This window comes from Pan troglodytes, chromosome 4, assembly GCF_028858775.2.
Source record: "Pan troglodytes isolate AG18354 chromosome 4, NHGRI_mPanTro3-v2.0_pri, whole genome shotgun sequence".
Lineage (NCBI taxonomy): Eukaryota > Metazoa > Chordata > Mammalia > Primates > Hominidae > Pan > Pan troglodytes.
The window spans coordinates 139569902-139826559 of NC_072402.2; the positions used below are offsets into that span (position 1 = coordinate 139569902).

Below are 256658 nucleotides of genomic sequence, written 5' to 3' on the forward strand. Positions count from 1 at the left end.
GTGGGGGTGGGGGGGGGTCAGAGAAAGAGAAAGACAGAAAGAGACAGAAATCATTACAAATCAACGGGATTGTGCTCGCAGCGCCAGGGATGGGGTGGGGTGGGGCGGGGCGGGGGCCCTTCCCGGGAGGAGCGAGGCAGTGGGAAGTGGCACGAACCAAGAGAAACACGACCCCAATGCGGGCACCCGACGCGCCCAAAACCCCCCACCCCGACCCCCACCCCCCTACACACGAGAGAGACACGGCCCCCCTCCCCACTAGATAACCCGAGGAGACACAGTCTCCCCTCCCCATGGGCAGACACACCCGCCCGAAACCCCATGGGCGAGACACAGTCCCCCCTCCCAGAGAAGTCCCCAGTGGAGACGCCCCTTAAGAGACTTTCTCATGGCCAACACAAGCCCTCCCAACACCCGGAGACAGCCCCGACCCACGGAAGAAATGGCTCCAGAGGCCCTACCCTCGGGAGAGAGAGGTATCCCAGGGCTCCTAGGAGAAAAGACAACTCAGAGATGCCCAGCCTCATCCTAAAGTGCTGCAGGGCAGAGAAACCCCCATAGGAGAGATGGGGGTAGGGCCAGAAACATCCCTTCCCAGACGTGTTTCAGAGATAGCCCCCTTCCCTGGGAAGAGAGATGGCCCGAAACTGACTTGCCTTAAGTACTCCCAGGAACCCTGGGAGGAAAACAGGCTCCCCAGAGAGCCTGGGTAATCGGGGGAGACATGCTCCCGTGGTCCTCAGCGGGAACACATGTCCCCCGGAGACTCCCAAGGGGAGAGATAGGGCCTAGAGAGCCCCCAGAGGTGAGGGATGCCCAGAGAACTTCCCCCCACCCCGGAATGTGAAACATGCTTCAAGGACCCTAGGAGAGAAATATGTCCCCATATACCCTCCCCCTACGGAGAGACATGCCCTGAAGTAGGGGGATGGGGACCGACTAGGTCCCCTCTAGGAAGACACAGACTGGGTCAGGCTGGGTTTGAGGGGGGCTCTCCTCTGGCCAAATGTCGCCTATTGGTACATAAAACTGTACGCGACACAGGCATTGGGGAGGGGCTTCACAGACCTAGGACCCACAGGGATAGTCCCCAGTGCTGTCGCCAACCCCTGCCCACCTTTGGTTTCATCTCTCCAGTGCCCAGTTGGTGACAGACTCAGTGCCCTGGCCCCAACCAGGGGGCTGGGGGCTCTGTCTTTGCCTGTGGGAAGGGCTTCTCAGCTCTCCCAGCCATCTGGGCCACCCTCTTTCTTCTGGCTTCTCCATTGTGCAAAATGCTCCTCTGCTCTTCTGCTCAGTGCTCAGGGGTCTCTAAGACCAGGGCAAGGTACCCAGGCCACTAGGGGCTTCCAGTGGGAGTCCACTGACCCCAGGAATACCGCCTGTCTGGACCACCTTCTCCACCAAGCAAATGGGGCTCATACAATCTTCTTGCCCGAATCCTGACCTCCAGGACCCAGGACAATCCTTGAGGCCACTGTTCCACCAGCTGGGCACCCAATACTACCAACTCCAAGACTATTGCACCTGCCCCATTTGTGCAGGGGAAAGGGGCTGTCTCTTTAACAAGCCCCCAGCCCATTTCCTGGGCCTCCCCAAGGGAAAGGAGCCTTTGGCCAACCCCTAGACCTGGCTGCTGCCACCCCATCCCATTCTACCCCTTCCCCTCTGTAGAAGGGCTTCGTATGCCAGGGCTACCAGCCTAACAATGCTCTCCTTCCTAGCACTGTCACCCCAAGCCAAGTTGGGGGTAAGGGGCAGATAAATAGGGTGATTCTTCAGGCCCCTGGCTTTTCCGGGGTGGGGGTGGGGTCTCTGGGGTACAAGAGTCAAGACCCCAGCAGCACAGCTCCCAAAGGCACCAGACAACCCCGCAGCCTGTACCCACCCCTCGCAATCTTGGACCACCTCCCCAAGCTTAGACTAAGTCAAGCAAGGGCCATACCCTGAGTCTCCAGCCTCCCAGCCTGGGCCCCTAGGGAGCTGGAGAGGTATGCGCCAAGGCAGTGGGGGTTTCTGGAAGGAAGAGGGGCTGAGGCTTTGAGATGGCCACAGTGGGAGACGGGGGCTCTGCAGGACGCCCCTTACACCCTGGCCCCCTGAGGTGAAGAAGAGAACTTCACCTCATCATGGCTGACTGGGCTTCTCTGCCCCCCAACCTCCCTACCCCCTCCCCCATGGGACCCCTGACCCTGACAAAGGGAAGCCCAACTGGAAGAAGGGGGCCTGGAGCCCAGGGTGCCCTGAGGCAGCCCTCCCACCCCCTGAGATCAAGGCAATGGTGGTTTTACAGGCTGACGGGTCAGTCATGGCAGGGGCTGGGGGTTGAGAGGGCAGGGAGGGGGCAGGATGCAGGCCCCCTATATCGGGAGCAGCACCCAGCCACCCCCTGAGCAAACCTTCCTGCTCCCAACTCACCCAACCAGGCCAGAGGCACAGTCATCCCACCCCTGTCCAGCTGCCCCCCACAGCCTCAGGGCCCCTCTGTGATGCTCATCTGGATGTGGGAGGCCAGCCTGAGCGGGGATCCCCCCAGGGCACAGCGCAACAGTTCCAAAAAAATAGAGATTTGTATTTTTAAGAAAAATTAAATAAAAGCCCAGCTCTGCTGATAGGCAAATGTTACCCCCGTCCCCACCCCCACCCACCTGTTGTTTCCCTGGCCTGCACCCCCATCCCACCATGGCCCCAGGGGTATTTACAACATGGAACAATAGAGGCCTGGGTTGGGGGGCACTGCGGCAGGGAGGAGGGGGCACAGGGCAGGTCCCCCCCCCGAGGGGTCCCCCAAGACAACACGACATCAACAAGAAAAGTTGCAAATCAGGCAGAAATGGGGACGTCATTCCAAGGTCCTTATATACAGACACTGCATGACCAGCAGGGAATGGGGGCCCAGATGGGACTAGGCGTGGGCATGTGGCAGGCAGGTGGGCCAGTCCAGGAGCAGCACGGGAAGACAAGGCCTCCGCTCCACTCCCACCCCCGTCCCTACCCCACCTTTGGTAACAAAAGCCCTTCAGGGAGCCACTGGTGGTCAAGAGTTTCCTCTGGGAGCTCCCAGGGAAAGGGGCTCCCCAGTTCAGCCCTGCTTCAGGGCTAAAATTGGGCATGCTATCCCCGCCCTGGTCGGCCATGAGGGAAACAATGAGTTAGAAGTACGCTGCCCACCCTTGACTCCACCATCTGCCCAAATCGAGGGGGTGCTCCCTGGAAGTCAAGGGAAGGAGCCCAGTCATTGCAGAGGAGCCCTCTTGGGCATCAGCTGGGGGAAGCCCCATAAAGGGGAAGGGGCCCCTGGGGGCTGGGAGATGGAAATGAGGGGAGAGGACCTGGACCCTGCATGGGAGAAGGGCCAGCGTGGTCATGAGGTCAGTGATACCCCCACTTGGGGCCCTGGCCAGGAAGTCCACGCTGAAGGGGTCGAGAGTGAGGCCCTGGAATGGGCCATTTGGGAGCTGGCCGGCGGCTGGGGGAGGGGGGCCGGCCGGCCAGTAGGGGGCTCACAGGTAGATCTCGCGCTTGGCCGTCTGGGCAGATGCCGGTGTGGCTGCGGGTGGGAAGTCCGAGGTCTGGGTCAGGGGGATTTCCTCCAAGGTGGCCGAGTCCTTGCAGGAATCATGGCTACTGTGGGAGAAGGCACTGTAGGAGGGCAGGAGGCGCACGGGGGCCGTTTTGGTGTTCCGGTCTTCCGGGGGGCTGGGGCTGCCGGCGCCCGCAGGCTCCTGCCCTCCTCGGTCCTGGTAAGGCACGAAGGTGGAGAGTTTGAGGGCGCTGCTCTTGGTCCGGCGGCTGGGAGATGACTGGCCAGGCATCCAGCATGTGTCAGAGTGGCCAAACTCACTGCACTCCCGGGTACATGTGCCTGTCATGGCGACATCAGGCAAAGGGCGAAGGTCTGTAGGAGGGAGCGGGGAAGGACAATTGTCAGACATACAGCCTCTGCAAAGCTCTGCTTCACGGCCTCCCACTGGCATCTACACCCCACCTCAGGACAGGAGTATGCGCCCCTTCCTGACCGCTGAACTCACAGGCACAAACACCCTCGAAGAGACACATGCCCTCCCACCATCGACCTACTGGCCTACTGTACACACGCACACGCACACACACATAATCTATCTTTTTTCTTTTTCTTTTTCTTTGTTTTGAGATGGAGTCTTGCTCTTGTCACCCAGGCTGGAGTGCAATGGCGCAATCTCGGCTTACTGCAACCTCCACCTCCCGGGTTCAAGCAATTCTTTTGCCTCAGCCTCCCGAGTAGCTGGGATTACAGGCGCCCACCACCATATCTGGTTAATTTTTGGATTTTTAGTAGAGATGGGGTTTCACCAGGTTGACCAGGCTGGTCTTGAACTCCTGACCTCAGGTGATCCACCCACCTTGACCTCCCAAAGTGTTGGGATTACAAGCATGAGCCACCGCACCCGGCCTTATCCTTTTTTTTTCAAGACAGGGTCTCACTCCTGTCACCCAGGCTGGAGTGCACTGGTGTGATCTTGGCTCACTGCAGCCTCAATTTCCCAGGCTCAGGCAATCCTCCCACCTCAGACTCCCAAGGATCTGGGACTATAGGCATGCACTACCATGCCTGGCTAATTTTTTATATTTTTTTGTAGAGATGGGGTTTAAGCCATGTTGCCCAGGCTGGTCTTGAACTCCTGAGTTCAAGCAATCCGCCTGCCTCAGCCTCCCAGAGTGTTGGAATTACAGGCATGAGCCACCAAGCCCTAAATAGACACATTCCTTCCAGCGTCACCTACCCCACAGTGCTCTTCTTACACACCCACCAAATCTGCCCTCAGACAGGTGCACAAACACACACTCATCTACACACTGCCTCATCTATCTCCAGACAGACTTAAATGTGCAAATCTATCCTCAGGTGGGGTTGAGGAAACCTCCATCCTCATTGAATTGATTGACACAATCAACTCTCTCTCTCTCTCCCTCTCACACACACAGATAGGCATGGATACACAAATCTACTACAGTGGGCACCTCTATCCTCAGATGAAATTGGGCACATTGCTTCCTTCAGAACCCCCTCAAGCTTCACATGCTCCCGGTGGTCCTGAACCCACCCTCCTCCTGCAAGACCTTGCTTTAAAGCGAGGGGGAAGGGACGAGCTTCTATGTGGGGTATTCACATAGAGGCACACACTCACATCCACAAGCACGCTCATGCAGCCCCTCCCCACCTCACTCTGGCCCCTAAACCAGCCACCACCCCTGGCCTTGCCCCGGCTCCCTGCCCAGAACACCCACGGGAACAGGAGTTGGCTGCCTGACATCAGCAGTAGCCGGTGTAGTTGCTGGGCAGCGGGGGTCTCCATGGGAACGGCTGGGCCATGAGTACTTCCTGTCACAGCTGTCCCTGTCCTGCCCTTGCTCAGGGACAGCACCAGGCAGTGACCCCCCAACCCCCAAGGGACATGGCTAAGCAACACTGCCTGGGACAGGGGCTCCCCTGGCACCACCCACTCTGGCTTGGCCTCCTGCCAGTGCCAGGTGAGGAGGGGACAGCTCTGTTGTTAACCCTCAAAGTGCCAAGGCTCTACAGCTCAGAGCAGAGTTGGGGGACGCAACATGGCTCAGAGCAGAGCATGGGCACTGGGTGGGTGAGGCTGGGTGCTGGGCAGAGTCCCACAGACCCCAGACCCCAGAGCAGTTCCCACATACCTGGCACTCTGCCTCAGGGCCTGCTCCGGCCAGCCGGCTCTGCGCGGGCACAAAAAGGACGAGACGGGCATGAGATCGCGCATGGAGGGGCGGGGTGGGGGTGGAGGACAGTCTTGAGACCTAGGGCCTGGGAGGTTAGACAAGGGCCCTGTGCCTGAGGCAGGGGAGTGAAACCTCCCATCTTTTGTGGAGCGAGGAGGCTTTGAGTTGAGGGATTGGGTGAGACCCGAGGACAACTCCAACTTAGAGAGTCTTTCCATCTCAGGGGTTAGCTCGTTCACTCTCCCCCTCCACAGGCTGCCATGGACGCCTTCACACATGCACACGCACTGCACACACACTTACTGACCGCACACCTCACCATCCATTCCCACGCCAACCTCTGCTCTGGCTCACACCTCCTTTTTGCCATCACCCTCCAAATCCCTCCCAGACAGGCCTTTCTCTTCACCAGACCTCCTGCCGCGCTCTTCCTCAAAGAGGTGCCAAACCTTCTCCCACTCCTCACCCCAGCATATCGTCACTCCATTCTCTGAGCCCCCTGTAGCATCCAGGGCCCAATCTCTATTCTCAAGGCCTTCCCAACCTTAGAGGACCACCACCCACCTTCTCAAGGTTTCCTCACCATTACGTGAGCTTTCTGGCCACCACACTCAGGGTCCCTGTTCCCAGGTGGCCGTGTAAACATGGTGCCGAATGCAACAGCTTTGGAGTCAGAGAAACCTGGGTTTGAATCCCTCCCAGGTCTGTCACGTTCTAGATGTATGACTTTGGGCAAGTGACTTGACCTCTCTAAGCCTCAGTTTCCTCCACTGTAAAGTGGGTGCCATAAAGTTCTCAAATCACAGAGTGGTTCTGGGGATTAAATGCGTGTATACCTGAAAGCCCTCAGCACAGTGATGATGACTGAGCACATAATAACTCAATACATAGATGATTTGTTTAAGGCCTTGTCACCATTCCCAGGCTTCCACTCATTCCTGGGGTGCCCTGACCATGGTGCTGCGCCTCACCATTCTCGGGGTGCTCCATCTCTCCTATGCTGCCATCAGGGGTGGTGCGCTCATAGTGATCCTCAGGCAGGGCCAGGGGACCGAGTCGAGGCCCTGAGGATGACTTGCTGGACGGCGTCTCAGACTCCTCCAGGCCACTGTCATAGTAACTGTGCTGGGATGGGTCCTGCAGCTCCTGGGCCTGGCTGGTGGCCGAGAAGGTGACGCGGCGGTGAGGTAACTGCAGGGAGACAGATTGTCACTACTGACCAGCCAGCTTACCCACAGGGCCCACCACCATACCAGGCCCTAGTACAAGCCAAGCACCATCCTACTCAGGCTTCAACAGCAACCAAGAAGAGACCCAGGCCCCAGCACAGCACATTCCTCCCGAAAGCACAGGCCCCAGTGAAAGACAGCTCCTGAGTTCTAGGACCGCTCCTAGTACAGCCAAGTCCACATACTGGAAGTCCCAATACAGCGCAGGCCCCAGTGTTATTATAGCCCCTATGCTACCCCAATAACCCTCATCCAGTGCAACCGCTTGTTATAGCACAACCCTCCTAGTTCTAACCCAGCTTCCCAATATTGGCACAGCCTCCCTTTAATCCCAGAATGACCTGTAATACAGTGTAGAGCCCAATACCAGAGTAACATAATACCACCCGACTCCCCTAATTCCAGCTCAGCCTCTAAACACCAGCATAGCCTGCAGTTTCTAGAACAGCTTCCTAAAAGAAGCAAACTCCTAACTCCCAAACAGCTCACCAATACCACAACAGTTAGTTCCCTCATTTCCAAACAGCACCCTCCAAACTCCAGCTCCTCACCTGTCTCACTGCTCTTGCCACTGCCTCCTTCCAAATGAGGGAACAACCTTTCTTTTCTTATCCTGTGTTCCTCATCCCTGGTTTGTGATGTTGCAGCAGTCTGAAGACTCCCTGCTGTCGCCCCTCCCACTCAGCCCCCCATCCCCACTTCACTCCCCTCCAGAGAGGCCTGGGAGTGGAAAAAAAGGGAGGAGCCTGATAACAAACCAGGGCACCTGGGGGAAGGGGACAAAGCAGAACAATGGAAACTCCCCAGTCCTCCCGATCAGGAAATAGAATATTCACTGGAGAGGGTAGGGCTCTGCCAGGAGCCTGGACATGGGGAGAGGGCATGGCACCCATTAGGGATTAGGAAAGCTGGTCTCAAAGGGAGACTCCTTCCAGGAAATAGGAAGGAGCTTCTGGGAGGGCTGCTGGCATGAGGAGCCAGACTTGGAGGCTTGGACTGGGGACTGGGGGTCGGGGGAGTGGAACCGTGACAGGCTGCTCCCAGCCAGCAGCCCTGTATGCCTGCCACAGGTTAACGATCAGCCCTGGAACCTGGCAACCTCAACTTGGCACTTGGCACAACCAGCCAGCCACCCAAATACCCACTTGGGACTGCCACAGATTTTCCTGCCAACCAGAAATTAGGAGTTGTGGAGGGCGCAGACTCAGGGCCCCTGGAGGCCAGGGGTGAAAACAGCTAAGCCCAGGGCCCTGCGGATGAGTCTCTAAGCTCCTTCCCATCCTCCAAGACTTTGGCAGTGCTTTGTCTTACTCTATAACTCTGGATAGGAGGTTATGAAGATGGCCAGGGGAGGTGGCCCTGGCTTTGTAGACTTACCCTCCTAATAGCCCCATTCAAGGCAGCTAGGGTGGAAGAGGCTGTCAGGACAGGAGTTTTGGAACTGCTGTGAAGGTAGCCCAGAACTGCCTCCCCACTATCCCCATTCCTGAAGATGGCTCCCACCTCATCTTCAGGAATAAGCGACCGTTCTTCGAATCCTTGTATTGATCTAAAACACTGAAGGGTCTGGGTGATGACTGATAAGGTCCCCAAAACTAACATGGATGTTTGGGGCCGGGAGGCTATAAAGGAGTGTAGTCCACCTGGTGTAGAGGTGATTAGGGTCCAGGTGTAGAGGGGTCTGGGAGGCACAGGGCAACATGGTTGTTGGTGCTTCTCTTTCCAGTTTTCTTTCAAGATACTGGCCAGCAGTCCCACCTCCCTGCAGAACCCATATCTGGTAATTGAAGGCTTTGGTCCTGCCTACTAAGCAAGTCGCTTGGTCTCTTTTCCCATGATTCTTTTCCATAAAATGGAGGGTTGGGTTATACCCAACACTTAATGTTCCCTCTAATTTTATGACTATCAAATTATAAAAGCCCAGATCAAAAAATCTCTCTCAAACTCTTTGAGTCCTGAAGCTCTAGACACTTGCTGATTATTTCCAGCTGGCTCTGCCTACTGGCCCTTAAGATTCAACATGTCTGAAACCAAATGCTTCTTCAATTAGCTTCTGTATGGGCAATGATCTCATCACTATCCTATCACCCAGACTCAGAAGGCTGATGTCTACCTGAGAATCCTGGTAGCTCTCCCCTCATTCCCTATCCCTACCTCATATCCAATTATCCCTTGAATCCTGTGGGTCCTTTCTCCCTAACCTTTGCCAAATCCACCCATCCATCACCCCCATTGCCACCATCATAGTCCAACTTTTAGAGGTTCAGTCCTGTACCTTCATCTCTATGCCCTTTTAAGCCCACCATATATTCCAGTGCACTTTCTAAAACTCAGTTCATCTAAAACACTCATGAGCTTTCAGGGACTAGTTCCTTCTGAAGAACTTTTGGTAAGGCACCTATGTCCTCTACAACCTACAGTTCTTCCAGTCTCATCTTTCAGCTTTCTCTTATGCCCCTCTTCTTGCCAGAATATTCCTTTTTCTGCCCTTTCCCTGCCTCCAACTTGCTTCACTTCTGCCGCAGGAGTTTGCTCACACAGTGACCCTGTGAGGAGGCAGGGGACCCTCCTGCCCTAATCCTGCTCATCATTGACAAGCTGACTTTCTCCTTCCAGAAGCCCATTTCCATGTCTTGTACAAGTTTTCCCATACTGTGCTCGTCAAAGGAAGGGAGGGGCAATATGGTGAAATAAATTCAGAAAACTCAAGAGGTAAACAAAATTGGGGCCGGGCACGGCAGCTCACACCTGTCATCCCAGCACTTTGGGAGGCTGAGGTGGGCAGATCGCTTGAGCCCAGGAGTTGAGACCAGCCTGGGCAACATGGCAAAACCCTGTCTCTACAGAAATTACAAAAATTAGCCAGGTGTGGTGGTGCACGACTGTAGTCCCAGCTACACAGGAGGATCGCCTGAGCCCAGGTGGCAGAGGTTGCAATGAGCCAAGATTGCGCCCCTGCACTCCAGCCTGGGTGACAGAGCAAGACCCTGTCTCAAAAAAAAAAAAAGGTTAAACAAAGTCTAACAGGTTCCCCCTTTTTTGGAGGACTCTGCAGAGCCTTTAATAGGCTAATGTGATCATGAATTTCTTACTACCAAAACTAACTTCACCACAGAACGCCTTTTTTATAGCATAATAGGTAATAGGAGACCCGCCTGCTTTGTGTTTGAATTGGCTGCATCACTATTTAGTTTTCACTTCTGCAAAATTAATATTAAAATGACCCATATCATAAAGAGTTATGAGCACTGATTGAACTAATTCGCGCAAAGTGCTTAGCATGGTACCTCACACCTAGTAAGGACTCAAAAAATGGAAGTGAGTGCCGGGCACGGTGGCTCATGCCTGTAATCCCAGCACTTTGGGAGGCCACGGCAGGCAGATCGCCTGAGGTCAGGAGCTCAAGACCAGCCTGACCAACATGGAGAAACCCTGTCTCTACTAAAAATACAAAATTAGCTGGGTGTGGTGGCACATGCCTGTAATCCCAGCTACTCAGGAGGCTGAGGCAGGAGAATTGCTTGAACCTGGGAGGCAGAGGTTGCAGTGAGCTGAGATTGTGCCATTGCACTCCAGCCTGGGCAACAAGAGCAAAACTCCATCTCAAAAAAAAAAAAAAAAAAAAAAAAGGAAGTGAGCAGTAGCAGTAGAAGTAGTTTCATGGAATAAGTTGGGAAAAGCTTTAGTAGGGCACTTCTCATTCGACTCTTAAGACACTCAATTGCCTCATCGTTCACTTGTCTGTCTTGTACAAGTATGGCCATTTTTTCATCAGGGTCTAGTACCATGCTGAGTACTCAGTGGAAACTTGGCCTATGTGTGTTGATGATGACAACAGGTGGTGTGGTTTGGTTGTATCTGAATGTTGGGAGAAGACATTCAGTGTGGCTCCATGGATGGGTTAGGTTGGATTAGAGCTGAGTAAGAGACAATCCCTCAGATCATGGGAAAGAAAAAGAGATGAAGACGCTAAAGGAATAGGAGAAAGACGGAAGGAATGCCAGAAAGGACAGAAAAGGAAGAGAAAGAATGGGAGGTCAGGAATTGCTGGAGGTCACGATATGGTTAGATCTCACTTCCCCAGGCCCCACTCCTCCAAGGACCCCAGGAGTTTTTACTTTGGGGGCCCCCCAGGGCATTGGGGGAATTTGTGGATGGAATCAGAGGAGAGAGCTGGAGCCTTGGTCCTCTTGGGAGTGTCTCAAGCCTCTTTAGTCACCATGGAGATAGGTTGCCTCTGGCCTCAGAGACTCCCCCAGGGCCTGAGGCCCCTCAGCCACGATTTAGCCTTCCTCCAACTCAGGCACAACCAGAGACAGAGCAGACCCAGGAGAGCAAGAAGTGAGAGATGGAGAGAGAGAGAGTGCAAGCAAGCAACCCAGGGTGGCCAGAGCAAGGAGTGGAAAGTGGGGAGGGAGGTAGCATCACAGGCGGAAGGCAGAACTAGGAAGCCTCTGCTCATGAGCAGGGAACCCCCTAAGAGTGGGGGTGCAGGGCAGGTCAATGCAAAGAACTTAGGAATTCGCCATGTCTCCCCCAGGGCCCCGCTCCCTGCAGCCCAGGCTGGTGATCATGGTGGGGAGACACAGGGGAGGGCCAGCGAATTGCTGGGTGTTGCGTGTTGTTGGGATGAAGAGGCTGGGGAAGGGACTTGAGGGAAGGACTTGCCCTGGGGGAAGGTGGCTGGTGTAATCAAGAGGTTCTCTGCCTTCACCTAAGGCAGGAAGGAAGGCTGAATGCTACTCCCTACCAGGTGCTCCAGTCTGAGGTCTGTCAGAGGCAACTGTTTGAGCAGATTGGAAAAATCAAGCCTCAGATGGGGCAGGACTTGGGTATAGCTCCACCTGCCCTTTCTGGGTCATTCTTAGGAAGAAAGCCCTATAGACATGGGGCAAGGGGACACATTGCCAGACACCTCCATTTGAAGGCTGGTCAGAAGGCCACTTTCCCAGACGTGGATAGGGACATGGGGGTGGATGGCAAGATGGTAGGCTAAGATACTGTGTGGTACAATGGGCAGGTCTAGGATGTGGCAAGAGGCAAAGAGAAGGGAAGGGGCAATTGAGGTAGGACCTGAGGACAAAGGGCTGCTTCCAGTCTCTCTCGCTGCTTCTCTCAGTTCCAGAAAATAAGAAACCAAAACTCCAAAAATAGAGAACTTTATTGTCAGGGTCAAGGGCATGTGGGACCCAGCCCCAGAAGCCTAGTAGTGAGGAAGAGGTTAATGCACAATACACACAGAAGGCACAATGGGGAGGTCCCCTCCCCTGGCAGACTCCCCACTCAGTTATCCACAGGACCCCAGGTCTCCCTGTTTCCCTCCTAGAGAAGCACCTAGGTCTGGTCTGACATAGAGACCTAGGTTTGGAGTAGACTTCTTACCCATTTCCCTCCCCACTTACGCTCACCTGCCTACCACCCCCAACCCATAAGGCCCAGTAGCTGGTCCAGGGTCCAGGGACTTGGCAAATCACAGGTCTCTCCCCAGTGGGGAGAGGGCAGGGAGGAGACCACAGAGCACACCCTCCCTTAATCTTCACTCAGCCTAATCCCTGTGCCTGGATGAGGCAGCGGTGTTATTACTAAGGCCCCACCTCCCACTGCTGGCTCAGGCTGGCCCCCCACACGGGCAGGCACAGTAAACCTGCTCCATCACTCCCACACCTCGGTCCAGATGGCTCCGTGGTAGGGGTGGGGTAGGGGCTGGGGTGTGCTGAGCTGAAAGGGCTGGCCTACCTGCTTGCTGGGGTATTTGGGGGGGTTGGTGCGGTAGCTGTAGTCGGAGTACTGCTCAGAGCCCGTGGACGTGGTGTCCCCGGTGCCCACGAATGTGTTTGCAGGTGGCAGGTCCTGTACCACCTGGTGCTTCTTGGAGGCTGAGGGTGACTGGGGCTGCAGCTGGATGGAAGGCAGTGGGGAGTTAGAGCGATAGTGGCGGCCCAGGTCAGGGCTGCCTGGTGGGTAGTTGAGGGGCAGATGGATGCGGGGACTGTCCCCAGGGGCATCGCTCATCAGGTTGAACTTGAGGGACTTCTGCAGCCCGGCCTCATCCTCGTCCTCCACTGGCTTCACGGGCTTTGGGGACTTGCTCTTCTTGCCTTTGCTTTTGTTTCCCTTGGAGGCCTTGCCACTGGGCTTGGGGGCATACAGGTCCTTGGTCTCCTTCTTACCAGCCTGGTAGCCACTTTTGGCCTCCCGCTGTCGGCAGTAGCGCACAAGAACCGCCAGGGCGATGAGCAAGGCCACGGCCACCACACCAGCCACCACACCAAAGAGAATGTTGCCACGCTGCTTGGAGCGCTCATATTCTGGATCCCCAGCAATGTCAATATCCAGCGGCGTGTCCAGGCTGTGGCCCAGGAGGGTCTCCAGCAGCGTGCGGTTGGCCAGAGTCTCATTGACATAAAGATGGACCAAGGCTGTGCCATAGCGTGGGGGCTTGCCGCGGTCACTGACCTTCACCACCAGGCGGTGTAGCCCATGGTGGCGCCGCTCAATCTCCTTCTCCAGGGTGATGGCACCTGAATGTGACCCAATCTGGAAGAGTCCATAAGGGTTGCCACCTGCAATGCTGTAGATCAGCTCAGCATTGACACCAGAGTCAAAGTCCTCGGCTGCCACCTGGCTGACCGTCTCACCAAGACGTGTCTGGGGGGTCAGCAGCCTGTGAGAGGTGTTAGAAGGGGCAGTGATATAGGGTGCGTTGTCATTCTCGTCCAGCACATTGATGGTGACACCAACGTAAGCTGAGCGAGGTGGGACGCCACCATCCACTGCCTTCAGCTGGAAGGTGTAGGTGCTTTGTTGCTCTCGATCAAAGCTCAGGCTGGATAGGATGGTGCCTGTGCCATTCTGGATAACAAAGTCACCGTTGTCCTGCTCCACTGAGAGCTGCACCTGGGCATTCTCCCCCTTGTCTCCATCAATGACAGTCACCATGCCCACTGGACTCAGTGCTGGCATGTTCTCCATCACTGAGAAGTTGTAGCCACTCAGCATAAATTTGGGGTCATTGTCATTGCAGTCCAGCACATTGACAAGGACAGTGGCTGTGCCCTGGAGGCTAGGACTGCCCCGGTCAGCTGCCACCACCTTCAACTCATAGCTCTCCCGCTGTTCCCGATCCAGGGATGTCTTCACCTGGATCTCTCCAGTCTCGGGTGAGATGGTGAAGAGGCCCTTAGCAGCCGGCTCAGGCTCCAGAGAGTAAACCAGCTCAGCATTAGAGCCAGAGTCAGCATCACTGGCAGTGATCTCAGCAATCACTTCACCAGGCTTGTTGTTTTCCGGGAAGGCGACCTCAGTGACACTCTGAGTGAAGACAGGTGCGTTGTCATTGACGTCCACCACCTGCACCTTGAGGGAGTTGGTGCTGGAGAGTGGGGGGTTGCCAGAGTCCACAGCCACAATCTCAATGGTGTAGTCTTTGACCTTCTCGTAGTCTAGCGGGGTGGTAGTCTGCAGGAAATACTTCTTCTTGCTGTCACTGCCTGTCTCACTGGCCTGGCGCAGCTGGAAGGGCACATCACCTGCCACCACACAGGTGACAGCTGCATTCTCTCCCTCATCTCGGTCAGACACCTGCACCAGGGCCACAGCTGTCTCCTCTGCCACATCCTCTGAGATGTTAGCCATCCCATCTTGATGAGTCACTAGCCCTATGCCCCGGATCTCAATGGTGGGGGCATTGTCATTCATGTCCTTCACGGTCACAACCACCTGGGCACGGGCACTCTTGGGGTTGGTGCCTCGGTCCTTAGCAAGCACTGAGAAGCGCAGGGTACTTAGGTCCTCACGGTCCACTGGGCCCTGAACAGTGATAAGTCCAGTGTTCCTGTCCAGTCGAAGAAGACGCCTCACAACTTCGGGCGCCTGGTGGAATGTGTATTCGATTTCTGCATTGGCACCTTGGTCTGAGTCATTGGCCTTCACCTATGGGGCAGGAGAGAAAAACAAGGAGAACAGAGATGGTTTAGATCAGGGATAGCAAATAAAGGGGCACACATGCTGCCAATGTCCTTTCCAACAAGCATGGCAGACACAGCCAATCCAACATCGCTCCCTTTCCGGAAGCCATGTGTGTACTGCCTTTTCCCAATTCGGACACTCTGGCAGGCATTACTAACCTATTTTCCTGAAGAGCCCAGATGCAGCCTGCAAATCCTCAACAGTGCTACAGGCAACTATTGGAGACGGGACAGGACAGAATTAAACCTCACTTGTCATTGCTGTATGGGTCCACAAAAATACCAGGAGAGGATGAGGATCCAATAGAACTAGGGAAGCCATTTCACCAATGAACCCTGCCTGAACCCTCCTGAAGAGATGGAGAGGTGCGAGTAGTAGAAGCGGTGTGTGTGCCCGTGTGAATGTGCACTACATGCACGCATGCACATATGTATGTGTATGATTGTGTCAAAATGTGTGATTAAATGTGATATTTTTGTGTGAGAAGGTATATGTGTTTGTATGTGTATGATTGTGTCAGAATGTGTGATTATGTGTGATTTTTGTGTGAGAAGGTATATGTGTTTGTGCATATGTGTGTTTGCACACATGAGTAAAGACTCACATGCCCATCTGAAGGCCCCAGGTTGGGGGATTTCTTTTGAAAGAAGTCAGGTAGGGTTGTGGGTCAGAGAAGCCCTCCAGGCCGGGCCCCAGCCACCGCTCTGTCAAACCGGGGAAACCTGTTTCAGCAGCAACTTCTCCTCCCGACTGGCACTGGCTGGCGAGGCACCAATGCGAGGAATCTGGCCTGAGCCTGCAGCCAGGAGGGAGGGGTTGATGCAGGCCACAGAGCCTGCTGGCAGTGGGCTGGGCTCCCAGCATCAAACAATGAACTGTCTGTCCCTCTGCAGTCAGCGGGCACACCCTCCCACGCCAACTCCAACGCCCACTCGACTCAACTCTATACAAACATGGTTGGTAATGGGGAAGAGGACCCAGGTGGGAATGGCCATGGGGTACTACTATGCAGGGAGAAACATGAGGGCTGGAGTTAGGTCACAGCCAGACAGAATGTGACTGCTGGGGGGAGTGAGGGGAGAATAAGCATAACTTGGCAGAGTCTCTGGGGTAACAAAACAGAAGAGTCCTGGGTTCAAATCCCAGTTATACCACTTCCCAAGTAACTATGTGACCTTGAGCCAATTATTTAACCTCCCTAAGCCTCAGTCTATGAATGTGTGAAATGGGGATAATAATGTAACCTATTTCACAGAACTGTGGTGAGCATCAAATGGGATAATACAGGTAAAAATGCCTGACATTGCCCGGCACAGGGAAAGTGCTCCCTAAATAGCATGTATTTCTTTTTGTCTGTCCAACCATCTACCCTCCTACCCGCCTGCCTCTGAAAAATCAGTGCTAATGCAGTAGTGGGCACTGCACCTAGTGAGCCCTCAAGCCACTGCCAGTCCTCTCCTCCTTGGGAATGGGAACTCCAGCTATCCCCGCCTGGGCTTTTCCTACAGTGAAGACTCCTGGGCAATGGTTCCCCAGGTACCCTGGTCTCTGCTCACATCTCTGAGTGCCAAACCCTAACAGTTTCTCCTCCCCTCACCCCAGTCTACCTGTCACCAACTTTATGATGAGGATCCCCAGTCTCCCTTGGCTCTAGACTGGTCTTCCAGCTTCTTATCTGTCTCTTATCTTACCTCTCTTTGTCTCTGTGACTCTTGGCTTCTGTCTCCTTTCTATCCTTGCTCAGTTCTGATTCTTCCCCTTTCCCACAGCCTGTTTTCTTCCATCCTCTCTTTTCAGCCCTGCTGACCTCTCTGCTTACTCTCTGCCCTACTCTCCCGCTTCACCTCACTGGGAGGTGGTAAAGCTCTTACACACCTAGGCTCTGAAGCCAGACTCTTGGCTGCGGCAAAGGTGGACTCTGAACTCATTAGCTGTAGGATATCAGGTGAGTTTTCTAATCTGTTTGGGCTCGGTTTCTCATCTGCAAGATGGGGATAATGCTTACCTTGTACTGTAAGGATTAAATGATATAATACACATCATGTGTTTAGAACGGTGCCTGGCACCTAGGCTATTATTATTTGCTATCCCCGACTGTCTGTCTCCCTTTTCTTTCTCAGTCTCTTTTCCAGGTCCCAGTCCACCAGGCTCTAAAAAAAAAAAAAAGGCTGAAACTCCCACCCATCTCCCACTTTGGCTTGAGGACCCAGGACTAAGGGTTTTCCAGGATGGGTAACGGTGTCCAGGGCAGGCCGAGCCTCCTCAGCTCCCTCACATCAAAGAGAGAGGCATCTTCAGCCCATGGGGAAGGGGAAAGGAGCTGGGGCTGGCAGGAGGCCAGAGCTGAGATGACAGTGGGAGATACACCCACCTGTCTGCAGAGACGCTTTCTTTGCTCCCTCCCAGGCCCCAGCCCCACCAAGCTGCCTAGCGCCTGGGGCAGTTCCCATGGAGAGGGGTGCTGAGAACTTCAACAGAGGAAATTGACCCCCCACTGAACCCCACTGTACCAAGCACCCCACATCTATGGGCACCCCATGCCTAGGGGAGGAGGCAGGTATACAGACACCCTAGTATGTTTTTTCAGAACTCTGAGGGTCCCACCTGGCTAAAATGATCTCATCTGACTTTGTCAGGAAGAGGCAAAATGAGGCTATATCCTCCAGCTTCAGGAAAACCTCATCTGGCTAAAGGGAAACTGTCCCTGGTTGGGAAGATACTCTCATCTCAGGAGAGATTCTACCTGGATAAACGGTGATTCCTTTGTTCCAACTCAGCTCACCTGGCTAGCAGAGAAGGATCTACTTGACTAGGGCGGGAGTTTTACTTCTCAGAGGTTTCCCCAGCTTGAGTCTGCCTTAGGGGTCACAGGAAACTGTTCATATGCTATTTCACTGTCACCTAAGTAGCCTGATAGAGGAAAGTAATATCACCTGCTGGGGTGGGGTGGGAAAGACTCCCCTGGCTGAGTTTGGGGAGAAGGGGTCTCACTACAGTATTCTGGCAGTTTTTCCCCTAAGTGAAGGGAACTCTCACCTGGTTGGGTGGGCTCCCATTTCTAGTGGTGGGTCACCCTGACAGTTATACGGAGGGGGCCTCTCACCTGGATGACCGAGTGGCCTATGGGGCTATTCTCAGATAGTTCGGCCTCATAGGAGGGCCGCTCAAACTTGGGGGCGTTGTCATTGGTGTCAAGCACGGTGACACGCAGCAGGGCACTGCTGGCGCGTGGGGGGCTGCCGCCATCCTGCACCTTGATGGTGAGGTCGTAGGAGTCCCAGCGCTCACGGTCCAGGTTGCCCATCACAATGAGCTGTGGTTGCTTCTCCTCCTGGTCCTCTGCCACCTGCAGCCCAAATAGCTCCTGGGCCTCAGGCCCAGCCTGCAGCTCATAGGATGCCACACCGTTGGGACCAGCATCACGGTCTGAAGCCAGCGGGATGGGGAAGAGTGAGCCGATGTTGGTGTTCTCAGGGATGGCCAGAGTGATGACTGGTGAGGCGAAGTTGGGTGTGTTGTCATTGATGTCTTGTACTTCTATCTGGCCCTCTAGCAGCCGGGGGCTGCCATTCTGCACGAGGTCTGTGATAGATACCTCAAACTCCAGGATGCAGGGATCACCAGGGAGCTGGTTCTGGCATTCACGGAGCCCCTCACGGTCGATGGAGGTCTCGGTGGTGAAAATGTCACCTGTCTTGCCATCCACGCGAAGGTACGGGGCACCCACCTCTAGCTTGTACAGGTGCCCCACATCTGGAAAACCATAGTCGGCTGCGAGGCTCCCAATGAGGGTGTTGGGTGGCTGTTCCTCCGGCACCTTGTACACTACCCGAGTGGCGTGGCCTGGGGATGGAGCCAGCAGGAGCAGCAGTGCTAGCAGCATGGAGGGCAGCAGTAGCCGTTGCCCCCCAGGGCCTGGGCTGTGCCTCAGGGGCCCCATCCTGGCAGGCCCCAGAATCAGGAGGGCTGCAAGGGGAAGAGGCAAAACAGAGGCCATGAGCTGGGAAGAAAAGCCTGGCCCTGAGCTGCCCAGAGCTGGCCCCATACTCACCCTCTCCCACTGACACACAATTCTCCACAAGAGCAGTCAGTCCCAGCACAGAACCCCGATTCCAGAAACTCAGATCCCTGAATCTCATCCACAGCTGGGTGTAGCAGCAGTGTCTGCCCCAGCTGGAGGAGCCAGTAAGAGGCCTGGCATGCCTAGAGCAGCTCCCGCCCATGGGACACCCTCACCCACCTGACGCTCCCTGGGCCCAAGCCTGGCTGCCCGCCCTCTTTCCTTCTTTTCCTCCCTGCTCTCTGCTCTGTGCTTCACCCAACACCTCCTTCTCACGAGCATCCTGCCTTAGTCACCGATGGTAATTACCTTGATACTGAGATAGGGAGAGAGAGCCAGTGGAAGGATGAGACTTTGAGCATCCCCAACTGGAGCACCCCTCCCCACATGCATAGGAAAGAGACACAAGTACATCCTTACACGCCCCAGACCCTGGGACCTTGACTTGTCACACTGGGCTCCATTAAGGTTGGCTGGAGGGAGAGGGGATGATGTCTCATTTCTCTTTATTCTGAGATGCCAAGTCAGTGCATATGCATGAGGTATGACATCTCAAATCCTCTTTTTCTGACAATCACCCACGGTGCCCAGTATTCTCCACCCCCATAAAAGGCCAGCTTGAATTGGGCAAGGCTTGTGAAAATGGTTAGGGTTGAGGAGTAGGTGTTAGCCTTCCCCGACTTTCCCCCAACACATATGCCCCAGAACGTGCACACAGGCCACAGAGTGTGCACGCATGCCCCAGAGCATGCACACAGGAACATGCACAGTTGCTAGGGCTCCTCTCCTCTCCCTCCTGCTGCCATGGGCAGGTGCGTACAAGGGAACACAGGTCAAGATTGGGGTCAGAAGTGTGGTCAGGGCTGACTAGCCCTGGAATTGGCATTGGGAGCTGCCCTGGCCTGTCCTTAGCAACAGGGAGCCCAGCAGGTCTAACTGGGACAGAGCTGCCGATGATAATGACACCAGCAGCCTTTCCCTGGCCACTCCCCCACCCCACACCCTCTGGTCTCTGGATGAACATCTGGCTCTTATTTGACATCCATCTCCATACATCCAGCCCCTACTTCACACTTGCCTCTCCCAACCTCTGCCCTAGTCAACCACAAGCTGCACCCCATCACAACAATAACCCCCTTCTTCTGCCCATCTCCCCTGGCTTTGAGGTCGTGCATTTGCAGAGCCCAGCTAGACCCAGCTACTGTCTCTGTCTTGAATGCCCCCTCCTCTCCAACAAAATTATGGCCAGTCCCTCCTTTATTCAAATCCAAAATCTTTGGATCAGCAGTTTCTTTGGAGGCTTCTGGTTCAGTCTCCTTTCCCCACTTCCTCACTTTTACCTGGAATACCTTCCCCACACCTGGAACACCCACCCCACATCAATCCCACTGAGGGCAGGCTCTGGCCCTCCAGGAAACCTTCACAGTCCTCTCCTGCCCACGGTGACCTCTCCTTCCTCCAACTCACAGCCACTTATTGTCTGCTCCAATCCCAAGGCAATGAATCATGGGGCTGACTGGGACACCGCCCGCCTGTGTTGTTCAGCTTCAGTATTGTGCACCTATTCCTGAGTTCTCTGCCTTTCCAGGCAAACACAAAGCACTACGAAGGAAGGGACAATACTCTGTACACTCACTCATCCCCTGCCCCCTAACAATGCACCTTTGCACATCTGGGTACACTGTAGGGACTAGGGACTCAGTCATGCATTCAACAAATGTTTATCGGGCATTTACAATATGCCAGGCTCTGTCCTGGGCACTGGGATGCAGAAGTAAACAAGACTGGTCCAATCTGCCATGACAGTGCTTCTAACTCAATGACTATTTGTCCATTTTGTTTGGTTGCTTCTGTATACCATTTGGCGAATGTAAGGCAGCAGGGTGGAGAAGAGCGAGGGTTGTGGCATCAGACAGTCTGAGGCAAACCCAGCTGCTCACTTCCTGGCTGCATGACATGAAGCAAAGATTTAGTGCCTCAGTTTCCTTATCTGTAAAATGGGGATAATACTACCTATTTCCTGGGGTGTTTGAGATACTGTGGGCTAAATGTGGGTACTCAACAAAGGACTCCTTCAAAGCATTTAGCACAATTGTAGTTGTGTACCTGTTTGGAAAATGTGTTGTCTGTCTTTGCTCCAAGATGGTGAGCAGAAAGCAGGAGAGTTTCTACTTTGTTTGCTCCTACCTCCTCAGGGCTTAGCCCTGGACCTGGCACACAGTGGGCACTCGGCAGCTCTTGAATGACTGTTGTTATTTTGCTCTCTGGGCTTAGCCTTTCCTGGTACTTGCTGTGTGACCACTGCTCTTTTACTTGCTCACTTACCCGATTCCCCTACGCCACTAAGAACTTCCTGGGGTAAAATGTAAGTCTTCTCTGTTTAGGGCACATAGTAGACTCTCAGCAAATGTTCACTGAATGCAGAGTCCTTAGATAAATCAAACACATCCCCTCCTCTGTATGGCCTTCCCCAAGCACAGGCCCCTCCCTAAAGTGTGTGCGGCGTTATCAGATTGGTGTGAATGTTAATCTCTTTAAAGGAAGCAGGAATTTATCTGTACTCCATTTGGATCCACCCCCCCAACCCCCCCTCCACCTGCATGGACCTGGCACAAGGCTCATCTGACTACTTCAACCCCAACCCAAACACATCGCCAAAGGACCATCACCAGAGAACCTCATTTTCTTATGGGACTGTATCCTGCTGCCATCCTCCTCTGCATATACAATGTGGTATCACTGTGCACCCCAATTCTCTACAAAAGTCTTGGCAGGTGAGGCGTTATGTGGGAAGCCCACGGGAATTACCCTAAACCTGACCAAGAGAATAAATAAGGCAGTCACTGTTTGCCTCTGTTCTCTCCAGATCGAGGATATTTAAGACAGTTAATCTTCTGTGGTCACATCCTCCTTCAAGAATTTTATAAAACCATGGTGCAGATTTTTCCAGGAAAAATGACTGTTCACAAATTTTAGCCGCTAATTCAGGGGGCCATGATCTGGCAGTCAGGGCGAATGATGTGTGGCCACTCCAAGAGCTACGAATTAAGCCCCTGCCTCAGGCTTCCTCCATCTCACAGTCACAACCTGAGGCCCTATAACCTTTCAAACCTCCTAGGCAGAACAGGCACACATGCTTGTGAGACTACCTCCGCTCCCCACACGCTCTTTCTCACCCTGAGGAGTTGCCTTGCCTTCAATCAGCAAAAGAACCAATTAAGGACTGTGGTATCTAACCTCTGAATTGGAAAGAGAAGGAGAACCACAGGATAATATCCAGCTCAAGGAAGGTATGGGATGGCGGGGCTGGGGAAAGGTCCCAGAAAGTAGGAGGAATGTGGGGAAAACAGGGTTGGGGGAGAGTTGCTCACAGTGGGGAAAGGAGTTGAAGAGGGCTTAGGCCTTTCAAGCATCTGGAGAGTTTCTTCAAAATGAGGATTATCTGGCCCCACCCTTAGGAATCTTTATTCAGGAGGTGGGACCTAGAGAAACCCCCAAGCAATTGTGATGCAATGGTCGGACCATCTGGGTACAACTTTGAGATAATTCCAGGGAGTTGAGAAAAAGCCTGAGGTCCTGCAAACTCTTTTTTTTGAGACAGAGTCTCACTCCGTTGCCAGGCTGGAGTGCAGTGGTGCGATCTGGCCTCACTGCAACCTCTGCCTTTCGGGTTCAAGCAATTCCCCTGCCTCAGCCTCCCAAGTAGCTGGGACTACAGGCACGTGCCACCACGCCAGGCTAAATTTTTTTTTTTTTTTTGTATTTTAGTAGAGACGGGGTTTCACCGTGTTGGCCAGGATGGTCTCGATCTCCTGACCTCATGATCTGCCCGCCTCGGCCTCCCAAAGTGCTAGGATTACAGGCGTGATCCACCGCGCCCGGCCCGGTCCTGCAAACTTTTTTTTTTCTTGAGACGGAGTCTTGCTCTGTTGCCCAGGCTGGAGTGCAGGGGCTTGATCCCGGCTCACTGCAAGCTCCGCCTGCCGGGTTCACGCCATTCTCCTGCCTCAGCCTCCCGAGTAGCTGGGACTACAGGCGCCCGCCACCATGCCCAGCTAATTTTTTTTTTTTTTTTTTTTTTGTATTTTTAGTAGAGACGGGGTTTCACCGTGTTAGCCAGGATGGTCTTGATCTCCTGACCTCATGATCCTCCTGCGTCAGCCTCCCAAAGTGCTGGGATTACAGGCGTGAGCCACCGCGCCCAGCCCCTGCAAACTTTTATCATCACCTTTGCCATCATAATCACTCATCATCATCATCATCTCAGCAAACACTAAGATTTTATCAGTACTAAGCATTTTACACACATGATCTCTTTCCTCCCAACCCTCTCAAATGGGTAGTATTTATTATTACACTCCTTCCCATACTACAGATGATCAAATGGGGGCTGAGAAAGAATAAACTGTCTTAAGTCACAGAAGTAGTATGTGGAAGAACCAGGACTTGAGAAACAAGAATGCCTCTTCACATCCCAGAGTCTGGGGGAAAGAAACAGAAATATCTGAGGCTAGAATCTGATTCCTGTTATGTCACACCCGCCTCCCCACCATTCCTGGACTGCCAACCTTGCCCAGTAAGGAGGGAATAAGAAACAGTGGGCCTAAGGGTCAAGGAATGAACTAGCCCAGGCTTCCTAGGCTGCTGCTGTTCACCCAGGGGCCCGTAGAAATGCAGGGAGAGAGCCAGGGTGGCCTGGAAGGGCAGGAGCAGCAATAAGGAGGCCTTCCCTCACCCCTGTTCCCACCATCTCTGAACTTTGTCCCCAGCAGTTGGGCACTGGGAGTCATTAGTCCCACATGGCAGCCTTTGATACATGCAGCGCCTTATCTGCCCTTCCCCGGGCCCTGGCTGCCTTCCTGGGCAACGGTGCCCTACCTCCCCCCAGTGACATGGGCACCCAGGACCCTGAGAAGCCAGAGCCTGAGGGGGAACAGGCGCAGGGACCCATGTCCCTCAGATAGAGGAGCAGAAGTGCCGTCAGGGGTGTAGGAGTAAGGGATAAGGAGGGGACGGAGTCCCAGAAAAGCTGAAGGAAATACCGTCTGTGTCAACATCTGGGAAGGGATGACAACAGAGGTGAGAGTTCACCCGGAAACTTCACTTCCAGCCCACGCCGGGGACCAAGGTCCATTTTGCTGAGTGCTGTGGCCAGAGAAAAAACACACAGAGGCAGCCACCACTGTCCCAGTAGCCAGGTCAGCTCTGACTCCCCACCCTCACCCCAGCACTGTTACACAACGGTCACTGCCGCGGGCACAAAACACCAAGGGACAAACGGACTGTCGCGGGGAGAGGGGAAGCAAATGGGGTTGCGTGGGGTGGAGCTGAACAGAAGCCTCCCACAGAGAGCAAGTGTGCAGACCTCAGCTCCTCTCCCCTCTCTCCCACAACCCTCTATTAGCCTCTGCAGGGCTTCTGGGCACCTGCATGTCAGATCGTTGGGGTTAGAACCCTCGCTCCACCACTTCCTAGCTGTGTGACATTAACCAAGTGAATTTACTTTTCTGAACCTGTTTCCATACTGTGAAATGGAAATAATGAAACCTGCCTCTTGAAATTATTTGGGAGAATTAAATGAGATCTCATGCCTATAAGGTCTATTACATTAAGGTCTATTTACATTACATGTAAAGGACAAATCATTTTTTTTCCTAAGTCTTCCAATTGCTGAATAGACCATTTTATTTCCAGCATCGGGCACACAGTGGGTGCCCCTTGGTTCGATGGATAAACAAGCCAATCCCTCGCTGGTTGGTAAGTCCTATGAAAGCAATGATGGTATGTCTCTTACTACTGCATCCTCACCACCCACCATGGGCCCTGGCAGATAAAAGGTGCTCAATACATTGTTGAACAGAATCTCTGCACCAACTATCCTTGCTCACGGCAGGGGCAGCCCTCACCTTCTTCTTTCCCTACACCCCTCCCCGAACCCTGATTCCCACTTAGCTCCTCCCCCACCCTCGCGGCCCCCTCCTGGCCCTTCAACCCCCTTCTCAGCAATTAGCTTACTATCGCTTGCCCAGCTCCCCTGCAGAAGTAGCCGCAGCAGCAGCCCCTCTGCTAAGAAGATGGCAGACCAGCAAGACACCCACTTCCAGCTGAAGTCCCTTTTGGAATTGGGAATTGGAGGTGGGTAGGAGAAGGGGTAAAAACTAAATGCGGCCAGAACTGAATCCAGACTTGCCTCCCTATCACACTGCCTCTGGCCACCTCTGGGGGCCAGTCTGCCTCTCCCCTCGATTCCACCCCATGCCCTAGTCTAGTTGTAATTACAGGTTCCAATTCCCCCAGACCCTAACGTCAATAAAGTAACACCCACCTACTCCCGCGCCCCCCACCCCCTACAAACACAGCTAGACCTCCGGCTTGTCAGAAAAACTTTCTGGGCGGCCCCTTCCCTGGCAGCTCCCGAGGGTTGACCCAGAGCAGGTGCTAGAAGCCTCCCGGCGTCTTCCTGCACGAAGCGACCCAAGCAGCCCCAGTCCGCACCGCCTTGGTCAGCGGGCGCTCCCAGCACACACCCAGCGCGCGGAGCGACTCCTCCCAGAGGACGCCGAGTGTGTGTGTGTGTTGCGGGGATTAGGGGGTGGCAGGGGGGACGGCGGCAGTTTCTTGGGCTCTGGCGGCCCCACCCCCACCCCGGCAGCGCCCAGCCTCCAGGAACCCAAGGCAAGGCTAGGGCGCGGCGTGGTGAGAACGCGCCTCGGCTAGTTGGGGGAGCCCTTGCGCCCCCCGCACCCAGGCCACCGCGGGGAATCCCTCCTCCCCGGCATCTCCGGCCTCGGCCTAGGGTCCCCCGCAGGCCGGAGCCGTCGCGAGCAGCGCAGCGGGCGCCGGGAGGGGGCGGGGAGGGAGCCGGCGCCGGAATCACAAAGCCGCGAACCCGGCTAGGCGGGGACATTCTCATAAAACCGACCCTCTCGTGGCGAGCAGAGGGAGTTTTTTGCCCTACGCTCAGTCCTCCAAGGCCTCAGTGCCGCCCCCAGTCTTTCCTGGCAGAAGAAATAGTAGCCGACCACTGTTGGGGAAACTGAGGCCAGAATTCTGACTTACAGAGGGTAGCTGGGGGGGAAGGGGTGCGAGACCACCTCGCCTACAAATTCTGCTCCTATGCCTGCCGCGATCTCTGTTCTGGCTCCAGGGCCTGCCCGCGCACACACTGGCCTACAGCGGGGACCAGGCGGAGGGGGCGCCCAGGTGTGAGACGAACCCAGGTGTGCGGGACCCAGGTGTGCTGGAGACCCAGGTGGCTCAGAAAACTCAGCTAAATGGCTGGAAGAGGGTCGCAATCACCGTCCCAGGCTAGCACCCTCTACAAAGGAACCTGGGGCCCCAGAGCTCCGGGGAGGCGGGATGGCTTGCCAGCCAGGTCCAGCTTGTTCCCGGAACACCGGCCGGTTCGGCCCGGGAGTGGCGGTTGGGGAGGCGCCGACTGGGAAGCCGGCAGGCCGGCCCAGCCTTCCCGCTGTGCCGATATTTACAATAATAATGTCGCGATTAACGTGGCGGGGCGCTTGGGGCTCGCCGAGCGACCCCGGCGGCTTCTCCTGCCTGAATCTGGACTCCGAGAGAGAGGAACGGAGTGTGTGTGTTTGTGTGTATGCGCTGCAGGGTGTAATGTAATGTGACACTGTTGGTTTAAGGTGTGTGTGACACCCAGTGTTAAGATGGGTGAAGCAGTGGATTCTGTGTTTGTGACCGTGAGGCGCTGCTGTAGGTGCCAATTCCTGTGTTAGAGTGTGTGCCATCAAGCGTGTGCTGAGATACTGGGTTGTGTGTTTGTGTGGGTGCAGTAGAGGGGTGCAAGGAGACCTGTGCTGTGTACCTATGTTCTGGCCAAGAAATGGGTGAGATGATATATGCTAGGGTGTGTTCCTTAAAGGAATGTGGGGGGTGGCTAGGTTTTGAGGGTTCATGTAGTGAACTGTGGCTGTGACACTCGTACATGAGGGCACGAGATTGTGTTTGTGTGTCCACGTCGCGGGGTGTCACACCCGGTTGTGTTATTGCTCTGTAAAGCCACGGGTTGTGTGTCGGTGCTGCTGATCGTGCAGGCACTGAAGCGGATTCTGAGCTGGCGACGGTGCCCCAGTGGGCGCTGGTGTGCGGGAGGTATGTCTGTGTGCACATATGCACGGATGTATGTATGTGTGTATATATGTCCACGGTCTGGCCCTCTGGGTGCCCGCGGGAAGCTGGAAGCGGCTGAGTGAGCCGAGCTAGTTGCCCAACAAGTGTGTATGTATGTGTTGTGGACAAGGGTCCTTGCTTGCTCCGTCCTCCGGGAGACCCCCACCAAACTGGGGGCCGCGCGCTTCCCCAAACCCATCCTCCACGCCGCGCGCTCCTGGAGTCTCCTTATCCCCGTCTCTCCGAGCGCGCCCAGGTTCGGGACGCGGGGACTAGGGTTCTGCTCAGCACCCCCTCCCCTCCCTCGGCTTCTCGCCGCGGACCTGGGAGGACGGAATCCCTCAGCCGCATCCCCTAGTCTGGGCTCCCAGCAGCCCCCACCTCAGCCCCCTCGCGCCGAGCTCGGGTTGGGCCCCCGCGGCCTCGCTCCGCCGAGCGCCCCTCCCTCAGCTCCCGCCGGCCATGACCGCTTCGGGCCCCAAGCCGCTGCTGCCTCCACCGCCGCCGGATCCTTACCCGCCTCCGGGCAGCGCCGGCCGCCCGCCCCTCTGTCCATGAGCCGCCGCCGGCCCCGGCCCGGGCTGCGGCTCCGCACGGCTGGGGCTGGCGCTGCAGTTCGGGCTCCGGCTCCGGCTGGCTCTGGGCGCAGCAGCCCGGCGGCTTTGCGTCCGCGCCGCGCTCCCGCTCCCCGAGTGTGTGAGGCGGCGGCGGCGGCGGCGGCGGCGGCGGCGGCGGCGGCGGAGCCAGCAGAGAGCGGAGCGCACAGCCCGGCCCGCCCCCTCCCTCCCCCCTCCCTCCCGGCCCGCCCGCCTCCCCGCCCCCCCTCCCCCCCTCCGGCCGGGAGGTGGAGCTCGGGACCGCTCCGGTCCGGCTGGGAGGGGACCCCGAGCACCGCTCCCCAAAGCCTGGACCCCTCCCTCTGCCATCTCTTCACTGCCCGAGGCCCAGTACACAGGCCGTCCCCTCCTCTGCGCCTCACCTTACACTTATCCCACCCAAGCCTCCATCTAGGACCGCTCCTGGATTCCCCTCCTTACCCTACTCAAACACCTGTCCCCAGCTCTGTCTGCCCCCTGGGAAGTCGAGGCAAGGGAAGTGTCTCCCACAGCGCCTTCTTCCCTGGGCACCTGCTCCTCCATATCCACCCTCTTCCCGCCCAGATCCCCGATCACCCTGTGTGGCCCTCCCTTCCCGCTGCGCTCGGGGAAAGTCCACCCCTCCCCCTCCGGCCGAAGCCGCAGAGCGGTCAGCCTCGGTGGCCGCAGTAAGCCGTGGGGGTGGGGCTATGGAGGGGACCGTGGGAGGAGGAGGCTAATGGGACCCGGGGGCTCTAGAGTGAGGATGGGGAAGATACACAAGCGTGAAGACGAAGTGCTGCTCCTGAGCTTAGGCTATTCGAGGGTCCCCTGATCACCTGCCCTCTGCACGGCGTAGTGCTGCGGCCACACGTATTTGCCAGTGACTTACATTATACAGTCACCGGGTCCCTGCCCCGCGAGGCCGCGCAGTGTCACGGCCTGTGTCACACGCCCTCGCAGTGCCACACGCTCCCTATCACACTCACACTCACCAAATCACACACGGTGTCACACGCAGTGTCTCACACACTCCAATACTCGGTTTCTCCCATTCAGCTCTGGCTCTCTGGCGCCATCTAGAGGTCTCTGAGTAGCTTGGGAACTCCCTCTCCTGCGCTTGCGGTTTGGTAACCCAGGCTACCAAGTGTCCCAGTTCAACAGGACCTCCTGCCTTCTTCGCCTGCAGGCCCAGGCAGAGTGTTCTAGGTCAAAAGAATGAGGAAGGTTATCCCTAGCCAGGCCTAGTGCTGGGTGAGGAAAGGCTCTTGTTATGGGATGACCAGTTGTTGGGCCTCTTTTTGCCATAGCCTCTGACTCCCCATCTCTGTCCTTCCCCATTTTCCTATTCCTATCACTCTTCTGTGCCTTTCCTCTTTCTTCTACTTCCTTCTCTTCTCAGCTCTGGCCTCTCTCGGTGGGATGCTCTTCAGGGTAAAAGTGGAATCTCTGGTTAGCTAAGAGAGCAAGCAAAGTCTGTCCAAGATCTCTCCCAGAGCAGCCCTGCTTAACTGGACTCCTTTTCTGACCTGGGCCCTGCTCTATCCCTCAGCCCCAGGAGCCCAGGGGCGGGGCTCTAGATGGGAGATGGGGTTATCTGGTGAAAGAGGGGGGTGGGTCTGTTCTGTAAGTAGCTTCTTTCTGTCTCTAGAAAGCTCATACTCTCCACATCATTGAGCACAGCTCCGAGGAGGGAATCAGTGGCCCAGAGAGAAGAAATCTTCCACAGAAGAGCTGCCCCGGTCTCCCTGCCCCCAGCGTGTGCCCGCTGCCCAATGCAGCAAACCCTCCCTGGTCTGCTTGCTGGGAGCCATTCAAAGGCTCCTCTGTTCTCCTCCCTTGCTCAGGGCTGAGCAGGATCAGCAGCCGCAGAGCTGGGCAGGAAATGCTAATCTCCCAGATGTTCGCCTCCATCCTCCCTGCTCCACCACCATCAAACTCAAATTCTGCACCAAGTGGTAGGAGCAGAACTGGGCCAGAGCAGCAGCACCAGGGTGTGCCTACTCTTCTCCCTGCTCCCCAGCCCCTCCTACCCCAGCTGCCAGGCTGGGCTCTGTGCCCCTGAGTCAGGGGCAATGTAGATATGAGAATTGGGGCCTTTTTTCCCCAGGAAAGAGGGCAGGTGAGCAAGCAGGGACTGGGAGGATGGTTGGGGAGCAAGGGAGGTGGCATTTGAAGAGGAGAGAAGTCAGACTTTTGGCCCTGTACCAAAGTGGGAGGAGGACCTGCTTGGCAAGTGAAGCATTGGGGGAGGCTCCTGAAACTGATGGTGCCTGAGTTCCAGCTGAGACTGTGGCCAGGGATTGGAACCAGGGTGATGCTGGGTATGGGAACGGTTGGGGTGCTTGCTGTGATATCCGTGTACCTGGGATGGGCTGTGGCTAAGTGAACTAGGATGCTGTAGGGCCTGGAACTGTAACACCAAGGCTGCTGCCTCTGATTGTACTTAGGACACTGTTGCAGTGCTCTGATGCTGGTGTGCCTAGGCTATAGCCAATAAGATTACCTGAGAAACTATCGCCAAGCTGTGTGTATATGGGTGTGTGTGTGCATGTTGAGGGAGGGCTGTAACTGATAAGCTGTTGGGCCTGAAGCTATAGATATGAGGCTGGCACACCTGAGACTGGCTGTAGCTGAGAAGCTGTTCCCTGTTAATATGATGTAGATGGGACTGTAACTGGATCCATTGACTAGGTCCTAGGAGATGAGAGGCTGTTGAGAGGAGCCTGTACCTGGAAGACAGGCTGTTACCTGGGATAGGAGCAGAGCTACTGTTGTGTATGGGACTGTAGCTGAGCCGCTATTGGTCCTGGAGCTGTAGCTGTGATGACAGCATACTGGGGATTGGCTATAGCTAAGATGCTGTTGCTCAGGATTGTGGCTGGGCTGTTACTGTGTGCTGGACTCTAGCTGGGATGCCTGCAGCTATAACTTTAAAGCTTGGGTGTAGCTAGGAGGCCATTTCCTGGTAATTTTGCTGGACCATTGTTGTGTGGGGGCTGTGGCTGAGACTCTATTGTTTAGGAGATGACAAGCTGTTCTGGGAGGCAGGATACTACCTGAGATGGAAGCTGATGTACTGTTGGAGCTGATCTACTGTTGTGCCTAGGGTGGTCCCCAAGTGGCTGTTGCTGGGTCAGTGACGAGCTGGGTGGGGAAGCCAAGTGAGTCCTGCCTTGAGGTCTGGGAGATGCCAGGAGCCCTAGGCTGGGTGGGGGCTGCTGCTCTGGGGAGGCCTCAGCAGCTGCTCTGCTGTGGAGCTGGAAAGCCTGTTTTCATTACTGTTTTAACTCTTTTTTTAACCTTGTTTTTCTCTCGGCTGCACTTTCGCTCACTCATTAATTTTGGTATTTTTCTCACGGTGCCTCAGCCCCTGTCACGGCTGCCATGGCAACAGGAGGCAGTGTGCTCAGTGCCAAAATATCTGATCAAAAAATAACCAAAATAAGCAAACACCAAGACGACTGTTCTGGGAACTATGGTTGAGGGAGAGCCGATGGCTCAGATCCAGGAAACCCTAGGCTCCAGGGTACCTGTTTCACTACCCCTCTCCCCCAGGGAAGCTTTGCTGAACATTCTGATAACCTAGAGGGCCCCTTTCCAAGGAATCCCCCACAGCACAATCTCCTAGGACTCTGAGATTTCCAATAGTTCCTGTCCAAGGGGCAGCTTTGCCTGAGGTGGGAGCATCGGGAGAGGGTGAGGGCTGGGGATCACTTCCCAGGAGCTGGCAGATGAAGCTTCTAAGAAGCTCCCTCCCTGCCCTAGCCACAAGCATCCGCACTCACTCATTCACCCACCCCTCTTCTGGCCCTTCTTGCCTTAGGCTTATCTCCCTTTCTCTGCACCCAACCCCCACTAGGCCACTTTTGTTTTCTCACAGCCCAACATTCTGATGGGATGAACAGAGGGGAGGAAGCTGACAGTCTCCAGCCCCCTACCAACTCCTCAGTGGAGGTGCCAGAGAGGGGTACCATAAAAGTAGCTGACATTCCGAGGCCTCTGCCCACCTCTAGCTCACCTTCCTAGGGGAGATTCCTGAACATCCCTGACCACTCACACTGCACTCCAATTTTCCCTCCCACTTCTTGGGAGCCTTCTAGTTCCCTGGAGACCTCCTCTCAAGTGGGCATGTCCCCAGGAGGGGTAAAAGGATAGAGCCTCACATAAGTTAGAAATGGGCAGAGCTCTTGGTACTACCTGTCTCTTTTCCTTCTTCATCCACCACTTTCCCCTCTGAGGAGGCTTGTCTAGATGTCTGGAGCACTGGGAATTGGGGGAATGAGGAGGAGCCCCTCAACTCTGTCTCAGTCACATCACTTAATCACACCTCTCCTTCTGCCCCACCCCTCTGGCAGTGAAGGCTCACTCCCAACAGATCTCCACCCGCTTCCGGGAATGGCCAGAACTCGCCTCCTGCATCTCTCTTTCCATTTCTATCTTCCCCTCCCCCCAAGAGCTGTAGTGGCCTTGGCCTCCTGGCAGTGCCTTCCCAGCCTGTTTCCATAGAAACTGGGTAGGCTGTGCAGTGCAAGAAGTGGAGGGGAGACAGGAGCAGGAAGGAGGGACCAAGCCTTAGGGACAGCCCCCGATGAAGGGACCGAGAGAAACGGGGAGCTGCCCCATGCAAACTGAGGGTGGGACCCCGATTTGGGGAACCGGGCGGGATGGAGGGTGGAGTGGGGGGAAGAGGTAGCAAAAGCTTGGTAGCTGGCTTTGCTGCCTCCTGAGGAAGGGGCACAGAATCTCCCCTTCCCTGCCACAGGTAGTGGGGGTTCCTCCCTCCCCACCCCCTTAAAATCCTTCTTTACCAGGAACTGCCTGATCCAGATGAATCTCTTCTCCGGGGCCCACTAGTCTCTAAGAAAGGGACCATGGAATTCCTTTCTTCCCCGAAGAGCTCCCCACTCTCCCTGACCAGAGTCTCCTTGATCTGGAGGCTGGGCAGCCCCCGGGGACCCGGTGGCCGCCGCTGACCCCGTGGCATGCGGCTCTCAAAGGCCCCATTCATCTCTGGGGGCTGAAGGCGCCATTGTCCCCAGCGGGGGGGTGGTGTGGGGAGTGAAGGGGTCTGGACTCAGAAGGAAGGAATGCGTCTGGAGAAGTTGCCCCCGGGGCTCCAGTCTCAAGGTCCCCACCAGATCTCCATCGGGACCCTTTCACGACCCCGAGCCCTTTCCCCAGGAGCTCCCAGCAACCTTCGCGCTTCTCCGGAGGGTGGGGTCTGCCGCGGCGCGGGGGCAGCCTCGCCCCACCTCACTGCTGGACTCCGGAGAGCCATTTCTGGGACCGGGAGCTGTCCAGCGCCTCGGGTCCTGACGGACCGCTGATTCGCCTAGGTGCCATCGGACAAGCGGGTGCTCAGAGCCAGCTCTGGTGGCTCGGGAGCTTTCCCCCAACCAGGCTAAGACCACTAAACCACGCCTGGCCCAGATGAGCTTGGATGCAGCTCCGAACGTGGGGATCCATCGGTGCTGAGAACTGACCCAGGGAGCACCTTGACCCCTGCCCTATCTGGGCACAATTGAAGGGCCAAGTGCCACCAGACCACTTTCCTGGAACCCTGTCTCAGACTTGGGCAGGAAGAAGAGCCATGAGAGGTCAGGCCTTGCCTCTCCCCGCGTTCCCCATCTTTCTCTGTGCCTCTGTTTCTGTTTTCCTCTGGCTCTCCTCCCTCCTCCTCTCTTTCCTTCCCTGCTGGGTTGGGGGCTGCTGAATTATCATTTCTCAGCTCTGCTAATGTGCTCCCCGCTGCGGGAAGGGATCATAATTCTGGGAGATGATTAAGTTTCAAATTGTTTTTCTTTGTGTTGTTGAAGATGAGGCTTTAATATGGTCCTTCCTCAGCCCGGGAGCCTGCCCCCATTTCTCCTCTCCTAGTACTCTCCTCACTAATAGGCTAGGTTTGGTACCATGTCTTTTGTGGTCCTTGCCAAACTTTTATGTGTATGGGGTGGTAAGCGAGAGGGGTATAGACCTACCCTTTACTCAAAGGGGAATTTTTTTGTTTTTGTTTTTGTTTTGTTTTTTTTGAGACTGAGCCTCACTCTGTCGCCCAGATTAGAGTGCAGTGGCACCATCTCAGCTCACTGCAACCTCTGCCTCCCGGGTTCAAGTGATTCTCCTGCCTTAGCCTCCCGAGTAGCTGGGATTAGAGCTGCGCGCCTCCACGCCTGGCTAATTTTTTATATTTCACTAGAGACAGGTTTCACCATGTTGGCCAGGCTGGTCTCGAACTCCTGATCTCAAATAGTCTGCTCGCTTCAGCATCCCAAAGTGCTGGGATTACAGGCATGAGCCACTGTGCCTGGCTAGGGATACATTTAATATAGTGGTGAGAAACACTGGTTTGGAAGTCGGACAAGTCAACATTTAAATCCTGACTCTGCCACTTACTACTCAGGTGACCTTGGATGAGTTACTTGAACTATCTGAGCCTCCGTTTCTTCATCTATTAAATGGGGATACTGTGAATTACCTCATGGAGTGTTGGTGAGGATTTAAAGTGATATATCATGTAAAGTGGTTAGCCGGGTGTACAGCTTATGGTAAAACTCAGTGAATGTTAGTAGTTATTACTACACACATACCTTACCCTGTTTGATCCTGCTTCCCATAGCCTCCCTGACTTTGTTCTTCTGTTCAATGTTTATCTAATGCCTACTATTTTCCAGGTACTGTACAATAGAGAGTAAGTTATCCAGGAGTGAGGAAGTTGGCTTTCTTACCTATTTGTTCCTCAAACACCCCTTCCTTTACCTCCTTCCTTCCTTCCTTTCAACTGAAGTTTACTCTCATTTTACCCTCCCACCGGCTTCCAGTTCTTCCTGCATTGTTCCTACTCCATTTTTCCTTCTTTCACTGATGTCTTATCACTTCACTTTGATTCTTATCCTCCTAATACACATACATTTTTTCACCTTCTACATTATTCTTCATCCCATTTGGGGCCATCATAGTGAAAAAAAGGGCTGAATTTTCAAACTAGGAAAGAGAATTCTGTCATGCTGTGTGTATGTGTATGTGTGTGTGTGTGTCTGAGGAACACACGCATTAATTCACATTCAACAGTAACTCTATAGCTGACTTCTGAACTCCTACGTTTGAACTGTGTGCTTGTTTGCCTCTCTATCCCCTCTATTTAAGCTCTTAAAATACAAGTCTATTTCTTTGCCTGCCTACCTGTCTGCTCTGTCCTTGCCTCTCTCTCTTTTGGAATTTGTTGTTTTAAACATCTTTATTGAGATACAACTGATATACAAAGAACTACATGTATTTAATATGTATGATTTGATGAATTTGGATGTCTTTGTTATATTCTAAATGGGAATGCTTACTGGTTGTTAGTATAAGAAGCTGATTTATGATAATGTGTTTTTGTGTTTGCTTAACTGCCCTCCTACCTATCACAATACTGGTGATGGGTTCAGGATACACTACACCAAAATGTGGCAACTTGACATTTGAGAAAACAGCAGAAGCAGGAGGGTCATTCCCACCTGTCCCTCTCCCTTCTTCCCGGAAGTGGGCCAAAAACCTCTGACCGTCTTCCTCCTTTTCTCCTGAGGTAGAACATAAAACCCTAATTCCAGAGGTATCCTCCCCATACCCAGAGGAAAGGAGCATCCTTGTCCTCAAGTTACACAGAGTTACTAAGTAGAATTTGAACAAAGAGACCTTGCTAAGTTTTCTCCAGTTTACTACCACTAGACTATACCTCCTTTGTCCAATCATACTTCTGCTTGCCTGTCCACTCTTAATAAGAATCCCAGTCTGGCCAGGCCTGGTGGCTCACTCCTGTAATCCCAGCACTTTGGGAAGCCGAGGTGGGTGGATCACAAGGTCAGGAGTTCAAGACCAGCCTGACCCACATGGTGAAACCCCATCTCTACTAAAAATACAAAAATTAGCAGGGCGTGGTGTTGCACACCTGAAATCCCAGCTACTCAGGAGGCTGAGGCAGGAGAATCGCTTGAAGCTGGGAGGCAGAGGTTGCAGTGAGCCAAGATCATGCCACTGCACTCCAGCCTGGGCAACAGAGCGAGACTCTGTCTCAGAAAAAAAAAAAAAAGAAAGAAAAAGAAAAGAAATCCCAGTCCATCCATTAGGGGCTTTCCTCATTTTTTTCCTTTTTTTTTTTTGAGACAGAATCTCGCTCTGTCGCCCGGGCTGGAGTACAGTGGCACGATCTTGGCTCACCGCAACCTCCACCTCCTGGATTCAAGCGATTCTCCTGCCTCAACATCCCAAGTAGCTGGGATTACAGGCGCGCGTCACCACACCTAGCTAATTTTTTGTATTTTTTTTGGTAGAGGCAGGGTTTCACCATGTTGGCCAGGCTGGTCTTGAACTCCTGACCTCAGGTGATCCACCTGCCTTGGCCTCCCAAAGTGCTGGGATTACAGGTGTGTGAGCCACCACACCTGGCCCAGCTTTCCTCATTTTAATCTTCATTGTTTGGTTACTCCTGGGAAAGTTCCATCCCAGTAGCACCAGTTTGGTGTCACAGATTAGTGGGTATGTGACTGGAAGTGTCCTATATTTCTACATTTCATGGGAAATTGGAGAAACCATTTTCACAAACAGCATCCTTTCCCACCTGTGGCTCTGAAGGCCTTTGTTTTCTTTAGGCTATCTTTGGGGGTGGTTCTGGATCTTGGGAGGACTGAATCTTTTTGTACCCTCTTTTGAGGATATCTCTTTCATCCATGGTTAAGTCATAAAATATTTATTGGTTTTGGGCCAGGCACGGTGGCTCATGCCTGTAATCTCAGCACTTTGCGGGGCCAAGACAGGTGAATTGCTTGCGGTCAGGAGATGGAGACCATCCTGGCCAACATGGTGAAACCTCATCTCCACTAAAAATACAAAAATTAGCCAGGCATGGAAGCGCGCATCTGTAGTACCAGCTACTTGGGAGGCTGCAGCACGAGAATCGCTTGAACCCAGGAGGCAGAGGTTGCCGTGAGCCGAGATGGTGCCACTGCACTCCAGCCTGGGCAACAGAGCAAGACTGTGTCTCAGAAAAAAAAAAAAAAAGAAAGAAAGATTTATTGGTTTTGGTTCTGAGTCAATTGATTGCTGTCTTTGATTAAAATAAGAAAAAGGATATTTCAAAGTTTTTAATTTGTTTATTTTTTAATTTTAATTTTTTTTTTTTTTGAGATGGAGCCTCGCTGTCACCCAGGCTGGAGTAGCTGGGACTACAGGTGCCTGCCACCATGCCCGGCTAATTTTTTGTATTTTTAGTAGAGACGGGGTTTCACCATGTTAGCCAGGATGGTCTCCATCTCCTGACCTCGTGATCCGCCCGCCTCAGCCTCCCAAAGTGCTGGGATTACAGGCGTGATTTAATTTGTTTTTTAAAGAGCTTGGCCGGGTGCAGTGGCTCACACCTGTAATCCCAACACTTTGAGAGGCTGAGGCGGGTGGATCACGAGGTAAGGAGATCGAGACCATCCTGGCTAACACGCTAAAACCCCATCTCTACTAAAAATACAAAAAATTAGCTGGGCGAGGTGGCGGGTGCCTCTAGTCCCAGCTACTTGGGAGGCTGAGGCAGGAGAATGGCATGAACCCGGGAGGTGGAGCTTGCAGTGAGCCCAGATCGCGCCACTGCACTTCAGCCTGGGCGATAGAGTGAGATTCCGTCTCAAAATAAAAATAAATAAATAAATAAATAAATAGCTCTATGGTGGAAAGTTGGTTTAATTGAAAGTTGGTAGGCTGGGTGTGGTGGCTCACACCTGTAATCCCAGTACTTTGGGAGGCTAATGCGGGTGCATAACGAGGTCAGGAGATCGAGGCCATCCTGGCTAACACTGTGAAACCCCGTGTCTACTAAAAATACAAAAAAAAAAAAATTAACCGGGCATGGTGGTGGTAGGCCCCTGTAGTCCCAGCTACTCGGGAGGCTGAGGCGGGAGAATGATGTGAACCCGGGAGGCGGAGCTTGCAGTGAGCCGAGATCGCACCACTGCACTCCAGCCTGGGCGACAGAGCAAGACTCCGTCTCACAAAAAAAAAAAGAAAGAAAGTTGATATTCGGAATATATATATATATATTTTTTTAATTTTTATTTATTTATTTATTTTTATTGATCATTCTTGGGTGTTTCTCGCAGAGGGGGATTTGGCAGGGTCATAGGACAATAGTGGAGGGAAGTTCAGCAGATAAACTAGTGAACAAAGGTCTCTGGTTTTCCTAGGCAGAGGACCCTGCGGCCTTCCGCAGTGTTTGTGTCCCTGGGTACTTGAGATTAGGGAGTGGTGATGACTCTTAACCAGCATGCTGCCTTCAAGCATCTGTTTAACAAAGCACATCTTGCACCGCCCTTAATCCATTTAACCCTGAGTGGACACAGCACATGTTTCAGAGAGCACAGGGTTGGGGGTAAGGTCACAGATCAACAGGATAAGAATTTTTCTTAGTACAGAACAAAATGAAAAGTCTCCCATGTCTACCTCTTTCTACACAGACACGGCAACCATCCGATTTCTCAATCTTTTCCCCACCTTTCCCCACTTTCTATTCCACAAAACCGCCATTGTCATCATGGCCCGTTCTCAATGAGCTGTTGGGTACACCTCCTAGACGGGGTGGTGGCCGGGCAGAGGGGCTCCTCACTTCCCAGTAGGGGCGGCCGGGCAGAGGCGCCCCTCACCTCCCGGACGGGGCGGCTGGCCGGGTGGGGGGCTGAACCCCCCACCTCCCTCCCGGACGGGGCAGCTGGCCAGGCGGGGGGCTGATCCCCCCACCTCCCTCCCGGACGGGGCGGCTGGCCGGGCGGGGGGCTGACCCTATATATATATATATTTTGAGACAAGTTCTCGATCTGTCACCCAGGTTGCAGTGCAGTGGCGTGATCTTGGCTCACTGCAACCTCCACTTCCCAAGTTCAAGCGATTCTCATACCTCAGCCTCCCGAGTAGCTAGGACTACAGGGGTGCACCACCACGCCTGGCTAATTTTTGTATTTTTAATAGAGACGGGGTTTCACCATGTTGGCCAGGCTGGTCTTGAACTCCTGACCTCAAGTGATTTGCCCGCTTTGGCCTCCCAAAATGCTGGGATTACAGGTGTGAGCCACCATGCCTGGCCCAGAATATATATATATATATATTTGTTGTTGTTTGAGACGGAGTCTTGCTCTGTCACCCAGGCTGGAGTGCAGTGGCACAATCTTGGCTCACTGCAAGTTCCACCTCCCGGGTTCATGCCAGTGTCCTGCCTCAGCCTCCCGAGTAGCTGGGACTACAAGTGCCCGCCACCACGCACAACTAATTTTTTTTTTGTATTTTTAGTAGAGATGGGGTTTCACGGTGTTAGCCAGGATAGTCTCGATCTCCTGACCTCGTGATCTGCCCACCTCGGCCTCCCAAAGTGTAGGCATTACAGGCGTGAGCCACTGTGCCTGGCCCAGAATATATGTATTTTAAGGCATTTCTGTTCTGTCTATTGAACCCTGCTTTTCTCATGGGAACTTCTCGGTTGACTGACCCTTTGCCCCCTTCCCAAACTCCTTCTGACTATATTTTCTGTCAACTCTCTCCATCTCCTTCTTTCTTGAGCTTCATTGCCTCTTTGGGAAGCTGAAGATCCCCCCAGACTAGCTCCTCTAAGACCTCTTCTTTCCATTTACTTCTGCTTTTCCTTCCTCCTTTTGCTTTGGTCTTCTTTCAGTTCCCTTGAATTCTTGATATGCCACCTTTCTCCCTTCCCTCTCCAGAACCTCAATTACTTGAACTTTAGGTCTGCGGCTCTCAAGATACTCAGAGACTCCTGAAAGTAACCACTTGAGGCTAAAAGAGAGAAAGAAAAATACTATTTGGAAACAAAAAATGGATGTTTGTCTACTTAGATGGGCTTTGGAGGCCGATAGCCACTAGATGTCTCCTCAGTCACTCACCTAAAATTAGTCCACAGCCTCTATAAGATTAACCTCTGATAATAGACAAATACGCCTCCAAAACTTGCATTCTTTTTCTGTGCCATTGAGTTGTAAATTTTCTACCCTGTCTTCTTTAGAACCTAATAGTTACCTTTGGGAAATACAAACTTCAGGGAGGGAATTGTCATCAGAAAAAAAAAAAAAAAAAAAGAAGCTATTTGAAACCAGGTAAGTAAAAAATCTTAAAAGTCTTTCCCACAAATATTGGTAAAAAACTTTAGACAACTGAGAAGGTAATCTTAACTTGTTATACCTGCCAAAAACACAATTTAGATCTAGCCGTTTATTTTATAAATTAGTGTGTTTTGAATTATTGTACCTGGCACATGGCTAACATGTTAAAAGCTGTAAGATCGGCTGGGCACAGTGGCTCACGCCTGTAATCTCAGCACTTTGGGAGGCCAAGGTGGGCGGATCACGAGGTCAAGAGATCGAGACCATCCTGGCCAACATGGTGAAACCCTGTCTCTACTAAAAATACAAAAATTAGCTGGGTGTGGTGGCATGCGCCTGTAGTCCCAGCTACTCGGGAGGCTGAAGCAGGAGAATCGCTTGAACCAGGGAGGTAGAGATTGCAGTGAGCCGAGATTGTGCCACTGCACTCCAGCCTTGTGACAGAGCGACACTTCGTCTCAAAAAAAAAAAAAAAACCTGTAAGATCTTTGCCATCTGTCCATATGTTTACATATGTATATGTATTTGTATGTTATGCATAGCTGGTATTTTTCCTACCTCTGGATAGTATTATCACATTTATTTATAAAATTCCTTAAAGGAATTCTATTCAAATTGGTCTGGAAATAAATGAGTGCTTGTATAAAGTATTCCTAAAACTCTCAGAAATGTAGAGTCCAAGCCAGGTGTAGTGGCATGATCCTGCAGTCTCAACTACTTCAGAAGCCGAGGCAGGAGAATCTCTTGGAGAATTCCTTGAGTCCAATAGTTCAAGACCAGCCTGGGCAACATAGTGGCCTCATCTCTCTCTCTGTCTCTGAAAAAAAAGAAAGAAACAGAAACTAACCCCAAGCTTTTTTGAGTTTAGATGACTTGGGTAAATTTTCTTCCTTCCTTCCTTCCTTCCTCTCTCTCTTTCTCTTTCTTTCTTTTTTCCTTTCTTTTTTTTTTTTTTTTTTGACAGAGTTTCACTCTTGCTGCCTGGGCTGGAGTGCAATGGCACTATCTCAGCTCACTGCAACCTCTGCCTCCCGGGTTGAAGCGACTCTCCTGCCTCAGCCTCCCAAGTAGCTGGAATTACAGGTGCCTGCCACCAAGCCCAGCTAATTTTTTGTGTTTTTAGTAGAGACATGGTTTCACTATGTTGGCCAGGCTGGTCTTGAACTCCTGACCTCGCGATCTGCCCGCTTCAGCCTCCCAAAGTGCTGGGATTACAGGCGTGAGCCACCACGCCTCGCCAACTTGGGTAAATTTTCAAGAAATAAGATTAGTTTTAAAATTGTTCGTAAAAGAAAATCAGAAACGTCTTCAGAATTGTTAGCATTAAATATAATGCAGACATACATTTTTTTCCACTTGGGTTTACTAGTCAAACAAGCTTATATTATCTCCACTTATATATTTAACTTTTAGTTTCTTTGCTTCTGTGGTATTTTTGATACTTGCCTAATTTGTCAACAAGAAAAATAACTTAAAATGGTGGCTAGCTTTGTTTAATGTCTCATGAAATTTTCATGAGCAATTTAATTCAAGCATAATTGTTAAGAACAAGTGAATTAAATGAGATATAAGTGGGATAAAAGCTTATAAATAATCTTTTCCAACAACAATTATGTTTTATAAAACATTTCCAGTTAAAAATAATTCCAAAATTTTTTTGGCAACTTCAAGCTTAAAGTTATACTAAATTAAAATGAGTAACAAACATTTATCAAATGGGTCATTTCTATGTAAGATATAATGCTGAAACATTAATTGCTGAACATGAGTTTATCTACTTTTGCTTCTTATTTCAGAAGAACGAAATATATTTGGGTCTCAGTAAAAATGTTCTGTGCCACATTGAAAAATTGTATTGTGGAGATGCATATATTTCTAGAAATTATGAAATGGTGTTAAGCTACAGAATGTTGGTATGTGACAGTTCACAATTGCTTACTTCTTAGTTTTCACTAGAAATTAAGGATACTAAAATTTAAAATTCAAATTAATATATGGAATTAAAACTATTAGAAATTATAAGTGTAACAACTCTGTATGCAAATAATGCAAGGAAAATAGGATACATTGTTGGTAAGGAAAATTATAAGGCATGAGGATGTGTTTTTCTGTTAGGGGAAAAACGAGTAATTAATTCTGCCATAAAGTAGAATGACTGATCTTCCCAGAATGAGAAAGAGAAAAATATAGGGAAAGAAATGTTGATGGATATATATATATTTTTTGTTTGTTTGTTTTTGAGATGGAGTCTCACTCCGTCATCCAGGCTGTAGTGCAGTGGCATGATCTCAGCTCACTGCAACCTCTGCCTCCCGGGTACAAGCGATTCTTCTGCCTCAGCCTCCCAAGTAGCTGGGACTACAGGTGTGTGCCACCACACCCGGCTCATTTTGTATTTTTTTAGTAGAGATGGGGTTTCACCATGTTGGCCAGGTTGGTCTCAAACGCCTGACCTTGTGATCTACCCGCCTCAGCCTCCCAAAGTGCTGGGATTACAGGCATGAGCCACCACGGCCGGCTTGATGGATATTTTTAAACGGTTGTAATGGGTTTGAGGAAGGAAATCTTAGGAAAGGAGTCTTATCTGGTGTGATCAAAGCTATCTGAGACGGGATAGATTTATTCAGAAGACATTTTTAAAATTAGCCTTAGCATTAATAGTACACTGATGCAAAACTAGAATTTGGCCTCCTCTGTCAAAGACAAAGTTTTGGCCGGGTGCAGTGGCTCACGCCTGTAATCCCAGCACTTTGGGAGGCCGAGGCGGGCGGATTACCTGAGGTCAGGAGTTCGCGATCAGCCTGGGCAACACAGTGAAACCCCATCTCTACTAAAAACACAAAAATTAGCCGGGCGTGGTGACACATGCCTGTAATCCCAGCTACTCGGGAGGCTGAGGCAGGAGAATCGCTTGAACCTGGGAAGTGGAGGATGCGGTGAACTGAGATCACGCCGTTGCACTCCAGCCTGGGCAGCAAGAATAAATCTCCGTCTCACCAAAAAAAAAAAAAAAAAAAAGAAAATAAAGACAAAGTTTTTTTGATGGGGGGTATATTGGTTTGCTTTTGATAAGAGATTATGAAAAGTTTTTTCTTTACCTTTTAAGTAATTGGCATAGAAAACAAAGGTTTTGTGAGCTATCAAAATAATTTTTGGTGCTTCACATGGTCTCCACTAGGTCTTTGATTACTTAAGAAAATGGAGTTCTCTCTATTAAAAGAACTGAAGGTTTGTTTTTAAAACTATGTAACCTTCTGTACTTGCCTTTAAAATATTTTGTTGCCACTTTGATTAAATAGATAACAAATAACCTGATTTAATCAAGAGTTTTACACCTTTTGATATTGTTGACAAACTTCCCCAAATCAAATTCTAAATTAAATCTTTTTGACCTCAATCTAAATTTGGGAGCTTTTAGAGGGCCTCTGGAATATCTCAAAATAATTTATTTTCTCTCCTTATAAAAAGAGAGATATTAAACTAATTTGGCTTATTTGTGTTTTTTTGTTTGTTTGTTTTTGTTTTGTTTTGTTTTGTTTTTTGAGATGGAGTCTCACTCTGTCGCCCAGGCTGGAGTGCAGTGGCGCGATCTGGGCTCACTGCAAGCTCCACTTCCCGGGTTCACGCCATTCTCCTGCCTCAGCCTCCCGAGTAGCTGGGACTACAGGCGCCCGCCACCTCGCCCAGCTAATTTTTTGTATTTTTAGTAGAGATGGGGTTTCACCTTGTTTGCCAGGATGGTCTCGATCTCCTGACCTCATGATCCGCCCACCTCGGCCTCCCAAAGTGTTGGGATTACAGGCGTGAGCCATAATTTGGCTTATTTGACATGTTAAATTTACACGGGAAACATTGTCAACTAAGAAATGATGTTTAACGTTCTTTGAATTATATCTGTATGGGTATATTATTAATGTGTGTTCCAAAAACTGTATAAAATTCTTAAAAATCTGATATGTTCTCATATAATGTTTTCGGTCATAATTTTAGTTATGTTAAAATGTTTTATCCCACAGGAATAATCAAATTTCTTCATCAGGCCAGGTGCGGTGGCTCATGCCTGTAATCCCAGCACTTTGGGAGGCCGTGGCGGGTGGATCAGGAGGTCAGGAGATCGAGACCATTCTGGCTAACACGGTGAAACCCTGTCTCTACTAAAAATACAAAAAATTAGCCACTTGCGGTGGTGGGCGCCTGTAGTCCCAGCTACTCGGGAGGCTGAGGCAGGAGAATGGTGTGAACCCGGAAGGCAGAGCTTGCAGTGAGCGGAGATCGCACCACTGCACTCCAGCCTGGGCGACAGAGCAAGCCTCTGTCTCAAAAAAAAAAAAATTTCTTCATCAATTTTGTTATTATTATAATGAACTCTCATATTTTTAACCATGGCCAGTTTTGTTGTTGTTGTTGTTATTCACAGACAGTTGTTTTACTTTTATTCTTGTCTGAAAGTATTTGCAATCAACTATTGTCCAAAATTGCTTCTTCTTCAAGGACATTCATGAAAAAGATTTTGACAAGTACCCTGGAATAGAATGCAGGTTCAGGTTTCTGATAACTTAAAAATCATACCACTGCACTGGGTAAGAATTTTCAAAACTCTAATGAAGAAACTGATAAATTCATGAAACTGCTAAGCAAGATCAAACAGAACAAGATTTGATTACATGGGACTGAATAAACTAATGAGGATGATTTTGGGGGATGACTTTTTGGCTGAAACATTGCTGGTTCTTTAATGTTTTCTTTTCCATATTTAAGAAAACTTTTTTTTTTTTTTCACTTTTAAGCTATCTATAGCTTACAGCCACTTGGTAAAGTATACTTTTATAAGTATACTTTATTCAATTTCAATAAGAATTGAATTCAATAATTCAGTTTCAATAAGAATTGAAGTCATCACTTTTTCTCCTTACCTGATTCCTCCAGAATTCAGAAACTATTAGTGAGTATCCTTATTTTTATGGCAATATAGTTATCTGCATACGTTCAAAAAGAATCTGTTCCCCTTGTAGCAGAACACATTGGAATTATTGGCTATATTACCAAGGCTTTGACTGGAATGCCTATTTTCAGATATAACCAGAATACTTTAAAGAACTAAGGCTGACTTTATTGATCTAGTAAAGCCTCTTAGGAAAAACTGGCTTGGTAGTCTGCATACATGGTTCCCTTACATGGTTCCCCTATGTGGTTGCCTTACAGGTAAGTAAGTAATGCCACTTTTCGACAGGCCCAGGAAACTCAGGGTATTTGGGGACTTCAAGAAGAGAGGAATTTGGCCAGGCGCACACACCTGTAATCCTAGCACTTTGGGAGGCCGAGGGGGCAGATCACCTGAGGTCAGGAGTTCGAGACCAGCCTGGCAAACATGGTGAAACCCCGTCTCTACTAAAAATACAAAAATTAGCCAGGCATGGTGGTGGGCACCTGTAATCCCAGCTACTGGGGAGGCTGAGGCAGGAGAATTGCTTGAACCCGGGAGGCAGAGGTTGCAGTGAGCCGTTGCACTTCAGCCTGGGCAACAAGAGCGACACTCCCTCTCAAAAAAAAAAAAAAAAGGAGAGGAATTCACCCAAATCTATAGGTATTATAGGCAAAGTATAATGAGAAATCCTTGGTTTGGCTTCCTAGACTTGAGTCAGGTTTTAAAAGTCCAATTTGAGATTCCTTATGAAAAATTCCAGCAAAGCAATCTTAAATGAGCCTTTAGGGCAATCACTGTTTTGCTGCACTTATGCAAATAATCAGGTTAAGTTTAATGAGATTGGGCCTATTTTGCAAACAAATTCATCTTATTTTGATCATCTTTGGTAGAAACAGAGGTGACTGTAGGTTTAAAAATTACATTTCAGAAGAAAACTAAAGTTTATCTATTATTGAATTCTAGTCCTGTTCATGTTTTTGAGGTTTTGTTTTGTTTTGTTGTTGTTGTTGTTTTAATGAAGAAGTATTTTATTATTTTGCTGCAAAGCTGTTGCTTCACTGTATAAAAATAGCACCACCAAAAAATGCAGTGTATTGTAAAATTAAGATAGCGGTGTTCCTCATCTGACACTGTACAAGCAACAAAAACCTCTTCACTTCCAGCTATTTCCAATGGAAAGATCATTAAGTATTTCATCCCAAATCCAGGTATGGATACATGCAAGTTACAATATTATTAAGGCTTAAGAATAACAATGTTATCTTTGAATTATGTAATGTTTATAACTAGTTTTTACCATGGATAATTTCATGAATTCTGAACACTAGAGCCTAGTCTAAAAATCACAGGATATTGTGAAAAAGACACATATTCTATTTATCTATAATCATTAGAAAGTTAAAGGGCATTTTCTTTCATTAGCAGTGTTAACAGTAGTTTTTTCTTCCCCATCGGTAATGCTAAAAGTTGCTATTGTAAGTCTATCCACCACTAATTTAAGACAACTCTGCTGGGTTGCGTTATTTCATACTAGTTTATTTAGGAGTTCCATTTTCACTCCTCAATAGATTTTATGTATTTCTCATAAGCTTCTTCACTCATAAGTTCATCTAGTTCTGAAGGGTTACTCAGTGTCATCTTGATCTGCCAACCATCTTCATAACAAGATTTGTTTACAAGTCCTGGATTTTCTGCAAGAGCTTCATTAATTTCAGTTACTTCTCCTGATAAAGGAGAACAGAGTTCACCAGCAGCTTTCACACTTTCCAAAGCACCAAACTCATCTTGTTTGTTCAATTTTGTCCCAACTTCAGGCAGACTATAGTAAACAACATCTCCCAACGCTTCCTGTGCCAAATTGCTGATTCCCACTGTTCCAATGCCATTTTCTGTTGTTACGCATTCATGTTTCTCTGTGAATTTACGCACCCAGAGCAGAGCGGGTCCAGTGCGCAGCGTACGGACGGTGCCCACACCCAGCTGCCAAGGCCTTGGCGGGCAGGGCGCGGCGGGTAACGGGACCGCGTGCAGGGTGCAGAGCAGGGCCCGCACGCTCCGCACCACTCACAGCGCCATGTTCGCTGTTGTTGTTGTTTTTTGAGACGGAGTCTTGCTCTGTCGCCCAGGCTGGAGTGCAGTGGCACGATCTCAGCTCACTGCAAGCTCCACCTCCTGGGTTCACGCCATTCTTCTGCCTCAGCCTCCCGAGTAGCTGGGACTACAGGTGCCCGCCACCATGCCTGGCTAATTTTTTGTATTTTTTAGTAGAGACGGGGTTTCACCGTGTTAGCCAGGATGGTCTTGATCTCCTGACCTCGTGATCCAGCCGCCTCGGCCTCCCAAAGTGCTGGGATTACAGGCGTGAGCTACCTCACCCGGCCCTGAGGTTTTGTTATTTACCTATAATCTGGACTGGATCTTAAATTCTTCTAGTTTCCTCCAATATCTGGTTATCACTCTCCAAACAATTTCCAATTTTTCTCCCACCTTATGACTGAGAATCACTAAAAATTAAAACTGCCCTTTTTCCAAAGCCCTGCAAGCTAAAGCTGGACAACTTCATATAGACTTTAGAGAAATCACAACAGCCATATATGAACAATTTTTGTACGTGTTGCTCTATGTGCTACTCAGAAAGTTCCCCAGAACACCTCATGCAAACTGCAAACCAGGAAAATCTATCAGCTTGTCACTACTTGTCCTCATTCTACAATCTCAAGATGCTTTGAGCTCGAATCTAGAAATTTTTTTGACTGGCTGTCTACCGGACTCAAAAACTGAGTTTATGGATTGCTCTAATTGTTAATGTTTGTTTTTCTATTGTTTGTCTGGAAATGCCTCTTATTAAATGCCTGATTGATTACACTACATAGAGGCCTAACTTTGGTAGAAGCCTGACTGCAATACCCCCTAACAACTGGAATAAGATACAACTGTTAACTATTTAACTGGACTGAGTTATTCCTGGAACTGAGAGATGGTTCAATGGGTTATGCAATAATCTTCCAACTCAGTTTTTGGGCTGTGAAGCCTCTTGGGAAAGTTTCAGACAGGAGAATGATGGGGTTCAGGATACCGTACTCCAAAATATGGCAACTTGGCATTTGAAAAAACAGCAGAGGCAGGAGAACCACTCTCACCTTTCCCTCTCCCTTCTTCCCTGAAGCAGGCCATAAAACCTGGGAAGGTTGGCCGGGCACAGTGGCTCATGCCTGTAATCCCAGCGCTTTGGGAGGCTGAGGCTGGTGGATCACCTGAGGTCAGGAGTTCAAGACCAGCTTGGCCAACATGGTGAAACCCCATCTCTACTAAAAATACAAAAAAAAAAAGTAGCCGGGCATGGTGGTGGGCACCCGTAATCCCAGCTACTTGGGAGGCTGAGGCAGGAGAATCACTTGAACCCAGGAGGCAGAGGTTTCAGTGAGCCGAGATCGCGCCACTGCACTCCAGCCTGGGCAACAGAGTGCAATTCCATCTCAAAAAAAAGAAAAGAAAAAAACCTGGGAAGGTTACTCTCTGACCTTCTCCCTCCTTTCTTTCCTGAAGTAGGTCATGAAATCCTCATTCCAGAGATACCCTCCCTATACTGAAGAAAAGGGACTTCCTTGTTCTTGAAGGCAGAAGAATCTGAACAGGACTTGCTAAGTCCCCCACCACCAGTTTATTACCATTAGATCACACCCCTTTTGTCCTATCATACTTCTGCATGAGTGACCACTTCTACTCTTCCTCAAACCTAAGCCTAAATAAATACACAAGTTTTCCTGTTTTGGGGGGGTCTTCATTTCCTTATGAAGGCTCCTGTGTCATGTAAACCTTATATTAAATACATTTGCATACTTTTCTCTTCTTAATCTGTTTTTTATTGTTGGAATCTTGGCCATGAACCTAGAAGTGGATGAGAAAAGAAATCTTTTCTCTCCAACACAACACTGACTTTTTTTTTCTTTGTTTCTCCAAGGAGTCAGTCATTTCACAACTATTTGAGGGCCTAGTTCAGTGCAGGAAAACAGAAACTACTCTAGGTATTTTGAACTGAGGAGAACTTAGTGTAGAGAATTAGTGCTTACACAATCGTTGAAAGGAGTTGTGGAATGGACTTCCCAAAACTGCAACAGGAGAGCGAATATGTTTGCCATGATTAGTAAGATCAAAAGGCCACCACTGTAACTGTTGAGTTAAAGAACACATTGTCAGAGATCTGCCATCCAGGAACTAGAAAGCAGAGATCAGGAAGCTGAATGGCTGTTGCAGGAGAACCCCATGTCTCCAGGATCCTGCTTGCCAACAGAAAGCCCAAAATAGCAGAAAGAAGTCATCTTCCTCCTTTCTGTCTTACAGTCATACAAGTGTGCCTAATTGTAAGGGAGTCATGGAAATGTATTCTAGCTTCCCGGTCCCTGTAACACATTAGAAGAAAATAAGAATAGAGGATGCATGCCAAATGACCATATTCAATACAAACCTGCCCTTTAGGAGTCCACAGATTAGAGAGATAACACCACAATAAATGCAGGTTGAAAGGATGAGCCAGGAAGTATCTGTTTCAGACCGAGTTTAAGTGGCACGAGTCAGGGACCATTTTTTTTTTTCTTTTTGAGGTGGAGTTTTGCTCTCGTTGCTCAGGCTGGAGTGCAATGGCGTGATTTCGGCTCACTGCAACCTCTGCCTCCCAGGTTCAAGTGATTCTCCTGCCTCTGCCTCCCGAGTAGCTGGGATTACAGGCATGCGCCACCACACCAGCCAATTTTGTATTTTTAGTAGAGACGGGGTTTCTCCATGTTGGTCAGCCTGGTCTCGAACTTCCAACCTCAGGTGATCTGCCAGCCTCGGCCTCCCAAAGTGCTGGGATTACAGGCATGAGCCACTGTATCCACCCCATAGTAGTCTTAAAATGATTCCAGACCTAATTTGAAGCCATGGAGGTCAGACTCAGAATCATTAAAGGGACAAAGCTGAAGTCAGTGCCACAGGGAAGAGAGGGGAACAGAAGACACCATGATCTGATGTCAAAAGCTTGGAGCTCTCACTTCCTGCAAGTGGCTGTACACAAGGCCGCGAGTGCAGCCCCAAGTAAATAGGGCCCACCTTCAGTGGCAGCTTCTCTCTCACACTGGCTGGTTATGGTTTATGTGGCCCTTTGTGGCTTACTTGTCACCTGCCTCAAGACCATCATCATTCAGAAATGAGCCCGCAGGATCACCACTGGGAGAAGAGAAATACAGAGGGAAAAGATTCAAAGTGGTCCCATCTTCCAAGCAGGAGGGCCAGGGACTCAGGAGTATTTTGCTGTAGAAGGCCAAGGATCAGGTGCCTTCCAGCTGCCTGTATTTGCTTCCTTCTGCAATTCCAGATGTTTTGGCACCTCTCTTCTGTGACTCCAGGAATCAGGAGCCAGATCCTGGTGGTTCTAAGACAAGGGAATAGTGGCAGCTTCTAAGATTGCAAATAAATCCCAAGTCCATTAAAGGGCACCACTTTATATCTGTTGAGTGAGTATGAGGTGGTCTGGTATCTCCCCGGGGCTTAAATAGAAGGCAGCCTATCCTGCTGGTTCAAAGCTTGGCCTCAGAGTCCTGTCCTGGCTCAGTTGCTTCCCAGTTGTGTGATGTTGGGCAAATTACTTATTCTCAAAATGGAAATAGTGGTACATTTTTCTCTCAAGATGGTTGTGAGGATTAATTAATTATGTGTAACTATATATAAAGTGCTTAGCCCAGTGCCTGGCATATAGTAAGCTTTCTATAAATGGTAGCTGATAGTATTTTTGTTATTATTATCAATACCATATGTTCTCGGCAACAAACATCTCCCATCTTAATTACCAGAAAACATCTGGAATAGAAGGTTCCTCACACAAAGCTTGGTCTAGAACTATGAGCTCTTAGTCACATTCTGGAAAAGTGCAGAGCCAGACCAGGCCAGGATGCCCCTCAGGCCTGTTTCCTCCAGCTGAGAAGTTTCTGTCTGCTTCAATCCTAGTGCTGTCCCTGTGTAGTTCTACTGGGCATCTTTTTTTTTTTTTTTTTTGAGATGGAATCTCATTGTATTGCCCAGGCTGGAGTGCAGTGGCATGATGTTGGCTCACTGGAACCTCCACCTCCTGGGTTCAAGCGATTCTTGTGCCTCAGCCTCCCAAGTAGCTGGGACAACAGGTGCATGCCACCATGCCTGGCTAATTTTTGTATTTTTAGTAGAGGCGGTTTTGCCATGTTGACCAGGCTGGTCTCGAACTCCTGATCTCAAATGATCCACCTGCCTCAGCCTTCCAAAGTCCTGGGATTACAGGCTTGAGCCACTGCACCCGGCCTCTGCTGGGCATCTTAACATGCCCCAGGAGAGTTATGTGGTGTCACCCTGGCAGGTGAGAAAGGAAGATACTGGTGATAGTCAGAGGCCCAGGATCAGAAGGATTTGGAATCATCTGTTCTGACATTTTCTGTCTATTTTCCTTCTTCTCTAATGTCCTTTCCCCAAAGCATTCAACTTCATTTTTTTTAATTAATTAATTTTTTTTTTTTTTTGAGATGGAGTTTCGCTCTTGTTGCCCAGGCTGGAGTGCAATGGTGTGATCTCGGCTCACCGCAACCTAGGCCTCCCAGGTTCAAGCGATTCTCCTGCCTCAGCCTCCCTAGTAGCTGGGATTACAGGCATGTGCCACCATGCCCGGCTAATTTTGTATTTTTAGTAGAGACAGGGTTTCTCCATGTTTGTCAGGCTGGTCTTGAACTCCTGACCTCAGGTGATCCACCCGCCTCAGCCTCCCAAAGTACTGGGATTACAGGCGTGAGCCACTACGCCCAGCCATTTAAGTTTTATTGAACATCAATTCTGTGCCAGGCATTGTGCTAGCACTGGGGGTATAGTGAAGAACAGAGAGAAAGGCAACTCCTAACCAACTGGAGTTCTCTTTCTAATGGGGCCACAAACCATATAAATGTGATCACATAAATAATCATTTAATTACAGGTTTAATCAGTGCAAGGAAGGAAAATGACAGAGAGTAATGAGCATGGATAATGGGGGAACTTACCATCCCTCAACAGTAAGGGGTCGGGGCTGAGCAGGGGAGGTTGGGTCAGACCTGAAGAATGAGTAAGAGTCAGCTAGTCAAGGAGAAAGAAGTTTCTGGGTAGAGGTGGGCTTCTGCCAAAATGTTGGATGAAAACTTTATGGTGTGTTGCCTTGACTGGAGGTCTTAATTCTTAGCTGAGTACTCCCAAAATGATAAATATTTAATGGTGGAATCTTTGAGAGGCTTGTGACCAGCAGATAGGATCAGGAGGCTTTCTCATTAGCCTTCAAACCAAGCCATATGGCTAGGAGGCCTGGCTCTGGGTATGTAGTGTGTGTGTGTGAGCATGAGCGTGTAGGAGTGTGACTGCATGTTTGTGACTGTGAATGTCAGTGCGGGTGTATATGGATAGATGCAGAGCTATAACAGATAATTTTGGCATCTGGGTCAAGCAACAGAAATATATCTTGAAAGTCAGGCATATATCAGTTCAGGAGGGAGTCGGAGGGGAGCAGAGAAGAAAGACTGCTCTCCCACATGCACACAGGAGCCTCCTACAAGTGGGTTCCCTGTTCATGACCTTAGACATTCCAGGTCAGCCATCTCTGCCAAGAGTCAGGGGCAAGCTAGCCAGCACTTCTAGAGAAGGACTGGTGCTGAAGATTGGGGGAGGAGAAGCCTTTAAAATGTGCACAATCTTTGAGAAAATAATTCTTTAAAATGTTGGCACCCTCCACATTTTTGTTCCTGGGCCCCTGGTGAGTGTGCCTTTAAGACTCTGAATGTATATGTGCATATATGTGTGTATGTGTGTGTTGACTGTGCTTATGTGTATATGAATAGGTGTTGGGGACTACCATGTAAATTGTGATAACTAAGAGCCCCTGTGAGTTTGGAGCCAGCAGATGTGTTCCTGCACTCCTCCCCTCCCACTTTATGTGCTCTGACACTCCCACTATGCTTATCTCTGTAGCTCTCAGCAGAAGCAGAGGCTGGGATTATCTGCCTGCCAGGGCTGAGTCCCTTCATATTAACAACAGACTGAAGATGTACTGACTGCAACGAGACAAATAGAAATAATATGGTCACATTCACCTCCATTTCATAAAGCAACTGGAACCTGGGCTCACTGCGATGAATGAGCTTCAATAATTCATCCCAGCTGCTGGTGTGGTATTGACATAAAGCTAATTTAACACTGGGGGAGCCAGGGGAAGTAGGGAGCAGTTAGCCTTCGCTTACAGCACGGTCACTCTGCTAGCACTCTGGTGCTATGCTGGAAAGCAGAACCCCAGAGTAGAAGCAAACCCCAAACAAAACCCAAACAGAACCCCAAAGCAGATCCCCAGACCTGGGGAGGTCAGTTGCCCCCTTCCCTCCTTGTAGCCAGTTGACTTTCTGAAGTTGTTAGGATGGTATTTTCTTCTTGATGATACTCTTGATCTTTTGCGTCAGGAATAGAGACTTCCCACCCCTGTCTTCAGATCTGAACTTCTCAACAAAGAGATATTTCTCAGGTCAGTCAGACTCAGGTCAGTCTCTCCAGGGAATCAAAACAAGGTTGAGGGTTTTTGTTTGTTTTGAGACAAGGTCTCCCTGTGTCACCCAGGCTGGAGTGCAGTGGCATGATCTCGTCTGACTGCAGCCTCCACCTCCCTGGCTCAAGCGATCCTGCCACCTCAGCCTCCAAAGTAGCTGAGACTACAGCCCTGTGCCATTACACCCTGCTAATTGTTTCTGTTTTCTTTTGTTTTTCTAAAGAAGGAGTTTCGCCACATTGCCCAGGCTGTCTCAGACTCCTGAGCTCAACCAATCGCCTGCCTTGGCCTCCCAAAGTGCTGGGATTACAGGCATAAGCCACCATGCACAGCAATGTTGAGGTTTTTGCTAGAGAAAAAGGGAACCTGTGGTTCATATCTTAAATGATATCCAGCAACCCATTTGATTTTTTTCTTTCTCAAAAATAAGTCACTCATTCAACATCCAAAACATGTTTGAGTTCCTATCTTTCTTCATTTATTCAACAAATACTTAGGCCAGGCACGGTGGCTCATGCCTGTAATCCCAGCACTTTGGGAGGCAGAGGTGGGCGGATAACTTGAGGTCAGGAGTTCAAGACCAGCCTGGCCAACATGGCGAAACCCCATCTCTACCAAAAAATACAAAAATTAGCTAGGCATGGTGGTGGGTGCCTGTAATCTCAGCTGCTCGGGAGGCTGAAGCAAGGAGAATCGCTTGAACCCAGGAGGCAGAAGTTGCAGTAAGCCGAGATGGTGCCACTGCACTCCAGCCTGGGTGACAGAGCGAGACTCCATCTCACAAACAAAAAACAAAAAACAAAAAAAACCCCACATATTTAGTAAGCACTTCCTGGTACTAGGTGAACCAGACGGATTGGATCCTTGCCTTCATGAAGTTGACAGTACAGCAGGAAAGATAGGCATTAAATAAATAAATGCATGAATGAGTATATAATTGCAAATTGTTGCTAAGACTGTTTATTTATATTTATTCATTAATTTAGCCTTCAATGCAATGAGAGAGAATAACATTAAGGAATAGCTTTGGAATGGGAAGACCTCTCTGAACCCTGAAGGATGAGAAGTCTGGAAAAGACAGTGGGAAGAGTAGACCAGAAGGAGGAAAAGCCACATATTTAAGGTTTTGCTTCTTGCTGCAAGCAGGTGAATAAAATTTACTGGGGCCTAGTGGGAGAAAAGGAATCAGGAAAGAAAGACCTGAGTTCAAATTTGCTTTTGCCACATTACAGTTGTGTAGCCTTGGGCAAGTTACTTCTTTCAATTCTGTTACCTCTTCTATAAGATAGAAATGATCATATTTTCCACTTTATAGGATTGTTGTGGAAAATTAAGTAAAATAATGTTCTAAAGTGCTTACCGGTGCTTGGCATATGGTAAGTGTCAATAAATTACTATTACCGCTATTATGATTATCCTTAAATGTTCCAAGTTCTTTATTACCCCCAGGCTTTGGCACAGTTTGTTTCCTTTGCCTGGATCACACACTGTTCCTTTTACTCACTCATGCACATCTTTCAAGTAACAGCTGAAATGTATTTCCCTGGAAGGACTTTCCTGACCCCTAGATTAGTAGCTCTCAAACTGTAGTGCAAGTAAGAATCACGGCCAGGCGCAGTGGCTCATGCCGGTAATCCCATCACTTTGGGAGGCCAAGGTGGGTGGATCCCTAGAGCCCGGGAGTTCGAGACCAGCCTGGGCAACATGGCAAAACTCTGTCTCTACAGAAAAATACAAAAAACTAGCTGGGTGTGGTAGCATGTGCATGTAGTCCCAACTACTCAGGAGGCTGAGGCAGGAGGATCACTTGAGCCTGGCAGGTGGGGGTTGCAGTGAGCTGAGATCACACCCTGCACTCCAGCCTGGGTGACAGAATAAGAGCCTGTCTCAAATAAATAAATAAATAATGAGTATAAGTGATGTGCACGTGTGTGTGCACACACACGTGCTTAGTACAAAGCAGATTCCAAGTTTTGTCAAAGTGCCATTGTAATGTAAGATGATAACATTAGGGGAAATGGAAACCAAATGAAAGATGTGCAGGAACTCTCTGTACTATCTTTGTAACTTTTCTGTAAATCTAAAATCATTCCAAAATAAAAAGTTCATTTAAAAAGGCAGATTCCTATGTGAAAATCAAAACCACAATGCAATATCACCACACACTATCCCCCCCTAAAAAAAGAGAAAGAAAGAAGCTGGGCACTGTGGCTCACACCTGTAATCCTAGCACTTTGGGAGGCCAAGGCAGGTGGATCACTTGAGGTCAGGAGTTCAAGACCAGCCTGGCCAACATGGTGAAACCCCGTCTCTACCAAAATACAAAAATTAGCCAGGCATGATGGCGGGTGCCTGTAATCCCAGCTACTCGGGAGGCTGAGACGGGAGAATCACTTGAACCCGGGAGACCATGGTTGTAGTGAGCCGAGATTGCACCACTGTACTCCAGCCTGGGTGGCTGAGTGAGACTCCATCTCAAAAAAAAAAAGTGAGGATGTGGAAAACGGAAGCTTTTGTGGGAGGATAAAATGGTACAGCTGCTATGGAAAATAGTACGGTGGTTCCTCAAAAAGCTAAAAATTGAATTACCATATGATCCAGTAATTTTACCTCTGGATATAAATTCAAAATAATTGAAAGCAGGGCCTTGAGGAGATATTTGTATGCCCATGTTTATAACAGCATTATTCAACAATAGCCAAAGTGGAAGCAACTCAAATGTTCACTGATAGCTGAATACGTAAAGAAAATGTGGTATATCCATACAATGGAATATTATTCAACCCTAAAAAGAAAGGAAATTCAAACACATGCTACAACATGGATGAAACTTGAGGACATTAGTGAAATAAGCCAGTCGCAAAAAGACAACTACTATATGATTCCACTTATATGAAGTACCTAGAGTAGTCCAACTCATAGAGACAGAAAGTAGAATGGTGGTTATCAGGTTCCAGGGGTAGGAGGAAAAGGGGGGTTGTTTAATGGGTATAGTTTCAGTTTTGCAAGATGAAAAAGTTCTGGGTATTGACTGCATAAAAATGTGAATGCACTTAACTGTAAATTTAGAAATGGTTAAAGTGGTAAAATTTATGTTGTGTGTATTTTACTCACAATCAAAACTTATTTTTTTTTTAAAAAAAAGCAGATTCCTTGGCTTTACCTTCAGAGCTTTCGACTCAATGCAGAAATGGAAAAGCCGATCCTTAAATTCAAATGGAATTGCAGCGGACCCCAAATAGCCAAAGCAATCTTGAAAAAGAAGAACAAAGCTGGAAGACTTACACTTCCTGATTTCAAAACGTATTACAAAGCTACAGTAATCAAAATAGTGTGATAGTAGCATAAAGGATAGAGAGATATATATCAACGAAATAGAATTGAGAGTCCAAAAATATACTAATACAGCTATGGGGTCAATTGATTTTTGACAAGGGTGCCAAGAGCATTCAATGGGCAAAAAATAGTGTCTTCAACAAATAGTGCTGGGACAACTGGATATCCACATACAAAAAAGGAAGAAGAAGGAGAAGGAGAAGGAGAAGAAGAAGAAGAGGAAGGAAGAGGAGGAGGAGGAAGAGAAAGAAGGAGGAAGAAGAAGGAAGAAGAAGGAGAAAGAAAGAAGAACAAAGAAGAAAGTTGGACCCCTTACCTCATACCATATACAAATATTAACTCACTAAGGAGCTTCTGGATAGCTGAACACATGAAGATACTTGGAGGGAAGGTGGCATGCCTAGAGATGTATGAAAGCTCTATGCCCCTTCCCACATGGCTTGACCTATCCATCTCTCCATCTGGCTGTTCATCTTTAAAATACCCCTTATGATAAATGGGTAAATGCTACATGTTCACTTGGCATCCTAGGTCAGGCATTTGGTCTCCACCAGAGCCCAGGAACAAGCCCAGGAGCTGTATATTTTATTTTTTCAAAGTGTGAATGAGTTATTTGTGTAAAAAGACATAGCTGCAATACAAAACTCTAGGAGTCTACATCATGATTCCTCTATCAGGGATTCCCAGATGGTTCACCAGCATTCCTATCTGCAATAGACGTTTGGAGCACTGTTGAATCTGCTGGGTCATAAGGCCCAAGCAGGAAAGCAGCTTATATCATACCTGCAATAGCTTCAGAAACTTTTCTTGCTCTGGTCGTGAATTAGCTTTCTATTGCTATGTAACAAATTACCACAAACTTAGTGGCCTAAAACAAAAACAAAAAACAAACAAAAATTTTGAACTCATTATGTATCAAATACCTAAATGTAAGAGCAAAAAGTGTAAAACCTTTAGGAGAAAACATAAGGGTAAATATTCATGACTTTGGATTTGGCAATGGTTTCTTTTTTTTTTTTTTTTTTTGAGAGCGGTCTTGCTTTCATCCCCCAGGCTTGAGTGCAATGGCTCAATCTCGGCTCACTGCAACATCCGCCTCCCGGGTTCAAACGATTCTCCTGCCTCTGCCTCCCAAGTAGCTGGGAGCAAAGTGCCGGCCATCACGCCCGGCTAATTTTTATATTTTTTAGTAGGGACAGGGTTCCACCATGTTGGTCAGGCTGGTCTCGAACTCCTGACCTTAGGTGATCTGCCCGCCTCAGCCTCCCAAAGTGCTGGGATTACAGGCATGAGCCACCACGCTCGGCCTGGCAATGGTTTCTTAAACATGATATCAAAACCACATGCAACAAAAAGTAAGTATGGATACACTGGACTTCAGCAAAATTAAAAACTTTCATGCATCCGAGAACATCTTCAAGAAAGTGAAAAGACACTTTTCGTTTCATTTGTCAATTTGCAAATCACATATCCAATAAACTTCTAGTATCCAGAATATATAAAGGACTCTTATAATTTGATAACAAAAAGACAATCCTTTTTTTTTTGAGACAAGGTCTCACTCTGTCACCCAGGCTAGAGTACAGTGGAAAGATCACAGCTCATTTCAGCCTCAACCTTCCTGGGGCTCAAGCGATCCTCCCACCTGAGCCTCCTGAGTAGCTGGGACTACAGGTGCCACCATGCCAGGCTAATTTTTTGTATTTTTTCATAGAGATGGGGTTTTGCCATGTTGCCCCAGCTGGTCTCAAACTCTTGGGCTCAAGTGATCCATACTCTTTGGCCTCCAAAGTGCTGGGATTGCAGGTGTGAGCACCCTGCCTGGCCTAGATAACTATTTTTTAAATGAGCAAAGGACTTGAATAGACATTTCTCTAAAGAAGACATATAAATGGCCAAAAAGTACATGAAAAGATGCTCAACATCATTAGTCATTACGGAAATGCAAATCAAAACTACAATGAGATACCACTTTATACCCACTGTGATGGCTATAATTAAGGAAAAGAACAAGTATTGGCAAGAATGTGGGGACACTGAAACCCTTGGGCCTTCCTGATGGGAACATAAAATGGTACAGCCACTGTGGAAAACAGTTGGTGGTTCCTTAAAATGTTAAACATAGAATTGCCGTATGACCCAGCAATTTCATTCGTAGGGGTATACCCAAGAGACTTGAAAGTAGATACTCAAATACTTGTATATATTCACAGTAGCAATATTCACAATAGCCAAAAGATGGAAACAACCCAAATATCCATCAATGGATGAATGGATAAAGAAAATGTGGTATACCCACACAATAGAATATTATTTAGCAATAAAAATAAATGAAGTACTGATGTATGCTACAACATGGATGAACCTTGAAAACATTGTTAAGTGAAGGAAGCTAGACGCAAAAGATCATGTAGTGTATGATTTCATTTCTATGAAATATCTAGAAAAGGTCAATTCATACAGATAGAAAGAAGGTTAGTGGTTACCAGGGGATGGGGCGAAGGGAGAATGGGAGTGACTGCTTAATGAGTCAGGAGTTTCTTTGGGAGATGATCAAATGTTTTGGAACTAGATAGAGATGATGATTGTACAACATTGTGAATGTACTAAATGCCACTGAAGTGTATACTTTCAATGGCTAATTTTTTGTTATGTAGATTTTACCTAAATTTTTTTAAAAAGCAAGTTCCTTAGGCTCCACATTCAGAGCTTTGGATTCAGCATATCTGGCATGATGCCCAGGACCTGAATTTTCAACAAGTACCTCGGATACCCCTGATGCAAGTGGTCCAGGGACCATATTTTGAGAAACATTGCTAAACAATGTTAAGCTTCGAACTGATTCTCTTCCATTCTCTTTTACTTTTTGTAATATACATCATAATTGTATGGCTTATCCTGCACCTCTTTTCCCATAGACTGTAAACTCCATGAGGGCAGGGCGCATATCTTCCTTCTTCATCATCATGATGCTAGCATTTGGAAAAAGCGCCTTGAGGCTGGGCATGGTGGCTCATGCCTGTAATCTCAGCACTTTGGGAGGCTGAGGCCTGGGCAACATGTCAAAAACCCATCTCTACAAAAAAATAAAAAATTAGCTGGGTGTGGTGGCGCATGTGCCTGTAGTCCCTGCTACCTGGGAGGCTGATGCAGGAGGATAGATTGAGTCTGGGAGGTTGAGGCTGCAGTGAGCTGGGATTGTGCCACTGCACTCCAGCCTGGATGAGAGCGAGACTCTGTCTCAAAAAATAAAATAAAATAAAGAAAAGAAAAAGCACCTTGACGTTACACGTGCCCAGTAGATACAGGGTGAATTTTTTTTTTTTTTTTTTTTTGAGACAGAATCTCGCTCTGTCACCCAGGCTGGAGTGCAGTGGTGTGATCTCGGCTCACTACAACCTCGCCTCCAGGTTTAAGTGATTCTCCTAACTCAGCCTCCAGAGCAGCTGGGATTACAGGCGCGCTTCACCACGCCTGGCTAATTTCTTATATTTTTTGGTAGAGGTGGGATTTCGCCATGTTGGCCAGGCTGGTCTTGAACTCCTGACCTTAGGTGATGCACCAGCCTCGGCCTCCCAAAGTGCTGGGATTACAGGCATGAGCCACCACGCCCAGCCGGATATAGAGTGAACTGAATGACTGAACTGGATTAACTAGAAGGGATCAGAGTAGAAGGGAAAAATCTTAAGGAGCCTCTAGCCCAAGAATCCACAGTGTAAGTAGTGGGACCAGCGTTTAACCCCCCTTATCCCCATGGCTTCCATTGCACAACAAAATGTATCAGCCCACAGTGTGGAAACCAGGAAACTATGGTAGGGAAAGGAGGCCTGACTGGGCTCCCCTTGGGGAGGCACCTCTAGGAGCTCATGGCCAAGACTGAGCAAGCTTGAGACCCTGGGGCATGGCATCCAGAGGTGCACAGCTCTGTTGGCATGGCCTGGCTGGAAGACTCTGGCCAGGTTTTCCTGGTCTCCCTGGCTGATCCCAGTGCCTTTTGGCTTGGTGACTGCTCTCACTCTTGGCTGCTTCCACGGTACCTTAGGGCACACAGTCAGCAGAATAGCTTCCCTCAGCATCCCTGAGCTGGGTCTGGGCCATCCCACGGTCGCCTGTTCTGACTTCTGAGGCCTCATCAACACTGCAGGAAGCATGATGCGCCCAAGAGGATGTAGGTGGGACATCCAGGGGATGGAGCCTCCTGCCTGGGCCTCTCATATGGAGCCAGCACAAATATAATTGTATCCTCACTGCTCTTACCTCTTCTCATCCAGGGGCAGGCTTCCTCTAGTCAAGCAATTTTCCTTTTCTCCTCTGTGTCTTCTCTAAAGGGAAGGGTGAAATTCTTCAAGTCTTCACTAAGTTTGTGACCATCAATTAACCCTAAATCAATCAATAATCACCACCCCTATACACACACACTTATATACACAAATATAGGAAGTCAGCCAGGCACAGTGGCTCACGCCTAAAATCCCAGCACTTTGGAAGGCCGAGGCGAGTGGATCACCTGAGGTCAGGAGTTCGAGACCAGCCTGGCCAACATGGTGAAATCCGTCTCCACTAAAAGTGAAAAAAAAAATTAGTTGGGTGTGGTGGCACATGCCTGTAATCCCAGCTGCTCAGGAAGCTAAGGGAGGATAATCGTTTGAACCCGGGAGGCAGAGGTTGCAGTGAGCTGAGATCACACCACTGCACTCCAGCCTGGGCGAAAGAGCAAGACTCCTTCGCAAAAAAACCATATATATGTGTGTGTGTATGTATATATATGTGTGTGTATATATATGTATATATATATTTGAAGTGAATGTCTTTCATAGAAAAAAGTAGGACCTTTTTAAAATCTTATCATTGGCTAATTATGTGGCCTTCTTCAAGGCCTCAAATCCTTCCCTCAACATGAACAGTTACTGCCAGCCAGGGGCAGAGGCATGTGCCTATAGTCCCAGCTACTGCAAAGGCTGAGGAGGGAGAATCTCTTGCGCCCTGGAGTTCGAGTCTGCAGTAAGCTATCATCATGCCACTGCACTCCAGCCTGGGCAACTAACTGAGACCCCCATCTGTAAAATAATTAAATAATTTTAAAAATAAAAAATAATAAATGAAAAAAGTTGTTTCCATTGAGTACCTACAATGCACCAGGCAGTTAAACTTAGAGCCTCACAAATGCATCACCTCATTCAGTTCCCACACAACCCTATAAGGTAAGTAACATTTTCTTTTTTCTTTTCTTTTTTTTTTTTTGAGACAGAGTTTCACTTTTGTCACCCAGCAGGGAGTGCAATGGTGGATCTTGGCTCACTGCAACCTCCGCCTCCCGGGTTCAAGCTATTCTCCTGCCGCAGCCTCCCAGGTAGCTGGGATTATAGACGTGCGCCACCACGCACGGCAAATTTTTGTGGTTTTAGTTGAGACGGGGTTTCGCCATATTGGCCAGGCTGGTCTCGAACTCCTGACCTCAGATGATCCACCCTCCTTGGCCACCCAAACTGCTGGGATTACAGGTGTGAGCCACCACGCTTAGCCAGGTAAGTAACATCTTAAAAAGGTAATTGTGAAATATAACATATATACAGAAGATGTCTAAAACATGTATACGAATCTATAATATATTAATATATATCTATTACATATGTATCTGTAACAACATTCCCTTTCTTTCTTTATAGTTGTATTACCCATATATGCATTTCTAAATAATATAATTTAGTCTTGCCTATTTTTGAAATATAAGTGAATGGGATCATACTGTACATATTCTTTCGAGTTTTTTTTTTAAAACTTACTCTTATCTTCGTGAAAGGCTAGAAAATGTAGACCCTGACTGGACAGCCACATCCCAGCTGAATTCTAATACCATGGAAGAAGGAGAGAATGGATGTTGGTGGATAATTAGCCATTTTGCTACAATGTATTACTCACCCACTTCCCATTATTTCTGGAGTTATTTCTTTCCTGCTTACTTTGATTAATAATTTCCCCTTCTTTTCTATCTCACGGCAACCTCAATGATAAAATCATGGAACCAATGAGTAGGCTTTAGTTCAAGAAGGCAATAATTTCTTTCTAGGTGGTTTTGGGCAACATGAGCAGAAATGCCCTTCTACACCATCAAATTTTTTTTCCTCTCTCTCGCTTTTTTTTTTTTTTTTTTTTTTTTTTGAGATGGTGTCTCACTCTGTCACCCAGGCTGCAATGCAGTGGCACAATGTTGGTGCACTGGAACCTCCATCTCCCAGGTTCAAGCAATTCTCCTGCCTCAGCCTCCCAAGTAGCTGGGATTACAGGTGTGCACCACCACACTGGGCTAATTTTTTTTTATTTTTAGTAGAGGCGGGGTTTTACCATGTTGGCCAGGCTGGCCTCAAACTCCTGAGCTCAAGTGATCCGCCCACCTCAACCTCCCAAAGCGCTGGGATTATGGGTGTGAGCCACCACGCCCAGCCTCAAATTTTCTTGAATAAACATATTTTGAGGGCTTACCTCCCATAAGATACTAAGCACATGCAAAGGCATCCTGACTGCTTACCATGCATGGAAATTCCAATAAAAGGGCATGAAGGGTTAAGGGTATGTGCACCCACAGGGTAAGCTTAGAACCAACTTATGGAGTCTTAGATGTCCAGCCATATCCTGTCCTGCAAGGACAGTCCCATGTAGTACATGCAGAGAAGGGTGGACTGGATGTGAGATACATAGGGGGTTGTGGGCATAGGAGAGGTGGTGGGATAGGGTGAGGATCAGAAAGACCTAGGAGGTGTTTCCTAGCTCTGCTCTAGTTGGGCAAATCTCTTAATTACTCTCAGCCTCAGTTTCCTCATCGGTAAAATGTACCTATATCTGAGAAAGAGATAGTTATTATCCTCATTTTACAGATGACGAATCCCAGGCTCAGAGAAGTTAGCTTGCTCAAGAATTCATTAGAGAAAGCAGAGTCAGGATTCAAGCCCAGGCAGTCTGACTCCAGAGCTGGAGTTCTTTATTGCTAAGAATCACTAGTGGGATGGGAGTGTGCAGAATGAGTGGGGGGAGAAGGATATACGTTTAACACACTTAATACATCCGCTGTTAAATGTTTCCTGATTTCCAAGTTGTTAAAAGGAGAGTAAGTGTGTTTTAGCATGAAGGAAACACGGTGCTGTGGGTGGGCAGGAAGGATGAGGAACAGAGAATGATCCCCGACTCTCTTATGCTGTTTCTTTCCTGGGTTTACAGCCTTGGGCAGGCCCCAAGTAGAACAGCCACGTAAACGCATGCCTAGAGCGCTTGCCTCCAAGATGAGGGCATGAGCGCAGGATGCCACTAAATTTCCCTCCCCCGGCAGCCAAGGTTTTTGGGATTTGGGGGTGGGGTGCAACGGTTGCCACAGTTATTGTTCCTCCAGAGCCTCGGAGCAAGATATCCCCCCAAAGCCATATTAAATAAATAAAAGGAAATTCAGCAGATGGGAACATGAATCAATGAAAACTCCCATATGAGTGCAAAGATTTATGTCAAAAAACAAAACATCAACATCTGGGAGCTGCCGCGTCTCCTCTTGGCTGCTCGTTTGGAATGGATTCTCAGTGTCGCTTTCCGCCTCTTTCTAGCCCTGGGAGAGGACAGCAAGAAATAAAGAATGATGCCCATTAAAAATAGTCATTTTTAATCAGAAATGAACGCTGCTTTCCCCCTCAAGGCTGGAGGTAACGTGATGCAGGCAGTGGAGCTGCGGGCTCGGCCCCGGGATCGTGGGGAGAGAGAGCCCCCTGCCGAGCGCGGAGGGGCGCCCTCCCTCCCAGGCCCCGGGCCACCGTCTGGGGTCGGTTCCCTCCAGATTTCACAGCCGCGGCAGCAGCAGGAGCGCGCACACGCCGGCGCCCACTGCACTGCGGCGGTGCTCCGCAGCTCAGCCGCGGGGCCGTCACGTGGGTGCGGCCCGACCCCGGGCGATTCTGGGGCAGTCTCCGCAGGCAGTTGAGCCTGCCGCCGGGGCGCTCCTCTGGTCAGGGCAAACCTGCACCTGCCTTCCCCAATCCGGGGGAAGGGAGGCGGCGAAAGAGGAACCTAGGCCTTGAGGAACGTGTACTGCGGATCCAAGTCCGCACTTAGCTCTTAAGCTGGGCCACGCGGGGCCTAAAGGGGCAGGCGTTGGATCCTGATACCTGGGTTCAAATCAACTCTGCCACCGTTAACTATGTGACCTTGAAGAAATTTACCTCCCTGAGCCAGCATTTCATCATCTGTAAAATGGGAATAATAGTACCAGTCTCCCAGGGAGGCTGTGAAAAGTAAATGAGAAACCATGCGAAATACTTAACACAGTGCACATATACATACAATTTAATAAATGTTAGCTATTATAATCAGGGATAAAAATTCAAATTCTCATCATAGCCTACACGGCTCTTACAACCCGTGCTCCTAGCTTTGCAGCCTTGGAGAGGTCACTGACCCCTTCCATCACTGGGTTCCAGCCACATTAACCTTGACTTCCACTGAGCAACCTAGTTCCTATCTGCCTCAGGACCTTTGCATCTGCTGTTCCCTCTGCCTAGATGGCTCTTTTCCACCTTCTGCTTCAACCCAGCCTGCCCTTTCTTTGGGCCTCAATTTACTTGTAACATTGTCCAGGATACTCTTCCCGATTCATTTCTGCCCAAAATATAGTTCCTCTGCTCTATGCTCTCATAGCAGCCCAGCTTCTCCTTCCTAGCAACCTTCCTAATTGAAACGTATCATCAGTTTTGTTATGTTTCCCGTCCATCACCCCCTGAACAATTCACTCCATGAGGCCAGGAGCCCAGCCTATCTCATTCGCTGCTGTATCCTCAGTCCCCGGGACGTGACTGGCCTAGGCTCTCTATTTGTGGTAAATGACCCAGAGGGGATGGTGGGACTCAGGCCAGAGGGAATCCTGGGTCTTCTACATTGTTTCACCAGTTCCTTCCAACAGTAAACATTCATTTATTAAGTTCTTCTATATGCTACGTCCTGTGTTGGGCACCAGAGACACAGACTCATGCAATTCAATCTCTGACTTAATGGAGCTTGTAGTTCAAAGGCAGAGATGGATATGTGAACAGAGGACAACACAGATGGGGTGAAGACAGCAATGGGGGTGGTCGTTCCTACAAGGACAGGGCCCTTGGCTCCAAGTGGCATAGATGGACTAAGCTAAGTGCTTTACCTGCATTATCTAACTAAAACTCACAACTATTAGAGTGGCCTATTATCATCCCCATTATACAGATGAGACATAAAGAATTTAAACAACTTGCCTAGTGCCAAAAAAAGAGTAAAAGCAGAAGCGAGATTCGAACAGGCGTACAAACATTCTGATTCAGAGCCAGAGCTCTGATCTACTTGGTCACACTGCCTGGAGAAAACAGCTGTGAGATTACCTACCTCCAACCGTCATGACTCCAGTTCTGTGCTGGATAGAGTTTGGCCCTGCCCCTCCTGGGTTCCTGCCAATAGGACTGCCACCACCCAAGAGCAGAGAGGAGGTAGGGAGAGCAGGGCTGAGGGGCGGGGAATGCATCCACCCTGTTCCACACATGGCACTTAATGAGGAATGTTCACAAGGGCGGCAAAGGGGACCTGCAGCAGCTCAGCTAAAAACAGGAGCATCTCTGACTTCCATGCTGCCAAATCCCCAGTGCTTGAGGGAGGCCCCAGCCTAAACCCAGCTCAATGCCCTGAGGGTGTTGCTGTCACCTTTCTCACCCGCTTCCAAACTTCACTGATCCTGCTACACCTCCCTTCACCACCTGGGGCTTTTTTTTAAAGGTTGAATTCACATCCTCCATTTGCTCTCATAATAGCAGCTCTGCCTGCCCTCCTAGAACCCAAGAGTCAGCCAGCACAGGGTTTGGAGGCTTCTGGGGGAGCTGTTCTTCAGGGCCTTCTCTGCTGAGGCCTGGCTGAGGTTAGGTACGGGGTTTCTTTGAGGATTCGATGGGACCACCTGCCTTTTCAAGTCTTCCCACCCTCCAGCTATCAGAAAGCTGCATCCTCCACTAGCATCTGGGGAATTCTGACAGGTGGATCTGAGGTCACAGCATGACATCTAATGGATAAATCTAGCAGGTGGTGGAGGACTGAACTGGAACTCAGGAAAGAGGACAAAGGTAAGGCTAATGATAGTCACCATTTTGAGTTCTTTCTGTGTGCCAGGCACTGTGCTAACTAAGAACTTTACATGTGCTCCATTTCATAGATGAGGAAGTGAAGCTCAAAAAATTCAAATAACTTCCCAAAGTGCACACAACTGAGAAAGTGGTGGAGGATTCAAACCCTGATTATCAGGACTCCAGAACCCAAGCTCTTAACCACTGTATTTTCATTTAAGAGTCAACAGGACAGAGGGAGTTTAAGAGCAATAGGGAAAGAATGGACATCTGGACAATGCTGGTACTAGGGGTCAGAAGGAGGAAGAAGCACTGCTAGACAGATGTAGAGACCAGGGAAGCTGAAGAGGAGACAGATTTAAGGGTCTGATGCAAAAGAAGGTGATTTTGACAGGACCCAGTGACCAATTGGGTATGGGAGTGTCTGACACCTTTGGGGTATCTGGGCAAATCATGAGAAAGCCAGACAGAAAGCCAGAGAGAAAGGGCTCACTTTGTTGCCTCCTGAGTCCATAATTCTGGTCTTTCCTGGGTCCCAGCTGTCTCTTCCCTTGGGGTTCATTAAATGTCCTGTCCACTCTTCCATACCCTGATAAAACTTTTTCAAAAGCTAGCTTCAATGAGTTTCTAATATTTGAAGTAAGAGTCAAAACTAGTGTGGGGTCATGGGAAAACCTGAACCAGAGGAAAAAAAGAAAACAGAAAACTAGTATGGGGGAGGGCAGAGAAGGAAGCGTTGAGCCAACAATGAGTTCAAGATTCCTTTCCTGGGTGGCTTGGGGAAACTACACAATAGCAGAAAAATGGAAGCGGATGATGAGGTTTTGTGTGTAAGATTTAAGGAGTGGATGGTCAACTGAGTCAAGTGCTCTGGGTCAAGGTGTCTGATTGAGCAAAGGTCCACTGGTGGTTAATGAGGTGGTCTTTGATGACCCTAGTGACCCCTGTGTCAGAAGAAAAGGGATGGAAGCTGGGAGACAAGGCTGAAAAGTGAAGGAGTCATGCAGAAATGGAAGGTAGCATGTGTGTTACCTAATTAAGAAATCTGGCAGTAGGGAGAAAGAAACAGAATGGTAGCTGAAAAGGGCAGGAGGATCAAGTAAAGGATTTTTCCCCCAAGATTGGAAAGGCCTGTGTATATTTCACAGGCGGAAAGGAAAAAGGTAGGAGAAAGATGTACGCTTTGGCATGAGGGTCAGGATAATTATAAAGACAAGGTTCTAAAAGGGACAGGAAGGGAATGGGACTGAAAACAGAGTTTAGCCTTAGAACAAAGGGAAGAGACAGACCTTTCCAACTGAGACTGTGATCTTGTCATTTCCGCCAAATCATAAACACGCCTTACATTTATTTGTTTAGTGTGCAGCTAACCTCTAGGTGTACTCACAGCTGCTCTTAAGTTAGATTCTTCTTCATCATCATCAAATACAGCCACCATTTATAGACCATGTGCCCAGCAGTTTAACTGTGTCATCTCATAAGAAGAATACAATTATCATTCCCATCATACAGATGAAGAAACTAAGGGAAAAGATATTATAATGAACTTGACCAAGATAACCCAGCTGCTAAGGGAGACAGCTGTGTTGGATGCTAGACAATTCAATTCTAGAACCCCTGCTCTCCTGTGCTGCTTTCTGACACTTTACAGAGTTGAAAATAATTGCCTCCAGAGAGTAGGATTAGAGAGTAGAGAGCGTGTGGCAGAGGTCTGCTGTCTTTTGATATAAGCCTTTAGTATTATTTGACTTTTTACTAGAGTAGGAGCTTTTCGACGACCATTATTTATCTGAGGGGTCAAATCCACTGAGCTTGGCTTGCTCTATGCTCCCTGCCAGTGGGCTCTTCCTTAATATACGTCACACTTAAGTATAAATCGACCCCTGGCCGGGTGTGGTGGCTCACACGTGTAATCCCAGCACTTTGGGAGGCCGAGGCAGGCGGATCATCTAAGGTCGGGAGTTCGAGACCAGCCTGACCAACATGGTGAAACCCCGTCTCTACTAAAAATACAAAAATTAGCTGGGTGTGGCGGCGCATGCCTGTAATCCCAGCTACCTGGGAGGCTGAGGCAAGAGAATCCCTAGAACCCGGGAGGTGGAGGTTGCGGTGAGCCGAGATCGTGCCATTGCACTCCAGCCTGGGCAACAAGAGCGAAACTCCAACTCAAAAAATAAAATAAAATAAAATAAAATAAAATAAAATAAAATAAAATAAAATAAATTGACCCCTGACCAACCCCATGTCCAGATCCCTACCAGGTAGGTTTTCTATGATATGTTCTTTAAAAAGCAATTAAAACAAAAATATTTGTATAAAGGCATTTGCAGTTTTATAAGAAAAATCCCAGCCAGGTGTGGTGGCTCACACCCATAATCTCAGCACTTTGGTCAGACCTCCTCTCCTGAGGTCAGGAGTTCGAGAACAGCCTGGCCAACATGGCAAAACTCCGTCTCTACTAAAAACACAAAAATTAGCTGGGTGTGTGATCCCAACTACTCAGGAGGCTGAGGCAGGAGAATTGCTTGAACCCAGGAAGCGGAGGTTGCCATGAGCCAAGATTGCACCACTGCACTCAAGCCTGGGCGACAGAGCAAGACTCCATCTCAAAAAATAAAAAATAAATAAAAACAAAATCCCCACTAATAAAAAGCAAAAGCAAGAAGAGCTAGTACTAGTATCAGTGCTGAGGTGATGACTCAGCTTTCTCAGTGCTGAAGGTGAGGTCACTGGCCTAGAAGGCACAGGGTGAAAATGAGGGCTTGACCCCCACTAATACAGCAGCCAATAGCCTTTCTTGGATCCCTCTGGCCTGGTCACTCCCCTGCCAAAACCCTTCCTAGATGTCTCGTGCCTTCAGGACAGAGTCCAAATGTTTTACGGGCTTACAAGGTGTTATGACCTTGTGCTATTTACCTCTCCAGACTAAAGGCCTATCACCACCCCATCGCCATGACTCCATGCCTCCCTCCCGGCTCCAGCTACAGTGATCTTAAATTGTGCTTTCTTTGCCTTTCTGGAACTTTGTATCAGTCAGCTGTGTCCCCTGCCTGAACTGGGTTTCTTTTCCTCTTCTTCACCTGGTTAGTTTCCAGGCCTCATCATTCAGGTTAATTTAGCATCACTGCTTCCAGGAAGTCTTCTTCCTGACTTCCATGCCTAGGTTATGGGCCTTCCCTGGGTGTTCCCATAGCACTCTGTACTTTCTTCACCACAGCACTTGCTTGTCTCCAAAGTCTACTTCCCAGTATTTGTGACCTTACGTTTTCCCCTCCCACACTGATTCTGGGCTGACCCTGTGAGTTGCTTTAACCAACAGAGTGCAGAAGTGATGCTATGCCAGTTCCTGCCAGCTTCCACTTGTGTACTTTTGGAAGCTCTGAGCCACTGTGTAAGAAGTTCAGCAACACAGCTGGAGAGGTCATGTGGCGCAGAGGGGACCTGAGACTACATGGACAAAGAGGCCCAGCCTTTCCAATGCCCTACTTGAGTCTTCATATGACTGCCATCTGACTACAACCTCATAAGAGACCCCAAGTGAGACCAGCAGAATTGCCCAGCTGAGCCCAGTCAATTTGCAGAACTGTGAGAGATAATGATTGTTTTAAGCCACTCAATTTTGGGGTGTTTGTTATGCTGCAATAAGTAACTAAAACACCACTCTGTATTTTAATTGCTTACTGACTTTGTTTGCACTCCTAGGCTATTTTCTGTGAGGGCAAGGACCACATCCATGTTTTGTTTTGTTTTGTTTTAATTTTTCCTCAAGACAGAGTCTTGCTCTGTCGCCCAGGCTGGAGTGCAATGGTGCGATCTTAGCTTACTGCAACCTCTGCCTCCTGGGTTCAAGTGATTCTCCTGCCTCAGCCTCCCAAATGGCTGGGATTACAGATGCGCACCACCACGCCTGACTAATTTTTTGTATTTTTTTTAGTAGAGATGGGGTTTCACCATGTTGGGCAGGCTGGTCTTGAACTCCTGGCCTCGTGAACCACCCCCCTCGGCCTCCCAAAGAGCTGGGATTACAGGCGTGAGGCACTGCGCCCGGCCCACATCCATGTTTTAAAATTGTTATATACTTAGCATATCCTTTAGCACTAAATAAGCTATCATATATTTGATTAATGCAAATTAAGAATGCCTACAAAAATGAAGGCAACAAGTATCTAGAATACTCACTGTAGTGACAGTACACAAAGTACACAATGGCATGTGTAGTCATCATGAAAGGTGATTAACTGGACAGTAGGCAATAGGTTCCCAGTGTCAGTTTACCTTTGTGGAGGGATTGAGTCAACTTGAGGGACTGTGTAGAGGGACTGAGCCACAATCCAAAACCACAGAGTTTGGGGTCTGGCAGTTGAGGCAGCTGCCATTCAACCAACAGCACTCCCATGAGCTGCACTCAACAGGTGATCTGCTGTGCGCTCCAGCCACCCTCGCCATCTACCCTCACACAAGTGGTCTGATGTTTCTGTTTATGGGGACAAGAGATGCCATAATGCCATTCTATACATGGGGGCAGATGTCCTAGTCTCTCCTTCAAAACTTTTCAACTAGCTTCAAACAGGGAGGGCCCTCAATGAATGTTTGTATGTGCAATGAATACATTTCCACTCAAATTAGTAAATCCCCTGGCTGGGGTCTGGTACCCTTGGCTGTAATAATCATTAGTACAAGATGTTCTGTCAACAGGGATTGTTTGGACATATTCTTTGGGCTGACAATTTACGTCAAGCCCTATGTGGGACACGGAATAGGAAAATGCTATTCCTGTCCTGAAAGGAGAGAACTGGGAAGGCTAGAGTTACACAAATGAGATAAATACCAAGACAGCATATAATTACTGCTAAACTGTGTAGTAAGAAATTAAGTGCTATAGGAATTGGGAAAAGTAGGGAACAGGGAGGGCTCAAACAGTTGAGGAGTCTACACTGAAGAGCTGGGATTGGGCTGAACCTTGAGAAATGACACAAACTATGGATAGTCTGAAAGGAAGGAGGGTACAAAAGACGCAGGAGGAAGAACACAGCCAAACCAGCGTACTTGTTTGTTACTTTATTTTGGGGACAGCAACACAAGGAATGTGAAAGGTTGCCGTCCCAAATCCCGAAGCAAGGCTATTTCTGAATAGTTGCCCAACATTCAAACTTCTGGGCCTTTATTTATTGTTTCCTCCGCTTGCAATGCCTTTCTTCCTTCTCCACCTGGCAAGCTCTTATTCACATTTAAAGGCCCCGCTCAAATGCAACTACTTTTCTGAAGCCTTCCAAGGGATCCCACAATCCATTGCTCATGCTTCTATGGGAACCTAACCTATTACACTTGCCTGCTTACCTCCCCTACTAATATAATTAATAGCAACTTATACTTACTGGGCTTTTACTATGTGCCAGGAACTATGCTAAACATTTTTATTTATTTATTTTTTATTTTTTGAAGGGTATTCCCAAAACACCAAGTTAAACATTTTTAACATATTATTTTATTTAAACCTCACAACAATTGCATGAGGTATTTTCCCTATTTTACGGATGAAGCTCTTGAGACTTAGTGTGGTTAAGGAACCTGCACAAGATAACGTACCTACGAAGTAAGCAAGCTGTGATTCCAACCCAGATTTGTGGGACTCCAAAGCCCACTACTAATCCACTGGACCGTGTTCCTGGAGGCCACAAATGCTCTTTCCTCATCTGTCTTCTCAGATCCTAGAACGGGCTGATATATGGCTCAAAAGTTCTTTAACGGCCAGGCACGGTGGCTCAAGCCTGTAATCCCAGCACTTTGGGAGGCCAAGGCAGGAGGATCACCTGAGGTCCAGGAGTTCGAGACCAACCTGGCCAACATGGTGAAACCCCGTCTCCACTAAAAATACAAAAATTAGCAGGATGTGGTAGCAGGCGCCTGTAATCTCAGCTACTTGGGAGGCTGAGGCAAGAGAATCGCTTGAACCTGGGAGGCAGAGGTTGCAGTGAGCCGAGATCACACCATTGCACTCCAGCCTGGGCGACAGAGAATCCGTCTCAAAAGAAAAAAAAAAGTTGTTTAACATATTAATACAACTTTCAAGCCACATGCCTCGGTCTAAAAGTAGGTGCCTCCAGTACACTTTTACCCCAGGTAGCAACTTCCACTCACCTTAAAGTCACATACCTGGAGGAAGTGGATAGGGAGGAAATCTAAACATCTTACACTTGAATGTGAGCTCCGTTATTTCACGGATTCAAATGTGGTGAAAGGAACTATTTTTTTTTCCTTTTTTTTTTTGAGATGGAGTCTCACTCTGTCGCCCAGGCGCGATCTCGGCTCACTGCAACCTCCGTCTCCCGTGTTCAAGCAATTCTCCTGCCTCAGCCTCCAGAGTAGCTAGGATTACAGGCACCCACCACCACGCGCAACTGATTTTTGTATTTTTAGTAGAGACAGGGTTTCACCATGTTGGCCAGGCTGGTCTCAAACTCCTGACCTCAGGTGATCCGCCCGCCTCGGCCTCCCAAAGTGCTGGGATTACAGGCGTGAGCCACCGGGACCAGACGGAACTATTCCTTTCCACAAAAGAACAAACACATACATAACTTTTGCCACGTCTGAAGACGAGGGTTCTAATAGGGCGCGGGTGGTGTCTCAGGTATTTTGAAAGGAGCTACCCAAGAATCTCAGCTTGTCAGGCCAGTCATTCCATTTGACCCTATCTGGCGCGTATTGGGGCCCGGACAAGGTAAGGGGTTGGCATGAAGCTGCACAGTGAGATAAAGCTGGACCGGAGCTAGAACCCAGAATCAAAGCCTTGCCCTGTGCGGTTTCTCATCGCCTACGCAGTCGGGCCCTGGCCTGGCATCTCCAGGCAGGTGGCCTTGGACGGAAGCCCGGCCTACTGGCTTCATTTGTGGGACCCCGGGGGTCCTCTCCTCCGCCCATGGAGCCTGGTTACTCCCACTTCCTTAAGCCTAGGGCCTGGGGAAGCCTTTCCTGGTTCGCGGCCTCACGGTCTGCAAGGTCCTCTTACTTCCCTGAAGCCGCTCCAGCCCCACTTCTCGAAGGTCCCGCTTCCGGGTGGCTCGCTTCGCCACCTGCGGTCCCCTGCCTCGGCTTGGGAACGCCAAGGACATCCCCCACGGAAGCCTGGGCCCACATCCCCATGCCCTTGCCGCACGTCACCGCCCCGCTGGCCCCGAATACGCCTCCGCCCTGCACTTCCTCTCTGCAGCGCCGTCTTTCCGGCCGGGCTCCCTTCTAATTGGCCAGCTCAGAGCTTCCTCGGGTACTCGGCCACTCGGGGCATCGCGGCGGCCTTTCTAGCCGCTGTCCCAAGGTTTGGTCTCGCGCTTTCGGCTGCGAGCTCTCTGTGGTGCTGGCAGCGACATGTGGCGCCTCCCGGGACTCCTGGGCCGAGGTAAGGGACGTCCAAGCAACCAGCGTCACTCTGGGCCGCAAAGACCGAACTGGAGTGGGGGCGGGCCCGAGGAAACAGCCGAAGCGATCGTGGGCAGGGTTAGAGCCAAGGAAGGCGGGGCTTGAAAGAGGGCGGGGAAGTCAGGGGCTGTTGGAATTTGAGATGTGGATGGGCCTAGCTAGAAGCGGGTGGAGTCCAAGAAGTTGGTAGGACTGTTGGGAGGGGGAGGAGTCCAATGGCAGGAGATGGTGGACTGAATGAATGAAAGAGGATTAGGGGCCAATGGAGTAGGCATAGCCAGTGAAGAGAGGAGAGGTTTAGAGTCAAAGAGCCCCAAACATTAGTGAGAGTATATGTATGAACGTTTGGTCATCTTAGAACAGTGGTTGGCATCCACAGGAGACCAGCAGAATCACATGGGCGCTTTTAAAAAACGTGGATGCTCTACCCTGAGAAATCTTAGTTTATTGGTTCTGGGGTACTACCCTAGAATCTGTAGTAGATAAAAGATCCCCATGTGTATCCATGTTTAAGAACCTCTGCTGAGGCAGATGACAGTGATTCCTGGGTTCTTGTTGAGGTGCCTGAGTTTTGGTTGTTCTGTACAGCTCTTCCCCGTACACTGGGACCTAGCCTCTGGAGGGTGACTCCTAAGTCCACCAGCCCAGATGGGCCTCAGACTACCTCCTCCACTTTGCTGGTTCCTGTGCCTAACCTCGACAGGTAAGATACTGCCATTTTACCACTCATTTCCTCCCCTAGTCACCCTTTTTTTAAAATTTTGTTTTTTGTTTTTTGAGATGGAGTCTCATTCTGTCACCCAGTCTGGAGTGCAGTGGGGCAATCTCGGCTCACTGCAACCTCCGCCTCCCAGGTTCAAGCAGTTCTCTGCCTCAGCCTCCCAAGTAGCTGGGATTACAGGCACCCGTCACCACACCCTGCTAATTTTTATTTTATTTTATTTTTTTTGAGACAGAGTCTCGCTCTGTCGCCCAGGCTGGAGTGCAGTGGCGCGATCTTGGCTCACTGAAACCTCCGCCTCCTGGGTTCAAGCGATTCTGCTGCCTCAGCCTCCCAAGTAGCTGGGATTTCAGGCATGTACCATCACGCCTGGCTATTTTTTTTTGTATTTTTAGTAGAGACGGGGTTTCACCATGTTAGCCAGGATGGTCTTGATCTCCTGATCTCATGATCTGCCCGCCTCAGCCTCCCAAAGTGCTGGGATTACAGTGTGAGCCACTGTGCCCAGCCAGTTTTTATATTTTTAGTAGAGATGGGGTTTCACCATCTTGACCAGGCTGGTCTTGAACTCCTGACCTCGTGATCCACCCACCTCAGCCTCCCAGATTGTTGGGATTACAGGTGTGAGCCACTGCACCCAGTCCCTGGTCTCCCTTTGCCCCTACTTGATAGCCTCTTATTTCATCATCTAGGTCAGGTCCCCATGGCCCAGGCACGAGCGGGGGTCCAAGGTCCCATGGATGGAAGGATGCCTTCCAATGGATGTCTTCCCGTGTCTCCCCGAACACCCTATGGGATGCCATATCTTGGGTAAGGCTTCCCCAGCCTGGTCCTTGACCTTCAGTGTAGATGAGAATGATCCTTCATGGGTATACAGCCGAACCTGGAACAAGGGCTAGGGAATCACTGTGTCCATTTAACAAGTAACCCATGGTATTGGAGCATATTCAAGGAGATATTGCCACTTTCCACACCCCTGCCATGTATGTTTTCCTCATTTCATTCAGTAAACATTTATGTAACACCTTCTCTGGGCCAGGCATTTTTGCTAGTCACTACGGACATAGCAGAGAACAAGATAGATATATTCTTGCCTTCATGGATCTTACAATAAATAATAATAATACATTGCATCTTTTTTTATTATTCATTTTTTTTATTTTTAAATTATTATTTTTTTCTGAGACAGAGTCTTTCTCTGTCGCCCAGGCTGAAGTGCAGTGGCATGATCTTGGCTCACTGCAACCTCCGTCTCCCGGATTCAAGCAATTCTCCTGCTTCAGCCTCCCAAGTAGCTGGGATTACAGGCACGTGCCACCATGCCTGGCTAATTTTTGTGTTTTTAGTAGAGACGGGGTTTCACCATTTTGGCCAGGATGGTCTCGAACTCCTGACCTAGTGACCCACCCACCCCGGCCTCCCAAAGTGCTGGGATTACAGCTGTGAGCCACCGCGCCCAGCCTTATAGCATTATTTATTAATGTAAAGTATTATACATGCATTATCTTGCGTAATCCTTACAAAAATCTTACAAGGGAAATATCACCTTCATTTTACAGATGAGGAATCTCAGGCTCTGAAATATTAGGTAACATGGGTAGGGTCTCATACCTGTTAAGTGAAGGAGCCAGATTTAACTCTGGAGTTCATGTTCTACTGCTCGGTTGCTGCATCAAATACAGAGCCTAGCCCGTAATGGTTGCTCAAAAATATTTGTTGAACCTGATCTATAAGGTCAGATTCTTACTAGTGAACACTAGGTCTCATAGGGCAGAGTCTTCGCTTTTCAGGCAATGTTCCAGGTAGAAGTTCTGCTTATAAGATCTTCTGAATGAAGTTGACACACACATCACTCTCATGTTTGTCACAGCTCATCCCTGCTGCTTTTGTGCTGGGTACTTTGGACAAATGACTTGACCTCTGTGACCCTTGGCTTTCTCATCTGTAAATTGGTGTCATCAGCAGAGCTGAGCCTGGGATGTCCCCATGACAGGGTTACCCCTCTATGGGGAGCTGTGGACTAAGGCCATATCATACCCTGAAGAGAGGAGCATTTTCCCATGTTGCCAAAGAAGATCTGGGCCCTAGGGCTGTCCCATAGTGAGAAGTAGGAAGTGGGCCTGGATTCCAGAAGTCCCAGTGCCATCCCTGTGCTCTGTCACTACTGCTCATATGAAAGGGTCTGCACGCAAGCTGTCCTCAGTACCATGGATACTTGTCTCTGTTCTTCACAATGCTGGTGCCTTTTCTTCTGGCCTTAGCCCACACGTCACCCCCACAGACAGGCTTTCCCTGACTCCTTGTCTTGTCAGGACCCCTTTTATGCTCTGTGTAACTCTCTGATTAGTTTCCTTCTTGGCATTTAACATCATTAGTAATTACTCTATTTCTCTCTGTAGTTGTGTTTTGTCTTTCTAAACACAAGATATAAACTTCATGAGGGCAGAAATTATGTCTGTCTTACTTGCTATTGTATGCAGTGCCTGGAGCAACAAGTAAGTATCTGGGTCAACCTGTGTGTTTTTTTTAGGCTGGAGCGCAGTGATGCGATCCTGGCTCACTGCAACCTCTGCCTCCCAGGTTCAAGCAATTTTCATGCCTCAACCTCCGAGTAGTTGGGATTACAGGTGTGCCCCACCACGCCTGGCTAATTCTTGTATTTTTAGTGGAACAGAGTTTCTCCATGTTGGCCGGTCTTCAACTCCTGGCCTCAAGTGATCCACCTGCCTCAGCCTCCCAAGTGCTGGGATTACAGGCATGAGCCACTGCACCCGACCCTGGGTCAACCTTCTTAAGCATAACATAAGGAGAGACAGGAGACAGGGAAAACCAAGGAGTCTCTGGGATAAGAGCTAGCTCAGGTCTTCTGCAGACCTGTCAGAGAAGAAACACCTTTACAAAGCTTACACCTGGAGATGTGTGTGTGCTGGGGTGACTTCACTGGGGGAATGGGAGTTGGTGGAAGGAGGGGTTGTGCAAGACTGGAAAGAGAGCCTAATGGGGAACTCTGACCTGTTGCTATATTTGCAACTAGGTGCCAACCTACCCCATTATCTTTTTGCCTGCTTAGTCTTCGCTTATTTAGTCACTTGATCAAGCATTTATTCAGGTTGTACTTATTAGGTCCCTACTATATATTAGCACTGTGCTATACTTGGGCACCAGAGATACATTGGTGAGTAAAACACACATGGTCCCTGCCCATGTCGTGCTTATAGACTAACAGGAGAGACAGACCTTAGATAAATAAATGTAGAGATGATTGTTTAAATGCCAGTGTGGTCAGGGCTCCAGAGAAGTTAGGGTGTTGTGAAAGTTTGTAGTCGGGGAGCTGCCCCACCTGGATTTCCTGAGGAAGTGATGTTTGAGAATAAGGCCGGGTCTGATGGAGTTGATTGGTGAAGGACTGTGTCCTTAACGTGCTGTCTTTCCCAGGGTACTCTGGCTGTGCTGGCCCTGCAGCTGGCAAGGCAGATCCACTTCCAGGCATCCCTGCCAGCAGGACCTCAGCGGGTAGAACACTGCTCCTGGCACAGTCCCCTGGACCGTTTCCTCTCATCTCCCTTGTGGCACCCATGCTCCTGTGAGTTCTCAGTCCTAGGGACAGGAGGGCTGGGCTGGGCGTTTCTCTGGGCCAGGAAGCGTCTCTGGACACACCTCAGGAAAAGAGCCATCAGCAGCTCCTTGCCTTTCCTATCTGAAGTCAGAGGAAGAGGAATGTGGGGAAGTTCTATCCACCCAGGGCATGGGCCACACCTGCCCCTCAGTGTCTTTCCATTTCCTCCCATCACCTCCAACCAAGGGAGGCCCACAGGGTCCAGACTACTTTAGATTCTGGGTGTGGCTTCCTGGCCCACATTCAACCAGTTAAATTATTCTCTGGTCAGTCACTCAGTCATTCATAAATAAATGAATCTTTATTGAGCACCTATTATGTGCCATGGTGCAGAAGCAACATAGCCTAGTGGTTGAGGCTCTGGAGTCAGGTTATAGAGGTTCAAGTCCCAAAATTGCTGCATACTAGTCTTATGTCCCTGAACAAGTCACTTTTAACTTCCTTCTGCCTCGGTTTCTTTATCTATAAATTGGGGTAATAATAAAACCCACCCCATAGGTTTCTTGGGAGGACTAAATGAGTTAATACATGTCAAGGACTTAGGGCAGTGCCTGACACATAGTAAGTGTGTAGTAATTATTAGTTTAAGCATTAGTTCTTGTCCTTATTATGATGATAATCATTAGCAATATTGCTATCAAAGAAAGTGCTAGGTACTGGGGCTACAACAGTGAGTAAGGTAGATGCCTCCCTGCCACTGAAGAATTTAGGCAGAGGAGTGATTGATGCTTAGGGTGGGAGATCAGCACAAATACAGGCCCCTCTAGACTCCTCTGGAGGGAAGCCAAGGAAACAGAGGAGGAGGAGTGTGAAGGAAGTGTCACAGGAGTTTTAAAATTCTTCCTATGGCCTCTAAAACCTCAGGGAGGACTCAGTCAAGCCCGAGCAGCCTGCACTGATCCTCTTCTGACCTGATCACTCTTTTTTTTTCTTTTGAGACACAGTCTTGCTCTGTCACCCAGGCTGGAGTGCAGTGGTGTGATCTTGGCTCACTGCAACCTCCGCCTCCTGGGTTCAAGCAATTTTCCTGCCTCAGCCTCCTGAGTAGCTGGGATTATAGGCATGTGCCACTACACCCCACTAATTTTTTGTATTTTTAGTACAGTTGGGGTTTCACCATGTTGGCCAGGCTGGTCTTGAACTCCTGACCTCAGGTGATCCACCCGCCTCGGCCTCCCAAGGTGCTGTGATTATAGGTGTGAGCCATCGCGCCTGGCCCAGACCTGACTACTCTTGCTGGCTCTTTCCAGCACTGCGACAACACATCCTCCCCAGCCCCGATGGCCCAGCTCCCAGGCACACTGGCCTCAGGGAACCCAGGCTTGGCCAGGAAGAAGCCTCAGCTCAGCCCCGGAACTTCTCACACAACTCTTTGAGAGGAGCTCGTCCTCAGGACCCCTCTGAGGAAGGTATGTCCCTGCCTCATGGAATCAGCAGAAGGCAGGGGGCGGTGGTGGCGAGCTGGGCAAGATGGACGTTGTTTGCTGCGAAGGGAATTGGCACTCCTGTGAGGTCCCATGCCTTGTGAGGTGATTCAGGGTTATTTCGGTTCCTGGCAAGGGTGCTGGCTGGAAAGCCTGGATAGACTGGGAGAGTTGGAGAAAAGAAGTACAACTTTCTCCTTTGCCCTGGCCGGGTGTCGGCCTTTGCCTTGCAGGTCCCGGTGATTTTGGCTTCCTGCATGCCAGTAGTAGCATCGAGTCCGAGGCAAAACCAGCCCAGCCTCAGCCCACTGGTGAAAAGGTATTATCCAGATTTGGCCACCTGGATCCCCATAACATTCTCTTGGGCAGGTGGCAATCCCGGTAAACCATCCCTTGGTGAGTCTTTTATATTTCTTTCCCAGGAACAAGATAAATCAAAAACTCTTTCCCTTGAGGAGGCTGTGACTTCCATTCAGCAGCTCTTCCAGCTCAGTGTTTCCATCGCTTTCAACTTCCTGGGTAACCAAATGGACCCTGCCCCAAGGCAGGAGGGTGGGAAAATGGAAAGGGTATGGGGTAGGTCAGATATAGTCAAGATAGGGAGTGGCTTAAACGAGAGATTTTATTTTCTCCCAGGTAGGTAGACCAAATCTGGCATGGCAGGGACCCATTCTTATGCAGATGTGTCCTGCCATTTTTAAAACTGGCTCCCATCTTGAGGCGCAGTTTGGCAATTCCAGCTCCTGCCCTCCTGTCCGTATTCTAGCCAGCTGGTCGGGGCAAGGTAGGGAAGCTAAAGGATCACTCCTTCCCTTTAATCTAGACGTTGCACAAATCCTTGTCCAGAATATAGGCACATGGCCACACCTCGCCACAGAGGAGACTAGTTACTGTGTATGAAGGAAAAAATAAATCTTGGAGGGCACGCAGCATTCTCTGCCACACTTAGGAAAGAACAGGCTCCTGGGGTTTGGAGCAGATCCTCGATGTGTGAACAGGAACCTCTTAACCCTCATGTGGGGACTCCAAATACCCTTCCACCATTTGTCCTGTTCTTTGCAGTAACTTGGCTCATTTTAGGCCTTCTAATGCGGAGACTCAGACTCCCCACAGCATCTATTGGGGTCTAGTGGGCAGATAGGCAAGAGGCTGGTTTTCATTCACAACAAATTTATTGAGCATTTACCTTTTGCCAGCTCCTGTTTTAGGTACTGGGGATACAGTGATTTACAAGACAAAGTCCTTATTCTCAGGGAGCAGAAAAACAATAATTGAGAAAAAGAGAATTTCAGATGTTGATAGATGTTATGAAGAAAATAAAGGAATGTGTTAGTGACTTGAGCAAGGAGCAGTTTTTGATTTAGAAGTCCTCACTGAGCAGAAGACCTTTGATCTAAGACCTGTCACAAAGACAGCCACTTTTGTTTCAATCTGGAGAAAGAGCTTTCCAAGTGGCGGGAACAGTAAGCGCAAAAGTCCTGAGGCAGGATTGGATTTTGATTGCTAAAGGAACAAAAGAAAAGTGAGTGTGGCTGGAGCTTAGAGATCTTGGGAAGGGCGGAAGGAGATAAAGCCAGAAAAGCAGGCAGGGGTCAGATCAGGTGAGGTCTTCTGAGCCACAGTAAAGAGTGTGGATTTTCTAAGTGAGACAGGAAGTCTTTGGAGGGCTTTAAGCAGGAGCAGGAAAGGGGGCAGCCACATGATCTGATGTACTTTTCCAAAGATCTCTCTGGCTGCCATGTAGACAGACATGGATTGTAGGATTGCCAGAGGGGAAAAAGGAGACGAGGCAGGCGCTGTTGGTGACGGCTGAACAAAACATGTCAGTGGCGTGGTCTAGATGAGAGAAAGAAGAGAGCAAGAAGAGTAGATGGATCTGGGTATATTAATGAGCCAGGTGGGAAACAGGAGGATGGTGGGATCCTTTGCACTCTTGAGTCTTCTCCCCAAGGGCAGAGGGCTCTGTCAACCCTGGACAGTGAGTTTTCAGGCAGCAAGGAGGCAACTTTATTTAATTCACTGCTGGCTGAATGGAACCTGGTTTCTCCCTCATGAGCTTTATGTGATTTTGATGGGCAAAGTATCTCTTCTCAGAATTTACTTGCCCATCCCTTCATTCATATATTCATTTATTCAGCAAGCGCTTGGCACGGTGGCAGAACGCGAAAGGAGCATAAGCCATAATCATGTTTTGCATTTGTATGGCGCCTTCACCCTAGGCAAAATTATTTCTTCTACATTCTTTTTCTGCTTCTGCCTCCAGGATTTTACAGTCTAATTGAGGAGACAGGACTTGTACTTTTGAAACAGTTTAGTTTGTAGAAAAAGGCTTGGTATATTAAGTAAGTGCCAAAAAAAGTGTTTAAAGCCTGAGTGTGGTCCGAAGGTTTAGAGCAGACACAGGATGGGAGCTTTGATGGTGGAGGCGGAAAGAAAGATCCCAGGCAGGAGAGACAATTGAAGCAAAGGCTTTGAGTTGAGAATTGGGCGTGCCCTCATCCTTTCCTGTTTCCTTTTTGTTTGGGCAATGAAAAGAGCATGGGCTTTGGGGTTGGATGTGCCTGCATTCAGGTCTTGACACTGCTGTATTACCGCTCCCAATTTCTTCATGAAACAAGATTAACAGTATCACTTGTATCAGTTAGGGTTTGTTGGTTATGAGCAACCTAAACCCACTCTGGCTAACTTAAACATAAAAGGAATCTATTGGGATCTATTGACCTGCCAAGCCTCAGAAAGGACAGGAATCAGGGAAGCTCCAGAGACCTAAGAGGCAGCAGCTGATAGTATCTTCAGAGTGCTGCTGTCAGAATAAACCTACAAGGGCTGTTTTCTCTCCTTGTCCCAACCAGATCAAGGTTCAGATTCCTGAGAAAGAACCTCCGTGGTTAGGAAGAACACAAGCACATTGATTGACAGCACTAGGGGAGGGGTTGTTCCCAATGGGAAATCTAGATGCTATTACCAAGAGAAGGAGGAATGGTTTATAGTAGGGCAGAACCCACTGCTGTCCATGGCAAACCAGTGAAATATTTAGAAGATAGAAATATATGCAAAGGCCAGGCACAGTGGCTCACGCCTGTAATCCCGACACTTTGGGAGGCCGAGGCAGGTGGATCACCTGAGATCAAGAGTTTGAGACAAGCCTGGCCAACATGGTGAAACCCCAATTCTACTAAAAATACAAAAGTTAGCCAGGCATGGGGTCAGGCATCTGTAAACCCAGCTACTTGGGAGGCTGAGGCAGGAGAATCGTTTGAACTCAGGAGGTGGAGGTTGTAGTGAGCTGAGATTGCGCCACTGCATTCCAGCCTGGGCAACAGAGCAAGACTCCATCTCAAAAAAAAAAAAAAAAAAAAAAAAAAATATATATATATATATATATATGTAAAGTGTCTGGCACAAAAAAAGAAAGGGAGAAGGATCAGATGAGGAGTCTGTAGGTACCTGGCTGAGGGTGTGGGGAAGTTCACTGAGGAAGCTGTGTTTGTGCCCTGTGCCTTCTTACAGGAACAGAGAACATGAAGAGTGGCGACCACACGGCAGCCTTTTCTTATTTCCAGAAAGCTGCAGCCCGCGGCTACAGCAAAGCGCAGTACAATGCGGGCTTGTGTCATGAGCATGGCAGAGGCACCCCCAGGGACATTAGCAAGGTATTCCCCTGCCCCCAAGCCCGCCTCCTGTGCTGGGCTGCTGAGATTGATGTCTAGAAATGAGCAGTGGGCAGGGATGGGGGAAAGTTTGGCTTCTTATCTCCACTTGGTTCTAGCCCAGCTGCGAAGGAAAAATAAGAAAGAAGCTCCTAACTTCCAGGAATTTAGACTCAAAATTCAGGGAGGGCAGGGATTTTGCCTTTCTTCTTTGCAACTATATCCTCAGCCTAGAATAGCATCTTGATGAATGGATTAATTAATTTTTAAAAAGTGGGATAAGAACACAAAGAGGTTATATATAAGAATGTATTTCGTAGAGTTGTATGTGAAGGCAAAAAAACCCAAAAAAACCTGAAAGTTTCTTCAATGGAAAACTGGTTAATTACATCTATTTGGGCCTTAAAATGATGTGCTAGATCTGTATGTCAGGGAAAGACATTCATGGTGTACTATTAAAGTTAAAAAAATAGGTTATAAAGTAGTATAGTGTGATCTAAGTCTCTCTCTCTGCCCCCCCCCCACACATATGTGTGTGCAAATGCGTAGATCTCTAAAAGGTATGTGTGTGAGTATGTCTAACACATATATGTGAGAAGATATTTGCAAGGCTGTATGCTAAAATTTTAAGCAAGAATGATCTTTAGGAGGCTGAATTTCTTGGGATTTTATGTTTCTATTTTTGGTTTATACTTTTAAATTTTGGCTTATCTGAATTTTCTGACTAGTCTATAATTATTATGTATTATTTAATTAAAATAATTTTTAAAAATTTCACTGAGTGCAAAAGATGCTTACAGAGTTGCCAGCCGACTGGGTGTTTCTCCCTTTGCCCCAGGCGGTCCTTTATTATCAGTTGGCTGCCAGTCAGGGCCACAGCCTGGCTCAGTACCGCTATGCCAGGTGCCTACTACGAGACCCAGCCTCTTCGTGGAACCCTGAGCGGCAGAGGGCAGTGTCCTTGCTGAAGCAGGCTGCAGACTCAGGCTTGAGAGAGGTGAGTGCCATTGGCAGGGTCTGTTCAAGGTCTCTGAGGCCTGTGGAGCCTGAAAGTGACCAAGATGCCTTCTTTTCCTTCCTCCTTGACCACAGGCCCAAGCTTTCCTCGGGGTGCTTTTCACCAAGGAGCCCTACCTGGATAAGCAGAGAGCTGTGAAATATCTTTGGCTTGCAGCCAACAATGGGGTATGCGATCTCAGTGGACAAGCATGTTGGGGATGAAGCCTGATAAGAGAAGGGATTTTGGAACTGGTACTGAGTTCTTCTGTTCTTAGGAGATTGTTGGATAGGAGCCTTGGCCTGGCTTCAAGCCTTAGCGCTCACTGACTTACTGTGTGACCGTTGGGCAGTTGCAGTAGCACGCCAGAGCTGGCTTGCACCAGGCTGTGAGAGCTGTTGGCAGCTTAAAATCTGCTATGGTGGGAATATTTGCACCACAGAAATTGCTAAATGCCATAAAACAGGGCTTTTTCCCTCCTCGAGAGCCAGTTGTTCAACATTTACCAGCACACTACTGGGCCTGGTCACTTCTTGATTCAAACCTGTTTCCTCGTCTTTAAAATCAGAATAATAATGCTTGCCTTACCTGTCCAGTACTTCACAGGGTGGTTGTGAGGATCAAAATCTAACTGAGATAACTAACAGGTGTGACAGTGCTGTGAAACCTGTACACGTGAGAAACGCATCATTACAAGTGATGGTAACCCAGGGAAATTAGAAGACGCATCAAGTGGAGACAGTAAACAGGGAACACTGCTCAGTTTGGGGTGGGTGGGGATGTCTGGTTGTCTGTGAACTGGGGTCATTGGCATTCAGACAATTCAGATGTGTTCCATGAAGCATTAGTTCTCTGGGATGCTTGTAAGTCATAAGAGGAAAAAAATGGTTAGATGGGTTTGGGAAATACTGAGTTAAACAGTTAATGCAGGAAGTCTCAAAGCTTTATGTCACTGTAGATCACTGAAAAGGCCATCTGTAATTTGCTGTCTTCCTCAAGTGTATTTGACCAGTATGTCTTTTGAGTTGCATCTTGAAGGACCAGGAGTCTTGGATTAAATCAAGCAATATATGTGTGAACTGTAATCTCCCTACATAGGGGACTGCTGCTTCCTTTGTTTTCTGGCCAACACACTGATAGCTTCGTTGAACTCCTGGGCATCAGAATGCTTTTCCTTGTCTACTCTGTGTTGCCCAGAGTATCTGTAGTAGCTGTCAAAAGGGGACCAATGTCACCAACAGGTATCCACTGCTGTACCTGCCTTGCCTTGAAAGAGCCCCACAGAGCCTTCCAAAGTTGGGCAGGTCTGCACATCCATGTGCAGGGCAAGACTGTGGGCATGCTGGCCTGCTTTAATCAGACCAGCGTGCTAGCAGGAGAAATGTACAAAAGGATATCTGTCACCTGCTATATGACACTGTATTGGGACTCAGACCCAACACACTTCCACCCCACAGGGAATTGTGTCTTTCTGGGTTTGTACTGAGCAGTGTTGCAGGGGTGGTGTTTTGGCCTTACGTGTGTCCACTGCTGTGTTGTAACCTGGTCTGTAGGCATGAGTCTGTCATATTTGTTGGAGAGACTTTTGGCCTGTGTGTTATAGAAGCAGGGGGAGAATGTGTAGACAACTCTTCCCAGAAGTTTGACTGTGGAGGGTAGAAGAGAAATTGGACCATGGTTGAGAGTCAATAGTGTTTTGTTTTGTTTTTTTAATTGGGAGAGTGAATATGATTCATATAGTGAATGTAAGCACTTTTCATATAGTGTATTTAATCCTTGCAACAACCTAATAAGGTAGGTGCTATTAGCATCCCACTTTATAGGTAAGAAAACTGAGGCACCATGAGGTAGAGTCACGTGCCTGAGTTAACACAGCTGTTAAGTGGTAGAGCCGTGATGGGAGTGCAGACAGTCTGGCTATGCAGCTGGACACCCACCCTCTACCTGATCCTGTTCCTCCCAGGAGCATAGTTCTCAGAGAGAGGAGAGAGAATCGAGGATCCAGAGCTGGGGCAAAGAGCATAGCGTTTTTTTTTTTTTTTGAGACGGAGTCTCACACTGTCGCCCTGGCTGGAGTGCAGTGGCGCGATCTCAGCGCACTGCAACCTCCGCCTCCCGGGTTCACACGATTCTCCTGCCTCAGCCTTCTGAGTAGTTAGGATTACAGGTGCACACCACCACACCTGCCTAATTTTTTTTGTATTTTTAGAGACGGGGTTTCACTATGTTGGGCAGACTGGTCTCCAACTCATGACCTCGTGATCTGCCCACCTTGCCCTCCCAAAGTGCTAGGATTACAGGTGTGAGCCACCACGCCCAGGCCAAGCATAGCTTTTTAAAGGAGAAGAGTTTCCTTTTCTGTCAGCCCTCCCAGGCAGAGATTCAGGAAGGCACAGGGCCTTTGGGAAGACAACCCTCCACCCTCGCCTCCTTGCTGTTTCAGGGCAACGTAGGAGCCCGACTCCCAGGTTTGCTATAACTGGCCTGAGTGTTTCCTGTAGCCTTCTTTGTGCATGCTTTCAGCCAGCCTATGCAAGAGAAGCCTCCACACTGCCCTGGCTGGAATCTCCCTGGGTGGAGGGATCCCCCTCTCCTTTGTGTTGGGTGAGCTCTGAGCCTCTGGCATTTCGTAGTTGAGATCCCTTGCTATGGGGCGGGCCAGGACTGGGCCTTGACCGTGTGTGGATGAAGTCCCAGCATGCCTGACTTCACCTTCCTCCTCCCTTAGCATTTCAGTTCCTCATTCCTGCATGTGTGTATCTGTTTGTCCATTTTCTCCTTAGGACTCACAGAGCAGGTACCACCTTGGAATTTGCTATGAGAAAGGCCTTGGTGTGCAGAGGAATCTGGGAGAGGCCTTGAGATGTTACCAGCAGTCAGCCGCTCTGGGAAATGAGGCCGCCCAGGAGAGGCTGCGAGCCCTCTTTTCCATGGAGGCTGCAGGTACAGACCCAAGTCCAAGCCAACAGGTTCATTCCCTGAGCTCAGTACTCTGTGACAGATAAGTAGGTAGCAGTAGTCTCTGGTCTCCTAGTCATTTCCAACCCCAGTGGTGGCTAAGAATGCAGCTTTTGGGATGGGCACGGTGGCTCACGCCTGTAATCCCAGCACTTTGGGAGGCCGAGACTGGCGGATCACCAGGTCAGGAGATCGAGACCCTCCTGGCTAACACGGTGAAACCCCGTCTCTATTAAAAATATTAAAAAAAATTAGTTGGGCGTGGTGTGGACCCTGTGGTCCCAGCTACTCGGGAGGCTGAGGCAGGAGAATGGCATGAACCCGGGAGGCAGAGCTTGCAGTGAGCCGAGATCGCGCCACTGCACTCCAGCCTGGGTGACAGAGCAAGACTCTGTCTCAAAAAAAAAAAAAAAAAAAAAAAAAGAATGCAGCTTTTGGAGTCAAGACAAACCTGAGTTTTTTTTGTTTTTTTTTGAGATGATGTTTCACTCTCGTTGCCCAGGCTGGAGTGCAATAGCGCAATCTTGGCTCACTGCAACCTCTGCCTCCCGGGTTCAAGCGATTCTCCTGCCTCAGCCTCTCAAGTAGCTGGGATTACAGGCACCCACCACGATCCCCGGCTAATTTTTTGTATTTTTAGTAGAGTCTGGGTTTCACCATGTTGGCCAGGCTGGTTTCGAACTCCTGACCTCAGGCGATCCACCCGCCTCGGCCTCCCAAAGTGCTGGGATTACAAGTGTGAGCCACCGCGCCCAGTCAAACCTGAGTTTTAACCCCCACTATCACTGAACTTGGACTCCATGGCTTAGTGCCTCAGTTTCTTCACCTCTGAAAATGAAGGTAATGGTAGCACCTAACTCATTAAGTTGTCATAAGGATGAAATGAGATGACACTAAGGGACTTAGCACAGCCTGACAGCACGGTAGGTATTGAACAAATGGTAGCTGCTCTGATGATTTTGTAGGACAGACAATATCCCAAGGTTGCCTGAATTACCCTTCTAGGGCTCTAAGAGCCCTGCTCACTCATGAGTCACTGGGGTTGGGAGTTAACAATGCCTGGGGAACCAAGCCCTTGAAGAAGTGCTGGCTCCAAAGTAGGAGTCCAAGAATATACAGCATGAGTAAGAGTTGCTCTCACCTCTTCTTGTAGCTCTGGGGCCCAGCGACCTGACAGTTACAGGACTGAAGTCTTTCTCCAGCCCCTCCCTCTGCAGCTTGAACACCCTGCTAGCAGGAACCTCACGCCTACCACACGCCTCGAGCACAGGCAACCTTGGCCTCCTCTGCAGAAGTGGGCATCTCGGAGCCAGCCTGGAAGCCTCCAGCAGGGCTATTCCCCCACACCCCTACCCACTGGAAAGGAGTGTTGTAAGACTAGGTTTTGGCTAAGGTGAGATAAAACATAGTCCCTGGTGCCTCTTAGGGGCCAGAGGGGGCAGGAGGTTGGATAACAAAAATAGAGCATCAGCAACCCTTTCCAGGTAGAAATTCCAGCAGGAGTTCAGGTTCCCAAGCAATTTCACGTACATGGCTGGTAAGTGACTGATCTTTCCCCCCGCTTGGTAGCCTCACAGATGAGTCTTGGATGCATTGACATTCATTTCTGGTCTGTGCACCAAAGGATGCATTCAGTGACCTATGAAAAACCCTACTGAAGGGTCCAGAGACCCTGGTGCTCACCTTAGCCTTTGTCTTTGAGCAAATAACTTACCTTCTTCCTTCCTATGCCTCGGTTTTTCTCACACTTAAATCTGTACTACTGTTTGCCAATGTCTGATGTGTGTATCCCTGGTTCACAAGAAGATTTTAGATGGTATTCAAATTAATATTTTCTATTTCAGTAGTTATATATTTAATGTATAATATAAAAATATGATTAGCATATTGACCTGTAGTTTGATAGATGTTCTGTCTAGGATAAAGCTAACTGTAAAAAAAAAATAGTGAATCAGTTTAAAGAAAAACATAACATAAAAGTGGGCACAGATCCAGAGAGGTAGCAAAAATGACAGGGGTGGTTCCATGAATGGCTGACACTTAGGAAACTGTGAATTAGGCCATCCTCGAGACTAGCCCACCATTCACCTCTGTTCATCCCCCATGGGCTCATAATCGTTTTCATTTCACCTTTGATTTGGAAGGAAGAAGTTTCTTGCCCAAATGCCTGGATGTGTCTGCTTGACTTTCAGAACTTCTCACCTCAGCCCTAAAGAGGGAGCCTGTGGGTTCTCAGAGAGATATCACAATTTGAGTCCCAAAGAAGAGGCCAGATACCCACCCACCTTCCCCCAAATCCTAAGCACCTGCGCCAGTACAGTCAAGAAGAGGAAAGTGTGTGAAGACCCAGGTCTGGCTCTGCCACTTGCCTGGCCATGTCACCTTGAAGCTGTGACCTGACTCCCTATATTGTTTCCTCAGTTGTAGACCAAAGGCAATGGTGTCTGCCCTCCTACCTTGGAAGACAAATGCAAGGGCATTTCACCACAGAGAGGACCTTTGTGCTCACTTTGGCCCAGGAGGCAGTGATGCTCATGGTTGCATGACTTTATGAGTGGCTGGGCCAGGATGAGGACCTGGGCCTCCTTGACTCCTGGCCCACAGTTCTTGTCCATCAGTTCATACTGCAATTTTATGTGAAAGCATTATGACTGTCCTACCCATGGGAGAGTAAATGTAGATTGAATGCTAGGAGTCTTAAAGCTGCAGAGTGTAGATTTTGAGGTCCCCGTTTGGGAAACATGTGCCAGAAATGTCTAGGTGTTTAATAAAACAGATATTGGATTATCTCATCACTCTTGCCCTTGAGTATTTTGGGAAGAGCCAGGGAGACAGGCAGGGGGAGCTGAAAGCTGAGGCTCCGTCCTCATCTCTAAACTCTCCATTAACCAATTTAAAGGATCTTAAAAGCTTCTCCAGGAGAGAGACTTAGGAAAAAAAAAGATTTCTGAGTCAATGCTAATGAGTCCAATTACTGAATTTGTGAATAGCTATTCCCTGGCTTCTGGATGTTAGCCCAAGTTGAATAGCATAGATGTGGTTGAGAGTGGGGGCTGGGGGGGATAGAGAGCCCACCCCCACAATCCCATGACTGAGTGGAGACCAACCAGCCTGGCCAATTCAAAGGCAAGAAGATTTGAGGGGGGAAAGTTGTCCACGTTTCCCTCTCTGCTTCCCACCCCATCTCTCTCAACTTCTTATGGTCCTGCCATACTTTCCTAGCACCTCTCTTTCACCCGGGGAGCCCAAGCGTCCTCTAGCTCCAGCTCCTCGCCTGCTCCCTGCCTCCTTTTCAGGGCTGCCCTGCACACTGGCTCACCACTGTTGGACCCTGCACATGGCCACCTTCCACAGATGGCACTCCTTGGGAGCAGGGTCCTTGTCTTTGTATTACAGTGTCCCCAGCACTGAGTGCAAGGCCCCATGCAGGGTAGGAAACCTGAGGTTTCAAGCTCAGGGTTTTAAGCTGTGCAGTGCACTAAGCTCTCTGCCAAAAAACAAACAAAAAAAGGTTTCTGTGGTTAAATAAGTTTGGGAAATGCTGCACCAGACGTCCCCTTTTTATAGATTCACAATACACATCAGCATATTTGAGGTTCCAAGAAGTCCTCCAGTAAAGAACTTGGTTAACCCAATGTTTTCTCTCACTGAGTTGAGCCCAGAGCCCGTTTCCCTACAGATTGCTTTTGAGCCTTCCTGGGGCACCCTCTGCGTGAAATGTCACTGTGTGCCCTCCCTGTGGAGCCCCACTCCCCAGCCTCCTCCCCTCTGTGGTCATTTTGGATTTTCTGACTACTTCTAGCCATAGCTGGGGCCGAGGGCTGGTTCACAGTCTGGCCACTGGGCGTCCTGTGGTGAAGGCCAGATGCAGCCCTCCTTGAGTGGCTCTCCCTCCCACTCAGTCACTACTGAGCTAAATACTGATTCAATTTGGGGTGCCAAAGGTTGGGGGTAGGATATTTTTAAGCTCTCCAATTTAAAAAGGAAGGGCCTCTCCTGTGGAAAGGGAAGGATGGCAGAGTCGTGAGAAAGGTGTTGTCAAGGGACCAAAAATCCTTGGCTGTTCAGTCACTGCGGTCTTGATCCAGCCCCAGGGGGATGGGCTTCATTGGCAGAGTTGGGGACTGCTGTGCTTTTGCCATTAAAATTCTGTTATTAATGACTCATCATCAGTGCCCCAGAGGAAGTGTGAGGGGACGAGAGGGAGGTGGCTCCCATCAGCAGGGCCAGCCTGGGTCAGGATGCTGGGTTAAAGCCCGGCGCCCTCACCAGTGAGACCTTTGTGGGAAGCTCTACTGCCTCAGTTTCCCTATCCGGAGATGCTGTTTTCAGGGAGTCCTGACACTACGATGGGAACAAGGCTATTTGGTTCACTATATCATTAGTGCTAATATAGTGTGGGGCACTCAGATGTTCAGTAAATATACATTCAACAAATAAGTGAGTGATTATACTCAACTCCCCCCACCCAATGCCCAGCACCAAGCCTACCCAGCACGTAGTAGGTACTTTAAGTAATTTGAATGAATAATTTTAAATAACTTGAATGAATAATTCTGTATTGCCCCCCACTCGCCGCCTATACACACACACACACACACGCATACACACACACACACACGCACACACACACACACACACGGTTTCCTGTGCTACTTCTGGCACTTAGTAATTGTTCAATAAACACAAAATGTTTGTTGCATGAGTGTTTCTGATCATGTCCTACTCCTCCCACATTGTACCCAAAATTTAGTAGGAGCTGGAAAATGCTTATCTATTTTCTAGGTACACAGTATGTGCCAGGCCAAGCCTCTCCTTCCTCCTGTCCTCTCTTTTTTGGGATTTGGTTCTCTCCAGAGTTTCAAAGGTAGTGGTTGCCACATCACTCTTATTTCAGCCAGAGAAGAGGCAGCATCAATGAGCTGCCAAACTGAAGTTGGGTGACAGACAAGGCAGCTGCCTGTCAATCTCTGAGCTGCCCCCAGGCTCTGAGTGAGCACTGCATTGCACTCCTGGTGCTGGAGAACGGCTGACTATTGATTTTAAAAATGTCCCTCTATGCTTTCCAAATTAGGACGACATGTAACAGTGCTTGCTGGCTCGCCTGCTCCCTCAGTCTCCCAGGGGACAGAGCCCATCTTGGTGGAAACTGTTTTGAGCGTGTCCAAAGTCTCAGCTTTGACATCTTGGCTGATGTCAAGAAGTTTCTGTAACCTTCCTGTTCAACACACCCAGTTCTGTTACCATAGACACGGTCTCACTCTGAGCCTGTTATTGGGAAAGGTGCTGGTATCAGCTCATCAGGAGGGGACACATGGTGCAGGAGAGAACACTGTCCCTCACGTACATACACCCCCATTCTGATCAAAGTTCAGAACAGGAGCAGCTCTACGCAGGAGTTCTCCAGGTTCTGCAGGGAAGGCAGGGCTGAGGGCTGACCTAGAGGATTGTAGTGCTTTCTAATCTTAATTGGGCCCGAAATCTCTTTGAGAATCTGATCTAAGCACCTACTTCTTTCCATAGAAAAAATGCATATCCTCCCAATTTTGCATGCAGTTCAGCAGGTTCATAGATCCTGAAGTCTAACCAAAGACGTCAGATTAAGAATCCTTGATGTATTAAAAAGACCACCATACTAAATCCCAGATCCAAATCCTGATTTGAGCAAGCACTCAGTTAAATGTCTTAATTTGGAAAGCTCTCCCCCACAAACCTGCCAGGTGGCCTTGGGCAAGTCATTTGCCGTTTCTTTCTATATTCTTGGCTATAAAATGAAGAGTTGAAATAGATAAAGTTCAGACTCTTTATGACAACTGCCCATGTCTGTGGATGTTTAGATAGTATCTTAAAGCAATGCTGTGTAACCTTTTAAAGGTCAAGGTTTCCTTTGAGAATCTGATGAGAATTTTGTATCTTCTGCCTAAAAAAATGCCTAGACACAAAGTTTTACCTAGTATTCAGGGGGCCCAAGGAGTACAGATTTAGGGCTTTTGAACTAGAATGATGCAATGGTCCCATGTGTCTAGTGATCTAGTTGCCAGCTCTAGCTCCAACTTCCTCAGGTCACCTCCCCCTGCCCACTCTCTTCTCTCTACCCTCCCAACATCTGCTCTGCACTGAAAATCTGCTGGTGACTGGGAGGTCACCATGGTCTACTCCAGTACTGTGGTTCTCAGACTTTGCTTTTACATCACAGAGTCTTTTTTTCTAATGAAGGCCTACCTGGAGCTCCAATATGGATAAAAGGGGCCTCTGAAGCATTTATTGACACATTTATTCATTCATACATCCATTCAACAGCTATTCATCAAGTGTTGCTTTGTGGCAGGCACCTGGCTGGTCAGGCTGGAGACCCTGCCTGCCTGCTTGATATCCCCCAGCTTCTCTCACTGGCCCGCAGAACCCAACAGTTCTGTGATCCAGCCTGAAAATCACAGATTCTGTAAGGAGATCACTCTGGCCTAGAGTGAGGTGAGGAGAAACTGTGCCCCTGAAACTCATAACTTTGGGGAACCTCATTTTCTTCATCTGTAAAATGGAATAATGATACCACACTGTATTCCAAGTATGTATGATGCACATTATCCCTAGTTGGGAGTATGATTGGCCCATTTCTTGAACAGTGAACATGAGCACTGAGCTCCAAGAAAGGACAAAAAGAGGAGCAGATAGAGGAACTTTTGCCTGCAGTGTCCAGGAGAGACCCACACTATTTAGAAGCTAGCTGATTGGCTGCTCGGAAATTTCCAAGAAAATTATAAAGCTGAACCTTGGGAAAATATCAGCTGTTTCTTCCCTCCCCCATCCCCTGGAAGGCTGGCTGCTGTCAGTGCCGATTTCATAGACCCAGTTCACACAGTGTCCTCTGGGATTCACAAGCCTGAACCTGCAATGACAGAGGAAGGTTTACCCGCAAATGGGGTTGGGAAAGATGACATCCACACTTGAAGAGCTACTTGTTGGGAAAGAATGGGTCTGCATCAGTTCAGATCCAAGTTCCTTTTGCCTTGTGCTTGGGAATGTAGAGAGGTGCGGGCCTGGATGGCTTTGGAAATGTTCCTTTCAACAGTGTTTCCCGGGGGAGCTCGAGCAAGTTCACTGCTGCCAACAGCTCACCTCCAGGGCCTTCCCTTCTCTCCTTGGTTGGCAGGCTGGTGTCAAGGTGGAAGGCATGGGTTTTGGTGTTGGCCCAGCCTGGGTCCAAATCCTGGCTCTGGCTCTACTCCCTGCTTGATCTTGGGAAAGCCACTTGACCTCTCCAAGCCCCATATCCATGTCTGTGAAACGGGGTTAATAATACCTCCCTCTCAGGATTGTTGGAAAATCAAATTAAATCCTATTGTAAAGCCTGGTGCCTGGCTCATGTAAATGCTTTATAAATAGTTGTGCTTTCTTAGCTCTAATTTTGCAGCTGAGAAGCAGATTAGTTGGTAACATAGTGATAGGGGAACGGGGTTAAGAGCACACATGTCTGCTATTTGTGTACCTGTTACTGTGTACCAAGGTGCCCCACTCCTGTCCAGGCCCAGTGTGACGGTCTTGCCAGGGAATGGATGACAAATAACCCTCACTCTATTACTCTTCCCTTCTCCCTCTTGACAGGTGCAAACAGGAGAATGACTCACTGCTTTTCCTTTATTGGTAGGTCAGAGAGCATTTCCTGGTACCCCCAGGGTACAGCCCCCTGACTCCTGCTACCCAAGAAGGCCATCCTTCCCTGCTTGTGATACTCCGTGGCATCTGTTCTGCGAGAGGACTGACCCTTTGTGCTCCACATATGTTTTGCCAGGAAACACTTATCTCAGCTACAAACCGTCCCTGTCCTCCAAAAGACTCAGAGCTGCTTACAAGGGGCTGCTTTGGTCAGTCAGCTGTTAGTCCTGGGGCTCTTGCCTCCTCTGTGGGGGTAGCATCAGTCACCCTAAAGTTCTCAGGCCGCCGCTAGCTAGTGAGTTACAAGATTTTAGAAACCAGCTCTTGTCCCCAGATCCTCAGGCCCCTGGTTCTTGGATCCAGAGGCGTCCGAGGTATGTTCACAGGCACCTGCTGCTGCTGCTGCTGCCTCTGCTCTTACCCTCAGTCCCCGTCTTTCCACCTGGGTCCCCTTGCACTTTCATGCCTGAGGCCGCACTGGTGGCCAAGTCTAAACTGAGGGTCCTCCCGCAGACCGAGAGCCGCCGCAGCACCTCGGAGGCGGCCTCCACGGGCATGCTGGAGCGCTGTTCCAGCAGCATCTCCAGCAGTGAGCTCATCTCTGAGACAAAGGTGCTGGCCAGCCTCGTGCCTGTTGGGCTCAGCTCTGGTGCCTCTGCCTTGCCGAACGTCTGGAAGGTCCTCGGCTCCTCCGTGGCTGCAGCATCCAGGGAGATCACATTGTCACGGTAGTTGGTGGTAAGGGGCAAAGAGAGTCTCGCCATCCAGGCCGGGTCAGGGGCGCTTAGCCGGTCCAGGGCCAGACCTGTGGGGGAAGGAGGGGACACAGTGAGGGCCAGGCTCCGGGAAGGGCCAGGCGGGTGAGGGTGGGGCAATGAGCAGGGCAAGGGCAGTGGACAAAGGAGGGAAGGGAAATGGCAGGGGACAGACAGAGTGGCCAGACGGGGACAGGAAGGAAGAGGCCCTGACAGGGAAGCTCCCTGGGTAGGAAAGCAGTCGACTGACACACCCGGGCGAACCAAGTGGGGAAGCAGCAGGAGGAGGAGAAGGCCTAGAAGTAGAAATTTGCCCTTTTCTGAAGAATTTCCCAATCTGGGCGTGTGTTTCCAGTCTCAGTGTCTTCTATATTTCATCCAGGATTTTTACCCCTCAGGGCGCCTTCTCCCCTCAGGGCTCCACTAGCTGAGGATGGAGGGAAAATCCCTTTTCTTTGCCAAGGCTGGAGTTCCTGACTTAGCGCTGCCTTTTTTGGTTCCCATCCATAATAATAGGGACCACATATTAGGTACTTATGTGATGAGCAATTTACATAATTATTTCATTTAACTTCACAAACCTTTGAGGTCAGGAGTATTATCCCCATTTGATGGATGAGGAAACTGGAGCTGAAAGAAGTTAAGTCACACATCTGCTAGGCAACCAAACCTCAATTTGATGCCAGGTCTGATGACTTTGAAGCCTCCCTATGATGGCACCACCCTACCCTCTCTCTGAAGAGCTGGCCCTTCCTCCCCCTGGATACTCCAGGTGCCCAGCTGGGGCCTCTGGAATTCCCAGGCTACCTAAGGTCTGCACTGTTACCACCTGGCCCCGGATTCTCAAATCCTCCTCAACATCATCTCTCAAGCTGCTGGAACCCTGGCCTAGAGTCAGGCTGGGGAGGGGCTGCCTGTCCAAGGGCTGTCCCAGGAGAGGGACTGGGGTAGTGGTGGTGGCAAGTCAGCCTGGTGGCTGGGAATTCAAAAAACTGACCCCTACATTTGCAATGCCACAGTCACCCTTCTTTTCCCATCCCTTTAACAGAAAATCCTGTTTCAAGAAACCAGTCCCAGGCCTGATGGTAGAGACCAAGCCAGAGGAAAGAAATTGTAAGTCTTGGAGTTAAGAAACAGTGTCTTAAAAAAATTTAAAAAAAAAAAAGCACAACATCTACTTAACATTTATCTAATGTTTGCCTAAGGTGAGTTACTTTAAAATCTGCGCACAGAATGAAAGACTGGAAGGAGATATGTCAAAATGTTAACTGAAATTACCTCTGGGCAGAAGCAATCCATTCTCTTTTTGTTTATCTATGTTTTTCTATATTAACCAAATATTACTTATGTAATTTGAACAAGTTATTCCGAAGTATGTGTAGTCATTTATTGTACTGATAAATGAATCTCTCCCCTGCATTCTGGACTGTGCAGCTTGTGAGACACTGTTGGGCTCCTGCCCTACTGGATCCTTGGGTTTAGCCCCATGCCTGGGACTTAGTGAATGTTTGTTGAATGATTGAATGAACATAAATATTAACCTTCAACATTTGGGAAATGCAAACCTTAGTTCCTTGAGACTCTGAGGCTATAAGGTTGGATGGAACTCTTGGTGTTATAGAATCAGGCCTTTCCTTTTACATGGGTCAGAGAGCTTCAGAAGGAGTGAAGCTTGGAATGAGAAAATCACTGGGGCGTATGAGAACAGCTGAAAAGTGATGCTGAATTCACCCAGCATCACCCACCAGTTCTAGCTGCAGGTGGGCACTGGGCCAACCTGGGTTTGATTTCCCAGCTTTGCAGCTTAGGGGCAGTGTGTGTGACCTTGGGAAAATGGCTTAACCTCTCTAAGCTCCCGTTTCCTCTTAGGAAGTGGTGAGACAGTAGTACGTATCTTGTGGAGTTGTTGTGAGGTTCAGTGAGTTCATGCAACCAGGAAAACATTATCATGGTCGCATTCTCAAGTGGGGCAATCTGAATCCGAAGCAGCAAATCTGAAGCAGATCTGAAGCAGCAAGATCCCAGTCTCCCCATGGCAGTCCAGCCTGTGAGCAGCAAAGGCTTTTCTGCCCCTCCTCTTTCCTTACCCCCAACTCCTTACAGTGCCCCTGTGTTCAGTACCCTTTGTGCTGTGGGCAAGCAGGACCGTGTGGGAACTGACCCTACAGGTTCCAGCCAGAGCTGACCAATAGAGATAGAATCCAAAGCTATATCCCCCAGCCATACATAGCTAGTGAGCACTTGAAATGTGGCCGGTATGGCAGAACTGAATATTTTATTTTATTTAATTTTAATTCACTTAAATTTAAATAGCCACTTGTCGCTAGTGACTACCTCATTGAACAACACAGCTCTAAAATTTACAGCCACACTGCCTGTGTTAATAACCATCCACGAGCTGCACAACCTTGGGCAAATTATGAAACACCCCTGACCCTCACATGTTTCCTTTATGAAATGGGGATAATGAATAGCCCCTATCTCATAAGATTTTCTCATGAGGTACTTAGAACAGGGCCTAGCACATAGAAAGTGCCCAATAAACATTAGCAATATTTTTAACCAAGGAAAGAGAAGTCCCTGCCATACCTTCAGTGTGTCTGCAGCCAGATGGAGCACATGAGAAACAGTGTTAACTACATAGATAGAAAACCACAGCACAGGGATGGTCCATCATGGGGTGTGTTACCAAAGGAGGCTGACCAATGTCCACAGCAGGGGCGGGGGGCACTAGCAGATTCTTGAATTCAAGTTCACATTATGTATTTATTGTCAAAACTAATTATTTCTCTGCAAAAAAATCTTTTTGTTTTCATTGCAATTGTTAGCATATTAAAGAGTTGACCTGGTTCCCAGGGTGAAAGGGTATTGAAACACACCAAACACCAATGAGTGGTAAGAAGTCCATAGAGGACAGGCTGGCTCAGGGTTTGGCTCCCCTTCAATCACTGGTGAGCTGGGTGACTCTGGGAAGGCTACTTGATTTTTTTGAGCCTCGGTTTGCTCATCTGTAAATTCGAGGTAATAATTATCTACTTGAGGGGATTGGTTGGAGGCTTGAATGAGATCATGTACATAAGATGCTTCCCCAGTGCCTGGCATGTTCACTATTTTTACAATGATTTTTAAAATGAATAATCAACGTAGGGCAGATGCCTACTTTGGCTTTGATTACAGGTGCCTCATGCCTCTAATGCCAGCACTTTGGGAGGCTGAGGTGGGTGGATTGCTTGGGCCCAAGAGTTGGAGACCAGCCTGGGCAACAGGTGAATCCCTGTCCCTACAAAAAAAAAAAAAAAATCAAAAATTAGCGGGATGTGGTGGTGGTGCTCACCTGTAGTCCCAGCTACTTGGGAGGCTAAGGTGGGAGGATCACCTGAGCCCAGGAGGTCAATGCTGCAGTGAGCTGTGATCACGCTGTGATCATGCCACTGTACTCCAGCCTGGGTGACAGAGCAAGACCCTGTCTAAAAAAAAAAAAAAAAAATCAAAGTAGAACCCGGTCTTTAAAATACTTTCTGAGGCTGCAAGGGTGCAAGGGAAGTTAAATGTTGCTGATGTTCCTCCACAGAAACAGAATGGCTTTTCCCTGCAGTGGATTGGAGCAGAACTCTGAAGCTTGGACACCATGGGGCAGAAGCAGGGTCAAGGTAACTCCAGGGGGTCCCTACCTGTGCTGGGGTCCAGCAGACTTGACAGCTCTTCTTCTAGCAGTTGCTTCACAGAGAGGTCCTCTTCAGGATCCAAAGGCCCTTCCTCCTGTTCTGGGTCTGTCTGGCCTCCAGCCCTTGCACTTGGGCCATCTGTGTCTGGGATTGCACTCCTGCAAAAGAAACCAACCAGTCCATGGGTAGGGACATTCCCATATAGATTCATTCATTCATGCCCATTCATGTTTGCATTCATTTACCCATATAGGGAACTGGATACACAGCCTGGCCTCTAGAGTCAGACCAACCTGGATCATGTGATTCCCACCCTCCTCTTACTCTGTTTCCTCATTTGTAAAATGAGAGTAATAAATAACACCCACCTCACAGGGTGTTGTGAGGGTAAAATGAGACGTTGTAGGTAGAGGGGCCTACCACAGAGCCTGGCACATTGTAAGCACTCAGCAGACAGAAGTGAAGATGAGTTCATTGATATCATTCTCGTTGCCCCTCCCATGTCTAGGTATTGCCTGGCACACAGGAGGAGTTTAGTAAACCTCAGTGGAGCCAGTGCAGCCGTCCATCCGTCCGTAGGAGAAGGCTGGGATTTTTGCCTGTCTCATTGCCTGCTCCCTCACTGGTGCTCAGAACAGGGCGTGGCACACAGTGGGTGCTGAATGAGTGACTGAACATTCCTTCCTCCCTACTTTAGGCCAAATCCTAGGCCAGAAGAGCAGACCTATGGAGGGTGCAGCCGGAGTGAGGCAGCCTAAAGCTGCTCAGAATCTGCTACCTGCACCCCAGTCTCCTGCTGTCTCCATCCTGGTCCCTCTCTCCCATAGACACTTGGGGACAGGCCTGGACCCTCATCCCAGCAGGTGGGAAGGCTACCTGAGGGGTTTTAAGGTGTAGGAGTCCTTCTGTTTGTTTGGTTTTGTTCACCTGTAGCCATTTCTGCTGCTGTGAAGAAATGAGCAGGGAGGTGGCAAGTGTGTGGGTGATAATGACAACTAATGTTTTTGAGCAGTGAGTCTGAGTCAGGCCTTATGCGATGCAAGGTCCATGCACTGTCTTATTCAAACCTTCCACACCTGTAAGGGGTTCTCTTTAATCAACCCATTGTACAAATGAGAAAACCAAGACTTGTGAAGATTTTGCAGGTTGCCCAAGGTCCCCATAGATTAAGAGATAAAGCAAGAATTCAAATCCAGGCCAGTGTGACCCTGGAGTGTGTGGACTCACCCCTGCAGTACACTACCTCTCACCATCCTTGTAAAAAGAAGCTGTAAGTTGTCAGGGCAAGAGCACTGATGCAGGAGTCAGGAACTCTGAGAGCTGGTCCCAGCTTTGCCACTCACTTGTTACATGACCTTTAGCAAAATTGCTTCAAGGGGAAAGGAGTTAGCATTGTGTGTGCACCTACTATGTGTCAGTTGCTGGGCTATGGGCTTAGAATACAATTGATTATGAAATCCTCACCCCATTACCACAAGGGAAATGGGATGGGTTCTGTTTTACAGATGGGGAAACCAAGGTCCTGAGAGATTATCTCACTTGCTCAAGTTTACATAGCTGGTTTGAATCAAGCTACTCAGAGCCTCAGTTTCTCCATCCGTAACAAGAAGTTGGATTTGATGTTCTCTTAAGGTGTCTTCAATTCTAGGATTGCCCAAAGGGACACGCCCACACAGCCATGTCTTTAGTGGGGAGCCTTCATATTATGTTTATGGGTCAAGAGAAAGAGAGGTGACAGTTACAGATATAAAGGCAATTTACAGCACCTCTGTAATCGGGACAAATACAGTCTCAGGGATGAGGTCATTTCCTTGGTGACTACTGTATTGATGGTATTTATCAATACAGCTAGTTAGTCCTACAGGACTTCTAGGTCCTGTAAATACTATCAATACAGTCACCTCACGACCAAAACTCCCAGGGTGGGAGGATGGATGCTGTCTGCTGCACCCTCCCAGGGGACCGGTGTCTGACTTGTGCTCACCCTTCCTCACTCACAGAGGCTGCAGAGATGAGGGGCGGCCAGTAGGGGCCTTGAGATGCCTGTAGGGGCTACGTGCTGCTTACCTGCTGCCTCCTGGCTTGGCCAAGTACTTATTTCCTCGGTGGTTTGGTTTGGGCTGGAATTGGCCCTGATGCAGCAAGGACAGCAGCTGGGAGATTTGCTACAAGACAGGAAAAATCTGTTGACTCCACACAATTCCGACTCAGCACACTTCCTCGCCGGATGTTTCCCTCAATGCCGGTGCTTTCTTTTTATAGTCTTTCCTCTGGCTTCAGATGTTTGTGTGATCAGATGGGGGATGGTGCCCAGTGACAGAGACAGGGACCTGGGCGGGCAGGTCCCCTGCTCTGTCATGTCACCCCAGGACCTGAGTGTCTGAAGGAGAGCAAGAGGACCCTCTGGGCCCGTCCCCTCATACTCATTCCTCCGAGTGTCCTGCACCTGGTGGACTCTGAGAGATGGGGTGAAAAAGGCATTTCCTGACCATCAATTTGTTGTTACTTTGATGAAGATTATCTTAAAGAGTTATGTTCCCCTTTAGCAGTATTTGGACATTCGGCCAATTTTTGTTGACCAGATGTACGACTATGTTGTAGAGAAGGCAAAATGGTGTCATTGAATTATTCATTTATTCATCTTTTCATTCATTCAACAAGTACTTAATAAGTGCCAGGCAGGGTGGTTGCTATGGGAGTAAGAAGGAGAAGGAGCCCCAGCTGCTGCCCTCAGTGTGGTCACATCTGTCAGGATGTGAAGGTTGCAGGCAGCCCCACAGGGAGGCTGGCTGGAGATCAGGTCAGCGAAGAGTGTTTACCACAGGGGTTGCCTCTGGGCATAGGGAAAGAATGGGGGCTCTGTGGGAGCAGAGGGCCTCTAACCCAACTTGGAGCAGGGAGGAAGCAGGGGGGTGGTACTGGATTAAGTTAATTCATTCATTTCAACAGATGTTACTGAGTTCATACCACATGCCAGGCACCTCTGCTGAGACCCAAAGGCTCCATAGGAGTTTGGCAGGTGGAAAGAGAATGAAGGTCTGGGCAAGGGGTGGGGAGTTTTCAGGCAGAAGCACTGCACACTGAAAGGCTGGAAGAGAAGGTAGAGTTTCAGAAAGACTGGAGAATGGAGTAGGGGATGGGTGAGATATCACGGCCAGACCCTATAGGCCATTGGAAGGGAGAGGCAACAGATCAAGTCCTGGGAGGCGGAGTTCTAGTTCAAGGCCATTTGTAGCTTATTGTATAGCATTAGACAGGTTTTTAGACCTCCTCAGACCTCAGTTTCCTCATCTCTAATAGGGGGCTAGAAATACCCACATGCCGCCTTCTCAGTGTTGTCAGGATTAAATGGTTTGAAAAAGTTAAAAATCCTCTGCAAAAGCAAGGAGTTTGCACTGTTATTCCTAGAAACACTGCTTCCTCCTCCTGGGTCCACCCCCATTCCTCCCTCAGGAGGTCCACCATGCCCCTCTGTGCAGCTTGAGGTAGGAAGTGTCAACCTCAGAGGAGAGTTGGAAGAGGAGATGGCCAGGACTGGGGCTTCACTGTGACTTGGGAGACTCGGGGTCTTATTGCCTGCCTCAGGGAAGATCCCACCTCCCAGCCCAGGCCCAGAAGCCCTCTTAAGATACCTGCCACCCTTTGCTCAAGTGACAGCTGCCATTTCATGACATGACTCCCTACATGCCAAGCCCTATGCTGAGCACTGTCATTCAGGGTCACTTCACAGTTACAGCCCAGACTCGAATCAGTCAGACTCAGGTTCAAATCCTAAATATGTCCCTGCCCCAGTTCCCATCAGTGTGGCCTTGAGGAATTACTTAAGCATTCTGAGAAAATTACTCAGTTTCCTCAACAGTGAAAAAAGTGCATATTAATGAGACCCAGGTCATATGGTGGGTTACGAGGTTTAAATGAGCTTATTAATAAATCCCATGATAAACAGTGATTGTCCAGTGGTATATAATCTCATTTAATTCTTACAACAGCCTAAGGGAAGAGATACCATTATGGCCATTTTGCAGAGGTGGAATTGGAGGCTCACAGGGGCTACACAGAAATTAGTGGGAGGGCTGGAATTTACACTCAGATCTGACTCTATGTGCTGCTGGAAAGATATGAGCATTGGGCAAGTTGCCTGTTACCCTCAAGTTGATCCCAAATGGGCACCTTTCTTTCTGTCACCTCAGCGGGGTCACCCACAGGGCCTATTCTCTGTTGTCCTGTCTACCAGCAGCCAGCACAGTGTTCAGCACAGAGTTTATCCAAAAAGCACCTGATAAATGGATGGATGAATGGAAGGATAAATGAATGGTTGGCTCTGGCAACCTCTGGGTCTGCACCGATCCCAGGGCAAGATTCCTAAGAGAACAGCTGGGCCATCTCCAGGTGGCTTCCTGAGGAGGGAATAGGGAAGGAAACTGTGTTTTGCTTCACAGGAAACCTGAGCTGATAGCCTGGCCAAACAGAAGTGTGCCTTGGGCGGGCAGCCTGGCACAGTGAAAATATCTGAGGTTCACAGAAGCAGATATGGGTGTGAGATCAGGCATCATCCCTGGAAAGGTTTCCCCACTTGTGTCTAGAAAATCCCAGGTCCTTAGACATTTTGACACTCATCATCCCATTTAGCCCTCACACTCTAAGGAGGCAGACACAGGGTAAGTTTGGTCTCATAATCCCCATTTTATAGATGAGGAAAATGAGGCTCAGATGTTGAAGGACGTGTACAAGGTTGCCCAGCTCCTAAGTGGCTGTGTTGAAATCTGAACTCCAATCTGCCTAACTGCTAAGTTCTAAGGTTATTTCCACTGCCCCATCCTGCAGGCCCAGCCAGAAAGCTCTGGGGTCTCAGACAAATTATTTGCAGCACCTGGGTTTGGGTGCAATGATGTCTATGCTGGCCTTCTTCATAGGGAAGTTGCCCAGATGAGATGAAGGCAGGCAAATAGTGGAGATGGAGAAGTGCTTTGAGGAAGTAATAGTAATAATTTGCTGAGTACTGACTACATGTCAGATGGACACTGTTCTACAGGCATTAAGAGCATTCACTCATTTTATTTTCAAGCAAACTTAGAAGATGGGTGGTGTTAACATAGACATCTTCAACAGAGATGTTAACTTCCTCTGTGGTTCAGAGCTAGGAAGAAGTGGAGCCAGGATTTGAACCCAGGTAACCTTGCCCAAAGCTTATACTCTTAATCACTACCTTTGCTGTGTGTCTACTTGTGAGGCACCATAAATGCCTTATAGGAATTAATTGATCAAATCCTCTGGACAACTCTACAAGGTAGATACTCTTACTATCATTTCTAATTTACAGATAAGACAACTAAGGCCCAGAGACAGTAAGGAATTTGCCTAGGATCACACAGCTAAGTTCAGCCGATCACAAAGCTGTGCCCTGAACCATTGCTACCCAAAGCATCAGAAAGTGCCAGGTGAGCCTAAGGAAGAAACATGAGGACTGTGCAGGTTATGGGGGTGTCTGATTCTGTTTCTGGTGGTCCAGGAGTGACCAGAGAAAGAGCTGCCCATGCCCCAGGTACCTGAACAGGAGGAGAATCCACAGTGAGCTCCTCCACGGGGTTCCGCTCGGCGAAGGCAGCCACAGACAGCCGGACCAGGCTCCGCAGGATCTGACGGGGCCCTGATTCTTTCTCAGGGGACACTTTGCCATTGAGATGTCGCTGCCGTCTCAGGGTTGCAGAGGAGGCTGGTGGGCTCTGTGGGGCTTCCTCACTGCCCTGGTCTCCAGCCAGCCTCCCTGTGGGGCTGCCTGCAACCTTCAGAGGCCTGGAACGTGGCTGGCCTGTGGCAGGCTGGGGCTCGGGAAGGTTCAGGTTCTCCCGGGAGGCATTCCTCTGCCTGGGATGGTTGAAAAGGAGGTTGACCGTGTCTTGCAGCACCTCTCGGCTCTCCGCCGGTGCTCCCTGGTTGCCTTGATTACGCAGCGTCCTGTACAGGGTCGGGGTGAGGTGGAAGGGGGCCTGCAGGCAGGGGTCCCAGCCTGCTTCCATCATCGCCTCCTTGTCCACATCTTTGTGGGACTGCCCGACTTCACAAGGCTCACCTGCCTGACCCCTGAGCACAGGCACGAGGTGGATGTCTGCCTTCTGAATGTGTTTCTGGGGCCTCTTGGGCTGCTGGCGGTAGGTGGACTCGGCCTCCCGACAGTTGTAGGCCCTGTTGTCCTTCTTTTCTGTCCGGCAGATGGACATGAACAAAGCCAGGATCAACCCGAAGATGCCCAGCAGTACAGCCAGGCAGATCACCGTCAGCATCGACATGCTCAAGGCCCCAGGCTTGCGGGCTGAGTCCCTCAGGTGGTCCACACTGGTGACAAACATGACCCTCAACAGGGCTCGGGTCTGTAAGGGGGGGCTTCCCTGGTCCTCTACTACTATCTCCAGCTCCCACTCACTCCCAATGAGGCTGCTGGCATTGGTGACATTGACGAACAGCTGCCCCGTATGAGGGTTGAGGATGAAGAGGTGGGCTTCATTTCCACTGCGGATGCTGTAGAGGGGCTCTCCATTTGCCCCCGAGTCTGCATCTCTTGCCACAATGGTTGTCAAAAGGAATGGCCGGGAGCTGTGAGTGGCCAGTGGAGGTGTGTCAGTGCCTGCTGGACCCAAGCCATTGGGAGTCTCGATGGGCACCAGCAGGTGGCCTGTGGAGGCATTCACAAGCACGGAGAGGCTGGCTTTTCCATCGCTGAGTACAGGCTGGACCACCTCTGGGGCATTATCATTGGCATCCAAGAGGCTGACCCACACAGAGACACTGGATGCAAGCATGGGTTGCCCACTGTCCTCTGCGATCACCTGGAACTCGAAGCCGGCCATCTCTTCATAGTTCAGTGACCTCTGAGCAGTGACCTCTCCTGTGTTGGAGTCAATAGCTACTAAGTGAGCAACTGGGGAGTCCTGGATGCGGTATGAGACTTTTCCATTAATGCCCAAGTCTGCATCATGAGCCTTGATGGTAATGAGGTGAAGAGAGGGTAAGTTGTTTTCCCGCGTGGAGACTTCATACCTGCTTTTCTCAAACACAGGTGCATTGTCGTTGATGTCACTGATCTGAATGCTGAGCTGTTTCTTGGCTGATAAGGGCTGGAGTCCTTGGTCTTGGGCTAACAGAGTGAGGGTATATTTGGGCCACTGCTCTCTGTCCAGTGTGGCATTGGTTAGCAACATGTATGTGTTGCCATTAGTTCTTTTCAGCCTGAAGTGGCCCAGCTCTTGGCTCAGCCAGCAGTGGACCAAACCATTGTTTCCTGAATCCAAGTCGTCTGCCATGACAAGAGCAATAAAACTGTCCTTGGGAAGAGCTTCTGACACCAGTGATGGCTGGGAGGCCCATGTGACGTGGATGCTTGGGATGTTGTCATTGACATCCAGAACCTTGATGAGAACTTTGCAATGGGCTGGGATAGGATTGGGACCCAGGTCCCTTGCCTGGACATCCACCTCGTAGGCAGGGTTCTTTTCATAGTCTAGAGGTCGACGCAGAATGACCTGGCCTGTCTTGGCATCAATACTGAAGGTGTCCAGCACCTCTGGAGGCATGTGCTTACTGAGGAAGAACTCCACCTCCCCATTGGGGCCTTGGTCAGGGTCTGTGGCGGTCAGTTTTATGAGAAGCGTACCAGGGACAGCATCTTCTTGGATTTCTAGTGCCAGTGAACTCTCAGCAAACGCAGGGCTATTGTCATTGGAGTCCAAGACGTTGACCTTGACCAAGCTGGTACCTGACTTGGGGGGGTTCCCATTGTCATAGGCAGTTAACACCAGATCAAAAAATGAATGGATTTCCCTGTCCAGCTCCTTCACCACTATGAGTTCTGCATGTTTGGTCTCATCAGGGCCCACAATGACATCCAAGGCAAAGTGCTCACTGGGAGACAGAGTATAGGTGTGCAGGGTGTTAGGGCCTGTGTCTGGGTCAAGAGCTCTGTCCAGGGGGATCCGGGTTCGCAGAGAGGCGCTCTCAGAGATTTCCAGCTCCTGCTCGCCTTTGGGAAACCGTGGCTGGTGGTCATTGATGTCCAGCACTTGGATCTCCACATGGATCAGAGCCAAATCCCCTGTGGCAAGCACATCAAAGGAAACCAGGCAGGGATCCCACTGTCGGCATAGCTGCTCTCGATCCAGCCGCTTGCCTGTGCTGAGCAAGCCTTCCTCAGAGTCCACCTGAATGGGGAGCGCCTGAGGCAGCTGCAACACCTGGAAGGCAGCCCCAGCTTGCCTCTGCCTCTCCTCCCGGCCCAGTTCCTGGGACAGCTTCCCGATCACTGTACCAGATGGCACTTCCTCTGACACTTGGTATTTCACCGTGAGAGTGGTCACCTCCTGACAATCCCCTAAAAGAAATAAGTAGCCACCTGGCCCCAAAAGCCCCAGCAGAAGTTGCAGAAGTTGCATCATGCTTACCGCCAAGTGGGCTAGATTCAGAAACCACTAGAGTTCTTTCAAGGCTGGACAAGTCCTCCAGTGTTTCCTGGATGGCTTGATCAGCCCCGTGCTCCTTCCCCCAGAGCTGCCGGCACAACCTTGTCCCATAGTTAGATGATTATGAAACAAGCAGGACCCCAAGGCAAGGCCATCTTCATTGGAAGCGATCTGAGATGTCCAAACGCCGATCAAGAATTGCCAGGGGAGACCCCCTACTGGGGAACTAGTTGGTCCACTTCAGCAAATGATGGACAAGAGCTGGTCTAAGAGGGACCTGACCCAGTTGAGCAGGATGTGGGACTCTGACTGCCAAACAGTTGCTAGGCTGGGGAAACAGAGAAGCAGCTTTTTCCTATGGAAACCCCACCTACAGGAAAAGGGAGGGCTGTGAGTTTCAATGCCAATTAGAGAAAGAGCATTTCCTGTGAAGCTAAGTGGCCTGCCGCTGAGGAGGATGAGGCCGGGGCTCCGGGGACAGGCCAGATGGGAAGCTGCTGTCCACGCAGCAAGGCGGCTGCTGAGGGAAAGGGAGCCTCTGCATCACCAAGTGAGCAGAAAACTTGAGCCTCCACCTGCTTGCACGTGGACTGATGCCCCTCCCGGGCAAGTCATGTTTCCTGTTTCTCTCCCCTTCCCCAACTCTCTTTGTTCCTATCTTTTCTCCCATTGTTCCCCTCTCATTCCTGTCTTTTTCCCAATCTTGTTTACCTCTCTGTCTTGACTCTGCCCTGATCACCCGTTTTTGTCTCACTGGAAAGCAGCTGTGATTAACAGAGCAGCCATCAGAGGTAAACTGCCTGAGTTCAAATTCTGACTTTGCAACTTACCAGCTGTGTCATCTGGGACAAGTCACTTAACTTTTCTGGGCCTCCATTACCTCATCTGTAGAGTGGGGATGGGAGTAAGAATAGTAGCCCTTTCAGCAGGAAACTGTGAGGATTAAACGAAATGATGTATGAAGGGCTTTGGCCTGGGCCTGGCCCCGAGTCACAGGCAGTGACGTTATTGCAAGGGGTGAGTGTTGTAATCTGCACAACTTGTCACACCCTATGGCTACCTCTGGATCTTGGATTGGCCCTGGGGCAGTCCCTGCCCACACTGACTTATGAGGGTGCCCATGGTCTTGATTCCAGAAGCTGCAAGAACCTGTGCAACTTGACCGTGTGGCTCTCCTCCCGCTTCCCTTCTGCCCCACCCCCCAGCCTTGAAGTCCATTGTTCTCTGCATCTGGTCCAGCCTGAGTCTCTGTCTGGGGAACCCCCAGCCTCCCACTCCTCTTGGAAGCTTTTATACATTTCCCTCTCCCACACCTTCCCCTCCCTTTCATCTATGTCTTTCCCCCTTCCTCCAATTCTTCTCTCCCGTTTTGTTTATAAGAGTCCCGTGAAGCACATCTCCTTTGCTGCCCCCAACTCTCCTTTTAGATGTTTTAAGGGATGCCCTCCCTTCCACTCACCTCCTCATAAGGTGAAATTCAGGAAGGAAGGAGGTGAATGAGCAGTTTGCTTGGGTGGGCTTTGAGGTGGCCTTATTGCTTCTCATTGTGCCCTTCAGTTTGCTGCCCCCAACATTCTCCCAGCCTTATACCCACTTCAAGGTTGATCCCTGAGGCTCATGAAGCATTTGAGGTGATGAGAATGAAGGCCAGCTTCCCTAGATGGGTGTTTGCTACTAAGCCCTTGGGGCCAGAGATGCCATGTTTGGACCCAAGTGGCACTAGTCAGGGCTTATTGGCATGGAGGCCTGTGATCATCAGGACTGGGGTGGCTAAGGGACAGTCACCTGCACTCCTTCCCTTTCTCTCTGGCTTTTCTTTCCCTTAACTCCATATCCCACTCCTGAGGTTTCCCAACTATTTCACTGAAACCCATTAAACCATAGCAAGGGGCCTGAATCCAGGGCCACCTCCTACAGCATGGCCCTGGAGACAGACAGGCCACTCACAAGCTCTGAGACACTGCACAAGGGACTTAACCTCTCCTAGCCTCTGTTTCCTTCTCTGAGGGCTGTCATCCATCTCACAAGGTAGGGTAAGGACTCAGCACAGGGCCTGGCTCAGAGAAAGCACTCAGCACATAGGGACTATGATTTTGCTGTTTATTATCTTCCAAGTTTTATGCCTCATATGCAAATGGCAAAGATGGCCTTGCATTTGTCCCTTCACTTTTTTCTTTGCCTCTTTGGCAGGAATCCCATTTCTCAGGTCTCCCTCAGCTTGGTGTGGGCAAGGTGCTGCCTAAGCTACTAGGAGCTCCTGGGAGCTCAGGGACACAAGGGTGCCCATTGCCCCCTGCTGGCAGCCCACGTGACAGTCTCACTGTCCGCCCCCACAATCGTCCCCCTGTGTGCCTCTGACAGTGAACAAGGCAAGGGGCTGACAGTCGCAGGTGGGGGCAGGGAAAATGAAAGGCGAGAGGCCAGTAGAATGGCTCTGGAATCAGGCCTGGGGGTCCGGGAGGCTCCTCATGGAGGGCACACGCTGAATCCTGACGGACCTGGAGGAGTGAGCCCGAGGAAGTTGAATAGGCAGGAGACAGGCAAAGCTGGTGGCAGGGGCAAAATGGGCAAAGGCCCCAAAGTGGGCAGGCTGGCTCCTGGCTGTGCTGCAAGAGGGTCAGTGCAGTAGTGTAGGGAGGAAGGTTGGGCAGGGGACATAAGCAGGGGTCCTCAGATGATGCAGCGGCCTGGGTTCCCATGGCTAAGAATTTAGACCTTGTCCTGAAGGTCGTGGAGTGCTTTTGAAAAGCTCTACGCAGGATCATGAGAACAGCGACCACATGCCAGGCCTTGTCCTAAGTGCTTTACCTACATCCTCTCATGACACACTCACAGCCATGCCATCACATTGAAGATGCTGAGCACACAGCGTTAGGTAACTTGCCCAAGATCACACAGATGTGCCCTCCAGAAAGGCCTTTTGGCTGCACCCTGGAAAATGGCTTGGAAGGGAACAGAGAAGAGGGAGGAGGGAGCCTAGTTGAGAGTAATGCAGGGGAGCTTTGATGCAGAAAACTCGTTTCCAGAGCGCCATCTGGTGGCCAAAGGCAGAGAAAACGGCACAGAGGCAGGGACCGGGGACAGCCACGAAAACAGGAAGTGGGTGCCTGGGGTTCATAAATATCCACAGCTCCAGCCCCGTGCTACACAGAAGAATACAACAGGAGAAGCTACTCACTGATGACAATAGTATCTCTTAATGGAAAACCTAACGTGGACCAAGGCCACAGAAGGAGTTATGGAATTCATGATAATTTTACTTGTGTTAACATTTATATTCTTCAGAGGACATTGTTTTATCTATATATATTTTACATGCAGTTATATATCTGTTGGGTGTGTGTGTGTGTCTGTGTTTTGACTGGGAATGTGAATGCAAAAAAATGATGCATAGGTCGCAAGAAAGTTTGAATTTAGATTTCATAGGTGGTTTTTATTTGTTTTATTCACACTGGGGACATGAAGCTAAGATTACCCTTTGAGATTTCAAAGCTGGCAAAAAAGGCCCCAGACTTTTTTAAGGTGATCACCTCTGGAAATGAGGTCCCCATTTAGCAATCTTCTCTCCTCCTTCTGGCTGCAGGGGTCAGCTGATCTTTAGCAGTCAAATGCCAAGGGGTGAATGGAGCTGTCACTAGAGTTCGTCTGGAAAGGCGACGTTTTCCTGAGTTTTGAAAATAGGTTTGAAGGAGTGGAGGTACTCTGAAATAGGTTTGAAACAATTGAGGACAGCCTCCCTTAAGTCCAAAATATTTTTTTAAAAAGGGCAGGATTAGAGTTTGTGCTTGAAGGCCTCACTAACCACCAACCTTGGGGTTGTTCACACTTGGGTTCTTAACCACAGGGAGGGCTGAGGGGTGAAGTGGGAAGGGTGGGGGGGGGGTCAGAGAATCTTCTTAAAACACCTGGAGTCCTAAGGAACCTTGAGGGGTCAGATTAGTAAGGTGTGACTCTGACCCTTGGAGGACTCCCAGGCCAGCTGAATGAAGGCCGAGATCACACCTCGCCCCTACGAATGTCCCGCTGGGCTGGCTGCCCACTTCCAGGGCTCTGGTCTTCCAGGCTTGCTCCTTGTGAATCTCCCCTGTGGTTGCCACAGCATCACCACCAAGACAGCTTTGGGGAAGCCAAGAAGTATCCTCCGGTTTATCCCAGGTAGGAAGGTGGTTGGACCATCCAAGCTCAGCATCTTTTTTCAGGAAGATCTTGTTGAAGTTAGATTCCTAGTCAGACCAGGAATCTTGACTGGGAGACTCAGGTAGATGTTCTGGGTTATCTGCTCCTAGCAGGGCACTTTGTGGACTTTGTTGAGACAGATGACAGGTGCTGTCTCCCACACAATGGCACCTGTTTCTGGGGTCAGTGCAGAAAAAAGAATGCACTTTGCAGGGAGAAATTTGCCAAGAAATAGGACCTTTCAAGAAATGAAAAAGCTTTATGTCTTGGTTAAGAGCAGCAGTTCTCAAAAGGGTCCAGATATCAAAGTCACTTGGAAAGCTTTACAAAATACCAGGGACAGGGCAAGAAAATTCATACTTTTCCCCTTCCCAGAATACTGCCAAAGAATAGTCTGTAATTGCCAGCTCAGTTCCGCACCCTTCATTTGGGACAGGGTTGGGGAATTTGATTGGACCTTTTTGCTGGAAAGAGAGGCTAAGTTGATTTACGTGATAAAAATAAATAGACGGGAGGAGGGAGATTTCTGCAATCTGAGAAAATTATGGAGAGCAATACAGCAGACAACAGCAGAGGCTGTGAAGGAGGTAGAATGAAGATGAAAAGGACTTTTGAATTCGTTATTGCAAATTATAGACCTCCTTCATGATTTTCAAGAAAAATACAAGAAAAGATTTGTATGTTCTTTTCCAAATTTATTTTGTGCGTTAGTAACCATAACATGGACCCAAAACTGGACCACTTGAGTTCTGGGTTGATAAGAGTTACACACACATGTCTTTCTCCCCAACCTTCGAGAGGAAGGGCACTACTTCTGGTGTACAGATTTCAATTTTGATATATTCTGGGTGATTCCGACATGCATCCTTATCTCCACCCCAACTTCATCGAGAACCACCTATTAGAAATTCTCAGAATCACCATCCCCCATTGCAAAGGCCAAACTCTATAGCGATCAGGCCTTTCTTAACCCAGCATCCTCATGGTCCCCACCTCTCCCTGACATGTGTGTCACTATTCATTAGAGTTCCATACTCACCTGGTTCTCTCTCCATATTTCTGCAGACTCCTCTATCTGCCTCTCTGGCTCCTTCTTTGGTTTTCCTTCCTTCTAACTTCCAGGTGCAGGCATGTCCCCTAGAAGCTATCTTCTGTCCTTTCCTCTACGTAGGGTTATTGGTCCAGAAAGGGGTTGCCAGATTTAGTAAATAAAAATACAGAGTGCCCAGTTAAATTAGAATTTCAGATAAACAATGAATAATTTTTAGTATAAATATTTTAATCTGACAACTCTTCCCAGAAATAATGTATGCTTTCAACACAAGTTCCTTTTTTTTTTTTTTTAAGAATTTTGGTTTGCACAGTGAATTTGAAAATCTATTAGTAAACAGAAAAAAAAATCAAACATATTGACTGGGAGCATCATCTGTGCATGAATATTCAGAAGCGAACTCTGTTGATTGGCCTTGTTATGTGTTCAGCATTTCTGGGTGACTCCAAGATTGAACTGTTTTACACGAAAGAACCACCCTGGAGGAAGCCTAGATTACACTCATTTATTAAATCATTCGGTCATCCAGTCACTCATTTATTTGGTGGAATTTAGCATGTTCCTCTCTATTTACAAGGTCATTTTTTTGGCAAGGGAAGTAGCTCAAGTTGACCCACATTTTCCCTTCCTCTAAACCATTGGCTTGGTTTTTTTCTTCATATAGAATCTAATCGGCCTAATTCTCTCCTTGCTTCAGAAAGGCTCTTGCAGGAAGGAAAATGAGTCTTCCCATCGTTACATAAATTCTCATGGGGCTTCCCTTTATAAGTTTATGACAGCCAGGAGTTGAGCCTGGAGCTCTGAGAGAAACAGCCACACACTGATTTATGATGGCAGCTGCTGCTAAATCTCACCCCTCTTTCCTCCTTACAGAGCCATGTTACCTTGGGGTTACAAAACTCTTTTCACTGTTATTCAGGGGAATAATAATAAAATGCCAGGTTGCGAGTATAAACATGATCATTCTGTGCCTATTATTGTAAATCAAATTTTAGCTTGCATCAAAAGCACAGAAAACATTTTATACTGTCAGCCACCTCAAGCCCTTGTAGCAGTCTGTCTTTATATAACCCTGGGCTGACCTGACCTGAGTTATTGTTTAGGTTGCACTGGCCAGGGAAGCTGGTCACACAGGTAATCTGGCTATTTCTCCTTACAGACCCAGCTGACCACTTTTCTTGAGCCAAGTATTGACTTGGTCTAAGCATAGCAATGGGGTTAATGATGTGGGCCCAGGGCACCAATTGCCTGGGTTCAGGGATTGGCTCTGTAATTTACCATCTGTGTGACGATGGCAAGTCAATTATCTATGATCAGTTTCCTTAGCTTTAAAATAGGAATGATGATGATGATGATGGTGCTATGTTATAGGGTTGATGTCGGGTTTAGCTTAGTTAACATACAGCACTTAGAGTGGGGCCTGGGATATAAGTAGCACTTTAAGCGTTATCATTGTGCTTCTAGTGTAGGCACTTCCAATTTTTTAGGATGAAGCCTCTATTTTTTTTAATTTTGTTTTATTTTTTGAGACAGAGTCTCATTCTGTCGCCCAGGCTGGAGTGCAATGGTGCGATCTGGGCTCACTGCAACCTCTGCCTCTTGGGTTCAAGTGATTCTCCTGTCTCAGCCTCCCGAGTAGCTGGGATTACAGGTGCCCGCCACCAAGCCCGGCTAAATTTTTTTTTTTTTTTTTTTTTTTTTGTATTTTTAGTAGAAGCAGGGTTTCACCACACTGGCCAGGCTGGTCTCAAACTCCTGATCTCAGGTGGTCCACCTGCCTCGGCCTCCCAGAGTGCTGGGATAACAGGCATGAGCCACCACACCTGGCCCGAAACCTCTATTTTTTTTTAAAAAAACAATGTTTCAGAGGCCCACATGATAATAGACTTTTAAGATCTACATGATGAGCAAATACACAATGACAAGAGACCAGCAAGAAGTCAGGGACACTTCTGTACTGGGGTAGGGCTCATTACAGTTCAGTTTTATCCAAGAGTTGGGCAGGGTTTTCCTCTCCACACTGCTGCCCCTCTGTGTTCAAGGGCTTGTTGCAGGAGTGCTTGTGAGTGGTGGCCATGGAAAAGGAGGCAGTCCCCCCTGGGATGGTGGGATGAGTTCAGCAAAGTTTCTGGACAGCCACCAGATGCCAGTGATGGATGGGAACAAATGCAGGCACCGTCAGGTCTGCTAACCCCTATAGTGACAAGCCATAGTTTGTGACTCACTTCTACTCTCCACTCCGTGGCCTGGGTCCCGACCTCTGGTCTAGGTGGTACACTGTAACCTCTCCTCTCCCTAGGCTCCGTCATCATCCGGTGTCCCTGGGGACAGGGAGTGGGAGTTGGGTCTCTTTCTCTGTCTGTGTTCTCATTCTCACCTATCCTTAAGTCATAAACTTGAATCCTAACTTCCCCAGGGCCTTCCCGTTTAGTTCTTAAGGCCAGAACTATTTTACTCTCTGTGAATTTGTTACAAAAAAACCCTTATTCTCTGACAGGCTCCTGGAGAGAGTCAGACTGATGAGGAATTGGCTCTAACCCTGGCTCCACCACTGTGTGATACTGGCCAAACCTTAGTGCCTCCATCATCTTTAGCAAACTAGCCCAGGAACAGAAAACCAAATACCACATATTCTGACTTGTAAGTGGAAGCTAAATGATGAGAACACATGGTCACAAAGTGGGGAACAACAGACACTGGGGCCTACCTACTACAGGGTAGAGGATGAGAGGATGAGAGGAGGGAGAGGATCAGGAAGAATAAAAAGTACTAGACAATATTTCGTCACTGCGTGACGAAATAATCTGTACAACAAACCCCCGTGACACGAGTTTACCTACATAACAAACCTGCACATGTACCCATGAACTTAAAAGTTAAAAAAAAAAAAAAGTGACGCGGTGGTTCACATCTGTAGTCGCAGCACTTTGGGAAGCCAAAGCGGGTGGATCACTTGAGCCCAGGAGTTCAAGACCAGCCTGGGCAACATGGTGAAACCCCATCTCTACCAAAAATACAAAAATTAGCCAGGTGTGGTGGCGTGCACTGGAATCCCAGCTACTCAGGAGGCTGAGGCACGAGAATCGCTTAAACCCTCTACCGGGAGGCAGAGGTTGCAGTGAGCTGAGATTGTGCCACTGCACTCTAGCCTGGGTGACAGAGTGAGACTCGGTCTCAAAAACAAAACAAAACCCCAAAGTATAATACACCTGACTTCAACTTTATGACATTGCTGTCTTTTATTACATCTTTTTATATTAAAAATAAATAAATAAAAATGTCATAAATAGTAATTGTGTAAATATAAAAGGCCTTATTAAAAAAACAAATCTTAGTGCCTCAGTTTTCTCTTCTGTCAAGTGGGCACATAAAATTACCTAAGTCATAGGGTCCTGGGCATTTAAATGAGAGAATGTACGTGAAATATTTAGCACAGTGGAGGGCTAGGCACACGGGGAGACTGCAGTTTAAAAGACTAACCAGGCACATGAGACCAAAGACACAAAAGTCTGTTATTTTCCTAGAGTCAAAAACAAAACTTATTAGAAGGCTGTCTTTACCCAATCTTGTCCTCAAAATTGACTCTAAATCTTTAGTTCACTTTAAACATTCAGTAAATTATTAACACTGCTTTGAAATTCTCTTTCTATTCTCTCTATCCTGTGACCTCTGACATGATGTCACAATTCACCTTCTGCTCTGACTTTGTGAGAATTTCCCAAGCTGGTTGGTGCATGGGCTTCCTCACTTTTTGCATCGAAGAGGTCTCTGGTCTCCCCTCTCTGAGCACTCTGAGGTAGGGTTGCTGTGCGTTTTGCTCTTGGTCTAATTCCTTTGGCTAAACATGAATAATGATATTAATGAATGGCTTTGGAGATTCTTCTTCCATCCTTTGCATTTTTCCGAGATATGTTTCTGGTTTTGGTATCTATTAGAAGGGTATTTTGGTTTCTGTTTTGTGACAATCAAGATTTATAGTACAGAAAATTAGAAGTGATTATTTCTATTTCAAGGTTCTTTCTGTGGCAGCCAGGTAATCCCTTGGGTGCCCTGATTTACTCACTTGGTTTTTTTCTCTCTCCTGGGTATAAGACCAACTACATAATTTACAAAGCCCAGGGCAAAATAAAAATGCAGCCTCTCATTCAAAAATTATCAAGAACTTCAAGAGGGTGAGAGCACAGCATCAAATCAAGAGCAGGGCACTTCTTTTTTAATTTTTCCATAAGTTATTGGGGTGCAGGTGGTATTTGGTTACATGAGTAAGTTCTTTAATGGTGATTTGTGAGATTTTGGTGCACTCATCACTCGAGTAGTATACACTGCACCCTATTTGTAGTCTTTTATCCTTCGTCCCCCTCTCATCCTTCCCCCTAAGTCCCCAAAGTCCATTGTATCATTCTTAAGAGCAGGGCACTTCTAAATCTGGGGCCCTTCTAAGTGCAGGGCCCTATGTGACTGCACGGGTTGCTGGCCCATGAATCTAATCCTGCCTGGGAGGCAATGGTGGTAAAAGCTTTAGAATCCTGTAGGCTTGGGTTAGAGTCTTAGCTCTGCAAGTTACTCTTTTGGAGGAAGAAATATATGAAAAAGCGGACACAGGAGCTTATTAGATTATGAGGAGCACATTAGTTTGATGGGTCCCAGGAGAAGGAGCCAACATTTCTGTATTCCACTTAAGTGCTGAGAACGGTGCTTTGTACCTAAAAAAATTTTTAAATTAAGACATAATTCACATGCAATAAAATTAACTCTTCAAAAGTATACAATCCAGTGGTTTCTAGTACACTCACAAAGTTATACAACTATCACTGCTCTCTAATTCCACAATATTTTCATCACCCAAGAAACACCATATCTATTAGCAGTATCTATTAGCAGTCACTTCCCATTCCCTCCTGCCTTAGTTTCTGGCAACCACTAAACTACTTTTTGTCTCTATGGATTTGCCTATTCTGGACATTTCATATAAATTAAAAACAATATATGGCTTTTTGTGTTTGACTTTTTTTTTTTTTTTTTGAGATGGAGTCTCACTGTTACCTAGGCTGGAGTGCAGTGACTCACTGTAACCTCTGTCTCCTGGGTTCAAATGATTCTCCTGCCTCAGCCTCCTGAGTAGCTGGGACTACAGACATGTGCCACCATGCCCGGCTAATTTTTGTATTTTTAGTAGAGATGGGGTTTCACTGTGTTGCCCAGGCTGGTCTCGAACTCCTGACCTCAGGTGATCCACCTGCCTCGGCCTCCCAGTGTGCTAGGATTACAGGTGTGTGCCACCACACTCAGCCGTGTTTGACTTCTTTCACTTGGCATAATGTTTCCGAGGTTCATCCATGTTGCAGCATGTATTAAGTACTTCATTACTTTTTTTTATTTTGAGACAGGGTCTCACTCTGTCACCCAAGCTGGAGTGCAGTGGTACAATCTTGGTTCACTTCATTCCTTTTTATAGCTGAACAATATTCCATTGTATGAATATAACATTTTGTTAATTCATCTATTGATGGACATTTGGGTTGTTTCCATTTTTTGGCTATTGTGAATACTGCTACTATGAACATTTGTCTACAAGTTTTTGTGCAAACATATGTTTTCAAGAGTGGAATTGCTGAGTCTTATTGTAACTATGTTCAATTTTTTGAGAACCTGCCAAACTGTTTTCCAAAATGGCTGCACCATTTTAGGGTCCCATCAGCAGTATATGAAGGTTTGAATTTCTCCACATCCTCACCAATACTTGCTATTATCTGTCTTTTTAAAATAGACATCCTAGTGTGTGTAAAGTGGTTTCTCATAGTGGTTTTCATTTGCATTTTTCTGATGACTAATGATGTTGGCCATCTTCTTATGTGCTTACCAATTATTTGCATATCTTCTCTGGAGAATAATCTATTCAGATCCCTTGCCTATTTTAAAATGGGATTATTTGTCTTTTTGTTATTGACTTGCAGGAGTTATTTATAAATTTTGGATAAGTAGACCTTTGTCAGATACATATGATTTGCAAATATTTTATTCTATTATGTGGGTTGTCTTTTCATTTTCTTGATAGTGTCCTTTTGTTACAGGAAAGGGGTCCCAATCCAGACCCCAAGAGAGGGTTCTTGGATCTCACACAAGAAAGAATTCAGGGGGAACCCATAAAGTGAAAGCAAGTTTATGAAGAAAGTAAAGAAATGAAAGAATGGCTACTCCATAGACGGAGCAGCCCCAAGGGCTGCTGGTTGCCCATTTTTTATGGTTATTTCCTGATGATATGCTAAACAAAGGGTGGATTATTCATGCCTCCCCTTTTTAGACCATATAGGGTAACTTACTGACATTGCCATGGCATTTGTAAACTGTCATGGTGCTGGTGGGAGTGTAGCAGTGAGGATGACCAGAGTTCACTCTCGTGGCCATCTGGGTTTTGGTGGGTTTTAGCCCGCTTCTTTACTGCAAGCTGTTTTATCAGTAAGATCTTTATAACCTGTATCTTGTGCCGATCTCCTATCTCATCCTGTGACTTAGAATGCCTAACTGTCTGGGAATGTAGCCTAGTAGGTTGCTCAGCCTTATTTTACTGAGCCGCTACTCAAGATGAAGTTGCTCTGGTTCAAACGCCTCTGACATTTTGAAGCACAAAAGTTTTTAGTTTTGGTGAATCCAATTTATGTGTTTTTTTCCTTTGATGCTTGTGCCTTTGGTTTCATATCTAGGAAACTATTGCCTAATCCAAGTTCACAAATGTTTACTCCTACATTTTCTTCTAAGGTTTTTTTTTTTTTTTTTTTTTTTTGAGACGGAGTCTCACTCTGTCGCCTAGGCTGGAGTGCAGTGGCGCGATCTTGGCTCACTGCAAGCTCCGCCTCCCGGGTTCATGCCATTCTCCTGCCTCAGCCTCCCGAGTAGCTGGGACCACAGGTGCCCGCCACCATGCCCGGCTTATTTTTTGTATTTTTAGTAGAGACGGGGTTTCACCATGTTGGTCAGGCTGGTCTCGATCTCCTGACCTCGTGATCCACCCGCCTCGGCCTCCCAAAGTGCTAGGATTACAGGCGTGAGCCACCGCACCCGGCCTTCTAAGGGTTTTATAGTTTTAGTTCTTACATTTAGGTCGTTGATCCATATTTAGTTAATTTTTGCATATGGTGTGAGAAAGGAAGGGTATAATTTTAATTCCTGCTTAGCCTGACGATAATCATAATCACGTGACCCTTGGTAAGTTCTTGCACCTAAGTCTCAATTTCCTTATTTGTAAAGTGAGAATAACAAATGGTAGCTAAATCATAAGCTTACAGTGAAGATAGAAAATTTACGTAGAGCATTTATCACACTGCTTGAAGCATCCTAACTACTCAATAAATGCGGTCGGTGTTACAGTTATAACATGAGCGATGAATGCGTGCTTCCACAGTGGAGTGCCAGAAAGACCGGCAGCATTTCTGAGAAGGTAAACGGGAGGAAGTAGGCTTGCTTAGTCCACTTAGAGAAGCAGGTCTGGGATTGTTGTGAGAGTCTCTGTCCTAGGTAGACCACTGCCTCATGATCCCCTCTAGAGATTGGTAAAAATTCGAATTCTCGGGCCCCATCAGAACTACTGAAAAGAGCCTCCTGTGGGCACAGGGCTCGCAGTGGTGGGGGTGACGATGGTCGCGCCGGCAGCGCCGCCTTGGGCCTGCGGGAGGCGCCCGAGAGGCAGGGGCGACCACGGCGGCTGCGCAGAGTCCTCCCTATGCCGGCGGCCGCAGCAGCGGGATCCGCCTGGCTCAGCTGACAGCTCCCGAGAACGGAAGAGGCGGCGCGCCGGTTGAGCAGGGCGTCTCTAGGCCTGGTCGGCTGGCGGCGGTGAGTGGGCCCCAGGCAAGGGCGGAGGGCGGAACTTTGGGGTTCGGCACTGCCGGGCGGCCGGAAGGTACGGTGGGGATAGCTCTCGGGGCGCGCGAGGCAGAGAAGGGGACCGGGCTGGGACTGTACACTGGGCCTCAGTCCCTCAAATCCGGGACCGGGCGTCCGCAGCCCGGCTGGCTGGGACTCCCTTCGGGACGCTGAGGAGGAAGGGGAAGGTGTGGGCCCTGCTCCTTCGGAACGCCCCAGGCTGGCCAGCAGCTCACACACCCGCATTGCGCCCTCTGATCCCAGCGTTGGGGCGGATAGCTAGCCTTGGGCCTGCCCCTGTTTTTGGGCAGTCGCCCAAACGACGCCGCACGCCAAGTGGCGAGCTGAACCCAGACTAGGACACCCGAAGACCAAATGGATAGAATGAGAAGGAAATGGGGGTTAGCAACCTGAATTGAGGTACTGGATTCCAAGTGACAGCTTCACAAGCTGAAATCTTGTAGGGTAGGTCATGAGGAACTGTTGAAACTGCTTGGAGTAGAAGTTCTTAGCCCTGGCTGCATATTGGAATCGCCTGGAGAACTTGGAAAACTACTGAGGCCTGAATTAATTGTTCTAGGGTGTGGCCTGGGTATTGAGATTTTAAAAAACAGCTCCTCAGAAGATTCTAATGTGCAGTCAGATGCAGAACACTAACCTAAAACCATAAACTGCATGAATGAATCTCTCATCCCATTTGCAAATGTTTTAACAGGAAGAAACAAAAAGCTTAATTCAATTAGCACCATATACTCCCACCTAGTAAAATAAAACAATGTGAAAGGACCTAATACAGTACATAGTAGGTGCTCAATTAATGTAAATTGATTCTGAATCTCATTCTTATCTCATTTGGGAGTTACACATCCGAGAATCTGGTTTTTAATTATGGTTTTGTATATAGTATTTTTGCATATAATTTTAGGGTGTTGATAGTATTCTCCATAACCCATCTATAGACCACACTCCCTTTTCCCCTCACCCCAGTGAAGAAGCCTAGCTCTAAAGCATTTAGAATAAAACTTAAAAGTTTGTGTTTGTGTACTCTTGTTTTAAGTATTTTTCTGTTACCAAAATTAACCTTGAGTGCCACTGGCAGGGTTAATTCATGAACAAGAGAGGAAAAACTGGAGGGGAATGGCAAATGAAGGAATACAAGAAGCAGAAGAGGAAAGGAGAAAAAAACAAAACAAAAAACAAACTGAAGAGGTTGTTTGTTATGGGGCATGGTGTCCTGTACTTTCATATGACCTTGGTGTTCCTCCTTAGCTCCTCCCATAGCTGAGGGCAGACAGATAAAAAGTCCTCAGTCATTGCTGGGGACATGCAAATACTCCTTTAACCACATGGCTCAGTTAGCCTGCCCTAGGAGAGTAACATGCACCTGTAGATTAGGATTGGCTATATGTTAGGATATGTTTGACTTAAGCGGTGATCATGGAAATTCAGAATTTTAATTTGGAGAGGGTCCTAACACCATCTTTTGTATTTATTTTCTGCAGATGGCAGGATTTTCATAATATATGTAGTATGAGTTCCACATCTTGGCCTCTTACCCAGCTGCAGCAGTCTCAGCTCCACCAGTTAGAGAATAAATGGGATTTGCATGAACTCCACTCTGAGCTGAAATACAGACTGCGGTGTTAATATCCTTTTCTTCTGATTGTTATTAACAGGTACTAACTGACCTCAAGTAGAACATGTAATTGTGTCTTAGATAGGGATGCAGCTTAAGCAGAGCCATGAACTAACATCTCCTAGAAAAAAAGTGTTTTTTGAAAATGAAATCATTTTAAATTTCATAGTATGACCTTTTAGAATGTAAAAAATCCTAACTTTTTACTTATGTACATTTTAATTAAAAATATTTTAGTTGTGAGGGAGGATATTTGCAAATGCAATTGTAGTTCAATATTTTAATTGACTGGTAGTTTTGTTTTATTAAAATGATTTTTGTAAATTCTCATTGCATATTTTTTCCACATTTAAATTATCTGAAATTGCTGTATCTTTCAGTTGATGCTATTTTAAAAAACATTGATTCATACTTTATTTTTTGAGACAAGGTCTTGCTCTGTCCCCCAGGCTGGAGTGCAGTGGTGCAAACACGGCTCACTGCAGCCTCAGCATCCAAGGCTCAAGCGATCCTCCTGCCACAGTCTCCTGAGTAGCTGGGACTACAGGCACACACCACCACACCTGGCTAATTTTTTATAGAGACAGGATCTTGCTATGTTGCCAGGGCTGATCTCAAACTGCTGGCCTCAAGTGATCCTCCTGCCTTGGCCTCCCAAAGTGCTGGGATTACAGGCATGAGCCACCATATCCAGCCAGTTCATACTTTAATTGTAGCTAATTTCTTTTTCTTTCTTTCTTTCTTTCTTTCTTTCTTTCTTTCTTTCTTTTCTTTTCTTTCTTTCTTTCTTTCTTTCTTTCTTTCTTTCTTTCTTCTTTCTTTCTTTCTTTCTTTCCTTTTTTTTTTTTTTTTGGAGACAGAGTCTGTCTCTGTCACCCAGGCTGGAATGCAGTGGTGCAATCTCAGCTTACTGCAACCTCTGCCTCCTGGATTCTAGTGATTCTCTAGTCTCGTGCCTCAGCCACCGAGTAGCTGGGATTACATGCGTGTACCACCATGCCTGGCTAATTTTTTTATTTTTAGTAGAGATGGGGTTTTGCTGTGTTGGCCAGGCTAGTCTTGAACTCTTGGCCTTAAGTCATCTGCCTGCCTTGGTCTCCCAAAGTGCTGGGATTAAAGACTTGAGCCACTGTGCCTGGGCCTTGTAGCTAAATTCTTAGTATTACCTAAAATAATGGTAAATCTTTCTTAAAATTATTATCTTTTAAATATTCTTGAGTCATAATGGTAAATCTTTAAATTGGTGACTGCTTGGATTTGACAAAATCTATTATTTCAAAAATGTAATATTATTTTGCTGCTTGCTCAGTTATCTAATTTTCTTCCATAATATCTATGCCTGTCACATCCTCAAGCACTTTTTTCTCACCTGGGAGCAATTTTGCCTCCAACCCCCATCCTGCCCCAGGACTTGGCGCTATTTGGAGATTTTTTTTTTTTTTTTGAGACAGGGTCCCACTTTGTCACTCAGGCTGGAGTGCAGTGGTGCTATCATGGCCCACTGCAGCCTCGACTTCCCAGGCTCAAGTGATCCTCCCATGTCAGCCCCCCAAGTAGCTGGGACCACAGGCGAGCACCACCACACCTGGCTAGATATTTTCAGTTGTCACAGCTCTTGTGGGTGGAAGCGGGCCACTATTGGGTATCTAGTGGGTAAAAGCCAGGGGATGCTGTTAAGATTCTATAATGCATAACACAGCTCTCCAACAACAATTATTTACTCCAAAATGTCAATAGAGCTGAAGCTAAGAAAACTTGCCCTAAAGATTCCTGTGGATTTAAAAAATTTACTTTTTTTTTTTTTTTGAGACAGAGTCTGACTCTGTCGCCCAGGCTGGAGTGCAGTGGTGCAATCTCGGCTCACTGCAACCTCTGCCTCCCACGTTCAAGCAGTTCTCCTGCCTCAACCTCCCGAGTAGCTGGGATTACAGGGGTGAGCCACCACACCCAGCTAATTTTTGTATTTTTAGTAGAGATGGGGTTTCACCATGTTGGCCAGGCTGGTCTCGAACTCCTGACCGCAGGTGATTTGCCCGCCTTGGCCTACCAAAGTGTTGGGATTACAGGCACGAGCCACCGCGCCTGGCAAATTAACTTAAGAAAGGAGTGTAATATACTTTGACCACTTTTGCGAGCCAGGCACATTGCTAGGTTCAGTGGACAAGTCAAAATAAATTTGTGATTTGTCCTTTTCAAAGAAAATTTTCAGATTGTGCTTTTTTTCCTCTAATTCAGTCATAAAATATCTAACTGATAAGACCAGGAATTAGAAGTACCACAACCATCCCTTTTGAAAAAGACTGTTAATATTGCAAAACTAATGGAATGCCAGATATGGCTGTCGTTTTTGGTTTAGGAGAAAAGTGATAATATCGATTAATTCTTTGCAGTTGTTTGTGCCATTAAGCTTTTTCCACCTCTGTGCATTTTCTTTTCTTTTCTTTTTTTGAGACGGAGTTTCGCTCTTGTCGCCCAGGCTGGAGTGCAGTGGTGCGATGTTAGCTCACTGCAGTCTCCACCTCCCGGTTCAAGCGATTCTCCTGTCTCAGCCTCCCAAGTAGCTGGGATTACAGGCACCTGCCACCACGCCTGGCTAATTTTTGTATTTTTAGCAGAGATGGGGTTTCACCATGTTGGCCAGGCTAGTCTCAAACTCCTGACCTCAGGTGATCCGCCCGCCTCGGCCTCCCAAAGTGTTGGGATTACAGGTGTGAGCCACCACACCCAGCCAGCCTCTGTGTATTTTCTGTTCTTAACTGATTTTAATGTTTTCAGGTCCTTATGTCGTCAGAAGATCGAGAAGCTCAGGAGGATGAATTGCTGGCCCTGGCAAGTATTTACGATGGAGATGAATTTAGAAAAGCAGAGTCTGTCCAAGGTGGAGAAACCAGGATCTATTTGGATTTGCCACAGAATTTCAAGATATTTGTGAGCGGTTAGTTAATAATTTCTTAAACAGATTTTTGTATTATTCTTTATTTCTTAGTGTACCTTAAACTATTTGTCATTTTGTGTTTATAGGCATTAGTGATAGGTGGTAGTATTACAGATGTAATGCATGTTTCTGTTTTAAATGAAAATTGCAATGAGGGGCAAGCAGTTTTCAATTTGATTCTACCTTTTTGATCACTGAAGAGGGATATTATCCTGCATATTTCATACATCCTGGTCTGCTAACTAGCAGTTTATCAGCCATGAGTCACTGGCTGTTACATAGCAGTAATCAAAGAGAAAATGAATGTATGTGAAAACACTTAGAAATTTTCAAGTACAGTGGTGGTGGTTAATACTATTTGGTTTCCAGAATCATTTCAACTACTATAAACATATGACACATGCTATTACTCTGTGACCTTTTGCTTCAGAAAAAACAAAACTGCTGCTTTTGATACAGACATTTACAGAAGACTTTGATGCACACTTTCTCAAAATGTTTCTACTATAAGGGGATTGAGTAAGGAACGTAAGTGTGGTAATTTAAATGAAACTTTGATTGTGAGAGTGTTGTGTGCTATATCATATCCTCAAACCTGAGATCATTGTGTTGGCACAAATTTTCCCAACTGATTCATGGGTAGTTGGGACATGCTGGTCTAAGTGGGACATGCTGGTCTAAGTAGGTCATGCTGTTCAATGGAAATGAACATCCTTTCTCTAGATTGTGTCTTTAATCATCTACTGTAAACCAAACCACAACAAAACAAACATTGTGTGTTCCTTGGTCATTAGTGTTAGGAATTGTACCCAGAAGTGTATACAAGAATAAGTTGTAGTATTTTCATTATACATTTCATGGTGCTGAGTAGATTTTTCAAGGGCTTACAAGATTTTTTTTTAAGGTGGTGGCTACCAAGTTAAAATTAAGAAATAGAAAGTGCTTTGGGGGAGGGTTTTTATTCCCTCAACTAAAGCATTAAGTCTTTCTTGAGCGCTGCTCAACAGTAGTGGACACTCAAGTGTTGACCAACTGATCCTTTCTAATCTCTGTTTTTGGTTCAGGCAATTCAAATGAGTGTCTCCAGAATAGTGGCTTTGAATACACCATTTGCTTTCTGCCTCCACTTGTGCTGAACTTTGAACTGCCACCAGATTATCCATCCTCTTCCCCACCTTCATTCACACTTAGTGGCAAATGGCTGTCACCAACTCAGGTTAGACTTGAAACTTAATTTTTCCTATCCATTTTTAGAAACTTAAAAATCATCTTTAATTGAAGACTATCTTAATGATCTTGAATTCAGTGCATGAAAAACAAATGGCTTTGGTTTTGTAATTTCTTTCCCTTGCCTTGGTGAATCCTGATGTTAAGAAATTGAAAATGTTTGGTGTTTTTAAAAGGAATGGCAGTAATTAAAACAATCATGAATTGTAGTAGGAGTAATTTTTAATCAAGTATATTATTTCTTTTCTTGTCTTGCTATTTTCCCGTTTAATCTGTATTATAATGGAGACTAAGAGGTCTTCCTCATTTTCCTTAGACATTGATACTACTTTTTTCTTAGTTTCTTATCCATTCCTTAAATGAAAGATTCCATTGTAATTAGGACTAAAAATTGAGCTAATGTAGTTATAATAAGCAAATTTTCTGAGTGAATACAATAACTGATTTTCTTTGTAAAAATCTGTATTAATAACAAATAACAGTCAACTGGTATCACATAGACATAAATGCATACAAGTAGAAATGTGTATAGTTCCTGTAGATATCTCAGTAAGGCTTGAGGCCTTATGTTAAGCACCTCATTTCCTCTGGGTTATATATACTTTTCTAGTAACAACCTCAACTCTTGATTGAGACATAAATATGGCTTGAAGCTAAATATAAATAATATAAAGCATTCTGGGAGAGATAATGAATCAGCAGCTGCTTTTCTAGAAGTCATAATGAAGATTGATAGACTAATGTGTATTAAGACAAAAGCTCAGCCTGTGCAACATGGCGAAACCCAATTTCTACAAAAAATACAAAAATTAGCCAAGTGTGGTGGTGCGTCCCTGTAATCCCAGATCCTTGGGAGGCTGAGGTGGGAGGATCACTTGAGCCTGGGTGGCAGAGATTGCAGTGAGCCAAGACTGAGCCACTGCACTCCAGCCTGGGTGACAGAGAGAGACCCTGTCTCAAAAAAAAAAAAAAAAGAAAAAGACAAAAGCTGTCAGAGTTGCTGACCTCAAGGAATAGCTCATTAGTTTTTCTCTTTGGATCATACAGTTTTCATTTCCCCATCCACCAATCTAATCTTTTAAGTGAGAGTACTTTCACAAACTAGAGCTTATCGTTTAAAAGCAAAATTAAACCTTAAAAAGGATAACACAGGTAGAATAAAAAGGAGTATTACTTTACATTCTAATGTCTGTGCCAGAGGCAACAGATGCAAGACAGTTGATTTGTCCAGGAATATCAAGACTGTTTGCCATTTAGGCCACTGATAGTTGGCTTAATTATTTAGATCTTCATAGTCCTATTTCACCAGAGAGCTTTTCATACTTTACATCCACGCATGTGCGTGCATGCACACACACACACGCACAAAACAGGGACAGATTAACTGGATGCGTGGTTGTGGTTTCAGATTCCAGCTAACCAGCATCTACTTAATGCTGGATTTGGGGGCGGGGTGTGTGCTGGGGAGGAGAGTTGTTTTATGTGTTACAGCTAAAATTACAGTAGAATTCTTTATCAAATAAATGTTTATGCATATAATTAACATTTTAATTGGTCTCTTATATTCCTTCTTGGTTCAGTTCTTGTTTGTTGCTGTACCCTGATTCCTTGGCATTATGACTCTCACCTGTTAATGGTGAAATTGACACATAGAGCTGTCATTCCCTGAATTGGGGCGGGTAGACAGAGGGAAGTGGTTTTAGTTTTCTAAAACCTTATTCCTCCCCCAATATACTTACACAGTCTCTTTCCCGTCCCCCTTCCATTTACATGCATTCCAGCTGCCTTTCTCTCTCTCTCTTTTTTTTTTTTTTTTTTTTTTGAGATGGAGTCTTGCTCTGTCACCCAGGCTGGAGCACAGGGGCACAATCTCAGCTCACTACAACCTCTGCCTAGTGGGTTCAAGTGGTTGTCCTGCCTCAGCCTCCCAAGTAGCTGGGAATACAGGCGCCCACCACCACACCTGGCTAATTTTTTGTATTTTTTAGTAGAGACAGGGTTTCACCATGTTGGCCAGGCTGATCACCAACCCCTGACCTCAGGTGATCCACCCGCCTTGGCCTCCCAGAGTTCTGGGATTACAGGCATGAGCCACCACGCCTAGCCCCAGCTGCCTCTCTTGAGAAGGGACTGGGGTAGAAAAGAGGTTGGAGAATGGCTTCTTCATAGGACTTGGTAGCTCACACAGCACTCATAGCTTCCCTTTTAGTATTTATCACATTTTACAGATTTTAGCAGATTTCTCAAAAGCATGGTTGATTTATAAGGATATTTATGCAAATGTGAAAAATCATTAGTTGTTCAATCTTAACTCATCAATAAGTATTTAAGGTAGTACCTATGCAGGGTTTAGTCAGTGGCACTACACAGAGTGTAAGAAACAGAAAATCTGGTCCCTTTTCATTTGTCATTTAAATTTACAAAATTTGTTTGCCATCTGGAAGGCATATTTTTCGATGTTTACCTAAAAAAGAAAAGCTGCTTATAATTCCTGTGCTCTAGTTACAAATATTTTATATTTCTAATGGAAAATCCTCCTACATTTGCCTTTCAAATTGAACAGACCACTTTTAAAGAGGAAAATTCCAAATAATTTAACTTTGGTTGCTTAGCTTAGGAAGCGTAAGCTTTCTCTATGGCTGCCAAACCTTGCTGAGGGCTTGTGATTAGGACCAGGGTCAATATCAGGCAGCTTCCCTCCATTAACCAGGATCTGATATAAGCCCAGATTGCTTACTTAAAAGCAGCTTGTAAATCTGAACAAGGACTCTGAGGTTGAATTCTGTTAGTGATTGTTTCAGATGAGTTAACTTTTTGATAAAACTGAAAGAATTAATTTTAAAACTTGGATAGTATTTTTAAACTATTCTTTTTCTAACCATTATTCTAGGATACCAACAGGGCTAGGACTCCTAATGGAAGAAAAATAGTTTATTTTTAGAACTAGATCTCTTTGTCCTACATGAGGTATATGGCAGTACTAAAAGATTAAAGAACAGAAAAAAGTCTTCCATTTCAGTGGCTAAAATGTACAGCTATTTCTCTACCTTACGGAGTCTTGCTATTTCTCTTCTTCTCATGGTACTTCTTGCTTCTGACTTTATGTTCTACTCTGGCTCATGTTGCCGAATAGTTTAAGAAGTGCTCCAGTAAGAATGTTTGTACTGTTTTGTAGCACAGTGTACCACAGCAGTAAAAAATAGTGTTAGAATAAGGGCCTAACTTGCAAGTGGAAAAGATTTCTAGGGAAACCAGGAGTTGGCAGCAGCATCATCTTTCCAAACTCACCAACATCTTCATGTGTTTTCTCCTAGCTATCTGCTCTATGCAAGCACTTAGACAACCTATGGGAAGAACACCGTGGCAGCGTGGTCCTGTTTGCCTGGATGCAATTTCTTAAGGAAGAGACCCTAGCATACTTGAATATTGTCTCTCCTTTTGAGCTCAAGATTGGTTCTCAGAAAAAAGTGCAGAGAAGGACAGCTCAAGCTTCTCCCAACACAGAGCTAGATTTTGGAGGAGCTGCTGGATCTGATGTAGACCAAGAGGAAATTGTGGATGAGAGAGCAGTGCAGGATGTGGAATCACTGTCAAATCTGATCCAGGAAATCTTGGACTTTGATCAAGCTCAGCAGATAAAATGCTTTAATAGTAAATTGTTCCTGTGCAATATCTGTTTCTGTGAGAAGCTGGGTAGTGAATGCATGTACTTCTTGGAGTGCAGGCATGTGTACTGCAAAGCCTGTTTGAAGGACTACTTTGAAATCCAGATCAGAGATGGCCAGGTTCAATGCCTCAACTGCCCAGAACCAAAGTGCCCTTCGGTGGCCACTCCTGGTCAGGTAACTGTTTACCCTGCTGATGGTTGCCTCCTAATTCTCTTCCATAAATGGAGATATCATCTCAGGAACTTCCTTGATAGGGCTCATGGGGCAGTCCGAGGCCTTGGAGCCAGCCCACAGGTTGTTTTGCTGTATCCATTAAAAATGCTATGGTCTTAGTCTACTGCTTAAGCAAATGGAATGCTTCCTTTGGCCTTGCAGTGGGCAAGGATGAGTGTTAAAGTAGTTATTAAGTAATTGTGATAATTGACTTTGTATATATGCTAGTAGGATCCCATAAACCTTGGGGAATCACTAGCTTATTCTTGTGTGAGGTTGGCATCTGAAGGGGACGTCTCTTAGAATGATTAACCAACTTTTTTATAGACTTCAGCAGAAGTACAGCCTACTTAGGTTTTGTTGTTGTTGTTTTGTTTGAGATGGAGTCTTGCTGTGTCACCCAGGATGGAGTGCAGGGGCATGATCTCAGCTCACGGCAACCTCTGCCTCCAAGGTTCAAGTGATTTCCTGCCTCAGCCTCCCAAGTAGCTGGGATTACAGGCACCCGCCACCATGCCCGGCTAATTTTTTTTGTATTTTTAGTAGAGACGGGGTTTCACCACATTGGCCAGGCTGGTCTTGAACTCCTGACCTCAAGTGATCCTCCCGCTTCGGCCTCCCAAAGTGTTGGGATTACAGGTGTGAGCCACTGCGCCTGGCCAGTTTTTTGTTTTCTTATTAAAGCATAATTTTACTTAAAATAAACTACACATTTAAATCATACAAGGCTAGCATGGTAGCTTACACCTATAATCCCAGCACTTTGGGAGGCCAAGATAGGAGGATCGCTTGAGGCTAGGGGTTTAAAACCAGCCTGTGCAAAATAGCATGACTCCATTCTTAAAAAAAAAAAAAAAATCAGGCATGATGGCAAGTGCCTGTTGTCCTAGCTACTTGGGAAGCTGAGGTAGAGCATCATTTGAGCCCAGGAGTTCAAGGCTGCAGTGAGCTATGATTGCACCACTGCACTCCAGTCTGGACGACAGAGTAAGACCCCATCTCTAAAGAAATAAAACTAAAATATAAAATAAATTGGACACTTTGCTTAGTTTTAACAAATGTGTAGACCCCTATAATTGTCATCTCAGTCAAAATGTACTTGGTTTGATTTTGAAGTGAAAGAGAGGTTTTAATTTATGTGCCCATCTGGTTTACACTAGCATCCTAAGAATCGCCTCAGGTTCAGAACTGGTTGTGGAATCATCAAACCTATGGTGTTTTGTATTTCCCTCCAGGTCAAAGAGTTAGTGGAAGCAGAGTTATTTGCCCGTTATGACCGCCTTCTCCTCCAGTCCTCCTTGGACCTGATGGCAGATGTGGTGTACTGCCCCCGGCCGTGCTGCCAGCTGCCTGTGATGCAGGAACCTGGCTGCACCATGGGTATCTGCTCCAGCTGCAATTTTGCCTTCTGTACTTTGTGCAGGTTGACCTACCATGGGGTCTCTCCATGTAAGGTGACTGCAGGTATGTTTTAACTGTGAACCCAAACCCCCATCCCCAGTCTCTCCCTCACATTTCACTCTACTACCAGGGCCTTATGACTTCATTCTTCAATTTGGAAGTATTCATTTAGCAGATATTTCTGTGTCAGTGACTATCTCAGGCCTTGGGGCTGTAGTAGTGACCAGAAGAGACAAAATCTCTGCCCTCATGGAACTCACATTCTACTAGGGGAGACAGAAAAACAAAATAAGGATATTAGGTGGTGGTAAGTGCTGAAGAGGCAGAAGAAATAAAGCAAGGACAGGATATGAAATGTTCTGAAGGGGAGGGGACTTGGGATTTTAGTTAGGGAAAACAGGGGAGGCCTCATTGGCAAATGGTTTAAGTAAAGACTTGAAGGAGGTAAGAAAGACCGTGCAGATACCAGGGAGGAACATTCCAGGAGAAGGAATGGCACGGGAAATTCTGTATACGAACATGGAATAATGTAGATCCTGGATGGCCAATGCAGGGCATCTAAGCTGCCATTCTTGTCTCCATGGCACATGTGTTTGACTAGTCATCAAATGCTTTCTCCTTGAGCCCAGAGAGGCCTCAGAATCTTCCTCAACATGGCACTTCGGAAAGCTACCCTCTGATGAAGTAGACACAGGAGTGAAATGTGTTTGCCATTTCCAGTCTACGTAAGGAATCATAAATCAGGCCCTTAACGTCGATTTAATTGGACTTTGGTGGCTTAGTCTTCTTCAGACTAACAGGGATAATGATAACAGCTATCTCACAAAATTGCAGCTAGAGCAGATAACAATAACTTCACGGGGTTATTCTAAGGATGAAGGGAACGAATATCGTGCTATTCAAAATTGTTATATTTGTTAATTGGTGTATAATATATAGAAATTGAGAGGGTTAGAAACTTTTATAGTGATTTCACATAATTTTATGTCAAATCTAATAAAAATTTAGACTTTTTTTCATTTTTCTAATAATTGATTGTTAGCTGACTGTGGTGGTGCACACCTGTAGTTCTAGCTATTCAGAAGGCTACAGCAGGAGGATCTTTTGAGCCTCAGTTGAGACTAGCTTGGGCAATGTAGTGAGACTCTGCTTCTAAAAAAATTAAATCAAGCAAACCTGGTTATATCTTATAAAAGTGTTGATCTTTGACGTATCAGAGAGAAAAAAAACTGGGCCTTTACCATAAATAGTTTGAGAAACAGTGGGCTAATACATGTAAAATGCAGAATGGGGCTGGGCATAGTGGCTCACCTCTGTAATCTCAGCACTTTGGGAGGCCAAGGCGGGCGGATTGCTTGAGTCCAGGAGTTTGACACCATGGCAAAACCCCGTGTCTACAAAAAAATACAAAAATTAACGAGGTGTGGTGGTGCACATCTGTAGTCTCAGCCACTCAGGTTGCTGAGGCGGGAGGATTGCTTGAACCCGGGAGGTAGAGGCTGCAGTGAGCCAGATTGCGCCACTGCACTCCAGCCTGGGGGACAGAGTGGGACCCTGTCTCAAAAAAAAAAAGAGGAAAAAGAAAAATAGTAATTATTAATGCTATTATTATTGTAGTTATTACTTGCTAATGTCAGCAGACTGTCATTATTTCCAAGAAAGTACCGTGAGAGGAAAGAGTGGGTAGATAATTTCAGTTGCCTCAGGCAGCACCTTGTAGAAGGTAAGGCCAGATGGGATGGAGAACTTAGCAATGTATAATATAAGCCTTTACTTTAGACTTCTGTAACCTTTTCATTAAAAGTCAACAGTACATTTCAGGTGTTTCACAGCATTCAGGGAAGAAATTGAAGATAGATTCAGGGCTTTAGCAAAATTAGGAATCTCTCCCTCTCTTTGTAGGTATATATTATATAAAATATGAAATACTAACAATTTTATTATTTTGGGAAGACTAAAGCAATATAACCTTTGTCCTTAGGATGCCTAGGAACACAAAAATGCATTGAATTATTAGAGGGATGAGATTTACATTGCTTCACTGCTACATTGAAGTAGAGGTGATGAAGCTGTGGGAATGTACTACACAGAGAAAGAATTCACAGGTGAAAGCAAAGAGTGGAGATAGGATATAGGATTCTATACCGGAAGATGTCTTTTGCTTTAAAAGGGAGATAGACTTCCAAATAATGTGAGGAAAGTAAACTGATAAAATAACTAGAACATTGTTGAGAAAACTCTTTAATTAATTGTGTTGAAAAATTAAGGTAATACAACTGTGAACAAAAGCCTTTTGTCTGCAAGTAAAGCCTTTGGGATTGGTTACCTGTTCCATTTCAGTTAAATGATAGAGCAGTAGAAGCCAGATTGAATAGTATCGAGGGAAAACTTTTCAGCACCTGTAGCAAAGCATAGTACAGGGTGAGACTTGGGTGGTAAGTTTTATTCACTGATTTTTTTTTTTTACACAGAATTGAAGAGGTAGTCTTTGCCCTTAAGCCAGAGGTGCCTTTGTATTTGGTAGGCCTCTTCATTATCAAACAGTGAATGGTGCTGACTTAGTGGAAAAATCAATGTCTGTTTCAACCTTTGTGTCTTCTAGATAAGTCAGTCTTTAACTGCATACTTGTAGTTGCATAAACATACCAACATTAGGAAATCAAAATCAAAGGAAAAAAATAGCCTATCTTATTCTACCACTTTTAGCAGATACATCTTTTCTAGTTGGGGGATTCCTTTCCATTTGTTATCATTTGTGCATGTATAATTTTTACTGGGTTATAACATAAATATACTTTTTTTCTGGATTCTGTGATGAGTGTTTTAATTGGTTTGTAGTGAACCTAATTATGTTTTTAATAATTGAATATTATGTCATTAAATGGCTCTTCCAAACATAATTATTTCCTTAGAAATTTAATTTTTTTGCCATTGTTTTCTGCATCTCCATGCATATGACTTTGGATTATTTCCTTATGATAAAGTTCTAGGAATAACATTATTGAATAGTCGAAGATTATAGCCATTTGTAATGATTTTTGGTCAGAATTACAAAGTTATATAAAAGTTAATTTTCCATTTCACTTTGTAGAGAAATTAATGGACTTACGAAATGAATACCTGCAAGCAGATGAGGCTAATAAAAGACTTTTGGATCAAAGGTATGGTAAGAGAGTGATTCAGAAGGCACTGGAAGAGATGGAAAGTAAGGAGTGGCTAGAGAAGAACTCAAAGAGCTGCCCATGTTGTGGAACTCCCATAGAGGTAAATGTTTTGGGACAGACTTGGAGGCCATCAGACTTGCAAGGATGTTATGATTACCTTAAGAAGCCTTACTAGTCAATTTTATGACTTACAAAACACATGCTGGTATTATTACACCTTCTTACGTGGAAGGTGGAAATTTCACTATTAGATCTTGTTATCGACCTTAAATGTTTGTAGACTTCCCTTTTCAAAGTGTTTGCTTACAGTGACCATTGTTCTCACATTGTATCCACCTCAAAATTGAATGGGTTGTAAGGAGGGCATACTAGAGCTATGGTCAACTCTTACCTCATCTATGTGATTAAAAAAAATCAAATCTGATCTCTCAGAACTATTTATCCTGGAATGCTGCACACCTGTTTAAGATACACTCAGGAATTAATTTGAGTCAAAATAATTAGACAGATCTATTGCTTCTTGACAAAAATCTTAATATGTTTTAAAATCAAAATACATCTTAGCATTTGATTCTGTTGTTCTAATCTGTTATGTCTGAACTGAACATAGTGGGCTCCAGTTAAGGAAACTGGGACTATATGTAATCACTTTTTTTTTTTTTTGATACTGAGTCTCTCTTGCCCAGGCTGGAGTGCGGTAGTGCAATCTCAGCTAACTGCAATCCCCGCCTCCCAGGTTCAAGGAATTTTCATGCCTCAGCCTCCCGAGTAGCTGGGATTACAGGCGCCAGCCACCACACCTGGCTAATTTTTGTATTTTTAGTAGAGACAGGGTTTCACCATGTTGGCCAGGCTGGTCTCGAACTCCTGACCTCAAATGACTCGCCCACCTTGGCTTCCCAAAGTGCTGGGATTACAGGCATGAGCCACCACACCTGGCCATATAATCACTTTTGACATACCTTAGCCCTATGACAGAGTGGAGGACTTGGTACCAAATATTTACTTAGATTTCTGTAAAAATTAAAAACCCACACGTTACATCCAAACATTTTAATATTAATCCAACTACATTTTCCGTTATACGTGTGTGATTTTTATCTACTGCTTGTCAGAAGAGATTGTGCCAAGTAACTAATTGTAGTAACACTAGCTATTTTCTGTATTTTACTTCTAATGCAAAATAGAAAGAATTACATAGTCATCAGTGTGTTACATTGATATCTCAACCCTGCATAAGAAAAGGGAGAGGACCAAGACCATGTTGTACTGAATCATTTTGGCATGTGCTGTCTCTTCTGCTTTTACAGCCTTGATATTTTTCTCTTTCTATCCTTCCCACCAGAAATTAGATGGATGTAACAAGATGACATGTACTGGCTGTATGCAATATTTCTGTTGGATTTGCATGGGTTCTCTCTCTAGAGCAAACCCTTACAAACATTTCAATGACCCTGGTTCACCATGTTTTAACCGGTATGTATACACGGAATTCCTCAGGCTCACCAGCAATTTTTGGTACTTGATTTGCAGACCACAAATCCAGTGTTTTATTTAAGTACTTGGACTTATTTAGAGAATTCTCTTACATGTTTTCCCCTATAAAGGAATTTTTATATTATTTTCTCAAAAATGAGTTTTATAATGAGAATATACACCATCTGGAAGTTTTTATAGTGAAAGTTTTCAAACAGAAAATTTGAAAGGATAGGACTATGAATAGTAGGATACTTTCCACCCAAATTAACAGTTGATAGTACTTTGCCATATTTGTTCCCTTAACATTTTTACTGAACTACATGAAGTTGGAGTTATGATAATGCTTCAACTCTAAATATTTCCACGTTTCTCCTAAGATAAGGAAATGCTTCTACATAATGACAGTACTTTTAAAAAACTTAATGATAGTGGCATACTATTATCTAGTAAACAAACATATTTGAAACTTCCTAATTATTTCTGAAAATATCTTTTAAAGCTATTTGATTGAACCAGAATCTGAACAAGTTCAGTCATTGTATTTGGTTCTATCTCTTTAGTCTCTTAATACAGAAAAGCTTTGGCCCACCTTTTTTGTGTGTGTGTTTTGTGAACATTCACTTTTTTTTTTGTTGAATCAGAGTCTCGCTCTGTCGCCCAGGCTGGAGTGCAGTGGTGCTGTCTCAGCTCACTGCAAGCTCCGCCTCCCGGGTTCATGCCATTCTGCCTCAGCCTCCTGAGTAGCTGGGACTACAGGCGCCTGCCACCACGCCCGGCTAATTTTTTTGTATTTTTAGTAGAGACGGGGTTTCACCGTGTTAGCCAGGATGGTCTCGATCTCCTGACCTCGTGATCTGCCCGCCTCGGCCTCCCAAAGTGCTGGGATTACAGGCGTGAGCCACCACACCCAGCAAAACATTCACTTTTTGAAGAGTCCAGGTCAGTTATCTTATATAACGTCTTACCTTCTAGACTTTTATTTGTCCATGGTGTCCTTTAGCTTGCTTCTCTTATTTGCTATAAACTGGAAGTTAGGTCTAGACTGAAGTTTGATTCGATTTAGAATAACATTTTTTATGCTGATACTTCTTGAGGAGTGATGTGTATTCCATATTGGATCACATCAAGAGGTCCATGATGTCCCTCATTAGTGTGGTGCTCATTTCTACAGTTTGCTTTATTGTAAAGGCAAGTTTTCCATTTTGTTATTAGGAAGTAATCTGTGGGGTGATTCCATGGCACAATGTGAATATCCTGTTCTCCAAGAGCTCTCCACTTTCAGCATCAGTTGATGATCTTTGTTAAGAGGTGTCTGTTAAGTAAACACATTGGTATTGTGAAACTGTAAGAGAAATTGAAGAAACAAGCCCTGCCATGAACTATTGGGAATCTAGTGTTGGAAATTGCATAAATTGTAGATAACATAAGGAAAGGAAGACAAATTGACAGCTACAAAACATTCTACAAATGGAGGGTGCAAGGACTGTGAAGATAGAATGGAGTGATGAGCATGTAATAGTAATAATAGTGTCTCGAAAGAGTTCAGTTTAAATTGCCTGACTTCCCCAGTCTTGCCTTATTCCATGTATTGTATACGCTGAGTATCAGTTTTGTGATACCTATCCCCCATTATTGTTTATCCTTGGCCCTGGAGAATTTGTCTGGATTCTAAAAGGACTGTTTTGTTCGTTTGTTTTAATTTGGAAAGGAGAGCTTTATTTCTCATAAAGAGTTGAAGCCGGCAAGGTGGCTGTTATGACAGGTTGGGAAGCATAGCCTTTAGCCAGAAGCTGGAAACAGACACTCTAAGGATGGGAAGAGGAAGACAGGGATTTATGCCCTACAAGATAGCCAGATATACATATTCAGTAAGGTATAGGAGGAGTCATGAATATTTATGAAAGGAGAAATACGCTGCATGTGCAGTTGAGCTTCATTACCCTTCAGGGGACCCATGTTCAAAAAATGGTGGCATTAGCATGATCTCTGGGGGAGTTCTCTGATATCAAAAGGTGAAGCAGAGAACATGAAAACCTCAGTCCACATCCTCCATAGACTGGCTAGAACCACTCCATGGTCAGTGGTCTATTGGCAGGAAGAAATGCTGGTCGGTTTTTGTGCCAAAACTGCAGAAGGGAGGGGCAGCGTCAGGCAGTTGGTTGATATCAGCGGTGGAGCAAGTCTTCCCAAAGGGTTGGTTTGAACCGTTAGGGAAAGAAAGCCTAATGGTGGTCAGTGAGGGAGGGGGGTATGACCAGGTGTGTCTGGCCTCCCATCCCATCATGGCCGGGAACTGTTTTCAGGGTTTCTCTGGGGTTCCCTTGGCCAGGAGAGGGTCTGTTCAGTTGGTTGTGGGGCTTAGGGTATCATTTTTATTTCTCATTTTCCCCTTTTTGGCTGAGATTTGCCAGAGGCAGCATTGATGGTCAAACTTATTTTGTCCCATATCATTGCTGGAGTGGTGTGGCTAACCTGCCTCGCCTCCATCTAGGCCCTCAGTGGGATCCCTATGGCCAAGGGACTTAAGGCTAAAAGACAGCCAATTAAATCTTCTAGGCCAGTGGGAATGGAGCTGGACAGGTACTCATCCACCTTAAATGGGCCATTCTTAACTAACTTTAGGGTAGATTGTTCAGAGGGACCCATATTTCAGCCCTCCTCAGTGCAATGATTAAAGGAGAAGAAAAGATGTACAAAGATGTTATAAGAGTACAAAAAATATTTTTCAGCGGAGAGGCAATTTATATTGTTTCGTTCAAGTGTATAAAAATGTACCTTTTTTAATGCTTCCAGGCTGTTTTATGCTGTGGATGTTGACGACGATATTTGGGAAGATGAGGTAGAAGACTAGTTAACTACTGCTCAAGATATGGAAGTGGATTGTTTTTCCCTAATCTTCCGTCAAGTACACAAAGTAACTTTGCGGGATATTTAGGGTACTATTCATTCACTCTTCCTGCGTAGAAGATATGGAAGAATGAGGTTTATATTTTCATGTGGTACTACTGAAGAAGGTGCATTGATACCTTTTTAAATGTAAGTTGAGAAAAATTTATAAGCCAAAGGTTCAGAAAATTAAACTACAGAATATTAAATATTATAATGTGCCCAAAGCTCTGAATAGTTAAAAATTAAATATTTATTTTCTTCCCCAAGCTTTAGGTAAGGAGAAGAGGGGTCAAGAGTTAAACTTAGAGACCCTTTGTCTCTGAGAAGCATCCTTCTAAGACATTCTGTTGGAGTTCCCTCAGTACTATTCCTTACAACTGGAGTGGGTAGAAGCCTTATGAAAATTATACTGAGAACCTGATCTCGTTTACTCCATGTTAATCACATTCCTACCAACCTAAATTTCTGCCAAGTCAGTTCTCTTTGGAGGAAGCCCTTTACTCCGTAACTGACTGGATGGTCCAGTGTCATTTTGATCTGCTTTTCAGAATGGAAATTTATAATATATGTTTTAATACCACAAACACTGTGGGGCACTTGATATTTATTAGTGGTGTATATGGTCCACTGGTTTCAGGCCAAATCTAGAATTTAGTGATACTGGCTCAGAAGAATTTAAGTTCTATTCAGCTTTCCTGGGTGTTAGAACCTAGATTCAAAATGGCTTGTCTTTGCTACTTTTGTTCCACATTCTCTCTCTTTACCTTTGCCCTACCTTCTGTTTGTAAGGATGATTTTAATATTAATTCCAGGAACACATGTTTTTATTTCCTCTGCTGGAATAGGAGAAAGCTTAATATATTCCCAAGCTGAATGTTCTTGAATTATATCTGCATTTACCACTGTATATGCATATAGTGACAGTATAACCTGTCTATACTACAGTAGTTCCAGTCCTAACTTTCTGAATTATTTTTAAAGATCTTCTCTAACAAGCTATGGGAATTTGGCTTCATACTCTTTTTTTGCAACAGCAGTGTTCTGGGTGATAATTTTGAATTGATACCTGTTCGTTTTTCTGGGTTTTGTTGGCTTTTTGAAAAATTGTCTTTCCTTATCATTGGTGGGAGGCTTGGTAGCAAAGTAACATTTTTTGGAAAAGAGGACAGAAAAATTGAACTACAGCTTGAGAACGTATTCTTTTTTTCCTACTTTGTTATTGCAAATTGAGGAATCACTTTTAACTGTTTTAGGTGTGTGTGTCCAGAGTGAGCAAGGATTATGTTTTTGGATTGTCAAAGAGGATGCTTAGTCTTAAAATAAAAATAAATTTAAAAATCATCTTATAATTAGAACAGAGTTGCTGCTATTTGTTCTGTCACCAAGGCAACTAATCACATTTTAAAACTGTTCGGCATATAACATATTCTTAAAGTAAGAAAAAAAAGGTCACAGAATAGCATCTCTTTTACCTGGGCTTGTGACTGAGCTTAGGTTTTAGGGCCCATATTTTGTTTAAACCAGATAGTTTCATGGTCTTCCATTCAGGACATTTTGTGTAAAAATTGAGGTTAATTTGCTGGGCACAGTGGCTCACACCTGTAATCCCAGCACTTTGGGAGGCCTAGGCGGGCAGATCACGAGGTCAGGAGTTCGAGACCATCATGGCTAACACGGTGAAACCCCGTCTCTACTAAAAATACAAAAAATTAGCTGGGCATGGTGGCAGGCGCCTGTAGTCCCAGCTACTCAGGAGGCTGAGGCAGGAGAATGGCATGAACCTGGGAGGTGGAGCTTGCAGTGAGCCGAGATAGCGCCACTGCACTCTAGCCTGAGCGACAGAGCGAGACTCCTTCTCAAAAAAAAAAAAAAAAAAAAAAAAATTGAGGTTAATTTAAAGAATAAATTAAAGATAAGAAATGGAAATTAAAATGATTTGTTCTACAGTATATACCTGAGAAGAGTGATTTCTGTGATCAAAGAGTTCAATTCAGATTTATTCAGAAAGAGCTACTCAGAAGCTCTATAGTTCATGAGCTACTTGATATTTTCTAGAGATCATTTTATGTTAAGCTGTTATACATTGTTGATGATGTCATAGAAGTAGGAAAGAAGCCTTTATAATACAGTTTTATGAAAGAAATGGGAGCCTTTTTTCCCATTTATGATATTAAAAACAACATAGGTATTTGGTGTTTAGTCTCAAAAATTTGTTTGGTCACCTTAGTGATTCTTAGGTACAAAGTCTTCATCACTCAATTTTAACAAAGAAAATAGGGCTTATAAAGTTATACTTTTGAAGCATGAGTTATGAGCTAATTTTAAGATGTATAGTTTTGGTAGAGTACTTTTGTCTCAGTAAAATGAAAGATTTGGGTAACTCCCCAAATGCCCTGTAAAACAAATGGGTTTGTGGAAGGTTGTGGTGTCAGCAAAATATATGATAGAATAAAGAGTTTTGTACCTACCTTAATTTCATGAAAGCCTTTTTTTATGAGTGGGTTGAGATTTGCCATAAATTAGTATGAATTTCATGGGCCTTTTTTCTTTTTGAGACAGGGTCTCACTGTCACCCAGGCTGGAGTGCAGTGGTGCGATCATAGCTCACGGCAGCCTTGAGATCTGGTCTCAAGCAATCCTCCCACCTCAGCCTCCTGAGTAGCTGCGACTGCAGGCACATAGCACCATGCCCAGCTAATTTTTTTTTTTTCTTTTTAGTAGAAATAAGGTCTTGCTATATTGCCCAGGTTGTGAACTCCTGAGCTCAAGTAATGCTCCTGCCTCAGCCTGCCAAAGTGTTGGGATTTACAGGCATGAGCCACAGTGCCTGGCCTCCTAGGTGTTTTTGGGGGAGTTTGAATAGTCAGTGTCTCTTCATTTTTATATAAAAGGTTTGGGTCTAGAGCTGATAAATGAAAATAAGCTATCAAATAACTTATTTATTTATTTATTTGAGATGGAATCTCCCTCTGTTGCCCAGGCTGGAGTGCAGTGGCACAATCTCAGCTCACCACAGCCTCCACCTCTCAGGTTCAAGTGATTCTCCTGCCTCAGCATCCCAAGTAGCTAGGACTACAGGCATGCTCACCGTGCCCAGCTAATTTTTTTGTATTTTTAGTAGAGATGGGGTTTCACCATGTTGGCCAGGCTGGTCTCGAACTCCTGACCTAGTGATCCACCCGCCTCAGCCTCCGAAAGTGCTGGGGTTACAGGCATGAGCCACCACGCCTGGCCATAATTTTTTTTTAGATCAAAATAGCTCTGTGACATTTTAAGCTTGTGATCGAACTAACTTTAGGGCCTGCCTTTGTCAGTTGAGATGCATCTTGTTTCATCCATTTTTCTTTTAGTTTAAATTTTTATTATTATAATTTTTATTTTTTTAGCTACCCTATTAACAGACCATCCATTTTTTAAAAAGAAACTTTTTATTTTAGAATATAGATTGACAGAAAAAGTGCCAAGATTGTACAGCGTTCCTATGTACCCCTCACTTGGTTTTCCTTATTAACATATTAGTGCAGCACATTTATCATATTAATGAAGTAGTATTGATATTATTAAGTAGAGTTCATACTTTATTCAGATTTTCTTAGTTTTACCTAATGTCCTTTTTCTGTTCCAGGATCCCTTCTAGGACACCACGTTATTATATTTAGTTGTCATGTCTCCTTAGACCCCTCTCAGCTGTCACAGTTGTCTCATCTGTTTTTATTGTTATATAAACATTAATTATACCTTGGTACATCTGGATTGGGCAGGAGCCAGAAAACTTTTTGAAGACAGATTACCTAATCCTAGCAGGCTCAGCAAATCAGTGATTTCTTTTTGACTGAGGTCTTTTGTAGCTTTAAATCAGTTACTTCTCAGGATGCTTCAGTGCTGTGTATGCAGTTTTAGGCTGTTCACCTGTTCTGGTAATTTTCCTGCTCGGCTTCTTGAAAAACATCATTAAACACTGGGCAAGTTGATCAAGTCAGGAAGTCAGCTGGACCCATTAGACTGTGCCCTGGTGTGAGACTTAGCCTGCCATCTTGGCTAAATCCCGAAGTTTGTTGAGTAGATGTATCCCTTCCTGTTGACCTGTGGAGGAGCTGGTGAACGTAAGAAAGGCTCAGTATCAGAAGCCATATTCCCAGACAGATTTGTGGTGTTGTCAGCAGTCTTTTTTTTTTTTTTTTTGAGACGGAGTCTTGCTCTGTCATCCAGGCTGGAGTGCAGTGGCTTGATCTCGGCTCACTGCAACCTTCGCCTCCCGGGTTCAAGTGATTCTCCTGCCTCAGCCTCCCAAGTAGCTGGGATTACAGGTGCCCACGACCACACCCAGCTAATTTTTTATTTTTATTTTTTTTAAATTTTTAGTAGAGACGGGGTTTCACCATGTTGGCCAGCCTGGTTTCGAACTCCTGACTTCAAGTGATCCACCCATCTCAGCCTCCCAAAGTGCTAGGATTACAGGTGTGAGCCACCGCACCCAGCCCAAAGTCATTTGCCCAAAGTCATTTTTTTAGTAGTAGACAGTTCTAATTTACATTAGTAATCTCTTCATATACTTAGTATTTATTTTTTCTGTCAAGAGCAATGAGAGTTAATTAGAGGAGATAATAATAAAGTTGTTCACGTGGCTGTCTGCTTTGAAAGGGAATTTCAGAATTTTGAGTGGAGTTTGGATCTCCCTCCTACCTAGTATTAACTTTGCCATAAGCATCACCAGCAGGTGGCAGCAGTTCCCATGTTCTAAAAATATCGTCACTAGTTAAGACAGGTATAGAGTATGTTGTTTTGTTACAGAAGTAGATTTAATTTCTGGTATTTAAATTTTCCTCATTATATTTCATTATAGTCTGTTTAATACTTTAGTAGACAGAATGGTATCTAACAATACCATCAAGGCAGGAACAGCAGTATTATCAGAAATTTTTAAATACTCAAAAGTGTATGTGAACCACAGTTGACATCTTATGCAATTGTTACATAGTAGAGTGTCACTCCTGATAGTGGCACTTAACCTTCAACCACCAAAGTAGGGAAATTAAGTTGTATATAAAGCCCCTAAGTAGGACCAAGGAATTGTAACCCCATGGTGCCCTCTGATGCTGGTAAGAGTAGCCAGCCTGCTCCCCAAACCTTAGCTTAACTAAAAAAATCAGGCCAGACTGCATGTGGTCAGAAATCTGGCTATGGGAGCTTTAGGGGTATTCTTAGCCAATGTTTATGGTAATAATCAACTTTCATCACCCATCGTTTAGACTGTACAGTTTCTCAGGTTGTCTGAAGATTTACCACTCCAAGGACTCCCACATTTCTCTGAGCCAGAGGATGCTTTGGAGAAGATTGTGTACATTGGAAACTTAGGGAGATTTGATGCTGAAGTTGCTAAGTACAAAGTTAACACAGTCACTTCTTTTCCTTGCTTGGATCTCCTTTTTTCCCTTCATTATAAAAACAAACCAAAAACGGAAAAGCAACTAAACTCACACTAATACAACATAAATACATGTAAATTTTAAACGCGATTGTCTTACCCTCAGTACCATTCTACTTTTTGCAACCTATAGTATTTCCTAGAATAACTCACTTATTTAACAAATACTGATGGAATACCCAGCAATGGGCCTTACTCTTTTTCAAGGTGGTGAGAATGTAGCAGTAAATAAAACAGACATAATCTCCCTGCCCATGTGGAACTTAAATTCTGGCGGAAGGAAAGAGACACTAAGTAAATTATCTGGTTCATCAGAAGATAAGTACCATGGGTCGTGCGCAGTGGCTCCCTCCTGTAATCCCAGTGCTTTGAGAGGCTGAGGTGAGTGGATCACTTGAAGCCAGGAGTTTGAGACCAGTCGGGGCAACATAGTAAGACTCCGTCTCTCTTAAAAAAAAAAAAAAAAAAAAAAAAAAAACCACTAAAAATGTGCTGGGTGCAGTGGTATGTGCCTGTTGTCCCAGCTGACATTCAAGAGGCTGAGGCAGGAGGATTTCTTGAGCTCAGGAGGTCAAGGCTGCAGTGAGCCTTGATCACACCACTGCATTCCAGCCTGAATGACAAAGCAAGACCTTTGACTCAAAGAAAAAAAAAGAAAGAAGAAAAAAAAACCATAGAAGTTGGGGAGAAGAAATAGGGAGTTAGGGGAGGCAGGGCAATGTTGGAATCTTAAAGAGTAGAGAAGACTCCATCAAGATAGCACTTGAACAAAGTCTCAGCAGTGTGGGATTGAACCTTCTGGACACCTGGAAGGAGAGAATTCCAGGCAGAGACAACAAGGGCAAAGCCCTTGGGCTATAAGCATGTAAGAGGGCTCCAGGAACAGTGTGGTAGCCAGTGAGGGCTGAGGCAGACCCAGGAAGAGTGCGAGACGGGATGTGAGCATGTGGTCCTGTAGACTATATAGAGCCTTGTGTGAACTTTGGCTGCCACTCTGAGAGGGGGCCATTGAGCAGAGGAGTGATAGGGTCAGGCGTGTGCTTTAGGGGATTGGTGAGCAAAGGTGGAAACAGACCAGTTAGGAGGCCATTTGCAGTAGCTCAGGTGAGAAGTGCAGGTGGCTTGTACCAGTGTGCCAGAAGTTAGAATCTTGAGAACTGGTTAGATTCTGTACTTACCTTGAAGGTAAAATTAATAGGATTTGTTGACAGGCTGACTATATGAGAAATTAAGGCATCAGGGTTGATTTCTAGGTATTTTTGTCTGAGCAGTTGAGATGAGAAACCTGTAGGTACCACAGGTCTATGGCTGAAGATCAGGAATTTGGTTGTGGACAGGTAAGTTTGAGATGCCTGGTAGTTATCCCAGGGGAAATGATAAACAGGCAGTTGGATATTCTAGTCCGGAGTTCAAGGGAGCAACTCAGGGTAGAGATAGAATTATGGGAGTCAACATGTAAATGGCATTTAAAGTCATGAGACTAGATGAGATTAGAAAGGGAGTGAGTTTTATGTAGAGAAAGGTCCAAGGACTGAGTCGTGGGTCACTCCAGATGCTAAGAAGTCAAGGAGATGAGGAAAAACCAGCAAAGACAGACAGTGGCCAGTGAGGTAGGAAAACCAGCTGTGTGTGGTGTCTTGGAAGCTAAGTCAAGTTTGAGGGAAGGAGTAATCAACTGTGTCATACGCTGCAAAAAGGTCAAGTACTGTGAGCTGTAACAATTGAAGCAGTCAGTATTGAGGTCCTTGGGGACTTTGACAAGTGCTGTTTCAGTGGAGGGCAGTTGCAAATCTAGAGTATGTTTGAGAAAGAATGGGGTGTCCTCATAATAAGAAAAAGGCTAAGCAAACCGATAATCAACAGCTTTTCTTATATCTGTCAGAGAATTGAGGTCACAGGGCAAACCTTCACCGCAAAAACAGGCAGGAAAATAGAGATCGGCTCACCTAAGGCAGAAGCTGTTGGAGACAGTAATTGAGATTTAAACATATTGCTGTGGGCTAAGTGTGGACTAGCTTGAGGGTTCAAAACCGGGAGCTTGTCTAAGGGAACCCCACACTTTGGTGGGTTTTACCTTGAGGAGACCCACTAGGTTCTCCTGTAAAGATGGCAGGAAAATTCCCTTGTGCTTTGGACACGGGAAGGGGGAAAGTAATCCTTTTGAAATACATCCAGGAAGAAATCAGCCCCAGATCTTCTGTTCTCCATGGCAGAGAACAGTTTTCTCAGGGAAAACTACTTGCAGAAGCCTTCTCTAGCTTAGGAGAAGGGCAGTTGGATGGCTCAACCCCCCTCTAGCCTTCCTGTCTCACATAGGAGGAGGAAAAAACAAGTCTCCACTAAAAAAAAAAAAAAAAAAAAAAAAGACAGATTTAATCATAAGAATATGCAGTGCATCTTCTCACCAATACGATACCATCAGTAGGGCTCCAGGATAATAGTGGATTACAACTGAGAGCTGCAAGATATGGACTCTATTTTAAGAAGGAATTTCTAGGGAAACCCAAAGACAACAGGGGAGACAAGGATATTGAGGAAAATTGGAGCCTCTAGCACCTACAGCGAACATCAGATGCAGCCTGTTAGCCAGATAAACATACAACTCACATTAAAGGTCTGTTTACGTAAGTTCTTGTTACCTAATATATCATGTCTGGCTTCAGTAAAAAAGTACAAAGCATGCTAAAAGGGAAAAAAGAAGAGACAAAGCAAGCATCAGAGCCAGACTCAGATATGTCAGAAATTTGAGAGTTATCAGACTGGGAATTTAAAATAACTGATTAATATGCCAGATTTCTAATAGAAAAAATGAACAACATGCAAGAATAGTCAGGTAGTATAAGCAACAGATGGAAACTTAGAATCAAAAAGAAATGCAAAAAAAAAAAAAAAAAGACCAGGTGCAGTGGCTCACGCCTGTAATCCCAACACTTTAGGAAGCTGAGGCAGGAGGATCACCTGAGGTCGGGCGTTCAAGACCAGCCTGACCAACATGGAGAAACCCCATCTCTACTAAAAATACAAAATTAGCCTGGCGTGGTGGTGCATGCCTGTAATCCCAGCTACTCGAGAGGCTGAGGCAGGAGAATAGCTTGAATCCGGGAGGCGGAGGTTGCAGTGAGCCAAGATCGTGTCATTGCACTCCAGCCTGGGCAACAAGAGCGAAACTCTGTCTCAAAAAAAAAAAAAAAAAAAAAGCTAGAAATAAAACACTGAAACAGAGATGAATGACTTTGATGGGCTCATAAGACTGAACACAGCCAGAAAGAATCAGTGAACTTGAAGATATGTCAATAGAAACTTCCCAAATTGAAATTGAAAGATTTCAAAAAGGAATGGAAAATTTTTAAAAACAGCAGAATATCCAAGAACTGTGGGATAATTTTTAAAAGTGTAGGTTGGATGCAGTGGCTTACACTTGTAATCCCAGCACTTTGGGAGGCTGAGGCAGGCGATTGCTTGAGGCCAGGAGTTTGAGTCCAGCCTGGGCAACATGACAAAACCCAGTATCTACAAAAAAAAAAAAAAAAAAATACAAAAATTAGCCAAGCATGGTGGCGCACACCTGTAATCCCAGCTACTCAGGAGGCTAAGGTGGGAGGATGGCTTGAGCCCGGGAGGTGGAGATTGCAGTGAGCTGAGATCATGCCACTGCACTCCAGCCTGGGCAACAGAGAACTTGTTTCCAAAAAAAAGGCAAAGTGTAGGTACGCGTAATGGGAATATGGTAGTTCCCCCTTATCCACAGTTTCACTTTCTACGGTCAACTGTAGTCCAAAAATAGGTAAGTGCAGTAGAATAAGATTTTGAGAGGGAGAGAGACAATGCTCACATAACTTATTACAGTGTATTGTTATAATTATTCTATTTTTGTAAATTTCTTACTGCGCCTAGTTTATAGATTAAGCTTTATCATAGGTATATGTGTATCAAAAAAAACTATCAGGTTCAGTACTATCCACGGTTCCAGGCATTCACTGGGGGTCTTAGAACATATGCCCTGTGGATGAAGGGGCGACTACCATACCAGAAGGAGAAGAGAGAATAGAAGAGTGAGAGATTAAAGTCAGAGTATGGGTAACTAGAAACTTTGCTCTAAAGGAGATCAGAAAAATGAGGATGTACTTGAGGGGGCAAATGAGGTACAGTTTTGTTTTTAAATCTTGTCTTGAATGCCATAGGAGTGGTCCAGGAGAGGACAATTTGATGCTGTAGGTGAGAGTTGGGAGTGTTGCCAGAGCAACGTCCTCAAGGAGGCAAGAGAGGATGGGATCTGGTGTGCAAGCAGAGGGCTCGGCCAAGGAGCAGGTAACAGGAAGACAGCAAGTGTGAGAGCAGGGCTGACATCTGGGTGTGTGATGATGGGAACTGGTGGACATTCTTTTCTGCTTGCTTCTGTTTTCAAGGTCATCAGCTGAAAGGAAAGCTGGGGTAGAGGGGTTAGAGGTTTGGGACCTTATGATTTAGTCTTTGAGGATACTAAATGGACTGATTATTAATGTAGTATGACTGCCAGCTGGTGGTAATGGCTCCCCTGAGGTCCAAAGTACTATGTTCTGTTTTACCTGCCCATTATTGCATAACTCTAAATCCTGTCACACTGTATCTTACTGGAAATGGACGTGTTTCATTAGCATCTCATCACAGTAAGGATTTTGGTTCCCAGGAAAGCATCATCAAATTTTCCAAGTTAGATCTCCTCAGTAGGCCAGTTGGCTAATCCATTATGTAATATGCCATGATTTCCCCTGATTGTTATGTACGATCACTACTCATGGGGACAACTATCAGGCTTATGGTTCAACAAGTACCAGTGCCTTCTAGATATCAAGGCACTGCTATAGGGGCAGAATAGAGCAGTATTTAACATCTACCTTCATGGAGTTTACATTTAGTGGGAAACAAAATACACGTCCAGTGGTAAAGGGTTCTGAGAAAATAGTGCACGGCAAGGATAGGAACTTGGGGATCGCAGCTTTATATTGGAGGATCAGGGAAGAGTTAATCTGATAAATGACATTCGAGGCGAGGCCTGAAGGACGGAAAGAGTAGAAGAGTAGGCCATAGGGGTAATAGTGAGCCAGGCTCTCGTGTTCACCTCTACTTTATAAACAGACTAATAGAAGGAAGGTGGCACCCACTGATGTCAACACTGCCACTTTTTACTAAATGTAAGTAAACACATTCTGTCTGCTGTTCCTGAAATACAGCTCTGTGTGCACTTAATATTACATTTTCCTTTTCTTATCAAACTTGCTGTTTTACAAATTCAACTTGTTCCAGTCAGCTGTATTTAGTATTTCCTTTTTGATCAAATTGTGAAAACCTGGTCAGTAGGAACCCATTTAACTGGCTGTTTTGTCCTCTCAGAACTGCCTCAGACATTTTTGTTTTGTTTTATTTCATCCCCAGACTTCCTGGGACAAGCCCCAGACTTTTTTTTTGGAGACGATGTCTTGCTCTGTAGCCCAGGCTGGAGTGTAGTGGCATGATCTTGGCACACTGCAACCTCTGCCTCCTGGGTTCAAGCGATTTTCCTGCCTCAGCCTCCCCAGTAGCTAGGATTACAGGTGCACGCCACTGCACTCGGCTAATTTTTTGTATTTTTAGTAGGGATGGGGTTTCACCATGTTGGCCAGGCTGGTCTTGAACTCCTGACCTCAGGTGATCCGCCTGCCTCAGCCTCCCAAAGTGCTAGGATTACAGGTGTGAGCTACTGCTCCCGGCCAGCCCCAGACATTTTTGAAAGCACCCTTATTTCCAGTAACAAGATATTCCAGGCCTACTCTGATCCCTACCCCCAAACATATTAGCTCCTGTACAAGGAGCCCTGGTATTAGAGGCCCAAGATGACCCAGGGGTGTACGTCCCACTTGATCGCATAAGCACTGGTTGTAGCAGTACACTGCTGTTGAGCCACCAGGAAAACACAGACTCGGGAAAGACATCAGATCTTTCTAAGGTCTTAAGTTCATACAGGTATCTCCAGTTTAGCTGTCATCACTAAGTCCTTTTTTGTCTCATTTTAATGTAGTTACTATAACATACTTAAAATTTAAACCCTTCTTGACTGGATAAACAAAATATATGTCCAAAAAACGGAATACTATACAGCAATAAAAAGGAATGGACTGCTGCTACGTGTTGTATGAACCTGAAAAATGTTATGCTTAGTGAAAAAAGCCAGACACAAAAGATGTCATGTCACATGATTCCATTTATATTAAATGACCAGAAAAGGTAAATCTATAGACACAAAGCAGACCAGTAGTTGCCTGGGGCTGGGGTTAGGAGTAGGGAGCTTTTGGGAATGATAGAAATGGATTGTGATGCTGGGCGCAGTGGCTCATGCCTGTAATCCCAGCACTTTAGGAGGCCAAGGCAGGCAGATCACTTAAGGCCAGGAATTCGAGACCAGCCTGGCCAATGTGGTGAAACCCCGTCTCTACTAAAAATACAAAAATTAGGTGGGTGTGGTGGTGCACACCTGTAATCCCAGCTACTGGGCAGTCTGAGGCAGGAGAATCATTTGAACCCAGGAAGCAGAGGTTACAGTGAGCTGAGATCGCACCACTGCACTCCAGCCTGGAAGACAGGGTGAGACTTTTCTCTCTTTAAAAAAAAAAAGAAAAAGGATTGTGGTAAGGAAGTGCACTATTCCATAAACATAAAAATCATTGGATTTATATCTAAAAAAAATATTTTTTTGAGACGGGGTCCTGTTCTGTTGTCCAGAGTTGGGGTACAGTGATGCGATTATAGTTCACAGCAGTCTTGAACTCCTGGGCTCAAGCAATCCTCTTGTCTCAGCCTTCTGAGTGGCTGGGACTACAGGCATGCACCACCATGCTTGGCTAAATTTTAAAAATTTCGTAGAGACAGGGTCTTGTTATGTTGCCCAGGCTGGTTTTGAACTGCTGATCTCAGGTGATCCTCCTGCTTTGGCCTCCCAGAGCACTGGGATTACAGGCATGAGCCACTGCACCCAGCCTCAAAATAGTTAAAAAAATTAAACCCTTCTTTTAACTTCTATATCTACCTCCTTAATTGGCTATATTGACCTAAGATATTCATTAACTTTAAAAAAAAAAAAAAACCTAAATGTATTTTTGCATACCTTGCAATAATATCCCTCATCACAAATCTGCCTTAATCTTTATAACAGCTGTATCCTCGTTTGGATCTCAGGTACAGCCCCAACATGACAATTTATTGCTCATCTGTTCATTCCTACCCTTTTTCCTGTAAGTGCTCCATTTTCATAAAATCTTATTTTTCACTCTGATGATGGTTGCTATGCTTGTGACCTTCCTGCAAGCTCTTGTGAGGACTGAATGTGAGGCTTTGCTTACCAGCTCTTTCTAAAATATATAAATAGCCCAGAGAGTCTTCTAAAATTGGGGGCTCAAATCCACAAATGACATGTTATTTGAAAATACTGGATTTAATAGAAAATATCACATTGTAAACAAATCCATTGATCCATGAGCTTAAAACAGAATGACGGCACAATCACATAGAAAAGCTAAAGACAAAACACTGGTACCAAACATAGCCCTTAGGCCTGGGCTAGGCTCTCAAAGGTCTTTCCCAGAAATGGAGGCAGCAGTAGCTTCAAACAGGCACAAGAACAGCCAGGAGGAGGCAGCATCCACTCCATGAAGGCCTAAGACAATGAAAGGAAGCCAAAGCAACAGACCACCTTGGGATCCGGGGAGAAGGATAAATGGGCAAAAGGGTTGTATTTCCTGATGTTCTCAGAACATCAGACCACACCACGTGAATTTAAGCAGGACTATTTTAAGTGGGGAAACAATACTAGAAGCATTTGGTGTATTTTCCTGGCACTCACCTCCTAGGTAAGCAGGAGAGCGGGACACTCAGGAGTTGTGACTAAACTCACACTTAAACTGCCTGCCCAGACCATCCCCTTGGCTGAACACAACACTGAAATCGTGGCAGTGTCTGTTGCCCCAGTGGACCTCCCACTTACTAATGAGTATGTAAAACAGGAGCCACAGTGAGGCCTTTCACAAAAACACAGGGCTCTGGGGGAAAAACGGCTTCCACCTTCTGCCTTTTGGTGCTGGAGAGTCCCTGAGGGAGAGAAGTTTGACGTGGCTGGGCCCCTTGAGGCTCTGGATTTCTCAATAGAAGCCTCCTCTTTGGCCCCACCCACCCAAATCCATCCCCAGGTTCTCCTAGTTCAGAGAAAAGCTGTGAAAGTGGAAGAAGGAAGGGATCGTTTTCTTTCCATTGCACTTGTTACTGACCAAAGAGACTGCTTCCTTGCACTTATTTTAGATATTGAGAGTTTGTGCCTTAACTTGGAACAATGGTTCTCAACCAAGGGGCAGGCCTGTGCAAGAAGGACTCTCAAGACTCTTCAAAGAGGTGGTATCCAATATACATAAGCCCCTAATTCCCTCCCACTTGAAAATCAGTGCGTGTAAGGAGAGAAATTCCTGACGGGAGTGTGTCATACGTGTGAACCATGGCTGAAGCAGAACAAAAAGTTTAAAACCCCCAGCCTGGGTTTGGCAGACATCAAAACGATGGAGTACGTTTTGCAGATATTTTTTTTCTGATTAAGTTACAAACATTCTCCCTATAGCTAAACTCCGTGACTAGGCTCCCAGCCTCATGGCCAAGAACAGTAAGTTCACCCACTTATCTGGAGTAACCATACTAGATTAAAGAAATACAATTCTTTCTTCTAAAGACAATTTCCAGAAAGACCTGCCTTTCCCTATGGGTACTTGACACTAGGTCCCAGCACAGGCTAATCGCTGTATGGTTTCTTCGAAGATTGGCTTTTCTCAGTTTCTTTCTCTTTGATACTGTACAAGGGGTCCACCAACTTGTTATGAACAAGCATTAAACCTACAAAAAATTAAAAACAAAAAGTAGTTAATTCAGGCAGTGGCAAGAGTTCCTTGATTATCAATCATAACATCCAGGAGCTCTCAAATTTTGTCTTAGAGCTGACACTTCTCTCTTTTCTCTATGATCCCCAAATGATAAACACCCTAAGAGTACAAAAAGAGTTATTCACAGTGAGTACTACATTCATGGAACTTTTATAAATTCAATCACTATGGGAGTTGGCTATTTAAAGGTTAGTCTTTTCAGCAAAGAACAAATTCCTAATTGACCTACTTGAGTAAAAGAGGATTTTCACATGTTTGCCTAAAGCAGTGTGCATCCTTTTAAAGTAAAAGAAGGGCCAGGCATAGTGGCTCACACCTATGATCCTAGCACTTTGGGAGGCCGAGGTGGGTGGATCACCTGAGGTCAGGAGTTTGAGACCAGCCTAGGCAACATGGCGAAACCCCGCCTCTACTAAAAATACAAAAATTAACTGGGCATAGTGGCGGGCACCTGTAATCCCAGCTACTTGGGAGACTGAGGCAAGGAGAATCACTTAAGCCCGGGAGGTGGAGGTTGCAGTGAGCTGAGATCACACCACTGCACTCCAGCCTGAGCGACAGAGTGAGACCCTGTCTCAAAAAAAAAGAAAGTAAATAAAAGAAAGGAATCACTTGTTTAAGATTTGAAAAGAGAAAACCTGAGGCTTAATGGCACTGTGAGGTCACCACATAGTCCTTGGACCACATTGCATTTTCTTTCCTCCTTCTCAGAGCAAACAGATCTCCAGAAATGGATCTTTGCAGTCACAGGCAGAAATGACTGTGTAGTGTGATGCAGTTGGGTTTGATATTTCTTAAGATTACAGTTGTCAGTTAAAATGACCAGAGGATGAAAGCTGGATCTACTCCTTACTCCTAGCACATCCCAAGCTTGACCACCTCCTCCTGGAACCACACCTCCCTCACCTTTGAAATACTTGACAGTCTTCACTTTCAGCTCCAAGGTGGCATCCTCGTCACACACAAACACGGTGCGGGGATGCTGCTGGAAGGCAGACACGGTCCACATGTGGTTCACTCCCTCCTCGATGGCCTTGTACAGAGCAAATGCCTTGTGAGCACCTGTGATAAGGATCATCACCTGGGGATCAGAAAACAAGTCTGTGATGGAGGGGAGCATTCCAGACACCCTAAACAGTTGTAAGGATGATTGTTTTTCATATCACATTGTAAGTGGTTACCATGCAACATACTTTTGCTCAGTGCTCCCTGTGCTTTATCACACAAATAACCCGAGGCAGGCAGCATCATTATCTCCATCTTATAAGAAAACAGAGCCCCGGGGGGTTAAATAACTTGCCCAGGGTCATTTATGACCCCAAAGTTCATGTTCTTGACTACCACGTGACAGTGCCTCCAGGTATCTTTGATGATGACTATGAAGGTGCCCTGTAAACATACATCCCATGCCCAGGCCTGCTATCCCATCAGCTGGGTGACTCTCCACAAGCACAGTTTGTGAAAGAGGGCTCCCAACCTGCACCACCAGCAAGGGCGCTTTGCAAGCAATGGTGGGAGTTATCTGTGGGGCCTCTAAGGCTGAATCCCAGAAAGGTTGCCGCATTATCTGGTCACTTTCAGTTCACAGCGTTAAACCTATGAACTAATGTGACTTGGGGTGATGGTTTTTGTTAATATATAATAAAACAAAGGCACAGTCTCCACTTAACAGTTAAAATATCGAGAATGTAAGTGATCTTAAAGAACTCAGCTCTATTCAAGGGCAGAAAAAGAGAAAAAAACTCAGTTCTATAGATTTCCTTTCATTTTAATTCACATGTGCCACAGAGTTGTGAACAGGATTTACTGTTCCTTTCTTAAAAGATTAGAATGCAGAAGCAGAGAGGGAATGTGACTATTTCTTCCGGACCCCTCAGCAACCCAGAACTCTTTAGAAAAGATAATTTCCTGATTTCCAGCCCCAGGTCCTTTCCCAGATCAAGATGCCCTCATGATAAAGATGGCCCTAAACCCGTTTCCAAGCTGCAGAGCTAAAAACAGCGAGTAAACACCCCCACCCCATGTACTGATTGAAGATTACCCAACAGAAATCTGGGTGCCATCACTCATTTCACAAAAGTTCACTTTAAACAGGGAAGTTTTCACTGATTTAGATGCTTGTTTATTGGCTTGGGCAAAGAAATGTAAATCTAACATGTCTATACACGTCAGAAAGGAAGAGAAAATGCTTCTAAAGTTCTAATGAAAATAAGGAAATTGGAACCACAAAAAATTCACATTCAAATGATAGCCAATTTTTTAGGGGAAAAGCTAAATTCAGTTTAAAACACTTATATTTTAATCATACTTCACCACATTTATTAATCTCTGAGCACGGGGCTAGAAGCACAAGCATCCTTGGTGTCCCAACAGTGACCTCTACCAACTACAAGGAACAAGGGAACCCCTCTCTCCATACCTGGTCAGGTACAAATATTCCAACATGAGCGATGCTGGCCTCCTCTCTGCCTGTGAAAAGCATGAAAGGGGCCTGAGGCCAGAGAGCCTGCTGTCCCAGGCAGTCAGCCAAAGGCACCAAAAACGTGCTCAAGGGATTCACCTCACACTGGGAATAATGATGTCTTCCAAAGACGCAAGAGGAACAGTGAGTAACAGGGTCAGCAGGGATTTTAGCCTTATTTACCATGCCTTCATCTTTAATAAGAATGTAGGTGGTACCAGTATAGTTAAGATTAACAAGAGAAAGACAAGTCCACCAGCGCAAGGCTGGTGGGGCCCTTATGCCCTTACCTCTCTAGCATCCATGACAGTGCCCACCCCCACCGTCAAGGCCATGGTGGGCACCTTGGTGAGTTCTCCATCGAAGAACCTAGCATTGGCCAGGATGGTATCCATGGCCAGCGTCTTCACACGGGTCCTGGACACCAGACTGGAGCCTGGCTCGTTGAAGGCAATGTGTCCATCAGGGCCGATGCCTACAGGGAGAGAGCCCGTGCAGCCCTGTCAGTCCCAGGGATCCAAGATTTCAAGAATGGACAATCTCTCCTTCCCTAACTAGGGTCTGAAAAAAAATCATTGAAAGCTGTGTCACCTTTCTCATTTGCAGCCCTGGGCAGGCACACCTTAAACATGTGATCTGTCCCCCTCCCTACCATTTCTTTCTCTTTGCCATACTGTCTCAGAGGAGACCCTCCCCACCATGTCTATCTGAGGCACACACAGACATTGTTAACTTGCTATCACCCTCAAAAAGCTGAGGAGGAAACACTCCAAACAGCTTCTGCCTCCCCAGATTGTCAGAAAAGTGGACCTTCTCTGTCTCTTCTGCCTGTAGTTAGAGGGTCCTGCTGCTGGGATAGAGGTGCAGTGAACAAAACACCCAGAGAACCTGGACAGGGGCTGCCAAGGTTCTAAAATCTCAGAGGATGAGAGGTCCTGCCCCCCTCCTGCCCACCTTGAAGTATAGAAGAGTGATCTCTAGAGCAATAAAAGGCAGTTCAGTGTTACCCCTCATGGGTAACTCCAGAGGTGGCGATAGATGGACACACAGAAGGGCAGCCCAGAGGACACGAGCACAAATCCAAGAAGCACACACTTGCTCCCACCTGTGTACCTTGAGTGAGTCACCTAACTTCTCTGGGGTTCAACTGGCTATCTACAGGGGCTGTGTGGAGCCTTCTGGAACTACATGAGTCCATGATGTTAAATGTTTAGATAAGTTCCAGGACTGATCCATAAAACCTTAAGACTGGGGAGTAGACAGAATCTCAGAGTCCAAACCCAAACCTCTCAGTTTACAGACAAGGCATCAAACTGCAGAAAGAGATCTCCAAGATAACATAGTTCCTGAGTAACAGAGCCAGGCAGGGCCCATTTCTCCCGCCTCTGTCTCTATGGTCACTAGCACACCCAGAAGAAGCTGTCTGCAGACAGGCATGGTGTCTTGTCCTCCTTCCCATGGGTCTGGCCCTGGACATGTGTGCTGCAGAGTGTCAAGCTCACCTCCAACAAATAGCTCGATCCCACCTGCAGCCTTGATCTTCTCTTCAAAGGCATCACATTCTGCCTGTAGGTCGACTGCATTCCCATCCAGAATGTGGGTGTTTTCTGGGTGGATGTCAATGTGCTTGAAGAAGTTGTTCCACATGAAGGAGTGGTAACTCTCCGGGTGGTCTCGAGGAAGGCCTGTGGGGCCGTGAGACACTCGGTTATGCCTAGGCCAAGCCAAAGCCCCCCTCCTAAGAAGGATGCCAGGACACCATGCTGACCTACAGAGACACTCCCAGGGGTCTGCCCATCTGGGAGCCTTAGGCACCAGCCCTCTGACCCCTAGCCACTCGGCACAGGCTGAGCCAGTATCCATGTGTCCACCCACCCAGTACCACCATCTGTGGCCACAGGGCTTGGCCAGAGTAACTGCACACCAAGGGCCTGGGAAATCCCCACATTCTGATCTGCTTTTCATAAGGCAATGACCATAGGTTAGAGGCTGGGGACACTCTGGCCACCTGGGGTAGGGCTGGACTCATCTTAGAAAGCAAGCAAGCACACCCCTCACCCTGTGCCTCTCAACCCACCATCCACTCCCAGTTCTACCCCACTCAGCCTGAATAAATCCCAGCTTGAACACCAGGTGGTTAGAGAGAACTATCTCAGGGCTTCCCCAGATCAACTTTTTTTTTTTGGCCAGGAAAAAAAAAAAATAATGTTTAATGTTAAGCATTAAGAATATGTAAAATCAGCCTTAAAAAGGAAGGAAATTTTGACACACACTACAACAATGGATGAACCTTGTGGACTTTATGCTAGGTTTAAGAAGCCAGTCAAAAAGACAAATACTTTATGATTCCAGTTATATACTCTAGTTTGATTCTAGAGTAGTCAAATTCATAGAGACAGACAGTAAAATGGTGGTTTCCGTGGCTGGTGAAGTGGGAAATGAGAAGTTGTTGTTTCATGGGTATAGAGCCTGAGTCTTACAAGATGAAAAGAGTTCTGGAAATTGATTGCACAACAATGTGAATGCACTTAACACTACTGAACTATACACAGAAAGGTGGTTAAGATGGTAAATGTCATGTTACATGTATTTTACCACAATTTTTTTTTAAAAAAAGGATGTTTAAAATGAAGCTATTTCAAAAGGACTGGGTGAGGGAGAGGTGATAGAAGACCAAGGTATAGTCTTTCAGCAGCAGGAAGGATACCAATCTCAGGTCCCCTTCAAGTGTACCTGGCAGAAAGGGGAGCTGGAGGCCACACACAGAAGAGAAAGCACAGACACAGATCCTAGGGGAAACACCCGAGCCAGGATCCCACTTGCAATCATTTGTTCCAGAAAGAAATGGAATGGAGTTGAGGAGCAGGCAGAGGAGAAGGAGATACTCTAATATTTATTAAGTATTTGTTATGTATAAGAAACTTCCACATCTTTTATCATAAAAGCATTAAATGAATTTAATGCTTACAACCTGTGAGGTCAGCTTTATTAGCCCCATTTTATAGCCCCAAGAGGTAAGTATTGATAATTGAGCCTATCATCAAATGTCACTGGCTCCCCGATTCCTCTCCAGGACTGGGCCAATGAGAGGAGGAACATCACTCTCCTAGAATCAGGAAAGAACCTTGAAAGAGAAAGACTCACCCACGTACTCATCCATGTTGAAAGTCTTCACATATTTAAAGGACAGGTCCCCATTCTTATAGTATTCAATCAGCTTCTTGTAGCAGCCAAGTGGGGTACTCCCTGCAAGAGTGGCCACACCCATGAACACCCCTTGCACCCCAAGTCTGGAAGCCCGGAGGGTACACAGGAATAAGTCAGGGCTGCTCACAGGGAGAACCTGTCAGATCTGAAGTCCTACCCAGTACTCCAATCCTAACTGCCATCCATCCATTAATTGCTTGTTTAATGCCTATTTTGCCACTAGACTGTAAGCTCCAGGAGGGCAGGACTGTGTCTGCCTTGATCACTGCTGAATCTCCCAGTATCCAGCACACTGATGACTGAAATCACTCTGATTAGTACCTGAGTGAACATCAGACTTCATTATTGACATGATACTCCCTGAACAGGTACTATGTGCAAGGCACAGGGCCATGTGATAAGGACACAGGGGAGCAAGGGACAGTAGCTACTCTAAGATAACTCACTATTTAGGAGTAGAACACAAAGCAGGAACATCAGTTGTGATAGGGTAAAGCACAGGCTCACCCAGTGCTTCAGGGTTCAAGGAAGACTTCCCTGAGGAGCAGCGAAGCCCTAGTTGAGTCTCATTAAAAAGTCAATGTCATGGCTAGGCATGGTGGCTCACGCCTGTAACCCCAACACTTTGGGAGGCCAAGGCAGGCAGATCACTTGAGGTCAGGAGTTCAAGACCAGCCTGGACAACATGGTGAAACCCCGTCTCTACTAAAAGTACAAAAAGTAGCTGGGCATGGTGGCATGTGCCTGTAATCCCAGCTACTCGGGAGGCTGAGGCACAAGAATCACTTGAACCTGGGAGGCAGAGGTTGCAGTGGGCCGAGATTGCACCACTGCACTCCAGCCTGGCCAACAGAGCCAGACTCTATCTTGGAAAAAAAAAAAAAAAAGTCAATGTCATAAAAACACACACACAATAAAAGGTAGGAGGACACTGTATATTAAAAGACTAAAGATGCATGAACCCTGACTGGACACTGAATTAATTTTTTAAAAACCAACCTATAAAAGATAAATGTGGACAATTGAGAAAAAATTGTGAACATAGTTTGCATATTAGATGATGGCATGATTTTTCATTTTCTTAGGTATGATGGTATCGTGGTTGTGTAGGAGAATGTCCTTATTCTCAGGAGATATGTGCTGAAGGATTTAGAGATAAGTGTCAGGATGTCTGGAACTTATTTTCACGTGGTTCAGAAAAAAAACTTGTGTGTGTATGTAGATAAAGAACAAGAGCCAGAGAAAGGTAAAAGCAAATGTGGCAAAATGGTAACAACTGGTGAATTTAGGTGAATAGTATTGACCTGTTTTTTTCCGCTTTTTTGAATATTTGAAATTTTGCAAACTAAAAAAATGAAAGAAAAAAAACCCATCGAGATTACGTCATGTCACCCCTCTTTTCAAAACCCACCAATAGCTTCTCATTTCACCCTCAGCAACACCAGTTATTCTAAGGCTCCACAGAACCTGGCCCCTGGCTATGAGACCCTCCCTGCCACCATATCCAACACTGCACAGCCCCACCCCTGCCGACACACTCCCTATCCTTTCCTGCTTCATGTTTCTCCTTTCCTCTTACCACCAGCTAACATACTCTATATTTTGCTAATTATTATCTGTCTCTCCCATTATAATTTAAGCCTCAGAAGGCAGAAGTTCATATCCTTTTTGTTCATTGCTGTATCCTTAGAGGCTAGAACAGCTTTGCATATGGAGGGTACTCAATAAATACCTGCTGAGTGAATGGCAGCTCCCCACAGCCCACCCAAAATAATCAGTTGGTCCATGTGACAAGGCCTTAGCTATGCCTGAGCCACATAGCTTCCTCTCTCCTGCCATTTTCCAAACTTCTAGCCTTCCCATGAATTCTCTGAACTTCCCAGTATCTAGCCAATAAACTCCTTTTCTGCTTAATTTAGCTGGAGTTGGTTTCTGTGGTTTCCACTCAGAACCCTGACAGGTGCTACATCTATCAGAAGCAATGTTCCAAGGAACCCGTGTGGAAACGCTGTCCTGTTGGTTCAAGCAGGACAGGCAGGGAGAGGCCAGGTTTTGGAGGGCCTTGAATGCCACTCTGAAGAGCTTGGATCTGACTCTGCAATGATGGGAATGAGGGAATGGTTTCAGAAGGCCAGACTCTGACCCATACAGAGGTTGGGTCTCTCCACAGTTAGGAGACAGGATGTTAGCACAGCCTCCGAGGGCCTGAGACATTGCTAGTTTCACAGGCACAGGTGGATACTACTCCCACAAACCTCTAGTGCAGAACTCAGCAAACTTTGGTCCACAGGCCAAATTTGGCCTGCGGCCTGTATTTTTTATTTTTTTAGACAGAGTATCGCTGTCACCCAAGCTGGAGTGCAGTGGCACAATCTCAGCTCACTGTAACCTCTATCTGCTGGGTTCAATCGATTCTCCTGCCTCAGCCTCCTGAGTAGCTGGGATTATAGGTGCCCGCCACCATGCCCAGCTAATTTTTATATTTTTAGTAGAGGCAGGGTTTCACCATGTTGGCCAGGCTGGTCTCAAATTCCTGACTTCAAATGATTGACCCACCTCAGCCTCCCAAAGTGCTGGGATTACAGGCGTGAGCCACCACACCCGGCCCTGTGGCCTGTTTTTATACAGCTTCTGAGTTAAGAATGGTTTTCTTTTCTTTCTTTCTTTTTTTTTTTTTTTGAGACAGAATCTTGCTCTGTCACCTAGACTGGAGTGCAATTGCACAATCATGGTTCACTGCAGCCTCGACCTCCTGGCCCAAGCAATACTCACACCTCACACCACAGCCTCCTCAGTAGCTGGGACTACAGGCATGTGCCACCATGCCTAGCTAATTTTTCTATTTTTTGTAGAGATGGGGTTTTGCCATGTTGCCCAGGCTAATCTCAAACTCCTGGGCTCCAGCAATCTGCCTACTTCAGCCTCCCAAAGTGCTGAAATTATAGATATGAGCCACCATGCCTGGCCTGGTTTTTACATTTTTAAATAGTTTTTTTTTTAATTAAAGAAGAATAATATTTTGTGACATGTGAAAATTATATAAGTTCAAACTTCAGTGTCCATACAGTTTTATTGGCATACAACCATACTCATTCACTTATATATTGTCTTTTCTTTTTTTGAGACAGGGTCTCACTGTCACCCAGACTGGAGTACAGTGACACAATCATGGCTCACTGCAGCCTCAATCTACTGGCTCAAGCAATCCACCTACCTCAGCCTCCCAAGAAGCTGGGACTACAGGTGAGCGCCACCACGCCAGGCTAATTATAGCTGCTTTCAAACAACAGAAGGGTTAAGTTGTTGCAACAGAGACTATATGGCTAGTGAAGTCTAACATATTTACTACTGGCCATTTACAGAAAAAGTCTGGACTGCAAGGAAGACCAAAAAAAGAAAAAGAAAATAACAAGTTTGAAGACCCCTCCAACACACACACACACATAGACATGCTAATGGATGGGTCAGGTAGGGCCACTAGGGCAAACCCATCCATCTCTGAAAGAAATAATCAGGACATTTGTCTTGAGGAGCTGGGGTCAAAATATCTTTCTGAAAAAGCAACATTTTGATTTTTTCCAAAAGAAATTAGAACTGTTTTTTACTTAGGTCCTGTGTTTAATTAAGCCTTACAGAAAATTACCTAAGTGACTATCTTTTCAATTCTCCCAAGGATGGTACTTAGCTGGTACCCCTCTAGATGCAGGGAAGAGATATTAATTCATTACATAAAATGAATGCCTTAGGGTATCAGGACTTAATTCTGTTAAGAAACCCTGGTGGACAGGGCTGACTTAGGATGTAGCCTAAAAATAAAATTCTTCCTGCCAACCAAGATCCCTTCTGCTCCAGGATTCTGCAGGGACAGGCAGCGACTAAACCAACCCATAAGGGAAGCTGGGTCCTTTGTATGTGGAAGGGGCAGGAAGGTGCTCTCTCAGCACCAGTACCCCAGAGCCCCCGTGAAGTCCCTTGGCTGAGTGAGCCGGTGTACCTGGCCCCTGTTGCCTACTCTCTCCACCCCTATCCACGGCACCCTCTCCATCCAAGAACGCACCAGTGGGAAGCCCCAGGGTGAAGTACTTCTCTGGCCCTGGGTTAAACTGGATGATGCGGTTCCTGATGTATTTAGCCGCCCACTCGCTGGCCTGAGAATAGTGCTCCAGGATGATGAGCTTCATCTTGTCCTGCAGTGGGGGAGAGGGGATGACGGAAAGGAATCAATGGTAAGGGGCAGAGAAAGAGATGGAGGTGGTGGGAGAAGCTTCTCTTACCCAGCAACAATCCCCTTCCCAAGCTGTCTGAGCCAGGAAAAAGGCCTTTCTATTCACAGAGGAGCTAAGAGGCTAGGCCAGTCGTCTCCACCACCCACAGACCGCCAGGAGGCGCCACTGGGGGCAGATCTGGGTTCTAATCTCAGCTCCTTCACTTACCAACTGCAGGACCTCGGTCAAAGGACCTAAGTTCTCTCTGAGCCGTTTCCTCCTATGTAAAAATTGGGACAATAGTACCTACTTCACAGACTTCACGACGGGTAATATGAAATGAGAGAATGCATGTAAACAACTTAGTATTTTCTACGTTGGCTGTTACCATCCAGATAGATGCTCGGCTCAGCCCCGCCTCCCTCATCCCTGCCCCTACCGGAACGGGATACCCTACCCCTCCCCGCCGTCTACCCCACGACTCTTCCTCCAGAAGTAGAGAGGTCATGGGATCATGCTGGGCCACTACAGCAGGTGGGGCAATGAGCTCTGCCTGGGGAGCTGTGTGCTCTCTCTGGACTAGCGGAGGGGTCTTCCTACTGGCCCACCTTGCTTTGCGAACCCCTCTGGGTCCTCAGTTTCCCCCAAAGCACAAAAGGGAAAAGGTAATCGCTCCAGAAGGAGGACATTTTGTTCCCCCAGCACTGCGGTTAGTGGGAGTGTAAAGGAAAGAGTCGAAGGTGGCCCGCGCGGTCGTCGGTGGGGTACAGCGTGTCCCCCACCCCGATTACCACCCCATCGCCCCTCCGATCCTTCCTGGAAAATGTGTGAGGGCGGCTCCCCGGGGTCCCGACCCCGAGTGCCGTAGGGCTGGAGCAGCGCTCCGCGCTCCGGCCCGCGAGGAAGGTCCCCGCCAGCCCTGCTACCCACTTACACGGACGCCTCCCGCGGCGGCTGCAGCGACTGCGCCGGCGGCCCGGCCCCGCGCGGGTCACGTGGCTGCGGGTCACGCGGCGCCGCGTGCGCCGCCCGCCGGGCTGACTCAGCTTGGCCGTAGCTACCCGGACCGACTCTCCCCGGCGGAGGAGTTCCGGCCACTCAGTCCCACCTCAGTCCCTGGCCCCGGCAGGCCCTGGAACAGACCTTAAAAAACACTTTCCCTTGGGAGGCGGGGATTCGAGCCTGGTTTGTGTGTGTGTGTGTGTGTGTGTGTGTGTGCAAGAGGAGGGAGACTTGAGGGGTGTCGGGTCGCCCCCAGGAATACAACCCCCTGGACCTTGGGGCTGGGGCCGGGGGGTTTTAGTGCAGGGGTTGAGCTGGGGGCAGGCAAAGCAGAATCGCTTCCTCAGTCTCCTAGGGTTGGGCCTGGCTCTGCCTTCAGTTTCTTTCTTTGTTTAGATGCCATTTATTTACCCAAGTATTAAAACTTTTGTTGTTTAAAGTACAATTGGGCTTTTTAATGTCCTTTTTTAAAGATCAAACTTTGCAGCATTATATAATAGAGAAAAAGGCAGGCCCCTGGTTTCCCCAACTCCCCACACCAAGATAACCATTGCTTAGTTTAAGAGTACATTCTGAATTGCTTTCTTTGAATATGCTTACACTGTTATTTTACATAAATGGGAACACATACACATGAGGCTTATATATATCAAGGCTCGGATATTTGACCTGCATTATTTCACTTAATCCTTATTAAGCTCCAGTGAGGTAGGTTTGCCGTTACTTTTTAACAGGTGGAGAAACTGACGCTTGGAGAGAAAAATTAACTTGGCCAGAGGCACAAGTGGTTTCCCTTGTGCCTTCAATTCAGGAGGATCTGTCCAAATCCAAAATCCATGCTTTTTACCGCTAGCGGGCACTGCCTCCCAGCTGGTATGACTGGATTTGGGACGCTTCCATATCAGAAAAAGAGATCCATCTTATTCTTTCCAGTCAACATTAGAGTGTTCCAGACTTCTAGGGACACTTGGGAACTTTCCATGCGGAGGCTGGAGGAAGGACTTGAGTGCTGGTCATCAGTAACATCTTCCATTACATAGGGTTTTGCCAGAGCTTTGTGCGCATTATTTCATAGAATCCCGCCCAATCGTCAGATATGATTACCGCCATTTTATTGATGTGAAACTGGGGATCAAAGGCGTACAGAGACTTGTGATATATGACCTCATAGTCTGACATCCCGAACTTTAGTCAGTGCTAGGGAGCAGTGGTGAGACCTTCTGAATCAGCCTAGTTTTCCTCCAGCAGCAAAAGGCCAAAGGAATCCTGGCTTTATGCCCACGGGACAGGGCCTTCCTCAGTCAGCCAGGTGGCCACGTTCTGCAATTCTGCTGAATCTGCTCACTGGACAGCCCCAGGCGCTCACCCAGCCCTTGGGCCCAACTGCAGCTCCAGACCAGCTTGCTAGAGGTAGGCTTCATCTGGTGAGGCCCTGATGAGACCAGATGGTGGAGCTGATACCTTTACAGTGTGGGGGACTTGCTCTTTGCCTCAGTGTTATTTTGTTTTGTTTTGTTTTGTTTTCCAAATCCTGAGAGGCTGTGAATGGCTTGGTGTTGGTGTAGTTTTTGTTTATTTTTAAATTCAGTCAGAAATCTTTTTTTTTTTTTTTTTTTTGAGATGGAGTCTTGCTCTGTTGCCCAGGCTGGAGTACAGTGGTGTGATCTCTGCTCACTGCAACCTCCGCCTCCCGGGTTCAAGCAATTCTCCTGCCTCAGCCTCCGGGGTAGCTGGGATTACAGATGCCTACCACCATGCCCAGCTAATTTTTGTGCTTTTAATAGAGATGGGGTTTCACCATGCTGGCCAGGCTAGTCGCGAACTCCTGACCTCAGGTGATCCGCCCGCCTTGGCCTCCTAAAGTGCTGGGATTACAGGCATGAGCCACCACCCCCAGCCAGAAATGTTGTCTCAGCTTGAGGACTGCAGATGTTTCACAATGAAGCTCCAACTCCAATCTCCGATCACGTCTGATAACATGGGCCAGGTCTGCAGCATCTGCATCCAGACCTTTCCAGGAGGAGAGTGACTTCTGGTGACTAAGCCCATTTCCCCTGAGTTAACCCTTCTGCAGGGAACCAGTGCAGGGTCTCTGTGAAGCCTGGAGGCTCTTGGATCAGCGTGGGGACTAATCGGAAAGACCTGCATTTCCATTCTGGTCTGGCTAATTTCTGGTTCTTTAGTGCGTAATTCAAGCAAATGACTCAACTTCTCCAGGTCTCAGTTTTCTTACCTGAAACATAAGAATTGAGTGGAAATTAAGTAATACTGCCCTCGTGTGGCTGTTGTGACTATTAAATGAAGTATTAGTATAGCATGGCATTCACAGCCAGCTGTTATTACTTACCCCTTATTTCCTCCTAACCCTCCTTACAGCCCACTCTCTAACCATACTGAAATGCTCTCTAGCCCTAACCTCCTGTCTCCCTGTACTCCTCCTACTCCACATCTGTGTTTAAACTATTACCCACACCTATCCTCCCATCCTTTTGTCTTGGAACTAAAGTTGCCAAATTAAAAGAATTGTGAGTTTATCCATACAATGGAACACTCTGCAACTCTTGTATGGTCAGATATTTTTATACCTTCTAATGCACCCTTGCTTTGGGCAAACAACTGACCAGATGTTACCTCCCAAATTCTGCTCAATTCATAGAGTTTGTGTGGTGCTGGCACTACCCTTTGACTTAGGAGCGAACCAATTAGAGACTCCATGGCTCTGGCCATGATTAGTTCAAGGCGAGGCAGGCATGGAAGACACTAACCCAGCAGCCATTCAGAGACTCCTTCTCCCTTGCTGCTTCCCACTGGAGAAACTGGAAAGTCAACGACTCTCACAGCTTCTCCCACAGCTACGGGGTGGCCAAGTAACTTCATTCTGCCCAATGAGGGAGGCGGATGGCTTCTGGTTAGATATTTTACTTCCTGAGAAAAGTGCTGTGCTTGAGAAACAAACTGGCGGTTTCTGGTTCCTTCCCTTTCCTTCCTGCCTTGAAGGCAGTTGTGATGACTGAAGCTGGGGAGGCCACGTTGTAACTGTGAGGCACCAAGCATAAGGATAGAGTGGAGGAGGGAAAACACTTATGTCCTTGATATCTGACTAGTGCTGGGATCTCCTACTTCTGGACTTCTTCTAAGTAAATGGTAAATGTCCTTATGGCTTAAACCTTAAATCATTGTTAGGAGAATTTCCTGTGACTTGAAATTGGAAACATGACTCACTGCTAGAGCAGGTGATTCAGATCTTCCTTAGGGTTTATGCCACTACTGGGGGAAAATACACTTCTCCTGAGATCTTGAGCTGTAAAACAGAGGAAAGCTTAGAGCTACAGAAAGGTACAACAAATAGAAGAGAGACACAGAACTCTGATGACATCATTTGAGCCCCCTAGAATAGCATGTCTGAAGCCAAACATACCCTTTTGGGTTTCGTGGTTGAGTGAGTGAATGAGTGAATACATAATTAAATATCATTTTCCCCTGAAGCTAGTTAGAGGAAATTCTGGAAGGATATTTTATTAGTTATCTATTGCTGTGTAACAGATTACCCCAAAACTTAGTGGCTTAAAACAACAATAATGACTTCTTTCTCACAGTTTCTGTGGGCTAGAAATTCAGACAGGATACAGTGGCGATGATATCTTGCCCCTCAACTGAAAGACTCAAATTCTGGGGCTGGAATCATATGAAAGCTCATTGACTCACACATCTTGACAACAGGTGCTCACTGTCAGTGGAACACTCACACATGGCTCTCCTTGTTGCCTGGGCTTCCTCACAACATAGTGGTGGGTTCCAAGGGCAAGCGTATCAAGAGACAAAGATGGGCTAAGGCTGTATCCTTCTTCTGACCTAGTCTCAGAAGTCATATAGCATCACTTCTGCTGAGCTCTGTGGGTTGGAGAAATCACAAGCCCCTATCCAGATTTAAAAAGAGAAAACATAGACCCCCATCTCTCTGTGTAAGAAGTTCAGTAATATTATAAGAAGAGCATGTTGGACGGGATACATGTACAAGTATGGCCATGTTTAAAAAATACAATCTGCCACAGACACACACTAACTTGTTATTAAGATTTGATCTGGCCAGGAGTGGTGGGTCACACCTGTAACCCCAACACTTTGGGAGGCAGAGGCGGGCAGATCACTTGAACCCAGGAGTTTGAGACCAGCCTGGCCAACATGGTAAAACCCTGTCTCCACTAAAAATACAAAAATTACCCGGGCGTGGTGGCACGTGCCTGTAATCCTAGCTACTCAGGAGGCTGATGCGCGAGAATTGCTTGAACCTGGGAGGTGAAGGTTGCAGTAAGCTGAGATCGCACCACTGCACTGAAGCCTGGGTGACAGAGCAAGACTCTGTCTCAAACAAACAACCCCCCCCCTGCCCCATTTGGCAAAAAAAAAAAATTTAATAAAAAGATTTTATCAAAGTAATTGACCATCTACTCTGTGCTGGGCACTGTGCTAAAAGTTTTTAAAGCATCGTCTCATTGACTCATCATATTTTTTCAAAGTGGGTGCTGTGGGGTAGGATACATTCTGCCTAATATTTGTATGAAATGAATGATTTTGTCTTGAAGGAAAAACAACAACAAAACCTTGAAAACTTAATGAATCTTATGCTTCCATCCAAGCCAAGTAAATTGCCACCTGCCCTGCAGTCTTCTTTTTCATTCATTTATAAAATATTTATTGAGCCTTTACTATGTGCCCAGCACTATTTTAGGTTCTGGGGACACAACAATGAACAAAGAGCAAAGACCATACCCTTGTGGACCTCCAGGCTCTAGGAATTACATTTTTATGAATTTTAGTAACTCGGAGAGACAGCCAGCCTCCAAGACGGCTCCTAGTGATTCACACGCTTATGTAGTCCCATTCCACAGTGGATGGGGTGACCTGTGTAACCCAACAGGATAGTGCAGAAATGATGGGTGTGTCTTCTAGGGTTAGGTCATAAAAGCCATTGCAGCTTCTTCTTTGTTTTCTCTCTGGGATCACTTTCTCAGTGATGTCAGCTGCTCCATTTCCACACTGGAGCAGCCTTATGGAAAAGCCCAGGTGGCGAGGAAACAAGACTTCTCCCAACAGCCATGGGAGCCATCTTGGAAGCAGATCCTCCAGTCCCAGTCACGACTGCAAATGACTGCAACCCTGGCCAGTAGCCTCACTGAAATCTCATGAGAGACCCTTAACCACAACCACTCAACTAAGTCATTCTTGATTTCTTGACCCACAGAAGCTGTGAGATAATAAACACTTGTGGTTTTAAGCTGCTAAATTGAGAGTGATTTGTTATGCAGCAATATATCTAATACGCTCAGAAAAAAATCCACAAATGGGGAGGGTGGCAAACAAGAGATTCAACCTTTGTAGCCAGTCCCTTGTGTCTGGAGGTGCAATGTCTGACCCATCAGAGACTCCCCACTCCCCACCCCTATACTCCAACATCCTGCCCCCTTCCACATGTTTGTGGAATCCCCTGCCAAGGCTTTTGCTGAGCCTTTCTTTCTGCTACTTGCTGTTTTCCACCTTTTCATTTTCTGAGGCCCTGTCTTACCTCCTATAATGATAGCCATATGTCACTACTCCCTGCATTTCCCATACTCCCTGTAGCTCAGTGGTACCTTGCACATAAAAGCCAAAGCCCCAAGTGGCTCAGAACACTGGCTCCGAAGCCCATTGGATTCAGATTCTGGATCAATCACTAATTAGCTGGGACACTTTTCTTAACCTTCCTGTAGTTCAGCTCCCTCAATTGTAAAATGGGGATAATCATAATGGCCACTCATAGGATAGTTGTGAGGATGAAATGAATTGACACGTGTAGAGCATTTGGAACTGCACCTGACACATGGCGGGTGGTCAATAAATACCAGTTATTAAACCATATGATTTTGTGACTTTTCTGGGTCAAAAACTATAAAATATCAGCAATTTCATACTGTTTAACCTAATATTATTATTATTCTCTCATCAGAGATATTCAGAGAAACAATCCAGCAACTGAAAATTAACATTTTAATTAGTGTCTCTAGAAGAAAATCAAAGATGATCCAAATCAGAACTCAGAGCACCTCTTAAAATTCTCCTTCGTTAATTTTACTGCTAACCAGGAAAACTTTCTCCACCACTTTTTTTTTTTTTTTGAGACAGAGTCTCGGTCTGTCGCCCAGGCTGGAGTGCAGTGGCACTATCTCAGCTCACTACAACCTCCACCTCCCAGGTTCAAGCGATTCTCCTGCCTCAGCCTCCCAAGTAGCTGGGACTACAGGCACATGCCACCACACCCAGCTAATTTTTGTATTTTTAGTAGAGACGGGGTTTTGCCATGTTGGCCAGGCTGGTCTTGAACTCCTGACCTCAAGGGATCTGCCTGCCTCAGCCTCCCAAAGTGCTGGGATTACAGGCATGAGCCACTGCGCCCAGCCAACCACTAATTCTTTTTTTTTTGAGACGGAGTCTCGCTCTGTCGCCCAGGCTGAAGTGCAGTGGCGCAATCTTGGCTCACTGCAAGCTCTGCCTCCCGGGTTCACACCATTCTCCTGCCTCAGCCTCCCGAGTAGCTGGGACTACAGGTGCCCGCCACCAGGCCTGACTAATTTTTTGTATTTTTAGTAGAGACGGGGTTTCACCGTGTTAGCCAGGATGGTCTCGATCTCCTGACCTCGTGATCCGCCCGCCTCGGCCTCCCAAAGTGCTGGGATACTAATTCTTAATTCTAACTAAAAAATCTCTTTGCCCCAACAGCACACCCACATGACCAGCCAAAGTGGGGTTCTACCTTGCTTTCCTTTCAATTTAGCTCTGTTCTTCTCTTCCTTGTAGTAAACTTCTGTCAGTCCTTTTGGCTTCTCAGTTGTTTCTCCCTTCTTCTCTCTCATCTCAAAAGCCCAGATGTGAAACCACCAAAAACTGGCTTCTTAGAGGGCAGAAGAGAGGGGAGAAGCCTAGAAGGCAAAGGAATAATTTCTTTTTTCTTTTTCTTTCTTTCTTTTTTTTTTTTTTTTTTTTTTGAGACAGAGTCTCACTCTGTTGCCAGGCTGGAGTGCAGTGGCATGATCTTGGCTCATTGCAGCCTCCGCCTCCCAGGTTCAAGCGATTCTCCTGCCTCAGCCTCCCAAGTAGCTGGGACTACAGGTGTGCACCACCATGCCCAGCTAATTTTTGTATTTTTAGTAGAGATTGCGTTTCACCATGTTGGCCAATATGGTCTCGATCTCTTGACCTCATGATCTGCCTGCCTCGGCCTTCCAAAGTGCTGGGATTACAGGCATGAGCCACCATGCCTGGCCTTTCTTTTTCTTTTTAATTTGGTAAAAAAAAAAACACACACACACACACACACACACCATTAAGCTTACCATCTTAACCATTTCTAAGTCTATAGTTTGGTAGTATTAAATATATTCACATTGTTGTGTGACCAATCTCCAGAACTTTTTCATTTTGAAAAACTGAAACTATAGCCATTAAACAATTTTTTGACTTAACATAATGTCCTCAAGATTCATCCATGTTGTAGCATGTGACAAGATTTCCTTCTTTTTCAAGGCTGAATAATATTCCATTGTATGCATATACCACATTTTCCCCTACTATCTGCCATCCATTTACTTAATTGATTTCAGTACACATGTATAGCAGTACCAGGATTGTAACCCTCACTCCCGTGTGAAACAACTTTATCAAATAGAGCACAGTGCTTATGTACAGCTTCTTTTGCCTTTCATCTGACAGGTTCCACTAATTTCCAAAGTTACTTGTCAGCATCTTTCCCCCTCTATAACTTTCAGTGAGGTTGTTTAATACATTTTAATGCAGTTATATTGTTTTGTCACATTCTACATTCTGTCCTGGGATCCTTCTCCTAAATGATTTTTTAAAAATTTGTATACTCTTTGTGCTGTAAAATTCTATGGGTTTTGACACATGCATAGTGTCAAAAATCCCCTAAAATATAGGGGATTTTTTTAGGACAGTGAAACTATTCTATATGACACTATGATTTAGGACCTATTTAACTCTCTGAACCCCTTGGCAATCATTAAACTTTTTATTTATTTATTTATTTATTTTTGAGACAGGGTCTTGCTCTCTTGCCCAGGCTGGACTGCAGTGGTGTGATCACAGCTCACTGCAGCCTCCACTGCCCAGGCTTAAGCAATCCTCCCACCTCAGACTCCTGAGTAACTGGGACTACAGGCATAAGCCAACATGCCTAGCTAATTTTTAAATTTTTTTGTAGAGATGGGGTCTCACTATGTTGCTCGGGTTAGTCTCAAACTCCTGGGCTCAAGCAATCCTGCTGCCCTGGGCTCTCAAAATGCTGGGCTTACAGTCACACACCACCATGCCCAGCTTTTTTTTTTTTTTTTTTCTGTAGAGATGGAGTTTTGCCATGTTGCCCAGGCTGGTCTTGAACTCCTGAGTTCAAGTGATCCACCAGCCTCAGCCTGCCAAAGTGCTGGGATTACAGGCATGAGCCACCGCAACTGGCCTCACTGAGCTTTTTATCACCACGGTAGTTATGCCTCTTCCTACCACATTTTGATTATCCATTCATCTGTTGATGGATGTTTGAGTTGATTCCACCTCTTGTCTATGGCAGATTCCTTTTAAAGGGAGAAATGAGAACAAATTTAGTAATTTTAGACTCCATCACAAGAAAAAAACTATATAATAAATTGTGTGGCTCCAACATTAAATGAGAAAGCGGGTCATAGCTTGAAGAGTCTTACAGGGCAGAGCAGGGTACATGCAAGTCAGGGTTCAGAAATGGACTCCACGGCCACACTATCTGGCTTCGGATCCCAGCTCTACCACTTTTGGGCTGTGTAACTTCTGTGTAAGTTATGACATGTCTTTGTTCCCTAATGGCTTCACCCATAAAATAGGAAAAATAATATCTACCTTACAGTATGTACTATTATTATCAAGAGCAGTTGCCTCACGAAGGGTAAATGATGTAATACATCTAAGGCAAATAATAGCTGCCACATTGTATGTAGTATTAGTCTCAAGAATAATAATCTTGCCTGTAATCCCAGCACTTTGGGAGGCCGAGGCAGGCAGATCATGAGGGCAGGAGATTGAGACCATCCTGGCTAACATGGTGAAACCCCGTCTCTACTAAAAATACAGAAAATTAGCCAGGCGTGGTGATGGGCGCCTGTGGTCCCAGCTACTCGGGAGGCTGAGGCAGGAGAATGGTGTGAACCCAGGAAATACAGCTTGCAGTGAGCCAAGATTGCGCCACTGCACTCCAGACTGGGCGACAGAGCGAGACTCCATCTCAAAAAAAAAAAAAAAAAAAAGAAGAAGAATCTCAGGGAGGAGCAAATGATTTAACATATATAAAGCCCTTAGAACAGTGCCCGGCACAGAGTTAGCCCTCACTAAGGGACCATTACCATTATTACTAGAGTTTTGAGATGGGCTCAAAAGAGCCAGGATTTGATCATTTAAGAGGAGGAGGAAGGCATTACAGGCAGGCACAAACAAAGGCACAGTGGCACGGAGGCTGAGGGAGTAGATTTAACAAATAAAAGTACAGAACATCAGTGAAATCTGAATTATTTATAATTGCCTGTGCATATGTACACTGAGATAGAAAAATATTGCATGCACTGACTTATACTTTTAGTAAATTACTTTTAGTAACATATTCATTGCTTATCTGAAATAAATTGTAAATATCTAAATTACATACCTCTTTAATTATATTTCCCTGGAGATTTTGTGCTCCCTAATAGTTCTTCATTTTGCAGAATTTATGTATAAAATTCCTTACTATTAGTCTGTGTTCCATTTACATTTTATCATGACTTCTGCAGTGGTTGCATCCAATTTATTTTGTTCTTTTGGCCACTGAACATTCATTAATGAGAAATCATGCTTGACATTAGCTTTACAAGCCAGTGTATTGAACATACATAGGCATAAAGTTACCAACTCTGAGAATTACTCTTCAAATTTGATTGGCTGAAGCACATGTGTCATCTTTCATGCATAACTTGCTTTTCCGTTCTTCAGGATCACATTGCATCTTTTGATCAATGACTCTTTAAAATGTTGTCCACTGACAAGAAGGAGCACTGTCATCAGTTTTTATTCCTTCTTTTCATTACACTACATGTAGATTACAATACAACTTTTGATGGATGTATGCAAACAGGTACAATGTTTATCCAAAGTTGAAGCAAAGCCTGAATGATCCTATGAAAGATATTGGCTGTCCTGCCCATGTTCTCATAATGCTGCTTAAATAGCATTGGATGTTTTCTATTGAGACTGAAGTAATTATCATGAAATTTTTCACGTAATGTAATCATTTAGGTTTTGCTTCAACTTTGAATAATCATTGTACCTGTATGCATAACATATAATGTAGTGTAATGAAAAGAAGGAATAAAAACTCATGTAATAAATTAAAAAACACAGGTAATATAATGTAGTATAGATTTTATTCTTTCTTTTTCATCACACCACACATGGTGATTCCACTTGTACCCACACTGGAAAAGTATTTAGTAACATCCATGTAAAAAACTGAATTTTTCAAGGGATGAAATCCATCTTGAAAGATGGTCATAACAAGTGTTGTAATAATTGTCCACTCTGAGCTAAAATTTATTTTCCTGTTCATATGTAATGTCCCTTTTAACAATAGTTTTGATAATTCAAGGGATGCATTTTTCATCAATTCTCCTTCAACACATTCAACAAATACATTTAGCAATGGAGTAGTACTTCCATAACACTATTTGCTCTTTCAATTTGCAGAATCCTATAGCAGAATTGACATTGAAAACTATGAATGAGAAATAACTAGGCACCATTCAATGGATTATTTTAAAAGTCAAGAATTTTGGGGGCCTTTTCTTCATAATTAAAGTATAATTTCAGTGCTTGAAATAAATGGAAGATTCTCTCAACTATGTTTGTTAAAGAGATCCAATGGATTTTTGAATGCAAGAGAAATGAATAATTCTGAATGCCAAAATCATAAAAATCCTTAAAATGTTCAGTTAGAACCCTATAAATACTAAAGTAAGAGAACGATTTCATGATAATTACTTCAGTTTCAATAGAAGAGATCCATCCAATGCTATTTACGCAGCATTATGAGAACACGAGCAGGACTGCCAATACCTTCCATAGGATCATTGAGGCTTTGCTTCAACCCAAATAAATAGTGTACTTGTATGCATACATCCAACAAAAGTTCTATTTGTATTATTTCCAACAAAAGCAGTAAAAACGTTTTCATTAACTGCCAACTCAAGAGGCTCTGCAAATATTTGCTATTGTTTCTGAAGTCTCACCTGGAAGGGATTCTACCTGCAATTGCCTTGTTGCAAGTGTTTTTATGAGAAAACTAGTGCGTGCAGGAAAAGTTGTACCTGTATTGTGATACTTGTATTGTGGCTATGCCACAAAAAGATGAGGCATTTAGATATTTGATAATCTCTGTAATAATAAAGGAAGCTATTATATTTCTTATTAGGGCAGTCGATTTTATCCTAGCATTTGAAATTTTGCTTGCAATTTTGGAACCAGAAAATACTTTGTCAGTAGTATGTTCAAATAGTTATTTGAGCAGAAAGACTGATAATGATATAGTGTGGAAGGCCATTACAACTTCTATTACAACTATTTTTGTCTTAATCTGAGTTTCTCTTAATCAAAAAACTTTGTTGGTGTATCACTTTTCTTAGTACTGGTTGAGAAAATCTTACATCTCTTTTATGTTTAGCCATTCATATATGCTAGTTTCCATCTAACTTTCTATCATTTTTATACTAAATGAACAATTACTGCACAAAGAGCTTCAAAAGGACTTTTCCTTGTTTAATAAATGTCCACTGGTCAGAAATTTCATCACAAAATTTACACTTGCTTTTTGACAATCAGTGGTTCAAATATACGCAAATAAAAAACAGATCATATAAACTACTGCAAAAATGGAAGACTGACTTTGCTAAGCTCACAGCCGCTTCAGTACATCTGTCACTCATAAGTCCAAACTCATAACAAACCATAAACAAGGTCCAACTGTTAAAAGAGTTGCGTTACATTGAACCTGACATCTGATGCCAAAAAAAAAAAAAAAAGTGAACTTCCGGTTTGCTTGCAAGAGAGAACCGTACCTCTATGGGAAAGTCTCCCAACCCCCGGGGCTGATTTAGTGTAAGGTTTAGGGAAGCGGGTCATGCAGGGTCTGGTAGCGCTTCTGAAGCCTAAGTATTTAGGAATCTAAGGCCTTTCAGCTGTGTTAGCAAATCATAGGCGGAGGCTGCCTTTCGCCTCCGACTTCCGGGAGCGCCGGCGCGAGAGCGAGACACTTTCTCATTGGCTGCTGTCGAGCAGCGGAGGGGACCGAGGGGCCGGCCCTGATGCGCTGCCTTTCGGGCTGTCGTGGATCCGCTTACTTTTAGGAGTGCAGTTACTGCAGCGATGCTGTCGCCGACTGGCTGATTTTCAGAACGTGTGTGTGATTGGAAGTTATCTCTAATTAACGGTGGCTCCTGTTCATGACTTTGGACTTCTGCAAAGAACAGTGTTTTCCTTTCCCGAATAAGAAAATAAGTACCCTTAATTCTCAGCCTTCCCTTCTGTTCTTCCCTCAGCCGAACCTGCATGAAACCAAGAAGGTATTGTCCAAATCTTTATGGAGATACGCTTTTCAGCTAGTGTTGCCATTTAGGTGATTTAATTTAGGTGCCAGTTACTGTCGAGGAAAAGTAGCTCTGATGATTTTTGAATGTATTGAAAAAAGCTGAACACAGGACATTCAAGGAGTCTTGACAAAGTCAAGTAGACAAAATACAGGATGTGCCCCACATACACAGCCAACTCTATGGGGAAAGTGAGAGGGGAAGGGAGGGAAAGCCCCATATCCGACAGAAAGAAATCTAAGTCCTTTGTCTTTCTGGAAGGGCATCCATGGCATCCCGGCTTGTTAAAGAAAAATATTAGAATAACCTAAATATCCGTCAATCAGGGACTGATTGAATAGTTTTGCACACTTGTAAAATGGAATACAATGCAGCTACTAAAAAGGAGCCAGTTCCATGAGCTGATAGGAAGACTACCACAATAGTTAAATAAGTTTTTAAAAGCAAGATACAGAACTCTGTGTATAACATGTGTGCTAAAACATGCATGAGGGTCAGGAGGTAAGAATAAATATATGTTCCTGCGCGCATAGACAATTTCTAGAAGGATGCTAAAGAAACAGGTCGCAGTGATCTCCTTGGGGGAAGGGAACTAAAAGGCAGCAAGCGGAGGGAGTCTTCCTTTTTATGGCATATCCTTTGATACTGTTTTCATTTCTTTATTCTCTGTGATGCATTATGTCTATATATACACATATATAATAACAATATATATCATATATCACATATGATATATTGTATATGATATATATCATATATAATATATCATATATGATATATTGTATATAATATATATCATATATAATATATTATAGCCGGGCATATTATATATTATATATCATATATAATATATTATATATATATATATATATTTTTTTTTTTTTTTGAGACAGAGTCTCTCTCTATCGCCCAGGCTGGGGTGCAGTGTTGTGATCTTGGCTCGCTGCAACCTCCGCCTCCTGGGTTCAAGCAGTCCTCCCACCTCAGCCTCCCAAGTAGCTGGGACCACAGGCATGTGCCACCACGCCCGGCTAATTTTTTGTATTTTTTCTAGAGACAGAGTTTCACCATGTTACCCAGGCTGGTGTCGAACTCCTGGACTCCAGCGATCCACCTGCCTTGGCCTCCCAAAGTGCTGGGATTACAGGTGTGAGCCACTACGCTTGGCCTCTATTTCCTGAAGTTAACTGACTATGGACTTTAATCATATCTACAAAATAACCTTCACAGCAACAACTAAATTGCTATTTGATTGACTGAGGACTGTATCCTAGACAAGTTAACATATAAAACTGACCCTCAACCTATATTAGTCATTCTTCACTGCATGACAAATTACTCTAAAATGTAGTGCCTTAAAACAACAACATTATCTTAAAGTTGCTGGAGGTCAGGAATCTAGGTGCAGCTTAGCTGGGTCTTTTTTTGTTTCCTTAAATTTTTTTTTTTTTTTTTTTTTTTGTGGAGACAGGATCTCGCTTCGTTGCCCAGGCTGATCTCCTGGTTTCAAGCAATCTTCCTGCCTCAGTCTCTCAGTCTTCTGGCCTCAGCCTCCCAAAGTACTGGGATTACAGGATTGAGCTGCCACACCTGGCCCCTATCTAGGTCTTTTTTTTTTTTTTTTTTTTTTGAGATGGAGTTTTGCTCTTGTTGCCCAGGCTAGAGTGCAGTGGCACTATCTCGGCTCACTGCAACCTCCACCTCCTGGGTTCAAGCGATTCTCCTGCCTCAGCCTCCCAAGTAGCTGGGATTACAGGCACGCACCACCACACCTGGCTAATTTTGTCTCCTGGTTTCTACTTTATTTGTTATCCCTAGTGTAAGAAAAAAGCAACCTTGATGTTATTGCACACTTTATAGGCTAGAAGCACACAACATTCTTGACTGTTCTGGAGGGCTGCCTTTAACTGTCTTGCCAGAGCATATTTACTATTTCCCCATAGTATATAATCCTTGGGTGTGGGGAGTAACACATCTACCTGTCTTGTGGCCATGCAAGACCACACTTCTAAGTTACCTTAACAAATAATCCTTTACCGACAAGCTGGATTTGTCAGCCTCCTTTGGTTTCTTGGCTCTGGCATTTGGGGGTCGCTCTGCATATCCAGCCCCTTTGCGGAACACTGGCTCACTCACATGCTTATTGGTAGGATTCAGTTGCTCATGAGCTGTCAGCTGGAGGCTTCCCTTGGTCCTTGCCACGTAGGCCTCTCCGCAGAACATCTCACAACATGGCAGCTTATTTTGTCAGAGTGAGCAAGAGACTTTTAATTATTTTGAAAACAAGAATTTTAAAAAATCGAATGTATGGGCTGGGCATGAACAGGAGGCATGGATAGATTTGCAGGTGTGGACAGGATGTTTCTGAGCCTGGTGACCCTTCTGCAGGTGGGTGGACCTCCGCGCCTGGCTGATCAGCTGTGTGGGACACTTCCCACGTCTCCAAGTCTCTTCCATATCACGGAGCACAAGAAACAGCCTGGGTGGAAATGGGGGAAGTCCTAATCCCAGAGGGGAACAGCTTCATCCCACATAGCGAATGACTGAGAAGAAGAGCTCATGATAAATGTGCTTAACTGCACAAGCAGCCAAAGGGCACAGGAACCATCTGATTATTCCGTATAGAATTCATTTCCTAGGCCGGGCACTGTGGCTCACGCCTGTAATCCCAGCACTTTGGGAAGCCGAGGTGGGAGGACCATGAGGTCAGGAGATCGAGACCATCCTGGCCAACATGGTGAAACCCCGTTTCAACTAAAAATACAAAAATTAGCCAGGCGTGGTGGTGTGCGCCTGTAGTCCCAGCTACTTGGGAGGCTGAGGCAGGAGAATCGCTTGCACCTAGGAGGCGGAGGTTGCAGTGAGCCGAGATCGCACCACTGCACTCCAGCCTGGGTGACAGAGCAAGACTCCATCTCAATAAAAAAAAAAAAAAAGAAAAATTCATTTCCTGGGAGCTCCCTACTGCTGATGGACAGAAACACCAAGGAGGGGGTCTCTGGAGCTTCCTTGGAATTTCATCACAAAAAGTCTCCTCTTTGGGGAGTCAGCTTGCTTTGAAGGTAATAACTCCTTTCCTGCCAAAAACAGTTATCTGCAGCACGAAATGTATTACAGAGAGGTAGTATGGTAAACATTGGTGAAAATGGAGGGGTTGGGAGCAGCAGAACTCACTGTAGTGTATAATCACCCTTGTGCCACCAGCTGATACTTACTGAACACTTACTGTGTCTTAGGGATGGTTCCAAGTGCTTTTCACACATTATCATTTCACTTAGTCCTTAGAACAACCCCCTGAGGTAGGCATTGTTTTTCCAATTTTACTGATGAGAAAACTTGCATAGACAGGTTTATAAGTCACCCAAAGTCACCAAGCTGATAAGTGGCTGACCTGGGGTTTGAACTCCGGTGTCTGTACTCCTAGCCATTCGACCTTACTGCCTCCAGGAGAAGGCTTCTCTCCAGCACAGCCTAAAAATGAGGTAAAAATGCCAGCATTCATTGAGTCCTTATTGTGTTCCTCAGGGCTAGGAGAGATGCCATGGGCAACATTTGGTGTTTCTGAGTGCCAGGGTGGCTCCTGGAGTGTGAATGTTGTGTGTGTGTAAAATATACATAACATAAAATTTACCATTTAATTCATTTTAAATGTACAGTTCAGTGGCTTTAAGATTTTTGCATTATTATTATTATTATTATTTTTTTTGATACGGAGTTTTGCTCTCGTTGCCCAGGCTGGAGTGCAATGGTGCAATCTCGGCTCACCATAACCTCTGCCTCCTGGGTTCAAGTGATTCTCCTGCCTCAGCCTCCTGAGTAGCTGGGATTACAGGCATGCACCACCACGTCCAGCTAATTTTGTATTTTTAGTAGAGACGGGGTTTCTGCATGTTAGCCAGGCTGGTCTCGAACTCCCAACCTCAGGTGATCGGTACTCCTCAGCCTCCCAAAGTGCTGGGATTACAGACGTGAGCCACTATGCCTGGCCTTCTACCACTTGTTAATAGCATGTGCATAAGCTTAGTTATGAGTCTGTTTGAGGCTCAGTTTTCCTATCTGTAGAAATGGAGATGTTGATAACTTCCATTCATTTATTCATTAATTCATTCAGTGAATCTGTTGAGGGCTTACTGTGAGCCAGGCACTGGGGATATAGTGAGAATTCATAGAATTTACAGAATGAGGGGTTAGGAGAGAAAGGGAAGGACCCAGGGGTGAATTACTTTGCAAAGGGAAGAATCATTTTGTCTTGGGAGTAATCACTCCCTTACATCATAGGTACACAGTGAGTATACCACTGTGAGCCTGCACTTTATTCCTCTCTATCCCACTATCCAACAGAAGACCTACAAAAACAGATAACGTTATTTAGGGTTCTGGGGTTGTAAGCAACAGAAACTGACTAGCTCAGTTTAACAAGGATTACTGGGAAATGATTGGGATTGCTCCAGAATCAAAAGAAGAGATAAACAATCAGTCCTCAGGGAGGCCCCGAAGAGCCCAGGCAGTGACAGGAATCTCAGCGACAACTGTTTGTGGCCCAGCCTCCCTTGGGGCTCTTCCTTAGATGGCCTGCTCCAACCTTTGCCTCCCATCTGAGAGTCTCCTGCCCCAACTCCCAATGCCTGATTGCCCCAGCTCAGGGCACGTGGGGCAGGGCTGCTGCCTACAATTACAATTAGGCTTTGTAAACTTCAGGGGTTACCCATCATAGTCATCAGAGGTTTGAACACTCATTATGACAATTGTCTAGCAAATAGCAGTAAAATGTCGTGAGGAAGGGTGTCTTTGTTCAAAGTCACCACTGGGGCAAAAAGAGTAAAACTCTATCTAGGACTGAAAGTGAAAATCAACTTGTCCTGGAAAAGAAAACAGCAGGTTAAGAGGACAGAAAAGTTAAAGCCAGCTACAAAGCCGGCAAGAAACATCGTTCCTCCCAATGTCATGTAGTGGCTGTGAAATGCTGTAAGGACCCTCTGCAAGTGGCCACTGCTCTCTTACCTATGACCAAAGACAAAGGCAGAAGTGTGCTTTGCTATTCTCATTTAATACTGGGGATAACCAACTGCTCAGCTGCCCTGGCCTCATGACAATGCTCAATCCGTAGTTAATCCTTGCTCTTCTTAATCCTTCATCCAAAACAGCATCCAATCCAGACTGATGCCTGCTTCCCTTCAACCCTCCTTAGAATCCTTGAGCAGGAACCCTTGCAAGACAGCTGCCCTCCTTCCGGAGATCCTCTGGAGTGCTCCACCTTACTGCTCGGAGGAAAGAAATCTGAATTCCTCAGACTGTAGGCTCATTTCTGGTGGTCTCTGGCTGATCAGGTTTTAAAGAAACTGTCAGGGACTGGAATAGAGGACTGTAATTGGCAGTCCCACCAGAACCATGGGAGAGGGGTAGGCAATTCCCCAAAGGAAAATGGAGTGCTGTCATCAGAAAAAGGTGAAGGTATTGAGCATCCAGACCCAATGGATGGCTCTTGGAGTAGGTGCTCAATTAATCCTAGTTGTTATTCGTGAGGTTGTCTTTTAGAGACACTACAGCAAATTATATAAAGTTATAGATTATAATAATGCATAATAATGATTATTTGCTGCGTGGCAGGCATGATATATCTACTACCTCATTTAATTCTTAAAGCAAACTCACACTTACTTTATAGGTCTCTACAGTTTCTAGGACATGCTTTCTGTATAGGGAGCGTCTTCCAGTGTGAGTACTGGTGATGTTCCACTCGTCAGAGGGACACAAGGAAAAGATGGCAGTTGCTATCATCTCAGGATACCATCTCAGTATCTAGGCCAGCCTGACAGCGCTCCTTGGATCCCTGTGGATCTCCGTGGGGGTGTGTGTGAAGTCCAAAGCGGCTTCAGACCCAACTTACTCTGCTGTGGGGCAGGGGACTCGTGCTCTGCTCCAGCAGCACTGACAATAACAATAACTAAAAACACTTAGAGGCTGTTTTACTACATGCCAAGGACTGTGCTAAGAGCTTTACGTGTGTCATCTTATTTAACAGATGAGGAAACCAAGGCCTGAAGATGTTCCTTATGAAGGTCACACAGTTGATAAATAACAGAGCCAGGACTTGAACCAGAAGCTGTCTAGAGCTCATGGGCTAAAGTACAGGCTGTATTGCTTGGCTGATCTGCGACCATCTGTAAATGCAGCCTCTTTATAGTTTTTACTTGTTAATTTATGTGCACATTTCATATGTGAATATATTTTTAAGTGAATTAATGTATAAAGCATAATTAGCACAAGGACTTGCTCATGAGACTGTCATTATTATTATGGTTATTTTGAGATGGGATCTCACTCTGTCACCCAGGCTGGTGTGCAGTGGCACAATCATGGCTCACTGCAGCCTGGACCTTCTGGGCTCAAGTGATCCTCCTGCCATAGCCTCCCAAGTAGCTAAGACCACAGGCATGCACCACCACACCTAGCTAATTTTTTTTTCTTTTTTTACTTTTGTAGAGACAGAAGTCTTACTATGTTACCTATGCTGGTCTTGAACTCCTGGGCTCAAGCAGTCCTTCCACCTTGCTTCCCAAAGCGCTGGGATTATAGGCGTGAGCCACGGCACCTAGACAAGACTGTCATTATTATTTCAATTGCAAATGGATGTGTTCTCGACAAATATATAAGCCAAATCCTATTCCGTTTGTAACTTTAGCTTGTGATTCCCGTTTTATCTTCATTGCTCAGCAATGCACTGTTCCCCCCACAGCTCTTAAATGCTCTCTATCTCTTCCCTGAACATCTGCCAAACTGCTCCCTCGCGCTCTTAACGTGGCAAACACTTACAGGCGAGTTCCTGAAAAATAAGAGCACCTCTTAGCAATTCTTTTGGGAAAGGAAGAATCCTGTTGTCACAGGATAGATGTCCTCACCCTCTAATTTTTCCGTTCATAATTTCAGGAATCCTCTCCAGGATTTGAAGAGGAAAAGGTGGAACAGAGTCTATGATCACTGTTCCACAGACTGGGGAAAGCCCAGGGGAGCCTTTGTCACTGACAGTAGCCAGCATGGCTCAGACTGTAGGCTCCGGCCACCAGCAACACCTTCCCTGTAGGCATCTGGATAAAGATGCGGGCTCCTTGGCCCACCTTGACTTACTGGAGCCGTATCTCAAGGATGGTGCCCATGACCCTGCATTTTTAGCACATTTCCTAAGCTATAGTCTTATTCTAACATTAATGGGGAGGAGCCTGGGGCAGGACTGCAATCACTGTTAAAGGAGCGAGTATGTTTACAAAGCGCCTCATAGATTACTGCCTTTTTGTAACTGGACCCGTGTTTGTCTGCTCTGCTCTGCTCTGCCATTCAAAAGCCAAACACAAGAGGTGAGGTTTGGTGGGAGGAAAAGCAGGTTTTAATCAGACAGCCAGCAAACCAAAAAGATGGTGAGCTAGTGTTCTAAAATACCATCTTAAATTTTAACATTTGCCTTAGGGTTCTTAAAGGGAAACTTGGTGTGGGAGGCATGAGGGAGCGGTGCAGGGTACAGCATCTGTGTGTCTTGTTCCTATGGCTATCTTGGGTAATTGCCTGTTCAGAGGTCTGGTTGGTGTTATCTTGATTTTGGCCTGATGGTGGTGGACTAATTGTTCATGACTCCTCCTAAACAGGAGGATTCCAAAAAGAAAACGCCGTGCCTGGTTTCAAGATTAGCCTTTGGGATTTCTTAAGCAAGAGCATAATTAGATAAGCACGTATAACCAGATGGGGAAGAAACGAAGAGGTGAGAGGGGAAGGAAGGAAGAAAAAGAAAGTGGGTGTTTCAATAGCAAAGACGTGGAATCAACCCAAATGCCCATCAACGATAGACAGGATAAAGAAAATGTGGTACATATAGACCATGGAACACTATGCAGCCATAAGAAGGAATGAGATCATGTCCTTTGCAGGGACATGGATGAAGCTGGAAGCCATTATCTTCAGCAAACTAACACAGGAACAGAAAACCAAACACTGCATGTTCTCACTTGTAAGTGGGAGTTGAACAATGAGGACACATGGACACAGGGAGGGGAACAACACACACCGGGCCTGTTGCGGGAGCGCAGTAGCAGGGAGAGTATTAGGAAAAATAGCTAATGCATGCAGGGCTTAATACCTAGGTGATGGGTTGATAGGTGCAGCAAACCACCGTGGCATACATTCACCTAGGTAATAAACCTGCACATCCTGCTCATGTACCTCGGAACTAAAAAAATTAAAAAAGAAAAGAAAGTGGGTGTTTCATTTTTTGTTTTTTTGTTTTGTTTCGTTTTCTTGAGACAGGGTCTCCCTCTGTCACCCAGGTTGGAATGCAGTGGTGCAATCTCAGCTCACTGCAACCTTGACTTCCCAGGCTCAAGCGATCCTGCCATCTCAGCCTCCCAAGTAGCTGGGACTACAGGTGCACACCACCACATCTGGCTAATTTTTGTATTTTTTTGTAGAGACAGGGTTTCACCATGTTGCCCAGGCTGGGAGAGTGGGTGATTTTTAAAACTGAGGTCTCTGGTTACATTTTCTAGGAGTCTGTGATTTCACTCTCACATGTCTTCCCTGCACAACTTATTGTCATGGCTTCGTTTATTTTGTTACCGTCAACTTCCTTATTACACTGTGGTTCTAAGACTCCCCCCTTGAAGAATATGGTAGGGGAGCAAGCACTCTCTCTGTTTCTCCTTCCAGAAGGCTGTTTGCACATTATCTAACATCTTCCCGGGCCTCTCAGCCTTTTTCTTACTTCTGGTCTTTGCTGCAGGTGTTCAATTATTGAGCAGGTTGGGAAGGTACCTCTAGAATGTGCAAAAGACCCATACCCCTTGTGAAGCTCAAAGATGAAATTTATATGAAATCAGTTTGTCTTTGGATTTGAGGCACTGATAATTTGTAGCTAATTTAATATGAACTGGACTGAGAGAACTAGAGCCTGTTTGTTTTATCTCCCTGGCTGGCCTTCCCCTCCCTCCTTCCTGTTTGTGTACTTCTTGTCTCTAGCTACTATTGCAGACTTCATTTATCATCTGAGGGTGCCTGAGGTGCCCTGGAGGATGTCACTCCTTCTAGGTGGAGGAGTGAATGCAGAGGGGACCTATATCTGTGCCTGGCTGTGGGTGGGGGCTTAATAAGAGATGCCATATGCATGTGGGAAGAAAGAAAGAAATGCATGTAAAACACCTTGCTACAACTCAACAACAATAACAAAAAACAACCAATTAAAAAATGGGCAAAGTACTTGAGTTGAAGAACTTTGATATACAAATGGCTAGCTAATAAGCACATGAAAAGATACCCAGCATCACTAATCTTTTTTAAAATTTTTAAAAATTTTTTTATTTTTTGAGACGGAGTTTCACTCTTGTTGCCCAGGCTGGAGTGCAATGGCGCGATCTCGGCTCACCACAACCTCTGCCTCCCAGGTTCAAGCAATTCTCCTGCCTCAGCCTCCTGAGTAGCTGGGATTACAGGCATGCACCACCATGCCCGGCTAATTTTGTATTTTTAGTAGAGACAGGGTTTCTCCATGTTGGTCAAGCTGATCTCGAACTCCCGACCCAAGGTGATCCACCCGCCTCGGCCTGCCAAAGTGCTGGGATTACAGGCATGAGCCACTGTGCCCAGCCCTACTAATCTTTACGTAAACGCAAATCCAAACTGCAATGAGATACAAGTCACACCCATTAGGATGGCTACTATCAAAACAACAGCACAGAACAAGTGTTGGCAAGGGTGTGGAGAAATTGGAACCCTTGTGCACTGTTGGTAAGAATGTAAAATGGTGCGGCCATTATGGAAAACAGTATAGCGGTTTGTCAAAAATCAAACAGGTAGCTGGGTGTGGTGGCTCATGCTTGTAATCCTAGCACTTTGGAGGCTGAGGTGGGTGGCTCACTGGAGCGCAGGAGTTTGAGACCACCCTGGGCAACGTAGTGAGGCCTTGTCTCTTTTTATTTTATTTTTTATTTTTGAAATGAGTTTCGCTCTTGTTGCCCAGGCTGGAGTGCAATGGCATGATCTCAGCTCACTGCAACCTCTGCCTCCCAGATTCAAGCAATTCTCCTGCCTCAGCCTCCCAAGTAGCTGGGATTACAGGCGTTAGCCACCACGCCTGGCTAATTTTTGTACTTTTACTAGAGATGGGGTTTCACCATGTTGGTCAGGCTGGTCTCGAACTCCTGACCTCTTCCGCCTGCCTCAGCCTCCCAAAGTGCTAGGATTACAGGTGTGAGCCACTGTGCCCAGCCTCTTTTTATTTTTTTTAAGTTAAAAAAAAAAATCAAACAGACTTGCCATATGATCTATCAATATAACTTCCTTTTTTTTTTTTTTTTTTTTTTTTAGAAAAGATGTTTATTCAGGCCTGATGTCTCGATACAGCTAGATGTACAAAAATATATCATTCAAAGTCACGAAAACCATCATCATATTGGTGTGACCTCCTTCCTCCCCTTGGGCACAGCCTTTGCAACTGGCCCCTTCCCAGCTGCCTCCTTTGAAATCTAGGAGTTGGGGGAAGGGTCACTTCTTGGCAGCTTCCTCCTGGGCGGCCAAATCTGCCTTCTTCTGAGCAGCCAGGAAGATGGCTTGTTCCTTCTGGAAAGCTGCAAACTCTTCTGAACTGAGGCTGTTGGCCGGGCCCCCTTTTCAATCCCAGCTGCTGCCTTCACGAAGTAGGAAACAGTGGGTTGTCCAATCTTGATTTCAAATGTCCCGTCAGGCTTCACAAAAATCTTGGTAAGCAGAGGAATGCCTTCCTTGATGTCCTTTGTCCTCTCATTGAACTCCTTGCAAAATTGGTTGATGGAAGCCCTTCTCTGACCCAGCACTGGGCCTAGTGGGGGCCCGGGCATGGCCAGGCCTGCCCGCACGATGGTCCGGATCACATCGCCGACCTCGAGCTTCCTGAGGCCCCGGGTGGCCCGGCCGAGCTTTGACATGATGTGGGGCTGCTGGCTTTAGTTCACCTCAGGGCCGATCTATCAATATAACTTCTGGGTGCATGTCCAAAAGAATTGAAAGCAGAATCTTGAAGAGGTATTTGTACACTGTTAAAAGAAAAACTTCAGCCGAATTAAATTTAAAGGAGTTTAACTGACCAATAAAGGATTCACGAATTGGGCAGCCCCCAGAATCACAGCCAATTCAGAGAGACTCCAGCACAGCCACGTGGCGGAAGATTTATAGATAAAAAAGGGAAATGATGTAGGGAAATTGGAAGTGAGGTATAAAAACAGCTGGATTGGTTACAGGTTGGCGTTGCCTTATTTGAACACAATTTGAACACTTAGCAGTCTATGAGTGGTTGAAGTTTGGCTGCTGGGACTTGCCAAGACTCAGCTATTGTTACAGGTGCACACTCCTAAGTTAGGTTTTCAATCTTGTCTGCCTATTAAGCTAGGTTACAGTTCATCCACAAGGACTCAAATAGAGAAGTACGGAGTCCTTCTCAGGCCATATTTAGTTTGCTTTAACAACACCTATATTCCTGGCAGCATTATTTACAATACAGGTAGTTAAAACATGGAACTAACCCAAGCGTCCATCAACAGATGAATGGATAGATAAGCAAAATGTGGTACATACATACAATGGAATATTATTCAGCCTTAAAAAGGAAGAAAATTCTGACACATGCTATAACATGAATGAACCTTGAACAGACTATGCTGAGTGAAATAAGCCAGTCACGAAAGGACAAATACTGTTTGATTCATATAGCTGTAGGTCTATGTGTACCTGGAGTAGTCAAATTCATAGAGACAGAAAGTAGAAGGGTGGCTGCTGGGGGCTGAGGGAGGAGAACAGGAGTTATTGTTTAATGATACAGAGTTTTAGTTTGGGAAAATGAAAAAAATTCTAGAGATGGATGGTGGTGGTGATGGTTGCACATCAATGTGAATGTACTTCACCAACTGTGCACCTAAAAATGGTTAAAATGGCCGGGCGCTGTGGCTCACACCTGTAATCCCAGCACTTTGGGAGGCCGAGGCGGGAGGATCACGAGGTCAGGAGATCAAGACCATCCTGGCCAACATGGTGAAACCCCATCTCTACTAAAAATACAAAAATTAGCTGGGCATGGTGGCGCGTACCTGTAATCCCAGCTACTCTGGAGGCTGAGGCAGGAGAATTGCTTGAACCAGGGAATCAGAGGTTGCAGTGAGCCGAGTTCACGCTACTGCACTCCAGCCTGGTGACAGAGAGAGACTCCGTCTCAAAAAAAAAAAAAACAGTTAAAATGGTAAATTTTATGTTATGTATATTTTACCACAATTTTTAAAAGTGGAGGCAATAAGAGTACCTACCTCAAGCATTGTAAGTAGTTGCCAGTATTTATTAAGCATTTACTGTGTTGTCAGCACTGTTCCAAGAACTTTAGGCACATATTTATCTCACTTAATCCTTGCACAAACCTTTAAGGTGAATTTATATAGATAAGATATATATCTGTTATATATGATATATAGATATGCTATATCAATATCTCTCACATTTTTTTTTTTTTGCTGTTTCACAAATGGAGAGGCTGAAGTCTAGTGGCACTAATTGTCACTCATCTAGTAAAAGGCGGAGTCAGATATGATACCCAGACCTGGTCTCTGGTGTAGTTTCTTCTTCTTCTTTTTTTTTTTTTTTAACAGCAATAACTTCAGCATCTCTTGTAATTTCTTCCCTTCCTTTCTTCCTTTCTCTTTCTTTCTTTCTTTTCTTTCTCTCTCTCCCTTTCTCTTTCTTTCTTTTTCTTTTCTTTCTTTCTTTATTTTTCTCTCTCTTTCTTTCTTTTTTCCCTCCCTTCCTTCCTTCCTTCTTTCCTTCCTTTCTTCCTTCCCTCCCCTCTCCCCACTCCCCTCCTTTCCCCTCCCCTCCCTTCCCTTTCGCCTCCCAGGTTCAAGTGAGTCTCCTACCTCAGGCTCCTGAGTAGCTGGGATTACAGGTGCATGCCACCATGCCCAGATAATTTTTGTATTTTAGTAGAAATGGAGTTTCTCCATCTTGGCCAGGCTAGCCTTGAACTTGTGACCTCAGGTGATCCACCCGCCATGGCCTCCCAAAGTGCTGGGATTACAGACATGAACCACCATGCCTGGCCATTTCTTAGACTAGGGACTTGGCCTTGGCACTGCTGTTTCCCCAGTACCTAAAACTGTGCCTGACACATAGTAGGCTCTTAAAACAATTTGCTGACTGAAAAAGAAACTCCAGAGTGTATTATTGTCTCTCTGCCAAATGGGATAATGCATGGAAAGCACTCTGAGTGGTGCCTGGCACGTGGTGAATGGTCAGTATATGGAAGTAATGGTCACTGCTGTGATGGGCCCGTCTGTATGGCAGGGAGCTCTGAGAAGGGATATAAAATTCACCCTCCTCCAGCCCTGTCTTATGAGCCAGGGTGTGGCCCTGGGGGTGACTCTTCCATCCTCAGCCTGGCCCTATGTGTTCCTCCTTCTCAGCCTCCTTCTGCCTTTGTATTGTTTGTTTGCCTCTCTGCTCCCAGTTGCACAGAGTTCCAGTAAGAACAAGGTGGTGGCATCTTTTGGTCCTCCTCTACAGCACCCTGTGTACAGGGCTGGGGGACAGGGCTTCTCTTCCCAGTGAGTTCTGAGAGTGCCCAGAGGAACTAAAGTCTGGGGCAACACCCTTACTTGCTCCGTACTAAAGTCTGGGGCAACACCCTTACTTGCTCCGTTTCTTGCATGACCTTGACCTTGACAGCTAGCCTTGGTATCTGACGGTAACTTTATCCAAGTTAGGAAGCATTTCACTCAGAAACAAGAAGAAAAAGAACAAAGAAAAAAAGAAAAGAAAAGATTTCAGAATATTGAAAGGCAATCTAAATTCTTGTTTTTGTTTTGTTTTGTTTTTTGATACTGAGTTTCGCTCTTGTTGCCCAGGCTGGAGTGCAATGGCGTGACCTAGGCTCACTGCAACCTCTGCCTCCTGGGTGCAAGCGATTCTCCTGCTTCAGCCTCCCAAGTAGCTGGGATTACAGGCACCCGCCACCATGCCTGGCTAATTTTTTGTATTTTTAGAAGAGATGGGGTTTCACCATGTTGGCTAGGCTGGTCTCAAACTACTGATGTCAGGTAATCCACCCACCTTGGCCTCCTAAAGTGCTGGGATTACAGGCGTAAGCCACTGCACCCAGCCTGGCAACCTAAATTCTTAAAATGGATTTATGATAGGATTTAAAAAAGAGACTGTCCACTCAAAGTTAGAGTACTGTTCCATGTCTTTTTTTGTTTAACGGTTTAGTATATGTACTTTCCCATGGCTGACGGTCAGCCCTGTGGGCAGCCATTTTGTCTGTGGTCTCAACAAACAGGAAGTTCCCATGTGGGGAGATGCCTGAACTGGGAAGAGCATGGCTCTGGGGATATCATCTGGGTGAGGAGTGGGAGCCTTTGCCCTTTGCCCTAGGAAAACAAAAAGGAAATCTCTACTGTGACTACAAAATAAGCTCTTCTAGAGAAATCTGCACCATTTGCTGTCTTTAAGGTGTTGGGTCTCAGAAAATAACACCCCAAAATGAAGGCCTCAGAAACAACATCAGGAACAAAAGTTTTTCTCTGACCTTCTCCTGCCGTCCTGTCTCCCCAGTCCCATTCTAGCCTTAGAAACTAGGATCCCTCTTCCCTAAGGTGATTCATAGCAACCAGAGTCCCTTTTCCCTAAAGCCAGCCATAAAACTTGAAAATATTACTCTAACTTTCTCCCCACTTTTCTGTGTAAAAAACTGGCCGTAAAGAAATGGTCTGACCTACCTTGTTTGATTGCAGGTCATAAGACCCCCATTGTAGAGAGGGTCCTGCCTCACACCAGAAGGAAAGAATGCTGCTCAGAGACGCCAAGAAGAATCTAGACAGACAAGCCTGGCTGGGTTATCCCATTCAGTCTAGAGTGTTTATTTATTTATTTATTTATTTTGAGACAGAGTCTCCCCCTGTCACCCAGGCTGGAATGCAGTGGCACGATCTCTGCTCACCACAAACTATGCCTCCTGGGTTCAAGTGATTCTCATGACTCAGCCTCCCAAGTAGCTGGGACTACAGGCACGCGCCACCATGCCTGGCTTATTTTTGTATTTTTAGTATAGACAGGGTTTCACCATGTTGGTCAGGTTGGTCTTTAACTCCTGACCTTGAGTGATCTGCCCTTCTAGGCCTCCTAAAGTGCTGGGATTACAGCACGAGCCACCGTGCCCAGCCAGAGCATATCTTTTTGGTCCAATCGTATTTCTTTTTTTTTTTTTAATTTTTTTTATTTAATTATTATTATACTTTAAGTTTTAGGGTACATGTGCACAATGTGCAGGTTAGTTACATATGCATACATGTGCCATGCTGGTGTGCTGCACCCATTAACTCATCATTTAGCATTAGGTATATCTCCTAAAGCTATCCCTCCCCCCTCCCCCCACCCCACAACAGTCCCCAGAGTGTGATGTTCCCCTTCCTGTGTCCATGTGTTCTCATTGTTCAATTCCCACCTATGAGTGAGAATATGCGGTGTTTGGTTTTTTGTTTTGCGATAGTTTACTGAGAATGATGATTTCCAATTTCATCCATGTCCCTACAAAGGACATGAACTCATCATTTTTTATGGCTGCATAGTATTCCATGGTGTATATGTGCCACATTTTCTTAATCCAGTCTATCATTGTTGGACATTTGGGTTGGTTCCAAGTCTTTGCTATTGTGAATAGTGCCGCAATAAACATACGTGTGCATGTGTCTTTATAGCAGCATGATTTATAGTCCTTTGGGTATATACCCAGTAATGGGATGGCTGGGTCAAATGGTATTTCTAGTTCTAGATCCCTGAGGAATCGCCACACTGACTTCCACAATGGTTGAACTAGTTTACAGTCCCACCAACAGTGTAAAAGTGTTCCTATTTCTCCACATCCTCTCCAGCACCTGTTGTTTCCTGACTTTTTAATGATTGCCATTCTAACTGGTGTGAGATGGTATCTCATTGTGGTTTTGATTTGCATTTCTCTGATGGCCAGTGATGGTGAGCATTTTTTCATGTGTTTTTTGGCTGCATAAATGTCTTCTTTTGAGAAGTGTCTGTTCATGTCCTTTGCCCACTTTTTGATGGAGTTGTTTGTTTTTTTCTTGTAAATTTGTTTGAGTTCTTTGTAGATTCTGGATATTAGCCCTTTGTCAGATGAGTAGGTTGTGAAAATTTTCTCTCATTTTGTAGGTTGCCTGTTCACTCTGATGGTAGTTTCTTTTGCTGTGCAGAAGCTCTTTAGTTTAATTAGATCCCATTTGTCAATTTTGGCTTTTGTTGCCATTGCTTTTGGTGTTTTAGACATGAAGTCCTTGCCCATGCCTATGTCCTGAATGGTAATGCCTAGGTTTTCTTCTAGGATTTTTATGGTTTTAGGTCTAACGTTTAAGTCTTTAATCCGTCTTGAATTAATTTTTGTATAAAGTATAAGGAAGGGATCCAGTTTCAGCTTTCTACATATGGCAAACTGTCTCTCAGACCACAGTGCAATCAAACTAGAACTCAGGATTAAGAAACTCACTCAGAACTGCTCAACTACGTGGAAACTGAACAACCTGCTCCTGAATGACTACTGGGTACATAACGAAATGAAGGCAGAAATAAAGATGTTCTTTGAAACCAATGAGAACAAAGACACAACATACCAGAATCTCTGGGACACATTCAAAGCAGTGTGTAGAGGGAAATTTATAGCACTAAATGCCCACAAGAGAAAGCAGGAAAGATCCAAAATTGACACCCTAACATCACAATTAAAAGAACTAGAAAAGCAAGAGCAAACACATTCAAAAGCTAGCAGAAGGCAAGAAATAACTAAAATCAGAGCAGAACTGAAGGAAATAGAGACACAAAAAAACCTTCAAAAAATTAATGAATCCAGGAGCTGGTTTTTTGAAAGGATCAACAAAATTGATAGACCACTATCAAGACTAATAAAGAAGAAAAGAGAGAAGAATCAAATAGACGCAATAAAAAATGATAAAGGGGATATCACTACCAATCCCACAGAAATACAAACTACCATCAGAGAATACTACAAATACCTCTACGCAAATAAACTAGAAAATCTAGAAGAATTGGATAAATTCCTCGACACATACACCCTCCCAAGACTAAACCAGGGAGAAGTTGACTCTCTGAATAGACCAATAACAGGCTCTGAAATTGTGGCAATAATCAATAGCTTACCAACCAAAAAGAGTCCAGGACCAGATGGATTCACAGCCAAATTCTACCAGAGGTACAAGGAGGAACTGGTACCATTCCTTCTGAAACTATTCCAATCAATAGAAAAAGAGGGAATCCTCCCTAACTCATTTTATGAGGCCAGTATCATCCTGATACCAAAGCCGGGCAGAGACACAACCAAAAAAGAGAATTTTAGACCAATATCCTTGATGAACACTGATGCAAAAATCCTCAATAAAATACTGGCAAACCAAATCCAGCAGCACATCAAAAAGCTTATCCACCATGATCAAGTGGGCTTCATCCCTGGGATGCAAGGCTGGTTCAATATATGCAAATCAATAAATGTAATCCAGCATATAAACAGAACCAAAGACAAAAACCACATGATTATCTCAATAGATGCCGAAAAGGCCTTTGACAAAATTCAACAACCCCTCATGCTAAAAACTCTCAATAAATTAGGTATTGATGGGACGTATCTCAAAATAATAAGAGCTATCTATGACAAACCCACAGCCAATATCATACTGAATGGGCAAAAACTGGAAGCATTCCCTTTGAAAACTGGCACAAGACAGGGATGCCCTCTCTCACCACTCCTATTCAACATAGTGTTGGAAGTTCTGGCCAGGGCAATTAGGCAGGAGAAGGAAATAAAGGGTATTCAATTAGGAAAAGAGGAAGTCAAATTGTCCCTGTTTGCAGATGACATGATTGTATATCTAGAAAAACCCATTGTCTCAGCCCAAAATCTCCTTAAGCTGATAAGCAACTTCAGCAAAGTCTCAGGATACAAAATCAATGTACAAAAATCACAAGCATTCTTATACACCAATAACAGACAAACAGAGAGCCAAATCATGAGTGAACTCCCATTCACAATTGCTTCAAAGAGAATAAAATACCTAGGAATCCAACTTGCAAGGGATGTGAAGGACCTCTTCAAGGAGACCTACAAACCACTGCTCAATGAAATAAAAGAGGATACAAACAAATGGAAGAACATTCCATGCTCATGGGTAGGAAGAATCAATATCGTGAAAATGGCCATACTGCCCAAGGTAATTTATAGATTCAATGCCATCCCCATCAAGCTACCAATGACTTTCTTCACAGAATTGGAAAAAACTACTTTAAAGTTCATATGGAACCAAAAAAGAGCACGCATCGCCAACTCAATCCTAAGCCAAAAGAACAAAGCTGGAGGCATGACGCTACCTGACTTCAAACTATACTACAAGGCTACAGTAACCAAAACAGCATGGTACTGGTACCAAAACAGAGATATAGATCAATGGAACAGAACAGAGCCCTCAGAAATAACGCCGCATATCTACAACTATCTGATCTTTGACAAACTTGAGAAAAACAAGCAATGGGGAAAGGATTCCTTATTTAGTAAATGGTGCTGGGAAAACTGGTCCAATCATATTTCAACACAGCTGTCCATAATTTGTTGAAGCTAAGCATAAAAATGCACAATTTCCTCTGTATCTTTGGGTCTTCTTTATGAAAGCTCCTGTGTATACATGTTAAATAAATTGGTACATCTTTTCTCCAATTAATCTGCCTTTTGTGAGTTGATTTTTCAGTGAATCTTCAGAGCCAAAGGTCCTCCTGGTCCCTACAAAGGTCTTCATTTTTCTAGCAAGTGGCCTATTAGCTTCTAACTTCCAACACGCAGTTTCTGATAGCTGTTAGATTCTGAACAAATTGCTGATTCAATTTTGCTCCTGATTCACCCACATGAAGTAGCCCCTTATGTGCTTCCCCTTCCCCCACCCCCAAAATCCTGGGTCTCCAGGATCAGTTCACAGAGGGAGAGTGGCATAAACCACTTTTTTTGAAACCTCAAAGATTTGCATACTTCATGATATTTTTTCTCTGTGTACCATTTGTGTCATTATTTACTCAATATTTTTCTTTACGGATTTTTTTGTTTTTGTTTTTGTTTTTGTTTTTTTGGTTTTTGTTTTTAGACAAGGTCTCTCTGTGTTGCCCAGGCTGAAGTGCACTGGCACAATTATACCTCACTGTAGCCTCATCTTCCTGAGCCAAGGGATCTTCCCATCTCAACCTGCCAAGTAGCTGGGACTGCTGGCATGTGTCACCACGTCCAGCCAATTTTTAAAAGTTTTTTTTGTAGAAATGGGGTCTCACTATGTTGCCCAGGCTGGTCTCAAACCCCTGAGTTCAACTGATCTTTCTGCCTTGGCTTCTCAAAGTGCTGGCACTATAGGTGTGTGCCATTGAACCCAGCCTTACAATCATCTTTTAAACTTTAACATTACCCTAATCAGTTGCTGCCTATACAGTCATGGATTTTATGTTTCATTATATATACACACAAACTTATATATGTATAATTTTTTTTTTTTTTGAGACAGAGTCTCACTCTGTCACCCAGGCTGGAGTGCAGTGGCACGATCTCAGCTCACTGCAACCTCTGCCTCCCAGGTTCAAGCGATTCTCCTGCCTCAGCCTCCCCAGTAGCTGGGATTACAGGTGTGCACCACCACGCCCAGCTTATCTTTAGTAGAGATGGGGCTTCACCATGTTAGCCAGGCTGATCTCGAACTCCTAACCTCAGGTGATTTGCCTGCCTCAGCGCCCCAAAACACTGGGATTATAGGTGTGAGCCACTGCACTTGGCCTTATAATTTTAAATAAATACATAACTAGTAAAAAAAAAAATGTAGTGTTATACCACTAAAATCATCTGATATGTGCACTCCATCTCAGGAACACTGGCCTCAATTGTGGGGCTCAGAGTAGATCTATGGAGGTGGATTTTCTCAGGCTTGAGTGGAACAAGGACCAGCGGTTACCATGAGGACCTTCTCGGGATCTTCCCTGCCTTTCTTCTGCATGAGTCTCCGATCATTGTCTTCAGCTGTGGGGCAAACAGTAATAAAGTGCTGAGTGCAGACCTTTAGAATCGCTCCACAGCGTTATTAGCAGCAGGCCATTCTCCCCAAGTTTCTGTTCTTCCTTTTTTTAGTGGAACTGGTTTCTGCTCTACCACACCCTGGGTGGAGTCTCTGTCATTCGAGCAAGTCAGCTGACCTGAGGGGTTGCCCTTGGAATGCTGAACCGTGTTGGTCCTGGAGCAGCTGGTCTTCTTTGCTTGATATAACTTTTAAACCTCTACAGAGTCTCCGTCCTTTGCCAAGGTTGGAGTGCAGTGGTGCGATCTCAGCTCACTGCAACCTCCACCTCCCGGGTTCAAGAGATTCTCCTGCCTCAGCCTCCAGAGTAGCTCCCCCCGCTATGCCCGGCTAATTTTTGTATTTTTAGTAGAGACGGGGTTTCACCATGTTGTCCAGGCTGGTCTCAAACTCCTGACCTTGGGTGATCCGCTTGTCTCAGCCTCTCAAACCTCTTTTTAAAAAGGGTTTTAAGGCCCGGTGCAGTGGCTCATGCCTGTAATCCCAGCACTTTGGGAGGCCGAGGTGGGAGGATCACCTGAGGTCAGGAGTTTGAGACCAGCCTGACCAACATGAAGAAACTGCATCTCTACTAAAAATACAAAATTAGCCAGGCATGGTGGCGCATGCCTGTAGTCCCAGCTGCTTGGGAGTCTGAGGCAGGAGAATCACTTGAACCCGGGAGGCAGAGGTTGCAGTGAGCTGAGATGGTGCCCTTGCACTCCAGCCTGGGCAACAAGAGCGAAACGCCATCTCAAAAAAAAAAAAGGGTTTAAAAATTTTTTTAAATTATTTTATTGAGATATAACTTTTATATCTTAAGTGTACAGCTTGATGAATTTTTATATGTAAGTATATACCATTGAAGCCACCACTCAAGATATAGTCCTGTGCTATTCAATACAGAAGCCATCGGCCAGGTGCAGTGGCTCACACCTGTAATCCCAGTACTTTGGGAGGCTGAGGTGGGCTGAGGTGGGCCTGAGGTCAGGAGTTGGAGACCAGCCTGGCCAACATTTCGAAACCCCATCTGTAATCCCAGGTACTTGGGAGGCTGAGGCAGGAGAGTCACTTGAACCCAGAGGCGGAGGTTTCCAAAGTGGTTGTTACAATTTATACTCCCATCAGCCATGGATGAGTCTTGGTTGCTCCACATCCTCACCAACAGTTGGTATTGTCAGTCCTTTTGATTTTATCTAGTCTGATTGGGAGGCAGTGTAGTTTTTTCATTTTTGTTTTTTGGGTTTTTGTGTTTGTTTGTTTGTTTGTTTGTTTTGAAACAGTCTCACTCCATCACCCAAGCTGGAGTGTAGTGGCATGATATTGGCTATCCACAACTTCTGCCTACTGGGTTCAAGCATTCTCGTGCCTCAGCCTCCCGAGTAGGGAGGGATTACAGGTGCCTGCCACCACGCTGGGCTAATTTTTGTATTTTTAATAGAGACAGGGTTTTGCCATGTTGGCCAGGTGAACTCCTGACCTCAAGTGATTCACCCACCTTGGCCTCCCAAAGTGCTGGGATTACAGGCGAGAGCCACTGTGCCCAGCCAGCAGTATAGTTTTGAATTGTAAATAATTCTAATCATTTTCTTCCCTTTGCAAGGTAACAAACAACCACCTAGAAGATACACATAGGCAAAAAGAAGACAGTAAAAATACTCATCATCTCAAGCAAATCACTGTTAACATTTGATATATATCCATCTGCATGTGTATCAGTGTGTAAACTGACAAAAATGGCAACATACTACAATATTTTTCTAACAATTTACCATGACCATCTTTCCATGTCTATGAATATTTATATACAGCATAATTTTTTAAAGCCAAATAATGTTCCGTCATATGGCTGTCCATAATTTAATCCTCTTATTCTTGAGCATTTAGACTATTGCCAATTTTTCATTATTATAAACACATTTATAATGAGTATCTTGCCACTAAATCTTTGCTTATGTCCTTTAAAATTTCCAGGAGTGGAGCTGCTTGTTAAACGGCTGGTATGCATGATTTGAAGGCTGCCAAGCTGTCTTCCCAAGCAGCTGCCTCCCCACCCTTGAGACAAAAACCTATTTCTAGCCAACAATTGCCAGTTTGAAGAGGATCCTCTCTAGAACACAGGATTGCTCCTTCTCACGTGCAGGAGGCACTCCTTCCCCAAGAATGCGAAGTAAATCTATAACACAAAAGCATAGTCAGGCCAGGTGTCTTTGGGGCCGAGCAGGAGCTGTCTCCTAGACTTTGGAGAAGTCTAGGAAGGGAAATATGGATCTGTGAGAGGGCAGATGCTAACCAAGTAAGTCGGAGAGGCCAGAGGGGTCTCTCAGGTGAGGTCTACAGAGAGAGGTCAGGGAATAACAGCACATTGTGACTTGGCAGCTGTTGGTTCTGACAATCCATATTCCCAACAGCTCTCCTTGATCTCTATCCATTTATGTGGGAAGTTTTGCTCTATGAGAGGGGGAAGAAATGTCTGGAAGTAGATTGAAGTACTTGTGCCCCCTACTCACTCCTTCAGACTCGACATAAGCACTCTATAAAGAGAGGGACTTAGAGCAAGAATAAGCTGATGGAACAATTCAAGATGGGACTTCCCAAAATTCAGGGCCAGGCAGAGCTGCTTGAGAGACCAGGCAAGCTGGTGTAGCTCAGAGGGAGCCAATCCAGTCCCCAGCTCTGCCTGAAATGCTCTGCCTTGGGGCCCAGAAAAGCCACAGGCCCCTCATGATGGTTAAGGCAGAGGTGATGCCTTTCCAAGGGGATTCAGGGGCACAGACATGCAGAAATGGGGCCAAAGATTAAAAAAAGGCTAGAGGCTGCCTGGTGACTCCAGGGATAGACTGGTTTTGCGTGCCCTTGTGAGGCTCCTCTCAGGGACTCACAGAAAGAAATGGGACACTCTGAGGAAGGCAGAGGTCCCACTGTTGCACAGGTGGGGGCTGTGGAGCCAGCAGCCTAATGGGCTGCAGGAAGAAACGTGCATGCTGCATGAGAACACATGGTGACTCCTGGAGGAACATGACTGGGCAGACCCTGCTAATGGTTCCCCAATGTCCATTCTCTGAGTCTTCCTTCCAGGGAGAGGCTGTCTCACCTTGAGGTTAGCCACTCTCCAGGAGGCAATATCTTTCTGCTTCTCTTATAGCTAGGTGTGGCCACATGACTAGATCTGGCCAATGGGATGTGAGCGCAGAAGTGACGCATTCACCCTCTGGGTCATGGCACTGAAAGGAAACTGGGCCAGGCGTGGTGGCTCACACCTGTAATCCCAGCACTTTGGGAGGCCAAGGCAGGTGGATGACAAGGTCAAGAGATCGAGACCATCCTGGCCAACATGGTGAAACCCCGTCTCTACTAAAAATACAAAAATTAGCCGAGTGTGGTGGCACATGCCTGTAATCTCAGCTACTCAGGAGGCTGAGGCAGGAGAATCGCTGAACCCGGGAGGCGGAGGTTGCAGTGAGCCGGGATTAGGCCACTGCACTCCAGCCTGGCAACAGAGTGAGACTCCGTCTCAAAAAAAAAAGGAAGGAAACTGTTTATACTTTATTTTATCTCTCTCTATAAATTAGAATGTGGACATGGTAGAGCAGAATTGTCTACCTTGTGAATGAAGGTAACACTGTAGAGCAGAGTGATGATGGAAATACTACATATCTTATACATCTGCACTATCCAACATAGAACCACTAGCCACATGTGACTATTAAGCACTTGAAATATGACAAGTGCAACTGATAACTTGAATCTTTCATTTTATTTAATTTTAAATAAGTAAAAGAGCTACCTGTGGCTAGTGGCTGCAGTTTTTGGATAGCGTGGCTGTTGGAGATGGCAGAGCAACAAGATAGGAGGCATCTGGATGCCTGGGGCCCCCTCAGGAAACAGAGCCTCACCTTTCCTCTAGGCTTCCTAGGCTCAGACTTTTACATGGCAGAGATATAAATATCTTTTTTTTAATAAAGATATGAAAATACCTTTTTTTTTTTTTTTTTTGACAGAGTCTCGCTCTGTCACCCAGGCTGGAGTGCAGTGTGTGATCTCGCCTCACTACAACCTCCACCTCCTGGGTTCAAGCAATTCTCCTGTCTCAGTCTCCCAAGTAGCTAGGATTACAGGTGCCCAGCTAATTTTTGTATTTTTAGTAGAGACAGGGTTTCGCCATGTTGGCCAAGCTGGTCTCGAACTCCTGACCTCAGGTGATCCACCTGCCTCAGCCTTCCAAAGTGCTGGGATTACAGTTGTGAGCCACCGTGCCTGGCCATATCTACCTCTTCAAAACTGTTTTTATTTGGTCTTATTAAAGCAGCTGAACAAACGTCTCAACTAATATGACTTACTGCAGATCAGGGAGATTTTACAGAATGGTCTAACTAGACTTTTTAGGTGATGCAAATAGCACAAGGAGAATGTAATGAAAGGTAGGAGGTGAGAAAAAGAAGAGATAGACGGAAACTCGCCACAGACTAATTGATTCATTCAACGAATATCCTATAACCATTGTATTGACTATTGTTTCATAGCAAACTGTCCCACCACTTAGCAGCTTAAAATAACAAACACGTATTATTTCATAATTTCTCTGGGCCAGGAATTCAGGAGTGGTTTAGCTGGGTAATTACAGCCCAAGGTCTTTTTTTAATTTAATTTTATTTTTTGAGAAGCATCTGGCTCAGGCCAGAGTGTAGTGGCATGATCACGGCTCACTGCAGCCTCAACCTCGCTGGGCTCAGGTGATCCTCCAGTCTCAGCCTCCTGAGTAGCTGGGACTATAGGTACATGACACCATGCCTGGTTAATTTTTGTATTTCTTGTAGAGATGGGTTTTCGCCATGTTGCCCAGGCTGGTCTCGAACTCCTGGGCTCAGGTGATCCTCCAGCCTCAGCCTCCCAAAGTGCTAGGATTACAGGGATGAGCCACTGTGCCCAGTCTCCAGGGTCTCTTATGAACTTACGCTCAAGGCATTGACTGGGGCTGCAGTCATCTGAAAGCTTGACAAGGGCTACAGATCCACTTCTAAAAGGTGCACTCTCATGGCTGTTGGCTGGGGGGCCTCAGTTCCTCCCATATGGATCTTTCCCATAGGACTGCTTGAGTGTCCCCAGGGGTGGGTGATTCAAGACAGCAAGAAGCAAGTTGCATGCCTTTTATAATATGACTTAGTCTCAGAAGTCACGCATCACTTACACAATCCATAATATTTTAGTCATTAAAATTTACTAAGTCCAGGCCAGACATGGTGGTGCATGCCTATAATCCCAGCACTTTGGGAGGCTAAGGTGGGAGGATCACTTGAGGCCAGGAGTTTGAGACCAGGCTGGGCAACATAGTAAGACCCTGTCTCTACAAAAAAAAAATTTTTTTTTAATTAGCTGGGTGTGGTGGTGCACACCTGTAGTGCTAGCTACTTGGGAGGCTGAGGTGGGAGGATTTCTTGAGCTCAGGAATTTGAAGCTGCAGTGAGCTATGATTGTGCCACTATACTTCAGCCTGAGTAACAGAGAGGAGATCTGTCTCTAAAAAAAAAAAAAAAAAGAGAGAGAGAGAGAGAGGAACTTACTAAGTCCAGTTGACACTCAAGGAAAGGGAAATTAAATTGCACCCTTCGAAAAAAGTGTCATGAAAGTTGTGCACATACTTTAAAAAAAAAAAAAAAAAACCACCGGGCGCGGTGCTTCATGCCTGTAATCCCACCACTTTGGGAGGCCGAGGCGGGTGGATCACCTGAGGTCAGGAGTTTGAGATCAGCCTGGCCAACATGGTGAAACCCCGTCTCTACTAAAAGTACAAAAATTAGCCAGGTGTGATGGCACTCGCCTGTAATCCCAGCTACTTGGGAGGCTGAGGCAGGAGAATTGCTTGAACCCGGGAGGCAGAGGTTGCAGTGAGCTGAGATTGTGCCATTGCACTCCAGCCTGGGTGACAAGAGCGAAACTCTGTCTCAAAAAAAACAAGTATATATTTTCTCTCTGTACCTCTATAAAACATTACTGGCAAGTGAGGAGAATTATTAGTCAATAAATATTACTGTGATAACTGATGAACCATTGGGGAAAAACAAAAACAAAAACAAAAACAAAAAAACCTTAGATTTCTGCCTCACATTTTACGCCAAAATAAATTCCAGATGGTTTAAATATTTAAGTGTTTAAAACTACTGGAAAAAATTTTGATAAAGAAAATTGAAGTAGAATCCAGGTACAGTGGCTCATGTCTGTAATCCCAGGACTTTGGGAGGCCAAGGTGGGAAAATCACTTGAGGTCAGTAGTTCAAGACCAGCCTAGGCAACATAAGGAGATCTTGATTATACTACAAGAAAAAAAAAAAAAAAAAAAAAAAGCTGGGCATGGTGGCATGTGCCTATTGTCTCAGTTACCCAGGAGGCTGAAGAGGGAGGATCACTTGAGCTCAGGGGATCAAGGCTTCAGTGAGCTGTGATTGCACCACTGCACTCCAGCCTGGCCAGCCTGGGTGACAGAGTGAGACCCTGTTTAAAAAAAAAAAAAAATTGAAGTAGAAAGGATATTAAAATATGACACTGAAGCTTAGGCAACACCAAAGAAAAGACTGATAGACGTGACTACATATGCAAATTAAATACTTCAGAAGAGAAAAAAACAAGTCAAAAGACAAACGAAAACTGAAGAGAAATATTTGCAACCTATAAGACAGACAAGAACTAAACCCTTAAATAAAGAACTTTTACAATTTCATGCAAAAACAACAACAACAAAAGGACTCCAAAACATGTCCCAGCAGTATGTCTCCTTCCCTGGGTAACTAGATTGTAACTGTGGAAGACAGCATTGTGTCTGAAATGTCTTCCTACTGCTCACAGAATGTTACACATCGTCAGTACTCAGATCGAGTCTGTTGATTGCAGCTCTTTATACCACTTCCAAAAATGCCTGTGCTTGTTTCTGTTCCTCCCCTCAAGTACTCTCCTCTTGTCTCTCTCAGAGCAATGTCATTAAGATGCTTCCTGTGCAATCTGTGACTCACAGCTAGATTATGGCACAGGCAGTGCTGATTTCAGCAAGAAACCGTCCCCAAGGCATAGATTGCGTTCCTGCAATGATGCCCAAAGAGAAAATTAAAACAGGAGTCTTTGCATTCATTCAGCACCTCATTCTTAGACCCTTACTATGTATCCGGAGCTGTATTTTTTATCTGAGTTGGTGCTCATGAGGGAGAGTGCAGCCAAGAGACCTGGTCAGGGGGAAAGGATGCTGGGCCAGGAGATCTGGATATAAGTGCTGGCTCTGCCGCTTGTGCTCTGGAGGACCAGACGGGTCCCTTCCAGCACTTGGCCTCAGTTTCTCCCTCTGTAGAACAACTGAGGGAACTAAGTGGTCCCATGGGCTCCTCCAGCTCTGACATCTGAGGATTCAGCTCATTTCCTCTTTTTAAAGTGTAGACTCTAATATCTGGTTTAATCATAATTGAGAAGTGTTTTGAAGTCCCTTAAGAGTCCTTGTCAGATTTTGGAACCCACTGAGAGTAAAGAAAATGTTTTCAATTACTGAAGTTATTCCTCCATTTTCTAAAAAAGACTGCTCTACTCACTTGGAAAAAGTAAAATTGCACAGATTGTAATGACTAGGGAGGCGGTAATGCGGTTAAGTGCTGGGCCTGCCCTGGTCTTCAGGTTCGCTGTGGTGGTGCATGTTGCACTGTAATTTGGAAAGTGCCTGTTGGGTTTTCAGGGGCTCAGTATTCTCTACTATTCCAGGAGTCTGTCCAGAGCAGGGCTGCCTCCAGACCTAGACAGAGTAAGCTCTGGAGTTGATTTCCAGCTCTTCCTGTCCCCAAATATCCTTCTACCTGTCTGCCATGGTGTCTGAAGTTCCTATCATTGGAGCTTCTCCTTTAAATTAAGATTTTTGGCAGCAATTAATTCTGGCTCCCCACCACCTACTTCCACACATCCATTCCTCTTCTTCTGATCTGACCACAGAGACAGGCATGGGAGCCAGCTTGGGCCAAACATTAGACTTCATTTTCCTGGACACATGATTGGTCCAGGGATGGGCATGGCATACCCAATGCAGGGAGAGAGAGGGTCCCTGTCCCTGTGTTACTAAGCTGGGAGGGTGTTAGTCTGAGTCTTCTGCCAGCCATCATTCTTACAAGGAAAGAAACTGACTATGGAATGAGGCCAGGCAGAGGCAACAGAGATGAGTGGTGGAGAGAGAGCCATAGAAAGAGGGCACCAGGCTGGGCGTGGTTGTCCATGCCTGTAATCCTAGCACTTTGGGAGGCTGAGGCCAGCAGTCACTTGAACTCAGGAGTCTGAGAACAGCCTGGGTAACAGGGTGAAACCCTGCCTCTACAAAAAATATAAAAATTAGCAGAGCGAGCTGGTGTGCGCATATAGTCCCAGCTACTCAGGAGGCTGAGGTAGGAGGATTGCTTGAGCCTGGGAGGCAGAGGTTGCAGTGAGCTGAGATTGTGTCACTGTACTCCGGCCTGGGTGACCAAATGAGACATCGTCTAAAAAAAAAAAAAAAGAAGAACAACAACAACAACAAAAGGGGCACCCAAAGAAACAAGAGAGGGAGGGAAGGGAGGGGTTGGGGGGTGGAGTGGGGGGGAAGAGAGAGAGAGGGAGAGAGAAATTTACCCTTAAGTCTTTGTTCCTATAACTCCCCCTTAAAGTCTATAAGCTACCCCATTATCCTTCTAGCTACATAAGTAAATAAATTCTCTTTTTGCTTCAGACCACTTGGATTTGAGAGAGTCCTGATTGTCTCTCCAGGAGGCTCTTCTTGAACTGCAAATGTGTTATCTAGAAGGGATGACACATGGAATCAGTAATGTTGATGAGCTTTTCATATAAGCTGTGAATAGTACATAGAACAGATAAGTTTTGACAAGGAAGATAAAGTAAGGGCGTTGCTAGAGAAATTAGGCATTGTAGAGAAGGGCAGAACCCCTGAACACTGCTGGTAGAAATGTAAAATGGTGCAGCCACTGTAGAAAAGAGTCTGGCAGTTCCCCAAAAGATTATACATATGTTACCATATGCCCAGCAATTCTACTCCTAGGTGTATACTCAAGAGAACGGAAAACATATTTTCTTTAATTTTTTTTTTTTTGTAGGGCTGGGGCTCTCGCTGTGTTGCCCAGGCTGGTCTCAAAAGCCTGGGTTTAAGCGATCCTTCCACCTCGGTCTCCCAAAGTGCTGGGATTACAGGTGTAAGCCACAGCACCTACCCTGGAAACATATTTTCATACAAAAACCTGTGCATAAATGTTCACAGCAACATTACGTATAATAGCCAAAACAGTAGAAACAATCCAATTGCTCATCAGTGAATGAATGTATAAACAAAATATGGTTTATCCATACGACAGAATGTTATTCAGCAATAAAAAGGAATGAAGTTTTGATACATGCCATGACACAGATGAACTTTAAGAATATCATGCTAAGCAAAAGAAGCCAGTAAAAAAAGGCAACAAATTGCATGATTCCATGTATATGACATGTCTAGAATGGGCAAATCCATAGAGACAGAAAGTAGATTAGTGGTTGCTGGGGCTAGAGAGAGAGAGGAATGGAGAGTAGCTGCTAATGGATATACAGTTTCTTTTGGGACATTAAAATGTTCTGGAATTAGATAGTAGTGATGGTTGTACAATCTTGTGAATATACTAAAAAACAGTGGCATGTATACTTGAAAAGGATGAATTTTGGGTACATGAGTTACATCTAATCCAACTCTTTTTTTTTTTTTTTTTTTTTTGAGACAGGGTTCAACTCTGTTGCCCTGGCTGGAGTGCAGTGTTGCAATCACAGCTCACTGTAGCCTCAATCTCCTGGGCTCAAGTGATCCTCCCACCTCAGCCTCCTGAATAACTGGGACTACAGGCGTGTGCCACCATGCCCAGCTAATTTTTGTATTTTTGTAGAGACAGAGTTTCACCATTTTGCCCAGGCTGGTCTTGAACTCCTGAATGCAAGTGATCCGCCCGCCTCAGCCTCCCAAAGTGCTGGGATTATAGGCGTGAGCCACGGAGCCTGGCCTAATTCAATTTTTTTTTTTTTTAAGTATCATCACTCTTCTTATTCTGATCGTTCCCTTTTTTATATCACAGTATCCAGAGTACATTTTGTGGTTTGACTCTGATTCTCCTTTAGACATCCCTCCCCCAGCCCTACTTCCACACTTAGTCCTCCAAAATACTTAGAATCTTTGGGACACTGCCTGGTATGAATAAGATCTGGGGCTAATTTCCCTTTCAAAGGAGCTGGACCCTTTTTTACTCGCTCAGCTATTTTGCTGGGGGTAAAGGACCGGTCTTATCAACTCAAAAGGGACAGGCAGCAGTGGACTGAAACTAATCCACAATTTTGTTTAAATTTACTTGTCAAAAGCAGAAATATTCAATTTCATGGATACTCCCAATTCCCTGCACTGGGAGCAGACTTCCAGGAAGCAATTATGTAGTATAAAACGTAATGGGCAACAGGGGGTGCCTGGTGAATTATTCATAATCTGATAATGATTTTAACCCATTTTTAACATGACCTGCTATTGGTGTTAGCTTCTGGAAAGTTCTCAAAGTAAACAACACAGAGGTTTTCTTTAGTCATGTTTATATAACCATAAACCTCCTGGCTCTCCCTGAAACTACCTGAATAATTAAAATCAAAAGAGGCCTGGGAACCCTTTTCCTGCCCAAGTCTACAAGGCAGAGGTAAAGGCTGCTTTACGGCCTTCATCTAGCACAGCCATCACTGCTCACTGCAGCCTTCTCAGGGAGGTTGGTGTGGCATCATGCCCAGCATAGTGCCTGGCACCAAGAAGGCACACAATACTCATCTGTTTTTGATTGCTGAATGAATGAATGAATGAATGATAGAAAGAATGAGATATTTGTGCTAAGGAAGAGTTGGGCTAGTCGTTTTGCTGCTTACCAGCTGATCTGAGCAAATGTCTTGCCCTCAATTTCTTTATCTACAAAATGAAGACAATAATACATGCCCTGCTGAGTTACTGGAAGAATTTGAGAAGATAAATGCTCAATAAGCAATAGATGTTATTATGGTCTCTCTTTCTAATAGCAGCCCTATAACTTCCCCACATTTGATTAACTATGAGTCAGCAGAAGCTTACTTAGGAGCCAAAGTTTCCCCAACCTGGCTGTGTATCTGAAACACCTGGGGAGGTTTGTAAGACATAAATTTGCAGGTTTTTCCTCCAGGGATTCTGATTCAGTATGGATTCAGTAGGGTGGGGCCAGAGAATGTATTTTTTTAGTTTTGTTTTTAAAATTAAGGTAAAATTGCAAACCATGAAATGCAAAAATCTTCAGAGTATAACTGGATGAATTTAAACAAATGTATACACTTGCATGTCCAACACCCCAATGAAATATAGAACATTTCCGTGACCCCAGAAGATTTCCCCTTCTGCTCAACCCCTATCCTGCATAGACAACCACTGTTCTGATTTCTGACACCACAGAGTACTTTTGCCTGTTCTTTAAAGTAGTATTAATGGAATCATACAATATGCATTCTTTTCTGTTCACAGTTTCACTTACATCAAAAAAAAAAAGAAAAAAATCATTTTTCTATGTGCCTGGTTTCTTTTGCTTCTCTTATGTTTCTGGGAATCAGCCATGTTGCTGCATGTGTCATATCAACAGTACAGTCCTTGTTACTGCCGAATCATATTCGGCTATCTGGCTATTTCTCAGTTTGTTTATCTCTTCATCTATATGGGCCTTTGAGGTTTGTTTCAGGCTATCATGAATAAAGCTACTATAAATATGTTTTCATTTATCATGAGTAAATACCTAGGAGTGGCTGGGCGCAGTGGCTCATGCCTGTAATCCCAGCACTTTGGGAGGCTGAGGCGGGTGAATCACCTGAGGTCAGGAGTTCGAGCCCAGCCTGACTAACATGGTGAAATCCTGTCTCTACTAAAAATACAAAAATTAGCTGGGTGTGGTGGCAGGCACCTGTAATCCCAGATACTCAGGAGACTGAAGGAATTCTGTGGTGCTTCCAAGGGAAAGTGGGCAGGGCCCAGGAGACTCCTCAGACTCAGGAAATGGGAAAATGGGAGTCAGAGTTAGATCCCATACCTGTGATGGGAGACAAAAAGTTGTCAAAATACAACCATTTTATTCCAAGGGTCATGCTGGCTGTTGGCTCAGGAATTATATATATACACACACACACATATATATATACACACACACATATACATATTTTTTTTCCTTTTTTCTTTCTGAAATTGCATTTCCTTTTGGGACTATTACAATTTCTCAGTAGGGGAGAAGACATTGGGTAATCAAAGTGATGCTGTGGTCCAGTATTTCCCAAAGGGTGATACAGGATGGTTTCAGAGGTTATAGAGATAAATATGATTAAAAGTAAGTGTTATAAGCTGGGCGTGGTGGCTCACGCCTGTAATCCTAGCACTTCGGGAGGCTGAGGCAGGCAGATCACTTGAGGTCAAGAGTTCAAGACAAGCCTGGCCAACATGATGAAACCCTGTCTCTACTAAAAATACAAAAAAATTAGCCAGGCATGGTGACATGTGACTGTAATCCCAGTTACTCAGGAGGCTGAGGCTGGAGAATCACTTGAACCCAGGAGGCAGAGGTTGCAGTGAACCAAGATTGTGCCACTGCACTCCAGCCTGGGTGACAGAATGAGACTCTGTCTCCTAAAATAAAAAAGTGTTCTAGTACATAGTGGTAAAAATAAAACTAGTACATTAAATATGTGATTTCTTGGACATACTGCCTGGCATGAAGCCAAGTTAAAAAGCGAATTCAATTTTCAGAAGCATACTAAGTATATAAAAAATACAGGTGACACCCAGGTATGACAAAAATTATGATGGTGGATATGAGTGGCTGAGATGATAGAAAATTACACCAGTCAAACCATGCATTTAACAGATGAGGAATCTGAGGCCCTGCCATGCAAGAGACTTACTCAAGGTCAGACCTCATCAGGGCTAAAAACAGATGACAAAATTCCCTGGTTCCTGGCCCAGTGCTTACTCCAATATGCCTGCTACTGCCCTCTTGTGAGAAGGGGAAGAGATCTCAACACCCATGCAGCCTAGCCCCTAGATTCAAAGTCAAATGCATTTTCAGAAATAGCCTGCAGTTTGCTTAGAGTTAATAAGGTGGAAGGAGATTTCTAAGGAATGAACACCAAGATCTTGGTAATTCTCTTCATATGAATTCTCTGGGGGAGCAAAGTGTGCATCTGGGTTCCTACCACTGCCTCCCATCCCTCCAGAAGACTGCAAATGGCCCCTCAGACAAAGCAGCAGACTCATGCTTGAGTGCCCCGGGCAGAGCGTCTACCCCTGCATAGGCCCTGGGAGGCCACATAGAGGGCCTTGATTGTTCATAGAAACCACTTCAAGCAGCTGGAAAGGTGTAAGGGCACACCTTCTCAGATGCCTGTCTCAAATTCTTTTTCTAAAAATTATTTTTTTTTTAGAGTTGGGGGTCTTACTATGTTGGCTAGGCTGGTCTTGAACTCCTGGGCTCAAGTGATCCTTCCACCTTGGCCTCCCAAAGTGCTGGGCTTATAGGCGTGAACCATCATGCCCAGCCTCAGATGCCTGTCATCTTTGAATCTTTATGGATCCAATAGGGAGACTCAGAGGAGATGACTCTTAGAATTTTAGCATTTGCAGATCCCACAGCTCTGAGAGGCAAAAGGGTAGGCTCTGGAAATGCAAGCATGCACTTGAACTTCTTCAGCTGGAAAATAGAACCCACAACAGGAGTGACTCCCCCCATGTTTCATAAGTCTTTCTCTTCTCCCATCTGTGTCTCTTGCTGAGGTGTCCCCCACCTCTACAGTCTGGGAGCCGTTCATTCTTCTCTTGTGTTACTGTCAGGGTTTGGGCTGGTATGTAGCTTGTTGAACCCATCCCTCAAAGGAAGGCTAAGGGATCTGAGCATGCAGCCCTGATCTAACCCCAAAGGATACATAGTGAGTTATACCACGTACAAGTTTTTCCCAATCAACCTTACAAAAGCTCAGCATTGAGGGGAGCAGCCCTTTATCCTGGGGCCACATCAGGATATATGAACTCTCCCACTCCCACTCCTGTCCTTGCCATGGTTTGCATGTGTCTCCCCAAAAAGCATGTATTGGAAACTTAATCCACGATGCCGCAGTGTTGGGAGATGGGGCCTAATGGGAGTTGTTTATGTCATGAAGGCTCCACCCTCATGAATGAATGAATGCCAATTATAAAAGGGCTTGAGGCTGCAAGTTCCATCTCTTGCTCTTTGGCTCTCTCCCACGCTTTCTTGCTTTCCACCTTTTGCCATGGGAACAAGAAGGCCTTTGCTACACTCAGGACCCTTGACCTTGGACTTCCCAGAACAGTAGAAATAAACCTATGTTCTTTATAAATTACTCAGTCTTAAGTATTCTATTGTAGTAGCACACAACAGACTAAGATAGGAGACATAGTAAAATATAACACATCTAAGTTTCCCCAATCAACCTTACAAGAGGGGGAAAGCACTTTATTGAATATTGAGTGGGACAGCACTTTATCCTGGGGCCACATCAGAGTGCATGTGTGAACCGTGCTCCATCCCACCTCCTGTGTTTGCTGTGGTCTTTGGGAATAGGACCCCTAAGAATTTGAGAGCAGATAAATTTTTTTAAAAAACTACAGCTCCAAAGCTTCTCCTGTCCTTTGGAGGCTCACAATGAAGATTCCTTTGTTTAGCAAAGCACTTAATGTATTTTGAGACTATGCCAAGGTAGGCTCAGGAGTTTGATTTGGATGGAAGCTGAAAACTGAGTACTTGTGCATTAGAAAGTAACAAGGAATTTCAGGGTGCACCCTGGGGGAGAAGTCAATGAGCAAACAATGCAACATCCTTAGTCTGAGCCCTGGAAGACTGAGAAATGATTCTGTTGGAGCATAAGTTGGTCTTGTGAGCTATGGGATGTTCCCCATCTGTCACCCCCAGACCTTCAGTAAAACCTGCTGTACACAGTAGCCTGGTGTTGGTGGTGACTTGGGGTCATGCATGAAGTGAGTGGGACTCACTTGAGGTCAACCTCAAAGACTGACCTTAAGAGTCGGGACTGAGGCTGGGTGCAGTGGCTCACACCTGTAATTCCGACAATTTGGGAGGCTATGGTGGGAGGATGGCTTGAGCCCAGGAGTTCAAGACCAGGGTGGACAAGGTGATGTGACCCTGTTTCTACAAAAAAAAAAAAAAAAAAAAAAAAAACCAGGCATGGTGGTGCATGCCTGTAGTCACAGCTACTCCGGAGACTCAGGTGGGAGGATCACTTGAGCCTAGGAGTTCAAGGCTGCAGTGAGCTATGATCCCGCCACTGCACTCCAGTCTGGGCAACAGAGCAAGACTCTATCCCCACAAAAATTTTGTTTTAATTTTTAATTTTAATTTTTTGCATGTTCTCACTTATTTTTGGGATCTAAAAATCAAAACAAACTCATGGACATGGTAGTAGGGGGAAGGTGGGGGTTGGGTAATGGGTATAAAAATAGAAAGAATGAATAAGACATACTATTTGATAGCACAACAGGGTGACTCTAGTCAATAATATAAATTTTTTAAAATTATATATATATTTATTTATTTATTTTAAAGAGTTGGGACTGAGCTGGAGCATAGGCCATAAGATTGCCTCTCAGGAACAGAAGTGAGACTGTGAAAGTAAGAAAGCAGGGGTAGGGCTGGGTGGGATGAGGTGAGGGAGTGGAGGGCACATACCTAGGGGAGTTTCACTTTGCAAGGGTGTTCTAGATGCTGGGATTGTCTGCCTTCTGCAACCACAGAGGGCTAGCCAGGAACCAGGGAGCCTCCTTGTCTGTACTCTGATCCCATCCTTGGGCTTAGCTGATTAGTCCAGGTATGGGAACCTCTGACCTGGGCCATTAAGCCTCTTCCCTTGGTTTCTGTCTCTTAGACTTCAAGAACGGTTGAGGTCAGGCTGTCTCCCATGACTGAGGCAGTGAAAGGTAAAATTCATAGGATCTGTCCACAGCCATGCTTTCTGTCATGTGGGAAAAGCTAGCCGGGCATGGTGGCTCAAGCCTGTAATCTCAGCACTTTGGGAGGCGGAGTTGGGCGGATCACCTGAGGTCAGGAGTTCGAGACCAACTCAGCCAACATGGTGAAACCCTGTCTCTACCAAAAATATAAAAATTAGCCAGGTGTGGCAGCGGGTGCCTATAGTCCCAGCTACTTGGGAGGCTGAGGCAGGAGAATCGCTTGAACCCGGGAGGTGGAGGTTGCAGTGACCCGAAATCATGCCGTTGCACTCCAGCCTGGGTGACAGAGTAAGACTCTGTGTCAAAAATAGTAATAATAGTAATAAAATTTAAAAATTAAAAGAAAAGAAAGCTGCTGCAAGAAGAGGAAAGGAAGCTGACATCTGAGAGGGATGCAGAGAGAAGAGACGATAACTGAGTCTTGGTGACTTTCAGGCCTCAGAGCTCCAGCTGCAGCTCTGCCCAGAGCACCCTTTTCCCTAAGCTGCTGAACTTTGGTCTCTGCCGCTTGCATCCAAAGTGCCCAATGGACACCAAGCACCTCCTCCGCACCCCCTTCATCTGGTGAACCCCTCTGGCTGGAAGTGGGGAGCTTGAGTGAGGACAGAGGCAAGTGTCCATCCCAGAATTGGGGTCCCTCATTTCTTTCTCTTCACCATGCTTAACATGATCCAAAATTACATGTATTTACTTAATTGCTTACCTGTTTACATTGATCACCCCTGCACCCCCCAAAAATGTAAAGTTCCATTTTGTCTTGTTTAACTTGGTATCCCTAGTGCCTGGCACATCATAGGTGTTCATGAGTCACTGAATGAACAAATGAATGTACAAAGAAGATGGCTTGAAATCAGACCACTGAGACCCCCAACGAGGTCACAATTGCAGGAGAAACATCTCAGTGCCAGGCACTGAGCCTGGGATGTTTGAAATTTCTGTGCCCAAGCTGTGTGCCCTTTGGGGCGTGTGTGTATGCTGGATACAAGGCCAGATACACAATCAATGCTATAGAAACCACAGATAAAGAGCCAGGGAGCTGAGTGTGACAATGGGCTGTTGTGAGGAGAAGTTCCATGCAGATTACGAAGGGTTCAGAAAGGACAGGGGAATTGAAAGACAGCTGTAATTAGAAAGCATAGGCATTCAAAGCTGCCTGGAGGTCAAAGGGGCTGGGCTGGCAGGCTGGGGAGATCGGGCAGGAAATGGGCACGGAAGCCCTGCAGTTCAGGGCTGACATAATTGGACAGAGAGCGGCAGCCAGTTACCATGGTAACAGCCAATCCGAGTGGCCGCGTATGTGGCAAGGAGTCAAGGTTTCTAAAGAAGGGGCTAAAAATGCTGCCTTTGTTCCCACTTTGAGCGAGTTGCCATCAGATCCCTGTGGGGGTGACGCGGCATGGGGACAGAGCCAACAACTGCTAGCCACCATGGCTGGGAGGGAGCCACGTGAGGACCCAGGGGACTGGCTGGGGCTGGGGAAGCTAAATATGTTATTCCATGGAGCTGGCTGTGCCTCCCAACATAAAGCAGCGGCCAATGGCCTGGGATTCAGAGTCTCAGAGTCCAGGGCTCAGATCGCAGCGTGGCCTCTTAGCAGCTGTGTGACCTCAGTTTCCTTACATACAAAATGGGACTACTAACACCTTTTTTGCAGGGCGATTGTAAGGATGGAGAGAGGTGATGCATGTCATACATTCACTTAGTGAGTGGTAGATGCTGTTGTTGTTATTCTGACAGACAACAGCAGCTCCTCCAAAAGGCTCTTAGCTTCTGGGGAGTAAAAGGCAGGTTTTGCTTCTTCAGGAGTTTCTTTAGGGGTACCAAAAAGGCAGTTGATAGAAACTAAAAAACTCCAGGAGGTGACCAGCCAGACTAACCAAGTGGTATTTAAAAAGAAAACATTCTTCAGGCAGGCTTGAGAGCTGTGAGTGATCAGAGAATCCTGCTCCTTTGTTCTTTTGTCCAATTTGTGGGCCTGGACAGGACACAAAGATAAGGCCATCCCTCCCCTCTCCTTCCACAGTGGGGAGAGAAAGCAGAGAAGATCCTGAAATGAGTGCTTCCTGAGACTTTTTTTTTTTTAATTTTTTTTTTTGAGACAGAGTCTCTCTCTGTCCCTCAGGCTGGAGTGCAGTGGCACGATCTTGGCTCGCTGCAACCTCCACTTCCTGGGTTCAAGCAATTCTCCTGCCTCAGCCTCCCAGGTAGCTGGGATTACAGGTGCATGCTGCCACGCCCGGCTAATTTTTTGTATTTTTAGTAAAGACGGGGTTTCATTATGTTGGCCAGGCCAGTCTCGAACTCCTGACCTCAGGTGATCCACCTGCCTCGGCCTCCCAAAGTGCTGGGATTACAGGCGTAAGCCACCACACCCGGCCTTTTTTTTTTTTTTTTTTAACTTTTAGGTTCAAGGGTGCATGTGCTGGTTTGTTACGTAGGTAAACATGTGTCATGGGGGTTTGTTGTTCAGATTATTTCATCGCCCAGGTATTAAGCCTAGTACTCGTTAGTTATTTTTCCAGATCCTCTTCTTAAGATTTTCAAGTGAGGAAGTGAAATGAGGGTGGAAAGGCAGAGGAGGGTGCTTTGCTTAGAGACCAGGACAGGTCAGAGACAGGGCATAGGCACAGCTGTGGACTGACCACCCCCTGCCTCCCCAGCCAGAAGTGCCAGGAGATGCAGACATCCCTATTTGGACTCTGGTGCAGTCCTCTGTTGCTATGGCAACTCAGGGGCTCTGTGGTTGGTGGAAGAAGGCAGTGGCTGTGTGGAAATCGGCATTGGAGGCAGCAGCTGTGCCCTTTTGCTCCAGCAGTCTGGGTATTTCTGATGGGGACAGGGTGGGGATATTCCCTCTGCCATCTCAGGAAGCCACACAGGAGACCCCTGGACTCCACGGCCAATGCCTCTGGCTCAGATCAGCTCCCACCCAGACTCCCTCACACGGAGGAACCAGGCTTCTGTATGGAGTGGCAATTCCCTTGGCACCCCTACCTTGGAGTATCTCCTCAGACCATATATTCCCTTGGGATTTCCTCTTCATTTTCCTCATTGATTCATTCATTCATTTGTTCATTCATTCAACAAGTATATACCGCACAAAATGCTGGGCCAGAGCAGTGAAAAAGACAGACGAGGCTCCTGCCTTCAGGGAGCCTCCAGTTTAGTTGGGGAGAACACAGCACACAAATAAGTAGAAAGAGAGAGAGACTCAGATGCTAATAAACAGGCGACATGATCCAGAGAAATTAAGGCTGGGCTGATTTAGAATGAATGGTCGGAAAGGTCTTTCTGAAGTTGAGAAGGAGCTACAGGTGTTGGGAGTGGTCCAGGGAAGAGCAAGTGCAAAGGCTCAGAGCGGCGGGCCATGGCATTAGGGGCAGAGAAATGAGGGGGTCAGGGGCAGCAGCAGAAGCCAGGGCTGGAGAGAGGCGGGCTGGGATAAGCAGAGCCTTGTCATGGAGTCTGGTTTTCACTCTGAAGGCAATAGGAAGCACTGGTTGCCTTTAAGCACAAGAGGGGAGTGATCCCACTGATGCTTTTAAATGCTCCCTCTGCTATCCTAGGGGACAATGGACTTCCTGCAGGAAGGCAAGAGTTGAAGCAGGGGACCCATGAGGAAACCACTGCGCTGGCCCAGGTGAGAGCTGAAGGGCCCCTGCCTGTGCTGGTATGGATGGAGACAGAGGATTTGCAGGTAAGCCCAGCAGGACTTGCTGGGGGACCGAGGGTGGAGGACAAGGAAAAGGGGACTCAAGGATGACTCCCAGAGTCTGATTGAAACTTGGGTGAGTGGAGGTGCCATCTGTGAAGGGAGGGATGATAGCAGAGGCGGGGGAGAAATTGCACTGCATCTCAGCTCTGTTGGCCTGGATGACACATTCAAGTTATCCAAGAGCATCTTTCATTTTCACCATGAAATCCCTGAGAACTGAAGCATTTTATAAGCAACATTTCTAAGGTGTTAAGTCGAAAGGAAGCTTTCTTACAACACACTAACAGGGAAGAAAATAATTATGTTAAAAGCTAACTGTTGGATGTCCTAGGTTGGTGGCACAACTCACTTAGGGCAATACCTGCTCTTTTGTAAGATAAACACCTTGATGGGTCATTTTCCGGTATGGAAGGTGAGATCCTCTTGGACATGATGTGAACTAACTTACTACCTGCCAATCTCTGTGTTCACTGTTTTCAATACATTCTAATTTAACCTCTGTTTTTTATATATTATAATGATAATAATTGTTATTATTATTGTTATTACAGGTGTGAGCCACTGCACCCAGCCAAGAAGAAAATTTCTAAATAAATTATAGTATGTCCATACAATAAAATAGTAATGTGATCATTGTAAAGAATGAAATAGATCTATATACTTTAAGTGGGATTATGTCTAAAACAAAATGTTAAATGAAAAAAGCAAGTTGTAGAGTACACAGAATATGGTCTCATGTAGGAAACAACAAAAATGACCTCTCCATTAAAAAAATAGTCTCAAGGCTGGGAGCGGTGGCTCATGCCTATAATCCAAGAACTTTGGGAGGCCAACGCAGGCGGATTGCTTGAGCTTAGGAGTTCGAGACTAGCCTGGGTGACATGGGGAAACCCCATCTGTACACTTGATCTTATCCAAAAGGCCAAGAAGCGTTGGGAATCCCATCTCTAAAAAATATTAGCTGGGCATGGTAGCATGCACCTGTGATCCCAGGTGCTTGGGAGGCTGTGGCGGGAGGATTGCTTGAGCCTGAAAGGCGAAGGTTGCAGTGAGCCTGCGCTCCAGCCTGGGTGACAGAGTGAGACTGCCTCTCAAAAATAAATAAATAAATAAAAATAAAAAAGTCTCAAAACACACAAAATATCAAATGGCTACAGTGCGTACTTTTTTTTTTTTCTTTTTTGAGTTGCCCAGGCTGGAGTGCAGTGGCGCTATCTCTGCTCACTGCAACCTCCGCCACCCAGGTTCAAGCAATTCTCCTGCCTCAGTCTCTCAAGTAGCTGGGATTACAGGCATGCGCCACCACTCCTGGCTAATTTTTGTATTTTTAGTAGAGATGGAGTTTCACCATGTTGGCAAGGCTGGTCTTGAACTCCTGACCTCAGGTAATCCGCCCACTTCAACCTCCCAAAGTGCTGGGATTACAGGCGTAGGCCACTGCACCCGGCTTACAGTGAATACTTCTGAATAGAGAGAGTAAACTTGGGTTTGGGAATTCAAATGGGCTTTTACTTTAATTGTATTGTTTGACGTTTTTATCCAGCAGGAATACATTTGTGTGTTTCCTGTGTAATTTAAAAACTCTAAAAATAAATGCATCCCCAAGTGATGTGCAGAAGGCTGGCACTGGTTGACCCCAGACCTGCCCTTCCTGCAGGTGATGAGCTTCCGAATCAGCCTGAGTAGACATGGGCCGAAGCCCTCCCACCCCAAGTCAGACAGTTTCAGTTTGGCGGGATCCAAATCCCTCCTGCCCTTTAAGGATCTCAAGCACACAGGTCCGTCATAGTTCAGAACAGTCACATAGTGAAGCTGGGCTTCAAGATAAACTGTTGACTGAAAAAGCAAGGTGGGGAAACATACAAGGCACAAGACATTGTGAATAGAATTCCACTATTTGAATGAAAATAAAAACCACAAACATGCAGACTTGTATATGCACAGACTATTTCTAGAAACCAGTAACAGTGATTGCTGTGGCTGGAAGATGAGTGGGAAGGAGCAGCTTTATCTTAAGCACTCTTGTACCTTTGGAATTTTGAAATATTTTGTGTTACCTAATTCAAAATAAGTAACTTCAAAGAAAATGTTTTAAAAATTGGTCCACCAAGGGCCCTTTTCTATTAATAAATTGTGAGAAACATGGTTGAGGGAATGGCCCCCATGACTTAGGGACCCGGGGCCACTGCCAGGATGATATTAATACAAGAGGAGCCCAGGGGCAGTGGCTCTCGCCTGTAATCCCAACACTTTGGGAGGCCGAGGCGGACGGATCACTTGAGGTCAGGAGTTCGAGACAAGCTTGGCCGAAATGGTGAAACCCTGTCTCTACTAAAAATACAAAAATTAGCCAGGTGTGGTGGCGGGTGCCTGTAATCCCAGCTACTCAGGAGGCTAAGGCAAGAGAATCACTTGAACCCAGGAGGCGGAGGTTGCAGTGAGCCAAGATTGCACCACTGCACTCCAGCCTGGGCGAAAGAGAGAGACTCTGTCTCAAAAAAAACAAAACAAAACAAAACCAACAAACAAAAAACCAAGAGGATACTATCTTAGGTGATGACAGTTTCTCCCAATGCACATTGGAATGCCCTTTCAGTGATCCAGAAATAACCCTGATGCTGTGAGAGAGCACCTCTGCAGGCATCTCATCCCTTATTTTCCCTTCAGGACTTCTAGGATAATGGAATATTAATTTATTATTATTTTAGACTGTAGGTGGTTCATACAATGGGATTGACATTTCCAAAATGTAGCTGAGAAAGCTTCCTGTTGTTGCCTGCCCAGGAAACATAATATCATCATTATCATTATATTATTATTATTATTTAGAGATGGGGTCTCGCTCTTTGCTCTTTTGCCCAGGCTGGAGTGCACAGGTACAATCATGGTTCTCTACAGCCTCAACTTCCCAGGCTCAAGCCACACCCAGCTTTTTTTTTTTTTTTTAGAGACAGGATCTGGCTATGTTGCCCAGGTTGATCTCAATCTCCTGGGCTCAAGCAATCCTTCCCACTCAGCTTGCCAAAGTGCTGGGATTACAGTGGTGAGCCACCATGCCTGGTGGGAACAGTATTATATACCCAGTCACTCCAATTCTTTTGTGGATGAGCCAGGACCTAAATAAATATACATAAGTAAATAAATATACCCTACCGTGTATCAAATGAAGCTTATACTAATGTCATGTTCCAGTTTAAATATCATAAACCACCATCCTTTGAGAGAGTATACTTGCACACACACACACACCCACACATGATTCTTCACAAGTAACTGCTCTTCCAGCCGGGTACTAAGGAAAATAGGAAGCTCTTGAAGGGTTTTAAGCAAGGCAGTGACCCAGTCAGATCTGCATTATTAAATGACCTCTCTGCCTGCCATGCAGAAAATGGAAGTGATCATAGTGAGGCCAGAGTGGGTAAGGGGAGAAGACCGGAGGCTGCTGCAGTGGTCCAGGCTACATATGACGGTGGCGAGGATGCGAGAGTGGGTTGATGGGGTAATAAACGTGCTTTACAATTTGTAAAATGCCTTACTATGGACTCACCGTGACCACCCTGTCCCTGGAACCACCCTTTGCAGCTCCACCCCATGCTCCAGTCCAGGCAGAGATGACAGGTTCTCCTTTAAACAGCTGAGGAAAGAGGTGGAGGCTGATGCTCAGGTTGCTGCAGTTCCTGCAAGTCACATGGAGTGTGGAGGAAACTTCGGCCTGTGCGGGAGTCTGGAGCTGCTCAAGATTGCATATCTCTAATGTGTCAATGACAAAGGAGCTTTTGAAAATGATATGTAGTTGAAGGCAGAGTGAGGCAGTGTTTCGGACAGAAGGGCAGGACTATCTCCTTTTTCACTGCATTTATTTCAACCCAAACTCAGCTCTCTTCCAAAGTCCCTGGTGTTCAGCCCCAAGACAAGCTCCGATGGAGCTGCAGGGCCAGAGACCAGTAGCATCCTAGCTCGTGTAAGAGGGAGAAGACCTGGCTTCTAGTCCTTGACTTCTTCACTAACCATCTTTCGTGAGCCTGGGGCTTATCACTTCACCTCTTTGGACCTCAGTTTCTGCATCTGTAAAATGGTGATTATCATCCCTCTTGTAGAAATCAACATAAACAAATTATCACATGCTTTTCTTCTTGTCGCATGAAAAGCAACAATCTTATAAAGGAGCAATTTTTCAGGGAGTGCTGTGGGTGCCCTATAGTGAATGATGAGGAGGGTTGGTGGTGAGACCCTTGACCCTTCCATTCTCTGCTTCAAGGAGGACAGCTCCACTCTTTAATAGATTGGGATTCTGAGTAAGATTTCATTGAAACAATGGGTTCTGCTGCAAAGAACAAAAACAAAAACAATTTGAAAACCACTGTTACAGAGCACTTTTCACTAGGCAATTCAGACATCTGACCTTAATCCAAGGATGGCAAATAGAGCCACTGCCACATCCTGTGCCTGTTTCTGACATTAGTAATCAATCACAGACTCTTTTTAGTAAAGCCTCAGAATTATTTGCAACACACAATACTTCTAGCAGTCTGTTCCTCAGATGGCATATGAAATAAAACCAATTTTCCACTCTTTGCATTTATTTATTTTTAAGAAATGGGGTCTCCCTATGTTGCCCAGGCTATAGTGCCCATGAATGTGATCATGGCACGCCACAGCCTCCAACTCCTGGGTTCAAGTGATCCTCCTGTCTCAGCCTTCCCAGTAGCTGTTACTACAGGTTTGCATCACCAGCAAGGGCTCAATTTTTAACTCTTTTGATTATTCATTGTAGATAGACCTTGAGTGTTCAGTTGAACTGAGAGCAACAGCTGCTTTAAAACTTCATTTGGATAAATAAGTTTTAAGGAAAGATTCAAGTCTGTTTTCAACGTGTTTTACTAACATATATATTATAAAACAAGATTGATTACTTTTGATCAGTTACAGATTGTCCTTTGTGCTAATATGCCCCACCTACCTCCATTTTACATATGCAAATCATACTCATCCTTTAAAGTCCAACTCCAGCACCACCTAGCTACTTCCTCCATGAAGCTGAATTTTCTTCTCTGAATTTTCACAGCTTTATCTACTTTGCTCATGGCTTTTATTTTATTTATTATTATTATTTTTTCCAGGACGGAGTCTCACTCTGTCAACCAGGCTGGAGTGCAGTGGTGAGATCTCGGCTACTGGCACTGCACCTGTAGTCCCATCTCCTGGGTTCCAGCAATTCTCCTGCCTCAGCCCCCCAAGTAGCTGGGACTACAGGCGCATGCCACCACACCTGGCTAATTTTTGTATTTTTAGTAGCAATGGGGTTTCACCATGTTGGCCAGGCTGTTCTTGAACTCCTGACCTTGTGATCCACCTGCCTCAGTCTTCCAAAGTGCTAGGATTACAGGCATGAGTCACTGAGCCCGGCCTGCTCATGGCATTTAATGCTTTGTATTATTGTTTTCTTGTTTTTTTGAGACAGAGTTTTGCTCTTGTTGCCCAGGCTGGAGTGCAGTGGCATGATCTCGACTCACTGCAACCTCCGCCTCCTGGGTTCAAGTGATTCTCCTGCCTCAGCCTTCAGAGTAGCTGGGATTACACGTACCTGCCACCACACCCCAGCTAATTTTTTTTTTTTTTTTTTTTTTTTAGTAGAGACGGGGTTTCATCATGTTGGACAGGCTGGTCTCAAACTCCCGACCTCAGGTGATCCACCTGCCTTGGCCTCCCAAAGTGCTGGGATTACAGGCATGAGCCACTGCGCCTGGCCTGTTTTCTTGTCTTAATAAATGCTATATGTTTCTGAAGGGTAGCAGAATATGCCACCCCACAATATACCACTTTAGGCCTAAGAATTATTTTGAGCTGAAGACAATTGAGAAGAAGTAGTTACAAGAAAAGCTCTCTGTCCCCCCTCTATGCTATGACTTGAATGTTTGTCCCCTCCAAAACTCATGTTGAAATTTAATTGCCATTGTAACAGTATTAAGAGGTGAGACCTTTAAGAGGTGATTCGATTATTGTATTATTTCGTTTTCACTTTGCTATAAATAACTACCTGAGACTGGGTAGTTTATGAAGAAAAGAGGTTTAATTGACTCAGAGTTCCACATGGCTGGGGAAACTTACAATCATGGCAGAAGGTGAAGAGGAAGCAAGGCACATTACTCCCATGGTGGAGCAGGAGAGAGAGAGTGCACGTGAAGGGGGAAGTGCCACACACTTTTAAACCAGCAGATCTCATGCGATCTCACTCACTATTATGAGAACAGTAGGGGGGAAATCTGCCCCCATTATCCAATCACCTCCTACCAGACCCTTCCTTCAATTCAACATGAGATTTGGGCAGGGACGCAAATCTAAACCATATTAGTCATAAAGGCTCCACCCTCATGGTTGGGATTGGTGCCATTAATAAAAAGATGAATTTGACCCTCTCTTGCCCTCTTGTCTTCCTCCATGTGATGACACAGCAAGAAGGTTCTTGCCAGATGCCAGTACCTTGATATCGGACTTCCCAGCCTCCAAGAACTGTAAGCCAATAAATTTCTGTTCATAGTAAATTATCCAGTCTCAGATATTCTGTTATAGCAGCACAAAACAGACTACAACACCCTATTTGCCTAAAAGCAGGACATATATTTTCTTTTTATTTATTTTTAGGTAAGCTCTCCCTATGTTGCCCAGGCTGGTCTCAAACTCCTGTGCTCAAGTGATCCTCTTCCATTCAGTGTCTGGAGTAGCTGGGATTACAGGCACACACTATGGTACCCAGCTATGGACATAAATTTATAAAGCTGTCCCCCATCCCTTCTCTATCAGGAAGGGAAGAAGTTAATCACCAGAGGCAATTCTAGACCCTTACCAGCCTGGAGACTAAACCAGAAGAATCTATATAGCAAACCTTACTGACTAGCCCTTATCTGCCATTAGTTAACCCATATATTTACCTTCCCACAATTTGCTACCCTAGAAACTAAAAGCCCTTTTCCTTCATCTTGTCACTTCTCTAAGTCTAATCTTTGTTGATTAAGATGCTGTGTAAGCCCCTATTCTAACCCCCACTTTGAATTACTCATCATTCATTGCTCATGTGTATATGTTGATACATGTGTTAATAAACTTCAGTTTATTCTCCTCTTGTTAACATTTTATCAGTTTGGTTTAGGGGTCCCAGTCATTGAACCTAGGAGGGTGGAGGGAAAAGGCTTTTTCCTTTCCTACATCTCCAAGGAGACAGCTCTGGGAAAGCATGATACCCATCTTCATACACATTTGTATTGCTACAAAGTAGCTCAGTAGCTACTCAGTAAATATTTGTGGAAAGAATGAATCAACATAAGCAAATCTGAGTACTAGCCCAAAAGGCTGTTTCATTTTGTTAAACTATGACCTGAAGTGTAATCAGTTCTGTTGGTTCTGTTGGCAAATGGAAAGTAGTTGCTAAAATGTAAATTCTAGGACAGCAAGTAATCTTTGTTTGGTTCCTGCTTCACTGATGCCTAGAACAGTGCCTGGCATACAGTAGGCCCTTAATTTATCTTAGTTGAATGAATGGAAAAATGAATGAATAAATTATGCTTGGAGAGAATACTTCAGCCTGGCAATGATTTGTCTTGTGTTTATCCCGTGTGAAGTTAAGACATTAAATGACTAACAGGGTCTAGCCATTTTTGAAATCTGCTGGACAATCTGCTGCCTGGTTATTTCTGCGGAAACCTGCACATTCACATTTTCCTAAACAGTTAAGAGTTGAGGGCGTGGTATGTGATCAAAGCATGACTTGTACCTCTAATTGGGAGTTTACTTATCCTTGCCTTGTAGAAATTTGAATAGATTTGATCCTTCAAAGATGAAAATACTCTGCAAAATTTTTCTGTTTTCATTTGTTAAAACAACTCCTGAAATTGTGTTATTTATGCTGAATCTGGCAAATGACTATTGCTATCTTCCAGGGTCATCCTGCCAAGAGAGCTATTGTCAGAGTTTCAATTTGTCTTTGTTGTGAGCAACTATTTGACAGTTTGCTATCAAGCAGGATTGTTCAATGATTTGATACTTTGCTGTATTGTTGGTTGTGCACTGGCTGATGGAGAAATCCACATTCAGAGTGTGTGATAACATTCCCAATCTCCAGACAAAATATTCACATTAGAGGGGTGGCTTTTAAAGCTTGTTATTTGTGGCCGAGTGTGATGGCTCACACCTATAATCCTAGCACTTTGTGGGGCTGAGGCAGATGGATCACTTCAGGCCAGGAGTTCGAGACCAGCTTGGCCAACACGGTGAAATCCTGTCTCTACTAAAAATACAAAAATTAGCCAGGTGTGGTGGCAGACACCTGTAGTCCTAGCTACTCAGGAGGCTGAGCCAGGAGAATCGCTTGAACCCAGGAGGCGGAGGTTACAGTTAAGATAGCACCACTGCACTCCAGCCTGGGCAACAGAGAAAGACTCTGTCTCAAAAAAAACCTTGGTATTTGTAATCCACTGTCTGGCGCATAATAAGTGCTTAAGTAAATGTCAAATTCTTTTTTTGTTTGTTTGTTTGTTTTGAGACAGAGTCTCACTCTGTCACCCAGGCTGGAGTACAATGGTGCAATCTCAGCTCACTGCAACCTCCATCTCCTGGGTTCAAGTGATTTTCCTACCTCAGCCTCTCGAGTAGCTGGGATTATAGGCGCCTGCCACCATGCCCAGCTAATTTTTGTATTTTTAGTAGAGACAGGGTTTTGCCACATTGGCCAGGCTGATCTCAAACTCCTGACCTCAGGTGATCCGCCCGCCTCAGCCTCCCAAAGTGTTGGTATTACAGGGATAAGCCACGGCGCTTGGCCCCAAATTCTTGCATTTAGTTTTTCAACAAATATTTACATAAGGCCTGCCCTCCACCTGAGGTTGCCAAGATTAAATTCAGGATCTAAGAATATGGCTGGCATTGTCTGTCAGAGTCAAGTTGGCTAATTAATGTGGGCATGCTATTGTTTTCCTGTCTGGCCTAGTATTGCCAAATGGCTCGATTAATGCAATAAAACTCAAGAGGGCTTGATCTTCCTTTAACATTTATAATTAACAGGGGCTCAGTTCTGTGCTAAAAAGGTCTGAGTAGAGAATTTATTGGGCCCTTTGCCTATTCAAACTAGTATATAACCATTAACTAGTTAATCCAAATAGCCCCTTAGGGAGGCTTGGTGGAGCCATTATCTGTACATTACTGAAAGCCAGGTGGCCTGCTCATGTCGGAGCTGGTTTACAATGGCTGCCAACTGGAGGCCAGCCCTTCTTCGCTAGGATTGGTCAACTGCTTCCCTCCCAGGCACTCACACATCTGTCTGCATTTTTTCTGACATAAGAGGAACCCCATTTTGCTGCCTTCCAGCCCTACTTGCGAGTGACCTTATTCCCACTACCCTCTCTTCTCAGACACCCCGCCCCAAAAACCATCTGGTGGAAGTGCTAGCCCTTTGAAGCGAGGCTTGGTGACCTTATATTTCAGAAATTATCCCAACTTGCATGCCGACCTCAGCAATTAAGGCTTTGGAGTCAGGCAACTCGGGTTCAAATCTTGCTTCTGATACTTAGTAGCTGTGTGACTTTGCACAAATTATTCAATCCTTCTTTAACCTCCATTTCCTTCTCTGTAATATGGGGGTTCACAATACTTACCTATGGCATTGTTGCAAGAATTAATGACATCATGTCTGTAATCACTTGGCATGATGCTGACACATAGTAAGTGCTCAATTTATTGTAGCTATCAAATTAGTAGGCCTTGTTACAAATTGCCTCCAGAAGGAAAAATAAGACACTTCTAAACCATTACATCTGGTCTTTTGAACAAAACTCACCTGAAAAATCTAGAGACAGACTAGAAACAAGGCTCTCAAAGTGAGATGGAGCAGGTCTGACCTGTAAATATCCATGTTGTCAAGCTTAGAATATACATATATAATGAGAAAGGAGTATGCCTCATAGAACTTATGCACCTGGATACAGCAAATTGAAGAGAAAGCAGACACACTTTGGAGAAATGCATTTAGTACCCTTGGGAGGCCGAGCTGAAGTATAGCTGAGTAACCAGTATTTTGAAATTTATCTGCTTTCCTGATGCTTTATAGCCTCCATATAAAACCAGTCTAATGACCTCCTTACCGCGCCTGAACAATTTGCTGATGGAGCTGCAGGTTTCTGTGGGCGTGTGTGTGTGTGTGTGTGTGGCTTTTATTTCATTTCTGGAACAAAGGAAGTACAAAGACATTAACTCTGAATCCATCAAAGAAAGAACTCTGTAATTGCAATTTGGCAGTGAGTGTGTTTTTGCTGTGTGCACTGTGAAAGCCAATGATGATTAATCCTGCACATTTATCAGAGCCCAAGAGTAGAGACACAATAATGACAAACGGCATCAGGCAAGATAATGGTTGCGTTTGATCACTACAGACTTGGGCCTGCTGTGATGTACAGGGGTGGTAGCATCAACCAGATCTCAGCCAAGAAATGAAAACCTGCATGTCCACTGTGGTAGCCACCTGCCATCTGTGGCTACTGAGCACTTGAAATGTGATTAGCCCAAATTGAGATGTGCTGTAAGTGTAAAACACACACTGGATTTTGAAGACAGTATGTAAAAAAGAACATAGCAGGCTGGGCACGGTGGCTCACGCCTGTAATCCCAGCACTTTGGGAGGCCAAGGTGGGCAGATCACTTGAGGTTAGGAGTTTGAGACCAGCCTGGCCAATATGGTGAAACCCCATCTCTACTAAAACAACAAAAATTTAGCTGGGCATGGTGGCTCATACATGTAATCCCAGCTACTAGGAAGGCTGAGGCAGGAGAATCACTGAACCTGGGAGGTGGGGGTTGCCGTGAGCCGAGATTGTGCCACTGCACTCCAGCCTGGTGACAGAGCAAGACTCCGTCTCGAGAAAAAAAAAAGAACATAACATACCTAATTTTTTATTGAGTACATGTTAAAGTTATAATATTGACTAAATAAAATATATTACTAAAATTTATCTCATATGTTTCTTTGTACTTCTTTAATGTGTCTGCTAGAAAATTGAAAATGATGTGTGACCTACATTTGTGGCTTGCATTATATTTCTTTTGGGCAGAGCTGTTCTACAGTCAGACGTTAACAGGTGAGGCAGACACCGCTTGAGTTTGCTTCTTGGCACACAGTGATTCCTCTTTTTCAGATGACTGCTTTTGTCTTGATTCCAGGGTTGAGTGGTCTCCTAGGTGCTGGTTTTTGACCAGAGGATGAAATGTGACTCAAACCTGTCAGAGTGCTTCCGTGAGAATGCTGGAAGTCGTAACATGGCAGTTGGAGCCGTAACATGTAAAGTGAAGTGATCTAGACCAGGGGTCCCCAACCCCTGGGTCGTGGACCTGTACCAGTCCATGGCCTGTTAGGAACTGGGCTGCATAGCAGGAGGTGAGTAGCAGGTGAGCAAGCATTACTGCCTGAGCTCCGCCTGCTCTCAGATCAGCAGCGACATTAGATTCTCATAGGAGCAGGAACTCTATTGTGAACTGTGCATGTGAGGGATCTAGGGTATGCACTCAGCACCACTTATGAAAATCTAACTAATGCCTGATGATCTGAGGTGGAACAGTTTCATCCCAAAAGCATCCCTCCATCCCCTGTCCACGGAAATTGTCTTCCATGAAACCAGTCCCTGGTGCCAAAATGGTTGGGTACTGCTACTCTAGACGGCCATGATTTTCTATCCTATGGGTCAGGAAAGCAGATGGAGGTTATCTGCAAAGATAAGATAGAGACAAAGCACATGTGTAGGTTTAGAGAGGTACAGGTGAAAGATGGGGAGTGCTGCTGGTGTTTGAGTCTCTGGTTGCAACATATATTTGCTCCAGCTAAATTATCATGCTTTGTCCTGTGAGATACCCTGGATTCCTACTATACATGTCCACTTTTTTTCACTTAATCTAGCACAAATGGGTTTCTCACTGCTAAAAGAGTCTGAATAATTCTGAATAATTCATACTTCAAATCTAGTTTTTGTCATCAGATCAGGTCTAAATAGATTTTCTAGGAAGTTCATAAAGCTGAAGCTTAAGCTTCGGGGCCATTCACTTGCAAAGGTCCCTTCCAAAGCTCCATTTTGTATTTGGAATTTTGTATTCTTTTTCTGTTTTTTCTTTTCTTTCTTTTTCTTTTTCTTTCTTTCTTTTTTTTTTTTTTTTGAGTTGGGGTCTCACTGTGTCACCCAGGCTGGAGTGCAGTGGTGCAATCTGGGCTCACTGCAACCTCCGCCTCCCGGGTTCAAGAGATTCTCCTGCCTCAGCCTCCTGAGTAGCTGGGATTACAGGCACATGCCAACATGCCCGGCTAATTTTTGTATTTTTAGTAGAGACGGGGTCTCACCATGTTGGTCAGGCTTGTCTGGAACTCCTGACCTCAAGTGATCCTCCTGCCTCGACCTCCCAAAGTGCTGGGATTACAGGCGTGAGCCACCACGCCCGGCTGCATTCTTTTTCTTAAAGAGGGTTATCCAAATTGTATAAACCTCAGGCTCCACAAAATGTGAATTTTCCCTGTATACCCATTCCTCTCTGTGGTTGCAAATACAAACTTTTGGTAATTTCAGAAAGACCATTCCTCCATAACTCCAAATTCATAACTTCTTTAGGTCCTTTGACGAGCCTCCCTCTGCCTGCAATGTTCTGCCTCCAGACTTTTCAGGAGTTGGCTCCTTCTTACAAATCAGGTCTTACTTTCAATGTGTCAAAGAGTAACAGAGCCACTTGTTACAGGTGGTAAGACAAAAAAAATTTATTCAGTACTACTGCCACAAGGGAGAGAGACTTCAGTGTAAAGGCAGCTCAACTCCACCAAAACAAAAGCTTGAAAGCCTTTTAAATCCTGGGGTGTGCTAAAGGAAAGATACTAAAGGACATTAAGCGGGCTTTAGTCTACCTGATTGGGCTATCTGGGTTTGTTAACTGGAACTTTTGTGGAGGAGAAACAAACTGCTCCTATCATTAGGGCAGGAGGTAGTTTTGTAAATTGGAGCAAGGCACCCACAGAAGTTAGGCTCTTACTCTCCCAAAGGAACTGGGAGACAGAAGTACTACCTCCCTGGATGTCTGCCTTTCAAAGAGATGGCTCCTGTGTCCTTGAGGAAACATTTCTGAATGGTAACATATTTACATCTTAAAGGGGCAGGGAAAGGATTCATAATGGCAAGCTTTCTAAAGTAAACGCTCTAAGAGTAAAGAAATCAGGAACCTATTGTCAGGTCTTGGTGGGAACAGTACATTTTTTTGGCAGTGTTGAGCTTTCTCAAGCAGGCACTTAAAGTGGGGCTGGGGCCAGAAGTCATGCTAGAGTTTAGTCAAGTCTCTTAGTGCAGCAAGGTTGGGAGGGTGGTCAATGGTATTGGATGGAGTCATTTGTGCCAAGGGTTTTGTAGTTCTCAAATGTCACCACCTTCAGAAGGCATTCTCTCTATAACTCACCCAAGGAGTTCCTTCACATCATCTTGTTTTCTTGACAACTTCTTGACCTTTATTTTCTTACATATGCCACCTCCTACTTTTTCTAAAATGAAAGTACCATAAGAGCAGGAATACTGTCTTGCTCGCTGCTGCAGCCCCAGCATCTAGAACAGTGCCTGGCACATAAGAGGCATTCAATAAACATCTGTTAGAATTATATTTATAAATATTTATAAAGTGTTTGTGTGCTGGGCATTATTCTAACACCTTAACAAATAAAGTTCCCAAGTTTCTATTATTGTCTATACTCTGGATCAGATTTTCAATTCCTTTTTTTTTTTTTTTTTTTTGAGATGGAGTTTCACTCTTGTTGCCCAGGCTGGAGTGCAATGGCTTGATCTCGACTCACTGCAACCTCTTCCTCCTGGGTTCAAGCTATTCTCCTGCCTCAGCCTCCCGAGTAGCTGGGATTACAGGCATACGCCACCACGCCCAGCTAATTTTGTATTCTTAGTAGAGACGGGGTTTCACCATGTTGGCCAGGCTGGTCTTGAACTCCTGACCTCAGATGATCCACCCACCTCGGCCTCCCAAAGTGATGGTATTACAGGCATGAGCCACTGCGCTTGGCTCAATTCCTTTTTTTTTTTTTTTTTTTTTTGAGACAGAGTCTTGCTCTGTCACCCAGGCTAGAGTGCAGTGGCACGATCTCGCCTCACTGCAACCTCTGCCTCCCGGGTTCCAGCAATTCTCCTGCCTCAGACTCCCTAGTAGCTGGGATTACAGGCACGTGCCACCACGCCTGGCTAATTTTTGTATTTTTAGTAGAGATGGGGTTTCACCATGTTGGCCAGGCTGGTCTTGAACTCCTGACCTCAAGTGATCCGCCCACCTCAGCCCCCCAAAGTGCTGGGATTATAGGCGTGAGCCGCCGTGCCCAGACCTTAATTCTTTTTTATAAGGAAGAAAACTGCAACTCATCAGCAAATATTTATTAGGCTATGCCTGTGTTCCAGGTACTGGGCTAAGTGTTTCACAAACATTATCTCAAACGAATCCTCACAGCAACCTTTTAAGGTAGGCTATTCACTCGAGACTGCATTTGGCTGCGTGTAACCAAATCCTGACAACAGTGGCTTAACCCACTAAGAGTTAATTTCATCATGTAACAAGAAGTCTGGGGCATGTGGTCCAGGATTTATCACGAACCCACCAAGGCCTGGGTTTCTTCTGTTTTCCTGCTGTCTCGTTCCTAGAATGTGGCTCTTATAAGACGATTGCAACCATTCTAGGTGTCATTTTCTTTCTTCAGGCAGGAACAGGGGAAGAATAAAGTTCAAAGAGTATGTATCAGCTGAATCTCTCCCTTCTGATGAGGGATACAATTGTCTTGGAAGCCCCTTATATGATAATACTGTTTATACCTTGATACAGTTAGGCTTTGTGTCCCCACCCAAATCTTGTCGTGAATTGTAATCCCCATAATCCCCAGGTGTCAAGGGAAAGACCAGGTGTAGGTAACTGAATCATGGGGAAAATCAGTTTTCTCCATGCTGTTCTCCCGACAGTAAGTCCTCACAAGATCTGATGGTTTTATAAGGGGCTCTTTCCCCTTCACTCAGCACTTTTCCTTCCTGCCGCCTTGTGAAGGTGCCTTGCTTCCCCTTCATCTTCTGCCATGATTGTAAGTTTCCTGAGGCCTCCTCAGCCATGCTGAACTGTGAGTCAATTAAGCCTCTTTCCTTTATAAATTACCCAGCCTTGGGCAGTTGTTTACAGCAATGTGAAAACAGACTAATACATACCTCATACTGCTTATATACTTCCCAGTGGTCAAACTGAGCCACTCTGAGTGGCAAGTAAGTCTGGAAGGTGAGTATCTTAACTTTTATTTACTTCAGGTATGGGGTCGGCTGGGCTGGTCTTAAACTCCTGGCCTTAAGCAATCCTCCTGCCTTATACCCCCTAGTAGCTGGGATTGCAGGCAGGAGCCACCACACATGGCTGAGTATTTTTAACTGGGCACATTGCTGCCCTGCATAAAATTCAAGTTCTGTTGGTAAAGAGAAAGAGAAGAGTAGATATTACATAGAGAATTAGCTGTGTTGGCCATGACTAAGTTTTGTTATTATATCCAGGGCCCTAAAGAGTAACCAGGCTTGCAAGTACTCTAGGAATTCCAAGTGTTTGGGACAGCTGGAAACACTGAAAGTTCTGAAGGCTGTGTAGGATTTGGGTTATTGGATAGAGGAGAAAAGCATTTTATTTTACAGAGGAAGAACCAAGGCTACAAATGGTGAAGTGTTTTCCTCAAAGTGTAGCATCTAAAAAGACGTAGCGTGGCTGGGCATGGTGGCTCCTGCCTGTAATCCCAGTACTTTGGGAGGCTGAGGTGCACAGATCGCTTGAGCTCAGGAGTTTCAGACCCAACCTGGGCAACATGGTGAGGCCCCATCTCTACCAAAAATACAAAAAAAATTGTCAGGTGTGGAGGCACACCTGTAGTCCCAGCTACTCGGAAAGCTGAGATTCAAGGATTGCTTGAGCCCAGAGGACAGAGGTTGCAGTGAGCCGAGATTACACCACTGTACTCCAGCCTGGGTAACGAAGTGAGACCCTGTCTCAAAAACAAAACAAACAAACAAAAAAAGCACCGGGCGCGGTGGCCCGTGCCTGTAATCTCAGCACTTTGGGAGGCCAAGGAGGGCAGATCACAAGATCAGGAGTTCAAGACCAGCCTGGCCAACATTTGAAACCCCATCTCCACTAAAAATACAAAAGTTAGCTGGGCGTGGTGTTGTGTGCCTATAATCCCAGGTACTCAGGAGGGTGAAGCAGGAGAATCATTTGAACCTGCGAGGCGGAGGTTGCAGTGAGCGGAGCTTGCGCCACTGCCCTCCAGCCTGGGTGACAGAGCGAGACTCCGTCTTGAGAGAAAAAAAAAAAAAAGATGTAGGGAGGAAAAACAAAGATTAAGAACTGTAATTCAAAGCCAGGACTACTTGATTCCAAAGCCCATATTCTTAAGAATTGGGGCCAGGCATGCTGGCTTACAGCTGTAATACCAGCACTTTGGGAAGCCGAGGTAGGAGGATCACTTGAGGCCAGGAGTTCAAGAGCAGCTTGGGTAATATACCAAGACGTTGTCTCTAGGAAAAAAAGAATTTTTTTAATTAGCAGGGTGTGGTGAATGGTGGTATGCACCTATAGTCCTAACTACTTGAGAGGCTGATGTGGCAGGATTGTGGAGCCCAGGAGTTTGAGGTTACAGTGAGCCATGATCATGCCATTGCACTACGGCCTGAGTGACAGAGTGAGATCCTGTCTCTAAAAACAAACAAACAAAAAAACCCCAAAGAATTGGGCTTTGGTGGGTCTTAAATATAGTTAAATCGTGATTTTTCTGGTATAGAGTGAGTGGTCTTTTCCTGATAGCTTTTAACAGTAACAACGTTGATTGAGTACTTATGTGTGATTTTCCTTATAAACATTATCTCATTTTGAAAACGGCTTTTTAAAAAAATGTAAAAATCACTCCTAATCATTGTATAAACAAAACAAACAAATCCAATCAACATGGAAAAGAACTAAGAAAAAAGTAAAATCTTCAGAAATCTCACACCCAGAGAAAACCAAGCTTAACATTTTGATAAACATCTTTCCAGACATCTCTCTTTGTAAATAAACAGAGATAGCTGTTTAACTACATAAGTGGAGGCACACCATATATGTTTCTCTGTAGATATAAATTATCCTAGTTAATCATGCCATCAACCCTATGGGGTAGGCATCATTACCTTCATTTTATAGGCTTAGAATGGTTAGATGACAGGCTCCAGGACACAGAACTAACAAGTAGTCAATAAGTTTCAGCATTATCTGAACTGACTACTTCAATTCCCTAGCACAATTAGAGTTAGACAAAGTAAAGATGTTCTTCCATGGAGAATTTTTAAATATGTGTATATTAAGATGGCATCAAGGCATCTTGGTGACAGGAAAACACAGCTGGCTTAGCAGACTCAGCATCTATAGTGAATATATCCATTATGAATAAAATACAGTGAAGCATTTTCAGTGCTGTAAGGCTTCTGGGAGACACTGTTAGTTTGAAGTCTCTGTGTGAAGCAATGCTGCCTTCATGTTACTCCGGGCAATGCTACCTGGTCTATCACATGACCAAGTCTTCTAGGACTGTCAGTGCTTACAGCTTGTGATCATTGCAAGGGATCTTTATTCTGGTGCATTGCAAATGACCTTATTCATACCACACCCCAGCCCCAGCTCTGCTGATGCTTTCCTTTGTAGTTGTATTTGCCAGAAGTTGTGGACCAAGTTGAATAATCTTTAGAGCTGCAGGATTTTGAGTGAATGAATGAAATAGGTGTCCTTCCTCCTTTGTTGATGAATAACAGTTCAAGTGGGTCAATGAGCCCCCTGAAGTCTTCAAAAGATGTTTTACCATTAACAGAGTACTGATTAAGTTATGGTACATCCATATTATGGATTATGGCACATCCATATGCTGGAAGACCATGTGAATGAATGAATGAGGTGGATCAGGAAAGAATGCCAGTTGTATAATTCAGTTAGAAGAAAAAAAACCAAGCTGCAGAACATATTGTAGAGTACGCTTCACCCTTTTCCCCCTTTTTGGTAACTTTTAGAAAAGAATATAAACATACATATACTTTTTCTGGTAGAACCCACGAAAAACTATTAATAATCAATAGCTGTTATCATTAGGAAGGAAGGAATAGAAGTTAGCACTTGTCGTGTTATGCTTTCATGTTTAAAATTTCTACTCGTATGCATGTGTAACTATTATAATGTCATAATTATTATCTAATACAGTCAGGAGTGAGCTGGGCAATAAGAATGTGGGTCATCAAGTGTTTTCTTCTCTGTATTTCTCCATGCTTAAACAACATTAAAATTTAAGTTTAAATGATGCTTTTAGAGACATTTTCTTTCTCTTTGAAAGAACAAGGGGCCCTCTCACCTTATAGACTCTTGTTGTTAGAAGAAATTCACAGAATAGCACTGTAAGCGCAGGGCTCCAAGTGCTACAATAGATCCGAGCAATAGTGTGATAACTGAATCCAGTTTGGAGGACAGATTTATCTTTTCTTTTTCAATTGTTATTATAAGTCAGGCTAGACTACCAAATAGTGCCAATTCAGTTCAGTTGGTGGTGGCTGACTGGGGAGCTGTGTTGAGAAGAACCAAGAGGCCACGTCCGGCTTCGCTGTGGTTGGTGAGCCAGGCTGCCATGGGGTGAGGGTGGGGAGTGGAGTAAGAGTCAATTTCCCTTGTCTGAAGTTCAAGCTCAGTGTGGGTGGGTGTCACCAAGGGACAAGTTCTCCCAAGTCAGCTGTGGCCTCCCCCACCCCAGCATGCCAACATATCACAGTATGCTCCCCACAATGTCCCAACATCCCAGAGGGAGAAGCAAGGTCTAATGGACACGGGAGACTACAAAACTTAATGGTGCATGAAATGAGCAATGAACACTGGGAAACGTAAGTCACAGTCCTGTTTGATCGGGGATGGGGTGAAAATCACTATCATTTCTTCAGAATAGGAGCTAAAAGCAGAGAAAAACACCGTACCCACTAATCAAAAGGAGCAGCACATTTCAGATGGTGGCCCTCCCACTCACTACTGCCCGTCACCGGTAGTGCGCTTCTGCAGCAGAAAAGGAGATAGCTAGGGCACTGCGTCGTGCCAGCCTGGCTTGGCTATTCAACTTTTGTGGTCTCTTGGCCTTTATGAGGCACCAGGGGAGGCCCTTCAGGGACAGTGACATCTGAAATCTAAACTGACTATCAACTAATGCAAAAGAACCAGCACGAGCAGATCTGAAAATGCTGCTTCCGGTTGAGTGTGTGGGAGCACCGTGGGGTTTTCCAGGTACTTACACATAGGGTATGTCATTCCTGCCCAGCATGTCTGCCAAGGTTTAACTAACAAGGGGCAAAGAGTCCTCTCCCTGAAAACGGCTTTTGGATCTCCCTCCGGCGTATCTGCAGTGGGGCTGACCGAGTACATGGCTGTCTGGTCCATAAAGGTGCTTCTTCCACCAATGTTGGGGACCAGCCTCAACACCACCCGTAGGGTACCTGAAGTCCAGTGGCGACAAAGGAATGAGAAGAGACAGGTTTAGAGTTCATAAAAGTGGGAGCCAGGGGGCCAGAGCAAATCAGAGACTGCAAAGGCCCAGAACTCTGGTCTACACACTATTGATTACCATCACTTAGATCTAAGAAGCAGATGTTCAGTGTGAAACAGTGAAAGGGAGGCAGTGCGTCATAGGCATAATCTATAGCAATAGCGGTTTAAATGAATCTCCTTTGTGCTCAAACTGCGTATCTTTAACTTATCAGAGAGTAGCTAGTGGGAGCAGGCTTAACTAGGAGCCTGCACGTCTGTCTACATTCCAGTGCTTCAAAGGAGTGTCTTTCTCCTTGAACACAGTGTTTACAGATAAGAGAGCTGGTCTTGCCCTGAGCATGGGAACATGATGGCAATTAGGCTTTCCTCCTCAGAGGCCTCTTGTGGCTTTCCACAACTTATTGTCCCATATTTTTATGGCCAGTTTATACAGGCACCCCACAAGCCCTTCTCCCAACACACCAACCCCAGTGTCTGCCGCCCACATCGACTAACCAGACTGGGTGCCTAAAATAGCAGCATTGAACCGCCTGCTTATTCGTTTCTCCCAGAGCTACAGTTACAGGTCATTGAGGGGTCAGTGAGCCTTGGAAGGAGGGATAGAGACCTCCACAGCCACCTTTGAGCTTTTTTCTTTTGTTTCTCAATACAAACTCCAGTGTTTCAAGGTATTAAAAAAATTGCTGTCTCTCCAAAACTGGCAAATGTGGTGCACAGAAAGGAACAAGATCATTTGGTTTTCCATTGTTGATGCTACTCCCTTCCTTCCCCACAAAGATAAATACCATCTTCCAGCTACACCTGCCTTCGATACATTGTGATCTGAGACTCTATCTTGTCCCTTGGAATTAGGTGGAACTGGGGTCTGGGGAAAGAGCAAACAATAGGGTGGGAGTGAGTGGGTGGGGCAAAGGCTAGGAAATCTGATTCTGGACACAGCTTTCCTTATTTTTTTGTTGAACAAATATTTCTGGTGTGCCCACCACAAACAAGATGCAATCTTTGCTCTCAATAACTTAGAATCTAGTGGGGGACTGGGTCCCTTAAAAAACTTTGTCCTGTGTTTTGCTTCTTTGATTTTACTGAACCACGTATGTTGCAATCCTGTTAATGGCAGGATTCATAGGCACGTTCTATTAGATGTATATGTTAATATTAAAAATTGAACCTCAAGTACATAAATAAATGAATGGAGTTGCCCCTAGTACATAAAGAAAGACATGAATAGAGTTGCTTGAGCATCACTTCCATCGTCATTGGGTCCTTCTGAGCACCCACCTAGATATAATTCCCCCAGATTACAGTTTTAACTAAATTCTTAAATTTCTTTTTTTTTTCTTTGTTATGGAGACAGGGTCCCACTATGTTGCCCAGGCTGGTCTCGAACTTTTGGACGCAAAAGATCCTCCTGCCTCAATCTCCCGAAGTGCTGGGATTATAGGCGTAAGCCACCATGCCCAGCTTAAATTTCTTAATTTAGTTTTCTCCTTGGTGGTATAAATTAGCATAGACTAATAGGATTAAGGCCTGCACAAATGAAATTACGTTTGGTTTTAAAGAAACAAGGTTGTGGCCTGGCTTGGTGACTCACGCTGGTAGTCCCAGCATTTTGGGAGGCTGAGGTGGGTGGATCACTTGAGGTCAGGAGTTCAAGACCAGCCATGGCCAACGTGGTGAAACCCCATCTCTACTAAAAGTACAAAAAAATTAGCCAGGCATGGTGGCGCATGCCTGTAATCCCAGCTACTCAGGAGGCTGAGGCAGGAGCATCACTTGAACCCGGGAGATGGAGGTTGCAGTGAGCCGTGATCGTGCCACTTGCAATCTAGCCTGGGCGACAGAATGAGACTCCATCTCAAAAAAATAAAAGAAGGTTGTGGGCAAATAAACTTTTTAATCATCCTGAAAAGATGGCTTACAGGACTGATACTGCAGATAAGTATATGATTTTATGCAAAACATAAAGTTATTTTTAAGAGAAGTATATAGTATACGTAAAAACTTGTACAAGAAGGTTCATAGCAGCATTATTCATAGTAGGCAAAAGTGTAAATGATGAAAATGTCCATCAACTGATGAATGAATAAACAAAGTATGGTATATCCATAGAAAAGAATATTTGACAATAAGAAGAAATGAAGTATATCTACATGCTATAATATGAGTGAACTTGGAAAACATGCTAAATGAAAGAATCTAGTCACAAAAGGTTACATACTATGTAATCCCATTTACATGAAATGTCCAAAACATGCACACCCACATAGAGACAGAAAGTAGATTAGTGGTTGCCAGGGGCTGGAGGGGAGGAATGGGGAGTGACTGCTTAATGAACATATGTTTTGTTTTTTGGATGATGAAAATGCTTTGGAATTAGATAGAGGTGATGATTGCACAACATAATGAAGGTGCTAAATGGCACTGAATTAAACACTTTAAAATGATTAATTTCATGGTATATGAACCTTACCTCAATTTAAAAAAAGAAAGAAATTAAATGTGTATATATACTATACTGTAGATGAATTTTGAAAACATCCTAAGTGAGAGAAGCCAGATACAAAAGGCTGCATATTGTATGATTCCATGTATATGAAATGTTCTTTGTGGGGTGATGGAAATGTTCCATCAAAGAACAAAATTTCAACAAATTTAATTTCAAAGATCTAATTGGCTTTTATTAGTAATTCATGAACTGAGCAGCATCCAGTCTAAAACAAAGAAGGCTGGGCATGGTGGCTCACACTTATACTCCCTGTGCTTTGGGAGGCTGAGGTGGGAGGATTGCTTGAGGCCAAGAGTTCAAGACCAGCCTGAGCAACAAACATAGCAACAGCCCATGCCCCCGCACTGCCCCAAAACAATTAGCCAGCCATGTAGGTATGGTAGCATGTATCTATAGTCTTGGCTACTCAGGACACTAAAGCTGGAGGATCACTTGAGCTCACGAGTTTGAGACTACAGGGAACTATATCATGCCACTGCATTCTAGCCTGGGCAACAAAGACCCTGTTTCAATAAATAAATAAATAAAGTAAAACACAGAAAGAGCTCTCACAAGCTAGACAGAATGGGTGAATTTCACACGTAGAAAAAAATGCAGGAAAGAAGAAACAATGCACCAACAGTATGTTAATCATTTCAAGATTACTTTCCTTGTAGAGGTGTATAGGAAATTCTGTTGGCTTTATGGGATTTGGCCATTGCCTTTCTCCTGGTTTCTCAGAAGGTCAAATCTTATAAATAAACAACTTAAGTTTCAGTTTGGTGGCATAGAACCTTAGCATGAGTGACACCATGTTGGACCTGCTGTCTTTTAATAGTTCTAAAATTGATTGTGGTGAAGGTTACACAACTGTGAATATACTTAAAGCCACTGAATTGTATATTTTAAGTGAGTGAATTGTATGGTATATGAATTATATGTTAATAAAGCTGATATAAGAATATGTAAAAATTTCAGCTTTTAAAAAATTGAATAATTTCAGGGGTAATTAGGACAGCTTACTATCTGTAGCCTGAACAGTTCTATTTCCTTACGTTATCTAGTTTGTATGTTGAAGTCTTTGTGAATTGTCTTCTAAAAAACAGGACACTAATAAACATACGGAGAGGTAAGTGAAAAAGAAGTGGGGGGCCAAGCACAGTGGCTCACGCCCGTAATCCCAGCACTTTGGGAGGCTGAGGTGGGTGGATCACTTGAGGTCAGAAGTTTGAGACCAGCCTAGGCAACATGATGAAACCGCGTTGCTACTAAAAATACAAAAATTAGCCGGGCATGGTGGCACGTGCCTGTAGTCCCAGCTACTGGGAGGGGGTGGGGGTGCTGATGCAGGAGAATCGCTTGAACCTGGAAGGCAGAGGTTGCAGTGAGCTGAGATTGTGTCACTGTACTCCAGCCTGGGCGACAGAGCAAGACTTCTTCTCAAAAAAAAAAAAAAAGGAAAGAAAGAAAAGAAAAAAGGTGGGATTCCAGAAATAAAGAAGACTTTTAAAATGGTCATTTAACAAATGGTATGGAATCCAGCTAACCATTAAAAAAAAAAAATCTGGATTACTAGCTTCCTTACCCCTAAATAAATTACTTGATCAGATATGTCCGTGTAAAAAAGAAACCATAAAAACACTAAGGAAAATAGAGCTAAGTATTTTTGTGATTTTGGGGGTGAAGACCTTCCTAAGCCTAAAAAAGAAAAAAAAAAAAAAAAAGGAGGGATACATTTGACTACATTTTAAAAATGTTCCCAGGTGCGGTGGCTCATGCCTGTTATTCAAGCACTTTGGAAGGCTGAGGCGGGTGGATCACTTGAGGTCAGGATTTCGAGACCAGCCTGGCCAACATGGTGAAACCGTGTCTTTATTAAAAATACAAAAATCAGCCAGGCATTGTGGCACATGCCTGTAATCCCAGCTACTTGGGAGGCTGAGGCAGGTGAATTGCTTGAACCCAGGAGGTGGAGGTTGCAGTGAGCTGAGATTGTGCCACTTCACTCTAGCCTGGGCGACAGAGTGAGACTTTGTCTCAGAAAGAAAAAAAAAAAAAAGCGAAAGAACTTCAATATGGCAAATAATGCTGCCGAGTAGACTCAAAGACAAATGATAAGCTGTGAAAAATATTTGCAATAAACAAAGGGTAATATTCCTAATATATAGAGAATGCTTATAGATTAAAGACTAATTATAAAAAGATATAAATATGCGTGTGCATTGGATTAGCAAAGATTTTTCTCTCTTTTCTTTTTCTCTTTTTTTTAAATTTTTTTTTGAGACAGAGTCTTGCTCTGTCACCCAGGCTAGAGTGCAGTGGCGTGATCTCAGCTCACCGCAAGCTCTGCCTCCTGGGTGGAAGGGATTCTCCTGCCTCAGCCTCCTGAGTAGCTGGAACTACAGGCGCCCGCCACCACGCCTGGCTAATTTTTTAAATATTTTCAGTAGAAAACACAGGTTTCACTGTGTTAGCCAGGATGGTCTCAATCTCCTGACTTCGTGATCCACCCTCCTCGGCCTCCCAAAGTGCTAGGATTACAGGCATGAGCCACTACACCCGGCCCCTTTCTTTTCTTTAAAATAGAGACAGGGTCTATGTTGTCCTGGCTCATCACAAACTCCTGAGCTCAAATAATCCTCCCACCTTGGCCTCCCAAAGTGCTGGGATTATAGGCATTAGCCACCACACTCGATCAGATTAGCAAAGACTTTTTTAAAATTGTCAATAACCAATGTTGGTAAGAGTGTGAAAAAATGAGTACTGGTGTGCCCTGGTGGTGGGAATATTAATCAGTACAATCTCCCTGGAGAGCATTTTAGCAATGTAGATCAAGAATCTAAAAAAGTACTATATCTGAAAAACAGTAATTTCATTTATAGATATCCATTTTAAGGAAATAATCAAAGATGGACCAAAAAAATTTATATATAAGGAGGCCGGGTACAGTGGCTCATGCCTGTAATAACAGCACTTTGGGAGGCTGAGGTGGGCAGATGGTTTGAGCCCAGGAGTTTGAGACCAGCCTGGGCAACTTGGCAAAACCCCATCTCTACTAAAAATGCAAAAAATTAATTGGCTGTGGTGGTGTGCACCTGTAGTCCCAGCTACTCAGCAGGCTGAGGTGGAAGGATCACCTGATGAGCCCAGGAAAGTCGGGGCTGCAGTGAGCCGTGTCTCACCACTCACTCCAGCCTGGACCATGGGAGTGAGACTCTGTCTCAAAAAAAAAAAAAAAAAAAAAAAAAGAGTACTCTGGCCTTCTAAAAATAGTGCTTTTCAGGAGCACAGTGATTCCCAGGAACAGAAACTATCACCAAAGTGACCTCTAGTTTATGGTTGGGGGAAAGGAGGGTGGCAGAGAGTGAGCACAATAGAAATGGGCACATCTTTATTTTTTGTATTCAAACAATTGTTTACCTTCAAACTATATTCACTATATGTGGACAGCAAATGGAGTCTTTTAAACAGAGAAAGCTGCCAATGGAGTAAGAATTAAATATCTATTTATTGAAGGAGTGAATACATGAATAAAATAAAGATAACTGAAAACACTTTTAACATGACAAAGTGTTCAGTGGAGCTCAAGCATTGCATGGTACTGGTGAGAAGCTAGCAAACACGTCTTATCTTAGTGTTGAGACCAACTCCAGGTTAACAAGGTACAGAATCAACTGGGAGAGACTCCCATGGGTGAACAGGCTCTTTTTCTTTGTCTCCTCAATTCTGCTGGCTTGCTTCAAACTCAATTTTAGCTGGTGTGAGCCCAGCCTAGCTTCAGGCCGGCTCTCTGCAATCATTCTAATGTCATCTCAGCACACAAGGAGTTACCCACGGAAAGCCCACACCAGGAAAAACTTCCCCAAGTTTCTGTGGCCGGAAAATCTGTGTCACCAGAGGTATCACTAGAGAAGTCTCCCTTCCACCCACTGCAATTTTGAAGAATCAGGGAACACATGCAGAGACACATGATAGTTCCTGGTATCTGCAATTTATAAAACACATCTATATACATTGTCCCATTTTGCCGATCTTTAGGAGGTGAAAGACCAGGACAAGATGCACACCCTTTTCCCTGAAGTCATTCTGCTTTAGAGAAAGCAATTTTTGTCAAAGCTGATATGAAAGGTCTTTCCTTCCTGGCAAGAGACACTATTGTCCCTTCCTGAAGAAGGAAGTCTAGTCTTCAGGTAAGAGGAAGGTATATTCTTAGGCAGCTGCTGGGTTGGAAGGAAGGAACAGTGAAGTCTGTGTTTTGGAAGGGAGGAGGGAGTGACATTTTTAAGTTACAAGCCTCTTCTGGGAGAGCTGGGGACAGATCTATTTTTAGATGTGTTCCCTGACACCCAGGAAGAACTCAAAAGGTAACCAAGCACTTGGCAGGTTTCCTGAAAAGAAAGTTGTTAAGTGCTAGAGGGACTCTGTGTGTTCTGAGGCACGAAGTTTGACTTCAATCTGATGCAGTGTGTTGCCCGCCCCGCCTTTTAGCATAGTTTGGTTGCAGGATGACAGAATACTTGGGGGTGGCACAAACCCTCAAATCATGAAAGGCTAGGCCGCAGACTCACAGAGAGCCGGATGATGTGTGCCACCCTAAAGCCACTTCCTGGGTGCGTGATTATGGGCATGTGACTTAATTCTTTTGAGCTCAGTTTCCTCATCTGTAAAATGAAGACTCAAACCAAGTAAAGTCCTCTTAGCCCTAATCTTCTAACAACACACACACAGGCCAGGCGTGGTGAGTAATCCGTGCACTTTGGGAGGCCAAGGTGGGTGGATCACCTGAGGTCAGGAGTTCGAGACCATCTTGGCCAACATAGTGAAACCCCATCTCTACTAAAACTACAAAAATTAGCTGGGTGTGCTGGTGGACACCTGTAATCCTAGCTACTCAGGAGGCTGAGGCAGGAGAATCACTTGAACCCAAGAGGTGGAGGTTGCAGTGAGCCAAGATTGTGCCACTGCCCTCCAGCCTGGGTGACAGAGTGAGACTCCATCTCAAAAAATAAAAATAATAAAACATAATAATAACAAACACAAAATAACCTCCATATGACCTGTTCTTTCACTCATAGAACAGAGATAGAAATAGACACTACCTCATGTGTTTATTTTAATAAAAAAGATGATAAATATAAAATTGTTCGGCACAGTCCCTCACTTAAAGTAACTGCTCAAGTCATGTGTTATTCAAACAGCATTCTTGGGACTCATGACATCAGAGGCCCCTTGTTAGGGCACTGAACAGTAAAAAATGTGCCTTACAACTTTTTATGGTGAAATACATCAAGGAGAATGTAAGCTGGTGTTCTGGAGCAGCTATAAACTAATCTGACCATGCTTGCTGATGAAGTAACACTGGCTCACCAGGTAAAGGCAAGAGGGTGTTTGGTGTGTCGAGAGCCAAAAACACAGCCTCCCTCAGCCATGAAGCAGGTGGCCTATTATTCTGCTAGAAATGGAAATCCAAGGTTTTGTGGCCTGTTTTGCCATAAGGAACTCGGGAAAGGCCTCATTGCCAGGTGGTGTCTTACCTTGTACCCCGATTCTGTTTTTTTTTTTGAGATGGCGTTTTGCTCTTGTTGCCCAGGCTGGAGTGCAATGGCTCGATCTTGGCTCACTGCAACCTCCGCCTCCTGGGTTCAAGCAATTCTCCTGCCTCAGCCTCCCAAGTAGCTGGGATTACCGGCATGGGCCACCATGCCTGGCTAATTTTGTATTTTTAGTAGAGACGGGGTTCTCCATGTTAGTCAGGCTGGTCTCGAACACCTGACCTCAGGTGATCCGCCCGCCTCGGCCTCCCAAAGTGGTGGGATTACAGGTGTGAGCCACTGTGCCCAGCCACCTTGTACCCCGATTCTATCATAACAGTGCTCACTCCAGGGGAGGAAGTTGACACGGAGAGGGGCTTGTCTTTGCTGTTCTCTGTGGTTTTTAGTTACTGAAGACGTGACAAAGGACTGTCCCAACTTGGGGATAAGGCTAGGGAGAAGTTATGAATAACTGGCCCAGGATTTCTATTGTACTTAAAAAAACTCAGCAGCCAGGCATGGTGGCTCACGCCTCTAATTCCAGCACTTTGGGAGGCCGAGGCAGGTGGATCACCTGAGGTCAGGAGTTCGAGACCAGCCTAGCCAAAATGATGAAACCTGTCTCTGCTAAAAATACAAAAGTCAGCTGGGCGTGGTGGCTCACGCCTGTAATCCCAGCTACTAGGGAGGCTGAGGCAGGAGAATTGCTTGAACCTGGGAGGCGGAGGTTGCAGCGAGCCAAGATCGTGCCACTGCACTTCCAGCCTGGGCAACAGAGCAAGACTCTGTCTAAAAACAAAACAAAACAAACAAAACAAAAACTCAGGTATTATTTTCTGGTCCTCGTGTAATCTTATTTAGAACTAGAGATTCTCTTGTACTTTGCCTGAGGCCTGCTGAGTCACCTGAGCAGAGCTCCCTGAAGACTTGTAGTAACCAGCGTGCATGCCCACAAGCTGCTGCTGAGTGCAAGCCAACACGGCTTCTTCCACTAAGGGCCCCTGAGGGTCACTTCTCTTCTGCGTCATAATTAACACATATGCGTCTCCCCTGACACACTGCAGAGCTCCTAGCTTTAGCATTTCCCGTGTGCAATCGTGTTTCTGCTGATACTCTCTAAATACAGTGAGAAAACTACCGTCCTAGGAAATGTGAGAACCCCTTGACTTACCTTACGAATCAGTGTGGGAGCTTGGAGAAGTGAAGCACCTTCTCTACTCACCTTGTTCCCTTTTCAAGGCACTTGGTTAAGACAACTGGTTGGAACATTGTGTCCAAAGATGAGGTTCAGAGACTTCATTTCCTTGTAGATGAACACTACGCTGTGCCTCATTTCTTGGCCACCCACAACACCTTGTAGGGGAGGAAAAAATAATTTTCCTTCCACCCTTCTAAGTTATCTGCTGGGGCTCCTGTAACAAAAGACAGATTAACAAGAGAAAAAACAAACAGAAGTTTACGAACGTGTATCTTGGCTCATTCCTGTAATCTCAGCACTTTGGAAAGCCAAGGTGGGTAAATCACTTGAGTCCAGCAATTTGAAACCAGCCTAGGCAACATAGCGAAACTCCATCTCTTAAAAAAAAAAAAAAAAAAAAAAAAAACCAAAAAAAAACCAGAGAAAGAAATATTTTTTTAAAAAAAAGAAGAAGAAAAACAAAAGACGTTTACTAACAGGTATATCTCATATAAACATGGGCAGTCAGGGAAATGAGTAACTCTCAGAGACGTGGCTTAGAATTCAGGCTTAAATACCATCTTCAGCTAAATCAATGAAAGAATTGGGTGGTGGAGGTAAATTATGAGAAAGCGACCAGGAAATGTACAGTAAACAAGGGTAAGCTTTGTTATGCAGACATAAGTTGGTGCCTTCTCCATTGATAAGAATTTCTGGTGATTTAGAATATCTTTCTCTTCCTAGTACAGAGAAAGACATCCCTACACATGGAGATTTCCTTTATAAATGTAAATTTCCCTTTCAAATGGGAAACTTCTCTGTTTTCAGAGATTCTCTCATGTCTGCTATTTCCTAAAATAATTGGTTCAAAATAATCCTTATGCCAAAGAAGTATATTTTGGGGTAGCATATTCTGTTCTTTTACAATCCCTAAATATACAGTGAACACTAAGCCATTTGTCAGAGGAGGAATCACTTAAAGATTTTATGGAGTCACTCTTGTAGGAGCCTAGGTTGTATATTACCCAATGCAGAGTGTGTGGTTGGGGAGAGGGTGTTGTTTGCATAGACTGCAATGTGATGGATAACCTGGAGTTGGACAGTACACAATTTGCACAATCAGATGTGGCAGCCCATGGGGACTAACTATAGCATCACTTCTGGGAAGGGGAAATTCCCAAACTTAAAGCATATATTCTGTTTAGGATGGAGGAGTTTGTTTGGCATATTTATAATTGAATGTTAGTGACAACCCTTGGAAGGAATTTCTCTATTGTTCTTGGTATCATCTCTTGTTTTATTTAGCTCAGGGTCACTATCAATTGTATAACCAATCAGGTCTCCATTTTAATTGGATGCCAAGTTTACGGTACACTTGTAATGTATAACTTCATTTTTGTGTTAACCTTATTCTTGGTGTTATTTTAATTCTATGAAGACCTATTATGGGACAGGCCCTGTTCACATGGCAACAAAAGTGAACAAGAAGACAAAGTCTATTTTATGTTGCTACTCTTGTTTTGCTTTTTCTTTCTCATCTACTTCTAATTTGTGATTTCTTGCTATACAGTAACCTCCTAAATCCTTTCAGGATCAAGTGCATAAAATAAGTGGATATTATAAATATATATGCACCTAAAAATAGAGCAGCAAAATACACAAAGCAAAACTGACACAATTGAAGGGACAAATAGACAATCAACAGCAATAGTTGGAGACTTCAACAAACCGCTTTCAATACAGTGAGAACAACTAAGTAGAAGATCAATAAAAAGATAGAAGTCTTTTTTTTTTTTTTTTTTTGAGACAGAGTACTGCTCTGTCGCCCAGGCTGGAGTGCAGTGGCATGATCTCAGCTCACTGCAACCTCTGCCTCCCGGGTTCAAGCAATTCTTCTGTCTCAGCCTCCCGAGTAGCTGGGACTACACATGTGTGCCACCACGCCCGGCTAATTTTTGTATTTTTAGTAGAGATGAGGTTTCACCATTTTGGCCAGGCTGGTCTCGAACTCTTGACCTCATGATCTGCCCGCCTCAGACTCCCAAGGAAATAGAAGTCTTACACCATACTATAAGCCAGCTAAAGCTAATAGATACCTATAGAACTGTTGGGGCTCAGAAAATAATACACCAAAATATGGCGTATTATTTGAATACTGAGCACTTTGAATTAAAGGAAATTGAAAGCCTTAGAAGTGACCTCAGAATCAGTGTCTCTCTGACCTTCTCTTGTTTCTCCCCACAAGGGCGGGGACAGGCTCTCTCTGAAGGTCCCTTATCTCATTGGGGGAAGTTCTTTCAAAATAAACACAATTGTCTTTAATCCACTGTTTAAAATCTCATTGCCAGCCGGGCGCAGTGGCTCATGCCTGTAATCCCAGCATTTTGGAAGGCTGAGGTGGGCGGATCACTTGAGGTCAGGAGTTCAAGACCAGCCTGGCCAACAGGGCAAAACGCCATCTCTACTAATAATACAAAAATTCACCAGGCATGGTGTTGGGCGTCTATAATCCCAGCTACTCGGGAGCCTAAGGCATGAGAATGGCTTGAACTTGGGAGGCGGAGGTTGCAGTGAGCCGAGATCATGCCACTGTACTCCAGCATGGGTGACAGACTGAAACTGCATCTCAAAAAAATAAAAATAAAAATAAATAAATAAATAAATCTCATTGCCTAGGGAAGATAAGTCAGGAAGAAGAAACAAAAGGTTGTCACTACACCCACCCAAGCAGACTTATCATATTGCCTGAGAGACCTTATTTGCATACTAACACAATATTTGCTTTGCAGTTCTGCCCCCTCACCTTCCCATAACTTGTCACCACCTTCCCCAGAGCTCAGAGGACCTTTGTCCCAGGCTATTGTCTTTTCTTTGGGCCCATTCATCTCCCCTAAAAATTACTTATTCTTTGTATTAGTCTATTTTCACATGGCTATAAAGAACTGCCCATGACTGGGTAATTTGTAAAAGAAAGAGGCTTAATTGACACACAGTTCAGCATGGTTGGGAAGTCCTCAGGAAACTTACAATCATGGCGGAAGGCAAAGGGGAAGCAAGGCAATGCTTCCCCACAAGGCAGCAGGAAGGAAAAGTGCTGAGCGAAGGGGGAAGAGCCCCTTATAAAACCATCAGATCTCACGAGATCTCACTCACCATCATGAGAACAGCCTGGAGGAAACTGCCCCCAAGAATCAATTACCTCCACTTGGTCTCTCCCTTGACACATGGGGATTAGAATTCAAGATGAGATTTGGGTGGGGATGCAAAGCCTAACCATATGAAGAGTGATAACTCTTCCTCTAAAATTGCCTTCATCTCCCCTGTGAAGAGGGTATTTAAACTCCATCTGTCAGGTCCTTCTTTGAGTTTCATACTTGGTGTGACTCCCATTGGCTTGCAAGTTAATAGCCTCTTCTCCTGTTAATCTTTTGTCCATTTATTTCAACAGACTCAGTTATTGAACCCTCAGAGGGAAAGTTTAAACTTCCCTAACAAACACTCCAGCCAACAACAGCAGAATATATATTCTCCTCTAGCGTGCGTGGAACATTCTCCAGGGTAGACTTGATAATCTAGGCCATAAAACAAACGTCAATAAATTTAAAAGGATTGAAATGATGCAAAGTATGTTCTCCAAATACAGTGGGATAAAATTAGAAATAAATAACAGAAATTTGGGGGATTTGCAGATATATGGAAATCAAACCACACTCTTAAATAACCAATGGGTGAAAGAAGAAATCACAAGAGAAATTAGAAAATACTTTGAGGCCGGGCATGGTGGCTCATGCCTGTAATCCCAGCACTTTGGGAGGGGGAGGTGGGTGGATAACTTGAGGTCAGGAGTTCAAGACCAATTAGCTGGGCGTGGTGGTGCACACCTGTAATCCCAGATACTCAGGAGGCTGAGGGGGGAGAATCACTTGAACCCGGGAGGCAGAGGTTACTGTGAGCCATTACTGCACCACTGCACTCCAGCCTGGGTGACAGAGTGAGACTCCCTCTCAAAAAAAAAAAAAGAAAGAAAAAAGAAAAAAAAAGAAAATATTTTGAGATAAAATTAGTTAAAAACACAACATACATGGCTGGGCACAGTGGCTCATGCCTGTAATCCCAGTACTTTGGGAGGCCAAGGCGTTTGAGGCCAGGAGTTTGATACCAGCCTGACCAACATGATGAAATCCTGTCTCTACTAAAAATACAAAAACTAGCCAGGTGTGACGGCACATGCCTGTAATCCCAGCTATTCGGGAGGCTGAGACAGGAAAATCACTTGAACCCAGGAGGCGGAGGTTGCAGTGAGCCAAGATGGTGCCACTGCACTCCAGCAGCCTGGGTGACAGAGTGAGACTCTGCCTCACACAAAAAAAGAAAGACACAACATACTGAAGCTTACGCATATGTAGCTAGAATACATAAATAACCACTTTCAGGATTTCTTAATTTCATTTTGTAGAATAAACGAGAGACCATTTTTTAAATAGTTTCAGGTTCTAGGCATAAAGTCACAGTGTTTATCTATAGTGGTGCTAAATTAATATTTGCTGAATAAATGAATCTGTGGAATTCCAGTGGCAGGAAGGTAAACCAAGGAATCAGGAGTCCCATGTTGGATTCTTATTTGACGAGCCCCTTTCCTCTGACTCACCTTTTCTTTTCTTTTTTTTTGAGACGGAGTCTTGCTCTATCCCCCAGGCTAGAGTGCAGTGGCGTGATCTTGGCTCGCTGCAAACTCTGCCTCCCAGGTTCAAGCAATTCTCCTGCCTCAGCCTCCCAAGTAGCTGGGATTGCAGGCTTGGGCCACCACACCCAGTTAATTTTTGTATTTTTAGTAGAGACAGGGTTTCGTCATGTTGGCCAGGCTGGTCTGGAACTCCTGGCCTCACGTGATCCACCCGCCTTGGCCTCCCAAAGTGTTGGGATTATAGGTGTGAGCCAAAGCATCTGGCCTCTGACTCACTGTTTCATAAAAGCCACTTACCTGTTTATATTTTAGGATCTTTTATAAATTCTTATCTTCCTCTCTCTTTCCTTTCCTTTTCCAGTAGGTGTTCTGCATTAGTCTCTGGCTTAAACTCTCTATTTAATCTCTTAGCAAATAACTTCTTTTGTCTTGCTACTAAACTAGGGGTTGGCAAACTACTGCTTAGGAACCAAGTCCAGCCTACTGCCTGTCTTTGTTTGACCTGAGAGTTGAGAAGAGTTTTTACTTTTGTTTTTTTTAAAATTCTATTGTGTAGAGCTGGTGTGCAGTGACGTGATCACAGCTCACTGCAGCCTCAAACTCCTATGTTCAAGTGACCCTACTGCCTCAACCTCCTGAGTAGCTGGGACCACGAGCGTTTGCTACCATGTTTGGCTAATGGCTTATTTATTTTTATTTTTTTGGAAAGATAGAGTTTTGCTATATTGCCCAGGCTGGTCTCAATCTCCTGGCCTCAAGTGATCCTCTGGCCTCGGCTTCACAAAGTACTGGGATTACGGGCATAAGCCACTGTGCCTGGCCAGTTTTTACTTTTTTTTTTTTTTTTTTAAATTTAAACAGAGTCTCACTCTGTCAGGCAGGCTGAAGTGCAGTGGCATGATCTCAGCTCACTGCAACCTCCGCCTCCCGGGTTCAAGCGATTCTCCTGCCTCAGCCTCTGAGTAGCTGGGACTACAGGCTTGTGCCACCACACCCAGCTAATTTTTGTATTTTTAGTAAAGACGGGGTTTCACCATGTTGGCCAGGATGGTCTCGATCTCTTGACCTCGTGATCTGCCCACCTCCGCCTCCCAAAGTGCTGGGATTACAGGCGTGAGCCACTGTGCCCAGCCCAGTTTTTACATTTTTAACTAATTGGAAAAAAAAATCAAAAGAAGAACACTATTTCATGACACATAAAAATCATATGTTGAGGCTGGGCACGGTGGCTCACGCCTGTAATCCCAGCTCCTTGGGAGGCTGAGGCGGGCGGATCGCTTTAGGTCAGGAGTTTGAGACCAGCCTGGCCAACATAGTGAAACCCTGTCTCTACTAAAAATACAAAAATTAGCTGGGCGTGGTGGCAGGTGCCTGTAATCCCAGCTACTCGGGAGGCTAAGGCAGGAGAATCTCTTGAACCCAGGAAGCGAAGGTTGTGGTAAGCCAAGAACATGCCACTGCACTCCATCCAGCCTGGGCGATAGAGTGAGACTCCATCTCAAAAATAAAAAAATAAAAAAATAAATCATATGTAATTCACATTTCAATGATCATAAATAAGATTTTATTGGAACACAGTCGTGCCACTTTGGCATTGTTTATGGCTGTGTTCACAATACAATGGCAAAGTGGAGTAGCTGCAACAGAGCTTATGGTTCACAAAGCCTAAAATATTTCTATCTATTCCTTAACATTAAAAGTTTGCTAAGTTCTAAGATTTTGTTCTAAACTAAGTTCTAAGCTTTTGTACAATTATACTCATGAGTTTGTGAAAGTTGTAAGAATCAAAATGGAGTCACTTATGCTATACCCCGACAAATAGGAGTTGGGAGGCCATAAAGGAGGGGCTCTCATGCACACATGTCTATGTTAAAATCTATTTTTAGATTACACTTTCTGAAAACCACAACCTTGAACAAGGCCACCACAACTTTACACACAGAATACTACAAAGATGTCTGCCTAGCAACTGTCTGTTCAGCCTTGGAGTGATACCACCCTTGTTATTGATCCTTGTAGCCAAGGTTAATAGTTTCAAAACAACTTATGTAACATTGCTCATTTTGCCTTTAAAACCTTTGCCTTCCTTTCCCTCTCTGGGTACGTCCATGGCCCTTCATGAGGTGCATACATGTCCCAGATTGCAATCTTGAGGATTCACAAATAAGCTTACTGTCTTTGGAGAATCTCTCTGTTGTTATTTCAGGTTGACAACTTTCTCTCTTCCCATGACAGCAAAGCCCTTTTATTTCTTTCTGTTTTTTTTTTTTTTTTTTTTTTTTTAGATGAAGTTTCACTCTTGTTGCCCAGGCTGGAGTGCAATGGCGCGATCTCGGCTCACTTCAACCTCCGCCTCTCGGGTTCAAGTGATTCTCCTGCCTTAGCCTCCCAAGTAGCTGGGATTACAGGCATGTGCCACCACGCCCGGCTAAGTTTTTTGTATTTTTAGTAGAGATGGGGTTTCTCCATGTTGGTCAGGCTGGTCTCCAACTCCCAACCTCAGGTGATCCTCCCGCCTCGGCCTCCCAAAGTGCTGGGATTACAGGCGTGAGCCACCACACCTGGCCAACAAAGCCCTTTTCTCGTTCAAAACCCTTTCTTCCCAATCCTTACCTGATTATCCCAGCTGGCCACATAATTCTCTTCACTATCTCTCAGCATTAGTTAATACAGCTCAACACAGTTGTAATTAACTTGTAAGTTTTATATTTTAAAAATGTCTCAAATAAGTGTTTACTATCATCTCTATTTCATCATGAAGACTCCAAAGGTTAGAACTTTCTATCTCCTGTCTATTTATGTCCCGTATTTCTCTCCACACCCAAAGCAGTGCATACATTTTGGAGCCAGACAAATCCCAGTTTGCGTTTCGACTCCACCGCTCACAAAGCTGAGTAGGTTATGTAAATTTCCTGAGTCTCTTCATCTGCAGAATGGGTTTGTTATGAAGATTAAGCAGATGATGTACCATCAGGTCCAAGATTCTGGAAGTGCTCCATAACAGTAGTAATTATCAGTGGATAATTTCTTTATTTGTAATATGAAGATATTACCTTTTGCTCTTAATGAACCTTGTGGTAATGTAGTGAGAATTAAAAGAAGTAGTAAGTCATAGAAATAAAACTTCATGGTTTAACTGGAGCCCTGTGAAGACTAGCTGGAGAAGTTCAAGGCCTCAAATGAGATATTAGACTGAGGCTTTTGTCTAAATTTAACACATTTAACAAACCCTTCTTGGTTACTTACTGAGCTCTGCACTACCTAGGTCAAGCCTCATGTGGATATGAAAGACAGAAGGTCACATTTATCCTAGAGATTTGTATCTATGTTGCAGGGGGAAAGGGATATGGACATGAGTTATGCTTATACTTGTCCATGTTTCTTTTCTCTCTCAGGAGGGATGATTCAGAGTCAGCAATTCACATATGCAGTACTGCACATGGAAAGTATTACTGTTATTCTGTGGGGAAATAAGTTTCTAAGTGCAGCAATCTGAAATTAATAACTTTCTCTGTGGAAACTCTCTAGACAACATCTCGAGATGAAGCCAAAGAGCACAATTTTTATGGCTTTGGATTATCTTCTCTGTCTGCTTGGCTTGCACCAGGCATGGATCTGTGAGCCAGAAATTCAGTTTTCCCCTTCGTTGTACAATTTGCCTGCCAGCTGGAGGCCTAATATAGCAGTGACTCAATTTCTCAATTCTCCAATTTATCCACCCATCAAATCAAGGCAAATAATCTCAATTTACTTATTAGAGGCTTTGGGGAACTCAAGAAAAAAAAGACCAAAATCTTTACCGTGACTACAAAACATTTTGGTTGAGGACATAGGAAAAGGAGATTAGAAGTTGGAGATCAATTTTCTTTTACTTTCAATGCAAAATATTTCTATGATAAAGCCTGTTATTTATATTATGATAAATATGTGTGTCCACATGCAGGGAGTATATAGATATTGAGGGAGAAAGTAATTTAGGAAAGAAATAGAAGGGTAGCAATATCTTTTCCACAAAAGCCACAGCACTGCAGACATGCATGAAGATTGCAGTTGTTGCTCCAATAGCCTTATGTGGTAGGCCGACAAATTATTTTTTCTTTTTCTTTTTTTTTTCAGAGATTGTGTCTCACTATGTTGCCCAGGTTGGTCTCGAACTCCTGGCTCCTGGGCTCACGTGATCCTCGAGTCTCAGGCTCTCAAAGTGCTGAGATTACAGATGTGAGCCACTGTGCCCAGTGGACAAATTCTTTTTTATTCTTTCTTACACGTAAATGTAGACAATCTGGACAAAGAAGTCTGGATTTCTACTTTCCACTGCTGAAATTTTAAAAAATTTCAAATTAGATTTTTGCACCCTTTATACAAGACTACATGGCAGGACATTATGTTTGATTCACTGTACCTGATTACATTTAAATGTTGTTTTTCTGGATTATAAACAACAACTGAGGGACAGAGTAAGGAGGCTCTAAATAGACTTGAGAGCTTGGAATGTTGCTACATTTGTTCGCTCTCCCAGCATGTTAATATGTGAGACTAATACTTGGAAATAGCGACAGATATAGAGGAGTTTGGATGCTGAGAGAGAACTCAAAGTGAAGATGGTAAACATCTAGAGTTTTTATTGATTACAATTTTCTCATATATACAGAAACCTCAGGGTGTGTTCGAAACACAGTTCTCTTTTAAAATACATAATTAACTAAACTTCAAAATTAGAAGCTAAGACAATAATCATATTGATATAACCTCTACACTGCCAACTTGGAAAGGCAATGAAGAAGAAATGGGAATTGCAACAAGCTTCAGAGATGGAAGATTTTGTTTTTCTCTGTAGGACATGTGGGTAGAAGCAATTGCAGATGGCTGGGTGTGAAAGAAACAGACCTTGCAAGCCTGCTATATAGCTATACTGTGCTACATGGCATTGGGAGGTAATAAGATTTAACAGACAAATACTCTTGTCTTCACAAAGCTTATAATTTAGTTGTGCAATACTGGGTAAGAAAGCTGGCTCAATGGAGTTGTATTCCAGCTTCACCCCTTAGTAGCTCTGTGTCATTGGGTGAGATATTTAATTTCTTTGGGCATAACTTCCTCATCTGTGAAACACTGATAATTGTATCTCCTATATGGCAGCTATGCCAGCCTCCTTTCTGTTCTTCCACAAGACAATCTCTCTCTGGACCGCCCTTTGCACCTGTTCCTGTGGTCGGGAAAGCCTTTAGCATGGCCAAACCCTTCAAGTTTTGACTTCATGTCACCGAGTCAGGGAGCTTTTTTGGAAAATATTGTTTCCGATTCCGCAGATGAGGCTGTTAAAATACTAAAGGATGGCATAAACATGAGGATGCTATTATAATCATCCACCCTAAGTAGGATTTGAGATCCAAGCAGTTCTCAAGGATTTAGGGTTAGCAAACTTTTTCTGTAAAATGTCAGATAGCAAGTATTATAGGGTTTGCAGGCCATACCAAACAAATGGGTGCTGCTGTGTTCCAATAAAACTTTATTTATGGACACTGAAACTTGAATTTCATGTACTTTTCACAGTCATGGTGGCAGACCGGATTTGGCCCCCTCCCTGTCGCTGGCTGACCCCTGGTTCATGAGTACGGCAGA

The 256658-nt window shown here is 45.8% G+C and overlaps 5 protein-coding genes, 1 long non-coding RNA gene and 2 pseudogenes across 37 annotated transcripts; 3 read left to right on the forward strand and 5 right to left on the reverse strand.

The window, feature by feature from the left end:
- Window positions 1-1292: 1292 nt before the first annotated feature.
- PCDH1 (protocadherin 1) lies at window positions 1293-28240 on the reverse strand. Of its 4 annotated transcripts, XM_016953972.4 has the most exons (6): window positions 27634-27819; window positions 18025-18887; window positions 12690-14885; window positions 6696-6915; window positions 5683-5721; window positions 3819-3898 (listed from the first exon to the last, which is right to left on the reverse strand). In XM_016953972.4, exons 1-5 carry the CDS (start codon window positions 27671-27673, stop codon window positions 5696-5698), a joined length of 3345 nt encoding a protein of 1114 aa, XP_016809461.1. In that variant the 5' UTR covers window positions 27674-27819; the 3' UTR covers window positions 3819-3898; window positions 5683-5695. The 4 variants fall into 4 exon arrangements, with proteins under 4 accessions (XP_009448113.1, XP_003310925.1, XP_016809461.1 ...); XM_009449838.2 differs by lacking the exons at window positions 5683-5721; window positions 27634-27819 and adding an exon at window positions 28155-28240 and having other exon boundaries at window positions 1293-3898; XM_003310877.6 differs by lacking the exon at window positions 5683-5721 and having other exon boundaries at window positions 1293-3898.
- Window positions 28241-28277: 37 nt separating this feature from the next.
- LOC104006583 (uncharacterized) lies at window positions 28278-59935 on the forward strand. Of its 2 annotated transcripts, none has more exons than XR_008548089.2 (3): window positions 28278-33292; window positions 54281-54440; window positions 56440-59935. It is a non-coding gene; the product is annotated as an uncharacterized LOC104006583 (long non-coding RNA). The 2 variants fall into 2 exon arrangements; XR_001717945.4 differs by having other exon boundaries at window positions 56443-59935.
- On the reverse strand, window positions 46228-46817 carry LOC738922 (glycine cleavage system H protein, mitochondrial-like; annotated as a pseudogene).
- A 13760-nt stretch (window positions 59936-73695) lies between the features above and the next one.
- Window positions 73696-90310, forward strand: DELE1 (DAP3 binding cell death enhancer 1). 5 transcript variants are annotated; one of them, XM_009449841.5, is made up of 13 exons: window positions 73696-74132; window positions 74741-74855; window positions 75566-75683; window positions 78309-78456; window positions 79740-79898; window positions 80147-80232; window positions 80336-80432; window positions 83424-83566; window positions 84402-84560; window positions 84656-84748; window positions 87344-87503; window positions 88672-88911; window positions 89711-90310. In XM_009449841.5, the coding sequence occupies exons 1-12, from the start codon at window positions 74102-74104 to the stop codon at window positions 88908-88910; spliced, it is 1548 nt and encodes a 515-aa protein (XP_009448116.1). In that variant the 5' UTR covers window positions 73696-74101; the 3' UTR covers window position 88911; window positions 89711-90310. The 5 variants fall into 5 exon arrangements, with proteins under 5 accessions (XP_009448116.1, XP_024212530.1, XP_009448115.1 ...); XM_009449840.5 differs by having other exon boundaries at window positions 73937-74132; window positions 89663-90310; XM_024356762.3 differs by lacking the exon at window positions 84656-84748 and having other exon boundaries at window positions 73919-74132; window positions 89663-90310.
- A 3442-nt stretch (window positions 90311-93752) lies between these two features.
- PCDH12 (protocadherin 12) lies at window positions 93753-108368 on the reverse strand. 2 transcript variants are annotated; one of them, XM_527055.7, is made up of 4 exons: window positions 105138-108368; window positions 101659-101756; window positions 99598-99749; window positions 93753-95976 (listed from the first exon to the last, which is right to left on the reverse strand). In XM_527055.7, the coding sequence occupies exons 1-4, from the start codon at window positions 108015-108017 to the stop codon at window positions 95552-95554; spliced, it is 3555 nt and encodes a 1184-aa protein (XP_527055.3). In that variant the 5' UTR covers window positions 108018-108368; the 3' UTR covers window positions 93753-95551. The 2 variants fall into 2 exon arrangements, with proteins under 2 accessions (XP_527055.3, XP_009448119.1); XM_009449844.4 differs by lacking the exons at window positions 93753-95976; window positions 99598-99749; window positions 101659-101756 and adding an exon at window positions 101887-102047 and having other exon boundaries at window positions 105138-108114.
- Window positions 96920-218175, forward strand: RNF14 (ring finger protein 14). 19 transcript variants are annotated; one of them, XR_008548090.2, is made up of 12 exons: window positions 120877-121098; window positions 122631-122804; window positions 125540-125699; window positions 126764-126915; window positions 130241-130768; window positions 132043-132271; window positions 135300-135472; window positions 136718-136848; window positions 139645-139887; window positions 162892-163006; window positions 217397-217527; window positions 218097-218175. XR_008548090.2 is itself a non-coding variant. In XM_063810794.1 (9 exons), exons 5-9 carry the CDS (start codon window positions 130313-130315, stop codon window positions 139700-139702), a joined length of 1047 nt encoding a protein of 348 aa, XP_063666864.1. In that variant the 5' UTR covers window positions 96920-97039; window positions 99498-99576; window positions 122631-122804; window positions 125540-125699; window positions 130241-130312; the 3' UTR covers window positions 139703-141081. The 19 variants fall into 19 exon arrangements, 14 of the variants coding, with proteins under 14 accessions (XP_063666864.1, XP_063666861.1, XP_001152565.1 ...); XR_010157032.1 differs by lacking the exon at window positions 126764-126915 and having other exon boundaries at window positions 120970-121098; XR_010157031.1 differs by lacking the exons at window positions 120877-121098; window positions 162892-163006; window positions 217397-217527; window positions 218097-218175 and adding exons at window positions 116951-117064; window positions 149347-150388.
- On the reverse strand, window positions 152594-165102 carry GNPDA1 (glucosamine-6-phosphate deaminase 1). Of its 5 annotated transcripts, none has more exons than XM_063810800.1 (8): window positions 164577-164908; window positions 164197-164286; window positions 163821-163950; window positions 159701-159802; window positions 158059-158241; window positions 156847-157031; window positions 155002-155176; window positions 152594-154048 (listed from the first exon to the last, which is right to left on the reverse strand). In XM_063810800.1, exons 3-8 carry the CDS (start codon window positions 163942-163944, stop codon window positions 153948-153950), a joined length of 870 nt encoding a protein of 289 aa, XP_063666870.1. In that variant the 5' UTR covers window positions 163945-163950; window positions 164197-164286; window positions 164577-164908; the 3' UTR covers window positions 152594-153947. The 5 variants fall into 5 exon arrangements, with proteins under 5 accessions (XP_063666870.1, XP_063666871.1, XP_009448125.1 ...); XM_063810801.1 differs by having other exon boundaries at window positions 164197-164248; window positions 164577-164904; XM_009449850.5 differs by lacking the exon at window positions 164197-164286 and having other exon boundaries at window positions 164903-165102.
- On the reverse strand, window positions 187979-188593 carry LOC100611930 (large ribosomal subunit protein uL11m-like; annotated as a pseudogene).
- Window positions 218176-256658: the final 38483 nt, after the last annotated feature.

Coding starts and splice junctions, on each gene's coding strand:
- PCDH1 (XM_003310877.6), bottom strand. CDS start 27,673: ATGGACAGAGGGGCGGGCGGCCGGCGCTGCCCGGAGGCGG. Junction 14,886..18,024: donor TAGGCCACTCGGTCATCCAG/GTGAGAGGCCCC, acceptor CCTGCCCCATAG/GTGAAGGCCAATGACTCAGA. Junction 3,899..6,695: donor GATGGAGCACCCCGAGAATG/GTGAGGCGCAGC, acceptor TCCCTCCTACAG/ACCTTCGCCCTTTGCCTGAT.
- DELE1 (XM_009449841.5), top strand. CDS start 74,102: ATGTGGCGCCTCCCGGGACTCCTGGGCCGAG. Junction 79,899..80,146: donor TCAGGACCCCTCTGAGGAAG/GTATGTCCCTGC, acceptor TTTGCCTTGCAG/GTCCCGGTGATTTTGGCTTC. Junction 80,233..80,335: donor CTCAGCCCACTGGTGAAAAG/GTATTATCCAGA, acceptor TTTCTTTCCCAG/GAACAAGATAAATCAAAAAC.
- PCDH12 (XM_527055.7), bottom strand. CDS start 108,017: ATGATGCAACTTCTGCAACTTCTGCTGGGGCTTTTGGGGCCAGGTGGC. Junction 101,757..105,137: donor TGGATTCTCCTCCTGTTCAG/GTACCTGGGGCA, acceptor CCTGTCTTGTAG/CAAATCTCCCAGCTGCTGTC. Junction 95,977..99,597: donor TCTGCTGGACCCCAGCACAG/GTAGGGACCCCC, acceptor CTTCCCCCACAG/GTCTGGCCCTGGACCGGCTA.
- RNF14 (XM_001152565.7), top strand. CDS start 125,546: ATGTCGTCAGAAGATCGAGAAGCTCAGGAGGATGAATTGCTGGCCCTG. Junction 125,700..126,763: donor TTTCAAGATATTTGTGAGCG/GTTAGTTAATAA, acceptor TTTTTGGTTCAG/GCAATTCAAATGAGTGTCTC. Junction 132,272..135,299: donor TCCATGTAAGGTGACTGCAG/GTATGTTTTAAC, acceptor TTCACTTTGTAG/AGAAATTAATGGACTTACGA.
- GNPDA1 (XM_009449849.5), bottom strand. CDS start 164,657: ATGTCCTCCTTCTGGAGCGATTACCTTTTCCCTTTTGTGCTTTGGGGG. Junction 159,803..163,820: donor CACCCTGGGGCTTCCCACTG/GTGCGTTCTTGG, acceptor CCACTCTTGCAG/GGAGTACCCCACTTGGCTGC. Junction 154,049..155,001: donor GACTGTCAAGTATTTCAAAG/GTGAGGGAGGTG, acceptor AATTTTTTGTAG/GTTTAATGCTTGTTCATAAC.